Source organism: Battus philenor, unplaced genomic scaffold, assembly GCF_028537555.1.
Source record: "Battus philenor isolate CCGP_79_NKW_IND1 unplaced genomic scaffold, ilBatPhil1.0.hap1 SCAF_24, whole genome shotgun sequence".
NCBI lineage: Eukaryota > Metazoa > Arthropoda > Insecta > Lepidoptera > Papilionidae > Battus > Battus philenor.
The window spans coordinates 11,503,584-11,748,426 of record NW_027181687.1 but is presented as its reverse complement, the minus strand read 5'-3'; the positions used below and the strand labels follow the sequence as shown (position 1 = coordinate 11,748,426).

At 33.4% G+C, this 244,843-nt stretch overlaps 4 protein-coding genes and 9 non-coding genes across 13 annotated transcripts; 5 read left to right on the top strand and 8 right to left on the bottom strand.

Moving 5' to 3' along the window:
• Positions 1-2,591: 2,591 nt before the first annotated feature.
• LOC137924724 (juvenile hormone epoxide hydrolase-like) lies at positions 2,592-12,262 on the top strand. Its single transcript, XM_068768142.1, has 6 exons — positions 2,592-2,819; positions 4,439-4,603; positions 5,141-5,287; positions 7,475-7,682; positions 10,983-11,211; positions 11,971-12,262. The coding sequence occupies exons 1-6, from the start codon at positions 2,592-2,594 to the stop codon at positions 12,206-12,208; spliced, it is 1,215 nt and encodes a 404-aa protein (XP_068624243.1). The 3' UTR covers positions 12,209-12,262.
• A 1,666-nt stretch (positions 12,263-13,928) lies between these two features.
• LOC137924684 (juvenile hormone epoxide hydrolase-like) lies at positions 13,929-23,313 on the bottom strand. Its single transcript, XM_068768103.1, has 7 exons — positions 23,137-23,313; positions 21,560-21,787; positions 20,323-20,487; positions 18,929-19,075; positions 17,613-17,814; positions 15,672-15,906; positions 13,929-14,157 (listed from the first exon to the last, which is right to left on the bottom strand). Exons 1-7 carry the CDS (start codon positions 23,308-23,310, stop codon positions 13,929-13,931), a joined length of 1,380 nt encoding a protein of 459 aa, XP_068624204.1. The 5' UTR covers positions 23,311-23,313.
• A 17,793-nt stretch (positions 23,314-41,106) lies between these two features.
• On the bottom strand, positions 41,107-63,622 carry LOC137924639 (facilitated trehalose transporter Tret1-like). Its single transcript, XM_068768059.1, has 4 exons — positions 62,657-63,622; positions 50,994-51,162; positions 47,285-47,472; positions 41,107-42,171 (listed from the first exon to the last, which is right to left on the bottom strand). The coding sequence occupies exons 1-4, from the start codon at positions 63,620-63,622 to the stop codon at positions 41,107-41,109; spliced, it is 2,388 nt and encodes a 795-aa protein (XP_068624160.1).
• Positions 63,623-102,230: 38,608 nt separating this feature from the next.
• TRNAG-UCC (transfer RNA glycine (anticodon UCC)) lies at positions 102,231-102,302 on the bottom strand. Its single transcript has one exon. It is a non-coding gene; the product is annotated as a tRNA-Gly (tRNA).
• A 1,601-nt stretch (positions 102,303-103,903) lies between these two features.
• TRNAG-UCC (transfer RNA glycine (anticodon UCC)) lies at positions 103,904-103,975 on the top strand. The gene has a single exon. It is a non-coding gene; the product is annotated as a tRNA-Gly (tRNA).
• A 1,828-nt stretch (positions 103,976-105,803) lies between these two features.
• TRNAG-CCC (transfer RNA glycine (anticodon CCC)) lies at positions 105,804-105,875 on the bottom strand. The gene has a single exon. It is a non-coding gene; the product is annotated as a tRNA-Gly (tRNA).
• A 2,797-nt stretch (positions 105,876-108,672) lies between these two features.
• TRNAG-UCC (transfer RNA glycine (anticodon UCC)) lies at positions 108,673-108,744 on the bottom strand. Its single transcript has one exon. It is a non-coding gene; the product is annotated as a tRNA-Gly (tRNA).
• A 1,177-nt stretch (positions 108,745-109,921) lies between these two features.
• Positions 109,922-109,993, bottom strand: TRNAG-UCC (transfer RNA glycine (anticodon UCC)). Its single transcript has one exon. It is a non-coding gene; the product is annotated as a tRNA-Gly (tRNA).
• Positions 109,994-114,445: 4,452 nt separating this feature from the next.
• On the top strand, positions 114,446-114,517 carry TRNAG-UCC (transfer RNA glycine (anticodon UCC)). The gene has a single exon. It is a non-coding gene; the product is annotated as a tRNA-Gly (tRNA).
• A 2,510-nt stretch (positions 114,518-117,027) lies between these two features.
• On the bottom strand, positions 117,028-117,099 carry TRNAG-UCC (transfer RNA glycine (anticodon UCC)). Its single transcript has one exon. It is a non-coding gene; the product is annotated as a tRNA-Gly (tRNA).
• A 2,569-nt stretch (positions 117,100-119,668) lies between these two features.
• On the top strand, positions 119,669-119,740 carry TRNAG-UCC (transfer RNA glycine (anticodon UCC)). The gene has a single exon. It is a non-coding gene; the product is annotated as a tRNA-Gly (tRNA).
• A 3,340-nt stretch (positions 119,741-123,080) lies between these two features.
• On the top strand, positions 123,081-123,152 carry TRNAG-UCC (transfer RNA glycine (anticodon UCC)). Its single transcript has one exon. It is a non-coding gene; the product is annotated as a tRNA-Gly (tRNA).
• Positions 123,153-130,207: 7,055 nt separating this feature from the next.
• LOC137924561 (facilitated trehalose transporter Tret1-like) lies at positions 130,208-239,877 on the bottom strand. The gene is made up of 5 exons (XM_068767952.1): positions 239,659-239,877; positions 164,165-164,385; positions 160,071-160,233; positions 138,797-138,984; positions 130,208-132,225 (listed from the first exon to the last, which is right to left on the bottom strand). Exons 2-5 carry the CDS (start codon positions 164,264-164,266, stop codon positions 131,194-131,196), a joined length of 1,485 nt encoding a protein of 494 aa, XP_068624053.1. The 5' UTR covers positions 164,267-164,385; positions 239,659-239,877; the 3' UTR covers positions 130,208-131,193.
• Positions 239,878-244,843: the final 4,966 nt, after the last annotated feature.

The following is a 244,843-nucleotide window of genomic DNA, read 5'->3' as shown; positions in this document are numbered from 1 at the left end:
TACAAGCAGGCTTTTATATAAACTTTTGAATCATCAATTATTTTTAACAAAACTAAATGTTAACCACTGGCTTGGAATGCAGATATTGAGAAGCATCAGCCAGAAACTCAACAGTTACTATTATTAAATGATATTTAACAATATTTACAGTACCCGGCAATAAATATTGCACATCGACTTTTGAAAAGAGACATTCCGCTAATTTTCGGCTTCGTAGAGCGTTATCTCTGTTGCACGACTGACAAAACTTCTCATAGGTAGTGTGCGACAGAGACAATGCTCTACGAAGCAGAAATTAGCCGATTGTCTCTTTCCAAAGGTCGATGTACAATATTTATCGCCAGATACTGTAATATAACAACTAAGCAAGATCCATACATTACGAACAAATATAAACTCTTGAATGCTATAATAACTTTATTTAATAATATACTTTTAATTTTAAATTCTATAACTACAAAAATAAACGTCTAAGAAATGTGTTGAATTATTATTATCATAATTATAAATAATACTTTATCTACACAGATATAATAATATATGATATAACTTATATAACCTACAAAAAACATTTTACTGAGATATATTATCTATGTTATATGTTAATTAAATACTGTATTATTAAAATTTAGTGTAGGCACATGTATAAAATATATTTACAATTTTATTTAACAAATACATATGCCTTCAATTCTTTTTCAAACACATAACAAAGTGTGTGTTTCTTCAATATCTCTTTCTCATCTGATCTCCATCCAAAGGTTGTTTAGTGGAGATCGCTTCGATCGATAAGACCGCCTCTTGTTTCATATACTTTTTTTTTTCTGTTTATTATCTATTGTGTACAAAAAAGTATTAATAAATAAATAAAAGTAAAACTATATATACACATATACATATAACACAAGATATTTTATACCTTCCTTTTAAATAATTTTAAATTGAAATATGAAATAAAATGTATATTATTAAATAAATCTTATAAAACAATTAAAAACTTTTTAGTCTATTAAAATGTGTGACATTTTGTTAGTTCATATTAGACATAATAAACTTAAAAAAATGTGAAAGAGAATCTTTTATGTTTCTGGCCGGTTTTTTTATATGTAGTTGTAATGGAATAGGCGTTTGTCGTCCATCTCACCTGATGGAAAGTGTAGATGAAGACGAAGGTGGTAGGTACCCTGGAACCCTTAAATATTCAAGAATTCAACTCATCAGGAAAAATAGATCCAGACAGGTCGTTCCAAATCTTGGCGACTCTCACCAAAAACGAGCTGTCAAACCGCTTTTTCAATGTTTTTTTCCTTTTTCAAATTCAAATCTTCACAGCAGATTAAAATCTTAAGTAGGTGGTTCCTTAAATTGACCTTTTAATTATGCTAAAAATAATAATCGATAATTTAAAAGACCATGTACATGTCTACTTGAAAAAGATTTTTTGAATTTGACTTTAAATTTTTTATAACGCTTTGTCTTGTTTTACCTATGAATAATCAATTCGAAATTCAAATTAAAAAAAAATATTAAAAATATTACATTTATTGCTATGCTTTTTAATATATAAGATCTTTAGTTCTATTTTCAAAAACCAAAATAAAAACATGCAATTTATTTGAATCAACGCAATTCAAATCCCTGTATATATCCAACACAATTGAATATATTTTTGATCTTACAGATGCATCCGATGGAATCTATGACGCCATTGTTTGGTATTCTGCTTTCCATAATTTCTCCATTCTTAAATCGACCACCAGTGCCCCCCTTGGACCTCGACGAGTGGTGGGGGCCAGACCATTTAAAGACACGTCAGAATACAAGCATCAGACCCTTTGAGGTCATATTTGATGATTACGTAAGTAGTTTAAACCGAAGATTCTTTACAGTATTTTAATTAAGAAAAGGACTAATATATAGCTACTTCCGCTATATAGCAGTAGCCGTGCAATAAAGCTGCCCAGCCCGCTGGTAAATGCGCACGCGGCATGGACGCCATGGCTAGCCAGTCCGTGACCTCTGTTCCATAAATTTAAGACCCCATCGACCATCTGTTAACTGCACAAAAATTGTTAAGGCAATTAAAATACTAATAGATTCAAGCGTTACTTAGACGTTACGTTAAGTAAGAAAAGCACTAATATATAGCTACTTCCGCTATGTAGCAGTAGTCGTGCAATAAAGTGCACCGCCCGCCAGCCCGCTGATAAATGCGCATGCGGCAAACAATGCGAACTACACCACTACCACCGCTAAATCACTCAACACGTGTTTCACCCCTCCACGAGGCATCCTCAGGAGCATTGTTAAGCCGATTAGTGCCAAACACCGAGTCTTTAGATTTTCAAAAAATCGATATTAAAAAATGACCATCAAACAAGACTTAGTGATGTACTCTTACAAAACTGCCCATCAATTCCTACTTGTATTAATCACCTTGTAACGAAAAAGAACAGAATTTTTTTCACATTACGCATTAAAATTTGTACGTTAAAATATATTTTTTTATTTCAATTACTATAGTGAAACTTTCTACTACTATGATTTTCCACGTCTTAACAACCTTGTAACATTAATAATTATGATTTCAGATGATCGCCGATCTAAAATTTCGTCTCTCTAACACTAGACAACTGACTCCGCCCCTAGAGGGTACTGGATCAGAATACGGCTTCAACACAAATGAGACGTATCGATGGATTTGGTATTGGATGAACCAGTATCCGTTTCAAGAAAGGTTGCTGAAGATTAATAGGTACCCGCAGTACAGAACTAACATCCAGGGTCTGGATGTGCACTTCATGAGGGTCAGGCCTGAGGTTTGCAATGATTTTTAATACTACATTTATACGCGTAAGAATCCGATAATATTAAATCATGATTTGGTTCTTTCGAAAACTCTAAATCTTTCGGCATTTGTGATTCTTAATCACAAAATTTGATTCATAAACCAACACATATAACAATTCATATAATTAGATAATACGAAATAATCGAGTCTTGCTTTAGCGTGTTCAAAAACCAATTAAAAAAGTATTAAAAATATAATAGAAAAATAAATAATACGTAATAATAGACTGACAGAAGAAAAGAATAAGCAAAACTGCATCGCGACACAAACTGTAAATATAAAAAAGTATAAAAAACAAATAAAAATGTAAAGAGGTTCTAAATGCTCCAGTCTATTTAAGAAAAAGACCAATATTTAGCCACTTCCGCACATGCAGTGGTAGTCGTGCAACAAAGTGCACCGCCCGCCAGCCCGCTGATAAATGCACATGCGGCAAACAACGCGAATCATACAACCGCCACCATCAAATCATTCAACACGTGTTTCACCCCTCCACGGGGCATCTTCAGGAGTTATGTTACACCGATTAGTGCCAAACACAGAGTGCCTAACGCCTGATTTCATTAAATGCTCCAGTCTATTGCCAATATTCCATGCCCCTAGTGGAACACCAAACCAATACTTTGGAGCTTTCTGTGCCGAATAAGCCACAAAAAGAATCAAAAAATTCAACTTCCATTAAAGCTTACAGCATCAATTATTCTTTTTAAAAAAAGAATTCGCTTTTGAAATATCACTCGTATTAGAGTGAGCGAATGAATAAAGATATTTTAATTACGTTCCTTCTCTCGTGTTAATTGCCAACTAAGAACAGTTAAAGATTACACACGTAGCTTCAAGAACTGCTCGTCTGAATTGGCTGAAGAGCATACCTCTTGTTGCGGCCGAGGCGAAGACACGATGAGGGTAGGCCTGAACCAGAACGAACGAATTAACAAAGGAATGAATGAATGCATGAATGAAAGGATGGATAGTTGAGTGAATTAATGGATGGATGGATGGACGCAGCAATAGATGAATGAATGAACGAATGGATTAATCAATAAGTAGATTAATTAATAAACGAATGATTGAATGAATGTATGGTTGGATAGATTGATGGATGAATAAAGTAATAAATGAATAAGTGAATGAATCAATAACGAATAATTAAATAAAATAAAACTTCACATTATCTCATACTCTTATACCTAAATCTGAATTTAAAAATAAAATCTATATCTCACGAACAATGTACATCTTGTTGAAATATCATTTAGCAATTATGCTTATGAAGTATAAAGGAGGGATCTCGTTAGCAGGCGGGTGATGTTTGGAATCGCCTACTAAACTCATCGATGAGGACGGTGATATAAAATGATCTTACATAGCTGTTTCAAAACAATATTTCCTATATTTTTGAAGGCAACGTCGCATTTTGTAAGAGATCCTTATCTCTCTCCACTGAGAACAACGAAGTGCGTAGAAATTCCACGTAGCTCTGTCTTTTTCTCACACGACATCAATGTGGACTCAGACATTTTTACTTTTAATTTAAGTAGTTTGTAAACGTTTTGGTGATCTGTAAATATATAAATATGTTTACAGGTGCCTCAGGGAATGGAGATAGTGCCAATACTAATGCTTCACGGCTGGCCGTCCAGTTTTCTGGACTTTCAAGAGTTTATACCAATACTCACCGCAGTCGACCCGGACCGGGATTTTGCGATTGAAGTTATTGCGGCTAGCCTACCTGGTTTCGCCTTCTCTGATGTAAGTCATTTATTATAAGACATCGTATACAGGATGATTAATTATAGATTTTAGGATGAAAGCTAACTTGAGTCAAAATAAACATATTAAAGTGAAATTACTGTTTACGTTTTTTCATATATATTAACATATATATATATATATACTTATATAAAGACTGGTACGAAAAAATTTTTAACTTAGCGAGCCGCGAATTTAACACCCCTGGTGTGAAATATTAAAAGTGGTAAATGTATTGTGGTGTGTAATTAAAATCTTTAAAACATTTATTATTAATTTTAAATCATCCTATATAATGTAAACACTCTTAAATGAATGAATAGTAAACAATTAATTATTATAATATGTTATAGTCTAAATTTTGAAAATGGTTTTTTTGTTACATCATCTTTACGTTTTCATTACTGAAACCTTTTGAAGTGACAGCAATAAGTTATACATTCACTAGTGTAATGTTTTTACAACGATTTACAATACATCCTGTATATAATAGATATTGTTCCAATGGCTCCAGCGGTACAACTCTTTGTTTTCCAGGGCGCAGTTCGGCCAGGATTCGGTGTAGACAAGATGGCGGTAGTGTTGAGAAACTTGATGCACAGGCTTGGACACAAAAGGTTCTACGTCCATGGTGCTGATTGGGGAAGCGTGGTCCTCAGCAACATGGCTACATTCTTCCCCGAGGTGAGAAGGCATTGATAATATAAGTCATACTAAATTAATTTGTTTTAACGTATTTTCCAAATTTTAAATTATAAATATACTACTCAAAACAAAATAGGGCCCACCATCATTTTGCGCCTTAATTTATGTGCATATATGATTATTAAATTTATTCAATAGAACTGCCCTTGTCGAAGTTTCCACATCCGTATAACGACGAGAACCTGGCATTGTAATCGGGAATAATGCCGAAATGAAAAAAAAACACAGCTAAACAAAGTGTGATCAAAGTATTGCGCTTAAAGCAAGACTGAGAACACAAACGATTGAAAATTTAAGAAATGGATAAATTAAGCACTTTACTTTTTTGTCTACCCACTTGAAATCAAAAAAAAAGTTAACTTTTAAAACATCATTATGAACTAATAAACATGTGTGCTAGAAGTGGTAGTGCTTCATTTTGTCAATGATTAGTATATGAGTTATTTATAAACACGATTAGAGACAAAGTTGCGGTGGGCCCTATTTTGTTTTGAGTAGTTTACATAATTTCTTAGGAAACATTATGAAAGAAATTTTCTTATATCTTACTCCTGGGATTCCTGGAGTGATCTTCGTCTTCCGTGGTAGCCCATAGCTACCAGGTTCGATGCTAGATACAATCTTAAATAATTCACAATTTGTGCATTAATTATATAGAATTTTCACTGCTCACAAAGAAGTACACGAATGATGGGCAGCAGTGTTTTCTGCGCCCTACATAATACCACACGCATTTATAGATCCAAAGAAATCTACATGGGATATAATATAGATATATAGAGGCGTATGTATGTATAAATATATGTATATATCTATGTATGTATATATATATATATGCAATTTACAATTGCAGCTTGACAAGTAGAAGTGACTTGGGGCAAGCGAAATAGCGTAGAAGGGTTCTGGATTGGAGTCGTAAGTCGTAAGACGTCACAAGGTAAAGTAACGATCTTGTAAAGGTTGTTGGGATACGATGAATGCAGGTCTATGCCCAGCTGTGGACGTTCTACTGAAATAATGATAATGTATATACGCTGGTAATGGAATCAGAAATTAGAAAATTCGCAGAAGGATCAAGACATAGCTTGAAGTATTGCTCGTTTAAAGTGTCTGTGCGGCACATCGCTCTTGTAGCTGATGCCTGTTGCAACCGAAAGACGACCACGAGCCACTAGGTTGACCGAGTCAAAAGCCACACAGGCGTCGTCGGTAATGAGGCAGCCGATTTGGCAGCAAAGAGCGCTGCCGCAATGCACTCTACACCGGCTTATGTCTACTTCCCAATGGGTTTCGTGAAGAGCGCAATCCGCGCTGAACACAGCCGCATTTGGCAGCCTAGATACGAGAGCTCGGCTAAGGGTCGACATACCATAGAACTCCTTTCGAAACTCACCGACATAAACAAACTCCGAAAACTCATCAAGACAGCTTTCCATCTCACACAACTACTAAGCGGGCACGGGTACTGCATGCAGTATTTCCACCGTATTAAAATAATCGATAATGAGACTTGCCCATGTGACGACTCCACAGTACAGACTTTTGATCACTTACTCAGACACTGCTCCCGATTCGTATCCAAAAGGCATAACCACGTGACCTTATGTGACAACCTTTATATACCTCCGTTCAACTTACCGGACCTTCTCAAGAAAAAATCTACAGCAGTATCTTTTGATGAGTTTGCCCGGCACATTGTCCTAAATCTCAAAGCATTTAACGGTCTGTAGCGCTTGTGCAGCGACTTTTAATAAAATAATGTACCAACTTATATATAATTGCATAAAACTTCCAAATTGTATTGTTAATATATATAAATTTTAGCTGTATTTACCCGTAAGAGAAAATTGTGTAAGAAAAATTGTAAAAAATTATAAAACGCTCTCGTGCCTCGCAGCAGGGAGAAGAAAGATCCGTATCAAATAGCTGCAACCCTCTCCCAACTGTCTGCGTTTAGTAAAAGCGAAAAATAAATATTAAAAAAAAAAACACTAGCAATACAAATTAGAATTAATAAAAAAAGGTTACATTATATGGTTAATGTCACGGCATGTCGCAGGATCCGGTCTTCGTAGCGATCTTTCAGGAAGGCTATACATTCCAGTAGCACAATATTACAATTATCAGGTTTAATTTATTATCATTCACGTATACTTCTATTTACAGGAAGTTCTGGGCTACCACACCAGTATGCCGGTGAACGCGTCTCCAATTCTTATGTTCTTGAGATTAATAGGCGCTCTTAAACCTTCTCTTGTGGTCTCCAAGCCCGTAGAAGACAGGATGTACCCTCTGAAAACATACTTGGAAAAAATTATAGGAGAATTTGGTTATTTCTACATACAAGCGACGAAGCCTGATACAGTAGGTGAGTGTTTATTCAACACACATGTTACCTTGAGCGCTCAAGGTATTTTATGGTCTGTCTGTTTCATAAATAACATATATATATATATATATGTGTATATATGCGTATACATATATGTTTGTGTGTGTGTGCGTGTGTGTGTGTGTGTGTGTGTGGATAGAAGATAAAATTATTTTTACCATTTTGTTTTATTATCTTTAGTTTTCTTGACATTTAACTGTCAAGTCGATGTAATGTCACGAGAAATACAGAGTGGAAAGATTGTTAAGCTGCTAAGAGTAAAAAGCCTTGTGTTTGGGACCGCTGCCATTATTTTTTGACAATCCCACATATACACACACACATATATATATATATATATATATATATATATATATATATATATATATATATATATATATATATATATATATATATATATATATATGTGTATATGTGGGATATGTTATATATATAACATTATGAGCAGTAAGCGATCACTGGCTAGGAACACTGATCTGTTGACAGCCGGCTAGAAACTCAACAGTTTTTTCCTTTGGATAAAATCTAGCAATGTTTAATGTTTCCATTACAATGTAAACATTAAACATTATAATGTATGTAGTTCCACACATTTCAGAAAAACAACAAACTCTAGAATGGTATTATAAGATTTATTCAATAATATACTTTGGATCCTAAGAAAAGAAAGATCTAAGATATAATTAAACATTGTGTCAATGAATATTGTTAAATTTCATTTAAAAGAACAACTGTCTAGTTTCTGGGCGACTCTCGGCATATCAGCGTAGGTAGGTGAGAATAAAATTTATGTTAGTCGCTCATGTAATAACTTAAACCTTTGTAAGGAGCATACAACCTTCTTCGACCACCAACCATTCGAAATGATGTTAACAATTAAGATTGATAAGAGTTGTAATTGAATCTTATTTTATCTATGCTGTAAGTCGATAAAAATAAACGAATAACTATCATTATTTTTATTAATTTCGGTGTACAAATTTGTGAGGCCTTGGCTTCATTTACGTATCGTTCATTCGTTCATTAATTTTGGAATACAAATTTGTGAGGCCTTGGCTTCATTTACGTATCGTTCATTCGTTCATTAATTTTGGAATACAAATTTGTGAGGCCTTGCCTTCCCTTACTTATCGTTCATTTTCCCGCGTGAGAATTCAAATTCGAACGTCGATTTGAATTCGGACGCCACCTTTTTGTTGTAAATACTCTTTGCGTATGTGTAAATACACCACCATGATATATATTACATATCATCTTTGTGTTGTAAATACTCTTTGCGTATGTGTAAATACACCACCATGATATATATTACATATCATCTTTGTGTTGTAAATACTCTTTGCGTATGTGTAAATACACCACTATGATATATATTACATATCATCTTTGTGTTGTAAATACTCTTTGCGTATGTGTAAATACACCACCATGATATATATTACATATCATCTTTGTATTGTAAATACTATTTGCGTATGTGTAAATACACCACCATGATATATATTACATATCATCTTTGTGTTGTAAATACTCTTTGCGTATGTGTAAATACACCACCATGATATATATTACATATCATCTTTGTGTTGTAAATACTCTTTGCGTATGTGTAAATACACCACTATGATATATATTACATATCATCTTTGTGTTGTAAATACTCTTTGCGTATGTGTAAATACACCACCATGATATATATTACATATCATCTTTGTGTTGTAAATACTCTTTGCGTATGTGTAAATACACCACTATGATATATATTACATATCATCTTTGTGTTGTAAATACTCTTTGCGTATGTGTAAATACACCACCATGATATATATTACATATCATCTTTGTGTTGTAAATACTCTTTGCGTATGTGTAAATACACCACCATGATATATATTACATATCATCTTTGTGTTGTAAATACTCTTTGCGTATGTGTAAATACACCACCATGATATATATTACATATCATCTTTGTGTTGTAAATACTCTTTGCGTATGTGTAAATACACCACTATGATATATATTACATATCATCTTTGTGTTGTAAATACTCTTTGCGTATGTGTAAATACACCACCATGATATATATTACATATCATCTTTGTGTTGTAAATACTCTTTGCGTATGTGTAAATACACCACTATGATATATATTACATATCATCTTTGTGTTGTAAATACTCTTTGCGTATGTGTAAATACACCACCATGATATATATTACATATCATCTTTGTGTTGTAAATACTCTTTGCGTATGTGTAAATACACCACCTTGATATATATTACATATCATCTTTGTGTTGTAAATACTCTTTGCGTATGTGTAAATACACCACCTTGATATATATTACATATCATCTTTGTGTTGTAAATACTCTTTGCGTATGTGTAAATACACCACCTTGATATATATTACATATCATCTTTGTGTTGTAAATACTCTTTGCGTATGTGTAAATACACCACCTTGATATATATTACATATCATCTTTGTGTTGTAAATACTCTTTGCGTATGTGTAAATACACCACCTTGATATATATTACATATCATCTTTGTGTTGTAAATACTCTTTGCGTATGTGTAAATACACCACCTTGATATATCTTTCATATCGTGTGGTAACTTACCTCTGTCGAAAGTGGCTAGATGTTAGCCGCTTCCAATCGAACCTGTTGGAAGTATATATGATAAGATTATATCCAGTTGTGGAAGTGTTACAATTGGCATTATGTTGATGTTGATAAATGTAATTCATCATAAAAGAGGACGTTGACCACTATCGTAGACCTATGCGCTGCTCCGATCATGAATGAAACTAATATCGATACTAGAATAGAGAAAATTCTTTAATTTTTGGCGGACAGTCCCACTACGTCGGACTGTCCTGTCCGCGGCGGCAGCATGCGCGCCCTAGCGCATTGACGTAAGCCGCGTCTCACCGCACTCTGAGTTCGGCTGCACATCAGCGCACACGCCTTTTATACACACCTTTGTATAGTGGTTGTGTGAACAATAAATTAGGATTTTCTCAATAGCATCCGTTTGTCTCATTTCACCACATCACATTCATTCCGATAGATGCTTACTGGATGTCACAGGCTTTCCAATATCGCCTCAATGATTGGATTTTAATTATGTTATCGGTCTACATAGTAAGAAGCGTGACCACGATGCATCAACCATCTCGTGAACGCCTAACGAGCAATTCTTCGAGCTACATCGATCCTGGTTCCTCTTATAACATCGAGTAAATTAATTATTTCTGTTTTGTTTAGATACAGCACTAACCGACTCTCCCGCGGGTTTGCTCGCGTATTACTTCGAAAAGATATCAGTTGGGACGCGGTTTTATTATCGGCTGCGAGCCGACGGAGGACTACTTCTTCACTTCACACCGGAGACACTGATCGACAATCTGATGATGTACTGGATCTCCAACTCCATCGGAACCGCTGGAAGGATATACGCTGAGTCCTTTGGACCGAGATATTTAAGTCTCGATATAGATAGGTAAGATTAAAATAAATAATTAAGGAAGTCTTTAAAGTGCAAGTGATGGGCGTTGGGGCACTAGGTGAACAAACGATATAGCTAATGTTATAAAGCCTCTGGTTGTGAGCAGCGAAGGTCATATTAGCATCTTTGGGGAGACGTAAGCCTTTTTTATTAAATGATTGTTTGCAATGTAACGGATTTCTACTTTGACATCATTAACAAATTATGTAAAATGATTTTGAATTTTCATGACAATAATTTATATTTTTAATTAAATAAGTTTTGATTTTTGTCTCTTTATTATTCGCATATTTTTTTTAATGTTTAATTTTATATATTTAGTAAGAAAAGGACCAATATTTAGCCACATCCGCACATGCAGTGGTAGTCGTGTAACAAACTGCACCGCCCGCCAGCCCGCTGATAAATGCGTATGCGGCAAACAATGCGAATTACACAACCACCACCGTCAAATCACTCAACACGTGTTTCACCCCTCCACGGGGCATTCTCAGGAGTTATGTTACACCGATTAGTGCCAAACACAGAGTGCATTCGCATTTATCAACGGGCTGGCGGGCACTTTGTTGCACGACTACCACTGCATGTGCGGAAGTGGCTAAATATTGGTCCTTTTCTTACTTAGGACGGACTTCCGCAAGGTAACGCCTGATTCCATTAAAAAATTATTTATTTAGATTTTCATCCCACGCTATAAATCTTTTATAACAAAAACCATTGACCAAATTAACAACGCAATTTTTATGTTCACAGCATCCCGTCACCTGTTCCAACGTGTATCCTGCAAGCAAAATACGAGATAGCATATACTCCGCCGTGGATGTTCAGATACAAGTTCCATAACCTTCTGCATGAGACCATCCTGGAGACAGGGGGTCACTTCCTTGCCCTAGAGCTTCCTGAAATCCTGGCTAAGGATGTGCTGCAAGCTGTGGTCAGATTTCGGCAATGGCATTGTGAGCGAAAACATAGAAACTGTGCCAAGGGTTAAGTTATATACGGAATGATTAGTTTTAGGTGTAAAAGTTTTAAAATAGTGAATTTATACTTCATTTGTCCGCAAAAGCCTTCTACATACTGTATAAAGTGATCAGTTTGAAACTATTTTACAATTTGACTGCATAATAACTTCTTGCCGTACAAAGTCTGAAGGGATAAATAATTAACTTTAATATGAAGTTTGAAAATAATTTTCTTCTAATATAATCATATCATGTTATGAAATAAATATATTGTGTTCACAATTATTTCTAAACTTGTGTTTATGTATATATTTATAAATATGTCGGAGCTCTTTAGTTTCAGCCGGTGTCGGTAGATGGCGCTAGATGTTCGTGAATGTATAAAAGGGGCATCGCGCGGTAGAATCGTCATTAATAAAGAAGACTCCACAGCGACATGACGTATATATACAGCGATCTCGAGAAGTGACTAGAAATCAATGTTAAAAGAATTTAAATTTTCTAAAGACAAACTTATTCATATACATATAGTTTTAATAACTAAATATATAAATCGGTCATAGTATAATTTCATTCCGATTGGAATTAAAATTCGTCTTTATTTCAGCCCATAGACGCAATGCAATGTATAGGTCTATTCTTACGATATCTGTGGAGGGATATACCATAATCGCCACGGTTAACAGGCGGGTTGGCGATGGCAGTGTGGTATTATGGTACGCAGAGGACACTGCTACCTATTCTCTTAAAACTTGTTTGTGAGCTGTAGCAATGTTATAATTAATAAACAGTGTGAATTATGTAAGATTGTTTCCGGGAATCGAAACTGCGATCTACGTTCACAAGTCTCAGTCCTCTACCATAGCTTATTTATTAATATTTAAAAAAATCTTCATTCGGGTACAATACCCGGCGATAAATATTGCACATCGACCTTTCGAAAGAGACAATCTGCTGATTTCGGCTTCGGTCGGCAGAGGCCACGAACCGGGATCATTTAAACAATGTAATTGATATAAAAAATACTAGCTGATCCCGCAAACGTTGTTTTGCAAAAAAAAAATTAAAGTTTTTAATTAACAAATAAAAAATAAGGGTTAATCGTAGAGGGGTGAAAATTTAGGGTTGTATGTATTTTGGTACGCTGTGTCATAATAAAATAAAAACCAAAAATTTTTTTTAAAAAATAAAAAAAAATTAGAGGTGGACCTCCCTTATCACTTAAAAGTATGGAAAATAGATAGTAGCCGATTCTCAGACCTACTGAATACGCATATTAAATTTGGTAAAAATCGGTCGAGCCGTTTCAGAGGAGTTCAAGTTCGAACACCGTGACACGAGAATTTTATATATTAGATATATTTATACACATACGTAGTTTGTATAGAACTGAAATATTAAATAGGTCGTCACGTTTATTTAAGTATTTTAAGTTCTCCGCCTTGGTCAAAGGTTATTTAAAAAAAAAACCGTGAAAAAATAATGTGTACGTATATATGTATCTGTGTGAGTTCACGTGTGTGCATATGTGAGTATATATGTGTGCGTATAAGTATAATAAATAGCCACATGTAAACCCATCTTTATATTTCTTAACATATAACACACACAAGAATCATTTGTCCCTTTCACTTGGTTACAAGTAAGGTTGATATTTTCAAATAATAATTATTAATTAAAGTTTTATTTTTTTTAAAACTACTATCAACCAACGTATAATAAAGATTTGTTTATAATAATACAAATAAATTAAAGTTCCGCTTTTTCGTTTCTTTTATTCCATTTTCTAAATTCTCCCACCGCCCGTATGACGTCATCGGCGAAAACTTCTGGCAATTCTAAAGCAACAAAATGGCCGCCTTCATTTAGAACTGTCACGTTTAATATATTATTGAATTTAAATTTTGTTACCAATGGCGATTGGTAAAGAAGTTCATGTTTTGTCTGCAATAACCAAGTAGGCACGGGAGTAGGGATTCTGAAAAGAAAATTAAACATTTAAATTTATTTCTTTAAAAAAAAAAATCTTTTATAGGTTATAAATATGTTCTTGCAGATTTTCTACCTTAGTACAATCATGATAAAGATATACTATACACTCCAGATCTTTTACACTTTTAACCAAACACGCTGTAATATATGCATATGATATTTTTATTTTAAAATAAAATGAATTAAATTTTAGAGAAACATATTCTCAATGGCACCTTATAAAGGATGATTAGTGGTGGTGTAAAAGTTTTAATGAAGTGAATTATTAAACATCCTGCATAAAGTGCAATTCAGAAATATGTTATGTTTTTTTTTCAAGCCTTAGTTTTTAAGTTTATATACTAGTTAAATTGTATTGAATATATTGACAAAAATGTTTGGTTATATATATACCTATATATATATATATATATATATATATATATATATATATATACTTAGTTATTAAAGTAGGTACAAAAGAAGAGAGAGAGAAAGAGAGAGAGAGTAAAAAAAAGTTTTTTATAAGAGAGCCATCCGACCTATTAACGGCTTAGGGCCGCGAGTCTCCTTGAGAAATCGGTTTTAATTGGTCAATATTCCTACAGTGACCTCACAACTTATTTATAATAATATTACGTACCTTTACAATAATTATAATAAATAAAAAAATAGATGACATCCATAGTGTAATTACAAGGCACCGTGAAAAACTGTCTGTACCAAAGTTTCGACTGCAAAAAGTCTCTAATTTATTAGTAATAAACGGAATTAGATTTTTAATAGAATGTCGCAAAATATTATTAGACTACCATTTATAAAACTCAAACGCGTTAAAAGTTAATTGAGGGTAAAGGCTTTTTATTCAATAAACGAATATTTAAATGACAAGAATCCATGGCAATTGTCAAGTGTATATGTATAAATCTATGTTAAACTTTATTAAAAGGTGTGTTATTGTGGAGTTTCTTCCTGCTTCTTCTTCACAACTATAACACCTTGCGAAGTGGAGTAATAAATAAAATAGATTCAAAAAGAATAATAAGTTTTCGATCAATAAGAGTTCTGTTAAGTTCCAATGTTGAATAAACGAATTTTATCTTGATTTTTTTTAATAATTCTTTTTTATTTAGGTACAAAGTAATATCTAATATATAAAATTCTCGTGTAACAGTGTGCGTGATTGAACTCCTCCGAAACGGCTCGACCGATTTTCGTGAATCTCATCGTGCATATACCAGGATGGTGAATCGGACAACATCTATTTTTCATCCCCACATTTTTTTATTTTTTAGACAAAATTTTTTGTACTTATTTTTTAATGATACTGCATACAAAAATACATACAACTCTAAATTTTCACCCCTCTACGATCAATCTTTATATTTTATTTGTTTTTTAATGTTTCCTAGAAATAACATACATGGCAAAACAACGTTTGCGGCATCAGCTAGTAAATTTATAAAAAGGTTTTAGGTTTAATTTTGTCTTACGTTTAATTTAAATACCAATAATACTTACTCGTCTAATTTTGTTTCCAAATGTTTCTTACTAAATGTTTCTGCGTACAATCTAATGGCTGTATTAATGGAATTTGGTGCCCAATATAACATGATGTTGTCAATCAACTGCTCCTTCGGGAAGTGGAGATTGAGTCCACCGTCAGCTCTGGCCGTGTCCTCTCTGCATGTCCACGCAGAGAATATTTGAAGGATGTACACCAGCAATCCTGCTGGAGAATCCGTTAGGGCTATACCTGGAAATTTTAATATATTAGGGGGACCGGAAAGTAATGTCGTTTCGACATGATTTACAGAAAAACCGATTGATTTGTTACTGCTCCGACATTTGTATATACGGCAAAAGGTTGTTGATAAAGAAGGCGAATATATTGTTGATTTGAAATAAAAACTCGTTAAAAATGTAGTCGTGTGAATTTAACTTAAGAAAGCAGCATTACTTTCCGGTACCCCTAATAAAATAGATTATGTGTTTGGCAGATTTGTGTTTGGCACTAATCGGTGTAACATAACCCCTGAAGATGCCCCGTGGAGGGGTGAAACACGTGTTAACGGTGGCAGTTGTGTAATTCGCATTGTTTGCCGCATACGCATTTATCAGCGGGCTGGCGGGCGTTGCACTTTGTTGCACGACTACCACTGCATGTGCAGAAGTGGCTAATTATTGGTCCTTTTCATGCTTAAAATAGATAATCACAACTAAACGATTCTCAAGTTACGAGTAACATAAATTTTTCGATCGAAATTCAATTTTGTCTTTTGTTCCACATCTATATTTTTAAAGCTAATCCGGCAAAACTGCTTTACATCTAACAGTCAATGAATCAGCATATTTTGAATTTATTTTTGCATACGATCCCTCCTTTTTGGGAACATCTCTTTACTCCACCCCTCTACCATCTGTGAGGCAGGGACGATACAAATTAGTTTATTCTCTTTCGTCCATCACATTCAACTTTTATCTTTTATACATTCCTTTTACGCTTCACATGATCTGTAGTTCTTCTTTGATCTCCTTCTATCTTTTATCTACATTCCTAGATCACAATTTTTTATATTTATTATCACAGACTCTTTACATTTCTTTTGTTATTTTACTATTTGGCACTATGTTACTATTTTTTTTAAACATCACTCTACTTTTTCCCTATACCTAAAATAAAGTACATTTCATTTTCAATTATTTTTTGACTTTGGCTAGTTTTGCCTTTTTTCTATTTCTGAGTCTAGTATCATTTTATTGCAATCTTCTAGGAATGAGAAAATTTTGTATTTTCAAATTTCCACAAAATTATTGAGTTTCAATTTTTTATGTGTATTTTTTGTGTAAAAGCTTCTAACGGATGAACATATAATTTATATAATATAATTGATCTATACTTATTTGCTGCTAATTCAGATACGGTACATCCTATCTAAATCAATGGTTTCAGAAACAATAAATAACATAATGATAATAAAGGAAAATAAAATGTTTTTAACATTCTTATTATTACAGACTGCACGGCTTGAAGTATTTTACCTTTCGCATTCCTTAGAGTTTCAGAGTGATCACTTTATACAGGCTGATTGGAAATAGCTGAAGCTTCTACACAGAGCTTCTTGCTTACAAATGCTACAAATAATCACCCCGTACACACTGTTTATCTTGTATCGTCGTTTCAACCTATAGATGCCTTCTGCAAGGCATAGATCTCACCCAAATATATCTATAAAAAGATATTACATATCATAATCGCCACAGCTAGTCGGTGAGTTGGCGATCTCAACTTTGCATTATGGTACGCAGAGGATTCTGCTGCTCATCCTCTGGAAACCAGTCACAAAGTGTGAGTATAAGACTGTATCCTGGAAATCAAAGCCGCGCGATCGCAAGTCTCATTCCTCTACCACTGGACTACCACTACTCTTCTCTCTCTTATTTAGTTAAACATCACCTCACCTATGGTATCCGGTTTCGTCGCATGAAGATGGAAGTAGCCCAGCTCTTCCATGATCATGGAGTAGAAGTCCTTCAGTGGATACATCCGTTCCACTTCATTTGGCTTGAAGAGCAATGATGGATATATGGCACCGATCAATGGCACCAAGAAGGAAGATGATGAACTTGTTAAAGGCATATTCGTGTGAAAGCCCAGAACATCCTGATAAAAGAGTCATTATTGCTGTATAAGTAAAATAAGAAAAGATAAATAAGTTGGGAAAATTAAGAGTAATACTTGCTCAGAATAATCTGAAATGTGGAGACTCACAGGAGATTCAAGGTCACCAATGTATCTCGTAGAATAGTCATAGATATAGGCCTTTCCCCATCCGAAGAATGGTGTTCTTTTACCTTAAACGAGAACCACCATAAACCTTCAGAGTCGCGGGTGTTAAGGATGGGGTCCCTAAACTCCTGGTGTCAGCGGCTCTGAGACGGATGATAGATCGATGTGGTTTCGACCCATCGTGATAGCACCAGGAAGGTTTCTGGGGTAGCGTGGACTAAGCATACCCCGGGACGGGCTATAAAACAGCAAAGATTGCGTGGCGATATCTGACTGGGAGATACCGCTTTTCCGGACATCACAGCGGGAGGGTTTTGGTGGGTAGGAATCTCACATAACCCTGTCGTCCTCCCAGAACCTGCCTCTGCATCATGAACATCTGGAAGATGGCCGGTCTTACGCTCTCTGCATCCAGTGACTTCCAGCGACTTCCATAGACTTCCAACGACTTCCAGCAACTTCCAACGACCTTAATTACGCATCGGTCCACCCAGTGGGAGCCTACCCACGCCGCAACAACTGGCACGTGGTCATCAGTCAAGAACCTATCAAATGGGTAGCCTGTCGTCCCCCTAGAATCTGCCTCTGCATCTTGAACATCCGAAAGATGGCAGGTCTTGCGCTGTCTGCATCCAGTGACTTCCAGCGACCTTAACTATGTATCGGTCCACCTAGTGGGAGCCTACCCACGCCGCATCAACTGGCACGTGGTCATTCCTCAAGAACTCTTCAAACCCAATGGGCATCGGTTTCGAGGGGTGCGACAGGCCCAATGCTACATCTGACATGCAATTATGCCAGCTACGTTGGTGACCTGCTCCTTACTTATTACTATATTTATCACCACCATTTCAACCATAGAACGTCTACTATTGGGTATAAGCCTCTCCAATAGATTTCTATTTAGATCTTGACAAGGTAATCTGTCTACCTTCTGTGGAGAGGTACTACTATAATATAAAAAATTGATTTTTTTCTAACAACGTACCTGTGGAAATAAAGTGGCAATGTGACCACCAATGATCGATCCCCAGTCGCCACCTTGCACGTAAAACTTCTCGAAGCCCAATCTCCTCATAAGGTTCCTCATCACTACCGACATCTGAGCAGTTCCCATTCCCTGACGGACCGCTGCCTTTAACAAACATTTCATCATTTTTTTTATGGCTCTCCAATATTTGATTTATAAAGGCTCAGTAAGAAAAGGACCAATATTTAGCCACTTCCGCACATGCAGTGGTAGTCGTGCAACAAAGTGCACCGCCCGCCAGCCCGCTGATAAATGCGTATGCGGCAAACAATGCGAATTACACAACTGCCACCGTCAAATCGGGGCATCTTCAGGAGTTATGTTAAACCGATTAGTGATAAACACAGAGAGACTGGTATATAATATTGGTCCTTTTCTTACTTAGGATGGACTTCCGCAAGGTAACGCCTAATTCCATTACATATTTTTTAATGAGACCTAGGCCTTGCAGTTGGCGTTTATGGATTTAAAAGACGATATTAAGAATAATAACATAATTTAAAATTTTTAATTATGTGCCGACTTCCGCAAGGTAACGCCTGATTCCATTAAATATTAAAGGCTCATTTTATTATTTGAATAATATACTTTATTAGTAACATATTTTATTTAGAAAAAATTACAAGAATCTTTCTTTATGATTTAACTTATCTAAGAGTCGATTAGAGGATGTGAGTCTGAGCTAGTGCTCTGGTGAGCAGCGACTTCCTAAGCCTAGAACTGACGCTGTGATCATCTGATGACCCTCGCGTGATGTTTCTTGGAAGGTACGTTGGATCTTTGCATAGTTTTGCAGACTTATTCGTCAAAGAAAAGTCTAGAACATAGATATAATTTCTTGTTTCACTTCTTCGTAACCGCCATAAAGGTATGATGATTTAAATGTTCTTATGTCGAATAAAATAAGAAGAAATATCTAATATATAAAATTTCCATGTTAGTTACCGTACTCCTCCGAAACGGCTTGACCGATTTTTACCAAATTTTATATGCGTATTCAGTTGGTCTGAGAATCGGCTACTATCTATTTTCTATACCCCTAAGTGATAAGGGTTGTACACCCTTAAAAAATTTTTTTCAATTTTTTGACGATTTTTTTTTTGTTTTTATATTTTTATGATACAGCATATAAAAATACATGCAACTCTAAATTTTCACCCCTATACGATCAACCCTAATTTTTTATTTGTAAATAAAAAACATTATTTTTTTTTTGCAAAAAATCGATTGCGGTATCAGCTAGTATATATATGTAAATCTATTTATTGATAAGGAAGATCGACGTTGGCTTGACGTTGATTTATGGGACACCATCTTTAATAAATAATTATTAAAATTTTATTTGTACTTACGTCGGAAAACCCAAAGCCTGCTAAACTCGGAGCAATGACCTCTATGCAGTAATCCCGGTCTTCGCTAACTGCGGTAAGATGAGGTATGGTCTCATAAAACTCACGTACGGAACCAGGCCAACCATGCAGTAGTAACAACGGAACCGTTTCCACGTCTTTTGAAATCTGAAAAAATGCATTAATTATTCTATGACGTTCTAGATTTTTAAAACGATGAAACGTATATCTTTTTTTTCGTATGGCTTTGCTAAGAACCTTCGAAATTTGAACACATTGATATAATCTGGACTCTATCGAGAAGAATCTATCACGCTCTAAATCTTTTTTAATGGCCATTGTTTTTGGGGACGTATCCTTACCCCTATAATATTGTTAGGACAGAGACTACATTTTCGGGTATAATATTTTTTACATTTACACTAATACCTCGCTTTACGTCGTTTCGTTTTGCGTTTTTTTCGAATTCGCGTCGCTGCTTAATTAGTACTAATTTTCACTGTGCGTCGTTAGATTTTCGAGGTTGCGTTGTTTTGGGTTCGAGTCTATAATTTTTTTTTTTGAAATTTTCTTTTTTTTAAAAGTTGGCAGCACTTTTGTTTCTGATTGCGCCATGCCATCAAAACTCGGGGATTCCCTTTCTAACTGAAAATCAACGCGATTTGAATACAGTTTTATTTCCACTTTGTTTTGCTATTTTTAGAGTTCAGTTTCAATAACGTTGTGTGTTGTGCTTTTTTTAAAAAAATAGAATAATAAATTTATAAGAAATTTTACGTGTTGTTTCTGATTACAAAAAGGGTAAATATTATTCCAATTTATTTATTGGCAGAGTTATATTATTTTCGTTTTTTAAATGTTTACTTTGTACAATTTTCTTTTTAAAAAGTAGTATTTTCGTAACGCTGGAACCTATCTTCGATCTTTACATAATTTGCTATAGAAAATCTTAATTCACTTTGCGGCGTTTCAATTTGCGTCGTGTTTTTTTGAACGTAACCTCGACGCAAAGTGAGGTATTGGTGTATTGACCTTAGTAGTGTCATGTTTAGATATATTTGATTTCCTGATGACCAGATGAAACGAAGATAATGATAAAATTTGTCTTTTATTTATCTCTTCTTCAGATATAAGTTGAAAGAATTTGTGGCAACTCGCATAAAATAGAATTGTGTGAATACGTAACCTATCTTTCTTTTTAACATTTCCGTCTTGTCTAAATTATACGCTTTCAACATACGTCAGGCTTAACCCAAAGGAAGTGTATATCCAGTCCTTGGATATTGGTCTTGTACTGCTGGAAACGGTTGAGGAACTTCTCCCTCTCTTCAAAAGGATATTTCTTCGCCCAGTAACGAAGCCAGCGTTCAGTTTGACCGCTGTTGAAGCCGTATTCGAATCCGACACCCTCCAGAGGAGGGACGTACTCTCTGCGTCTCTTGAGCCGTTTTCTTAAATCTTCTATCATCTGTAGAAGACAGAAGATAATTAGAGAAAGAGTAGGTAGTTGTAGCTTACAATATTATATCGCGGGTTGACATTTTAAGTTACACTTTGAGATAGCAAATAGCTTAGATGCCACACAGTAACGTGATCTCTCACTCTGAGCATCATTAGCAACTCTTCACAGAGTCACTTTCCTTTTGCAGGAGGAAGAGAGCCGCCTTGCTTACGGCTATATTACAATGTTATAAAAGATATAATTAGGCAAAACAAAACCGTGTAACAAGAAATGTGGCGAGAAGTAGGAGGCGTTGCCTGAATGCAAAGTAAATGTATGCTGTGAGAATGATAGAAAATATGAAGGATGAAAGAGGAAAGAAAGAAAGTAGTTTTGAAGCGTGAGAGAGAGAGCGAAAATAGGAAGGTTGATATCCCGAAAATAAGACGATAAAGAAAAACGTTATCATAGTGGGCCATAGAGAGAGAGCTATTCGAGATTCCTCTATGAGATCTAATCAAAAACGAAGAACTCAGATGAATGAAATTTGCGAGTTTAAGTGGCAGTAGGTTGACCACATCGCACGTAGAAGTGATGGCCACTCCATCCTCATGTTTTGCAGTGATGACCATTGATAGGAGTGTCTTCAAATTTTATTACGTTTTTGACTACATCATTTTCATAGTAATTTATTATAAAAGCTTACAGAATTGTTTAGATAGAAGCAAGAAAAGGACCAATATTTAGCCACTTCCGCACATGCAGTGGTAGTCGTGCAACAAAGTGCACCGCCCGAATGTTACACCGATTACTGTCAAACATAGAGACTATGTTTTGCACTAATCGGTGTAACATAACTCCTGAAGATGCCCCTGTGGAGGGGTAAAACACGTGTTGAGTGATTTAACGGTGGCAGTTGTGTAATTCGCATTGTTTGCCGCATACGCATTTATCAGCGGGCTGGCGGGCGGTGTACTTTGTTACACGACTACCACTGCATGCCCGGAAGTGGCTAAATATTGTTCCTTTTCTTGCTTAGGATGGACTTCCGCAAGGTAACGCCTGATTCCATTAAATGTTCAGATAGAAGTTAATAATTTATTAGAGCCTAGAGAAAGGCATAGGGAGCTTCAAGGTGTAGAAAATCTTCCTAAAAAAACAGACATAGTTTGTGAAATCAGACAATAAATTATCTAAACCTACTTTCGCCCAACTGTATGAATATTACGTATTTTTACGTGACGTACGAATATATTTAGGCATTATATAAAAAAAGGTTTCGTTCGTAAAAATTAAATAATTTTCGATTTACTGCCATTTTTGCACAGCACACGCTATACCCGCATGTCAGGTGTTGAAAACATTTCAATACTTACCACATTAGAAAAATTAACTTTAAAAGGTCTAATGCTCTTATCTTGTAACATCTTCAACTCCTCTGGTCCCCACCATTCGTTCAGGTTTAAATCCGGCAGCGGCGGGGGATTTCCCTTGTATAGAAAGTACACGGGAATTACCGCTAATCCAGTAATCAGAAGAATACGAAGCATCTGAAATAAAGCCTTACTTATTTAACACTTTTTATACAATGTATGTATAATGGCGAATTTAACCCCGAAGGCATTCTCTACCAGTTAACCTTTCAGGTAGTGAAGCGATAAAAAGGAGGTAGGTTAAAATATAAAATTGACACAGAAAATTTCCACTAAGATAGTAATACACCTTATATAAATATACTAATGGCTACTATTTACTATAGTTATATATAAATATACCATAATATATATTTAACTCTCATGTCACTCTGTGTTTGGCACTAATCGGTGTAACATAACTCCTGAAGATGCCCCGTGGAGGAGTGAAATACGTGTTGAGTGATTTAACGGTGGCAGTTGTGTAATTCGCATTGTTTGCCGCGTCCGCATTTATCAGCGGGCTGGCGGGCGGTGCACTTTGTTGCACGACTACCACTGCATGTGCGGAAGTAGCTAAATATTGGTTCTTTTCTTACTTAGGAAGGACTTCCGCAAGGTAACGCCTGATTCCATTAAAAATCTCTAACATCGTGCTACAAGTGTTATTAATAACATTTTTATCCACTTATAGTTGAGAGGATGACTATTTTTCTTCGTAACATAGTAGACTCCAGAGATGGGCGGTTTTAGAAAGAGTTTGAAGGTGCTGCGAGTTACAAACAGCCTATACTCCCCCACCGTCTCGTCCCGCATGTGCTAAGGCGAGGTACAGAAGTTTCGGTAGCTCTAGATAGCGAATGGATTATAGCGACATCAATTTCTTCATAATTTAGGTAAGAAAATGTCCACAGCTGGACATATGCCCCCCAGAATTTTCTATTAGCACCGGTTCTAAGCAGCCTTCATTCAGTGTCTTCCGTTGACCTTTACAAGGTCACGGTTGACCTCTTGAAACTATCAAAACATATTACGACAGGCACGTAAGAAAATAAAATTTTAAACACTTACGATTTAAAAAAGTTAACGCATTCCAAATTTAAAAATTTTCACAATACACCACAGAACCAATAAAAATGTAATTTAATTTTTTTTTGTCACGTATATTTACAAGACCATTAGTACGTGTGTACGCATTATTGTACAGTCGCGAACTAAAGTCAAGTTTGTATTAAGGTCAATGACTCCGCGACAACGGGATCACCGTTCCACTCGTCTGCGCGTCTTAATTTACCGATATGAGAAATTGTAAAAAATTTAAATACATTAACGCTTTTGTATGTGTTATGATTTTAGAGATATGTAGTTTAAACTACATGCAATGCAAATTATAATTATTTACGAGTAAGTGTTATATTATTAACTTAATAGTGTTTATACGAACTTTATTGATAGTACAATCAGTGTCACAAGTCTTTTGAAATTAATTTAATATTTTTATGTACATCATAAAAATATGCCAAAATAATTTTTTCATCATCATATCAGCTGATAGCTCACTAAAAGACGAAGACCTCCTCCAAAAGTTCACCACGAGCTAATTTTTTCAGCAATTCTTTGAGCTACGTCGGTGATCCTGGTTCTTCGGCGGATCTCGCCATTTCTGATTCTATATCACATTCTCTTCCTCTCTCTCATTAAGTAACCAAGTTTCGAATCCGTATATCATCACCGGTAGGGTATAAATAATAAAATAAATAAAAACATTAAAATATACTACACATTTCAGAGTATAAAACACATGAACATATACGTATATGTATATACACATATACGTGGAAAAGGTATTACAAAAATACAATATAAATAGCAAATTCTACATAATATCCTATTTTAGAGTCCAAGAAAGTGCTCTTTTAGCAATGATTTAGCACATCTAATTGGTTCTGGTACCTCATTACATAACCTAACAGCGACAACAGTGAAATATTTCACTATAAACATAGTAGAATGAGTAAAAAGTCAATTTCAAGTTTCCGATAATCTAAGCAACATATCATATGAGTCACGTAAGAAAAGGAATCTAGATTTAAGGTAAGAAAGAGCAGTATTTATCGACCAATTATTTTTTTTATTAATTTCTCATTTATTCAATAAATAAATTTATCTCTGAAATAAATATAAATCAATTTTTTTTGTAAGTTAATGCTCCAGGCTAATAGCTTCTGGAAGTACAAGTCTGCAGGTATAGATAATAAATAATAAATAAATTTTATCTTCAGTAAACCCAATTTTTAAAACGCCTTTAACTATGTTATCAATATAAAAAAATAATAAATTATATAATTTTTACAACTTTTGATTTTAATGGATGTACCAGATATCGCCAAGGGAAAGACAGCCTTCGCACTGTTCCGTTCTGTATGGCAATCAAAGAAAATGACTAGGAGAGTTAAGCTCAAAATCTTCCGGTCCGATGTGTAAATCGTGATGCTATATAGATCCAAGACGTGGAAGGGCACCTAAGATATCTCGCGTCGGCTCCAAGTCTTCGTTAACAACTGTCTTCGACGTATTCTCGGTATATACTGGCTTGAGAAAATCAACGTAGATCTCAGGACTCGCTGCAGTGAGATACCGATCGACCAGCAGATCAAACGCCACAAGTGGAACTGGATAGGCCACACGTTCCGAAGAGACCCTGATCACATACCGTAGCAAGCTCTAGAATGGAATCCTCAAGGAAAGCGAAGACGTGGCCGCCCAAAACAAACCTGGCAGATGATCACTACAGAAATGAAAGCAGTTGGAATGACGTGGAGCGAAATAAAGCGCAAAGGCAACGTACTGTGGATGCCATCTGCCCCATTTTGGGGATATAGAAATAAATTAATGTTGACCAGACATTAATTGACAGTGAATGAACTATACATTCACTTCTTTAAGGCTTTTACACGTATAGTCAATGACTAAAAGACATTTCCACCAATGTATAATTGTTATTGGAATAGTGTGTAATCTAATCTAATATATAAAATTCTCGTGTCACGGTGTTCGAACTTGAACTACTCTGAAACGGCTTGACTGATTTTTACCAAATTTAATATGCGTATTGAATAGGTCTGAGAATCGGCTACTATCTATTTTCTATACCCCTAAGTGATAAAGGTTGTTCACACTTAAAAAAAAAATTATTTTTTTAACGAAATTTTTTGTTTTTATTTTTTTATGATACAGCATACAAGAATACATACAACCATAAATTTTCACCCCTCTACGATCAACCCTTATTTTTTATTTGTAAATTAAAATATCATTTTTTTTTTGCAAAACAACGTTTGCGGGATCAGCTAGTATATATATAAAAGGTAGTTTTATTTTTTTAAATGGCAACACTACTCGACCCCGTCACTCTTATGTGACAACTTCCGGTAAAAGGATTGAGAGTGGTGGGGATGAAACAGCGTTTTGATTATTGAGTCGGGATCTCTGTCACTCGTTCGATAACCATCGAAGTGATAAGTTGTCTAGTGGAAACTATGCTAGTTGGCCTATAAGAGTACAGTAATACCCCGCTCTACGCGAGGGATACGTTCCCAAAAATAATCGCGTTAACTGAAATTCGCGTATAACGAGGTTTATGATTAAACATAGTCAAAAATTATAACAAAAAAAAAACAAATCATTTTAATTAATCACTTTAATTCTAGGAACACTTTATACAATACATACTCTTATTTTTTACGAAAAAATACATCTATTGTCTTTTGGGTAACGTTTTGTTTACGTTCTTGTAAAATACGTTCATAATACCCAACACTGTTTTTAATTGTTTGACAGATGGTCAAGACACCATAGAGAAGTTGATGACTACTATATTTATACGCACTCTTTCGCGTAATTCAATTCGCGTTATAGTGAAACCGCGTATAACGGGGTCGCGTAAAGCGGGGTATTACTGTATTAGAAATGGAATAAAAGTATTTACTGTGCTGTGAATTGGAGTTTTTCTGATACGAATATAACTCGTTCAGGGATCGAACTGGTGAAGTATGATTATAAATAGCAGTGCAATCACTGAGCCATACTTAATACCTAGCTCCCAAAAGTACCTTATCACTTATACGCATTGTTAAGTGTAAATTGCTTCCAATCCGCCAGAGGGAGTTGCTTGTTCAGCTTATCGGCGCGTCGCACGCCTGAGGGAGGTACGGAGGGAAAGAGGGCACAGCCCTCCCACTCTTTAACGCCCCACTTGACTTTAACAAATGATCTGTTCACTTAAAATTGTGTGAATCCGGTTCAATGTTTAGGTTAGGTTTATGTTAATAAGATCAGTGCTTTACAAGTTAAGAATTTAAAAATCGAATTAAAGCACAGACCTCGTGGAAGAGGCTGTAAATATGAAATAGTTGTGAGTGTAAAAAAAATTGATATTAAAAAACCTGGCATTAAATTCAAATTAAAAGATCTCTGCCGATGAATGGCAGAAAAACAAACTTATTAAATTGGTTCAATAATAATAAATCAATAATTTATTCATTTAATATTCTTTATTGTACACGTTAAGATACATTTAATAAGTTTTACAATAATATACAAAAAAGTACAATGGGCGGTCTTATCACACAAGGCAATATCTTAGAGACATATAGCATTGAAAAGGTAGAATTATATATAATGGGTAGTTAACGTGTACAAAACATACATATATATGTATATACCATATATATTTATAATAAATAAGGTATAATACCTACTCTAAATATACATACAATAATAAATAAAAACATCTGTATGTATATATATTGATTTTATTGAAATTTTTTTTACGTGTTTTAAAAATATAAAGTCTATTTATGAGAAAGGGCGGTAGTGGGTGGCGAGCGGTATTGGGGAAGATAGCTTTCAAACGGTAATTGAATTTTTAATTAACAATCTCAAAGTCACGGTGATTAAAACCAATCTACCATCGTGGTGTTCCCAAACTTTTTCTTCGCAGATTAAACGGCGACTTGTTTTATGATCGGCATCTTTATCTTCGGTTTTAATTTTCTAAAATGCTTATGAATGAATCTTATTTGCTGTCAATTTATATGTTTATTTATTTAGATACAACAGTACTACACATAAATTGAAATTACATTAAAATATGTTCCTTTATATGTGATATAAAATTAAAAATTTACTATATACATTGCAGAATGATACATCAAAACAAAATAAAATGAAGAGAAAAGCGATCACACGCCTGGCTTACGATTTTAGACACCAAAAGAGTTCTTAATTTGACAATTTTTACTCAAGCGGGCAACTTTAAAGGCTGTATGCTTAGAAATATATCATAGATACAGTGATTTATTAACATGGTTTATAAAGACTCCATAAAAGCGAAAGACATGGATGGCAGGTAATTGTTCAAATATTCTCTTGTCCACTATGTCCACCCAGTGGGCCCACACACAGCGCTCTACCGGCTGGTGGTCACCACTTTCTGCCCAAACGGCCATTAGTTGCACAAGCGATGTCCCCTACTCACTGCCAATTCTGATGATCAATTCTCCGAGCTAAGTGATCTAGGTTCTTCTACTTATTTCTGACTCTCGCAGCTTAACTCCGAGCATATTCCTTTCCATTGCTCTCTGGGTGACATTGAGCTCTTAAAACTTGGAACTCCTTAGGAAAGGATCATCAGGTAAAAGAAATATAGATAGAGCAGTAAAACGAAAGTCTTCTGATAATATTGCAAACGGCAGAATATAATTGAATAACTAAGAAAGGGGCTAATATATAGCTACTTCCGCTATGCGACAGTAGTCGTGCAAAGAAGTGCACCGCCCGCCAGCCCGCTGATAAATGCACGTGCGGTAAACACAACTACCACCGTTAATTTACCCTCCACAGGGCATCCGCAGTAGATGTTACACCGACCAGTGCCTGTGCGAAACTCATTGTTTGGCACTGGTCGGTGGCGACTAGGCTATATTCGAAAGTTGATGGGCGCTGTTAGCCGTTTTGGCTTTTACAGCTTCATCGGACTCAGGGCTCAGGGTCGGTGGCGGGCGGTGCACTTCTTTGCACGACTACTGCTGCATAACGGAAGTAGCTATATATTAGTCCCTTTCTTGATTAGGATGAACTTCCATAAGGTAACACCTGAATCTATTGGATATAATTGAATGAATCTTGCTAAAAACAGAGAATCCTGGAAGCTGAAAGAGCAGGCTTTCCCCCTTCATCATTAGACTAAAAAGTTAGTTGTACTAACACAACTAAGTAACATTTGATATATATGTAGAAATATATGTAGAAATATAAACAAGACTTAATAAATAAATTGCATTAGTTATTTTCGATAAAATTTAATATAGCTTTATGCAATATGTCGCTTCATTTAATATTATAAGGTCAGTAAACAAGCAAGCACCGGCTTGGAACTGTGATCTGCTAATCGGCTACCAGAAACTCAACATTTGCTCTTTTATAAGAAATTTTAACAATGTTTTATAGGTACATTATAATATCAATTATATAAATGAGTCAACAAACCAAATTCCATTCGTTTCGATCAACTAAAAACTCTTGAATGCTATAATTAGATTTATTTAATAGTATACTTTTAATTTTAAATTTAAAACTAAGAAAATAATGTCTAAGATATTTTATGAAAATTTTAATATTGTAAACGGTGTCCGGTAGCAGAATTTGAATTTTAAATTCAAATAAATAAAAATTCATATAAAACAAATATTTATTTTATTCATAATTAAATCAAATATTTATGCGGATTTAATATTATTATAATTATATTATTTTTAAGCTAACTATCGCATTGGAGACACTCTTGAAATTTGATATCAATATTTCTTGACACTTGCTACGGAAGTGATCGTTGAATAGCACTAACCTCGCGATCGCTATTTTCTTTAAAAGCCAAGATAGTAATAGCTTAGTTTATTAAATAAAAACACAACAAATGAGCAATTGTAGCCCAACGGTAAGGATTAAGACTTGCAATCATACGTCGCGGGTTCGTTTCTTGCAATACAATCTTATTTCACACTCTGTACATTCAATTTATAAAATTGCCATTGCTCTAATTTAAAAATTTTATTTAATATTTAATATTCTTTATTGTACACTTTAGGATACATTTAAATAGGTTCACAATAATATAAATAAAAAGTACAAAGGGCGGTCTTATAACACAAGACAATCTTTTACATACAGCTATAGTATGGAAAAGGTAATTTAATCAAAAATAGGTTCATTATTTCAATGCTAGTAAGATCAAACAGCACATCTATGTTTGTTAGGAAAATGAATACATTTATAAAACTTTTACGTTAAACAGTTTTTTGATACTCATATTGTGGTGGTTGTGGAAAAATATGTACCTAGTCCGCCATATTGAAACGGCGTCCATCTTGAATTTTAAATTTTGACATAATCACCGTGTTTTACTAGTGTAGCCCGTTCATTTGATACCCACATTGAGGTGGTTAAGGAAAAATATGTAATCCGCCATTTTGTATCGGCGGCCATCTTAGATTTATAATGTTATTGATTTTATTATATTGTACTGTCATCTAAATTAAATGTATGTACCAAATTTCAGATCAATCTGACAACAGGAAGGTGCTTAAATTTCAATTTCTAATTTTGAACCAAATAAACAAATTCCGTACGGGTCGAACTAAATAAAACCGTTTGAAAAAAGTACTTGTTGACAATAAAGAGATTTAAATTATATTTAATAGATTTATTTGATCAAATCGCCAAAGTTCCCAGGGGACGGAGGGTATACCATATCAATGAGAAGTCAAGGGTTTCTAATCCAATAAATCTGACAAATGAGCGCGCGTGCCGGGGCGCGCTGTGCGGTATCGATATAGGGGTGGATTTTAATTTTTTTTATATATTTTTTACAATACAAATTGTTATTATAAATATTACCTAAAACGTTGTAATAAATTATATTCAAGTCAAAAGGTATACACTTAAATATAAAAACTGAAAAACATGTAAAAAAATAGCGATAAATTAGTAAATGTATAATTTTTTTTCATTAAAACTGTGATATTGAGGAACCGTAGAGAAAGATAATAGATGATGTAAAAACGGAAAAGAAAAAATAGAATGTAATAACGTTTGAAGTTTGTAAGAACAATTGGTATATCTAAAAGAAGAGTGCAGAAATAAAAACAAAGAAGTAAAAAAAAGTATTAAAGATAAAAGACGCTGTACATCTCTCGGAGGTAATGCCATTTCCTGCCTATTGTTGACCGATGTAATCTCTTTCATAAATCTGATTCTAGTGCGGGATTCTTCCTAAGGCCGATAGGTCTTAAAATAACAACACGTAGCTCGAAATAGAATTCGTGCTTCGCCCGTTTTTATATCGACGTAAATGTACTACTTATTTCTGTGGAATTCCCCTTTTCGATGCGCCGCTAATGATGATATTATGCTGTTGCCAAAATACCGATTTAAATAAAAAATTACATTTCTGTGGAATTCCCCTTTTCGATTCGCCGCTGACGATGAAGTAAATTTTGCACCTACACTAGTTTTTTCGAATTGGATTCTTCTAGTATTCTTCTCATGCTGTACACTAAGGGCTTTCAAAAAGGTCTCGTTGACCGATAGGTCGACCTGATGAGGGTCTACCCACGTGTTTATCGGCGCGTGGTCGCTACACGAGAATCTTTCGATCCCAACGACTGTCAGCTAAAGCTCCAGGCGAGAAACTTTTCCAAGGTGACCTTCAGGTACCTTCATTGTAAAATAGAAGAGACGTCCAGAAAATTAAGATCTTGTATGGTCATGTTGTGACGCAAGAATCGAACCGTTGACCCCGACTGCAAGTGAAAAGCCACAGGATTTTCGCACATTATTTACGTATCAGTGGTCGCATGAAACCCTACCCACCCTGTTTATCTCACCAGTAATAAAATGTTGACGGAAGCGTGAGGGTGTGAGATGGAATTCATTAGGGTGGCTTATGGAGCCAAGCACGTGGCATATTTTTTGTTCGTAAATATTTATTTTTAATTTTTGCGGCAACGCTATGAATATATTTTTGTTTGATCGTACATTTAATATACAGGATGATTGATTATAAGTGCAAAAGATTTACAGCTTTCACACCTTCCAATCAACCTGTATAAATTTAAAAATACTACACTCACTTTTGGCAGCACAAAGCCTGTAATGCCAAACAGTAAATATATTTACACAAAAGGACGCTATTTTTTTATTAAATAATAAGATCAATTTTAATAATTTAGGAATAGTTATAATAATGTAAGTAAATGTAAATATTAAATAAAAATTTCGTATCCGCGTACCAAATCATTGAATTCAAGAACCTGTAAAGGATGTTAGTGACATCTATCGATAAAATTTGAAAAAAATATCAATTAATAGCTATTAATTTTGGTTCATTATATTTACGCTAGATGGCAGTATTTCGGGAACATAGTGTAGAAATGATAACTAATTTAGATTATATAACAATTTTATAAACATTAACATAAAAATTGTTATATAACCTAAATTAGTTATCATTTCTACACTACATTCCCGAATAACCAATTATAAGACAAATTATAATGTATTGTTAACTTACGTAGCTTTTATCGCAATAAACAAACTGTATTTATATTGTAATGCTTTATAAATTACATTCTTTGTTCAGTTATATGCAAATACGCCTATTTTGGTTTTGTGTGATGTGGAAAAGTGTGAACTGGAAACGCTGTTGATTTGATCATAGATTTATGGTATATCGTCTTATGCTTTGGTGCAATGAAACTATGATAGTATATATTGACTTGTATGATGCTACATAGATCTAAGATACATTTGAACAGATATCTATGCGGTTCGTGTATTAACAAACGAAGCGCTGAGGAGTGACGTTAGGGAGGTTTAGTTTCTCCATACGGGAACTATACTGGCTAACTATAGCAAAAACAGCGCCAGCACTAGCTTGTGAAACTAACACAAGGTGGTAATCTTTTATTGATACAGTTTTGTATCCACTACAACAGATGGCGTTGTAATAAAAATAGACATATTTTGTAGCTACAATAAAAGATGGTGTTAAAATGAGGTAAGTAGTGCTGTCTGTCGCGATTCATAAGTCGTTAAAAGTAAAATGTATGGAACTAACTAAACATGGTTTCGCGTTTGAGAGCGTTGAATTTAAGTAAACGAATCGCCACAGGTTTTTCTTTTATTAATTCTAATTTGTATCGCTAGTGTTTTGTTTACAGTATTTTTTTTTGCTTTTATTGAACGCAGACGTTTTGAAGAGAGTTTTCTGCTATTTGCTACGATTCTTCTCTCAGCTGGGTGTCACGACGGCGTTTTCTTGCGACAGTATAATTCCTCTATGACAGGGTGAAGTAGTGGTAGTCTATCGGCAGAGAATTGACACTTGCAATCGAAGGTTGCGGGTTCTATTCTCGTGATACATTCTTATATAATTTTCACTATGTGAGAAAAGGACCACTATTTAGCCACTTCCACACATGCAATGGTAGTCGTGCAACAAAGTGCACCGCCTGCCAGCCCGCTGATAAATCCGTATGCGGCTAACAATGCGAATCACACAACCGCCACCGCCAAATTACTCAACACATGTTTCACCTCTCCACGGGGTATCTTCAGGAGTTATGTTACACCGATTAGTCCAAAAAAGTTTCTAGGTCTACTGCATCCCATAATATTCGCTGCGACCATCAACCCACCTGACATGCGCGGCGATTATAGTATCCCCCTATAAATATTTTTAAGTCCTATTCCTTGCAGTAGGCATCTATAGGCTGAAAACTAGCCTTTTTTAACAATTAATACATGTTTTATATACAAATTATTAGTTTCAATAATAATTAATAACGTAATAATAATATAGGAAGAAAAACCGTTTAAAAATTTTTGAAATACTGCAAATAAATTAATTATTGCTTGCTATCTGTTCTTGCAGAATTTAATGCCAGAAGTAATTAGCTTGTAGCAATGTAATAAAAGAAATAAATTAGTGTAACATATTTCAGAGCGCTCACTTTATACAGGGTGATTGGAAATAGTTGTAGGGTTTTGCAAATAAACTTGCTATTCATTCACTTGTTAACAAATCGATTATTCTAGCGGGGGTAATAAAATATATGACCGTGCACATAATATATTTCTTTTCATACATAATGTACTAAAAATCTTAAAATGTATTAAAACTCATTAAAAATTTCATCAATCTTTATTGAGGCATTTTTCATTAAATAGATTCATACGTAGTTTGCTTCAATGCAATACATATATTTAAGAGTAAAGTAAATATTTCCGTAGATTATTGTCATATAATTACATTTATTGTCACACGTCATACAAACGATCACGATTCTAGCGCTAACTTAAATAGAATTGAGAATTTCGTTGCAAGAGTGACAGAGAGAAAGAGATAAATTACAAATATAAATCATTTACCAGCTCATCATATTTTGTACAATCTAAAGTCTTTCAAGGAAATACTAAGCTAGTTAAAGCCATTCTATTTTTAAATATCATCTACGTTAATATACGAGTTTTGTGAGCTAAATTCAGAATGCATTCATTATTTGCATTTCTTCATTCATTGAAACTGTATGAATTAAATATTGTAAATAGCGCCATCTATTGACATTCAATCAAAATACGTCGAAGGATAGCGCTTTAAATTATTGTAATTTATTATTAGTTATAAGCTTATCTTGTATATACTCGATGCAAGGTATAAAAGTGGATCAATTTTAATTTTAGTCATAATATCCATCAAGGTCTGAATTGACATACACTTAATTTGTTGTACATTTTCTTTACCTAACTCACAACTCGATGTTAATATATATATGTTGTAAAACGAATTGAATATATTCTAATAATCTTACAACTGCACCTAAACGTGCACACAAGAATAAAACCTAAGCCAGGCACACTGCTAACACATTACAATTGCTAAAAGGCTACGATTTTTCTCTAAAATTACATATGTATCGCAATTTATAACTCACGTAAAATCAACATTCTATTAATGCAAGTTACTTATAAATACACAAATGTCAAATAGAAATTAATACAATTTTATTTTCGGCCGTGAATAATATTAAAGAGTTAATTAAAAGTATGCCGCCATATTGGTTTCATTTCAGCTAAATCTTAACTAAAGCGTTATAAAATTAGTCAAATAAACAACTATGACAATATCATAAGAATGTATCCGCATTTAAAGCTATTTTTAATAATTAATACATAAATGCTAATAAAAACTTTTTTCAATACATTTTTTCCTAAAACTAACATTATTATCTAATTCAGCAAGCAGACGTCGGGAATTATAAAGCGTTTTTTTTTCATATATTTGTTATCGATATTTATATAAAAATCTAGAAAATGTATAAATTCACAACCTATTATTTGTCTATTTAATTTCCGTCATATATACTGATTATTTTACATGAAATTTTTCACCAATTGTGAATATCTATGGCGGTATTTAAATTGGGTTTTACGCCATCTAGTTGATAGTCAGCGAACTAATGTAAAACTAGATGGACCCATTGCAACAATTCTTTTATATAGACCTTTGTAGGTTTATACAAATTGATAGTTTATTTTGAATATAGAGCAAATCAATAAACTATATTTCATGTATTAACAGTCCAACTCGATGTTTTAGAGGTAATAACATTTATGTTAAATGGTTACGAATTCTAATACTTAGATAAAATCAAATAAATTACATTTAAATTACATAAATGTTTGTTCAATTGAGCAATAAAGGATTTGGACTGTATATATTATTATAATATATAACTTTTTAAACATAAATGTACCATATTTTTATTGAAAATAATATATAGCGTTTAACATTCGCCCGCCAAATTTGAGCTGTCAAAATTGACATTTCCTAGTTACCATATTATTTTCATCCGTTGCACTCTTACAATGTTTGTATATATTTTTTTTTAATTCTGTTATATATTACTGTATTTCACGCATATCGTTTCAATATTTATCCAAACGACAAAATTCACACATTCATCGACATTACAAGTAGCGGACATAAGCTATAGAAAGCAACAACAGACAATCTAAATCATTTGACAGTTGCGTCTTAAAACGATTACAGATATTTTTTTAAATTAATTCCGAGCTAATTATCTTGGAGTGCGTATTTTTTTTATATGGTAAACTTAATTTTTTTTAATGTTACTTGGTGAACGCAAAAATCAGAAAAAAAAAAGAAATCAAAATGGCGAATCAATTTGATTTTTTTTTATCAATATTTTTTTGTTTGTCGTGTTAATCTATTATTGGGACAAATGTCGCAGTGTGAATTAAAAGTATTGTTGGAGGTAATTAATACATAAACAAACTAAGTTTGCGACTTTTCGGTAAATTTGGCTCGGGTATATACTGAATATATCAACAACTGAAATGTTGCCGTGCAAAAATATTGCACCACAGTATATACGAAATTTCTTAAACTGTTGCCATGCAAATAATTATTATTTAAATTCATCGGATATATTTTTACTAGCAACATTATAAAAAATCGTTACAATTGAGAATAACATCATGATTCGACGTTATGTGTAAGAATATTCCGAAATAAATGTAATCACTTCAAGTCACGGATCCTATTACGTAACTACATTACAATCTCTATTATTTACAATTACACGAACGCAATATAAACTGTATGATTGAAACTCCGTATAAATGTAAATGTAATAAATAAACTTATGTAAATATAACAATAATCATTAAATGAAACTTTTAAATGTTGTTTACATTGATGCTATTAGAAATCTATGGAGTGGCTATGTTCAATGGATAAATGTCAATAAAAGAATATATCTAGGTATGTAACACGAGAAAAATCTAAACAATACATGTCTATTCCTTTGTGTTCTTCATAGTCAGCTAGAAGTCATATAGACATCTTCGAGATATGCCTATAAAAGCTGCAAATTCCGTAGACCGCAATCTACAAATGTCATATGGGCAGTGAACCTGGGAATTACAATCGCATGCCCTGTGCTCAACCACTGGACTACCATATTCATTGATGTGTATTATTTGATGTTTATACGTAAGAAATATAGTTGTAGTAGAAATATGTACGTCGAAAATTTATTAACTATGTTATATATATGTTAAACTGTCATTAACTTTCATACAGTTTATCTTGCGTTCGAAGTTTATTATCTCTACATATATACATATATATCGACAGAGCGGTCGAATATAGCACAATCCTCTTCATAAGTACAGATTTCCCCTAATATAATATAATAATTAATTAATAATTATAATTTTACTAATGATTTAATTCTTCTAATAAAATATAAATCTGTTATAATAATTGATCAATGATATTTTGTCTCCTAATTCCATATATAAATAATAAATATGATTTCAAATTAACAGGTTTATATTCATTACACAAGATTATATTTGGATATATTATTACATAAATTTAAGTGTTTGCTAATTATGGAAAGAACTATTGTATTAAAAAATCTCGTAAGGGAATTGGCAAGTAAGACAGATAATATAGGTAGATTCGTTATAGGTGTAAAAGTTTTGAACTGTTGAATGTACAGCTTATTCGCTGTGAATTAATCTATGGTACGCCTATTTCAAAAATTAATAGTTTAATGGGTAAAAAATAATACATAAGGTAATGATTATATTGAGAAATGTGTTTTAATACTTCGTATTAAAATAAATTATTTATTATCTGTCCTTGCAGACTGTCAAAGGTTATTGACTGCAAGCAATCCGATATAAAAAAAATGTAACACTGACATTAAAGAATTGTCAAATGGAATTAAAAAAATTTACTGTCAGTGTCAATGGAAACATTTTCAATCTACTCCTTTCTTTTGCTAGGGCGATTTCCGTTCTACATTACTTAGTTAGAAATGTTTGTTTTATTGCCATCACACGCCACCATTTTTAATTTTTAATTTGCGTAGATCTCTAAGTATGTCTACATAGAGGTAAGGAAAGAAAACACTTTATGCAGGTTGATTGGATATAGGTGAAAATAAAATAATACCTTCAAAGCTTCTACACATATAACGAAACATTTTATACACATATTCTTTTTTGCAATTAACTTCTCCTATTCCAATATAACATATAAATGTATAAAAAAATAATCAATTCGATAAGACTTCAATAAAATAAATATTCCATTAATATGTTCGCTAATTATCTTTGTCCATTTTGAATTGAAAAATATGACGGGACAAAATTCAAGTTGCCCAATAGTGAAATGACGTAATGCTCTACACATCCTTATCTAATCTATATCTATTCTATAATATCGTAAAGATCAACAGATATTTTATTGTCTTAGTTTATATTATTGTCACAAAGATAAGAAAGCTCACGTGACCAGTTCCTTAGAAGAATATAAATAACATCTTAGAAGAAGTAATAGATAATTAATTAAATATCGTTGCTAAATTCAAACTAAGGAAATACAACGAAATTACTTTTCCCGCCATTTTTGACAGTGACAGCCAAAAGCAGACTAAAAAATTATTTTTAGTTTCAGTATTAATCGCATAAATTTTTGTCCATTTAGATTTGTGTATATAAAAGAAACATTATTAAATCTATAGTTTTATTTATTTATTTTTAAATGTAAATTAATAGAACTACTAATAGGTGATTATTTTTTGTTATAAATTATTTTACCGTCATCTTTGACAGTGACAGTCAAAAGCAGACGAAAAATATTTTTTATTTTCATCATTCGTCGCATAAGTTTTTGTCCATATTTTGATTTATATATAAAAAAGAAACATTGTTAATTGTATCGTTTAGTCTATTTAAATTTAAATATAAATTAATTAAACGAGCAACTATTTTTTTATAATAAATTATTTTCCCGCCATCTTTGACTCGGAAGCAGACGAAAAATATTTTTTATTTTCGCATAAGTTTTTGTCCATTTTGATTTATATATCATAAAGAAACAATATTAATTGTATCGTTTAGTCTATTTATATTTAAATATAAATTAATAAAACTGGTAATTATTTTTTATTATGAATTATTTTCCCGCCATCTTTGACAGTGACACTCAAAAGCCAACGAATAATAATTTTAATTTTCATCGTTCGTCGCATAAGTTTTTGTCCATTTTAATTTATATATAAAAAAGAAACATTAATTGTATCGTTAAGTCTATTTATATTTAAATATAAATTAATAAAACGAGTTGTTATTTTTTGTAATAAATTCTTTTCCCGCTATTTTTGACAGTGAGAGTCGAAAGCAAATGAAAAATTGTTTGTAATTTTCATTATTCGTCTCATAAATTTTAGTTCAATTAGATTTATGTATAAAAAGAAATATTATTAATTATATCGTTATTTTATAATTTTTGGAAATAAATGAATTAAACGGGTAATTAATTTTTATTCTAAATAATTTTCCCGCCATTTTTGACAGTGACAATCAAAAGCAGACTTATTTGTGTCATAGGTTTTTTAAGAAACCTTATTAATTGTTTTACTGCCGTTTATTTATTTTTCATTATTATTATGGATATATATCTATAACTTGTTTCAAATAAATCACTGACATTAAAGGTTTGTCAAATAATGTCTATGTCAAATGAAATTTAAAAATATACTGTCAGTGTCAATGGACAATATTTTTAATCTATTACTTTGTCTTGCTAGGGCGATTTCCGTTCTATATTCCTTAGTTCGAATTGATTTTTTTTTATTGTCATCACACGCTACCATATTTATTTTTAATATGAGTAGATCTCTAAATATGTCTACAGAGAGGTAAGGAATGGACCGTCAATATTCCGTATTTAAAAACTAAGTTCGGAAAGTTTCTTTTTAATTCGAGATATGGCGTAGGGATATGCAAATATAGTAAATCCACTAAAACCTATAGATCAAAAGGGACCGAGTTAAAATTATTTGGTTATTTTTTTTTAATTTTATAAATATTAAGCACAGCCAATTGTTTGCAGTGGACTCTAGTTTTTGGGGTATATATTAGTATACCGAAACATGTGTGCGTTTACTTCAATCCTGTGTAAAAAAAGTAAACATTAAAAAAAATTATGCAAAAATGTTTAGTATCCGCCAGTATTATGTTACTCTTTTAAATAATTGATAATTACATTAATAAAAATTACATGATTTACTTAAGTAAAATATTAGCTATTCATTTTTATCAATATAATTTTCATAAATATAAGCATTTCTTTTTAAATTAAACATGTGTAAATAGTTTGAAGCAGGCGTGTCAAACTCATTAATCAATTTTGAAAATAGTCTCGGCAAATAAAATTTCACCCAAATATGAAAAGTAGTATCAGAGGAGAAAAGGCAATTTTATTAGGTCGTGTCGTTGTCGATTCTTCTTTGTTAATGTTGATTCTACTGCGCGGTGACCCTTTTATAGATTTAGTCGTTGAAACTAGTAGTGCCATCTGGCGACGTCGGTAGTAACTACAATATCCCGACATATATATGTTTATTACAAGGGATCTTTTTGCGGCTTGCTTAAGTTTTGGACTTTTTGTTCCAAGTTAGCTTTTGAGTTTGACAATCCTGGTTCTAAGTATGTACACCTTAATTAGGCTTTTTTTTAATTAGGTTTTAAGCCAGTGTTTCCACAGTGGGCCAATTTGATTGTTAAAGAGGGCAATTTGAAAGTGGACTCGACACGAGTTTAACCCTTTCGCTTTAACATAAAAAAATGTTACGTAGGGGGGCGTAAGAATCTTAGAAAGGCTAAGGTGGAGCTTTGCACTTAAAAGGTTAAAAAATACTGATTTTAACAGAATTATATATACACGCAATGGAATAGAAGTAAACAGCACACGTTTCCCAACTATCAACATCTTTACCTTTTAGGCGAAAGACTTTGTACGTAATTGGGATCCATTTCATCCAAATCTTTACCTTTCGTCTCCGGAACACAGCACACCACGAAACAAAGACCACCCACACTTATAGACGCGTACAACCAAAAGGCGCCGTGAAGTCCCAACGCCTGCTGGAAGTCCACGAATGTTTTTACACCAACAAAAGCACATAGGTAACTGAAGGCAGTTGCCATAGCGCTGCCAAAAGCCCTATACTCCAATGGAAAAAGCTCACCGATTAATAACCAGGATATGGGGCTCATTCCTAAAGAGAACGCGATGGTGAAAACCAAGACACAAAGCAGAGGAATCCAGTCGTTCTGCCCCACGGTCTGATGAAACATTACATTCTGGATTCTCTGATTCCTGTGAACTTCCTCGTAGTAAGCATAGCTACCGAATCCAGCAAGAGCCATGGACATTAACACAGAGCTGACAATCAAAAGAGGTAGTCTACCGACAGTGTCAATTAGAAGTCCTGATAAACAAGACGCAAGGAGTTGGACAAAAGATACCGCTATAGCAGCACCGTGAGGATTCATTCCACCAAACGTCTTCCTAAATATCGGAACAGCGTAGAAAGAGAACGCATGAGCTCCGGAAAACCTCTGGAAGGTCATTAAGCCACATGTCACCAGTATTGGACCTAGAAGTCGATTCATAGTCCTAACATCCAAGGAGTTTATCAATTGACTGCTGGACATCTGATTTTGCCTCTGACTGAAGTTCTTGGATGCTAAAACGTTAGTTCTGATCGTGGCTAATTCTTGAGCCACGTCGGAGTTGGGACCTCTAAGCCAGAGCAAACTCTTGTAAGCCTCTTCATCCTTACCAGTTAGCACCAGGTAACTAGGAGTTTCAGGTATGTATAGGATGGTGCAGAACAGGAGAAGTGGTGCGGCGGATATGCAGAGTGCAAGCTGTTGCCAGTCGAGGTAGGCGCCGATTGTGAAACTGAAGAGTACTCCAAGATGGCCGACTATTTTCAGCACCGCACTGAGACAGCCTCTGATATCTGGCACTGATATCTCACTGATGTAGACCTGAAAAACAGAAATTTGGGCGGATAAATATCTTGGAATGATAAGAGATGAAAGAGATAAGAATATCCGAGAAACTCTCAAAGAACTCTCTGTCTTTCTTTCTTCTGATCTTTACTAAGTAGTAGATCCACCTCGTGGTCACCCCTCGAGAATCTTTCAGCCCAACGGCCATCGGTTGCATGTGTATGTGTCCTGCCCGCTACACCTTCAGACAATTCTTCAAGCTACGTCGGTGATTTTGATTCTTCCGAGAATCATCCCGTTTTTAATGGTAAAATTGCGGAATATTATCTCTCCTGTAACATGGTATTTTTATAACGCGATATTATAATATGAGATTTGATGTCTCTTATATGGACTTATTTAAATAGGTGATATCCCTTGGTATATTTCTGTATTGTCCAATTTCATATATATATATATATATATATATATATATATATATATATATATATATATATGTATATATCATTCATCGAGAAAATTTAACGTGTATTATATAAACAATACGCGTTACACGTGGTCGTCAGAGAGCGATATATAATGTTTTTACAAATGTTTTATCCTATAACGACGATACTAATCTACCGTGTTATAGAAAGACTACTGTACGTTCACATAACATATATATGTAATAAAAACCTCATATATATAATATGTCTTTACTCTAGTGAGCTTACAATTGCAAGTGACCTCTTGGGGTAGCGGGTAGCGGGGGTAGCGGGTAGACAAATGTAAAGCTATCTGTTCTTTAATATCTCGTGTGTGTCTTGCCAATTCGTATCACCATTTATATACATTAAACAGGATTATGTTTTTGTAAGAAATACACAAATACCTCACTTTGTGTCGTGGTTACGTTCCAAAAAACACGACGCAAATTGAAACGCCGCAAAGTGAATTAAGATTTTCTATAGCAAACCATGTAAAGATCGAAGATAGGTTCCAGGGTCAAGAGAATACTACTTTTTAAAAAGAAAATTGAACAAGCTAAACATTTAAAAAACCAAAATAATATAACTCTGCCAATAAATTGCTGAAAAGAAGAACAATCCACAATGTTTGTGGCACGCCTTGAGGGAGGTTCCCTAAAATCCTTATTTCTGTAAAAATTTCGTATATTTCACTCTTTCCAATAATCGATGTTTGATTTAAGATTTTATTTTTTTATATTGTAGCATTAGTGTATTATAAATTAAATATGAAAACTTTACATGGAAGTATACAATTAAAAATTGTAATTATAAAAATCTCTCAGAAATGAAATTATTAATTGCAAAATTTATCATCCTTTTAAGAAGTTATAGAAATTTCTCGAAACAAAGTTTGTGAGAATAATTAAACCTTGGAGTATTTATAGCAATGTTCCATTCATCGCTTGTTCCCGGAGTCATAAATAATTATTTTATCCCCAATTTAACTTTTCCTTTCGAGAGTTCTAAATGTGGTGACACATTGTACTGGTAAATCTTATATGTATAATATTGAAGTTGACAGATGTCTATTTGATACTAATTTCTGTCTGAATTCGAATCTTCTAGCATTTTTTGATATATACAGGTGATTGAAAATAGGTGTAACAGTTTTAATGAGGTGAAAGTATAGCTGCATAAATGCATAAAGGTAGTAATATTGAACCTTTTTTGTGTCGTGCCTCATCTTAGACTTTTTAAACAACGAATCCTTTTGTAACATATATATTTTTATATTAAAGCGAAATAAGAATTGTCCCATATGGGGCGTGGGTCACACGATGGTTTTCGTTGTTGATTTTTTTTCGTTCCCTTGTTAAGTGTGGGACAGGGATGTTACAATTTTGAATAATAATAATTAATTTTACATATATATATTTCTTCGCACGCTTTTCTTTTCTTACATCCTTGGTTTTCCATGGCTTAAAACATCATATTCAATAACCCCGTGTAAAGTGATCACTTTAAAATATGTCGTATTGTTTTTTTTCTATTGAATTGGGGCTGGCCAATATTTCTAACAATAAAAAGTGTGAAGACAATAAATAATACTTTTTTTTATTATTGAGTGATCAAAAATCTTTTCATTATATGTGTTATATATTTATTTAAGTATAGTTAGAAATGAGAAATAAATTTTTTGTAAAACTTAATTTCCTATAAATTATTTCTTCTGACATCATTGAGTTTTTGATACACTCTGTATTATATATTAATTAACAGGTATATATTCACCCATTTAAAGCCTTTATATAACCAATAAAACTGTGTATTAAATTTTGTAATGTAAAGTATGAATATATCGTAATATAATTTTTCATTTCCCCGTCAGTGTAGCACGACACTAATATCTAGAATACAACTTGAGTAAACTTAGCTTCTCAGAGCGCAGAACTTTCTCAAGTTGTACGAAGTTAGAGACTTTATCAATTATGTGTAGATTGGCCATCTCTGTACAGTAAGGCCGGAAAGTACCGCATAGCTGACGTCCATTAGACAGAGTAACAGATTAAAACTTACCAGCTTCGTTGACGTCATAACATTTAGAAACATTTGGCGGGAAACGAAACGGACTTCGGCCATTTTGTGTTCCTTAATCTGTGTTATATTTGCTCGGGAATGTGTACATACTCCGAAGAGTTTTAGCAAATATAAACTTGTAATAAAAGCTCAATGGAGGTTTTATTTGTATCTGTCTAGTTTTGAAAACATTAAAAAGGTTACATTAAAAAAAAATAGTGAAATTTCGCATTGTGCCATTTTTAATTTTTTCTTTTGTATTTCTATTTAAATGAATGAAGGTAATAGAGAAATGCGATGCATTTTAAAATTTATTTATAAAAAAAGAAAAAACTGCAACGCTAGCCGTGACATAATTTTTGACTATATTTTTGAATAATTTATTAAATTTATAATTGTTGGGTATATATGGTTAGATTATCTTAGTTAAACATATGTCGGCCATTTTGCATTCCTATTTCGAAATTTCTGTTTTATATAGGTCGTTGTTTCAGCACATAGACGCCCGCTGCAAGATTGCCCCCTCCCCCCCAAAGGTATCTATGGGGGGATATACGATAATCGCCACGTTTGGTAGACGATTGTGTGATTGGTGTTTTGGACGCTGCTATCCATCCTCTCTGAACTTGTTTATGAGTTGTAGAAATCCTTTATAATTAATGCATAGTGTGAGTTATATAAGATTGTATATCGGGAATCGAACCCGCGAACTACCATCGCAAGTCCCAGTCCATCGCAAGTCTCAGTCCATCGCTGGGCAACCACTGCTCTTATATAGGTATAGTTAGTTCCTAATTCGAATTCTGTTTTGTATAAGTAGGTTAATAATTGATACGTCGGCCATTTTGAGTTCCTTATTTAAATTCTGTATAGGATAATTATTATTTATTCATATGTCGACCATTTTGTGTTTCTATTTTTGATTACAGATTTATTTAGATATAGTTATTTACATATCGGCCATTTTGTATTCCTATTTACGAGTATAGTTAGATTTTGTTTAAGTGTAGTTATTTACTTTTTACATGTCCGCCATTTTGTGGTTTTATTTGGGAATATATATTAAATATGTATTTATAGTTAATTATTTTTGTGTCTCCGCCATTATCTTTTTAAGATTTGGTTCTGTTTGGTATATGTATAGTTATTAACAATTGATATATCGGCCATTTTCGTTTCTATAGAATTCTGTGTTAAAAGTATGTATAGTTATTTATTTTTGTTACGTCGGCCATTTTGTGTACCTATTTAGAAATAATAAGATTATTTTTATTTAGGAATAGGTATTAGTTATTGATATAGCCGCCATTTTGTGAACCGATTTTAATTCTTTTTTATATAGATATTTAATTATTTTTGACATGTCGGCTACTTTGAGTTCCTTATTTATATTCTGTTCTGTGTAGGATAGTTATTACTTACTGATATGTCCACCATTTTGTGTTACTAGTTTAAATTTTGTTTTACATAGCTGCAGTTATTAATAATTTATGTCAGCCATTTTGTATTACTAATTCGAATTCTGTTTTATGTAAGTTTATTATTAATTATTGATATGACGGCCATTTTGCGTTCCAATTTCGAATTCTGTTTCATATAGGTAAAGTTATTAGTTATTTAATTTACAAAATAGCCATTCTTTATTCCTAATTCAAAAAAATCAAAATCTGTTTGGTATATTTATAGTTATCATTTATTGATTTGTCCACCATCTTGAGTTCCTATTTTGAATTGTGTTTTATATACATATCTATAGTTATTTATTTTTGTAATGTCGGCCATTTAGAGTTCTAATTTCAAATTCTGTTTTATAAAGGAATTAGTATTAATTATTTATATGACCGCCATATTGTGTTCCTAATTAGAATTCTGTGTTGTTTAGATATCTATAATTAATTATTTTTTTAATTTCCGCCATATTGAGTTTTGATTTATATTCTGTTCTGTATAAGATAAGTTGTTATTTACTGGTATGTCCACCATTTTGTGTTACTCGTTCGAATTTTGTTTTATATAAGTTTTGTTATTAATTATTGATGTCGGCCATTTTGCGTTACTATTTCGAAATATGTGTTATATAGATATCTAGTTAATTATTTTTTTGTGTCGGCCATTTTGAGTTCTTTATTAAAATTCTGTTTGGGATTGACATAGTTTTAAATTATTGATATGTCAGCTATTTTGTATTCCTACTTAGAATTCTGCGTTACATAGATATCTATAGTTAATAATTGACATGTCGGCCATTTTGTATTCCACATTGTAATTCAAACATATATGTTTGTGTAAATGTAACATTACAATGCATAACGCATACTTTTTGGTTTTTCTTTATTTACAATAGTTTTTTCAAATGAATATTTCATTATAATTAATAAACTATGAAGTTTTATGATGAATTGTAATATTTATTTAGATTTTACGAAAAAAATCTTTATTCGTTACTATGAAATCATAAAATTTCACCCAGTCATTGTATTTTTAGATGATTTGTTGAAGCTGTTCTCTAGATTTGTGATGAATAATATAAGTAATTATTATTTATGTAGATTTTTGTTGTGAAAGTTTTGTCATTTTGCGCCAAAATCACTCCCAAGTTTCATAAATTGTTAAAATCAGACCTGGGACAGCATGGTGAGTATGGAACAGCAGAAGCCTCCAAGGAAGGCGGTGATGCACATCATCCTGACCGACGTGGCCACCACAGTCAGCAGCCAGGATACGCTGCATGGTGCCGCAGCTAGAGACAGCACCCGGCGACGCCCGTGACGCATGGCTGCTCCTCCTGCCATCCCCCCAAACAACGCCCCTAGAGAAAAGAAGATGGAGTTATTTTAAACTTTATGTTACCATTATTAATATGCCTTCGTGGTTGATCCACCAGCTATACCCCTGAACATTTCCTGGAAATGATAATAAGAATGAGTTAAGATATACAGGACGGTTCATTATATATGTCAAACATAAAAGGAATAAATATGTCATTTATTTGCAGCTTTTAAAGCTTTTACAACTATTTCCAATCACACTGTATAAGTCTTGTAAAATTCAAGAAAATTAATTCAAAAATAATAATTCATTTTAGGCTATGTTTTTAGACAAAAATAGTAACATAGTGCTAAAGAGTACAAAAACATAACAAATGTAAATAAACATAGTCTGTGATAAAAAAATCTTTATAAATAATGTAAAAAAACTGTGATCTAGGAATATAGATGAAAGAAGGAAGGAGATACAAGAAAGAAGGTCTGCAAGCGGAGAATAACAGAACGTGTAAAGCGTAATAAGAATGAATAGAAGAAAATGTGACGGACGGAAGAGAATGTAGAATAAAAATTGATACACTCATTTTAGCTGAATTTGTAACGTCCCTGCACCAATGGGAACTAGACGTCCCCCAAAAACATGGATCATAAAAATTCACACTGTATCCTCTCATAAAGTGGTCACTTTTTACGTAAGAAAAGGACCAATATTTAGCCATTTCCGCACATGCAGTGATAGTCGTGCAACAAAGTGCACCGCCCGCCAGCCCGCTGTGAACATGAACACACAGATTATATAGTCAACTTATATATATATATATATATATATATATATATATATATATATACATATATATATATATTTCATTAAGCAAATATTTAAATGACAAGAATAATTGGCAGTGATGTCGCCTGATCGTTTTGATTTCATTTAGGCTATATCTGATAAAGTGTATATATAAATCTGTGTTAAACTTTATTAAAAGACGTGTTGTTGTGGAGTTTCTTCCTGCTTCTTCTCCACAACTATAACACCTTGCAAAGCAGAGTATAGCCAAAAATAAAATAGATTAGAAATAATTTGCAGAAGTCCATCCTAAGTAAGAAAAGGACCAATATATAGCTACTTCCGCACATGCAGTCGTAGTCGTGCAATAAAGTGCACCGCGCGGTAGCCCGCTGATAAATGCACGTGCGGTAAACGATGCGTATTACACAACTACCACCGCTAAATCACTCAATTTTTCTTTGTTTTTTTTTTGAATAATGAATAAAATTAAAATAAAGAACATTTTTGAGTGATTCAGCAGTGGTAATTGTGTATATTGGTGCTTTTCTTATTTGAATTTTATCTTATGTCTTATCTGTATGAATAAAGGCTAAATGTAACATAGGCTCCAATCTTGTAAGATAAAAGACCAATTAACGACAAAGACCGATGACCCTGGTAGAGTGCCAACTGTACCCTCAACCCTCTAGTGTTCCGACAACCATTGTTGTATAACGCTATCTCCGCAAAGAGTGTTGGCAGAGCCCTATATAGGACAAGGCTCAAGGTTATAACCCAGTACTGATAATAATTTCATTATTTTTGTATAAGAGTCAATTCAAGCTGCGATTTTAAATATCTTTATTAAAGAAGGCATTTACGAAAGTCAACAGTTGCTCTTTTAAATGAAATCTAACAATGTTTATATATGTAACGTGATTGTTGGTCGCAGTTTGAATCATAGGCGGAATATATTTTATATAGGGTGATTGGTTGGATTTATATGATACAAGACAAGATTCACTAGGGATCTTATCCGTACTTGGTTACTGCAGTTTCTATCTAATTAAACTAATACACTAGTAGTGATGTATTGTTATACATGTGATTTTTAATAGGTGTGAAAGTTTTACAGATGTGAATGTATGTTTTAATTATCAGCAAAAAGTGTTGAAGATATCACACCTGTTTCCAATCAGACTGTATAATCACTTTAAAATATGTTAAATATGTTAAATTTTTCTACACATACAGATAGTAAATGATTATTAATTTATATATATATATATTTTATATATATATTATTTGGATCTATATCTAACCTGACCTGTTTACAGTAAAGGAATGTATTGCCATAAATATAACACTATATAACAGTAGTTTAAACGTAACGTTACCTACACCCTCCTTTTTTCGCCCTCTTTTTTGGGAGCCCCTCGTTCTCCCACGCGTGGGAAAGGGACATTAATTCGGGTAAAATATTTTTTCATTTCATTCTTCAATTTCTCCCTTTCATCCTTCACATTTTCTATCTTTGGTCACATTCATATCGTCACCTATGCGTCACCTTTCATCACCCACACCTCAGTTTGTTTTGACTCAATTTTTATACAATTATAGATATTTCATTATCTTTTTATTTACCTATATTGCTTTATTCATGACTACCTTGATATCTTTGCTCGACTCTTTTTGAATTACGAGTCATATTATTTTATTTTGTATATTGTATTAATTTTTTTGGAAGGTTCTAGAATGAGGAAAATACATTCGACGGCTAATGTGAACATGAAAACATGGAACAATATTCAATATGTTTAATGGAAATAGAAAGTTCTAGAAACTATAACAAAGTACATATTAATCACTATCGATCACGCTAATGGATGTTTGAAAGGAAAAAACGCTGCTCGCCGTCATTTTCGACTCGACAAAGGGAATACAATAGGTTGCAATAAATATGGTTCAAAGAGACGGGACATTTTGTAAACTAAATTAAAACTAACAAAAGTGATTTAGGATAATACCTTCTATATTTATTACAGGATTGGAAATTATGTCACACGGTGTAGAATATATTAGGGCACCGGAAAGTGATGTCGTTTCTGTTTGTGTGTTCTGCATATTTAACAGAAAAACAGATTGATTTGTTACCGCTCCGGTATTGATTTTGTATACTAGATGGCAAAAGGTTGTTGATAATGAAGGTGAGTATATTGTTGATAAGAAATAAAAAACTTGTTAAAAATGTAGTCGTGTGATTTTAACTTAAGAAGGCGATATTATTTTTCGGTCCCCCTAATGCGAATTACACAACTGCCACCGCCAAATCACTCTACACGTGTTTCACCCCTCCACGAGGAATCTTCAGGAGTTATGTTACACCGATTAGTGCCAAACACAGAGTGAGCTCATGCGCTGCATGTGCGGAGGTGGCTAGATATTGGTCCTTTTCTTACTTAGGATGGACAAGGTAACGCCTGATTCTTCATTTCCATATTCATTTAAATATTTCTAGATCAATCTAGAACATTTTTTTTTGGTTTTTCAGTAATTAACGATAGTTAAAGTATTCTGACTTGGATTTATTAAGTAATTTCCTTCACAACTTTTTTAGAATCCACAATTTTTGTACAATTTAAACTTATCCTTAATTCCGTTCCAAAATGAGTTATTTAGATGATTTTACAGTGTTTAACTTTAATTAGAACATATAGAAAATTTAAAATAAAAGATTTAAGACATATCTAAATACATTACAAGTTTAAAATACGAGTATGTGACAATTTCACTCACCTAAGAAAGATAAAGAAGCCAGCCAGGATGCTTGTTGGTCCGTCAGTTGAAAGTCTCTTCGTGTTGAGTTTGCCCCTGGACCCTGGAGTGAGGCGATGGCAGGAGAGCTGTACCCTTTGCCAAGCCCAGCGGAGAATGGTGCCAAGGATACCGCCAAAGCTGCCAATACCTGGCAAAAAAGAAACATTTTTAACAATTTTTATTTAATCATCTTAAATAGACGCGCCGTGAGTAGGCCTCCCATTAGATGGACTGTCGACATAGTAAAGGTTTCTGGAAGTCATTGAATGCTGTCAGCGCAGGATCTCTTCTTGGGGACTTTTGGGATTTTTGGAAGAGACTTATGTCTTGCAGTGAAAGTCCATCGGTTTAAAGAAAGAACAAAACAGTAGCAGGCACATTTTATTCGTGCAACTGACTTTCATTATGGCACCCCTTTTTTGGCGACGGGGGGGGGGGGGGGTCGTTTGTACCTTTCCTATCTGTACACTCTACATAAGGACTGCATTACAAAATATTTCACGGTAAGAAGGAGACTAATATATAGCTACTTCCGCTATGCAGCAGTAGTCGTGTAATGAAGTGCACCGCCCGCCAGCCCGTTGATAAATGCGCATGCGGCAAACAATGCGAATTACACAACTACCACAGTTAATTCACTCAACACGTGTTTCACCACTCCACGGGGCATCCTCAGTAGTAATGTTATGGTAGTTGTGTAATTGTGCTGGCGGGCGGTGCACTTCATTGCACGACTATTGCTGCATAGCGGAAGTAGCTATATATTAGTCCGTTTCTTACTTAGGATGGACTTCCGCAAAGTAACGCCTGAATATTTTAGCAATTTTTTTCACAGATTTTATTATTTGCGTTCGCATCTTTTTTCCTTCTCGATGTGTTTTTTAATTTTTATTGAGTTTGTCTTTTTTCCTTCTCGATGTGATTCTTATTTTTTCCTATTTTTTTCATTAATTACCTCACTTTCGTCGCCGTCCAATCATAATACTACTAGTTTACATCTTTTATTTTGCTTTATTTTTATTTGTTTATTTCGCCTTATTCTTACATTTATATTCCTTTATAATTTACTTTTTACTTTCCAATTTTCTTTACATGTATCACAGATTTGGGTATTTATCTTGATTAGTCTTATACACTTGTTTTTTTGCCTACTTGTTCCTTTTAATGGTGTCTTCTATGAGCCTTCTAGAAAGGTCCCGCGACTCTCCTCGTTGTAAATAAGTGATGCCATGTTACTTTCGATCACTTGCTGCAACCGAAACTGGTAATCTGTTTTTAGCGGGTCAAATATAGGAAGGGTCCGAAAGGCTGTTGAATGGCGACCAGGAGCCAGTAGACGCGGCGTGGGCATCCCACTAGGTGGGCCCACGATATAGCTAAGGATGTGACGATCTATGAGAGAAGCCTACGTCTTGCACTATAAAATGATGATTGTAGATTTAAATAAATTTAATCTGTTATAATAATCCATCTTAACACGTTGAACGCCAGACTAAAAACCATGTTTAGTTCAGTGGGCCGCGACGGACACCATGTGACTGCCATCATGTTGGGTCCAAGAGGCCGCGTCGGACACCATATGTCCGCATGCCCTCGATCACTTCAGATGCCTCTAGGGAACCAACGGACAGTGTTTCGACTGTTTTTACCAAGGCATGTGACCCACGCGGCTCCGCAGAAAAATAATGAGTAAGAAAAGGACCAATATTTAGCCACTTCCGCACATGCCCCGTGGGGGGGGTGAAGCACGTGTTGAGTGATTTGGTGGTGGCGGTTGTGTGATTCGCATTGTTTGCCGCATGCGCATTTATCAGCGGGCTGGCGGGCGATGCATTTCATTCCGGTGCATCCCCCAGCCCGCTGACAAATGCGCATGCGGCAAACAATGCAAACTACACAACTGCTACCGTCAAATCACTCAACACGTGTTACACCCCTCCACGGAGCATCTTCAGGAGTTATGTTACACCGATTAGTGCCAAACAGAGTCAATTATTATTGACGTGTTGAGTGGCTAAATATTGGTCCTTTTCTTACTTAGGATGGACTTCCGCGAAGTAACGCATGATTCCATTAAATGAAAAATAATGGGTAAGTCGTTCCTGTTTCCGTAAATCGCCCATTATTTTTAAGGTTTTTACTGACAATATTTGCAAAAAAACAGCTAGGTGATTTATTGACGATTTTCGATTTAATGGTGTGGTCCCAGGGGACAGTATGCCGTCGGACACTTGGTGTCCGCTATGGCGTTCAATGTGTTAAAATATCATTTTAAGTGTGAATATCACGAGATGTTTTACGTTGAAAAATATATAAAGTGAAATATATTTAGTTTGCACAATAACTTAGCAAGGCAGTGTCGACACGGGCCGTGCAAACATGACCTAGTGATGTGCTGCGTCGATAATGCACGACTCTTTCATAAAAGAATATCGATATTTTTATGAAAAATATAAATTGTATCGTTAAATTAGAGTGTTCGTGTATTGATAATAAGAAAATTTTGTCGAAATAAATTTGTCTATATTCTTTCTGTACATTTATTACTGTATCATTTAAGTTCAGCAATATATGTGTAGTTTGTTAAAAAATATGAAATCAAACTAAAGTGTTCGTGCATTAATATTACTAAGAAATTCTTGTTAAAATAAATTTGTCTATATTCTTTCTGTACATTTATTATTGTATCATTTAACTTCAGCAATATATGTGTCGTTTGTTAAAAATGAAATCAAACTAAAGTGTTTGTGCATTAATATTACTAAGAAAATCTTGTTAAAATAAATTTGTCTACATTCTTTCTGTACATTTATTATTGTATTATTTAATTTCAGCAATATATGTGGAGTTGGTTAAAAAAGTATGAAATCAAACTAGAGTGTTCGTGCATTGATATTGTTAAGAAAGTGTCTATATTATTTCTTAACAAGTTTTATTGGTGTTTAATTAATATAATATTGTATGATATGCCTCCGAAAACGTATCTTGAATAATTACTTGTCTAAATTAAGTATACATATATTAGTTCGTGTTAAACTTTATTAAAAGATGTGTTGTTGTGGAGTATATTCCTGATTTTTCTCCACAACTATAACACATTGCGAAGCAGAGTCAACAATAAAATAGATTAAAAATATAAGTTGACAATCAATAAGAGCTCTGTTAAAAGTTTCAATGTTGAATAAAATAATTTTATGTGTGTTATCGGTGATGAATTTCGGCACAGAAATATGATTATGTCACTTCGGAACTCATTGTTAAGATCAAAGTCATTAAAAAATTATGGAAGGTCTTGGCACCGGGTTTCTCTACCAGATCGAAAAAAAGTTAAAATGAAAATATAACTTACTGATCTCCAAACATTACACGTATTATAAATGTACCAATAAAGGTTTGTAAATAAACATATATAAACAAACCGAAAGATTGAATTACATTTAAATGGAATATAAACAAAATGTTTCTTGTACAAATCGAAGTAATACATTTTTGTATCGCTCTAACACTTAAGGGAACGGCGGTAAACAAAGACGTATCAATAGAATGGAAACTTAAACTGGTTCAATATTTACAAAACACCCGATACTCCGGAAGGCACTCGAATAAATTGAAATTTATTTACAATTCTAAACTGAGTAATTTCTTTTATAGTCCTCTAGACAAGTAGGTTGTATATACAAACATACAGCTTGATTGTTTTTACATATACACCAATACCTCACTTTGCGTCGTGGTTACGTTCCAAAAAAACACGACGCAAATTAAAACGCCGCAAAGTGAATTAAGGTTTTCTATGGCAAACCATGTAAAGATCCAAGATAGGTTCCAGGGTTACGAAATGTATTTTCGTAACCCTGGAAACTTTTTAAAAAGAAAATTGAACATAGTTAACATTTAAAAAACAAAAATATTATAACTCTGCCTATAAATAAATTGGAATAATATTTACCTTTTTTGTAACTAGAAACAACACGTTAAAATTTATTATTCTTTGAAAAAAAAAAAACACAACACACTACGTAATTGAAACTGAACCACAAAATTAGCAAAACAAAGTGAAAATAAAACTGTATTCAAATTGCGTTGATTTTTAGAAAGGGAATCCCCGAGTTTTGATGGCACGGCGCAATTAGAAGCAAAAGTGTTGCCATCTTTTAGAAAAAAAGAGAGAATTTCAAAAAAAAAATAAAATAAAGACTCGAACACAAAACAACGCAACCTCGAAAATCTAACGACGAACAGTAAAAATTAGTACTAATTAAGCAGCGACGCAACTCCGAAAAAAACGCAAAACGAAACGACGCGAAGCGAGGTATTAGTGTATATATTCACACATATAGCTCATTCGGTGTTGATTTATGTATGTTAAAACCTATCCAAAAATGGTTTCAGAAATAATATATAACGTAATGATAATATAGTAAGAAAAAGTACTTTCAAAACCACGATAAATACATGTTAAGAATAATTATTGTTTACTATCTGTTGTACATTCTATACTGCCAGAAGCTATTGTCCTCACGTATTCCAATAGAAAAAAAATATAACATACATCACATTGATCACTTTATAATATACAGGGTGATTGTATGCAAGAGTGAAAGCTTCAAAGGTTCTTGCTGACAGCTATTATGTATCCAATGAAGTAGGTCACCTTCCGAGTAAGCGTCTACTCTGGAAGAATATCCCGAAACAGAGAAACACCCTGTACATAACTCACAATCAAGCCGATAAACAAGATCTGTTTTAGACTTTGTTCTGCCAGAATTTATTGTCATGTCGAATTTTAGTAGTAATAAATACATTTAAAAAACTTTTAAGTTAAACGGTTTTTTGATACCCATATTGTGGTGGTTGTAGAAAAATATGTACCTAGTCCGCCATAATAGAACGGCGTCCATCTTGAATTTTAAATTTTGACATAATCATCGTGTTTTACTAGTGTAGCTCTTTACCCATATTGAGGGGGTTAAAGAAAAATATATAATTCGCCATTTTGTATCGGCGGCCATCTTAGATTTATAACGTTATTGATTTTATTATATTGTATTGTCATCTAAATTAAATGTGTGTACCAAATTTCAAATCAATCTGACAACGGGAAGGTGTTTAAATTTCAATTTCTAATTTTGACCCAAATAAATAAACAAATATATTCCGTACGGGTCGAACTAAATAAAACCGTTTAATTAAAAATAAATTAATGTAATACATTTCAGAGTGATTTAATACCGGAAAATAGATCTGAAATCTTTATAGCCTTTTGTGGACTTTAATTAGTATGGTTATATGTATGAATTATTAAAAAAGCTAAGCTAAGCTCATATTTAGAGACACATTATTATATGTATTATTCATTAAAACCGCTCAAGTAACCGTTACCTTTGGATTTGGTCTAATTTTTTAATGCGCAAATACAAACACACTTTAATCGCGTGTACGTGAAGTCACTTATTGTATTATTAAGTTGTGTTTTTTTCAACTAATTGAATATGTAAGTTTTCTAAGTGAAAATTTGCACGCGTTCAGAAGGGAAATCAAATCCGGATTTATATGTAACGAGATTTTTTACGGTCTGTTGCACTAACAATACTTGCGTTGTCATGAGGTTGTCGGTCTTCGGTCAATGACCTGACAAACACACATATAAACATACTTGTGTAGATGTATTTCAATTAGAACTTTATTTAACAGTTTATAATTAAAAACAAAGTGTCGTCATCATTATCAGCTTTGTAGCTTTTTAGACCACTGTTGGACACAGGCATCCCACGGATATTTCAGAATTCGAGTTTGAACTGTAAGTGAGGTTATAGAAGCATTCATTTAGTACGCAAAGCTCGCGGGGGACAATTGGTTTTTATATTCATCACCATTATCATATCAGCCTATAGACGTTCATTGCAAGGCACAGGCCTCTCCCATCACCAAGATGACCAGTCCTATGTTGCTCTTATTTAGCGACTTATATATATATATACATATATATGTGTGTACATATATCGTTAACTAATTAGTTGGTTGCGCAGCAACGCGCGCATCCTACAGCTAATAAATTTATATATATAAGACCTCTGTAGTTTCGATTATATGATGTATTATCATATATTTGTATAATTAATATACGTGTATTAATGAAAAGTCGATTCAGAATCAATAGTATAGCGTCAAGTCATAATCATGCTTTATAACGGGTGGCGCAAAAGTAATGTCATAATGTGGACGTGCTGCAATTATTGCTATATGTATATATACATATATATATGTTACATATATATATATATATATATATATATATATAAGTATATATATGTATAGGAAAGGAAATCCATAAATACGAATAATTAAGAGACGCTACACAATATGTTATTTTAAAGGCGAAAGAAGTGCTCTTTTCCCATATTTTTATATGTTGACAGCGATTTAGCGCATCTAATTGGTTCTGGTAGCTCATTCCATAACCTGACAACGACAATAGTGAAAGATTTCTCCATAAACATAGCAGAATGAGCAGGAGTTGTCAATTTAAAGTTATACATTACATATAATAGTTATCAATATATTGGAAACGTTTTTAAAGAGTGATAAAAACATTATGTTTGTCAGCGGATAGAAGTTACATATATATATATATATATATATATATATATATGTATATAGTTACATATATATATATATATATATAGACAATAAGCAATGGAGCATATCTAAGTATCTATACCATAAGTGCCAAAGCACAGTGACATATGCACCATTTATATAAATTAAGGCAAGTTCACATAATAACATTACTTTTGCGCCACCTGTTATACATACTACGCAAGTTCCGAATAATGTAATTAATAATGTGTCATTTACAGAATGGAATAATCAATCAGCGCGGTCAGATGTCAACTGCATTGGATCGTTTAGTACTTTAATTCTCTAAGAATTGATCTGTGAAAAAGAATGCCTTATTTAGACATTTCACGTAATTAGATATTTTAAATTATACTATTTTCCTTAATATTGTCTTTTTAGGCCATAGACGCCCGCCCAGTGCAAGGCCTAGTTCTCACTAAAAGATATTTAATGGAATCAGGCGTTGGCTTACCTTGCGGAAGTCCATCCTAAGTAAGAAAAGGACCAATATTTATATACCAGAGTCTCTATGTGTTTGGCACTTATCGGTGTAACATAACTCCTGAAGATGCCTCGTGGAGGGGTGAAACACGTGTTGAGTGATTTGGCGGTGGCGGTTGTGTGATTCGCATTGTTTGCCGCATACGCATTTATCAGCGGGCTGGCGGGCGGTGCAATTTGTTGCATGACTACCACTGCATGTGCGGAAGTGGCTAAATATTGGTCCCTTTCTTACTCACTAAAAGATATCTGTGGGAGGATATAATATAAGCGACGATTGGCAGATGAATTGGCGATCGCAGTGCAGTATGATATACAGAGGACGCTGCTGCCCATCCTCTGGAAACTTCTTCATTCAGCGGCAATTGTAAATAATTAATGCCAAAATTCTGAATTATATAAGATTGTATCCTAGAAATCGAATCCGCTACCACTGGGTTTCATTTCAATATAGTTTAATACAATTTTCAATAATTACAAAAGGATTTTTTTAAATAAATATTTAACGGAACAGATGATGTATTCGTTGATGTATATATTTTAACACATTCCATGCCGTGTGGGGTGTATACGACCACCGTTTCACTTTCCGTTCAGGCCATTTGCAGTTCTCATTGAAAAACAAATGATTCTTAAACAAATGAATTGTAAGATCGTATATAGATAGCTTCACATTACGCATGCGCGTACGTAATGCATATTAAAATTTATAACTTTTTCCCGCTAATATAGCTGCAGTATTGAAAAAGTAACGCGTATGTTTTATACGACACATTTTTACACGTTCACTGCGGCTTGAGGTCGATTCAGCCTCATGGTAGACTTTGCACTGGTGCGGCGCGTAAAACTCGTGTTTTCTCTCTAGCGCGGCGGCTGTTTACACACAACCGTATGAGGTATGACAAAGACAAATATAGCTTTCTTTATGTCTGCGAAGCATTGACTCAATATTGTAAAAAAATATTGATGAACATGAGACAGAAAAGGCCTCAACCGCACTACTAGGAAGTTCAGCTTGAGGCTGATTCGACCTCAGCCGCACCAGCTGAAAGTTCTTCAAAATTGGGCCCGCAGTGAACGTGTTAATTTTCAGAATGTACATCGTCTCGTATACGCCCCACGCGGATTGAATGGAAAATATTCAAAAATTATCGCAGCACGGAATGTTTTAAATAAAGTTCGTATATAGTTTTTATTCTCCCATCTTTTCGATTTGACATTTGACGTGCTTCTTTTTATTTGTAAATCAATTTGAACGTATCAAAGATGTTTTAATACTGTGTGGCTACAAGTAAGAAAAGGACTAATATTTAGCCACTTCCGCACATGCAGTGGCAGTCGTGCAACAAAGTGCGCCGCCCGCCAGCCAGCTCATAAATGCGTATGCGGCAAACAATGCGAATCACACAACCGCCACCGCCAAATTACTCAACACGTGTTTCACTCCTCCACGGGGCATCTTCAGGTGTTATGTTACACCGATTAGTGCCAAACACAGAGAGACTCTGGTATATAAATATTGGTGCTTTTTTTACTTAGGATGGACTTCCGCAAGGTAACGCCTGATTCCATTAAATGTGTGGCTACAAATATACCTAACATATGTGAGTTTAACAGATGGAAGTAATTTACCACACAAGCAAGTTGGAAGACAAGAGTGATCGCTATTTGAAATATTAGATGTTGTGCTGATAGCCGGTCTAGGCTTAGTACAGCTTCATCGAAATTGAGCCCGTGGAAACAGAGGTCCACGGACCAAAAATTTTACACTGGGGATCGTACCTCAGTTACGACGAAGACGTCCACAAGCGGAGAACTATAACCGTGTAGGTGTATGGTGTAGTGAATGGGGTGTTGAGCATGTAGCACGAAGCGAGGACTACTCGGCGGTCGAGAGAGACACGGGCCTCTCCGGACCGCCCTCGCTTGAACGCGGGTTAGGCGGACGCGGCCGCCGTGTCATGTGTAGGTGAATAGTGCAAAGAACGTACGGAGTATTTACGATTTACACGACCTAACGCAACGGCTGCGTTCACATCAAAGATGGCGTCCGAATTCAAATAGGTGTTCGAATTTCAAATCGAATACTGTAGAATGATTTGACATAAAAGTACTGTGACCGTACTGGCTAGTAATACAGTGCGGGAGGTTACATTCAAATTTTTTTTTAAATTTTTTTTCTGTATTTTATTAACTTACATAGCTTATTTACTATGAGATAGAGTTACCTTGATAGAGACAAATGCATGTAAAGTTTAATGGGTCAATAATGTTTGAAAAAGTCTGTTTTAGATGAAAATCACGTGCCATATTTAATCTATTATTTTATGTAGTAGTATTATTTAGATATTGTCTAAATCAATCCAATCTTTTTTGTGCTATGACTTTAAACTTCTAAAATCCTTACGACTACATGCAACATATATATTTTCATATTAAAGCAAAACTGTTGAACTCGTGTCGAGTTCATTTTCCAATTGCGCCTCTTAACAATGAAATTGCCCACATGTGGGGTGTGTGCTGGTTGTGAAACACTTGTCCAAATTGTTCTATTTTTTATGAAGCCTTATTAATACTATTTTATTACTTTTAATTATTTTCGATTATCAATTTCTTTGTTTCTGATTTTGTTTTTTTTTTTCTTTTTTCGTATTTCGTTTCAGACGTTTATTTACGCACCTTCCATGCATCACCTCCCATTCTTCATCACAATTACAACACTATTAGGTTTTATTTATTTTAATTGTGTTACTTTCTACTTTATGAAGTAACGTAAGTACACGTGGCGGCTATAGATACACAATTATATTGCTTACGGTTTTGATATACAAAATAATAAATAATATTGCGTATTCTGTATACAATCCTTTTCACATCGTTATCCTGATTAGATAAAGATGTGAAAAGGATTAAATGCAAAATTTAATTAAAGTGCATATATTACAAGATGATTTATTAAGTGTGTAACTTTCAAAGGGTTGAATATATAACTCATTTGTCTGCATTTATAGGTTTTACATCTAATATTTTTAAACACCATGTATAATGTGATCATTATGTGATTTGTTACATTAATTTTTTTTTCAATTGTAACGGCACATACCAATAACTTCTGACAGTATAAAGTATGCATAGACAGATAGTAGTATATTTTCATAATGTTATTCATTATTTCTAAAACCATTTATTTTTAAATGGAGTACTCTATTGGAAATAGTTATAAAATCTTTGTGTTATTGCTGACAAATGAAGTACATATTAAACAATTTAAAAGTAATACACTAATAATCAATGATCCTGTATTTTGTAATAGAAACATACATCGTTGTAGAGTCAAGATAGATGTTCTCTTATTTAAGATCGCGAAGTATACTATATTAAAGAGAGAATACATATAGTTTTGTATTCAACGCGAGAAACAAGCTCTGGTAAACATTAAAGGGAAAGTACATTACGGGCAATGGCTTAATCAGATAGCTCCTAAGTTAATTACGATAAGAGTCAAAATGGCTTCGCGAATTAGATAGAAAGTCAAACACACGAGGTTTATAGGCAGGCTTAACAAGATAATTGCGGGCATTAAAGTCAGTGGTGTGTCAGGTAAGGCAATCCCGTGTGGCCCGTGTGAACTGTGTGTGACTTGTTTTGTGAATCTTTTGTGTCTTGTGTTCCAGTGAGCTCTGAATTCCCTGAACTCGTCTTGTGTCTCGTATTCCGTGCACACCGTGTGTTGTACGACGATTAATCGCGTGTGTTTCGTGTACCCCTTGGGTACCGTGTCTTTCTTAAACTTGTGCTATGTGTTCTGTATTTTTTTGTGTATCTCTTTTGCCCTGTGTGTTCCGTGAACCACTAGTGACACACTTGTGCTCTGTGTTTCGTGTACCCCTTGTGGCCCGTTTGTTTCTTACGCCGTTTATGCCATGTGCGATCGGTGTGTTTTGTGTACCTCTTGTGCCCTGTTCGTTCCTTTAACTAAATGTGCTTCATATATGCCGCGAGCCGTATGTGTTTCTATATGTTTCGAAATACTTCTGCCTCGTGGGTTTTGTGAACGACTTATGTCTCTTATGTCGGTGTGCATTGAGTTTCGTAAACGACTTATGCTACGTATATCCAGTGTGTTTCGTGTACCCCATGTGATTTGTGTATCTGGTTAGCACCGATGGACTCATGAACACATATTTCCGCGGTCTGTGAGCACGTGTTACCTTTTTGGCCGGTGTGCTTCTTTGTCCACGAGGGTTCCTTGACCTACTTGTGTTTCGTGAACTTCTTTTTCCTCGTGTTTCCCATGAGTCTATGACTTTTGAACACCTTCTGCTTAATATTAACGCCTTATATCTTTTAAGGAATAATTATGAGCATAGCAGTGCAGTTACTTTGTTGTTATATTAAGAAACTTAAAACAAGACACTGTTATAAGTAGTCCTAAGTCATATAAATGGTCTGATTTTGAAATTTACGTCTCTTGGTATGTTTCAAGAGGTTTCCAGGTTAAAAATGATCTTGAAACTCACCTGTGGCAGATGTCTAGATTTTCTCTGCGTCTGCTTCTCTCCGCCCGTCATACACTTCCCGTTCGGTTCTGAAACTATCTCTTGCTTCGTTTCTGGTCTTATAATTGGTATGTTATGCTTCTCGAAATACCCGTTCTGTATCATCTGGTCCAAAGACACCTCCAATTCTCGTACCGCAACCACCTTTCTCCCGCAAACCGGATCGTCGACAACCATTTTCCGGTTACAACCGGACACTTCGGAGAACTTCACGTTCTTCTTTGGTTCGTCTTTCTTTGCTTTTCGCGCACCTTCGGGTGGATCCGTAGTCCAGTATCGCGCGTTTTTCTCCGTCAGTCGCAGCGGTTTGCATATCGCTACATTCTTCGGTGTTCTTCTCACTGACCCCTCGGTTTTGTTTAACTGGATAACCGGTTTTGGTCTCTCCGCGAATATATCCGGTTTTCCTTCATATATTTGAGGGTTGCCTTCGTATGTTAGAGGTTTCCTTCTGTCTTCTGTTCTGTAAGGTTCATAAGCTTTACGTGGCTGACGTCGATCGTCGATTCGGAAGTCGTAGTAGTCTTTCTTATATCTACGCGATCTGTCTTCGTAGTAAGTATAGTTTCTAGGTAGTGAACTGTATTTAGATTCGTATGAAGTAGGTAAATTTAGATACTCCGGTCTTATTGGTCTGAACAGAGATAAGCGTCCTTGAGCCTCGTCAAAGTCGGAGTAAATGTCTTCGTAAACGTAACCGTTTTTGCGACGTGGTCTCTCGTAGCGTTCGAATCGTTCCGCGTAGCCGTTGGTTGTGATTCGTAGCGGCTCTACACGGCTGGGTTCGTAGCGGCGTGATGTAGATCGGTTGTCGTAGCGCACATCTGTTCGCTTCGCTTCAACACGCTCCTGTTCGTAGCGTCGTCGATCGTAGGCATTATCGTAATCATGTCTGTCGTAGAGGAGTCTCTCTCTCGAGCCCGCCATTCTTCACTTATTAGTTTCTTTTCTGAAAAAAAGAGATTATATTTGTGAAAAGAATTCGTGAAAAGTTGTCGCATTGCGTAGCGGCATAACAGACAAGACATTATGACCGACTGTATATTTAGAATTCATTTATTCCGGAATATTCCACATTGTTGGTTTGTATCTTATATATATAGGGGGACTGGAAAGTAACGTCGTTTCTGCCGACATACTTGACAGAAAAACCGATTGATTTTTACCGTTCCGGCATTGATAATTTGTATACTAGACGGCAAAAGGTTGTTGATAACAATTGTTAATATATTGTTGATCAGAAATAAAACTTGTTGAAAATGTAGTAGTGTGAATTTAACTAAAGAAAGCGGTACTTTCCGGTCCCTCTTATATATACAGGGTGATAGATATAAAAGCTTTAAAGAAGTGAATGTTAACCTCATTTGATGATAATTGATGCAAGGTATTTTTTATTCAAAAATCAATGGTTTCAGAAGTAATAAATGATGAACGGTATGATATTCTCATTATTAAACATAAAAAATAATTTTTGTTTGTCGCTTTTCAATGTAAAAAAGTATAAAACTTTATACAGTGTGTTTGAAAATAGATGTAAAACTTTTTGCTCATTAAGGAGCTGTACATTCACCCCTTCCATGCTTTAACATCTACAATCAATCACTCTGTATTTAAACTAGCTGTTTCTATATTAATAGAGGTAACATAACAACTTCGTTTGTGTGAAATAATTTTGAAAGAATTCCAAATAAAAATAAGCATGTACCACGGAATATTATAACTTCAAATGGCGTCGATAGATGGCGCTAGGAGTCAAAGTATGCAAAAATTGAGTCGAAATTTAACATAGGAAACATTAAACTAAGTACTGTTATATGTTTAACTTGATAAATAATTTTTAATAATCATATTTTAATTTAAAATTTTAATTTTAATTACACTTTTTTAAAATACTACGCATGTCATAGACATTACATCAATAAATCCATCCTTGACCAACTCAAGATTTATAATCTGTATTGTTAAACTTTATTAAAAGATGTATTTCTGTGGAGTTTCTTCCTGCTTCTTCTCCACCACTATAACAACTTGCGAAGCAGAGTAGAATCGAAAATAAAATAAATTAAAAATATAAGTTGAAGATCAATAAGAGTTCTGTTAAAGTTCCAATGCTGAATAAACGAATTTTATCTTTTATCTTTTTACTACCAGGATCTCTACAATATGCTAATTACGTTGTACTTAGATATGTTGGGTACATCGCCGTTAGGTAACAGGCAGAAGGTGCCTTCGACAAACTTGCTGGTTGTAATAAAAGTAGATGGTATAAGACCGCATGGGCGATACTGTTTGCTTATCTGTTTAATAACAGGACTTTAAAAGAAAAAGAAGAATTAATAATGCACTTCTTCTTTTTCTTTTAAATCAACCGCTTATAGCAAGGCTTAACTTTCGCCAAATATCGAAATGAAGACAGAACCTGCGCTGCTTGCATCCATTGACTTCCTTGGACCTTAGCTATGTCAGTCCACTTAGTGAAGGGCCTATCCAGGTCGCGTCTACCGGCACGTTGTCATCACTCGACAACCTTTCGGACCCTTACTGTGTTTGACTCGCTAAAAACGGATATTACATTTGTGGTGGTGAAATGAGATAAACGGATGCTATTGAGAAAATCCTAACGTAGTGGGACTAACCGCTATACATTATATACTATATATACTATACTATATATTAATATTGCTCTGAAGGAAATCATATGATAAGGTAGTATTGAAAGAGGTTGTTTTCGGTTCCTCCAAGACGAACTTAACATTTAGAAACGTGTAGAAAACTGTGATAAAGAAACTGTTTTATACGTATTCTTCTTTCTTCTTATACTAAGAAGTAATAATAGGTACGTAACAACGAAACTGAATTCGAAGATTTTTGATTTTTTTTCTTGTATTTTTTTTAAATACTAGGCCTCGAACACGAAGTATTGCTAGATAAAAATGATATTGCCTTTTGTGAATGTACAATAGATTTATCCATTGAATAAACTCGATGTACAATGAAGAATATAAAAGTTTTTCTTGTTCCTGCGGTGACCATGTACTCGGCACAGATTTGAGGACAAAATATAATCAATACGGTAAAAAAAAATTTAATCTACAACCAACATATTTACGATCTCATTCCCCTATCTGGCATTAGGTCTGCCTCATGCTCTGGTACTTCGTGGTCCCGTCTATTTTATAACACTTTGTGTCCACCTGTTATCAGCGAACCACTTGACCTGTCCAGTTCCATTTTCTTTGAAGGGAATAGGTAAGTGCATCTGTTATAAACGTTTTTTTGCAGATGTCTGTGTTGTTTTGTCTTTTAATTATATATCCAAGTAGCTTCTCTCCATTCTTCTATACATCTTCTAACGGCATGGTAAAATTTCAGAGTCCATAACCTATCTTCTTGGCATTGGAAGATGTGATTTAAATATGCCCTATATACGATAGTAATATATATTTGAACCATAAGCTTGTTTGTTCGAAGCAAATATTGTTTCGTCGAAACTCATGAAGCAAAGGGATATGTCAACCCAGATCCGTCTCGTTCGAATGAAACTGTACCATATAATTATCAAGGCAGTGACAAATTACATTCCGTATTCAATTATACATTTCGCAACACGACGGGATGCTTTTTAATTTGATTACTCACAATGCGTATTTGATTAGTCTAGCATCGAACTTGGCGATGCAATTTTCAATCCTGTTTTTATATACAGACTGATATATACGGTCTTAGACCCTATAGAAGTACCAGCTCTAAGCTTTGGATATTTAATGGAATCAGGCGTTACTTTGCAGAAGTTCATCCTGAGTAAGAAAAGGACCAATATTTAGCCACTTCCGCACATGCAGTGGTAGTCGTGCAACAAAGCGCACCGCCCGCCAGCTCGCAGATAAATGCGTATGCGGCAAACAATGCGAATCACACAACTGCCACCGTTAAACCGCTCAACACGTGTTTCACCCCTCCACGGGGCATCTTCAGGAGTTATGTTACACCGATTAGTACCAAACACAGGGCTTTGTACTCCATATAGAGACGAGTCAAGGGCTGCAGAGCTTTCACAATCGACTACTTGCCAATTTCTAACGAAGTAGTTCTCCCATCTCCTTTCTTACACCGGAAAACAAGACGGATTCACGACATGATTGAAATTTCTTCCATTCAATATATAGTGCGAACAGCCAAGAACAACTTACCGGCGTCATTATTTCCAGACAATTATAACTTAGGAGTCTTCAAGAGAAAAGTGAATAGGTTTCTATACAAGCATGTAGCACCGTAGACCTCGTCATTGCTTAGCATCAGGCGAGAAAGTGGACAAGTGCTTCGCTTATAAAGAATAAAAATAGAAGGTTCATGTTTAGCCGCAGAGTAATGAAAGAGATCGAATGAGAAATGAAGAGGTTCGCAGAAGAACCAAACTTAATTATTCGTCTGAAGTGGCAGGGGACGGTGCAGACTAATCCAAACTTCTTTCCTTGAATGTTTAATGGAATCAGGCGTTATTTTGCGTATGTCCATCCTAAGTAAGAAAAGGACCAATATTTAGCCACTACCGCACATGCAGTTGTAGTCGTGCAACAAAGTGCACCGCCAGTGAGTCCGCTGATAAATGTGTATGCGACAGAAAATGCGAATTACACAACTACCACCGCTAAATCACTCAACACGTGTTTCACCCCTCCACGGGGCATCCTCAGGAGTTATGTTACACCGATTAGTGCCCTCTGTGTGCACTTTGTTGCACGACTACGATTGCATGTGCAGAAGTAGCTAAATATTGGTCCTTTTCTTCCTTCCTTGAACCTGCTTATAAGAAACAAAAGTTTTTCATAATAAATGAAACATTTATTTGATAGTAGAGTTTAAAATATACTCTGTCGAAAGATATACTGTTTAAGGGAGGAATGCGAGGAGGAATGAGAGGGCTGGGAGGTAGACGACCTAAAAATATAGTTACTGCGAAAACAAAACTTAGCTACGATGGAATTGCCACCGGCTGACGCACGGCTTTAGTGATGTTACTCCATATCGATATCGATAAAATACTATTATTTAATTTTATATTTATTTCTTCGAGTAAAAATATTTTCGCAAATATTTTCCTACGAAATTGTAATAAATTAGCTTTTCATTTGTAATTGGCTGGTTCGATGGTATAAAAAAGATTATAATCCTATTAAAAAAAAAAAATAGTAAAATATAATTTCGTGATATTTTTCATTTGTTTTTATTTATGTCCTATTATGATGATGGCAGGTTGCTCTTCAAGGTCAAGGGTGATAGAAACATAATTTTTGTGATACATGATTATTTATTTTTTGTAGCACATATAACACGCATATAAAATGGTTTTAAAGAGAGCAAATTGTCGGTAAATCAGTACAACGTCTATGAGGATTGTTTACTAGCGCCATCTAGTACGTTTTACAGAAACTATGATAAAACAGTTCTATGTATTTGTGGGATTCTTCTTAGGACCCGGTAGAATTTGAGTTAGTAACAACGCGAAGTCCAAATTAGAAGTGTGTGTATTTATTAGAGATTCGCCCGTATTTATATGAATGTAAATGAATAATTTTATTTCTGTGGAATTCCCCTTTTCGATGAGTTGCTGACGAGGATGTAATATTGCTGCCATAATACCGACGTAAATAAAGAATTATATTTCTGTGGGATTCCCCTTTACGATGCGACACTGGCGAGGTTGTAATATTACTGCCATAATACCGATGTTAATAAAGAATTACATTTCTGTGGGATTACCCTTTTCGATGCGACACTGACGTTGACCTAAATGTCGTCCCAACATATTTACCATGTCCAAATTAATGAACTTAATGAAGGCATTCGAATTGTTTTAAAACCTTATTTAAAAAAGGAATAAAACGTAGCTAGCCAGTGAAGAAATTGTGAAGTTTATGAATTTAATATAATGTCAGATAGAGTAGTACATAGGGTTTTAATTAGAGAATTTTTATTAACAAAAGGTCATTTTGTTTTAGCCACTTACGGATAAAACGAACGCCATTTTAAAATAAAATCAAAACTAGCATATAAGCTATATAGCATATCCCTTAATAACCTAGAGTTTCAATTTTGATACCAATCTTTTAAACCGAATGTTCACATTACTATTAGTTTTTTTTTTATATAGGTTGGCTGTACGAATTTTACTGTTGTATAATATTCTTTCTAACGAAATTTAAAAAAATCTATTTTTCCGTTCATCTAGACCCTCAAGCAAACACAGTAATATTAAAAAAATCACTTTCGTAAATCAGGCTATTAAGAGATATAGCATATATGTTTCGATTTAGATGAAGAATAAAAAATTGACCACTTAACAGTTTTGGCCTATTTGCAAAAAGCTACGTGTTTACTCCGACGTTTGGGTGCAACGGGAGCTCACTAAAAGAAATTTAGCGAACAGTGTGACTATGTACGTTTCTTTATTAAAAAATAAGGAAACCGATCTGTTTGTGATGATGTAGATAGGTGATGAAACGTTCATTTGTAATAAACAGAATAATCACCAACGGAAAACATTATTGGACTACCATGTAAAAGTAAATTTAAGGAAAAGACTTATTATTCAATAAAAGAATATTCAAATGAAGAGAATCCTAGGCAATAATGTTGCCTGAGTGTTTAGATTTTAATTCAGGTTATATCTGATAAAGTGTATATGTATATATCTGTGTAAAACTTTATTAAAAGATGTGTCGTTGTGGAGTTTCTTTCTGCTTCTTCTCCACAACTTTAACACCTTGCGAAGCAGAGTAGAGTCAAAAATATTTATTTAGTTATACTTTATTTATACCAAAAATATTTAAAAATAGAATATAATTTACATACCACCTCACAAGAGGCGGTTTTATCGCTCGAGATGTTCTCTACCAGACAACCTTTGGACGGAGATGAGAGACATGAAGGAGAGGGCAGTTTAGGGTGTACATACATACAAATACATACATATACACACATACATAGCTATGTAAATAAATATTTACGTGGGAAAGTTACTACAATAATACGAGTATTTAAGAGATGCTACACAATATCTTATTTTAAAGGCGGGTGAAGTGCTTTTTTACAATTTTTAAGAATAAAAACATGTATATGTAGTATATATAAATATGTAGTATGCGGAAAAGGTATAACATACATACGAATAAATAACAAATGCTACAAAAATAATTTCTGTTAATGTTCCAATTTTGAATAAATTATTTTTATCTTTATAAAAAGTAGATCTCCTACAATAAGACCATTTATTTATTTAACAGTTTATTGTACACAATAAAAACACTAAAGTAACAATACAAATATAACTGACACAACAGGCACTACTTATTTCTAACCAGAAATTTCTTCCAGTAGGCCTACGGAAGGAGATTCATAAAAAGTAAGGCAGACACAACGTGCACAATAATTAAATTAAAATATTTACAATAGATACGACTTTTGACCATAATTACATACTTAACATGAACATGTTAAAATGTTAAAACCATGTGAAAATCGATCACAATAAATGATGAAATGTCTAAATATCGATATCCTTATATATTGTTATACATACAACACTAATCTACTGAAAGAATTTAAATTTAATTTTAAATATATTTATATTTTCGTTCTAAATAAGACATCGACTGCGCACATCACTACCGCCGACCGTGACGCAGTGCGAAACAGAGCAATTCATCGATAAATCTCTTCGGTAGTTGGGAGACGTTTAGCATTACTCATTCGGAAGTCTGTGCTACGGTGAAGGTTCTGGTTATAGCCGTTTCGGTTCAGCCGTCAGGTGGTTTAAGTTATTGATTTTGCGGGCAAGAGAATTATTTGCGGCAGCCCCCAGTAATCGTTTAAAGAAAGGTCTAAATTCCGTCCACCCTTTTCGAAGTTCAAACTTACATTTTACTTAAGTTTAGACCATTCAGTATATATATGTGGAATTCTTGTTTTTGTTCTTTGTCTTTAGTTTTTTTTTTTTAATTTTTCGGCGTCCTTTTTTGACAGATGTCAACAAATGGTTGTCAAAAATAGTAGAAAAAAATGAAGTCGCATATAGTAGTTAAAAGATTTTCTAACTAATAAACGAGTGATGTTTGTCTATAGTTTTAATCACGCCTATTCACACTTAAAACATCGTGTAGGGACTATTCCCCTTTTTTTCCTTCGTGGGAAAATTCTTCATAGGATACCCCTCCGCTGCGGGAGCAACGAAAAGGATAATTATATCGCACTCCTACCAGCTAAAACCACACGGCCATCTTGAATGCTTCTTGTTAAAACTACTGTAGCTTTTTCGCATATTACTGTACCTAATAGATTCGGGCGTTACTTTGCGGAAGACCATCCTAAGTAAGAAAAGGACTAATATATAGCTACTTCCGCTATGTAGCAGCAGTCGTGCAAAAAAGTGCACCGCCTACCAGCCCACTGATAAATGCGCGTGCGGCAAACAATGCGAATTACACAACTACCACCGTTAAATCACTCAACACATGTTTCATCCCTCCATGGGGCATCTTCAGGAGTTATGTTACACCGATAAGTGCCTAACACCAAGTGTTACATAGCGGGAGTAGCTATATATTAGGCCTTTTATTACTTTGCATACTACCGTAGTTTCAAATGCAGTGGCCTAGTGATTCAACTCCTTACTTGCGGCGGATCAGCCCGAATCCGTCACCAATGTCATGATAAGGGGGTTGGAGAAAGGCGTGGTATAACACCCTCCAACGTCCATGTCTCTGACTGCGGATAGAAAGGGATGTTCCTTCTCTTTCTCTTTCTGCAACATCAGTTTTACGCAGAAAGGCAAGTGTAGAGATAACAAATAGGCAGATGTATAGATATTATAGAAATCTTTAATTATATAATACTATATGTTATATACACACGGTCAATAATATACATATTATATTATTACTAATAAAGATACTTAAACAGCATATATATATACACACATATGCATACATGAGTGTTTTAAAGACTTTCTCAAAGATTCCCAATCATAGTTTTCACAAACCAAGCGCCACTCACCACACACTGCAGACAATAAAAACACTGCAAGCGCTGTTCCCACAACATCAGCAAGAAATTTACCAGCGTCCACAGACCTCACACTCAAATACGTAGTAATTAAACATAATGAATAGAAAGAGATAGAGATAGAAAAAATGATACGAAGTAATTGAACCAAACACCATAGTACGTACAAACCGATGCGTATACGGGGGCAGCCGCCCGCCCCTGCCACAGCGAACAGCGAGGGCGATTCTAGGTAGGATCAGATACTACCTTAGTCTGCCGATCCACAAACAATACGCCACACATAAATTCGTATAGGTGTGATCCCTTCGCGTGAAATATGACAGCCTTAATTAATTTTTAAACAGTTTATTTAGGTCCCTTCCATTCCGATAACTCTGTTTCCATGAAGCTTAAAAGCCTCCAGGACTAACAGCATTAACTTCGTGACAATATATATATGCACATACATACATATATATACATATATGCTTCATAATACGCAATAAGATAGAGAGTTGCCTCAGATTCTTGATATACTGAAGGATGATAATTCAATACACAATCAATAGAAATAAGACTTAAATATATGAAGACTCATTGTGTTTTATAACTCATAAGAGAAATAAGTTAAACTTAAAAATAACTTGTAATGTACTGTTATAATAAATTAAGAGAAACATTCCTTGGGAATGGAGATGAAAGACGATGTTTAGAAGGTATGCTAAAAATTATAAAAGAAGAATAATAGAAGAGCTCAAGAAGTACGAAATAAGAAAGTGAAATAAAAAAAAAACTAAAATAAAAATATTAATTTTAGCAAAGCCATTTTCTAGAAGAGAAGAGAAGAGAAAATAGTAGTTAAAGCCCAGCGGTAGAGGACTAACCTATATAGTTCACATTGTGTGCAATAATTATAAAGGATTACCACTGCTCACAAACAAAGCTTCCAGAGGATTGGCAGCAGCGTCCTCTGCGTAACATTATACCACACTGCGATCGCCAACCCGCCTGCCAAGTTTGGCGATTATAGTAAGGGGGAATCCCTTAGATATTTTTGGGAGAGGCTATGCAGTGGGCGCCTATGGTCTGAGACTACGACGACAAAGAATTGAAAATTTTGTAAACTTTAAAAATTACAGAATGTATTCATGGAAATAGGTTTAATAGTTGCTTACAGTAGTGTGATTTCATTGTTAATAAAACGCATATCCGTATAGTAACATTTTTTTAAATGCCACTCGTTTTTGAGGGACTGTCGTTACCCCTGCTTTGGTTTAAAAAAATATTTTTGTAAATGTTTTTTAAATATTTTTTTCCTTTTTTTCTTCAATTTTTTTTATTTTTCCTGGCATCCCATACATTTTATTTCGTTCATTAATTTACCTTTTTTACCCTCATCTATATACTTGGTAACATTTGAATTTTTACTGCTTCATATTTTAAATTATTTACGTATTTTAAATTTAATTTGATGGCTGTTTATTTTTAAATATCGTAATTACAATGCTTATGAATGCGTAATAAATATTGTTAATAAAGATAAACAATTAATTTTATTTATTTAAGTCCACCACCGATCAGCTTGCGACCACAAGCCTTACGTACACACCGGAAATTATTTTGCTAATGTATTAGGGGTACCGGAAAGTAATGTCGCTTTCTTAAGTTTTTACACGACTACATATTTAACTAGTTTTTATTTATATTCAACAATATATTCACCTTCGTTATCAACAACCTTTTGCCGTCTAGTATACAAATCAATGCCGGAGCGGTTACAAATCAATCGGTTTTTCTGTAAACTATGTCGACAGAAACAACATTACATTTCGGTCCTCCTAATACGTCACGTGTTTACACGGCCCGCCGAGTATTTTTAAAACAGAATTTGTTTTGTCAACAATATGTTGCAATAAAATTTGTTATAATAAAATGATATATATTTAATTTATTTAATATTCTTTTAGTACACGATAAGATACATTTAATAAGTTTTACAATAATATACAAAAAAGTACAATGGGCGGTCTTATCACACAAGGCAATCTCTTACAGACAACCATAGTATGGAAAAGATAAAAGTATTTATAAAAGGTAGTTTATGTGTACAAAAAACATATATTTACAAACAAATGAACATAAACATACATACTTAAACATACATACATATATAACATATAATAAAAAAGGTTTAATACATATATTAAATATAATACAATGATAAATAAAAACATCTAACTGACTTCGATCAGTATTGGTTCGATCGCACTTGCCTCAGAAAGAAGCAAGAAGAAAAAGAAATGAACTAAGAGATAGATAATTATAGGTCTATTAAATGGTTCTTAACCATTTCCTTGAAAATGGGTAGTGAGTTAGCACGTTTTATATTCAGCGGTAAACCATTCCACAATCGAACGGCCTGTGTGGTGAAAGATTGGGCCATAAACGAGGAAGAATGCGCCGGTATTTTTAATTCCAGATTATCTGATGATCTCAAAGACCTCTCATGTGTATCATGAAGAAATTGAAACCTTGATTTGAGATAAGAGGGAGTGAGTGGATATTATAGAATAGAAGAAGTACGTGAGCATTCCGGCGAAACCTTATGGGTAACCAATTGAGCTTAGCGCGAAATTCCGAAACATGATCATATTTTCGGAGGCCCAATATGAAGCGAATACAAAAGGTAGTACATATTAAACCAAAACAATTTATTTTTGTCGAGTTACACACCTACTCGTACTTGTTCAAACGTGACACATCTGCGCGATTTTTATATTTTATATTTATAAGAAAACTTTACTTTTTTAAAAAAATACATATAACTTTTACGTGAACTACTCTTTATAAGTACTTTTATTTTTTCCTTACTATGGTTGTCTGTAAGAGATTGCCTTGTGTGATAAGACCGCCCATTGTACTTTTCTGTATATTATTGTATCTGTATACTATGTATGTCATTGTGTACAATAAAGAAAATTAAATAAATAAATTATAACATTTACTATAAATACTAGTAATGTAGATTATTAATAAAAATTACTTCATGTGCGGCCCGCGAAAGAACTTTAAAATTTTTGAGTAAAAATGTTGCTTAACCCTGTATTAGTATATTTATCTTTTTGCTATCTTTTTACTTAATTTACACTGTGTTTCCTTAGATTAAAGATATACATTGTTTTATACTATTTTTAAATTGAAATTTTAATTTAAAATAGGTTTGACATATTTTTAACTTATTTTCACACAACAGATGCATCATTAAAACGTACGTAATATTGAGTTTTACGTATATATGTAAAACGTGAACATAACTTGAATTAAAGCTATAAAATATGTATCATAATTTAAACAGAAATATAATGAAGAAGTAAGATAAAAATTATAATTAAAAATTTAGGTATCAAATTTTCGTATTTAATGGAAAAACTGAAAGTTCAAGATTTATATATATATATATATATATATATACAGTAATACCTTACTTTACGCGACCCCGTTATAACGCGAATTGCAAATTTCACGCTCAAATGCCTGGAATTACGCGAAAGAGTGCGTATAAATATAATGTAGTCATCAACTTCTCTATGGTGTCTTGACCATCTGTCAAACAATTAAAAACAGTGTTGGGTGTTATGAACGTATTTTACAAGAACGTAAACAAAACGTTACCCAAAAGACAATAGATGTAATTTTCCGTAAAAAATAAGAGCATGTGTTGCATAAAGTGTTCCTAGAATTAAAGTGATTGATTAAAATGATTTGTATTTTTTTGTAATAATTTTTGACTATGTTTAATCATAAACCTCGTTATATGCGAATTTCAGTTAACGTGATTTTTTTTGGAACGTATCCCTCGCGTAAAGCGGTGTATTACTGTATATATTTGATATGCTTAAATTTTCATGATGATCTAGCATTTATAAGGCCAGTGTAACACCGCACCGCGCCGGCGAGCGATTGCGTGTAATGCAGTTGATATTATTAAGGCAGGGGCACACTGAGCGGGACAAGGCAATGTTTGGCGCAATGCGGCGTCTGTCGGAGCCAAGAGTTGATGTCAAATACCTTTTTTTTTATTAACTCTCCCTTTCACTTTCGTTGATTTTTCAGCTGAAACGTATATTAAACCTTTGCTCGGTATTTATAACGATCATTTAAGTTTGCGACGTATTTATATAAGGATAACATTATAGATGAACTCAATTCGATATTAATTTCATATACATGATTAAATATAGGTGTAAAGGCTTTAAAGATATCAATTATTATATTGTAAACCCTAATTAAAAATTAATGGTTTCAAGTATATAAACAACTTATTGATAATATAGTAAAAAAGTGTTTTTAATTATTGGAATTATTATGTATTAAAGTTACTTATTATTTACTATCTGTCCTTAAAGACTGTCTTTTAAAACGGTTTTACTTAGTTCGACCCGTACGGAATTTGTTTATTTGGGTCAAAATTAGAAATTGAAATTTAAGCACCTTCCCGTTGTCAGATTGATTTAAAATTTGGTACACACGTTTAATTTAGATGACAATACAATATAATAAAATCAATAATATTATAAATATAAGATGGCCGCCGATACAAAATAGCGGATTACATATTTTTCCTTAACCCCCTCAATATGGGTATCAAATGAAAGGGCTACACTAGTAAAACACGATGATTATGTCAAAATTTAAAATTCAAGATGGACGCCGTTCCATTATGGCGGACTAGGTACATATTTTTCCACAACCACCACAATATGGGTATCAAAAAACCGTTTACCTTAAAAGTTTTTTAAATATTTTTTTTTTCAGCTAGAAGTTAAAGACGCATTTTAAAATAAAAATGAGATGCGATTAAGAACCAAAATCATTGACGTAGTTAAAAGAATAGCTCGTGTAACCTATGGCAGTTGGACCCAAAGGTTTAACAACACGTCATGCCCCACAGGAGGGCAATATGATTGTTAAGTGGGGCAATTCGAAAATGGATTTTAATTCTTTCGCTTTAATATAAAAATTAAATGTTACACAGGAGGTGTAAGAATTACAAAAACGGTTGAGTTTGGCATAGCAGAAAAAAGGTTGAGAAACACTGGCCTATATACTTACCCCTAAAACTATGTTACTCGTACCTGTATAAAATTTTAATTTTCTAATATCATTATTGCGTATACAAGTATTGACTGAAAATCATTCTTACTCGATAATATAAATAAATAAATAAAAAACACAAGAAATGAAAATTAGACCAACCATCTTCCTAGTCTACACAGGAGGACTACAAACTCATACAAAATACAGAGTTTACTCTAACTGTAGATAGAATCTGGAATGAGATAAAAATAAATCATTTATGGCACTAGATGTACGTATGTATAAAATTTCACAATTATATTTCAGATATGCCACTGGAGATATTTAAAACCTATATAAAAGATATATTATTCTATCCGAGAATACTATACTGATGTTAATGCGCTCTTTATAAAACTATATTTGTAACGTTCAACTGTTGAGTTTTTTGAGCTCTCAGCAGTACTGCCTTCCGATGGTAGCTTGCTGTAGGAACAACAATACCGTTTTATGTTTATTGACGATTCGTAAGCTTGTAACAGACAATTTGAATAAAGAATGCCTTGATTTTGAATTGAGGAGATCTGTATATACGAACGTAAGCGACCTACATGATCTTGTATTGGGAAGTTGAAGTAGCAGTGGTCAGAACACGCCACCTAACAGTTGGCCTGGGGGCCTTTGTGAAGTGAAGTTCATAGACCATCAAACGCAGTATAAGACGTCCACCCAATTGTTAGACAGAGGTCTTTGTCTTGGACACTACCAACCAGGATTATGTCTATGAATGTACTATTGCTGAAATGATGATGATAGATAAAAGCGTAATTTTTTTATTATAATTAGGTGTTAAATAATGTTTAAGTAAAGAACGACGTAACGACGACATAATAATGTCCAGTTTTTAGATTACGTTTCATGCAACCACTTTGTCATTCCTACTCCATATTGGCATCCTCAGGTTGTGTGCCAGTGTCTAGACACATTTCACAAATTCTATTCACTTATATAGAATGATCATTGATATATGTTATATATTTTTAATTGGAATGCAACATGGCATTACAGTATAAAATCTACAAGGAAAGATAGTGTATTTTTTTAAACGGTTTTATTTAGTTCGACCCGTACGAAATTTGTTTACTTGGGTCAAAATTAGAAATTGAAATTTAAGCACCTTCCCGTTGTCAGATTGATCTGAAATTTGGTAAACATATTTAATTTAGATGACAATACAATATAATAAAATCAATAACATTATAAATCTAAGATGACCGCCGATACAAAATCGCGGATTACATATTTTTCCTTAACCTCCTCAATATGGGTATCAAATGAAAGGGCTACACTAGTAAAACACGAGGATTATGTCAAAATTTAAAATTCAAGATGGACGCCGTTCCAATATGGCGGACTAGGTACATATTTTTCCACAACCACCGCAATATGGGTATCAAAAAACCGTTTAACTTAAAAGTTTTTTAAATGTATTTATTTATAATTAGAATATTTATTCCACAGACATTAGCGTTAGTTTCTTTGTTTTTACATTTACATTTAATATTTTCGGAAAAAAAAACTTCGCCACAGTATATACTGTCTCTTGATCTATTTTGAAGGCGCTCTAACAATGTTCAGTTTTTTAAAATTATTCGTGCGACCACTTCCTCATCACTACTCCATATTGGCATCCTCAGGTTGTGCGCCAGTGTCTGTGCGGCGGTTGTCGTATTCACATCTATGAACCTTGCGATCGCATCTTGAGTCACGTCCGTGCAATACAAGCACGTGTGTGGCGTGATATTGCTACAGCATGATGGACACTGTTATACAGCACGATGGTGTCTGTTGTTCGACGAACAAAGATAACCGCCACCCTCATTAGCCCTTGAAATGTCCACCCAAATGTGGAATAGACGAATTTGTTTGACGTTGGAATTTGCCCAATGATGGCCGCTTTCAACTGATCCTATTTAAATTTATGGGGAGGTTTATGCCTGGCTGTGGTCGTATGGATAAAATTAAAGGTTGGCTAAAATCCAAAAGTAATATCAGATATAAGATTATTTTTAAAAACATTCCGTATCCATGTTCTAGAACAGTGATTCCCAAAGTGGTCTATGTCGACCCCTAGGGGTCTATGACAACTTGCAAGGAGTCTACGCCAGCGAAAAAATATTTGGGGTCCAAGACATGAAAATGGGGGTCCACAATAGTGGATCTCAACACATACACTGATAGTACCTATTTACTTGCATCATACTATCTTATAATATCAAAACATTTACATTATTTATAAAAGTATCTATGAAGTAAAAAATTTGTGATATATATACTTATAAAATTGTGTAAGTTGTAGGATGTTGGTATTCGCTTTGTGGTCGCAATACATTTTGAACTTGTAAAAACCTAATAAATGTATAAATTAACATGTGTTTTTACTTTAAGTTTTTGACACTAAACTTCACTACAGTTAGAAATTTACAATAAATCAATATAAGGTAAGTAGGGGTCTACCCAACACGGAAAAACGTGGCAATGGGTCTACAAGACAAAAAAGTTTGGGGAACTCTGTTCTAGAACGTTCAATTCATAATTTCGAAATTCAAATAAAACCGTTACTACAATATGTAATAAAGAAAAATATATTCTATTTTTATACGGAGAACGCTGAATTAAATAAGTAAATTTTGTAGGTCGTTTGTCTTGATGGCAATTTTTATTTCAGCTTACGTAACCGGTTTTGGGCACAAGCGGGAAACGAACGGCCTTGACCGGCCTGCTAGCGACGCCATCTTGAAAAAAATATCGCACTATTGAAAATTGATCAATCAAAACCGAATCTTTGCGGATATGTGTTACGTAAATAATTTAATGAATAAAGAAATTATAATTCGAATTTTGTTACGTATTTCAACATCATAATTATTTTTATTAAGTAAATTAATTAATACTTATAATGGTTACAATCGTTGTAATGACTAATTTAAATATTATAAAAAAAACAATCAATTTTAGAACCAGTGGTGTTTCAAAATTTTATAGATGTGGGATTCTGTTGTTTATGATAAGTTTCGTCTGCAAAAATTCTTTAATTCATTTGTAATTAACGGAACAAGATTTTTTAATAAAATTCCGCAAAAAATTTATTAGACTTCTGGAAAAAAAATTATTATTCAATAAATACATATTTAAATGACAAGAATCCTTGGCAGTGATGTCGTCTGATTGTTTTGATTTCATTTAGGCTATATCTGATAAAGTGAATATGTATAATAATCTGTATTGTTATACAATTAAAAGTCGTGTTGTTGTGGAGTTTCTTCCTGCTTCTTCTCTACAACCTTGCGGAGCAGAGTAGAGAATCAAAAATAAAATAATTTAAATAAATAAATAGATAATAAGTTTGATCAATAAGAGTTCTGTTAACCCTTAATAACCTAATTTACGAAAGTGTTTTTTTTTATATTACTGTGTTTGCTTGAGGGTCTAGATGAAAGGAAAAATAGATTTTTTTTTAAATTTCGTTGGAAAGAAAATTATACAACAGTAAAATACGTACAGCCAACTTATAAAAAAACTAATAGTAATGTGAACATTCGATTTAAAAGATCTAGGTATCAAAATTGAAACTCTAGGCTATTTAGGGTTAAAAGTTCCATTGTAAAAAAACGTATTTTATCTTTATCTTTAAGAAACAGATGTAGCATGTACATTCAAGAGTCAGTCCAACATGTTTAAGTATATTTTTAAAAATATATTACACGGAATTAGCTAACGAACAGTCGTATCTGGTAGTAGAGAATTGAGACATCATCGAAGCTGATGAAATACCTTCCACTCGCACTAAGCGTTTTTCTAATACTTTTATAAGAACAGGCAAAGAGTAAAACAACCTACCGGCGTCGTTGTTTCCAGACAATTATAACTTAGGAGTATTCTATATAACAGTACCTTTTTTTTAGTCCCTCTTACTCACTCTTACTTTGGGATGAACAGGATCGTTTTATCAAATGGAAGGACTCTGTGTTTGGCACTGATCGATGTAACATAACTCCTGAAGATGCCCCGTGGAGGGGTGAAACACGTGTTGAGTGATTTAACGGTGGCGGTTGTGTGATTCGCATTGTTTGCCGAATACGCATTTATAGGCGGGCTGGCGGGCGGTGCACTTTGTTGCACGACTGCCACTGCATGTGCGGAAGTGGCTAAGTATTGGTCCTTTTCTTACTCAGGCTGGACTTCCACAAGGTAACGCCTGATTACATTAAATATTTAGGAGTATTCAATACAAGAGTGAATTTTTCTAGGCAAGCATAAAGCATTGTAGATGAGACAGATGTCAAACACTTCGCCTATATATTTAAACTAGCAGATATATTTTATATATTATTAGTTTATATGTTATATGTGAAGTAAACATCTGTCTATCTATCTATTAGACCGGAAAGTAATGTCGTTTCTGTGTAAATATTTAAAAAAAAAACCGATTGATTTGTTACCGCTCCGGCATTGATTTTGTATACTAGACGGCAAAGGGGTTGTTGATAATGAAGGTGAAAATATTGATAAGAAATAAAAACTTGTTAAAAGTGTAGTCGTGTGAATTTAACTTAAGAAAGCGACATTACTTTCCGGTTCCTTTATTGCAATGCGTTTTCCTATTACGAGGAACCAATTTATCGTGATTTAGGAGAGTTATCAGTACGAACCAATGCGAGGTTTATATATATAATTTACGACGCAAATCTGTACCGTATAATTATCATTAAACATGTCTCATGTTTCAAGATGGCGCCGCACAGATGGGCCGGCACGAAACATTTTGTATCCACGACACGTAGCAGTAAAATGTAATTGCTTTGTATTATTTACAACCAGGTGCTCACTTCATGTCTGTTTATTACTAGGATATAAAATATATAGATAGAATTTTAGAAAAAAATATTGCCTTTTTCATTTAATATTTTTCTAAAATAAACTATTCTATGTTACTCCTTATTACATCCGCTACTTGCCAGTATAAGTCCCGTCAAAATCGGTCCAGCCGTTTCAGAGATAAACCTTAAGAAACACACAGACAGGCATAAATTAAAAATATATAATTCTAGTATCTGCCGTATATATATTCATATCTATGTTGTAAAAAGCGATTATTTTAATGTTAAAAACAGACAATCCAATTTTATTTATGTGTATAGTTTCAGAATGTGTATATGTCATTCGTTCGCTTATATAGGATGTCTCAAAATAAAGTATATTTTAGAGATCGGTTTTGCACAAAATTGCACAAATTTAAAATTTGATGAATTATAAATACACCTCAGATTAATATTATATTATTACAATGATATTGTTGTAATACTACAATTTCATGATTTTCATTATATTATATTTATTATGACTTTAAGAAAGCATTTAACACATAGCGCGGAGAAAAGATGGCTGTTGGAGGTTTTGGAGACACCACAGATAAAGTGGATCAACTAGCGAAGATCTTCGGTCGCAGGAGACCGCTTCCAATCGATCTTAACCCGCATTCGAAAGACTAGGAAAGAACTTTGAAATCCAAACAGAGAAAGAGAACTACGGTCGGGTAAGAGTCTATATATCTATAGGGTATCTAGTCTAAATAATTTAAAAGTATAAAACAATGTAATACATATCAAAAGTTATTACAAGATAAAAATGTGATAAATATATTTATATGATAATAGCTGATACCGCAAACGTTGTTTTGCAAAAAAAAGAAATAAAAGTTTTTCATTAACTTATAAAAAATAAGGGTTGATCGTAGAGGTGTGAAAATTTAAGGTTGTATGTATTTTTGTATGTTGTATCATAAAAAATAAAAACAAAAAAAATTGTCTAAAAATAAAAAAAATAGGGATGGACCACCCTTTGCATTTAGGGGGATGAAAAATAGACGTTGTCCGATTCTCCGCCCTGGTTTATGCACGATGAGATTCACGAAAATCGGTCAAACCGTTTCAGAGGACTTCAATCACGCATGCCTTGACACGAGAAGTTTACATATTAGATATTTCTTTTTTCTTCTCTTTTAGCCGATGGACGCCCACTGCAAGGAATAGGCCTCTTATAAAGATCGCTACCTTAGCTATGTTGTCAGTCCACCTAGAGGGGAACCTGCCCTCACCGTGTCTACCGGCTCGTGGTAGTCACTCGAAAGCCTTTCGGCCACGCCCACTGCCACTTCAGACAAGCAGTTGGAGCTATGTTCGTGATCTTTGTTCTTTTGCGGGCGGATCTGACCATTTATGATTCGATCAATAATATATTTATATGATAATAATATCAAAAGAAATTAGAATAAGATAAAGCTGTAACTGTAATAATGAGGAAATAGTGGAGAGACAGAGTTGGTGTTTAGAAAGAGATATCGAATGATAAATGTACGAGAAAAACTGTGATGGAAAATAGACAAATATAGCGGAGGATATTGTGATGTATAGATATGGTAGAGTAAATAAAGAGATCCTAGGTAAGAAAAGGACTAATATATAGCTACTTCCGCGATGTAGCAGTAGTCGTGCAATAAAGTGCACCGCCGGCCAGCCCGCTGATAAATGCGTATGCGGCAAACAATGCGAATTACACAAATACCACCGTTAAATCACTCAACGCGGGTTTCACCCCTCCACGGGGCATCCTCAGGAATATTGTTACGCTGATCGCCAAACACCGAGTCCATCCATTAGATAAAAAGATCCTGTTCATCCCAAAATATGAGAGTAAGAGAGACTTAAAAAAGGTTCTATTTCTCACGAGGTATGACGTATTCGCTAAGTAACTTCACAGGCTTAAACTTAGAGAGAGTCTATCGTGTATCTGTGACCCTGCAATGGACCAAACCGTAGTGCACCTGGTGATCGACTGTCCAGTGTTTGGATGACTTCGGTCGGTCTGCGATACAAAGCTAAGGAAGCATACACGGTAAGTGGTACTGTCTCCTTGGGGAAGGTACTGTAGAAGGATAATTCAATACACAATCAACAGAAACAGGACTTGTATTGAAATGGTAAGAAAAGAAAAGAAGAAACAAACCGATACTTTGGGAATGGAAGGAGATGTTTGGAAGGAATGCTAAGAATGATAACAGAAAAATAATAGAAGAGTTTAAGAATTATGAAAGTAGAAAGTAAAGTAAAAATAAATAAGAAAAAATATTAAGCATAGTCTCTACCCACGTATAGGCGGAATGAGAGGTCCTAAAAAATGGGGTCCATAGAAAATAAAGCCGGTCGATATTTGCTAAGGTTTTAGCTGTGAAATATACAACTAAATGAGTGACCTATACAGATTTTACAACTAACCAATCATCCTGTATAAAAACAAAAGTATTCCATTCAAATAATTATATTTACTTATAAAAAAATAAATTATGTGTGATATATAATCACCGCCATTTTGAATGTCTGTATGCAATATCAAAATGGCGTCGCATCCGCATATTGCGAACATTGTACGCGACGCAAACTCGCTTCCGCTTTATTAGATACCGGTCGGCCCAGTTTATTTTAGTTTTAAAAAATGCACAACAAACAACAATATAACTGCCTAACTGTATACATGTTTCAACTGGAGTTGTTCTATAAATATATGTAGTTTTTTTCCGTTGACATATATGACGTTGATGTAAGAAACTACAGAACATTAATCCATTTTGCCAGAATGCTAGGAGTAAAATAAAATTAACATGATCTCCCCCATGACATCCTCTGACTTAAAATAAATGTACAGAGTCCAAAGCAAACTCAATGGATTTTTTTTTATTGTATTTATTAAATAAAACTATAAAAAAGTCATTAATATGTGTTCGGTTTTAAAAGTGCAACTCAAAAATAAGAAAAACTATTTATTGCCGCATCCAAAACAAATAACATTTATGTAAAATATTACACCAAGAAAATGTAGAGACGTTCACAAAATATATTCCTGTTGTAAAATTTCAGACTTACGTTAAGAAATACGGTGTATTGGTTCACAATAACTGTGCTGAAGTCTTCTAAATCGGATTTATTCTTTTTAAAAAATATTACGCATATATAATAAAGTTCCAAAACATCTTGGACCTCCCGTTTTCTAGTTTAAAATGTAAAATTAAAAGTATATCATCAATGGATGGTAAAAGAGCATTTCCTTGGCCTCTAAAATAGTATATTATGTGTCATTTGCTGTTTACTCATATTTATGTTATAACTAGTACACCTATCCCCCGATTTACACGGTTCTTGTTTTACACGTTTTCGCGTTTCGTTTTTGTTTTCATAACCTATTTTATTACGATCTCTCATATTGTAAATATTTCTGCTTCCAACATCGAATCGGCACAAATAACTTCGAGTGATGAAAGTGAATTCGAACCTTCGATTCCGAAAAAAAGAATGAGAGTAATTTCTTTTTTGTTCTTCTGTTTAATGTATATTGTAATTAAATTAAAAAAAAACAGTTTTTCCGTAATATATCAAATATTTTAACTTGTCAATTCATTTTATTTTTATTTCTGTGTACACCTAAAATTATTGAAAAAAATCACAACTGTTAAATAGCAAAATCATGCCTTTTCTGCGAGTTTTTCGATTTACACGGTTTTAAATTGAACATTTTTAATTTTCGATTTACACGTTTTTCTCAGGAACGTATCTACCTACCGTGTAAATCGGGGGATAGGTGTATATATATTTATCTAAGCATGATTGCATCTATCTATGTATGTGTGTGTAATACAATGTATGTATTATATTTGCACGTATGTTTATATGCATGTCTATTATGCTCTGAAATATATAGTACGTTTTAATGTTTGTTTTTGTATGTACACCCTCAACTGCCCTCTCCTTCATGTCTCTCATCTCCATCCTAACGTTGTCTGGTAGAGATCGGCTCGAGCGATAAGACCGCATCGAGTATCTCTATATAATTTTTTTATTTCTTTTTATTTATTATCTATGTTGTTTTGTTACATCTCCTTTAGGTTATTTTAGATTTTTGGTGACATATATATATATATATATATCAATACCTCGCTTTGCGTCGTTTCGTTTTGCGTTTTGTTCGAAGTTGCATCGCTGCTTAATTAGTACTAATTTTCACTGTGCGTCGTTAGATTTTCGAGGTTGCGTTGTTTTGGGTTCGAGTCTTTTTATTTCTAATTTTCTTTTTTTTCTAAAAGGTGGCAACACTTTTGTTTCTAATTCCGCCATGCCATCAAAACTCGGGGATTCCCTTTCTAACTAAAAATCAACGCAATTTTAATACAGTTTCATTTTCACTTTGTTTTGCTAACTTTAGAGTTCAGTTTCAATTACGTAGTGTGCTGTAATGTAGTGTGTTGCGCTTTTTTAAAAGAGAATAATAAATTTATATAAATTTTTACGTGTTGTTTCTGGTTACAAAAAAAGTAAATATTACTCCAATATATTTACTGGCTATTACTCCAATATATTATTTCTGTTTTTCTAAATGTTTACTTTGTTCAATTTTATTTTTAAAAAGTAGTATTTTTGTGACCCTGGAACCTATCTTCGATCTATACATGGTTTGCTATAAAAAATCTTAATTCACTTTGCGGCGTTTCAATTTGCGTCGTGTTTTTTTGGAACGTAACCACGACGCAAAGTGAGGTATTGGTGTAAAGAGTAAATAAATAAATGAATTATTACACATATAATATTATAGTAGTCAAGAGGTTTTATTTCATCGAAATGTGTGCAACTTGGTTTGTTGACTCATTTACATAATTATAATGTGTGCATGAAAAATTATTAGATTTCATTTAAAAGAGCAACAGTTGAGTTTCTGGCCTGCTCTTCCCGGCGGTGGCTTACTACTGGTTATTGTTAAAATAATCGAAGATGCGTATGCGCATGTAAATGTGTTCTTGAATAAAGATATTTTTATCTTAATAATAAACCTAATAAATTGATTTTACTACTATTTTAATGATATTTATAACAATTAACACAAAAAAATCCATACAGTTGTATATATATTTATTTAATATTCTTTATTGTACACGATAAGATACATAATATACAAAAAAGTACAATGGGCGATCTTATCACACAAGGCAATCTCTTACAGACAACCATAGTAAGGAAAAGATAATAGAATTCATAAAGGGTAGTTCACGTGTACAAAAAAAATACATATTCACAAACAAATGAACATAAACATACATAGACATACATACATACGTATATAACATATATATTTATAATAAAAAAGGTTTAATACATATTATAAATATAATACAATAATAAATAAAAACATCTAATACGCATCTATACGCAAAATTCACTAAGGAAATTAGACGTAGGTGTTAAACCATTGCACCTAACAGCATTAGCACGTGCCTTAATCGAGTAATATCCGGATCGATCCAGTTATATCCGGTGTCGGATAATGAAATGAACGACACGCTGCAGCCGGGGCGGTCGCTGCACCAATCGGATTACGTTCAACGGTTGAATTGAAGTGAAAAAGGGTTTTCTTGCAAATTTTTTATCCGGTTTATTTGCGATGGGTTTTGATTGGAGCTTTTCATATAATCCGTTGCAATTTTATTAATAACGAACAATAAATCGGTGATCAAAGTATGATTTTTTTAACTAATGTTCAGGCGTTATTTTGTGGAAGTCCATCCTAGCCACTTCCGCACATGCAGTGGTAGTCATGCAACAAAGTGCACCGCTCGCCAGCCCACTGATAAATGCGCATGCGGCAAACAATGCGAATTACACAACTACCACCGCTAAATCACTCAAAACGTGTTTCACCTGTCCACAGGGCATCTTCAGGAGTTATGTTACACCGATTAGTGCCAAACACAGAGACTCTGGTATATAAATATTGGTCCTTTTCTTACTTAAGATGTACTTCCGCAAGGTAACGCCTGATTCTATTAAATATCTTTTAGTGAGACCAAGGCCTTGCAGTGGGCGTCTATGGCCTAAAAAGACGATATTAAGGAAAATAGTATAATTTAAAATACTGAAGATCAGGAGTAACGTTACACCGATTAGTGCCCACTCTGTTTGGCACTAATCAGTAATTATTCTCGATTATTCTGTAACTAATTAATGTTACAGAATAATGGAGTGAAGGCAAAGAAAAAGTGATGTCTGTCTTTTCGTTGTCCAAATTTAGCAACACACACACGTGGTACGTTTAGTCGGGGGCCAATCCACGACGTATATTTTTATTTGAATTAAAAAAAGTAAGTATTGTAAATTAGGAATAGGAAGATAGAGATAGGAAGTATTGCTTTATGGTAAATTATCTTCATCATATCATATCATGATGGCCACTGCAAGGCACAAGGCTTCCATCGATGACCGGTTTTACTCTACCAGAATCTAGCAACTTTCAGCGACTTTAATTATATCATCGGTCTATTTTGATATACACCGACTTTATTACGTATTAAATTCTCCGAATCGTTTCGGAGGCGGCCTCTTGTCTCCATGCAGGATCCTGAGGAAGGATGAATATCCTTGGAAAGATTGCTTAGTGGTCCACTCTACCATACCAAACTATACACACATATTTAAGTTTCTAAGTTACGATGAACCTGTCAAAGCCCTCTGGGTCATGACCAATAACAACAGAAAGTTAGTATTCAATTTAATTATTAAATAATATACTATAATAAATATATTAATAATTATCTCGCTAGATTAAATCCAGTGGGTAAATAGCATTTATTTATTATTTTTCCCGCTATTTATTTACACACACAGACGCAACTTACGTATCCGACAGTAAACACGTCTGACCACGGGCCAGAAGTTTGTTTTTGTTTGTAGCACCGAGCAAAACACTTTTAATGTTCCACATTCAGTCGACGGAACGAGTTATATTTGAACTGAGTTTATGTATTATTTTTTTATATAAAAACCTATGTCGACATAGGTTTTTTAATATGTTGTATGCAAAGTTGATATTATATACGACATAATGGTAAAAGATTTTTGTACAAGACATTATATAACATTGTCCATTAGGTCATTTTTGGTTACCAATTGTATTTTAAAAGCTTAATAAATAAAATAGATTTTACTCTGTGTTTGGCACTAATCGGTGTAATATAACTCCTGAAGATGCCCCGTGGAAGGGTGAAACACGTGTTGAGTGAATTAACGGTGGCAGTTGTGTAATTCGAATTGTTTGTCGCATACGCATTTATCAGCGGGCTGTCGGGCGGTGCACTTTGTTGCACGACTACCACTGCATGTGCGGAAGTGGCTAAATATTGGTCCTTTTTTTACTTAGGATGGACTTCCGCAAGGCAACGCCTGATTCTATTAAATATTGTATAAAATAGATTAATAAAACCATGTACCATTGAAGGAAACAAATTATAATTAAACAGCAGGACATTTGAAATATAGCGGGTGGAAAAGGATTTTCTATTCAAACATTTTCATCTACACTGTTATCCAGTTATTCTTATTTAGTCTACATTTTAAAAACAAAGTTTATGTTAACTCCTATAATATTTTAATTATCTACAACTAATTACACTTGAAAGAGTCTTCCACCTAAGCCTTTCTAAAATTTTTATGCAATGTATGTAATATATATGTTATACTGCAATTTGCATACCATTGTTACATAGTATTATATTGCAAATAAATATTACCTTATGTTATCTTATTGGTAATTCGAAAAAAAGACGGTAGTACCGCTTTCCTTATGGGCCACGAAAACCTGTGATAATTGGTCAAGTTTGCTATAAACAATAATGTCTCAGGACAAGGATAAAGTAAATAAAAATAGAATAAAGTCAACTAAGACTGAAGAAATACGAAGTAATATAAGATGCATCTAAAGGCAATTTAATTTGTAACTTAAATAAACTGGATAAGGTAATATAAGTTAAAAATGTGAATGTAAATATTAAAATGAAATAGAGATATTTAAAATTTAAATAAGTTTAACAAATGTGTAATTAACTGTGATAATATAAAAACTGTGATCTGGGAAGGAAGACAAAGCGAGGAAGAAGTAAGTAAGTGAGGAAAAGGAGCTTTTGTGATAAAAAAAAATGAATTAAAAAAAGTGATTTATAAAGCACAGTGAAAAATTGTCTGTATCAAAGTTTCAACTGCAAAAAGTTTCTAATAGATTTGTAATATACAGAATCACATGTTAAAATTAAATTGACGGAAAAAGCTTAATTATTCAATAAACGAATATTTAAATGACAAGAATCCCTGGCAGTGGTGTCGCTTATATTGATTTCATTTAGGCTATATCTGTATATATGTATAAATCTTTGTAAATATTTATTAATAGATGTATTGTTGTTATCTTCCTGTTTCTTCTCTACAACAAAAAAAATAAATAGATAATAATTTACTATTAATAATTCTGTTAAAATGTCCAATGTTGAATAGACGAATTATATCTTTATCTTTTTGGTACAAAAAATGTACAAGAAGGAAGGAAGAATGTGGAAAAAAAATTATAAATATGATAAACTTGTTTACAAGAATGTGTACCAACTCTACCTCAAATATAATAGAGAGGAATGAAAGGTAAAAAAACTTTAAAAGCTCCTTTAAGAGTCCTACTATAGCTTACTAAACTACTTTGGACTACCGCTTACTTTCATTCGTCTACGAAACTTCCTGCTACTTCAATCTCGTAGAGAAATCCGTAGCCCTCTACGCTGTTCGTAGACCTTGTTAGTACAGTAATACCCCGCTTTCCTCGACCCCGTTATACGCGGTTTCACTATAACGCGAATTGTAAATATCGCGCTCAAATGCCTCTAATTACGCGAAAGAGTGCGTATAAATATAATGAGTCATCAACTTCTCTATGGTGTCTTGACCATTTGTCAAACAATTAAAAACAGTGTTGGGTGTTATGACCGTTTTTTACAAGAACGTAAACAAACAGTTACCCAAAAGACAATAGATGTATTTTTCCGTAAAAAACAAAGAGTATGTATTGCATAAAGTGTTCCTAGAATTAAAGTGATTGATTAAAATGATTTGTATTTTTTTGTAATAATTTTTTACTATGTTTAATCATAAACCTCGTTATACGCGAACGCGATTTTTTTGGAACGTATCCCTCGCGTAAAGCGGGGTATTACTGTATTAAGAAGAATTTTTAAATCTACGTCATAGAAACTAAGACATATTGGGTGAAATGTTCAAAATAAGTACACATCTCTCAATATAAAATACAAAAAGAAACAAGTCAAAGATAAACCTTATTACGTGATTTACAATACAGTACTCTACCTCCGAAGCCGCAGTGATAAAATTTATATATATGGAATAATATATTGAAATTAGATACCTAGAATAAACGAGATATATAGTAAATTATAAGAACGTAAAGAGATTTTATATACAATATTATACGAACTAAGAGAAATGAAACATATTAGAAAGATTCTTTTATCTTCATCGTCCAAGATCACGGGGGTAGGTGGAAGAACTGCAGGTCTAAGGTTGCAGCAGGCAGGGCAGACGAAGGGCGAAGTGACCGAAAGGTTCTAGATAGGTGACAAGCCGTTCTTTTATCTTCATGGTCTAAGATCACGGGAGTAGCTGGAAGAACTGCAGGTCTAAGGTTGCAGCAGGCAGGGCAGACGAAGGGCGAAGTGACCGAAAGGTTCTAGATAGGTGACAAGCCGTTCTTTTATCTTCATGGTCCAAGATCACGGGAGTAGCTGGAAGAACTGCAGGTCTAAGGTTGCAGCAGGCAGGGCAGACGAAGGGCGAAGTGACCGAAAGGTTCTAGATAGGTGACAAGCCGTTCTTTTATCTTCATGGTCCAAGATCACGGGAGTAGCTGGAAGAACTGCAGGTCTAAGGTTGCAGCAGGCAGGGCAGACGAAGGGCGAAGTGACCTAAAGGTTCTAGATAGGTGACAAGCCGTTCTTTTATCTTCATGGTCCAAGATCACGGGGTTAGGTGGAAGAACTGCAGGTCTAAAGTTGCAGCAGGTAGGGCAGACGTAGGACGAAGTGACCGCAAGGTTCTAGATAGGTGACAAGCCGTTCCTTTATCTTCATCGTCCAAGATCACGGGGGAACTGGAAGAATTGAAGGTCTAAGTTTGCAGCAGGTAGGGTAGATGAAGGTCGAAGTGACCGAAAGGTTTTCGAGAGGTGACCACAAGACGTTAGACGAAGCGTGGGCGGTATTGTCCAAGTCGCAGGATGTAGCTGAATGCAGGCAGTACAAGACAGGTCTTCGTGGTGATTTTTGGGAGAGGATTTGCAGCAGTCGTCTTTCGACTGACATGAAGTTCTACTGAACTTCTTTCATTTATTCTTATACATCTATCCGCTGACGAACATGATATTTTTATTGCTCTTTAAATTCGTTTTGCTATTCTATTATATATAATGTATAACTAGAAATTGACTACTCCTGCTTATTTTGCTATGTTTATGTAGAAATCTTTCACTGTTATCGCTGCTAGCATTTAAAAATATGGTAAAAGAACACTTATTTTGCTTTTAAAATTAGTAATTGTATGGCGTCTCTTAATTTTTCGTATTTATGTAGTACCTCTCCCACGTAAATATATAAATATAGTAATGTATATTTATGTATTTATATATATACATTAACATGTATATTTATGTGTATAGTAATGTATGTATTTGTATGTATTTACACCCTGAACTGCCGTCTCCTTCATGTCTCTCATCTCCATCCAAATGTTGTCTGGTAGAGATCGCCTTGGGGATAAGACTCCCTTTTGTACTATACGAATTGTTTTTTTTCCTCTATTTATTGTCTATAGTGTACAAAGAATTGTTAATAAATAAAATAGTATATATATAATAGGAATCAAAATCTCGTTATGAAAATGAGCGTTCCAAATTCGAAATCGTGCGATCAAATGTAATCCGATAACCAATAGGACGCAGCGTGTGTCGTCTATTTCATTACCCGCTCCGGTTACAACCGGGTCAATCCGGATATCACTGAACGAATGCAGAACGACGCTAATGAGAATGGATTTACAAATTCCATTTTTAATTTTATTCGAATTTCAAACTTTAACTTTTTTTCTTCTTATGTTTGTTATAGGTGTAAAAGTTTTAAAATTATAGATCATTTGCTGTCAATCAATATATTGTACATCTTATACAAAAATCAATGGTTTCAGAAATAATAAACATCATAATAACATTATAGTATAAAGAATTTTTAAAATTCGAATCACTTCATATTAAAGATAATTATTATTTACTCTCAGCAGATTTGTTTAATGCCAGATGACCTGACGAGATCGTGGCTATGGCAGATCAAGCTTGACGAAGTTCCCAAGATAGAGGAAAATGGGTAGGCTGTTACCCAGAGGGGTTCCATACAAACTTAGTACAAACTTATCAAAATTTTTATTCAAAATTACTAATTTTAATTTGTATAGAATGAAATAATGCTTTGTTATTATTATTATTTGCAGATTTTGTACTGCCAAAAGTTGTTCGGTGATGAACATCAGCACATAGATTTCCACTGCAAGCCATAGGCTTACTCAAAGATATCTATGGTGGGATATACCAGTATAGCCACTCTTGGAAGGCAGTTTGGCGATCGAAAAGGTTTTGTATCCTATTGACGCTGCAGCTCATCCTCTGGAAACTTATTTATAAGCAGTGGAAATCCTATATAATTAATGCACAAAGTTTGAATTACATAATATGGATGCACAGGAATCAAACACCTTTGGCCTATCACATGTCGGTAAAATAAAATTATGTAAGATATTTCAGTGTGATCGACTTAATACAGGATGATTGAATACAAATGAGCTACATATGCAGGTATATATACATATTATATTCAAGTAAATTGTAACAATGAACGGACCTTCGACTCGACATCGCCTTTCACGATGAAAGGTAGAGACGAAAGGCAATTTTGAATCACACACGACATCGGAGAGCATAGGTTGGTTAACTGTGTTTTATTGTTCCTTTATACAGGACACGTTAGAAAGAGACATTTTTGGTTTGAAATATATAGATATACATACACGAGTGTGTGTATATATATATATATATATATATATATATATATATTTGTATATATAAGGGAGCATCCTGAGCAGTAGTTGCCAGGCGGTAGAGGAATGAGACGATCATAGGTCGCGAGTTCGATTTCGAATTTACACTTTGTGCATTAACTATATAGGATTGTGAAGGTACCTGAGGAAACTCCGGTGTTTAAAGTGGGGTACCAAAACTCCCACTAACTTCAACGACTGTATAACGAATTTTCTTAGAAATCTATTCACTTTTGTCTTGAAGACTCATAAGTTATAACTGTGTGGAAACAATGACGCAGGTAGATTGTTCCTCGGCTGTTCTATACAAGTATTAAAGAAGGAATTTCTTGTTATCCGATGTAAGAAAGGAGGTGGGGGAATTATTTGGTGTAAATCTGACGCACACTCTTCAAAAAGCAGTCTGTAGAACACCATAAACTAGCAACATAACATTTCACCGTTGCTACAACCTTGGACGCTTAAGGCTCACCAAAGTATCTTTAGCATTCAGCCTCGAGGCTTGTGTCTATATGGAATCCAAAACTGATAATGTATCTTTATGCTAATATTTATATATTTATAAAAAAGTGCGGTAGACACGCCTAAAATACAATAAATAAAAATAAACCAATATACAGAAGATTTTCTTTAAAAAGTAAACAAATGCTTAATGGGTCTGTGTGTATACATCGAATATATATCGAATACATATATATCAAAATGGATGCAAACCATCAAGAGCAACAAGGATAGCAACAATGCGAGGAATAAAAAAAATCATAATGGAAATACTAGAGTCCAAACAGCTTCGAAATACCACATAAGCAGAAAAGGACATGCCTCCCAGAAGTAAGGCATATTAAACATTCAGAAATTTTTACTCCTGAAATCAAAAGGATGAGAACAGTGTTCTTCTAGCAGAAACGAGACTTTTGGAATCACGGGTGTTAAGAGTGGAGGCTATAAACTCCCATTGGTTGCAGCGGCTCTAGGGCGGACGATCGACGTGGTTTTAGGCCTCATGGGAACATGGTAATTTGAACATTTTGAAATTTTCTCTCCGAAAACAAAATAAGGTTTTAACAATGACTAATATTACAGTGGTGACGTCATTTAAATTCGAATAATATTATATATAAAAAAATCATTTTGAAATTCATTCCCTATACCTATTCTCACGTTTATATTTATATAAAACCTTTTTTTAAAGGTCCCCGTTTTTAGGGACTCGTACTCTATTATCTTTTTTTTTTAATTATTCGTTTCACATAGTTTTTTATTTCTTTACTCTTAATCGGTATAGAATCTAACTTTCCTCTTCTTTCATTGTATGTTTCTCTATCATTCTGGTACATACTAATTTCCTTTCATGCATCTCTCTTACTTCACCTCGTTCCTCAAATATCACAGGTTTAGGTAAATATCACATTTTTTCGCTTGTAGCTGAATTTTTATGCAAAACTATTTTGTGTTCTTATTTCTTATACTTTTTAATATAGATTTTTTTTTTCATTTAATGACAGATACGTTTTTCAATATAATTAAAATACATCTGTTTTATTTGTATCTTATATAAACCTATATCCAAGACAACTTAGATATGATTATAATTGTACAAATGACTCTAACAGTACTGCGAAGGCTTTCGTTAAAAAATGTAACCTTCGCGGTACACGTGGTGAAGTCGAACTATCTGCCCAGCGCTGGTAGAGCTGTCTATCTCTACTTACGCCACTTTTATCCCAGGAACAATATGGTAGCTATGATGCCTACATCTGTTAGTCACATTGTTGACAACATACGTTATAAATACGTCTTTTTACTTTATTGAAAATCATTGCTACGGATTTGCTATTGATACAGAAGATATTTTGAATTGAATTGAATTGCAGCATTTTTTAGATTAAACCTGCAGGTGATGTGTCCATAACCTAGAGGGGCCGGGCTGACTACCCTTGTAGCAGGTTAAAGGAAGCCTTCTTGCGTAGCATGGACTACGCATATCCCCTGACATGCTATCTAAAGTAATATAGCGACGGAAGATAGTATGGTGATCACTGATCAGGATATACCGCGGTCTTCTTCATCTCGTAGAGAGCGATCACAGGGGAATTTTAATGTGTTGGAATCCTACATAACCTTATCCTCCCCCCAGAGGCCGAGTATCTTAAATGTTCGGAATATTCTCCCCCGGCACCGACATAAAGGCTTGCTTGCGGTATAATGATGTTCACCTTCACCGAGCATATTCCTTTCGCGACCTAATTAAATTTTAAATGATTATAATTTATAAATATATCAGGTATATGCATATGTATATAGTAAATTATGTATGTTAATATATACTGGAACATATATGTAAATATATCTATAGTTTTCGATATACATATAGTAAATAAGGTTTGATTTTTTAAACTTAAAAGTGTATTTGAGGCTCCTGCTATAGGGAACCTTTCGTAATCATTAATTCAGATTCGTTTTTTTATTACCTTTCTCATTTTATATCCAAATTAATTTATTTATTTATATTTCTTTGTACACCATAGAAAATAATTAAAAAAAGAAACAATTTACATAGAGATATAAAAGGCGATGTTATCGCTCGAGGCGATCTCTACCAGTCAACCTATGGATGGAGATGAGAGACATGAAGCAGAAGGTAGTTTAGGTTGTACATACAATTACATACATTACTATACACACACACATATATATATATATATATATATATATATACATACATGACATAGCCTGTATAACTTGTGAGTACAATGTCTGCTAGGAGAGATAGTAAACAATATATTATTTTAATATATAGTAATATGAATTTGGACAACGCTATATCTAATATATAAAATTCTCGTGTCACGGTGTTCGAACTTGAACTCCTCTGAAACGGCTTGACCGATTTTTACCAAATTTTACATGCGTATTCAGTATGTCTGAGAATCGGCTACTATCTATTTTCCATACCTCTAAGTGATAAGGGTGGTCCACCCCTAAATTTTATTTTTAATTTTTTAGACAATTTTTTTTGTTTTTATTTTTTTATGACACAGCATACAAAAATACATACAAACCTAAATTTTCACCCCTTTAAGATCAACCCTTATTTTTTATTTGTTAATTAAAAACTTAATTTTTTTTTGCAAAACAACGTTTGCGGGATCAGCTAGTCTCACTATATTATTATTACATTATTTATATCTTAAACCATTTATTTTTGGATAGGTCGTGAAGTATATAAATTGAATGTAAATGAGTAAAACATTCATTTTTATGTGTATATATAATACTTTTTATACTACTGTGATATAAAAATTTAGTGAAATTGTCATTTAAAGATCCCAAGCATTAGAAAAGCAGATATTTTTCCTAGGTTGGAAGACTGTCTACATTTGTCAAAAGTTGAAATATTATTTGGCTTAACCAAAACTATTTTGAAGTCTAAAATTATCAATGTCATACTGCATCCATTCTTCGCGATTCTCTTGCTAAAAACTGGACTGATATCGTTCCACAACTACCGTATTCGCCTGATTTGGCTCCGTGCTACTTCTGGCTATTCAGTAAACTAAAAAGGCCTGCGGGGACGCCGTATTGACACGACTAAGGAGGTAGAAACCGAGTCAAAGCAGGTTTTGAAGGCTGTACTGGAAAAAGACTATTCCAACTGTTTGAAGGCTGGAAAAAGCGTTGCCTACATTAGATGAAATTGATTTGGAAGAATAAAGTTATATTGTGGTGGTATAGTTATATATATATATATATATATATATATATATATATATATATATATATATATATATATATATATATATATATATATATATATATACTACTTCCTCCGCATTTCAAATAGGATAATGTGTAGCATCTCTTAATTATTCGTAAATATGTTTGTATGTATATATATATATATATATATATATATATATATATATATATATATATATATATATATATATATATATAGAGAGAGAGAGAGAGAGAGAGAGAGAGAGAAGTAACATAGCTTAATTATTTAAACTTCAAGTGTTTCTTAATGATATTCATCCTCAATTATTGAGATATATTTAAATAGCATAACAAGATGAAGAATAAGGAGGAATAAATGCAAATTAGCTAAGAGTATATCATACTTACACAGAGTGATCTGTTTTAAATGTAAAAACTTCAAAGGAGTGTATATAGCTCAGAAAATTTGTTTAAAACTTTTAAATCTACAATTGATCATCCTGTTTATATATAGCGTTTTGATTAGATATATATTCACAACTTTCAAGCTGTTACACTGTTTTAATCACTCTGTTATTACAACAATTATTAAAACTTACTTGAATATCGTAAGATTTTAAAGCATCGCAAATTGACATTAATTTTAATATTTCAAAAACAACACATCACACATAATTATCGTTGCCTGAAAAACGGGACGCTGTGAATAAAAATAATTATTAAATGGATAAATAATATAGAAATAGATATAGGATGTTTGATTGGATTTGGTAATGGAATATAAATATATGGATGGTATAAAACTAACACTTTTTTTTATTTTTCCGTTCGTAGGGTGAAAATCGCACCGACACGACCGTCTCGCGGCGCCGCGCCGCGTCGACTGCCTGAAACGCGAGCCCCATGAACCCTCCACCCCCCGGGCTACCATATACTTATGTGTTTACATCTTAAATGGGGGTGTGCGCAGAGCAATACAGCGACAGAGCTCTCACACCCTCTGTGTATAACAAAACAAAACTGGTTTTATCGCAGAAGGTAGCAGTATACGGAAAATTACAGTTTACATGGTAAATTATTATCAACTTTTTAAAGGCATTATGCGCAATGTTATATTACTATTTAAACGGTTTTATTTAGTTCGACCCGTACGGAATTTATTTGGATCAAAATTAGAAATTGAAATTTGAGCACTATCTGTCCCGTTGTCAGATTGATCGTTGTCAGTTGACAATACAATATAATAAAATCAATTACATTATAAATCTAAGATGGCCGTTGATACAAAATGGCGGTTTACGTGTTTTTCCTTAACCCCCTCAATATGGGTATCAAATGAAAGGGCTACACTAGTAAAACACGATTTGTCAAAATTTAAAATTCAAGATGGACGCCGTTCCAATATGGCGGACTAGGTACATATTTTTCCACAACCACCACAATATGAATATCAAAAAACCGTTTAACTTAAAAGTTTTTTAAATGTATTTATTTCTATACTTTCTTCTCTACCTATTGGATTTGGAGTGTCTACCACAAGCGAGACGTGATGGTTCGGTCCCTCACCAGAAAGAAAGACGATATATATAGTTCAGGCCTGGAAATCACAGGATGCATGCAATGTGAGCAGTGGCGATCTTTGTGGAAGGCATATGCCTTATAGTGGTTAACAGTTTTATAAAAAAAGAGAAAAATAGAGATCTACGTAAGACTATAACTAGAAATAATATAATATATATATATATATATATATATATATATATATATATATCTTTCTATAGGTTCCATGAAATACATTTTTATATTATACATATTTACATTTTTTACGATTTGTATAAATACGGACTTAATACCGTGAATGACTAAGTTTTTTTTTTATATTTTTTATATTAAACATCCGTCAATAGCTCTCATTTTGGGAAAATCAAATTTAAAATAGGGTTTTGCATACAATAAAAAGTAGGCGAAATTCAGAGAGAGAGAGTTTCATTTTTTTTACAATCACCGTAGCATTGATTATATATATCTCAGAATATTTTAAAAACTATTGGACATCTGTACGATAAAATTACATAAGTGTGTATATTACGTTTAATTATCTAAAAAAAATATCATCATTACCATTTGGCTTGGCAACCAAAATTTAATATGCAACATTTATTTCCAAATATATTAATTGCAGTCTCTACGAGCGCACTACTCTGCGCAGCCAGACCCCGTACGACACAAGTACAGAGGCAGTATCCTCTGTGCTCCGGATGTTGTTATTACTCTATGCGAGATTCATTGCGGTATAGATATTATGAATTGTTTCATTGCGCCCCACTTCACTGCTCTCTGCAGCGGGCTCAATTCCGCTAGCTTCGGAAAAGCTAGATCTTAGCTTAATTATTTCAAACGCAAGTTACTTACAAAAGTCAAAAGCCAACTTTTTTTTTTGTTGTTAATTTGATTAAAAACGATCCAAATGCTATTAATTAAGTACTATTTGCATGTGTAAGGTAATTGAAATGAAAAAAAAATCATTGACATCTCGCACCGGCGCGAGACCGGCCCTGCGAAAGGAATTCTCTCTCTCAGGGGTCACGCATTTCTTGGCACGCGGCGGACCCGCTATAAAAATTATAAAAGATAACTAAAAAACTAATAATTCGTCAACGAGGTTAGAGTGTTCAAGCGCAATGCATATACTTTAACACGTTACTTTGCACGATGCCGGCGCTGTACTGCCTCATATACGTTTATGGGTTGGCATCTCGCACCGGCGCGAGACCGGCACCTACATTTAAATATCTATTACACTACACAATAACAAACATAAATTCGATACAAAATCTTACGCTATAGGGATATTTATATAAATAAATGTATATAATGGTTGTATCGCTTTAGACAGTTATTATAGAGTACAATACCCGGCGATAAATATTGCACATCGACTTTTGGAAAGAGACAATCGGCTAATCTCGGCTTCGTTGAGCATTATCTTTGTCCCACACTACCTATGTGACGTTTTGACAGTTGTGCGTAGTAAGGCTGTTAATTTTTACAAGGATTTATTTTGTGGAAACTTATCCTTATCCTACCATTCTTGTTTCTCCATAAAACGAGGAGGAAGTCGACTACTCTTACATTGTAAAGTTTCGTTGGAGACATACCAGATGTTTTTGACCTGCACAGCCCAAGTATGGAGCGATCTGCCGGCTTCTTTATTTCCCAAGAATTATAACCCAGGCCTCTTCAAGTTCAGAGTCAATAGGTACCTGCTGAGCTTGCAGCAAGTGATTTGTAAAAAGAAAGGTACATGAGATTTGCTTATGTCAATACTTCTTGCTAACAAGTAGAGTTTTCTTTCGGTAATAACAAAACCTTTCTCTATCAAATTAGTGTATTGCAATTTATGTATTGTATTTTATATTGTATTGTTTCGATAATGATGTGGCGACATGATGGCTAGTTCAAAACATAACTCCCATATAGACATTCTGATATTTCTCGTATATATGTCATTGACATACATTGACACTACACAGATTTTTTCCTTTGCTAGGACGACATACGCTTGTGACTGTATTATTAATGAACATTGGAGTCAAAACAAACGGGAGGTTTCATTTCGTTTCACCTACCAAAATGATATTGCAGTTAGATCTAAGGCTTTTAAGGCTTCGTCTGATATCATTTCACGGAGCGGAAACGTGACTTACTTATTCTCTGTTGATGCTGCTGTAGTTGCTAGTCCGGAGGCTTCTTCATCAGAGCTGAGTTCAGTTTCGGAAGGGTCCATGAACTTAAAAGGTCCATGACTATATTAGATTGTTGCTACACGCTGTTGGACGTTTTGGCTTTTACAGTTTCATCTGGTTCAAGGCTCGCAGATCCGAAATCCGTAAACAAATAAATTTAAGTAAGAAAAGGACCAATATGGACCAATATATGGACTTCCGCAAGGTAACGCCTGATTCCATTAAATAATAAATATAAAAAAGGTCAGCGATGTATAAACGGTCGGCCTAGTAGTCGGAAGGAAGGAAAACGATACCGCGATATAAAAGACTAGTGGCGCCATCTGTTATCGTAGCTGAAGTAATATATAATTATTGACAAGAAACAAGAGTGTTTTTGTATTTTTCTTAATATATCACGGAAGAGCAACGTTGCTGCTCTGTAAACATGTTTGCGGCCTGCTAAGCGTTCCGGAAATTGATTTTATTTATTGACTTTCTTTATTGGTGGTACATACTAAGCCGAAGCAATTACTTTGTTACTAATTACTCACATAGCGACTTGTTTTAACACACACAGCGCGATTTTATGTATAGAAATTGTATTTGAAACCTTATTATTTTATTTACATTTTTAATTCTAATGTCTATAATAACTAAAGTTTTGTACACTATAAGTAAGCGAATAAATAAGCGAGCAAATAATGTAATTTGTGGCCTGCAAAAAATATCTAAAATTTTAATTGGTCCGTGGATAAAAAAGGTTGCATACCCCTGACGCATGCGAGTGATAAAAATAAATACTTTTAATGTTTATTGCGTTGAAAGTATCGGATTATCGACCGTATGTATATAGACTTAAAGGTTAGATGGGTAGAAAAGAAAGTTGGCTGTAAAAAAGTGTGCGTTGGCCGGGAATCGAACCCGGATCAACTGCTTGGAAGGCAACTATGCTGACCATTACACCACCAACGCCTGCGTGTTTTAATAAAATATTGCAATACATTGCTCTTTGTTTGAAGATTTCATTTATTCAATTACATAACATTTACTACGTAATGTAAGTCAAACAAATACTGTTTACCCAAATGTTTTTAAAACGTTTACCTCAGTGTAAATGATAAATGAATTGATAGTTTTCACAGAGTTTTTACAAAGAGAATTTTCGCTAACGGTTTCCGAAGTGCCAGTAATATTATCTGTGTAGTAGTAACTTGTCAAGTCGATGTTGCACCACCATGGGTGCAACGTCAAGTTGTGAAGTCAAGGTCACGGAGAGCAATGGTGAAGGCTTTGCCCAGAGAAGAGACTAAGCAACCAAGAACCTGGATGCGGACAGAGTGGCTATATTTAAGAGAGGTCTATTCTTTGCAGGGGTCGTCTTTTGACTAAAAAGAAAAATAGAGCCTAGTTACTCCATTGGAAGCGATCTAAGACCATGACGGTGAATCTGATGAAACTATAGTATGTGGTTTCCCGAGTCAAGGCTTCTAAGGAAGGCCTTGAGGTTTTAGTTTAAGCACCTTAGTAAGAAAAGGACCAATATTTAGCCACTTCCACACATGCAGTGGTAGTCGTGCAACAAAGTGCACCGCCCGCCAGCCCGCTGACAAATGCGCATGCGGCAAACAATGCGAACTACACAACTGCCACCAACAAATCACTGAACACGTGTTTCACCCCTCCACGGGGCATCTTCAGGAGTTATGCTACACCGATTAGTGCCAAACACAGAGTGCTAATCGTGCTTACTTAAGATGGACTTCCGCAAGGTAACCCCTGATTCCATTAAATAACAGGCTGAAAAATTGTCAAATAAGCAATAACAATAATTTCACGTTCTTGATTAATATATCGCTACATCGCTTATCAATAACTAATTCTGTATATATCTACATCATAAATGTCGAAGCTAGTTCATTGCCTGCTGATATACCACGAGTTATAAAAGAGAAGAAAATCTATCACTTGTAAGTTGCTTCACCTTCATTCATCTTCTCTTGTTTAGAGAAGATGGACGCCCACTAAAAGGAATAGGCTTTCGGCAAAGATCGGCTTTTTTCGCCACTTCCTGTAGCCTTTACTTTATCGTCGGTCTACGGTCGCTACAGGAGAACCTTTCAACTCCTACCTATTGATTTAAGGAACTTTAATAAGGGGAATCCCCGTAGCTTTAAATCAAGTTTGAATAATGTCATCATAGAGGAGTTTAAATTGATTCAAGTTCAGAAAGACTTCATTGGGAAAGAATCTCATGACGTATACAATTGAAAACTAGATAATTTAGTGTTAAAATGAAGTGAATATTAAGACAAGTGTATTTTATTAAAGATAGATGAATTGTCACTAAGAATTAGGTGAATTCGGCACTCTAATATGTCAAAATTTAAAACAAAATTATAATATTTATAACGGGTTTAAAATCTTTATATATATGTGAATATATGTCTGTATGTCTTTTATAGAATCGTAAACTATACGTTTAATCATATAATAATATTAAGCTAAGTTATAGTGTATGAGTTCACAAAGGTTTTTAAGTTAGTTGATTGTATTATTTTCTATTGAACGCACAGGCGTTGGTGGTGTAATGGTCAGCATAGTTGCCTTCCAAGCAGTTGATCCGGGTTCGATTCCCGGCCAACGCATAATATTTTTGTATTATATAGCCGTACATACATCTTTTAGTTATTATTTCTGTACCGTTGAAATCAGGCTTATATTCACTTTAAATATTGTTTCATCTCTGTAAGTTTTAACGATAAATTTTATATACATGTCGAGTAAATCTTTGGCAATGATGTCGTCTAATTGTTTTGATTTCATTTAGGCTATATCTGATAAAGTGTATATGTATACATCTGTATTGTTAAACTTTATCAAAACATGTGTTGTTGTGGAGTTTCTTCCTGCTTCTTCTACACAATCATAACACCTTGCGAAGCAGAGTAGAGTCAAGAATAATATCGTTTAAATAAATAAATAGATAATAATTTGACTATCGATAAGAGTTCTGTTAAAAGTTCCAACGCTGAAAAAATGAATGTTATCTTTTTTTTAAGTAAACAAAAGCAAAACATTGTCTGTTTTGACATTTCTTTTAAATTCATCCTCCTTTTAAACCTTTATTTTTAATCTGTCTTCTATTTGTAAAAACTAATGACAAAATGATTTAATTTAGAATGATTAGTAGTGTTCCATTTTCGAATATATCTATATATTATCTGTAAAATATTTACAAATATTACTGTTAAAGAAATCACTGCGCTGTATTGTTTTTAACATAATTTGTGGAAATGCAAATGAAGTAATACTGAAGTAATTTATTTATTACTTACTGATACACCTTTGACTTTATTTCGATCAACTAAAACTTCTTGAGTTTTGGGCAGTGGTAGCCCAGCGGTGAAGGATTGAGACTTGCCATCGTAGATCACGGGTTCGATTCGAAAAGATGCAATTTTATGTAATTCTCACTTTGTATAATAATTATATGGGATTGCTACTGAACAAACAAGTTTTCATATTTAATAGAATCTGCCAGCCCGCTGATAAATGCGTATGTCGCAAATGCGAATTACACAACTGCCACCGTTAAACCACTCAACACGTGTTTCACCCCTCAACGGGGCATCTTCAGGAGTTATGTTACACCGATTAGTGCCAAACACAGAGTGAAACAAGTTTACAGAGGATGAACAGCAGCGATCTCTATGTAATACTACACTGCGATCACCAACCCACCAAGCGTAGGTAGGATATAGTATATCCCCCCCCCCCTAGATATCTTTGGGGGAGGCCTAAGTCTTGTAGTCTATAGGTTGAAACAACGACAACGATGAATTTTCAATAAAAAAATGTTTAAAGAAAAATCTTTCTTAACGTACCCTCTGAATTTACTGATGGATTTACAAATTTCACAAAAGGCGTTATTTTGGCGGTTCCTTTGTCTCAACTCCCGGATTGCAGCTTAGTCTGTTATCAGTTCATGTCAGGTTTGAAATTTAAAGGATCGGTGCTAGGATTTATCCTTTCGAAAGTGTATAATAAACTTACAAAAGATATAAAAGAAATTCTATTCACAGACTATTTTTAAAAAAAAATTGAGGCACCGATATTAAAACTTAGAGATTAGATTCAAAATAAGTTAAGAACTTAATGGCTATGTATGTACATGAAGCAAACATGTAAACGCTTTTGGAATTTACATAACATTGTTATGTAGATAGGTCGGGTACAGAAGATAAACGGTGGAACCTTAAGGTTCTGTAGTGGAGACAATATATAAGCGCAACGTTTTACGTCCACCCACAGGGTCCAGCTGTGGACAACCTACACCTAAAAGATGATGATGTAACTCTATTTTTCTCTCTTCTCATTTCAGTCTTTCTTTTAATATTAGTTATATTTGATGTTTAATAGACTTAGTTAACATATAAAGGTTTGACAGATAAAAAAGTAGCTAAGTAAAAAGTGTGCGTTGGCCGGGAATCGAACCCGGATCAACTGCTTGGGAAGCAACTATGCTGACCATTACACCACCAACGCTTTGATGTTAGTTTTACAAAGAGTAAATTATTTGGTAAAGAATATTTTACGAAAACGACATCATTGAAATCGCTCGAAGAATTGCTCATTTGAAGTAACAATAAGCGAGGCATATTGCACTTGCAACTAACGCTCATTGGGGCCGAGGTGTGAGTGGCGACCGCCAGCTGGCAGACGTGGGTAGAACCATAAGTGGAATTAAGACATTGTTAAGTTCACGAGAAACCGCTGGTACAAATCATGACTGGTCATCGTAGCGATCAAACTTTACTTATAATGATCATTTATGTACTTTACAAGAATGCCCGAAGAGCCTAATTCGATAAAATCTAGAATCAAATAGAACTCCACTGTAATAGTGTATCGACAATACCCGGTTGCGTCGATAACTGCAGTCTACAACCTACTTATTCTCTGTTGATGTTGTTGCTGTTAACCCCAAGGCTTTTACAGCTTCATCAGAGCTGAGTTCATGGAGCGGAAGGGTCCGTGAACTTAAAAATAAAGCTGGTCCGGTTGCATGAAGAAGTTCGCACGTAGTATTCTACCTGTGTAGAGCTGTGTGTTGTGTTGATGTTGTGCATGCGGCTTTTTTTATGGCCCCCACTATTGGGACCCTTTCGTACCCCTAACTTTTTGGGATCAGGGACTTTATAATATTTTTTTTTCAGTCTTTTCTTTTCTTATCACTCTCTTTCACGCGTCACAATATCTTTCATTCTTTATTTTTGTCCTTCACAATGTCTTTCGTTTTGTTCTTTTATACCTTCTTTCTTTCCTCGCCTTTCTTCCATCATCTCCTTACTCTAAGGTGGCTAGGTACATTTTATTTATTTTTGTTTTTTAATTTTATCTTACATTTATTTTATCTTTATTTACATATTTATTTTACCTTCTTGATTCTCTATTACACATTTCTTTTTGTATTTCTTATTATTAGTTAACAATTTATTTTGTGCAGAGTTTATTAAGTACCTTATTCTATACAGTTTTATTTCTTTCAATTGTATCACTCGCCACCCCACGAGCGAATATCCATGCGGCTTGGGACGACAGCGTGGACCACAGGCGAGCCGAGGATGGATCTGGATCCAACCAAGGTTCGCCCACGCTGGTGGTTAGAGAGCGGGCAGCTCTCTAAAAACTGGTGTTGTGGTGTGGTGAACAGCGTTTGGTTCTGCTGCGTTCATTTGCTGTTGGTGCTGCGAGGTTAGCGCTTGAAGTGTTGTTAGTGTCTGCAGCAGGTGTGGTGTGGTGCGTGTTCTGTGGGAACCCTGTGATGGGTTTGAGGACTACGTCTTTGGGACGTTTCTTGACCTTTACTAATGTACGGGGGGAGTGGCGAGAAACACTCGCTATGAGAGGGTTTTGGTGGAAGAAGGCGGACTTAAAATAAGTCTCTAAGCAGGCCTTACAAAATTATTGGACCGCTGGGAGTTTGAGGTCGCTATGGAGTTCTACATTAAGCTGATGTCATTCCACCCAGATGGCTATCCGGGTGAAGCGGTGAACTTCCTCACTGTTCTTCTATCTTAATTATTCTTTCATTTCTTTTTATTCTTTGTTTCGTTGTGTATTACTATATTTTTGCTTTTTTATTTTTATGTACTCGTACATTATATTGATTTGCATGCATTTATTTTAATTTTAATGTTTTTATTTATCTCTAATATTTTTTTTTATTTAATATCAGGGAGACCAGAAAGGAATGTCGCTTTCTTAAGTTAAATTCACACGACTACATTTTTAACAAGTTTTTATTTCTAATCAACAATATAACCTTCGTTATCAACAACCTTTTGCCATTAGTATACAAATCAATGCCGGAGCGGTAACAAATCAATCGGTTTTTCTGTAAAATATGTCGACACAAACGACATTACTTTCCGATCCCGTAATACTATATCATAGTTCTATACAAAATGCAGATATATTTGTTAGGTTTAATAATAGGCACTCCAATCAAATGTCATTGACCTCGAATGTAAAAAGATTCACCTTTCAAATGAAACACCGGAACATGAAGTGAAAGGCAAATTGTCTAGACACTTTATAAAATTCTTTCCTCGATAGATATAACATTTACTTTATTTTTACTTTCATTGTTATCACTTTATAAGGAAAATTTTATATTTAAAATTTAATATGTTTACTTTATACCAGAGTTCCCCAAACTTTTTTGTGTCGTAGACCCCTTGCCATGTTTTTCAGTGTTGGGTAGACCCCCTACTTACTCGATATTGATTTCTTGTAAATTTATAACTGTAGTGAAGTTTAGTGTTAAAAACTTAAAGTAAAAACACATGTTAATTGATGCATTTATTAATTGATTTTAAATTAAAACTACTTATAATAAAATTTTGTATTTGTTATGTAAAATATACGTAACATTAAATAAACTATAAATAAAATAACATAAGCAATAAGTAAATATTTTTAGTGAGAAGGATGAACCTGATGCTTTAATAATAAATTATCAACATTTGGCGTCAATTTTGTAAGGGTTAATCTTAAATCTCCTCGGCTAATGATGTCCAGTCTGTTTCTTTTTTTCGTAAGGAGAGGAGAAAATGGAGATCCACTATAGTGGACCCCCAAATTTTTTTTCGCTGACGTAGACCCCTTGCAGGTTGTCATAGACCTTTAGGGGTCGATATAAACCACTTTGGGAATCACTGCTTTATACGAATTGATTGGTATGTAGCAGATTTATAAGCTAACACCTTTATACACCCATGATCAATCAGGCTATGTATATAGGTTTGACAGTTAAAAAAACAAGTTGGTTGTAAAAGTGTGCGTTGGCCGGGAATCGAACCCGGATCAACTGCTTGGAAGGCAACTATGCTGACCATTACACCACCAACGCATACGTGAGTTAAAATAATATTACAATAGATTGCTCTCTCTTTATAAAATACTTGCGTAATCAAATATTGACTACGTAATGTAATATGAACAAAAAGTGTTTATCCAAGTGTTTTTATAACATTGACCTGGATATAGAAAAAGATATTTATTGATGGCTCAGTTAAAAGTAATGTAATATATTATAAGAGTACTAATAATGGAATAACACATTTGTTGCCCGATACTCGTATCCGTGTTAAGCTTGGTCATTAGGTGGGTGCCGACCACTCGGAACCGAGTATCAATCCCGTTTATTTTACTCAGGCCTGTCTAAATTCGGTACCAGTGTAAATTTTATAATTTAGACATGATGCCAGCCATTTATGTATACCTAAGGAAAAATTAGGTTTCTTGGTTAAAAAATTCTCATTTCTATTGCGCTTAATAACCCATAAGGGACCCAGTTGTTAATGTTCCAAGACCATCCAGAGAACAATGTTGAAAGCAATACTCAAAGTTTTGTTTCAAGATCGAATCATCAAGAAAAAGTTGCAGCTTTTTATATCTATCTATTAATATATTGAAAGATTAAAATGAATCACCCTTTGAACTTTAGTATTCAAAAGTCTTAAATGATTAAACTAAAGATAAGTAAATACATACTTTAACAAGAGGTTCATTGGTAAATATGCTTTGGTGATCTCCTAGCTTAACTTGGAGTTACATTAGTCAATTCTCCCATCTCCTTTCTTCCATTGAAACAACAATACGCAAGGATTCACATCCGTACACGGTTGAAATACCTTCATAGAAATGAAACAGCCTACTGTCGTCGTTGTTTCCAGACAATTATAACTTAGGAGTCTTCAAGTTAAGAGTGGATAGGTATCTAAGCAAGCATGTAGCATCATAGACCTCGTCATCGCTTAGTATCAAGCGAGACTGAGGTCAAATGCTTTACCTAGTGTTTATAAAATAAGTTCAGAAACTTAGCATAATGACTTAGTCCAACTTAGGTTAATTCAAAGTTAAAACTTATAAACAAAATTATGATTTCAAAATGTTTATGTAACAATAGACATGTCTGTTGGATTAGAATTTTTCGTGTTAATATTTGTGAAATGACGTACTTAATTTTTAATTTGATACTTTTGCAAAAATATTTGTAAATCAATTGACGTGGCTTAAAAAGAATGTGCGTTGGCCGGGAATCGAACCCGGATCAACTGCTTGGAAGGCAACTATGCTGACCATTACACCACCAACGCCTTGATGTTAGATTTACAAAGATCGATTTATTTAGCAAATAACATTTTACGAAATCGACGTGAAAAGATCCGCAGAAGATTCACGGTCATTGAAATCGCTCGAAGAATTGCTCGTTTGAAGTAACAATAAGCTAGGCATATTGCTCGTGCAACTAACGCTCATTGGAGCTAAAAGGTGTGAGTGGCGACCGCCAGCTGGCAGACGTGGGTAGAACAATAAGTGGAACTAAGACATTGTTAAGTTCATGAGAAACTGCTAGATACGTACAACGCATGACGAATGATATTTTGATGACGCTTGATGTTATATTTATTAATATCGAAATATTTTATAAAACAGGAGTGAGCAACCTTTTTAATCAAAGGGTCACTACGAGTACAAATTTATTTATTTATTTTTTTTGGTGGGCCAGACTTATCCCTAAAACTTTATTTATGATAAACATTTGAATTAAAAAAATTAAGGTAAAAAAAAAAGATTTTACGTGCAAATTTTAATGCGAAATGTGAAAATAAACAAGAAATAAATAGAAGAAAGAAATTACTTGTAATTTTTAATGAGTTCCACACTGTTTTTTAGATACATGCTGACTAATAAAGGCTGGAATTAATGAGGTAGCAACACGTTAACAGCCTTCTGGTCGAGCGTCACGCAGTCTTGATCGAAGATCATTTTTTATTAATTGTTTCGGCTTTTTGTGTACTTTAACGTTTCATTATAATTAATTTATAACAAAATTGATGAGAGAAAATCGACAAAATAAATAAATTTTAAAAATGCTTGGCGGACCGCTTAAACATGTTAGCGGGCCGCGTGTTGCTCATCCCTGATCTTATACTTGATATTATATATATATAACTAATAAATCACGATCAATAAACAGTTAACCAAGAGAAGGTGTAATTTGATGTGTACAAAAAAGTAGTTTATGAATAGTATTTACTAAAAATAATTTGACGAAATCCGCAAGAGAACCAAGGTGACTGACCTAGATCAAAGTATTGCCGATAGTCGTTGGGATCGAAACGTTCTCTAGTGTTGACCACAAGCCGGTGCGGGTGGGTTTTTTTTTTTTGACCTCCGCTATTGGGGACCTCTCGTACCCCTATTTTTGGGAAGGACAGGGTTGTTTTATTTCATTTAATAATTTTGTTCACATTACTTTTATTTGCGCTCTTCTTGCATTTTTCTTATAACCTTTCGTACTTCATCTTTCTTTCCACATCACTTCTGCTTTTCTCTTTCATTCCATATCATTCACTCATCAGTTTTACATTACTTTATTTTAAACATTTTTTTCTATATACTGGGGGTGGGTTTACCCCCCACTAGTAGGACCGACGATACGTAAAAAAACCGATAATTGTGATGATGTTTGAAGAAATATGTCTTGCAGTAGACGTCTCTCATTTGGCATGATGGTGATCCAATTACTAATATATTATAATCCTCTAATTGTACGAAAATTGTAACTAAACTTAACATCAAATTAAGTAAACTTATCATCAGTTCACTGAGTTTGAACAATAGTTTCGGACTACATTTGTTGCTTCTGAAGTTGTAACTTAAATATGAAATAATTTTTCAATTGCTGACTTTAATACATTATTAAATAAGTGTATTAAAATTTAACTTTTATTACGAAGTCAGTGTGAAAAATTTTGATTATAAATATTGTACCAAATATTACATATAGAACGTAGAAAACAAAAAATAAATCCATGGTACCATAACATGGAAAGAACTTCTGAAAATTGTATCTCTAACCTTACATTATCATCACTTCAGCTGAGGGTCAACCATTTCTGGACAGAAGCCTTCTTTATAGGTTTCCAACAGGATTGGTTGAGGATCACATCCTACATTTAAGCGTCTCATATCTGTAGAAGACTCTAGTGCAGTATTTTTTAACTTTCTATATGCCATGCCCCACTACAGCCTTTCTAAAATGTATACGCCCCCTATGTAACATATATTTATATATTAAAAAGAAATGGTTGTACTCGTGACAGGTCTACTTTTAAATATGCCCCCTTAAAAATCAAATTACCCCCCCCCCCTTTCCCCCATGGGGCGTTGGTTCACACTCTAAAATCGTAAAGCACTCTATGAGTTTAGTTATAAATAATCAATTTTTTTTAATTTAATTTCGTTTCACTAAAAAAAAATATTTTTAAATATTGCATCATAAAAACATACGTGCTTATATACATTTATATTATGAAGTAGATATATTAGAAGTAAGAAGAGGACCAATATTTAGTCACTTCCGCACATGCAGTGGTAGTTGTGCAACAAAGTGCACCGCCCGCCAGCCCGCTGATAAATGCGTATGCGGCAAACAATGTGAATTACATAACCGCCACCGCCAAATTACTCAACACGTGTTTCACCCCTCTACGGGACATTTTCAAGAGTTAAATATCTCCTGAAGACTCCAAAAACTAAACGAAGACTACTTTGTTGCTCGACTACTACTGCATGTGCGAAAGTAGCTAAATATTGGTCCTTTTCTTACTTAAGATGGACTTCCGCAAAATAACGCCTGATTCCATTAAATAGATATATTAGAAAAAAAATATGACTGCGGGTCAGTGGCGCCATCTAGTATATGACGATGGAACGTTCCTACCGGAAGTGGACGGAAGTGGAACTTACTACCGGAAGTTCCTACTCTAGTGAAACGTCAGAATCACTGTGCAGCGATGTTCATTTTGACAGTTCAAGATTCAACATGGCGCGTAACGGTCGGTGATGATGATGGATCGTTTACGTTCTACCAAAATCTAAATTAATCCGCGTTAATTTGCATTGTTTTGTATAATTGACTATCGGAATTTATTTAAAACCTTATTAGTGTGAAATCTAAGGTTTTATTTTGTAGTTAACTTTTAATCACGCCTATATTAATTATACAAGATGCATTTCAATAAAAAAAATGTCTATATTTCACTTGCGTGCTATCTGTTATATATTTTAATTAAAACTCTTTAGGTATATCGCTTAGTAGGTTGGATATAATATAGGTTAACGTTATCCTTTTGTGATAGTTGGTCAAAGAATTCTTTAAAGATTGCTCAAAGATTTATTTCGAGTCGGCCTCTTCTCACCAAAACCCTCCCATAGGGAGTGCTTATCACTGCTCCCCCCGTACCTCAGCAAAGATCAAAGGATAAGATACGTTCAAAAGACGTACTCCTAATGCCTATCACAGCATTCCCATTGAACAAACACCACACCCGCTGCACACACAACACTGCAAGCGCTAACCAAACAGTATCAGCGACCACTTCACCTGCGACACTCGGCACAGGACATCGCGTCATTCACAATATTTATTTATTTTAAATCTATCGAGAACAGACGTACAGACACATATTCGTTTTATATATATAGACAAAGAATATTAAAGCTATGCATGCATGCTAAACATGTTTGGGTTTCGTTGAAATAACTGACGCCCTATACAAATATTTGTCACTAAACTTATTCATAAGTGTTGTTAAAATCTAATAGATTCAGGCGTTACTTTGCGGAAGTCCATCCTAAGTAAGAAAGGGACTTATATATAGCTACTTCCGCTATGCAGCATTTAATGTGTATGTTGCATAGCGGAAGTAGCTATATATTAGTCCCTTTCTTACTGTTGTTAAGATATAAGGTTAGATATGTATAATTAAAAATTTTCATTCACCGGATTTTCACTTCTTCCAATTATCAGATTTTACAAAAGCCACTTAGGCATTTCTAAAATCCGCGTGTGGCAGAGTACTTAGGGACTCTAAGACCTTTTTAAAGGAAGCGAATCTTGTAGGCTGTTGGGAAAACCTTGGCTCGAGCTGTGTATATTACATGGACTTCAACTTCATTACTACTACTTTAGTTTTTTACTAGTATTTTAGTTAAAGGTGCACAGGCACTTAAACTAAAACCTCAAGGCCTTCCTTAGAAGCCTTGACTCGGGAAACCACATACTATAGTTTCACCTGATTCACCATTGTGCTCTTAGATCGCTTCCAATGGAGCTCCATGGAGTGACTAGGCTCAATTTTTTTTTAGCCAAAAGACGACCCCTGCAAAGAATAGACCTCTCTTAAATATAGCCACTCAGCCCGCATCCAGGTTCTTGGTTGCTTAGTCTCTTCTCTGTGCAAAGCCTCCACCATTACTCTCCGGGACCTTGACGTTGCACCCATGGTGATGTAACGTCGACTTGACAAGTTACTACTGCACAAATAATATTACTGCCACTTCGGAAAGCGTTAGCGAAAATTCTCTTGAAAACTCTGTGAAAACTATCAATTCATTTATCATTTACACGGAGGTAAACGTTTTAAAAACACTTGGGTAAACAGTATTTGTTTGACTTACATTACGTAGTAAATGTTATGTAATTGAATAAATCTTCAAACAAAGAGCAATGTATTGCAATATTTTATTAAAACACGCAGGCGTTGGTGGTGTAATGGTCAGCATAGTTGCCTTCCAAGCAGTTGATCCGGGTTCGATTCCCGGCCAACGCACACTTTTTTCAACTTGCTTTATCCGTCAAACTCTCATATATTTACTAAGTTTGTTGTAAATCAAATATTTCTTTTCAAGAATCAAAATAAATATAAGGAGTACAGGAAAGTAATGTCGTTTCTGTTGACATATTTTACAGAAAAACAGATTGATTTGTCACCGTTCCGGCATTGATTTATATACTAGACGACAAAAGGCTGTTGATGACAAAGGTGAATATATTGATTGGAAATAAAAACTTGTTGAAAATGTAATCGTGTGAATTTAACTTAAGAAAGCGACTTTACTTTCCGGTCCCCCCCATATATTAAAAAAAACTTTAATGTAAGTTAGACAAAAGTCAAACAATCACTAGTGCGCAATGGGATGCAGAGGATAGGATAGTATGGAAAGAGCTCTTTATTGATTTTGTCAAAGTGCTTCAAGACGTACACGAACTTTAAAGATCAAGAATAAAATGGGAAGATGACTTCACTAATGTAACCGTAGTTCTAACCTAAATCTTAAAGTCACATACATCCACATTCTAAATATTTAATCATCACCTTCTCAATAATAATCCTAATTTATTTATCATACTGTCCCCAAAGTTGCCAACTGTTAGGTTATACCAACAGAGACAGTACACCTGCTTGAGGACAGGGACCTGTTTACGCTAGGCCTTGCTTCCTTCGTCTCCAACACCAGTTCTCTTTAAGGTGAGTTTCATGAGTGCGTTCACTACCTGGCTCTCTAAGCAGGTGATGGGAAAAGTCACACTTATTTCCTATACATCATCTAGAACACACTAACGATTCAATCCTTAATCGATACGTCAGGTGAGCAGGCTCCCATATTATCCGGATATGGTACAGGAGTTGTTAGCACAATCACTTCTAAATTTCCATCATGGGATCTAGCCTAAACTTACTGACTTAAATATTTATCTTGACTAGTCATATACACTTGTTTTTTTTGTCCTCTTGTTCCTTTTAATAGTCTCTGCTATGACCCTTCTGCAGTACGCTAGAAAGGTCCCGCGATTCTCCTCGTTGTCCATAAGTGATGCCATGTTTTTTCTTCAACTCCTTGCAACCGAAACTGGTATTCGTCTTTAATACATTAGAATAGTAATTTATTAAAAAGATTTATTATCAATCGAAAATTCTTTACACTGTATATATAAGGTACGTTCTCCCAATACAGGCCGCTTTCTACCGATCCTACTGGAAATATGGTGAAGGTTTATGTTCAACAGAGGACCTTCTATAGCTGAAATAAAGATAATGATGATGTTGAAACTTGATTAACATGATTTTGGTTTCTACATTGCCTAAATACAAATTTAATTTTCCTTTAATCAACGATTAAAGGGATGATTAACATAGCATCAATATATTCCTAATGAGAAGTCAAAATTTTGTTTAACTACACTTTTACTTACATCGGTGTAAAAATTATACTCACACGATCGCTTTGAAATAAATTCAAAATGGCTACCGGAAGTGATTTATTACGTTAACTTCCGGGATATATATATATATATCCTATATAATATCACAGATAATGAAATAGTACGCCGGAAGTTACGTACTAATTATCGCTGTCAGTGTGTGGGAGCATAAAATATATATTGTTTTTATATATTTGCTTTAATATAGGAGAAAAAGGTAACAAAACGTGACAAAGACATTATGTGATACAATATTGTGATATAGATATTAAAAAATAAGTAATAAAAAAATAAATTTGAAGGTTGTAAAGTAGCAGTTCAGGAGGAATGGCAAAAGAAGGGGATGTATAAAAGGTAAAGGAAGAAATAGGAATTAAAGATAATGTGAAAAACAAAAGAAGAATGAGAGGTATTAAAATGGAAATACCAGTGAGCAAATAAAAAATGTATGTGAATAAATAAGCAAAAATTATCCACCAAAAATGGGAATAATAAGTGGTCCCAAATACAGGCGCCATTAAAAAAATATAATAAAATAAAGCAGATTATTTAAAAAAAAATTACGTATACCTTGGTAAACATCTTTAACTTATAAGCATAAGTTATATCGAATACATTGTACATGTAATGTATTTATATATAAGTTCATTAACAAAGCTAGAATTTTTAAGGACACGGGTTTGATTCCCATACAATCTTATATAACTCACACTCTGTACAATAATTTATAGTAATAATTATACAGGATTTAAACTCAAAAGGCCAGTAGAGAAGCCATTTTGACATGATTGAAAAGATAAAAACCTAATCGCAGAAGATCTTTGAAGGCTTTCCCGGAAAAAAGACTATTCCGACTGTTTTGATGACTGGAAAATGCGTTAGATAAGGTGCGTGTTAAGAAAAATAAATAAAGAATTTATATTTTATAAACAAATTCTCATTACTTTTTGATCACAGTTTAAAAAATAGTTACTTCATGTTATCATGTTTTCTCTGATAGAGTTTAAATCTCTGCTTACACAGGAAGGCTGGAAGACTATAGGGATTTAAAATAATATTAAAAACTATAAAAAAATGTGCGTTGGCCGGGAATCGAACCCGGATCAACTGCTTGGAAGGCAACTATGCTGACCATTACACCACCAACGCATACGTATTTTAATAAAATATTGCAATACATTGCTCTTTGTTTGAAGATTTATTCAATTACATAACATTTACTACGTAATGTAAGTCAAACAAAAACTATTTACTCAAGTGTTTTTAAAACGTTTACCTCCGTGTAAATGATAAGTGAATTAATAGTTTTCACAGAGTTTTTACAAAAAGAATTTTCGCTAACAGTTTCCGAAGTGGCAGTAATATTATCTGTGCAATAGTAACTTGTCAAGTCGACGTTGCACCACCATGGATGCAATATCCACCACCAACGCCAAATAAAAAATTGTATAAACTTTTGTATCATTTCAAAACATTATTTAGTTTTAAATAATATACTATACCATAAACCACATTAAATACGTAAATATATTTATCGCTCTACATATGTGTGAATTCGCTGATTTTTCTATTATATACAGGTTGATTAAAAATAGATCTAAATGTATTAAACGGGATTGTATACCAGCTTATTTATCAACAAAAAGCTTTGAAAGCTTTTATACTATTTTCAATTTCCCTATACAAAGTGATCGCTTTGAAATATAATCCATAAATTTAGATAAAAAAATATAAATGAAGTCGATATGTACTTATTTGTTAATATAATCATGTCGTCTATATTCTAAACCTGTTTTTCTAGACGTTCAGATATTTATGACGTCACTTCTCACATCCTTAGCGATCAGTTGCTTGCGCTTGCGGTTTAGATCTTACATGTCAATGCTACACATATCCGGGTCACTTAGGTGCAAGCGTACTCGACTGGGAATCCCCGAGATTAATTATTTCGTCTTTTAAACCAATATTCGTGCAGTAACCTTGCGGTAAGATTTTATCTTTGGATATCTAATATATAAAATTCTCGTGTCGCGGTGTTCGAACTAGAACTCCTCTGAAACGGCTTGACCGATTTTTACCAAATTTTATATGCGTATTTAGTAGGTCTGAGAATCGGCTACTATCTATTTTTCATACCCCTAAGTGATAAGGGTTGTTCACCCTTAAAATTTTTTTTTTATTTTTTTTGACGAAATTTTTTGTTTTTATTTTATTATGATACAACGTACAAAAATACATACAACCCTAAATTTTCATCCTTCTACGATCAACCCCTTATTTTTAAATTGAAAATTAAAAATATTTTTTTTGCAAAACAACGTTTGCGGGATCAGCTAGTAATCTTGTATAATTAACAACTTGTGCATTGATTATATAGGATTGCCACTGCACATAAAGTTTCCAGAGGATGGGCAGCAGCATCTTCTGCGTACCATAATACCACTGTGATCGCCAAGTGTTGCGATTATGGTATATCCCACAGACTCCTCTCTCTCTCTGTGTTTGGCACTAATCGGTGTAACATAACTCCTGAAGATGCCCCATGAAGGAGTGAAACACGTGTTGAGTAATTTAACGGTAGTAGTTGTGTAATTCGCGTTGTTTGCCGCATACGCATTTATCAGTTGCTGGCGAGCGGTGCACTTTGTTGCACGACTACCACTGCATGTGCGGAAGTGGCTAAATATTGGTCATTTTCTTATTCATATAACTGGTTACTATTTTCAATTTTCTCCTATGTGATACCTCTGAATAATGATGTGATAAATTAAAAAAAGGATACTGTTATTTTAAATATGTTTTTTTTAATTATCCGGAAGATCCGGTGGCCTTCCCCAAGGTACCGGAGACAACCACTGAGGATGTTTTTCTGGGTAGAAATTCCTCATAACCTTGTTCTTCCCTCAGAGAGCAGAGAATCTTTTATTTATACAGTTATTCGCCCCCTCCCCCCGATATAAAAAAGGCTTCCCAGAAAAATAGCCATGATAACCAGCATTACGATGTCTAATAGGGGGCCGTATACACGCCGCGTTTACCGGCACGTGGTTGCAACATGAGAAGTCAGTTAAAATAAAATAATTAAAAATCTGTGAAACAAATTTATGTAAATGAAAAAAAAAAATTAACCAAATAAAGCCGTGATACTGCAATAGAAAATACAACTAAGTGTTTGAGGATGGATGAAAGGAATGGAATTATTGAGAAAGGAAGATGGAATTATGGAATGATAGAAGGAAGAAAAAAAGATATTGTGAACTATAGAAGACGAGGACGAAAATAAAAAATTCATGTGAAAAAATTGTTAAGAAATAAAAAGCCCTGTTCCCAACAAAATAGGGATGGAAGGGGAGGTCCCAATAGCAGAGGCTATTTTGAAAAAAGAAAAAAAAACATGAGAAGTCACCGGCCCCAACTGCATCCCATTTCAGGCGAGCAATTCGTATTACCCTCTCCCGAGATCAGAGTCACCAGACCCTGAGCTTAGAAACCGGTTCTGGTTTAATACCATACCCACTTTCCTAATTTGTCGAAAAATCCAATAGTGTCTATCGATTATGAAAAGAAAACATATATATAGCAATACACAGAGAAATAACATTATAATGTATTACACACTTTTTGTAACGTTCAGACAAGTGTTCAACTTGAAAGTTTTATAGTTATTTTAAATGATATTTATTATATAATTTGTCATTGTTTGTCCGAAGCTTCACAGGCGTTGGTGGTGTAATGGTCAGCATAGTTGCCTTCCAAGCAGTTGATCCGGGTTCGATTCCCGGCCAACGCACACTTTTTTCTTTTTATATATTTTTTACCTTTTATGTTATACTGTTATATTACTGAAAGGTATCTTTATTTACACTGCTACTGCACATTATATGCATCGTTTTCATTTTGTATTTATTACTTGTTTCAATAAATAATATTAGTTTTATCCTAATAATATTTAATTAATAGAACAATCAACCATAAGTCCTTATTCAAAAGTCTTCAAATTCAACTACTGGAACTCAAAGCTGGTCATCATTATCAGTCGAAGAACAGACACCCTCGGGCTATATAACAGTGTCCATCATGCTGCGTCAGCAATATGACGTCACACACGTGCGTGTATTGCACGGACGAGACTCAAGATGCGATCGCAAGATTCATCGATGTGAATACGACAACCGCACAGACCCTGGCGTACAACCTGATGATGCCAATATGGAGTAGGGATGAGGAAGTGGTCGCGCGAAATGTTATCATAAAAACTGGTCATTGTAAAGGTGTCGTTAAAGTAGATAAAATGTACTGTTTTAATTAAACACTGTACCATGCAAAATTGTGGGCAAAAGAATTCGTAAATATTAAACGTAATTGTATAAACAAAGGCACGGACGGTAATGTCTGTTAAATACAGATCCTGATAATAAAAAAGAACTGGAAAGCGTTGCCCAATAACAGCCGAAGATCCTCCCATATTGATACTTTAAATTTAGTCAATAATTCATCATCATTTCACTCGTTCACTGGTGGGCATTGACCTCTTCTATAGATTTTCATCAGGTCCGGATGGAAGCAGACCGTTTTCTATCGATCTTAACAAGATCTATCCATTTTGTGGGTAAATGCTCTTCGGTAGACTTCTAGGTCCATGGCCTATTGGACATGACTCAATAACCATAAGGTTCTAATGCCCAATTCATTCAAAACAAGATCTTCTGTCTACTTTGTGGGTGAATGTCCTTGGCTACAATTAAAAGTGGTATCATGTCCAAAACCATAAGGTTCTGACGCCTAATTCAATTTGCCACTTCGCAGGGTTATATACACTTTCGTATATCTACGAATCGGCACATTGCCGATTCGACCTCGTGAAGAAATTCTGCAAAAAGCTCCGACGTTAACAATATCTTCTGTTCACCTTGTAGGTGGATGTCCTTGGCTACAATTCCAAGTGGTATTATGTCCAAAACCATAAGGTTCTAATACCCACTTAAATTTGTCAGTTCGCCGGGCTATATCGATCACTTTCGGATATCTACGAATGTGCACATTTCCGATTCGACCTCGTGGAGAAATTCTGCAAATAGTTCCGACGTTAACAAGATCTTCTGTCTACCTTGTGGGTTGATGTCCTTGGCTACAATTCCAGGTGGCATCATGTCCAAAACCATAAGGTTCTGACGCCCAGTTCATCTTGTCCCTTCGCTAGGCTGTATCTATCACTTTCGGATATCTACGAATGGGCACATTGCCGATTCGACCTCGTGGTGAAATTCTGCAAATAGCCCTATCAATGTCTCGCGATTGTGAGCCTTCCAATGGGACTAGAACTAAAAGACCTGGTAACACATGTAGACCTTAGCCATAAGGCAGTGACGGATATTAGACTAAAAGATGTTTTGAAGTGGAGGGGTGAAACACGTGTTGAGTAGAATGGCGGTGGCGCTTGTGTGATTCGCATTGTTTGCCGCATACGCATTTATCAGCGGGCTGGCGGGTGGTGCACTTTGTTGCACGACTACTGCTGCATGTGCGGAAGTGGCTAAATATTGTCCCTTTTCTTACTTAGGATGGACTTCCGCAAGGTAACGCCTGATTCCTTTAAATGTTTTGAAGTGACTTCAAGTTGACTTTCTCTACGTATATCCAGCGAATAAAAGTTATTATTAATTTGGTAAAGCAAACCCTGAGAAATGTAATCAAAAAGAAGTTCTGGAGCAAATTGTAACTGATTTTGATATCGAAGAATGTGACGAAGAAAGAGAAGCTACGTGTGAAAGGAATTTGAATAAAATTGTAAATTTTGGAACAAGATAAAGTGAAGGACGAGTAAAAAGATTGTAAATAAAAAGAATGATGAGAGTAAATATATAAAAAAACACTTTCCTGTTCCAACAATAACATAAGTGGAACGAGAAGCTCTCAAAAAAAGCTGGTTATAAAATCTAATATGTGTAATCCTGTGAATAGATGTGGATGTTCAATAATATTGATTGAATCAAATTCCGTTTTTAACTATACCATTTAGTTTTAAAGTCAATGTTTTTAAATTTTCCAAAAAGCAAAACTCATTTCTGAACGGTAATTGGAGAAAAAAAAAAGTTGAAAAAAAATCTCTTTCCCACTCGCCCTGTTTGCTTTCCGCTCTGTAATGATTGCATCTCGGTAGGTAAATATTGCATGTACAACTTCCAAATCTCCCATCCCGCTCGCACTTATTGTGATACGTATACGCTGAGCCGCTTCAGCTAGCGTTGTAATCAATTGATTGGAAAACGCACACGTGAAACGCGATCGGAGATTAATCTCATGATCGTTCTTAAAGCATCGAATTTACATGCACTTAAGTTCATTTACGGATCTCCTAGTTACTGATTCGATGTCATAAAAAATCTAAAACATATTCCTCTCCAATGATCGTTAAGGCCCTATAGAAGACCACTTTTCGGTGACGGAGATTTTCATCGCCAATAAATATCGCCATGTCTTTTTATAGTCTTGTAAAAAGGTGGTACAGTGCACAATAAACAAGAATAAGACCCAGGGATATAACAGAAGGGTCGGCAAATTATGCCTGCAAGAAGAAACAGGCACATATAATATATAGCATATAAGGTTCATAAGATCAGATATGAAAAGAATTTTACTGAAAAAAATATTATAATAAACAAAAGAAAAAAATCTAAGTAAAAGCAACCATTTAAATAAACTTTGATGCTGTAATAATCTGTGATATAAGAACGAGGGAAGTAAGGCGATGTGAAAAAGAAAATATGAAAGAGGAGGGAAAAAAGAGATTATGAAGAACATAGAAAAGTGTATGAGAAGTTGAGAAAAATAAAAGGACTGTGGTGAATAAAATTAAAATATTGTAAAAATATTTATAATTATAAATTAATACCGTGCCCCAGACACAGTAGGGGATTCCCCCTTAACATTAAATATAAGAAATAACCTAAATAGTGACTATTTGTTACAAAAAGTAAAGAAAAATATAATACGGTCATAGTATATTTTAAAATAGTTTTAAGATTACACTCTCTTAGTAGCGTTCAAACGAGACATAGAATTCAGACTTTTATAGATATAAATTATTTTAATTAAATCCTTTAGTATTGTATTTCGTCAAAGCCTCACAGGCGTTGGTGGTGTAATGGTCAGCATAGTTGCCTTCCAAGCAGTTGATCCGGGTTCGATTCCCGGCCAACGCACATTCTTTTTACTTATTCATAAGTTTACATTTAATGTTATACTCTTCTATTACCTACATCATCATATATATTATAGCTTGTCTCCTTTTCTAGAGCTAAAATTATTTATATCGCTATTATTCATTTACTATTCACATAGATCACATTGTACTGAAGCAAAAGAAGAAAAGATTAGAGTCGATCTAAATGTTTTTAGACCTACTTTTTTAGCAATATTTCGAAATAGATTTGCTAAATTATGAAAATGGAACAGTATGTATTTGTGACTTATTAAAGGTTTATTCATAATTCAAGAATTCATGCATAATATTGATATATTATCGCTCAAATACCGGCTGGTAACAAATAACGAACTCCATGATTGAGAGAGTCGGGGCTGACGGCCCTACATCAAAAAGCTGCAGGCTGGGTAATTAATTTAGGAAGCAGCCTTAAGGTAGGCGGGGAGGATGTCGTATCACGTTACGTCAGCAATACGAAGCGATAACAAAGCTATAGTCCGCACATCACCGTGGGTTGAGGTAGAGATCGCGGTGTGAATACTGTGTTCGCGGAGATCTAGTTTAGTGATCGCGTATTTTCGAACCACCATCTACGATTAGTAACACTGTTATCACAAGGATCACAATACCTGGGGGATGTACAATCAGAGGTAGAAGAAAAAGAATCTTCAGGCTTATCCCGAGAGATGAATCTCTTGTATATCACGTAATCCTTCGCTGTTCCGGGGCATTGCCTCTCGTTAGCAGAGCTCCCGGTCAGGATACAGTTCAAATTTAAAATATTCTATCCATTGAAATGATTATTTTTTATTTACGTGTTTTGATCGTATGGTAATTGTTTTTCTAAAAAATGAACCCGGAAAATATATAACTTACTGTAAGCTTTCCCTCTTAATACTGGAGGTAATTTCAGAGCTTATCTCGAAGGTTCTTGAGTACAGATGTTAAATGAAAAGTGCGTCCAAATCATATTAGATTTAAATGATACAGGAGTCTCTTTTACCATTATAAGCGCTAGAGCTTTCCTAGTTGGAAGTAATGGTAACAATGCTATAGTTACAAAGTTTGCTTCTATCGAGTGCACTTGCTTTGATGTTGAATACTTGACGGGTATTGGAAGATAGATCCAAGTCGAGGTTCCCACTGGAAAGCCTTTCCCAAGTGACTCCGTAGAGCTAGATTATCTTAACGCTACGATACTCACTTCACAGCAGGCCCTTGATAGGCACGATGCGTTTTGAGAGTACTAGTGCCTCAGGTTCAAATCATGCGGAAGATCTTGGGACCAGCGAGAAATCAAGACGGTCTTGGAGGCTCCGAAAGAATGCCGAAATTGAGACTTTAGTAGCACAGCCAAATATCATTGGCGAATATAAAGCTTAACGAATCCGCTGGCTTGGTCACTTGGAGCGAATGGGATCGGATCGGAGCGTGAAGGTAGCGTACCTGGAAAAACAAAGGGGTCGAAGACCAGTGGGTAGACCCAGGTATCGCTGGATCGATCGCGTTGAGGCAGACTTGCGCGAATTGAATGTCAGCCAATGGCAGACGATGGCGCAAGATAGAGGAAAGTGGAAGTCTCTCGCTTCGGAGGCCAAGACCCACTTTGGGTCACTGAGCTAGCGGAGTAGTAGTAGTAGTACTGCCTCAGGTTAAATCCAGTCTAGGTTGCTCGACAACATCCGGACCTAATGTCACGCTTTCGAGCGGCTCCGTGTACGAAAAATCGTAGTTGCGAAAAAAGTTCTCCGATCTCGATGCATTATACATCAAAAGTCGCGCAAAAATATTATCAGTGCCATTGTGCACAAACTATTAAAAACAGTGCATAATTGAACATGTTACAGTCGAAAAACTGCCTAACGCGGACATTGTTCATTTAAAGAGGTTTGGACTCCTATAACCGACGATGATCGTGTTTCTGAATTTCGAGTTAAGCTCAATTGGTTACTCATAAGGCTTCGCAGGAATGTTCACATCCTTTACCTACTCTAATATTCTTTTCAATCTGCTCACTCCTTTTTATCTCAAAGGTTCCAATTCCTTCACGATACACATGTGAGGTCTTTGAGATCATCAGAGAATCTGAAATCACAAATCCTAGTGCATTCTTCTTCGTATATGTCTAAATCTTTTACCACACAGGCCGTTCGATTGTGGAATGGTTTACCGTTCAATATAATACGTGTTAACTTACTAATTTTAAGAAAATAGTTACAACCTATTTACTAGGACAGGGATGAACAACCAGCGGCCCGCGGGCCGCATGCGGCCCTCGAGGTAAGTAAATTTTTTTTTTTAAATTTTTTTATGAATGCTAGAATCAAGGCTTTAAAGATAATTAAAGTTCTAATTAGTTGTAAATCAGTTGATTACGAATATAAATTACGTTTGGAACATGGTTTGAACCTTGAATATATACTTAATTTTTTTTCATGGCCCACTGTTTTTGAAACTGCGGTCCTCCGACCAAAAAAGGTTGCTCACCCCTGTACTAGAACATTGATTCTTAATCGTTTTATTCGTTACTTTTTCTTTCTCTGTTTCTCTAATGTTTCTGATGCAAGTGCGATTCAAGTCAGTTTGATGTTTTTATTTATTATTGTATTATATTTATTATATGTATGATTATGTAATTTTATGTATGTATGTTTTGTACATATTAACCAACCATTATTTATACTCCTGCAGTTTACATACTATGGTTGTCTGTAAGAGATTGCCTCGTGATAAAAGCGACCATTGTACTTTTTTCGTTTATTCTCATGAAACTATTTAATTGAATCCTAGCGTGTATAATAAAGAATGTTATTATAAATTAAATATTACTTTAGGCATAACAATGAAATATTATTTTTTTCAATTCGCACAATGAAAAGACATTTGGGAACCTTTTTATACATTTTTTATTTTTTCTTTTGTTTATTCAGTAGTGTCGGAGAGATATGTTTTCTTTACACACACACCCAATTCATATGAGTCTACGTATACGTACCAGCTATATTCAGATATAGAATATTTAATGGAATCAGGCGTTACCTTGCCGAAGTCCATCCTAAGTAAGAAAAGGACCAATATTTAGCCACTTCCGCACATGCAGTGGTAGTCGTGCAACAAAGTGCACCGCCCGCCAGCCAATTACACAACTGCCACCGTCAAATCACTCAACACGTGTTTCACCCCTCCTCGAGGCATCTTCAGAAACACTCTGTGTTTGGCACTAATCGGTGTAACATAACTCCTGAAGATGCGACAACCACTGCATGTGCGGAAGTGGCTAAATATTGGTCCTTTTCTTACTTCAGTTATAGAAGGCATTCTTCGTACCGACTTTCCTTAAGTCAAATGTTAAGCGGATATCTAGTAATAGCGCCTTAAAAGCTGGGCGGTCTACAAATATGTAAACACAGAAAACAGACAAGGCTGACGGAGATAGAGATATCAACACACATGATATTTCAGAGCTGATAATACCACTACTTCGTCTTATTTTATTTATTATTTTTATTATGATTTTAACAATTTATTCATAATTCTTATTTATTTTATTCCTATCTACATCGTATTTAATTTTAATTTATAATACCACAGCTATTTTATCATTTATTGATTGCTTTTAATTGTTATCTATTACCTTATTGAAGAACTCAAAAAAAGTTAGCGACTCTCCTTTTTACTCATCAGTGACGAGATGTTTTCCATCTCTACTTTTTCTAATCGAGACTGGTATTCCGCTCTTACCGTGAAAATTACCTAACAGCCGGTGATCAAGTGCACCACAGCCAGGTCCACACCCAGATCACAAATGTAAGAGAAACTTTCTCTGAGTTTGAACCAATGTAGGAACGCGATAAGTGGAGACAGCGTCTGGGAAGAGTTCCTTCTATATGCCTCTTATTCCATTCGTCAAACGTACCAGCCTAAGCAGTCGCTTGATAAATAGAATAGGGGACATCTTCTATTCTAGTATTTAATAGGACGCGTTTTCTCTCTTTATTTGACGTTTGACTACTTGAGAATTAGCAATTTGGCGATAACATATATAGTTTCAAGATTGTCATTTACTTTTGAAATGTCAGACGTTTTTTGTCTTTCTATTACGTCAATTTCTACCATCCAATAAATAAGGAATCTGTAATGTATTCTGCGTCATTCGGATGTAAAATCAATGTAAACAAGAAGGCAAGGGTAAAAATGTACCGGGGTCAACAACCTGACCGCACTCGAGTTTTACTTCGTACATTTATCACTCTTACCTCTTGAAGCCGTACGTTTATTTTTGTACTAATGAACGTATTGATAAAGTTTCTATATTTAAAAGGCTCTCGAAGCTTTAATACAACAAAATTAATTTATTTGTACATGGAATTATTCATGTAATTTCATTTACCTCACAAAAAGTATTAGCGATATGACAGTTCGAAATATTGCTATTAAAAAACGCTAGGCGCTATTTTTCAACTATATTTATTATCCGTATTTATAAATGCAGAAGTCATTTATATATTGTAGTTATCTATTTCATGGACCCTTTCGCTCCGTGAACTCAGTACCGATGAAGCTGTAAAAGCCTCAGGGCTAACAGCGCTAACATCATCAGAGAAAAAACAAAATAAATTGAGTAGAATTACAAAAAAAATGATCGTAATTCAAAGTTATCACTTTATTTACTTTTTAAATATGAAATAAATAAGTAATCGCCTACAAGAGATTTACTTTGTGGTTTAAAGATAAAGCTACAACAAGCTTATATGCCATTTATAATATACATTATGTATATCGTTGTTTATATAAAAACATTATAAGGATTTGTAACGTTTACGCTCCGTATTGCAGTTGCTGGCTACTACGGCCACAATATTTTTATGTCAAATCATTCTCGAACGTTCGAATTCGAAATTCGAACGCCGGTTTGAATTCGGACGCCATCTTTGATGTGGTCGCTGCGTTGCGTTAGTATCATGTAAATTGTAAATAATCTTGGTGCATGTGAATACAGAAATTTTGGCTATAAAATATTTAATATTATAGAGTAGACAAAGGATGTGGGCATTTCGGCGAAGCCTTATGTGTAACCAATTGAGCTTAGCGCGAAATTCTTAAATGTGATCATATTTTCGGAGTCCAAATATGAAACGAATGCAGAAGTTTTGAAGGCGTTCAAGTTTATTTAGTTGTTTTTCAGTGAGATCTAGATTGTTGACATCTGCATCAATCAAGGATGGGTAGAAGTGACTGTGCAAGAGAAATTTTATTAGTAGTAGGTAAAAAGTAGGTAAGACGTCGCAAAGAACCTGCAAATGCAAATAGTTTACGGCTTATTTCCCGAACCTGTGGACCCCTTGAAAGCAGTTTATCGAAATGTTTGCCAAGGTTTTTAACGGTCTCACTGAAAGGAATTAGGAACCTTATATATTATTTCTTTAGTTCTAATTGTTAAGTTCGAACGCTCCGACAGCACACGAACAATGTTTTGAACATCCTGTTTATTCAACAACGTGGTCACAGTAATTGTGAACTGAATAAAGGCGATGGGAGAATTTCACTTGAATGACAATTGTTTGATATTTCATTTATACATATCATTTACATTGGATCATACGTAGTTATCATATGAATGTCAGAGCATTCCAATTTGATTGAAACTTCAATCAGATTCAACTTCCTTATAACGGCGTCTTTCAACTTGATGGTACGTGATTTACAAAAGTGCCCTAATTTGAGAAGCGCCCACAACAAACTAAGGCACAGTTTAGTTAAGTTTAGACCTTTACTAAAATGTATTCCTTCTACAAATACTGCTACGCTACGCTACTATATATATATATATATATATATATATATATATATATATATATATATATATATATATATATATATATATATATAGCTAATAAATGACGAAGGGAAGACAATATTGCAGGGAAATCGCTGCAAAAGTAATAAATAGAAACAAAAGTTGAATTGTAAAAATAAATGTAAATAATAAAATTGCAAATAATGTAAAATAAAAACTAATGTAAATAGAACAAAATGTGTAATATAATTATAACAAAAATTAAGAAATGTAAAGTCGAGGAACGAGGTGAGGAATGAAAGGATCGAATAAAAAAGAATGCTAGAAAGAAAGGAAAAGTACGAAAGAACATGAGATGAATGAAAGAGCGCGGAAATAAAAGTGAGAAACTTAATAAAATAGAATCAGGCGTTATTTTGCGGAAGTCCATCCTAAGTAAGAAAAGGACCAATATTTAGCCACTTCCGCACATGCAGTGGTAGTCGTGCAACAAAGTGCACCGCCAGCTCTGTGTTTGGCACTAATCGGTGTAACATAACTCCTGAAGATGCCCCGTGGAGGGGTGAAACATGTGTTGTGTGATTTAACGGTGGCAGTGGTGTAATTCGCATTGTTTGCCGCATACGCATTATCAGCGGGCTGGCGGGCGGTGCGCTTTGTTGCACGACTACCACTGCATGTGCGGAAGTGGCTAAATATTGGTCCTTTTCTTACAAACCTAATAAAAGTGATAGGGGACTTTTATATACCCAAAAATAAGATAGGAATGCGAGACGCCCTCAATAGCGGCGGCCTTAAAAAAACCATCATCAGTTTCACGAGTAGTGTACCCTGCCCATTGCCTCGACTGTAATGATTGATGATGACTTGTTTCTTCTGCGGATATCCTCATTTTCGACTCTCGCAGCTATACTCCGAGTTAGTTACTAGAATTAGTTTTTGAAAATAGTTTAACTCTCTTAAAGTAATTTTTAATATTTAATCACGATAATACACACTACCTATCTGACGTTTTGGCAGTCGTGCGACAGAGATAACGCTCTACGAAGCCCAAATTAGACGATTGTCTCTTTCTAAAAGTCGATGTGCAATATTTATTGCCGGGTACTGTACATCACTATCTCGCAAAGTGATCAGGCATAGTTAAACTCATACGAAAAAGATGTACATAGGAATGTTCCTACCAATTCTATAGGAAATTCTTCTCCATTAGTAAAGTTTAGGTTTGAAAAAAAATGCGATATTACATCAAAAGTTTTATTATACACTTAAAATCACTTTTCTTTAAGTACACAGATTAAAAATACATTCATCGATCATCTACACCTCGGGTTATGGCAACACCGCTATAATGGACTCGTTATATAAATACTTACATCTATTTACAATTCATTTATATATATATTATTTACATTATTTATGAATTTATATATCTATATGAACTATAAGATACTATCCACCATTTAGCACCACTAAATAGTTTGCACCTTTTTTATATATATATTTACTATATGTAAACATATATATTCAACCAAAAAAATAAAAAAAATTTTTCGTTTTGTACAGTCGTTCACAAAAGTGTTACATAAATTTTTTTTATTTGATTTTAAAATTGATTTACAAATACATTTTATTTACAACTTATTTAGCACCTTGTATAGATATTGTGATGTTAATTTTATTCTATTATAATATTTATGAAACATTTAATATAATACTCAATTATAAAATTCTACATGTAAATGTAAAGATTTAATAATTATTCAATATATACAATAAATAAATTGATAGAATTATAGATATATATTTCGTAAAATTCATTTTACTTTGGCGAAGTCAACATTAAAAATTTATTTCAATAACGTAAAATTGCTTTTTAATAATTTAAAATCTAGATTCTCAATAAAGGTGATATCGCCCACAAGTGGGCTTAGAAAATTCTAATGTAGATGTATGGCTTCTATATTTATGTAAACCAAATATGAAATATTTTTTTGAAAATCCATAAAGGTTTAAAAATCTCTGATCTTATCCCGAATATATCGTTAAAGGGACATCACCAATTTCATCTTAAGGCACTGAATATTAAAACACCTACTTATCTAAATAACAAATAATACTGTATAAAAACGTTCCTGACTGTACAGGTCATACATTCTTTCAACACCGTTCAGAAACACGTAAATCTTTAACGTACAAGAATCAGTCTATTGCATGCATCACACCTATCCTCTCTTCAATACTATCGATTTATACACAAAGACTCTACATATTTAGGGTCCATTTCGTCGATCTCCCGGCCTTTGGTCTCGGGGACAAAGAGAACTACAAATAATAGACATAGAACTGATATTCCCGCGTACAACCAAAAGAGACCATATAGTCCTATATGGTCTTGAATATCGGCTGCTGTTTTTACGTTTACGAAACCACAGAGGTGGCTAAAACTTGTCGCTAACGCGCTGCCAGTACTTCTGTATTCCAGGGGGAAGAGTTCTCCAATCAGCAGCGAGGATATGGGGCTGATGCCGAGAGAGAACGCAATTGTAAATGTCAGAACGCAAATTAGAGGTATCCAGTCATATGCTCCTGGTTCAGTTTGGGTTAAGTCTGTTGAATTCATGAATATTGCCATATAATATGCGTAAGATCCGTAACCAGCCAGAGCAATTGACATCATCACACCGCTTATCATAAGCAGAGGAAGTCTCCCGACGTTATCAATAAGCATTCCGGACAGACATGAGGCCAGAAGCTGAACAGCACTTGTGGCTATGGCTCCTCCATGAGGATTCATCATCCGAAACGTCTTCTTGAACATTGGAACGGCGTAGAAGCTAAACACATGGGCACCAGTGAACCTCTGGAAGAACATCAGCCCACACGTTATTAGAACAGGTCTTGTTAATCTCTTGGATAGGAGTACTTTTAATTTTCCAGCTCTTCCATTATTGTACTGTTTACTAGCAAGAATGTTTGTTCTAATCGTAGCCAACTCCTGTCGGATATCTGCATCAGGGCCGCGAAGCCACTGCAAGGAGTCCGCTGCTTCTTCTTCTTTCCCTCGAAGGAAAAGAGAAGAAGGAGTTTCAGGGATGAACAGCAGAGCCAAGAAGAGTAGTACCGGTGCAGCTGCTACAACCAGAGCCAGTTGCTGCCAGTTGAGGTACGCTCCTAATGAGTAGGAGATGAGGATACCAATTTGGCTCAGGATTTTGGAGACGGAACTGAGACATCCTCTTATTTCAGGGATGGCTATCTCTGTGATATATACCTGTGGGCAAAGAAATTGTCTATTAATATATGAATTGCGAAAATTAAATTATTTTTCTTTACAAAATACTTTACAAGGTAAACAGATGAAATTGTTAAGGTCGTCGAAAGACGTTGAGTTCCTCTTCTTCTTCTTTTAAGCCGATAGACTTCTACTTTAAGTTATAGGTCGATTTACTTCTACTTTAAGGAATGGGTCGATAGACTTCTACTTTAAGGAATAGGCCGATAGACTTCTACTTTAAGAAATAGGCCGACATACTTCTACTTTAAGGAATAGGCCGACATACTTCTACTTTAAGGAATAGGCCGATAGACTTCTACTTTAAGGAATAGGCCGAAAGACTTCTACTTTAAGGAATAGGCTTCTCCTAAAGATCGCCACCATGACTAGTTTTACGTTGCCCGCATCCATGGATTTTGTCGATACAGTCCACCTAGTGATAGCCACGCTTATCAACTCGTGATCACCACTCGACAACCTTTTAGCTTGAACAGCTCAGCTGCCATTAGAGATGAGCAATTCTCCGAACTAAGCCAGTGATATCAATTCTTCTACGGATCTACCCATTTCTGAACTAACCTCGCAGAGATATTCCGAGCATAGCTCTCTCCATTGACGTTAAGTCTTATCACGCCTATCGTTAATAATCACCTCTTAGATCTGTTCGTCATCACTTGAAATACACATAAGTCAAAGACCTTCGATTTAGACATTGCGGTATTTTGGACAAATCTGGATTCGGATCAAATCAAATACTCCCATAAAGACAAATATCAATGTGAATAATTATTTTCGCATTATAAATAAACAATAAACATAAATTGTTTTATTCTTTATATTAAAATTATCATTTTCTTTAATTAGTTATAATAATACAATCATCACTACTCGTGTCTGCTCTTTCAAAATCCTCAAAATTAGAAGCATTAGAATCAACATCCGAGTAAAAACAGCTTTTTAAATGGTTCGTTTTTAATAATCATGTATTAATACGATAAAAAGTTATTTTCAGAATGTCGTGTTATAAAGTATTATATATGTGAGGTTAGGCCATGTTCACTTCCATTGAGCGGTAAAGACATACTGAAACTTGCAGCGCAAAAACGCTGCCTCGCAGTTTTAGAAACAAAATAACGAACCTATTTTGTTCCGCAAAAACAAACTACTATATATTTTATACTAACATTTTTATCTGACACTATTACAATTATTATGTTAAACATCTTAAAGTATAAACAATACACCAATTATTTCCAATAAACGCTTGCTTATACAGAAAATAAATATTTTTGTCGGTACGTCGAACAAATGAAAAGACGGATGGCTATTGAAACATCGCGTGGCGGACCAATCGGTCCAATTATTCACGGTACTACCACAACAAGATGTAACAATGCTCTTGTATTTAAAAAAAAGAACAACAAAGAGAATAAATGAGAAGAATAGACATTCTACGAACTCTTTGTTGAATGTAATACAAAGTGAAATAATAACCCAAACTTGTATACCTTTTCTACATAAATATATACACACATATATATATATATACATACATCTGTATATGTATATACATGTATATATTTGTGTGTACGTACATGCTAAACAGCTTTATTTTTCATGCCTCTCTCATCTCCATCGAAAGGTTTTTGTTGCACGACTACCACTGCAGGTGCGGAAGTGGCTAAATATTAGTCCTTTTCTTACTTAGGATGGACTTTCGCTAAATAACGATTGATTCCATTAAATATTTAAAGGTCTTGAAGACTATACTGCAAAAAGACAATTCCGGCTGATTCTAGAACTGGATAAATCGTTGTCAATGTTGTTTACTTTGAAGGTGATGAAATCGATTCGGAAGAATAAATAAAGAATTTATATTTATATTTTATATTAATAAATTCACCTTGCTTTTTGATCACAGTACTAAATCATATTTCGCTAAGTTCAAGGAATATTATTGAAGGCTTCTTTAAACTCTACCGAAGAAACTACAATAGTTTTAAAGAGGAGAAAATGAAGGCTTTGATGACTTCGATTCAGATTTCCCTGTGTCGATTCTTAAGAAAAAGACAATGTAATTTGCTTGTAAAGATCTTACAGACAAAGGCTTTAAGAATTCATATTAAAATGTAAAGAATAAAGTATACAATAGAAGCCTACCATTGAGTGGGCGATATCTATTATCCGGATTGTTTTTACTCTTTTATCGTAACTTCTTTGTTTCAGATTTTTTCTCTCATTTACTCATTCGTATTCCGAGAGAGGTTGGCTATTGCGGATGGCATTTTAATTTAAACTAGCCATGTATGCAGAGATTATAGACATACAAACTTATAGACACGGTCTGCATAGGAAATAAAGGTTTAAATTTGTTTCAAGTACAAATTCAAGTACTTTTGAATCGTATTTTAACGTTATTGACTGTCTTTGTGAGGCCAGAAAATCAACAATTGTGTCAACAAACCTGATTTTAACATTTAAAAATGCTCAGTTGATGTTGACATGGTTTATATTATAATTTATATATCAAAAACTGTTTACACATATGTATATATATATATAAAAAAAAATTAGGAATAGCATTTGGCACAGTCCAAACGATTTTGAAGGATTTTTTGTGTCCCTAACACGTCAAGTCTAGATTGATGCCAAAAAAGCTCATTTTTTTTTTTTTGGAAAAAAAGTCAAAAACTTGACACTTGTCTTCCGCAACCACCGTATTCACTTAATTTGGCTCCGTGCAACTTTTGACTATTTAACAAAATAAAAAGGCATATACGGAGGCGTTATTCTGATCGAATAGATAAAAACTAAATCGAAGAAGGTCTTGAAGGAAGATATATATATATATATATATATAATGGTTCTGCTATGTGTTCCTTTATAGGTGACAAAATAATAAAAAGTACTTTATGAGAAATTGTAGAAAGATAAGACCGTGTCAAATCAAAAAAAGATAGAAGAGAAAAGTGATCGCACGTAAGAAATATCTGGCTTACGACTTTTGACACTAAAACAGCTTTTAATTTGAAAATGTTTACTGCACCGCGCAACCTTTAAGGCTGTGTTCTTAATAATATGTTATGAATACAGTGAATTATTAAGATGGCGTCTAAACACTCTGTAATAGCCGCGAAAGATATCGATGTCAGGCAATTGTTCAAATATTATGTTATAACTGTGATATAGGAGAGTGATGGTATGGACTTGGCTTTTACCATAGCACCGGAAAAACCTTCATTGCCCATCTAACTAATTGAGGTTACAAACTAAGGATAATAGCCTTTAAAACAGATAGCAATTAAAGTCAAAATCATCTGTACATTCCATCAGACCGTTACAGAGTTTACATCCGTACAGTGGGTTCAGAGTACTTGCACAAAACACAAGCCGCTTTCACGTTTTTGTGTCGCCGTGAGAACACAGTGCACCGCAAAAGGGTCCACTTATAGCGCGGTTCGACAGTTACCATTTGTTCATAGTTCACTGCTACCGGCCGTGACACACGGCCGTCGCGGTTGACGAACACGCAACTAAAATCTTTTTAAATTATATTTTTCTTTCGTATAGTTTTATTTAAATCCTTTTTGTACAATAAAAAAGTAGTAATAGAAAAAAGAAATCATGTACTATAGGAAAAAAATAAGCGGTATCATTAAAATTTCTAAATTTTTTGCCATTCATACATTCCAGGTCCTACAGATAGGATTCATAGGTAGGGTAACAGTTGATCCGTGGTAGTTATGCAATCGACACCTGCATGTTGACATAGAACTGCTAACAATCGCCCAGATCCTTGAACTGGAATCAACTCATTAATTTTACTCTACCGTCAATACAGAAATAATTGTCGGTGTCGCCATCTACAATACGATCACATCATGTACATTCAAACATCGCACTGTCCTGAGTCATGAGACACGTGCTCGAGTTACCAAGGGACCTTGCAGGAAGTCACTCCATTAAGCATTTATCGAAGGGATCTAGAAGCTCGACAGCTTTCCAATCTGGTAAAATATTAACAGGTAGCGGCCCGAACAAATGCTGTCCTGGGTGTCCATGAGCTTTGCTACTTTGAAAGAGGTCTTACGCTAGGCTCATTCTACGCTCTGCCACCTTAAACCCGCAGAATCTCAGCCGAATGCCGTTTCAGCCAATCGCGTGCTCCGCAGTAGCGAGCTGGGCGCAGTTTTGGTCCAGCTCTTCACGGAGCACGGGGGGTTTTCAGAGTACCTTCACTAATTTAAGCTCAAGGAGGACCCCTCGTGCTTCTGTGAACCGGACGTGGACCAGACCGTGGTCCACCTGGTAGCTCATAGTCCCACATTCGGAGGACTCCGGGTCGACTCCGAATGCCGGTTAGGCATGAAGATCTGCGAGGAGTTAATGGCCTCGCTAATAAAGGAGGACGACTTTGCAGGAATATTGCAGAAAAAGCAATCAGTAGAAAGTAAAAATAAGAATAAGTGTAAACAATAAAATAGCAAATAAAACAAAATAAAAATGAAATGTAAATAGAACAAAATGTTTAAAATAAAATAAAAGATTGTAAAACTGGGGAATGAATGATATCGAATGAAAGAGAAAGGCAGAAAAAATATGGAAAGAGAGATGAACTTCGAAAAATTATAAGAAGAAAGCGCGCGAACAAAAGTAATATGAAAAAATGATTAAATAAAATAAAACGACCCTGTTCTTCCCAAAAATAGGGGTAAGAAAGGCCTCCAATAATGGGAGCCAATATAAAGAAAACCCGCAGGATCTAGAAATGCCGTTTAAGCTGCAGTGAGAGTCAAGACAATCAAACACATTTATTACTTTTCTTGTTATTCGATGTGCCCGTATGTCACGGGAACATAGTTCACTATTACCATCTGTTAGACGTGTGTACATGCGAACCAGTTTTTCTAAGTCTATCTATTGGAATTTAATATTCCTATGTATCAAAGTACTTCAGTTTTCATACAAATTAGTACAAACTTAAACAGTGGTAGCTCAGCGGCACTGAGGTCGCGGGTTCGATTCCTGATATGCAATCTTATATAATTCACGTTACAAACAAGTTTACAGAGGATACACAGCAATGTCGTCTGCATATCTTAGGCGGATTTAGGGAGGGATGTGCTATAATCGCCAAACTTAGCTGGAAGGTTGGCGATTGCAGTGCGGTATTATGGTACGAAGAAAACGCTGCCGCTCATCATGTTTAAACTAGTTTTTGAGCAGTGGCAATTCTATATAACTAATGTACAAAACCTGAATTATATAAGATTATATCCATGGAATCGAACTCGCTACCCAGGATCCCAAGGCTCAGTCCTCTACCGCGAGGATACCACGGCTGTTGAAAGTATATCTTCTTCTTTTCAGCTGTCGGATCCCATTACAATGCATATGCCTTCTTCTCTCTCCTTATCGTTCTTGTGCTGCCCAGATTCAGCTACTTCCCGTGACCCTAACTATGTCGTTGGTCCACCTAGGGACCGCCCGCCCGCCCACACCACGTCTACCGGCTCGTGGCTACCATTAGAGATACTTTCGGCCACAAAGGCTTTTGGTTGAAGGAGATATATGCACGAGCAATTCTTGTATGTATATAGATAAAGAAAATGAAGGTCTGTCTAAAAGTTATTAGCTCTATGTACGCTGCCTTACAAAGGGAGAGTAGACATTGTCGATTAATTGCATACAAAATTGTAAGTCCAATATCGTGTAATAGTATATCCACATTGGAAAATTATTCATCTACACAACCTTCCAGAGGTGTTGTTGGTGTTGTAGCGGCTTAGAATTTGGATTTGTGATCGTAGACCGCAGGTTCATTTCCCGGGATACAATCTTACATAATTCACACTTTGTGCAATAATTATATAGGATTGCCACTACCTATAAAAAGAATTTAAAGGTGATGGGCATACTGTGATCACCAACCTACATGGTAAGTGTGGAAATTATAGTATATCCCCATAGATATCTTTGGGTGATTTAGACATTTTTTTTGGAATTTTTGGAAAAGTCCTTTTACACTATAATAGGATTATTACAAAGATAATTTAGATACATTGCAAGGGAGTGTTTTGTATTATAATGTCATACATCAGGGGTGCCATTTTTGCGGCCCGGATATCAATCCATTGGAGCAATTATAAAGTGGTCTGAACCAATAAAATTTGTTCAGAAATAGGAAAGATGTAAAGATTGCAGACGTAATAATAATGGGAGACCGGATAGTAATGTCGCTTTAAGTTAAATTCACGCGATTACATTTTTAACAAGTATTTATTTCTAATCAACAATATATTCAACTTCGTTATCAACAACCTTTTGCCGTCTAGTATACAATGCCGGAGCGGTAACAAATCAATCAGTTTTTTCTGTAAAATATGTCGATAGAAACGACATTACTTTCCGGCCCCCCTAAGATATCATAAACTACTAAACTACTAGTCTAAATTAAGATCATTTGTTTCTCGTTCTTGTTTGACACCCCTGTTATACATACAGTGGCCAAAAAGATGAGTTGATTTAAATATGGAATTTCTAAATTTGAATATATTGATAGATATACCTGAGTGATCATGGTAATGCAGCAGACGAGCATCCCGCCGCAGAAGGAGGTGGCGGAGATCATGTCCACGCTGGTGGACAGTGCCGTCGCCAGCCATGCCAAGGTGTACGGTAGAGCAGCTGCCAGCAGAATCGTTCTTCGTCCTAGTCGCATTGCCATACCGCCTAAGATGCCTCCTATTAACGCACCTGTGGACAACATTTGATAATAACGTAAGATATAATATTTCCAATAATCTGTTTGGAGCAAAAAGGTCTAAATAAAAGCACAAGAGGCAACAAATTTAAAATATAATACGACCAGAGAGAGAAAGTAATAGATCGAATACAGTCCTTACTCTTCTTGTAACAGTTATTAGTATATCCTATTGAATTATTTATTTATTTACTTTATTGGAGATATACAGTAACAAAAGGCAGTAAGAAAGTACAAACTTAGAAGCTTAGAAATATAAAATTAGTTACGATTGTTACCTTATAACTATCTCACTGAGAACATATAATGATTTATAGTCAAACAATAAAAAAACAAATAAAAACATTACTAAACAGGGATCAAAGACTATAGTTTTTATATATATATTATGTTTGTTTATATATTTATATTATGGTTTAAATTGCATTGTATGTACTCAGTAATTTCGAACGAAATTGTTTTTTAAAAGATACGAGAGAGCACGAGAATATATCAAAAATTTAATATTTCAGTGTCGGTTATATGAGACCCAACGTTGGGATCCAAACTGAGATGCGAGACATCTCTCTTTCTTAGTCACACGATATGTCCTCCTATTTGACTGAAGAGTTTGTGTGTTCACCAATCCGGTATAGTTTTTTTTATAAGAATCCATGTTCCACAGATATTAGCGCCCGTGCCTTTGTTTTTACGTTCACGTTCATTATTTACGAAATGTTTTTTTTTTTCACATATGTTGCAGTGTTTATTCTCCTAATCTATTTTAACGACACCCTAACAATATCCAGTTTTTATCATTAAATTTATTGCGACCACTTCCTCATTGCTATCCTCAGGTTGTGCGCCAGTGTCTGCGCGGTGGTGGTCGTATTCGCCACATCGATGAACCTTGCAATCGCATCTTGAGTCTCGTCCGTGTTATACACGCACGTGTGTGACGTGATATTGCTGTCGCCGCGTGGTGGACATTTGTACAGCTCTATGGTGTCTGTTGTTCCACGGACAAGGATAACCACTTCGCTTTTTAGCCCTCGAGTCTCGTAATGTTATGTAGCATGAAATGCCTTTGAAACACCCAACAAAATAATAACTAATACTAAGTGCTCTAATAATTCACATCGGAGCGCTATGCCTACTGGCTTGGACAGACGACTTTCTTAGAGAACAATATCTAGTTTATAAAACTACGTTTCTTGCGACCACTTCCTCATACCTACTCCAAATTACCATCATCAGTCTGTAAAAACGGTATAGTGTATAGTGTAATGGTTCCAGATCTCCAAGAGGCCTTTCGAGTTAAGTTGGAAATATTTTAAGATAAATCACCATAAATGCTTAACTACTACCACACTATATTTTATCTATGACAAAAAGAAACAAATATATAGTTAAATAGACAAGTGCTATCATCGATAATACAATTTTATTACGCACTACTTTACACAGAAACATTAGAACATAAGGTGTTTTATATATACTAGCTGATCCCGCAAACGTTGTTTTGCAAAAAAAAATATTTTTAATTTTCAATTTAAAAATAAGGGTTGATCGTAGAGGGGTGAAATAAAAACAAAAAATTTCGTCAAAAAAATAAAAAAAATTTTTTAAGGGTGAACAACCCTTATCACTTAGGGGTATGAAAAATAGATAGTAACCGATTCTCAGACCTACTAAATACGCATATAAAATTTGGTGAAAATCGGTCAAGCCTTTTCAGAGGATTTCAAGTTCGAACACCTTGACATGCGAATTTTATATATTAGATAAAGATGTTAAATTGTAAAGGTATCCCAGAGGTATAGATTGACTTGTGATTATAGGTCGCGGGTTCCATTCTCGTGGTAGAGTCTTATATATAATTCAAACTTTGTGCATTAATTGTATAGAATTGCCACAGCACGTATACTAGTTTCCAGGGTATATAGCAGCATCCTCTGCGTACCATAATATCACACTGCCATCACCAAACCGCCTACCAAGCGTTGTGATTATGATATATTCCTCCATAGATATCTTAGGGGGAGACTAAAGTTTTGTAATGAGTGTTTATGGACTAAAACGAAGACGATTGTCGTATATATTTGTAGAAAAATATTTGTTAAAAGTGTAAAATAAATAATTATAATTGAAGCATTATGATATATATCATTCCATAGATATCTAAGGGGGAGACTAAAGTTTTGTAATGAGTGTTTATGGACTAAAACGAAGACGATTGTCGTATATATTTGTAGAAAAATATTTGTTAAAAGTGTAAAATAAATAATTATAATTGAAGCATTATGATATATATCATTCCATAGATATCTAAGGGGGAGACTAAAGTTTTGTAATGAGTGTTTATGGACTAAAACGAAGTCGATTGTCGTATATATTTGTAGAAAAATATTTGTTAAAAGTGTAAAATAAATAATTGTAATTGAAGCATTATGATATATATCATTCCATAGATATCTAAGGGGGAGACTAAAGTTTTGTAATGAGTGTTTATGGACTAAAACGAAGACGATTGTCGTATATATTTGTAGAAAAATATTTGTTAAAAGTGTAAAATAAATAATTATAATTGAAGCATTATGATATATATCATTCCATAGATATCTAAGGGGGAGACTAAAGTTTTGTAATGAGTGTTTATGGACTAAAACGAAGACGATTGTCGTATATATTTGTAGAAAAATATTTGTTAAAAGTGTAAAATAAATAATTATAATTGAAGCATTATGATATATATCATTCCATAGATATCTAAGGGGGAGACTAAAGTTTTGTAATTGGTGTTTATGGACTAAAACGAAGACGATTGTCGTATATATTTGTAGAAAAATATTTGTTAAAAGTGTAAAATAAATAATTATAATTGAAGCATTATGATATATATCATTCCATAGATATCTAAGGGGGAGACTAAAGTTTTGTAATTGGTGTTTATGGACTAAAACGAAGACGATTGTCGTATATATTTGTAGAAAAATATTTGTTAAAAGTGTAAAATAAATAATTATAATTGAAGCGCGACTTTGGTGGTAAATTTATAACAATTCGAAAAATAAAATGATTCGAATTGTGAACGCATCGAGACAGTCGGTAGAAAGGAACGCGCAGACAAAAATAAACAGAGTGTAGCTGTTGTCCCGTATTTATAGATGCTCCTGCGAATAAAAATAAATTTCAAAGTAATTTGTATTGAACTTTAAGATTGGCATACGAAATTTTTGGAAGATATATCCTTCATTTGTTACGCTCTTCAGCGAAAGTAATTTTAATTATTATTATAAATTTTTCAATATAGACAATGTACGTTTGTAACTTAAGATTAGAATGTATACAAATAAGTGTAGAATGTGTAGAAATAAGTTGAACTATTCTAACTTAAAAGATGAGGGTTCCGAGAAAATAATTCGTACATTCATTCGTTCGTTCTTTTGATACAATGTTTTTAATGAATCATTTTATCTTTATCTATATTTCTCTCATCCTAAATCTAATTAATTTTATTTGAAGGCTTTGCAGAGCCTTTATGATAATCTATGTCAAGTAGGCGTGGTCGTGGTAGGTTATAAAATTTGAAAATTAAACTTATCTTGCGTATTATTCAAAATTATTGATATATTTTCTTTATAATCACTAACTTTACATAATAAGACAATAATAAAGTAAGAAATCAGAATGATTGATATGATATTGACCGATTCATAGCTGACGTGCTGGCGATCTTTCTTTCAAAAACTGTCTGGATTCAAGATGGCCGCCAGTCTGCGCGGTCATATTTATTACTTCTATTGTGTGTTTACAGAATCGCAAGAAATTACGGGGTCTTTTGTTATCTCTCACAAGGGAAGCGATGTTCCCACTGGAGATTTTTTCTTTTAATTCTATTTCGAAGTCAACTCTTATCTTTCCATATAAGGGAGAGCATGCAAATTCGTGTACCACTGTTTGGTCTACACTTGGGTCATTTTAAAAGTTGCTACAAGCCAATAATTTACAGTACAGAATCTATGTGAGTAACTTTCTGTATATAAAATTAGTACCCGGATACAATTTGTTACAAGCGAAGTACATTCAAGTTATTAAGTAAGATAACTTACTTATCTCTAATCACTGACTTTGCATTTACGAGGCAACTTTCGAAGCGTTTATACACAATTAAGTTGTAAATATTTCACTTAATTACATACACAATTACATTGACAACAAACCTGTTCATTTACATCATAAATACAGGAGATATTACGTAATAGTGCCGGGTGTCCGATGGCAGAATTATAATTTTAATATTAAATAAAAAATGTAATATTAAACAAATAGCTTTAATGAAAGCAAAAACCGATAGAATAGAAATTCGGATTATATTTTTTATAAAGATTTATACGAATTACTTAAAAAATAATCTTATTTTCTACGCCAGATAATTAAACTTAGTTCATTTAGCTAATTGCACGACAAATATATTCTTTTAAATTCACAAGATTTATTGTAAACTCTAATATAAATCTAATAATGATAATATTATCTAAGAGATAACGGAACATCATGTATACGTTGTAATCTTTCGCAATTAGACATTAACATCGATGGAAGTTTTACATAATTGAAGGCGGCGATACCTCTCTTGTTTATGTACATCGTAATTCCATTGTAAATTACACCTGAATAAATAATTTATTGTCCCTTTTATGGCGAAGACGATATACAGCGTGATTCAAAAATATAACGGTGTTATATATAATTGAGAAAATAGTCTGCGAAGAGTTATTGAGTAATGTCAGCTTTGTAGATATATATAACATTCAATTTTCATTTGTTATCATAGATTTAGTATTTCATACACTGACAAGCCTGATTTCGGGGCCATATCGAACGTATTTTGCACGACTACTTGACGTAAGGGACCCTGAGATGCCCTTGAAATTAAGTGAAAATATTCATTCATTTAAAGATCAGCTAAAAAAGGATTTTATGAAATTTTACCCTTCAAATGTAGCTGTAAACATGTTAAAATTTGCTAGAATATTATTTCGACAGTTTAAAAATTTATAAAAATGGATTTTATGAAAGTATACTCATAAAACAGTGCGTGTTAAATATAGCTTTTTTTTTAAAAATAGCTTTTTTTCTAGCTTTTAAACCACGCAAAGCCGGCGGGAGACTGCTATTTATAACAATCGAAATTTCTTATTCTCACTTAAGGCTTTCTACTTCATAGTAAATATCTAAACGTATTCACGTAATGGGACATCAAATACCATTGTTTCTAATACAATACCTCATAAATAACAGTTTGAATCAGTGTTAACTTGTTTTGATTGTAACATGTCAGCTATTGACAGATTTATATTAGTGTTACATAAATATGTACTTAATCACATAACCATAAGATTTAAAATTATATATCAGGCAAAATAGCTTTATAAATATAAATTATAGCTTTTTATTATGAATAATAGCAATGTTGCTATTCAATGTTTTAAAAGCTAGATAGTTCGCGGCTTTATTTAAAAAGATATCTAGATATAAAGATCTTAAAGAATGTTGGTACTATTTCAATGTAACATACGGTACACCATATTCAAAAATCAATTGTTTTAAAAATTATAACTATCTTAACGATAATATAGTAAAAAAAATATTGTTTATATCTCTCCCTGTAGGCTTTATACGCATTTCAATTGAAGCATTTAATTAATGTAACATATTTCAGAGCAATCACTTTGTATAGCAAAAGTATGTGTTTTTGTATGTGTAACCAAAACAAGATGTTCTTCTAATAACAATTGTAAGTATATCTAAAAACTACACAAATGAAAAAGACAATATAATATAAGTAGAAAGTAGGTATATGTTTATGTTAAAAAAGTATATATGTAAACACATATTTATAGCAGAATCATCGATATCCTTGTGCGGTTGAAGAATATATTGTATGTATATATTATATGCTCTCATCATACAATTATATCCCGTTATAAGCGATCATTTTTGAAAATAAATGTAAAATATTCGTTGAGGTAAGATTTACAAGTGTAGGTAGTGAGTTCGATGTGAGAGAAGACACGACAATCAAAGACTAGACGAATATCAGGTCGCCTATAAAACAATTTCACTTGTATCTCTACCAAGAACGGAGTACTAAAATTGATCCTGGAAAATTTATCGACGCCGTACAAAAGGACGTAAGGATAAATATCCTCTGAACGATCTGTTAGGGTGAGTCAAAACGTTCGACGTTTTTAGGTTAATAGTTCGTTTGTATGATTTAATGCGGAAACGATTTTCGCCCTTACGATCAAAGAGTACTTGTTTTAAAACGCTAACGACATATCAATCATCTTCCTATTACGCAGCTTCTCGCTGTTAACATCGAAGCCGAGATATTTAATTTTATTTATTTATTTGCACATCACTGTTACATATAGATATCTAATATATAAAATTCTCGTGTCACGATGTTCGAACTTGAACTCCTCCGAAACGGCTTGACCGATTTTTACCAAATTTTACATGCGTATTCAGTATGTCTGAGAATCGGCTACTATCTATTTTCCATACCCCTTAGTGATAAGGGTGGTCCACCCCTAAATTTTATTTTTAATTTTTTCAGACATTTTTTTCGGTATTTATTTTATTATGATACAGCATACAAAAATACATACAAACCTAAATTTTCACCCCTCTACGATCAACCCTTATCTTACATTTGTTAATTAAAAACTTTAATTTTTTTGCAAAACAACGTTTGCGGGACCTGCTAGTATATATATAAACAAATAAGGTGATGATGGAATGACGATAGATTTGTAAACTAAATATACACGAACAAATATATATACATATATATTTGGTGTGTGTGTGTGTGTGTATTTGTTCCTGTATATTGAGTTTACAATCCAATCGTCATTCCACCATTACCTGGCTCTTCGTAAACCTATTCTCAATGTTAATTTATGCAAGACAATTATAAAGTCGGGAAAATGACAAAATGGCGCCGGTTAAGATGCAGCTAAGTTGCATTCGTAATTGCATTGTACACAGACGGACAATGTTGATGATTACACAACGACATTAAGATGGTCAGCAAAAAATATATACACAGACAGCGGGATAAGCGAAACGTATGTTGATCGCATTAAACACATATCAAATTACTTATGAGACTAAGATGTGATATCTCTCACTTATATTCACATGGTATAAGGTTATATTTTCTACATAGTATTCTATACTCAATGTAGTAACTAAAATTGAATTAAACTCGTAATGGAAACTTTCTTAAACCTTTTTGAATTACAAACGCGCCCAGAAATGAGAAGTGCCCACAACAAACACAGTTGTCAGCGCTTGTCGGCCACAAAACCGTACACATGGCCGAGCGTCGACTATAGTCGTCAACAATGAAATATTTACCCATCCCTGCAGTTAAAATTTATTATAATTACATGAACGTAATGATATCAGTTTGTAATTTAAAACTCTCCCTTCACAATTGTGTAGGCTTTCACTTGTGGCCTCTGACTATAGTCGACCCTCGTACCGAAGTAATTAATAATGCACTTGCGATTTAAAAATATCTTTACACTGCATAAAAATAATATTAGTTAATTCTAAACAAAGGTACAATGATTCTGACAAAAAATCTGATAGCGCCCATATAAAACTCAGTTAAGGTTTTTATTAATGGAACCGCTTTTGTCAGAGTTTATCAAATATGTATGTACACGAATAAAAATAATTAAATAAATAAAAGAGCCCACAAGAAACACAGTCGGAGCTTTTTGTTGATCATATTCAATAATATTCTCAATACAGTATTTTGATTAAATGATACCAATGCATATTAAAAATAATTTCCGTTTCATATCTGTATATGGCTCTTGTTACTCCTTTCTCTCTCTAAAGTTATTCGATAAATAAAAGACTTTAAACTAATTAAACTATAAGTAAAAGAGCCCACAACAAACACATTTGGAGTTTTTTGTGATCACTTTCATTAATATCCTCCAACCAGTAATTAGAGTAATTCAATCAATGCAAATTAAAATTAGTTTCAGTTTTATTAATTTATATTTCTGTACGGCTCATGTGATCGCTTTCACAAAAGTATTCGATAAATAAAAGACATAAAAACAAATGAATTTATATATAAAAGAGCCCACAACAAACACAGTTTGAGCTTTATGTGATCACTTTCATTAATATCCTCCAACCAGTATAATTAGAGTAAATCAAACAATGCATATTAAAAGAGCCCACAACAAACACACATTTTGAGTTTTTGTGGTCAATTCTACTAATATCGTTAATCCAGTCATTGTTTCAGTCCATAGATGCCCACTACAAAACATAGGCCAGGCCTCCTTTAAACATATCTATGGAAGATATACCATAATTGTCACACTTAGCATTATGGTATGTAAAGGACCCTGCTGCCTTTCTGGAAACTTCTTTATGAATAGTGACTACTGCTACTCCGCTAGCTCAGTGACCCAAAGTAGGTCTTGGCCTACGAAGCGAGAGACTTCCACTTTCCTCTATCTTGCGCCATCGTCTGCCATCTAGTCTGCCTCAATGCGATCGATCCAGCGATACCTGGGTCTACCCACTGGTCTTCGACCCCTCGGTTTTTCCAGGTACGCTACCTTCACGCTCCGATCCGATCCCAAGTGACCAAGCCAAATAAATGAATAGTGACAATCCTATATAATTAATGTTTCCCGGGAATGTAACCCGTGATCTACTATCTCAAATCTCAGTTCTCTACCGTTGCCCCTGCTGTTAAAATAAATAATTCCAAGCATATTTAAAGTATTTTCGACTTTAAAACAATTATACTTCTTAATATCTTTAATGATCACTTTTTAAAATGTCTTAAATATATAAAATACATATCAACTGGTCTGTTTATGTAAACAGATAAAAATTATAAAACTTTTGCTAACCGTACAAAGCCAAATATGTATATAGAGACGGGAAAACCTAAGTGTTTATTTGTTCGTCCGCCGGCAACGCAAGCAGAGCTGGGGGCTAAAGTGTGTATGTGAAACTTACTAATACATGTTATCAAAGAATCGGCAAAATGACAGTTGTAAACTGTGAACATTTATTGTTGTTTTTATAACAATTTCCGAACACCATATATATTGATCACTCTAAAATATGTTACCTTGCAGTACTGTTTGCACAAACAGTAAACAATAAGTTTGAATTTTGGAAACGTGTTTTTACTATTATATGTTATAATTATGTTATTTATAATTTCAGAAATACTTAATTTTTGGACAAAGACATTCATTATCAGAAGGCAGACATTCATAATTTGACAGCAAATCAGCTATATATTCAACCTATTAAAACCTTTTTTGTTTTAGCCTCTTTGTTTAAGTCTCCCGTTTTACCTCGCAAGTGGACAGCATCTTTATTTTACATTATAAAAAATATAACTAAACATAAATACATTTAAAAAACTTTTAAGTTAACGGTTTTTTGATACCCATATTGTGGTGGTTGTGGAAAAATATGTACCTATTCCGCCATATTGGAACGGCGTCCATCTTGAATTTTAAATTTTGACATAATCATCGTGTTTTACTAGTGTAGCCCTTTCATTTGATACCCATATTGAGGGGGTTAAGGAAAAATACGTAATCTGCCATTTTGTATCGGCGGCCATCTTAGATTTATAATGTTATTGATTTTATTATATTGTATTGTCATCTAAATTAAATGTGTGTACTAAATTTCAGATCAATCTGACGACGGGAAGGTGCTTATATTTCAATTTCTAATTTTAATCCAAATAATTTCCGTACGGGTCGAACTAAATAAAACCGTTTAAAAAACACTTCCACCGAACTTATTGTGATATATGTTTATTATAATTAGCTAATTTGGTTTCTAGATTCTATCAAATTTGATTTTTCTAGCTCTTTTGGTGTACACAAATCTTCTTTTTAGCTGATAGAAACCATCTGCAAGGCATAAGCTTCAGCCAAAGATCACAACGATCATCGGTCTTGCTTTGCTCGCAACCGATTTCCGAAGGCGTACCAACGCCGCGTTTACCGCCTCATGATCGATACACGGGAACCTTTCATCACCATCGGTTCCACGAGTGATGTGTTCATAGAAGTAATCACTATAAATAGTCTATATATCCATAGTGGATAATAAATAAATATTTACGGTCCTTTGTTTAAATCTTTTATGTGACCATTTAATTCAAATTTCAGGTAGTAATATTATTATGTATACCAAATTCTAATATTCCACAAAAAATGAATATTTAATATCAGAGATGCTCGAAATAAATGCGACGATTTACAAAAACTTCAAACGTATATACTAACATGGACATGCCTAAGAATATAAATTATATTTTTTATACCAGACCGTCATTGCTTTCCAGATGGTGTTTGCAGGTTTGACAGGTTTAAGGTAGTAGAAGACAGAAGGCGCCTAGCTTAAGATGTCTTAAAGTATCGAAGTTTGAGGATTCCTGGTAGACATTCAATCCAGGGCGCCTCATATAATATATTACTAGATAGAGAAGTCGCTGAAAGTCTTAGATCGTTTCAGTTGGTACTTCATGGAGTGAGTAGGTTAAAGGGACCCCACTAGGGGACATCGCCTTGGACTCGACTCTTCGATAAAGAGTTTTGTAGTGTACCATCTGTGCTTTGACTTTGTATTTTCAGAAATCATTATCCCATCTCATTCTAATTGAAAAATTAATTAAATTTTTGATCGATAAAGATATATATGAAAGCTGTTAAAGGACTATATAAAATGGACTCTCATCTAGCCACCATCGGGCAAGATGCACCGAACATTCTTTACACTTATGACGCGGCAGCCGCGCCCGCCTAGCCCGCGTTCAAGCGTGGGCGGTCTGGAGGTGCCCATATCGCTCCCAACCACCGATTAGTCCTCGCTTCGCACAACTTACACTACACCTTATTCACTACACTATACACCTACACTGGTATAGTTCCTCTTCGTGCGTGTGTTTTCGAGGTAACTGAGGTACAATCACCCAGCGTAAATTTTTACTCAATTTAGATGAAGCTGTACAAAGCCTAAATCGACTAGCAGAACAAGTTCAAACCCATCAAATGCAAATATATATAATGACAGCTTTTGAACTGTCAAACGCGTTAGGTTTAAAAAGTCATTATGGTTTATGTATCCAATTTCTACATGAGACCCTGACAAGGTAATTTATCCACCTTGTAGATAAACATTACTTGTTGAGCTTGCACGTTTGTGATTTACACTCTAGTCCTAGGCTTCAATAAACATAACTTATTTCTACTTCAATTTATTAATCCACTGCACTATATATGTTACTTTTGTTTACCTACTTATATGCTTATGCTATCCGATAGATCCTCACTGCAGGGCATAGGTATTCCTGAAAGATCAACACTGATCACATCTAGACTTCAGAAGTACTACAATTATACTATAGTATAAAGGTTTATTATCCAATAAAGGTTTAGGAATGAAATGCTTATTACCGTAGGAAGGTAAGTTAGTTGTTGTCTCTATTTAGATCCGAATGAATCTTAACTTAAATTAAATTTTGCTTTGTTTCTATGACATACTATTAACGATTAAAAATGTAAAGTAGTTTAAAAAAATATATAAAATTAAAATTAATGTAAGTCATATCCACTCTATGATTTCAATGTGTATTTACCGAAAAATCGACAAACCAGATCACTGATTATCACATATGTATTCTAAGAAACGAAGAACCTATAATCATGCAAGGCTGCAAAACTGTTTTAAAAGCCTCTCAAATAACAGACTACACGTCGACTGGATTGCAAAGTGTGATCTTGGCAAGGAGTCGACGACAGACTTATTATCTGCGCATGCACTCGGAACTAGCACGCAAAGTGTTTAAATAATACCTTTGCTTTCGATGTGTAGAGTATATATTTTAAAAATAGAATTCTGTTTATGTTAAACATTCCTATATCACTTACACGAATATAGTACATAGAATTTAATTTGTTTTTAATTAAGGAATTAATTAAATTTATACTTTAATAAACGAACAATAGGGTTAATATTAGGCTTTCATGTATATCTTCCATATATAGACCTGGTAGCCCAGTATAGGACTGAGACTTGAGATCGTAAGTTTTAGGTTCTTACACATTGCCATTGTTCATAAATAATTTACCACACTGCGTATTTTCAATTCACCTGCCAAGAGGGGGCAATTATGGTTTATCCCCCATAATTATCTTTTGGGGAGGCCTATACCTTGCAATGTAGTGTAATTTAGTTAGTATGTTAGGTCAGATGAAAAAATTACAAAACATAAATTACATGTAAAATTAAGAAACATATATATATATAGAGATCTCCTCATGAAATGTTGAAGCCTCATTGTTGTAACATAATTTAACATATCGGACAGTGGAATGTTGAGCATCGAAATCTATACAACACGAATCGAGAACGTGGATAAGTTAAAACAAACGTATTTAAACGGTTTTATTTAGTTCGACCCGTACGGAATTTATTTGGATCAAAATTACAAATTGAAATTTAAGCACCTTCCCGTTGTTAGATTGATCTGAAATTTGGTACACACGTTTAATTTAGATGACAATACAATATAATAAAATCAATAACATTATAAATCTAAGATGGCCGCCGATACAAAATGGCGGATTATGTATTTTTCCTTAACCCCCTTAATATGGGTATCAAATGAAAGGGCCACACTAGTAAAACACGATGATTATGTCAAAATTTAAAATTCAAGATGGACGCCGTTCCAATATGGCGGATTGACATATTTTTCCACAACCACCACAATATGGGTATCAAAAAACCGTTTAACTTAAAAGTTTTCTAAATGTATTTATTGTAAATGATAATAAAAAATGAGCGATAAATCAAAATCGGCCGACAGGCGACCACTGTTACTGGCCGTGAATCGTGTGTGACTTCAACAACTCCGAGTACATATCAGGGCCGAGTTCAATGCACCGCCGGAAGCAAAATGTCGAAACGGTATTCGGGCCGATGCTTCCCGTATTTTATACATCGTTAGCACTGGATTGACCATCGCACATTTTTAAGGATTAATAAAACTTAACAACGGCTCGTGATCCGGAACAACTGAGTGAAATTGTCCTTAAATGACATTAAATAGATATACACTAATACCTCGCTTTGCGACGTTTCGTTTTGCGTTTTTTTCGAAGTTGCGTCGCTGCTTAATTAGTACTAATTTTCACTGTGCGTCGTTAGATTTTCGAAGTTGCGCTGTTTTGGGTTCGGTTCTTTAATTTTTTTTAATTTCTTTTTTTCTATGATGGTAACACTTGGTTCTAATTGCGCAATGCGATCAATACTCGGGGATACACTTTCTAACTAAAAATCAACGCAATTTTAATACAGTTTTATTTTCACTTTGTCTTGCTAATTTTAGAGTTCAGTTTCAATTACGTAGTGTGTTGTGTTTTTTCTAAATGAGAATAATTAATTTATATAAATTTTTAAGTGTTGTTTCTGGTTACAAAAAAGGTGAATAATTCCAATTTATTTATTTTTGTTTCTTAAATGTTTACTTTGTTCAATTTCCTTTTTAAAAAGTAGTATTTTCATTACCCTGGAACCTATCTTCGATCTTTACATGGTTTGCTATAGAAAATCTTAATTCACTTTGCTTTTGTTTTTTTGGAACGTAACCAAGACGCACAGTGAGGTATTGGCGTACTACGTAAAAAGTAGATACAATACGACAATTTCCTTTTATCATTGACTTTCGTATAACAACATCAAAAACAAAGTCAATAACTTCGGTGTTACTTTTACCTATGTGTTCTTCTATAGATAACAAAGTAAAACATTCCATTCCTCAGGCATTCAAAACATATAGTCACACCAAATGAAAGCCTACATTCAGTTTCAATAAGCTTGTGCATTGATTTCCAGGACTCACTCGAAATGGCCTGTATTTAGTCATTCATCTTCCTATGCCACACTTGTCGATCCGTGGTCTTCACATCAGAAATTTTATACACTCTAATAAACACTTAATAGATGTGTAAAATCCAAAGATCGAAGATCAATGTAGATAGAAGAATTGGCCATCTAAAGTGACAGTAGGGAGAGTACATCGCTTGTGAAACCGATGGCTGAAAGGTTGTTCCCCCTAGCTAGATGCAAGAAAGAAGCGCAGAGGGGAGAAGGGTTATGCCTTGCAGTATTTTCTTTAAGTAAGGTTTATTTGCTTATATTAAATTGAAATTCTTTTACAACAATGTTATAATTTTTAAAAACAATAATACATCAAGTAAGTAACGTGAAGAAACTTTATTCGTTGCCCATGTAATTGTACCTACAACCACACGGATTGTTAGATTTACGTAATATATTTACATTTCGATGTATCGCCACGCATTTGATACGGCCGCGTGGGCGATAACAAAACGTTTATATTTACGTTTGCGTTGCAACATATAACAGCTGTGGCGGCCGATGTTTCGGCTTGTACCGGAAATAATGCATGTTTGTAACCACGTTAAACACATTCATTATTCTTGAGTACATTTCTTTTACATATCTTGACTTACATGGAAACATAGCATGCTGTTATTGTCGAAATGTTCACAAGTAGCGTCAACTAGTTAGTAGATGAGACACTAGTCGTCGTCCCATTAGATCAGTGATTCCAAAAGTGGCCTATATCGACCCCTAGGGGTCTATGACAACCTACAAGGGGTCTACGTCAGCGAAAACAAATTTGGGGGTCCATGAAATGAAAATGGGGGTCCACGATAGTGGATCTCAACACATACACTGATAGTACCTATTTACTTACATCATACTATCTTATAATATCAAAACATTTACATTATTTATAAAAGTACCTATGAAGTAAAAAATAAACAGACTGGACATCATTAGCCGAGGAGATTTAAGATTAATCCTAACAAAATTTACGCCAAATGTTGATAATTTATTATTAAAGCATCAGGTTCATCCTTCTCACAAAAAATATTGACTTATTGTTTTTACTTTAAGTTTTTAACACTAAACTTTACTACAGTTAGAAATTTATAGGAAATCAATATCAGGTAAGTAGGGGGTCTACCCAACACGGAAAAACATGGCAAGGGGTCTGCGACACAAAAAAGTTTGGGCAACTCTGCATTAGATGTACCGCCACATTCAAGGCATAAGAGTGGTCTTCGTGGTGACATTTGGTGGAGGTATATACCTTACAGTATGAGTGTATTATCTGATAAAATGCAGTTTTGCCATGCTGTTTTCAGTACTCGAAACTGTCGAAATTGTTTTTCTCAAATATATCCTCCAAGAACTTCTTCTGTTCAGTTTTTATCTTCTCGATCGTGTCAAAATGTCGTCCGCGCAGACTTTTTGAGTTTACTGAATAGCCAGATATTACACGGAGTCAAATCAGGCAAATACAGTGGTCGCTGAACGATATCAGTAGAGTTTTGAACCTTTTTTTAAAAAAAAAATCAAGTGATTTTGGCACCTATCGAAAATCGCGTTTGAAAAAATCGGAGATAATCAAATTTGTTGAAAGACAAAGGTTTTATTGAGTCTTGCCAACTTAGAAAAATATTACCTGCATTCCTAATGCCCGAGAATTTTAAATGACAATTTCACCGTACTTTTTAACCACAGTAGTATTTATGAAAGCAATACTTTTGCAAACAACTACATTGAAAACACGTGCAGACCAGGGTAAACAGTATGTCATAAGATATCATCCAGTTATGATATAGAAGGATCAGGTGATGATTCTCAGAGTCGTGATGAAACACTTCCGGAAGTTTTAGATGAAAATTTCACCGTGCTTTTATCACAGTTAGCTATGTCCAGGGACGTTCTACGGCTGAAATGTTAATGATGAAGATGATGTAACACTTGGCCGTGGACGAAATCGATTATGATCTAATCTGTACTGCCAGGGCCTATTGCGTGCATTACGAAACCAAATCCATTCTACTGATCTATTGATCTATTGGCCAATAGAATAACGACACAATTCGATAGTTACATGGTTAGTTTTACCATTCATAGAAGCACACGCTTTGTTTTAGTTACGATATAGAACTATGTTTAATCGTTAATTTTGAAATACCACCTACACGTGTAAGTAAATGTATGTTCACAAAAGAGAGGTCATATTACTCCTACCTAACTACTCACTGTTTTATTTATTACATGAGCTTAATAATTCCAAAGAAGGTTCACCGAAGCGATCCAAGTGGTCGACGGCCTCCCAATCCGATAAAATAGTAACAAGTATCCGGCCCGAGCCGAAGCTCTCTCAGGAGCTTTTAAGCTTCGCTGCTTTAAAAGAGATCTTAAGCTAGGCGGATTCTATGACCTGCCACTTCATACCTGTGGAATTATCAAATGCCATTTGGGGAAGTGAGAATCCTATAAAAAGAAAGCTACGAAAAGTCGCCGGAGGCGTGGGAGAGAAAAATGTACCTAGCCACCTAAGAGCAATAATATGATGGAAGGAAGGCGATGAAAGCAAGAAGGAATGAAAGATATTGTGATAGAAATAAGGTAAGAATAAAATAAATTGAGAAGTAAGACAGTGAGTGAGGAATAAAGATGAAAAATCTGATAAACTTATTTGTTAACAAAGACTGTGATCCCAACTAATTAGGAGTACGAGAGGCCTCCAATACGGGAGCCATAAAAGCCTTTGATGCTACTTACTTCTATTTTAACAGATTGGAAAGTCGTCTAGATATTAGATCGCTTCATTGGTCACAGAGTAACTAACCTCAAGGCTTGAGCTGATGCCGTCAGTCATCGAAAAAATAGGTCTCATTGGTAGATCCTTAACACGAATTTCCATTGGGAATGGAAACGTTTACAAGGGCTTTCAACACCGATTTCCGGGTGCTGTGCTAGTGCGAGCGTGGTCGAACACGAAAGCCGCTTGTAACTTACCGCTAACAAACTATGTTTTATTAAAACTCGGACCCCAGGCGTATGCGTGTAGCATTAAATGCTTTTAACAATAGCACGAGTACAGAGTAACAAACTAACAGAACCTATGGTAATTATTTATTCAATATAATTTTTTATGATTTCTTTTATTATACTCACATAGACAACACTACAACCTATTTTAAGTTGCGAAAGTATAATTTATTTATCATAACAATAATATAACAAAATTAACTTCTCAAAGAGTTTGTCATATCTGTTTTTTTTTTCCTTTTTTTTATATGCCAAAAGACACAGGCGTTCATCTTTGTTTTTACTATTACATTTACTATATCCGATTTTTTTGTTTTTCCTTGTATTATATTGTGACTATGATAAATAGAGAAACACTTATTTTTATACACATAAGTATATTTATTAACAGATGGGCTATATCGCTGTCAACATTTAAAAATATTGTAAAAGGGCGCTTCTTTCGCCTCTAAAATAGGATATTGTGTAGCATTTGTTATTTATTCGTATTTATGTAATAACTTTTCCATGTAAATATATATAAAGATATGTATATGTGTATATATGTATGTATTAGTATGTATGTACACCCTAAACTACCTTCTCCTTCATGTCTCTCATCTCCATCCAAAGGTTGTCTGGTAGAGATCGCCTCGAGCGATAAGACAGCCTCTTGTAACTATATAAATTGTTACTTTTTTATTTATTATCTTTAGTATACAGTAAAGTCTAAAAATATTAGACAATAATTCAAAATTTTTGCTTGTTGTGTCTGTTATAAATCTACTCTGTACATAAATATGTAAAGACAGGTGTGAGAGAGCGCCCTATCCTAGTTAGAGTGGATCGGGTGTCGAAACAAATCGACATGCGGTTAAAATTTTTATTCAAAGCACGTCAACAGTTAAGTAATGTCCTTTAAGTGTAATAACTTATTGACTACTTCTCATACAAGTACCATTAATGACTGGAATAACTTAAATCATTTCCCTGTACATGCTAAGTTATATTGCAGAGTATATTGTACCGTTTTGTTCTACTCAAACACTGCAAAATTAAACTTTTAATGTGATGAATATACATAAAGACAAGTAAAAGTGAACACCAAGTGAAACTTACATGGATTTCTTTACTTTCTTCACTTTGAAATAGAGATATTAGCTAGAAAAGTCTTAATAAACCATTAGGTGTAAAAGATTAAAAAGGGGTGAATACACACATATATTAATATATGCGTATAGATATATATATGTTATCAATTAATGTAAATGTACCCTGTTCGAAAAAAACAGATTACTACATATTAAAATTAATAATTGTTTACTATCTGTTCCTATAGACTTTGTAATTCCAGAAGATATAGTCCAGTAGCTTTCTAATAGAAAAACATATTAATATAACATATTTCAAAGAGATCATTTTACACAGGATGAATGGAAATAAAATATTTACATTTGTTACCAATAAACTAGTACAGATATAACGGATTGAAAACGAAACACTATAATATCGTACAACAGACTATATAACACTAAAATGGAACTAATTTCGTTGAAATGACAAAAGAGAGAGAGAGACAGAGAGAGAGAGATTGTGGTGGAAGTTACTTAAAAATAAGTGAAGATGACAATAACTGACAACAGTAAGAAATTGTAAATATATTAAGTTAAATATAAATCGTACAAAAAAATTTTGAATGTGATCATAATAAAGCGTCTGTTGTTGTTGGCTTTGTGTAGATCATGGCAGATTTGGAGCCCGCCCCCCCCCCCCAGCTTTAAACCAATGAATAAACACTTAAAATTTAGTGACAGTCGTATATAAGGTTCAGTTCGTATAAAAATAAAATAATTTAAATTTAATCACGTATGCTCTGTTCGTAACTAACCTGTGAACAGTTGCAATAACTCTACGCATTTCCGAGAACGCAATACGTTCCGATACCGCCACGTCTCAAAGGGAGGCTTTGCCGGGTCAACTGTTACCATAGCACCAGTGATGTTCACTAATAGGTAAACGTATCCGAAAATATCGGATATACAAAATGAAACCATATTATATTGTTCCAATAATATCTTAGTTTCTCATATGATTTAATACATAACATTAAACAATTTCGAAGTACTTTCCGATATATCTGAAAATATCCGATGTCAAAAATGTAAGCAATTAGAAATAATAACTCAATTATATCTAAAAAGGACAGATATTTGAAGTTAATGGAATTTTAAGCCATATCCGTTAAAATTTGAAAATATCCGATGTTCAAAATTAAATCAATTTGAAATAATATCAGGATATATTCAAATATACCTTAAATGAAAGTATTTTGAAGTAATATCCGAAATGTATCCGAAAAGATCGGATATCCAAATATATCCGATATGAATGTTGTTTAGTAGAATGTTGTTTCGTATTCTTCCCCAGAACCAAATATAGAATTTTTAAGGCTTTCATATTTCTAAGAGATTTCTTTACTGATACTGTACTAACCGAAGATCGAATAAATGCTCCAAATATACGATTATGAACGAAATTATAGCATATCCCTAAACATAATTATATCCGATAAAGATACGATAACATCACTAATAGCCTGCATAGCTATGGCGACTTAATCAGTGTTGAAGTAACATAAAACAATAGAATGAACTTAAAGGCCATTTTATTACTTACCTCGTTTGCTTGGTTTACTTATATCAAGTTATAAACTTCGAATGGAAATAGAAGGAATAACAACCTTCTTAATGCAAATAAATATACTAAAAGACCAGATAGAAAACGTACAATACGTTTTATACAAGTCTGTTTGGTTACAGAGGTAAAGGCTTTAAAAAAGTGAACATATATGTCATTTTTCAGCAAAACATCTTTACACATATATCTATACACCATGTATAAAGTGACCACTTTAAAATAGGTTATAAATATTTATTTTTTTCTATTAAAATCAATAGATAAATAGCCTTATAGCAGTACAAAGTTTGCGTGGACAGATAATAAATAATATATAATTATTATCTGTAATTATATTAGGTATGTATATGTGCGAATTGATTTTTCGATACAATGTACCGGCGATAAATATTGCACATCGACTTTTGGAAAGAGACAATCGCCTTCGTAGAGCGTTATCTCTGTCGCACACTACCTATGTGACGTTTTGTCAGTCGTGCGATAATAATAAATAAAAATAAAAATGCAGATAATTTAAAAAATAAATTAATGTAAGACATATCAGAATAAAAATTTCATTTATTGATTAAATATTAAATACATAAATAAATTTTGAGATACAAAATATTGGAGAGAAGTATATGTATATTTTCAGGGCGTGATCTTTCAAACGAGCGAAGTTCATAGGAATGTCAAATGCCAGTTTAAAACCAAAAAAAATATATATTTTCTTAAATTATTTAGGAGTTTTATTTCATATCCTTTGTTTTTAAAGAAATATAAATGAAGTCGGTAATGTCATTCTCAAATTATAGCGTGACCAAGAAAAATAGGCACTTATTTTTATATATATGAATTATTTGACAAATCAAGTTGATTAAAGTACATTAATATATTAAATAATTTCAGTTAATTTATTAGTTTTAAATCTGATCTGAAAAAACAAAGTTGTTGCAGAAAAACTCAATAGTAATGTTACAAAGCACGAGTTACAGAACCCTCTAAACAATAAACACGGAACCCTAGGATCAAGAAGCGCCGTAAACACGCGTGACCTTGAAGTTATTTTTAGATTTTTGTGTACGGTTCTCGGAAATTCCAACCGAGTACCATCTCGAACTTACTAGAACCTTATCCGTAGTATAAATAGGTGTACTCCCCATGTCGACAGTTCAGTGTTGTTTTTTGAGTAATAAGATTAAGATCTACGATCAATGATACAAAGTGACTATTTAGTAAGTTGTTTGGACAGTGATTTCTTGAGCGATTTGGAAGCGAAGTTTGGACTAAGCGAAAGTATACTTTGTGTTAAAGTAGGGTGACCATCTGATTTCTGAATAAAGGACTTCTTGTGAACTATTGGTGTTTCATTTCGAGTCAGAACCTACAGTACGTAACAGATAAATAGAATAATACATACCCAAAAGACTGAGGCTGGCTATCCAGCTGGCTTGCTGGTCGCTGACGGTGAACGAGGCCGTCTGGTGATCCAACTCCTGCATGGAAGCAATGGCTGGTGACATATAACCTTTGCTTAATCCAGCGGCGAAAGGTCCCAATGAAACAGCCAACGCCGCTAGTATCTGCAAACATTATTTTGTTTATTTGTATTTAATTTTAAATATATATAATAAGAATATTAAGTCAGTAATATAATTTTGTGTTACATATCAGTGAAGCTCTATAATTGAAAAAAAAAACACATTTGCCCAGTAAATCATTATAATAAAGTCATTAGAGAAAGCTATAGTAAATTTGTTTTTCATATGGTAACATATATGAAGCTAATCTTGTTAAAACTGCCAAGAAGCTCTCTAGCCTTGCTACCTAAACTGATATCTAGGCTAAAAGTTGACTCCGTAATGATTGAAAGTAAATAAAAGACAATGTAGTAAAGAAACTAGAAATCCAAACACAAAGAAATCCGGAAACCCTATAATAATCTGTACATAAAAAAATATTTTCACCTATGTACAGACTCATCACGATATCTTTGAAACCATAAGGTTTAAAGACTTGAAATTTTCTAAGTGTATTTATTTAAGTGCAGATAAAGCAGCTAAGATCGAACTTTACGAAATTATGGTCGCGTGGGTTGAAGGAGTGGTCATTAAAAAGATGAAAAGCTAAGGGGACAACTAGTATGGAAGAAGAAATACAAAAAATTATAAACACTCAGATGGTGAATATAGATACGAGATAGATATATATGTATGTATAACTAATCTGGTAATATAGTAGTATGTGGAAGTCCAAGCAGGGAATAAGGAAGGAGACCTCTTACTTCATCAGCTATTTGAAGAAAAAAAATTAAAATTTATCATCACTAAATCCAGATAAATAACAATTATATAAAGACGTAGAAATCTAAATAGAATATATATTATCGGTCAATGTAACGGGCATCATATGTAATGTGAATAGGGATGTGGAGTACAAATATATCGATATCGATAAATATTTTATTTTCTTTTTATTATTTAATTTATATCGTACCACCAAAAAATATGTTGTATATGTGCCCTTTAGTATACACATATCACATCGATGCTGCACAAAAATAAGTAATATAATGCCCATTAATAAAATCTAAGAAGGTAATGTAGTTAATTGTAAAATAATTTTAATTATGTTTATATTGTTTACATTATAATCTTAAGTAAATGCGAGGACTAACACTAACAATTACTTCATATAAAATTATTTACATCAACCATTTGTGTACTTTATGAGAAGAATGTCAAAAGAACGGAAATAGAAATAAGAATTCGATTCAACTCCCAATAATGACATCCTTCATCTTAACGCTGGACTCCATAAGCGGCCTGATCTGATAAGAACCCACAACGAACTTGAGCAGGTTTCTTTATATGACATTTCCAAAGCCTTATTATCTCTAAATCCTGATACAGGACTTTTTAAATATGTATTATGATTACTAGAAGTCACTGAAGGCTAGAAACCTAAACTAAATCAAGTAATATTGGTATCTATTTAGATTTAAACAAAAATAAATCCCTCATCGATAATCGTATAAAATAAAACAGGCCCATCACTAAACACTTTATTCAAAAGCGTCAGCTAGTTCTTACTATGCGTTTAGGGAGGTCAACGTCCGGCACACTGCCTCACATTTATCCCCCACTACAAACTTATTTAGACGATTGCGACAAGTTATTTTAAGCCTTGTATCTGTCGCAGTAAGTGCCAAATGAACTGTACTAAATCATTGACGATTTAAAATTATCTAAACATTTGTTACTCATGTGACGGAAGATTTGTAATATGTTACGTAATAACATTAATGAATCCGAGCCAAGCATTTGCAGTAGTTTTTATTACAAGCTTATGTGATTGTTCTTTTTCTTATAATAAATAAACGAAACCTTTCGTAATAATATTCTTAGAAATGTAAATAAATAAATAATTACAATTAATAAATTAAAATTCATTTATCGGTAAAAAAAAACATGGATACATCACTAAATTTGAAGTTCCCGCCTAAACATCTGTCAAAATTAAAACAAATGTCAAATTAGTTATTTTAAAAATGGAACAAGTATAGAAAAATCATATGTATATAATATATTTATGTATAAACTATTATAATCATATTAAAATTAAAATATATAATAATAAAACCTTTTTTGCAATTACAAATAATAAAGATGAAATTTTATTTTTGACATAATTTTCCACCTTTCACCAAAAGATGGCGCTGTACACTGTGTCAAACATTGCGTGAATTTAAAAGTACATATGAATTATAAAATCTCAACGGTAATATGATTTATTACTCTATGATAGTTTATTAGAATTTATACGTCGATCTAAATAATAATTTTAGAACCGAAACGATTAATTTGAACTATAAATCAATAGAATTTAACTCTCATCTGTACGCGCGCAGATTACAAAGATGGATGATAGATTTTCTATGGATTTGAAACAGAAATAGTTTGTATGTATTTGATTAGTTACATCACCGCGAAAGATTACGTATCTATTGCAATACGGTTTAACAAAGATATAACACCTATTTGCTATACCGTAAACCTTGTTTTATTATCATTAGGTTTATATTACAAAACAATATACATCTAATGATATTTTAACAGGTTTAAAGGTTGTCGAGTTTTACGACCACTTGGAAAGCTTAAAAAATTACAATATCTATTGCGAACTGCATTTGGAACATCGATAAATAAATGGAAGGCACAGTTATTCAAACTTGTGTCGTTATTTACTTACTGAATAACATAGAACTAACAAGTTTAGCAATTTCACAGTCGCTTAACGAAACTTTGAAGGCTATATTAAGGATTTCTCCAAGAGAATCAGGAATGAGGTGATCCTTAGACTAAATAAAGTAAATGACATAGTTTAGAGGATTCTGCAATTTTAAGTAGGAGTTGAACGCTCATACAGCGTGCAGAAAAGACCACACTAACACACTCAGGAATGTGGTGATCCTTAGACGAAATAAAGTAAATGACATAATCTAGAAGATTCTGCAATTATAAGTGGCAGTTGAACGATCACATAGCGTGCAGAAAAGACCACACTACGGCACATGATAGACAGACAACCTTGTTAAAATAATCGGACTGTGCTAGAAGTCATCCATTTTGATCTGGTCTTATTTGAAATAAATGTAATTGGCTTATGCCCAACAGTGGTGTTCAAAATGATAACGATGATTAATTTTCCCATTGATTGTTTGTTTTTTTATATTGCGATTTTTGGAGCCTATCATTTAACTTATCATATGTGGACAGGGTGTTTATTTACATTATAATTTTTCAAATAATTTTAAATAACTTCCCTGGTCATCTTTCATCCTTAACAATATATTTTATTTCTTTCCATACATCGTCTCACTTCCTTCGCCTTCCGTTCAAAATTTTCAAAAATAAATTTCTTTAATAAAGAACAACGTCTGTTGGTTCAGCTAGAATCAATTTTCGTTGTTGATATAATAATTTATATATCAAACAATGTTATATTTGATTTAAAAAGACCGAACTGTTGTGTTTCTGTTCATTTCTTTACTTTACTTGCTTCGTTCGCCACTCTAGAACCTTTCAGACCCAAAACCCATTGGTTGTACGAGCGATGTACTCCACATACTGCCACTTTAGACGGTTAATTCTTGAATGTATATAGAAAGAAATAAAAGAATAAACGTTGACCTGACCTCTTAAAAGTGCATGTAAATGCTTAATTGAATATAGATATTTTATGGATACTCTGTGTTTGGCACTAATCGGTGTAAAATAACTCCTGAAGATGCCCCGTGGAGGGGTGAAACACGTGTTGAGTGATTTGACGGTGGCGGTTGTGTGATTCGCATTGTTTGCCGCATACGCATTTATCAGCGGGCTGGCGGACGGTGCACTTTGTTGCACGACTACCACTGCATGTGCGGAAGTGGCTAAATATTGGTCCTTTTCTTACTGAATATAGATACTTTGATATTGTATTTCTACTTATAAAATAGGTAGGTGTACATACCTGTCTCCTATACCCGTGCCTGCTATCCGCAGTCCTCATCATCATTATCCTCGTCTCGGGAGTGATGTTCGTCATCTTTCCAAGTTCCGTCTTCTCACACATAAACACAGTTTTAATTCACAGCTATATATAAACCGTCGCTTCGGTATCTCAGCGCACAATCTCGTATTTACTTTCGTTTCTCTAATTCAGTTATCATTTTAATACATCGATTTGTATACCTGAAACAAATAGAAGACAATGAATATATTATTTATATTAATTATTATGTATTACAAATTACAGAGAGCAATGGGAAAGGCGATTCAGATATAAGGAGATTCGATCATCTATGTAGCTCGAAGAGTTGCTATGAAGTGACTGATGATTTGGCACATAGCTTGTACAACAGACTGCCGTTAGAGGACATCAGATTTTCGAATAGCGACCACGTGCCGATAGATACGGTGTAGATAAACCTTCCACCAGTTAAACCTACTTCCACCAGTTTAACCTTCTACCAGTTAACCTTAGTCATGAGGCGTTACAGAGCGAAATGGAAAGACAGAAGAATTGTGGCAAGAATAAAAAGAACGAAAGATCATACGATGTATGAAAGACGATAATGAAAACCAAAAAATATGTAAAAAAATTAAATAATGTTGAATAGTCCCTGTCCCACACAAGATAGGGGGTACGAGAGGCTCCCAATAGCGGGAGCTATAAAAAAAAATCTTAGTCATGATCACGAGAAGTAGTTGGATACAGACAGTGCAAGATCTGTCATTGTCGATACAAAAAAAAAACATTATCTACGAGTGAGAGACCCTAGGGTCCAGTGACTCCATGGGGAGTTCTTCGGCGATCTATGAGCACAGTGGCCTTCTAATTCGGAGAAAATAAGTATGTAACAGCCAGTGCCGAGGCAATAAAATCTGCAAATGCCACTTGGACAGCAGTGAAAAATAACTAAAACAGTCATAATAAATATTTTTGCACAGTACCTAACAAAATATATGACTCGATACATAACACGATTATAAAAGTAATTTAAAAAATCCTTTTTTTATTATTATTAGTATCGATATTCCACAGACATTTGCATCCGTGCCTTTGTTTTTACATTTATGTACAATATTTAAGAAATTTTTCGGTTTTGCATATTACATACATTGTTTGAGTATAAATAATTATATCTTCTCAGTGAGATAGTTATAAGGTAACAGTTGTAACTAATTTTATATTTCTAAGCTTCTAAGTTTGTACTTTCTTACTGCCTTTTGTTAATGTTTATCTCCAATAAAGTAAATAAATAAAAACAATGTTTACTAAGTTTCTTGTTCTATTTTAACGACGCCTTAACAATGTTCAGTTTATAAAATTACGTTTCGTGCGACTACTTCCTCATCCGTACTCCATATTTGCATCCTCAGGTTGTGCACCAGTGTCTGCGGTGGTCGTATTTGCCACATCGAATCTACTATATCTCGGGATTCGAACTCACGACCTACCAACGCCTTAGTCCCTACCAATGCGCTCCCTCTACTCAGGCAATGCTATGGTTGATTTAATTTTATACAGTCTAGAAACAGGAATAATAAACTGGTCAAACTTAAATACGTTCTCACCGTTGAAAATATTAGATCACATATTCCGATAAAGTAAAACACAACACCCACGGAGAAGAACCGCGATACACTGAGATGTGTCAGCGAGTAAGAATATTGTCTGTCCATCAAAACAATCAATTGTGCGATAGACAATTAGACAGCGGACAAAAGGCATACGTAAAAGTGCGAAATGTTCACAGAGTAGCTAATAACAGAGCTCTCAAAACGAATTTTTCTTGTAATTTTTTTTTATTGAAATTAATATTTTCTCACTTTGTTTAATGCTGTACTTTATGCTTAAAGGTACTCTCTCCTTCTTTAAAAGAGACTTGAAGAAAGAAGAAATTTTCATTGCTAACAAACAAATTTCCAGCATCCTCTGCGTACCATAATACCACACTGCGATCGCCAAAACAAGCTGCCAAACGTGGCGATTATAGTATATCACCATACAGATATTTTTAGTGAAGACCTATGCCTTGCAGTCAACCTAGAGTAGCATCTAAATGATCAGTGGTAGGTAAATATGGTAGAAAAATAATATGTCAAAATGCCCAATAGTGGGATTGGTTATATGTGTAAACGCTTTAAGGGTCTCCGTAGGGGGGTGATGTAGCGTTCATGCTCCGTAATTCTGGCCAGTATGACCACAACACTTTTATTTTAAATCATACCCGCGCGTTTAAATTCAAATTCGAACGCCGATTTGAATTCGGACGCCATCTTTGATGTGGTTGCTGTTATTGTGTTAGGTTTGTGTAAAATGTAAATAATTTGTACATATGTGATAACTCCTTTGATCACTCTTGGATATCATTTTAATTAATTATTAATTTATTAGTTACTCTACTAATTCTTCTTTTCAGCAAATCGACATCCACAGCTAGGCTTTACTACTGTATTAAAAATATTCTAAAAATGACTATTTTTTAGAGACAAACTTGCTCGCTTTCTTGTCGGAGGGCATGTGTGTTAGGACTTTACAACTCGAATAATTTTTTTTTTGTTTCATTCTTTTATTTCACTTTCTCTTTTCATCCTTCACAATCTCTATCTTTCTTCACATCGTCTTCCATGCGTTACCTTCCTTCTCTCATCTTCGTTTCTAGACCACAGCATCATATAGCTTTCGCTCTTGTCAGATCAGGATGTGTTTTGAACATTATTAGCTTTAAAAAGATGAAGGTGATAGTTTCAATTTGTTTTTCGTAACGTATAAATGTGTATTTTTAAATTTGTTATAAAAAATTTATATAAAATCTTTGAATGTTTCAAACAGGAAGTAAGCGCGTATAACGGATGCGAACATACAGATTTAATGTCTAGAAAATGTTCTTGGATTTAGTTCAATAATTATGAACCAAACCAAACCTATTTTTGCTCATAGACCAATGTTGACGCACGTTGTAAAGCATGTGTTCCACTGAACCACTGCGATATATACTATTTTAATTTTTTTTTTCTTCACGAAAGCGACCATATCAAAAATGAAACACGCAGATTTAGTAGATACCTATTCAGATCTTGTAGAAACCTGAGTTATAATTATTAGGAGATAATGAAGGTGGCAGATCCTTACACTGTTACCTTCACCTGTACGGATCAGAAACATTGAGCCCAAAGTCAACAGTGTAAGAGTGGTAGTGGGCTGACTTCCCTCTCTTTCTTTACAGAAACGTGGATGGTGGGATAAGGTCGGAAATTTATCTCTATCTGTGGAGAAGTCATGACCCTCAGAAAAGAGATTCACGACGCGAAGATGTAGATGTTATGTGTGTACAAACACACACACACACACACACACCTATATATATATATATATATATATATATATATATATAGCTTTTTTTTTATAAAATATGGCAACACTTTTGTTTCCAATTGCGCCATGCCATCAAAACTCGGGGATTCCCTTTCTAACTAAAATTCAACGCAATTTTAATACAGTTTTATTTTCACTTTGTTTTGCTAATTTTAAGAGTTCAGTTTCAATTAAGTAGTGTGTTGTGCTTTTTTTAAAACAGAATAATAAATTTATATAAATTTTTACGTGTTGTTTCTGGTTACAAAAAAGGTAAATATTATTGCAATTTATTTATTAGCAGAGTTATATTATTTTTGTTTTTTTTAAATGTTTACTTTGTTCAATTTTCTTTTTAAAAAGTAGTATTTTCGTAACCCTGGAACCTATCTTCTATCTTTACATGGTTTGCTATAGAAAATCTTTATTCACTTTGCGGCGTTTCAATTTGCGTCGTGTTTTTTGGAACGTAACCACGACGCAAAGTGAGGTATTGGTGTACTTGTTTGTATAAAACTCTAATAACAAGTCAGAACAGCTATTAAAACCGATGATATCACAACGAGGTCAGTTCTGAACAACCCTAGATACTAGATAACATTATAATCGAAGCTTTCACCAGATCCGCGCGAGATAAAACTCATTGCAATAATCCAGGACCTGTTTAGTTCCTTATTTAACATTACTACCTATGTTTGCGAGATAATATTTACATATTAGTAAAGTAAATTAACTATGGTACTTGTGTATAAAGTTTATTATACAAGTTTACGGTTGAATAAAACTTAAAAGGCATATTACAAAATAAATTGACGGAAAAGACAAGACAAGAATCCTTGGCAGTGATGTCGCCTGATTATTTTGATTTCATTTAGGCTATATCTGATAAAGTGTATATGTATAATTCTGTGTTACGTTCTTTGCGAAGCAGAGTAGAATCAAAAATATAATAGAAAAAAAGAAAGATAAATAATATTTTGATGATATATTATACGTAAAAGTCCAATGTTAATCAATAAATGTATTTTATATTTAAATAGCAAGATTTGCTATATATATATATATATATATATATATATATATATATATATATATATATATATATATATATATATATATAGTACAGACATACTACTCGATGTTTCACCCGAGAAACCCGAACATATACATGGTCAATTAAAGATTAATTATTGACAAGAAATGAATTGTACATTCATCTAAAACCAATCACCCTGTACATCATTGTTATTGTTTCAATTTCGCTTACCCCCTATAGGATTACAAGTCGAGATTATATTTCATTAATATGTTTTGTTACAAACATGCTATTTGCCGACCAGTGCAACTGTTTACAAACCGAATACGTTCAGTATAAACTAAATACAATTCTTGATTCAAATATAGTAAATCTTGAAACTTTGTATTTAAAGAGTTAAAATATTCGTTCAATTTATTAATCTAACTGTTTGAAAGAGATAGATGATAGGCGTTAACAATTGTAAAGAAGTATAATGTTGCGTTTACACGTGGATATTTTAAAAAATATTGCATAAACATTATGATTAATTATTGAATTATAAATAAATACCGTTAAGCTGACAAGTGTGTCATCGGTGATGAGTTATTAATAAAATCATGATCTCTCACAATCTTATTCGCAAGTTAATGAACAAACGATGCAGATGACAATGTACACGATTTCAGTATCGAAGTAGAAAAAAAAAAGATAGAACCAAAAGTAGCTGGTATAGCTAGATATATGGAGAATAGTCCAAAGAACAAATAGATGCGGCAAGCGTATCGGGCATATTCCACAAACAATATGACAGAATCAAATAAAGAATACAATAAAAACTAAAATTTTGTTCTTATGTAAACTCATCCTTATTTGTATTGACTAAATTTTTTATGTATGAAATAAATCATAAGATGAACTTAATATGCATCAGAAATTTGACGAATAGTTCGGCTGAAGTGGACAGGCAAATCACTTGTGTGATCGACAGCCTTTGGGGACGAAAGGCTTGGGTAAGCCAGCCAATATATGGACTGACATTATAGCCAAGGTCGAGTGAAGTCAATTGATACAGCTAGTGCAAAACCCGTCATCGTGAGTAGAACCTATAGGGAATAGAAATTCCAAATATCATTACAATCTTAGATCTCAAAACAAAATCGTACTGTATAAAGCAAAAAGACGTTCAAAGTAAAAATATAGTCTGATAGCATAGCGTGAAATGTAACACATTCCCAACGTCCAAAGACCTTACTATAACGGGGTCAATGGTGCGTTGTCTAGGATTATTTTAAGTTGTACACGAGACAAAACAGATCTACGCATATTTTAGTAAACACAACACGCAAATTTAGTCCCAACTCTGCGGTAATAAAATTTATAAATGCGTGAAGTAATATCAATTTTAGCAATATATTTTCGTTGAGTGTAAATAGAATTTCAGAATTCGAATTTTTCTTCGCGCGCCACATTTAAAAAAGGAATGCGTCCGGATTCGAAAATAGAATTCGACGCTGTTTTAATATGTGTGAGTAAACATGAAAGAATGCTTACACACACACACGAATTGTTTTCTTTACACTCGATGACAGTAATATCGGAGTATCCTTTATTGTTGTTACGAGGAATTCAACAAACAAATACATTTACGGTGTAGCCATTCGGTCGTGACGTAAGTGGAATAATTCAAACGAATCGACGATGATAATGTTTTCAAACATTGTACACCAGAGTTCCCCAAACTTTTTTGTGTCGTAGACCCCTTGCCATGTTTTTTCGTGTTGGGTAGACCCCCTACTTACCTGATATTGATTTCATGCAAATTTCTAACTGTAGTGAAGTTAAGTGTTAAAAACTTAAAGTAAAAACACATGTTAATTTATACATTTATTAATTGAATTTAAATTAAAACTACTCAAAGTAAAATTTTGTATTTTTTATGTAAAATATACGTAATATTAAATAAACTACGATAAAAATAATATAAGCAATAAGTCAATATTTTTGGTGAGAAGGATGAACCTGATGCTTTAATAATAAATCATCAACATTTGGCGTCAATTTTGTAAGTGTTAATCTTAAATCTCCTCGGCTAATGATGTCCAGTCTGTTTCTTTTTTTCGTTAGGAGATTGGTAACAGCGCTGAACCCCCTTTCCACTAGGTATGACGATGGAAAGGAAATTAAAAATTTCCTCGTTATATTCCATAATACGGGATAAGTAACGGGTATGTTGTTTTGCAGCCAGAATTGCTGATATCCGTTTTTTTTTAATTTCTGACTTCATTTGTACTTTTATGAATAATGTAAATGTTTTGATAATATAAGATAGTATGATGAAAGTAAATAGGTACTATCAGTGTATGTGTTGAGATCCACTATCGTGGACCCTCATTTTCATTTCATGGACCCCCAAATTTTTTTCGCTGACGTAGACCCCTTGCAGGTTGTCATAGACCACTAGGGGTCGATATAGACCACTTTGGGAATCACTGGTGTACACGATACTTCAAACGGAACAGATAATATATTTTAATTAAATTATTTTTCTCTTCTAAACAATTACTGGTTGATAATAGAAAGTCTATTAGTTATGTCAGTGGAAACGCACCTTATCTGTCATCTACGCGAGATAATCAACAAAGAGAACGTATGAGATTGGATTTCAAGTCGCTCGCGAAACGGGAACGCCCGTATCAACTTACGGAAGTTTTCTCACTGTTTATAGCATCCCATACCTTCGGTGACATTTATGAGTTGCGGAATATATGGTGAACGTAAAATGTGACTGCATTATTAATTATATATCAGATACATGTATGGCACCTTTTTTTTGTCAGATTTACAATAAAAGTTAAAAGTGACTTAGACATGGTGATCTGTCTGTGGGGGAGGCCTTTTCCCTGACTTTTTTAACAAGATGAATCTCTTAACAGGGGATTTCACGTTTAATAAGAGAAACGGTTATAAATATTCAAACAATATAATATATTGTTAACCACATCTGAACATGAGTATGTGTATACATATATATATATATATATATATATATATATATATATATATGTATATATATATATATAAATATATATATATATGTATATATATATATATGTTTTGTACACGTTAACTACCCAATATTTATTTCCGCTGTTTCCAGTGTGTCGAAAGAATATTTAATATTAAACCTAGTCCTATCGTATTCCAATATAAAATTAAATTTAAGTAATTTATTTTCACAGCGATCACTTTATACTAGGTGATGGATCACAGATGTAAAAGGTTTAAACATGTAAATGAACCTTGTATAGAAGTCTGTAATCCTTAAAAATTATTAGATGTAAAAAAATTTCGTATCAATGGACGAAATATTATAACATGGTCGTTCATACCTTGTATTGCGTCATTAAAACGTGTGACCACACAATTTCACCGTAAACTGGTTTCATACGACGCCGATACGTAATTAAACAAGCTCGTGGGCATATATCGACATGTCGCATCTTGAAATGGAATTTCTCACACCTTACGACATTCATGGTCACAGTGTTAATTGTCGAAATATACAGAGTGTTCTGATATACAAGTATAAGAATTAACATCCATTAAATAGCTAGTTATTTTTTTTTGTCGCGACTCACACTGAACTGAAACATCTATTAGATTATTGAAGCTGCCGCCGTGCTCTTAGATTGCTTGGACAGGCGCTTCATGAAATATTGAGGTTCTAGGGCAGAGTTCCCCAAACTTTTTGGTGTCGTAGACCCCTTGCCATGTTTTTCCGTGTTGGGTAGACCCCCTACTTACCTGATATTGATTTCCAGTAATTTTCTAACTGTAGTGAAGTTTAGTGTTAAAAACTTAAAGTAAAAACACATGTTAATTTATACATTTATTAATTGAATTCAAATTAAAATTACTCAAAATTAAATTTTGTATCTGTTATGTAAAATATACGTACGCTGCATTAGTCCCTTTCTTACATAGGACGGACTTCCGCAAAGTAACGCTTGAATCTATATTTATTTTTTATTGATATTTCAGTTAGATTTGTTTGAAGATCCAATAAATTTCATTAATGAATTATGTTTAGATGAACCTTAGTTAATAGCGGTGATGATATATGGATCCGAGATGCGGTCACTTATGACGGGCTTCATAAATAGGTCCAGTCACTCAGGGTGCAATGGAGAAGGTTATGCTTGAAGTTTTGCTGCGAGATCGAGTTTACCAACGTGGCTCCACTAATTGTTCGTCTGAAGTCCCACTAGATAGACCGACCACTGTTATGGTTGCAGGAAGTCTCTGGATGCGATCAGTGCAGCAGTGATCATCGTTCATCAGTCCATCGAATGAAGAAGAGAGAGGTTCTCTAACTTAATTGAAATAAATAACTAGTGTTTGAGACATGAGTACGTAGGTCGCTGATTCGAATCCCGGGATATAGAAAACTCATCGATGTATCCAATACGACAACCAGCGCATATACTGGCGCACAACCTGAAGATGACAATATGGAGTAGGTATCAGGAAGTGGTCGCACGAAACGTAATGTTAACTGGACATTTTTAAGGCATCGTTAAGATAGATCAATGTGTTTTACTTTTTTAACTTAAGCACTGTAACATACAAAAATGTGAGTATAAAAAAAATCAGAAATAATAAACGTAAATGTGAAACAAAGACACGGAAAATAAATCCTAATACAATATGGTTTATCTCGGATTATAGTCTCAAATAATTCACACTTTGTGCATTAATTACATAGGATTGCCACTGCACACAAATAAGTTTCCAGAGGATGAACAGCACCATCCTCTGCGTACCATAATACCACACTGTGATCGCCAAAACAAGCTACAAAACGTGGCGATTATAGTATATCACCCCACAGATATTTTTAGTGAAGGCCTATGCCCTACAGTCAACTTAAAGTAGCATGTAAATAGTCAGTGGTAGGTAAATATGGTAGAAAAATATATATAAATACTAGCTGATCCCGCAAACGTTGTTTTGCAAATAAAAAATAACGGTTTATCGTAGAGGGGTAAAAATTTAGGGTTGTATGTATTTTTGTATGCTGTATGATAAGTAAATAAAAAAATAAAAATTCGTCAAAAAATTAAAAAAAAAAATTTAAGGGTGAACAACCCTTATCACTTGGGATATGGAAAATAGATAGTAGCCGATTCTCAGACGTGCTGAATACGAATATAAAATTTGGTAAAAATCGGTCGAGCCGTTTCGGAGGAGTTCAATTTCGAACACCGTGACACGAGAATTTTATATATTAGATGGTATATCCCATATATATCTTGTACGCCATGCAGTTGACATTTATGTACATATATATGTAATTCTTCGTAACATATGATGAACATACTAGCAATCTACAATACCACTACACAGGAAATACGCCATCTGGTCTAATAAGGGAAATTTATTACAGATCGTAAATTTACATTAGTGAGCATTCGAATTTCCGTTGTCCCGGATTTTGGTAGATTATAAAATAAATTAAAAAAATGTATATTTTGTAATTAGTTTTAAAATAACATTCTTTTTCATATTTATGTAGCGTAAATTATTTCTACGAGATAATATATTGTAAAAAGAGGTTTATGTAATATATTTCATTATAACTTTACTTATTGATTAAAATTATATGTTATTTAACAGAATTATTACAATATTATATTGTTTATATTAAATGTTGTATGTAGTAAAAACTTCATGTAAACGGATCAACAAATAAAAAAGTGTACTTACATTAGTTTCGTTATAAAAGAAATAGAAATCTTATTTATTTATTTCATAAATATCATCATATGTATATGTGTATAGTGATGTATTTGTATATATGTACACCCTAATATGCCTTCCTCTCTAGTATAAAGTTCGAAAAGATATTTTAGGATTCCCGTTTTTTAGTTTTTAATCTAAATTTCCTTGATCTCTAAAATAGGATATTACGTGGCATTTAATATTTACTCGTATTTATGTTTTACCTAATATATATATTTATGTAGGTATGTGTGTGTAAAACAATGTATGTATTATATTTGTGTGTATGTTTATATGCAAGTGTATTATACTCTGAAATATATAGTATGTTTTAATGTTTATTTTATATGTACACCCTAAACTGCCCTCTCCTTCATGTCTTTCATCTCCATCCAAAGGTTGTCTGGTTATTTTATATTACTTATTATATAGTTATATTATATTACTTATTATCTATTGTGTAATAATGTGTAGATAAATGAATAAAAATATATTACCATCGTTTCAGCGGATAGACTTCGAATGAAAGGCTGTCCCAAAGGTATCCACAAGCCAGTGCCCAATGTTGGGCACTTAATAACAGTATTTTTTGAAAAACGAATACACAAACTAATATTTTTAAGGATTTTCGTGCACACCTGTGCCTGGTTCCGCTGACTGTGACATTGAGGTAGACTTGATTATAAATCTGTCTTACGTGTAGACATCTTACAGCTGAAATCATGATGATGAAAGATGTTTATTTTCATCACCTACTGTTTAGATGCTTAGTAACATTTGTGATATCTACTTTGTCAAATATTATCGGAATCAAATATTTTGGGATTCTTTTAGCGTGATATTTTCTTACTAACATTATCATAAATTTATTACTAATAATTTAAAAAAAAACTCTTTAATATACTGGCTATTATCGCAAGTCCAAGGTGCTTATAATAACGAGCGGTAAAGCCTTTCGTTCGCGATTGTGGAGATATAGGTAATTGCAAGGCGGTACTTCCAACGGCAACTAAAATCACGTATCACTTTCCTCTTATAACGACCTATTTAAAGTCAGATTCCTGTACTACTGGATCGGAGCGTTTAAAATATAAGCTTGGAAAAATTTATATTACATTTTAATTCAAATCTTACTTATTCCGCAGGCTCAGTGACCCAAAGTGGGTCTTGGCCTCCGAAGCGAGAGACTTCCACTTTCCTCTATCTTGCGCCATCGTCTGCCATTGGCTGACATTCAATTCGCGCAAGTCTGCCTCAACGCGATCGATCCAGCGATACCTGAGTCTACCTACTGGTCTTCGACCCCTCGGTTTTTCCAGGTACGCTACCTTCACGCTCCGATCCGATCCCATTCGCTCCAAGTGACCAAGCCAGCGGATTCGTTGAGCTTTATATTCGCCAATGATATTTAGCTGTGCTACTTAAGTCTCAATTTCGGCATTCTTTCGGAGCCTCCAAGATCCGTCCCGATTTCTCGCTGGTCCCAAGATCTTCCGCATGATTTTGCGTTCCGTCACTAGCAGTTTTTGTTCTTCTTTCAAAGTTAGCGTCCAAGCTTCACAGCCATACATCAATATTTATTATTAAGGGTGGCGATATTAATTATTAAGGGATATGAAGTAAAAAGAGCACAGATTGGTCATACATAATTAATTTTATGACATTGTAATTTAGAGATATTACATTGTAGTGTATTATATGTTAATAAATTACACAATTGTTCACAGTAGAGTTATTATAACACGATCCCACAAACTCTTATCTATATCCTTCATATTGTTAGACCGCCTACAAGCAATTTTACTGCCGATATATAACATAACTTTCATCTCTTAATAATCTTTATCTGTTATCAATTGATGAAAATGATTGAAATAGCTTGAAAGACCGTCTGTTTCATTATCCAGTTCGTATCGTATTAACTTCAAGTTAAGAAGTATGAGAAAGGAATGCCTGCGTTGAGAATGTAGTAATAATAAGTTATCTTTTAAAAAATAAGTTATTGATCATTAAATAAAACAAAAGTTCTGGTCTAATTATTAAAGTGTGTGATTTAAAATATGACTAAATCGTGAACATAAAAATCTATCTTAATTATATATGGTTATCTACTCTTTTAGTGAAGATAGACATAAAAGGAAGCCTATGTATATATATATATATATATATATATATATATATATATAGTGTATATCTGCAACATAAGGTTTTTTTTTAATAAGTATGAAAAATATGATAAGTATATATTTTTTTCTATTTTTCCCTCCATTGTAGTTTACTTATCATTATAAGATATATGTATATTTAAAATATAAATAAAAGTCATGCATTTAAGGGTTAAGACTAAACATCTACACGATCAGTATTTGAAATGAACATAGCACGTGTGCACAAATTACAAGACGCATACGAGATATTTCAGAACAGATGACATAACACAGTTATGAAAAAGACATGATACATGCACACTATAGTCACATCTTTATATATGTGATGTATAGAAATATGGTGTAATAATTTACACAATTAAAATAAAAATCCTGAGATCTATCTGGTCTCAAAATCTCATGTAGGGTGTGATCTTAGTGTGATATTTAATCTTTAAGGAGTAATGATACACTATGTAGTGTTTAGTTATTTACCAGACACATATTATTTAATATATCTGTGACATAGTCACGTGCAAAATCTAGTTGTGATATAAATAGATAATGCGAATAATACAGGGGGTCTATAGAGGTCAAATCGGTCAGTGAGTTATATGAATGCCTAGGCTGTATGTATGTACAATGGTTAACCCTTAAATGCATAACGATGAAAAACTGCAACATACCACATTGAATATACAGTATACGGTAAATTCATAGTGTTGTATATTTGCAACATAAGGTTTTTTAATAGATAAATATAAAAGTATTATAATTTATTTTTATCTTCTTTCCTGAATTGAAATTTACTTATCTATCTGCAAGATATATATATATATTTTTAAAGTATAAATATGAGTCATTCATTTAAGGGTTATAATGTTTCAGTAACTTGAATTACTTATACTCTCTCAAGTTACGATGTTTTCGAGTGGCGAAATCTGATATATCATATTAATTTAAATCATAAAAAAGGGTGATAGAAAGTAAAAACTTTAAAAAGTTGAATGTGAATCTAATGTTTCAGCAAAAATCTTCAATGATTTACACTAAATTCTAAATATCCTGTATACAGATTATATTATTTTGTTTTCCTATTAAAATTCCACAGGCTATATCAGACAGTAAAGAATTATTCATTTTAAAATTCGAAATTCGAAAAGTCTTTTGTTACTATATTATCATTACGTAATATTATATCCGATACCATTAATTTTTGGATAGGATATAACATATGTCAATAGGTCAGGTTCTACATTTACCCCTTTAACTGTCACGCTGTATATATATATATATATATATATATATATATATATATATATATATACATATGTGTGATTATATATACACATATATATATATATATATATATATATATGTATAAGAGTTTGGGTTACTGGTTATGATATACATATATGCTTACTCAGAAATAGAGATAGTATGTTAGTGAGAAGTAGTAAAACTTAGTACATAAGGTTTTACAAGGCATAATGGATTAGATAGGCAGGCCACTTTGAAAGAATGTCCAACACCAGGGCTGTGAAACTTTCTCCAAGTGAAGCCTGCTACAGAAAAGACCTCGTGAAAGACTAAAGAAGAGGTGAGGAATGTGTAGGGGAAGATCATAGGAGTATCGGAAGAAAGGCTGTCAAAGACCAAGGAAGGATAGACGATCGTACAAGTAGACTAGACAAGAAGTAGAGAAGAAAAAGAAATGGAACTTGATATCATTCAACCAATATAATAATTTCATCTATAAGATGTCCACAGCTGGGCGTAGGCTTGGCTTAGATTCCCAATAAGACCGATAAAAATCAACTAACTAGATGCTTCGTTTTTTGACCTTAAAATCTAGTAACATAATACAGCTTGTGTCTTTATAAAAAGTTTTTTTTTTAAATCAATGTGTATATATAAAATAAAACTCTATCGAATTTCTAGAAGAGCACGTGCGTCAGGGTGTATGTAGTTAGTGAAAACACTTATTCAATTACGCGATGGTCGTCTCTATCGTCCACACGTGAGGGAGGCTGCCAAGAGTGGACACTTGCCGTATCACTAATTGAAGATGGACCTCGCAACGTGACAAACACCTCACGTGCGGATGAGACCCACGCCGGGATATCCCATAACATATTACACTTACATTTTTTTGATAATAACTTATTTATAAGTTACTAGCTGATCCCGCAAACGTTGTTTTGCAAAAAAAGTATTTTTAATTTTCAATTTAAGGGTTGATCGTAGAGGGGTGAAAATTTAGGGTTGTATGTATTTCTGTATGCTGTATCATAATAAAATAAAAACTAAAAAATTTGTCTAAAAAATAAATAAAAATAATTTAGGGGTGGACCACCCTTATCACTTAGGGGTATGGAAAATAGATAGTAGCCGATTCTCAGACCTACTGAATACGCATATAGAATTTGGTAAAAATCGGTCAAGCCGTTTCAGAGGAGTTCAAGTTCGAACACCGTGACACGAGAATTTTATATATTAGATTATCAAACAAATGTAACCGTAAATGTAAATGTAATAAAAAAAACTGCTTGCACTACTGCTGCATAGCGGAAGTAGCTATATCTTAGTCCCTTTTTTAGTTTACAAAGTTACTAAAAAAATTTCAGAACCCTGGAGGCATGTTACGGGTTTGAGGGGACAAATAGCAGATTGCCCCTAGCCTAGACTAGTTTTTCCCAACGTTGGTCCGCACCCCACAGGGGGAAAATTCGAAAATGGAAAAAAAAGGCGTTCAGAACCCACAACATTATTTATAAGTCTAATCATTAACAAATAATTTGACGTCAATCAAAATGACCACTTATGCTTTTACAATGTACATGCATCTATATATATTGTAGAAGATTATTATTATTAGTTTTCTTAGCAAATATGATATACGAAATGTAAAAACGAGAATCAAAAATAGATTTTGTGTTATTAATACTAGAGTTCACGTTAGTAAATCTTTCTATAACCAACATATACACTTTAAAATAGGATCCCAGATACTATAAAAAACCTCATGTTACTATATACATACTATATAGAATACTACTGTGAAGTAAGTTAAATTCGAATTAAATCTTTATTCAAATAAATATTCACAGGCATTTATGAATCATCATTAATTTTAATATTATAAATATTAAACTAATTTTAAATTAATCTTTTCTATATATAACATATACATTGTTATATGAACCATGTAAATGAGTAAATAAACCAAGTTTCACATATTTCGGTAAATTAAAAATTGTAGAATTTTATAAGATATTAGAAATATATATGTAATTATAGCTAGTTTATTATCTTTTCATATTTACCAAACCTTCATTGCTTTATTCATGACTAGCTTGGGATCTTGCTAGATCGTTTTTGACTTACTTCTGAAACTTATTCTTTTCTATTGTATATTGTACTACTTTATTTGGAGAATTCTAGAAAAATAAGGCGTCATTTGTCGTCGCCCGTGAGGAAGACTTCGACCCTCTTCCACATTACGATCACGGAATCAGAGCGGTAAAACTATATTGTTATTATCGTTAGAAAGAGAAACACAATTTAATGAAAAAAAAATTGCCTTCTCAATTGATGAAGCTACAATCACCACCAGGCAAGTAACATTTATGCGAAAAAAAAGAAAAATGTCTGCACGTTCTATTTTCAAATATAATTTCTATATATTATAGTCAACGCAATCCCGGTTTAAAAAATTACAACAATAAGTCTAATAAAGGTATAGGCAGACACAGATGGCATTTTGGACAATCAAGTTGCAAGCAAAATTGTAGAACATTTATTAAAATTAGCCCAATGTACACAAATCTTTACATTTATTTACGATTGTTGACATCCACTACAATCATCTGTCCCTTTCATTTGCTTACGGTGTGGATGAAAGAGATATTTCCTTAAGTAAAATATATAACATTTAAAAATTTATAATTTTTATTTGTATTCTAGTGAATATAAGAGCATTAAATACGCCATTTTTAAAACTACAGGAGTATTAGTGTGACCGGAAAGTAATGTCGTTTCTGTCGACATATTTTACAGAAAAACCAGATTGATTTGTTACCGCTCTGGCATTGATTTTGTATACTAGACGGCAAAAGGTTGTTGATAACGAAAGTGATTTGTTGATTAGAAATAAAAACTTGTTAAAAATGTAGTCGTGTAAATTTAACTTAAGAAAGCGACATTACTTTTCGGCCCCCCAAATATATGACGATGTAAGACAAAAGTAAACAGTAGATATATATATATATATATATATATATATATATATATGCGTGAACCTTCTTTTCTCACGTAGCACGAACCAAGCAGGCCAATCGACGAGATATATCGTCTATTAAGACAATAGCTGCAATCAAATTACTGACGACTTGACAGGCCTTTCATAACTGCACCGGTGCAACAACATGATTGATGCATTACTCTCAACCGTGCGACAGAGACGGATGCACCGGAAAGAGACGGACGTAGGACGCGCGGGAATTCTCGACACGTGTTAAAAATACCACAGACAACGTAACATACGTGTTATGGAATGTTTTAGTACTCGCAGTGGCGTACCTAGAACTTTTGCCGCCCGGGGCGATCTCCAGTTTGCCGCCCTTTCTATTATAAGTCAATCAAATAGTGGTTTTTATAAATTTATACACATAATTAAATTATTAAGTTATTTAATCAATATTAATTAATACACAGAGTAAATTTTTTAGACATATTTGTATGCACTCGTAAATATAATAAATATATTTATATAATACCTACTCTTCTAGCTAATTAATACTAGAAAAATTGTGTATAATGCTCTCAAAATTTATATTATTTGTAATTTCTTGTTCTATTGACAATATTGCAAGATTTTGTAGTCTTAATTGACTTATTGTAGAACGAAGATAATTTTTTAACAACTTCAATTTTGAGAAGCTTCTTTCGCAACTAGCGACACTGATTGAAATTGTTAAAAAAATTCTTGACAAAATTACAATGTTGGGAACAGAATTTTCATTTATTATTCAAGAAAGAAAATAAATATGAAATGAATAAGCTGCTTTTTACAACTATAAGTAAATATAAAAAATGCCGCCCCAAGGTAAGTGCCGCCCGGTGCGGACCGCAACCAACCCCCCCCCCCCCCCCTAAGTACGCCACTGAGTACTCGTATGTATTTATTTAATTATTTATTTAATACTGGTTTGTTGTCTTATTACCGCTAGATTCTATTCGCCTGTAGTAGTCCAGTATAAAAAAAAGTGTGACGTATTTAAAAATTAGAAATTTATTTATTATACACCAATACCTCATTTTGCGTAGTGATTACGTTCCAAAAAAAAACACGACGCAAATTAAAACGCCGCAAGGTGAATTAAGATTTTCTATAGCAAACCATGTAAAGATCGAAGATAGATTCCAGGGTTACGAAAATACTACTTTTTAAATTGAACGAAGTAAACATTTAAAAAACAAAAATAATATAACTCTGCCTATTAATAAACTGGAATAATATTTACCCTTTTTGTAACCAGAAACAACATGTAAAAATTTATATAAATTTATAATTCTCTTTAAAAAAAATCGAACTCTAGAATTAGCAAAACAAAGTGAAAATAAAACTGTATTTAAATTGCGTTGATTATTACTTAGAAAGGGACTCCCCGGGTTTTGATAGCATGGCGCAATTAGAAACAAAAGTGATGCCATATTTTAGAAAAAAAAAAATTTCAAAAAGACCCAAAACAACGCAACTTCGAAAATCTAACGACGCACAGTGAAAATTAGTACTATTTAAGAAGTGACGCTTCTTCGAAAAAAACGCAAAACGAAACGACGCTAAGCGAGGTATTGGTGTAAATTAAATTCACCACTGAATATCACAGGGGACGACAACCCTCAATCATAATAGATAGAACAGTTGCTGGAGGTTGTTTCGTTACTTCTACCAGCGCTAAGGCTTTAAGAGTTAGTAGTGATATTAGTCAGGCAATAATGGCCAAGTGTGATGTAACAGCCCGGCCCTTGGTTTTAGTCATCTCATGGAGCGTTCACCAATCTAAAAGCGGTCAGAGCTGAATCTCTTCCGAAACCCCACGAGTTTCACTCCTTTAAAACATGCATTATACGCACTCTGCGCCCTGATACCTCATAGACGCGGAATCTGCTAATTAAGAAAAGAACTAATATATAGCTACTTCCGCTATGTAGCAGTAGTCGTGCAAGTGCATCGCCTGCCAGCCCGCTGATAAATGCACATCCTCAGGTGTACACCGACCAACGCCAAACACCGTATCGGTGCCCCGTGGAGGAGTGAAACACGTGTTGAGTGAATTTACGGTGGTAGTTGTGTAATTCGCATTGTTTGCCGCATACGCATTTATCAACGGGCAGGCGGGCGGTGCACTTTATGGCACGACTACTGCTACATAGCGGAAGTAGCTATATATTAGTCCTTTTCTTACTTAGGATGGTCTTCCGCAAAGTAACGCCTGAATCCATTAGGGAATCTGCAAATGGCGTTGATACAGCAGTTAGAGTTCCAAAATTTTTTTTTGTTAAATAAATACTGACCGATACAGCTGTTAAGTACAGTATATGGTAAACATATACCGCAATGAACTAAATAAATATTTGAAATCTTTAAAAGAAATGCTAATTGCTACTAATGCAATAATTAATAAAAAGACATTGCTATATATTATTTGAATTTAATATTCACCACCATAAACAATCAACTTATATATACAAGGTGATTGGTAATAATGTGAAATATATGTTAATTTTTTAAAACACTTTTTATTACCACTTTATAACTAGGTTATATATCAATTCTGAAATCATCGATATTTGGAAAGGGTATACTATCCATTCTAATTTTGTTTCAGCAGGTGGTGCCTGTTGCAAGGCATAAGCCTTCCCCAAAGTTCGCCACTATGACTCGTCCTTCGCTGCCTGTATCCAGCGACCGGCTTGTGGCCACTAGCGACGTGCCAGGCTCACGGCCACTTGAGACAGAGCAATTCTTTCAGCTACCTCGGTTATATTTACCCATTTAAATCTTTTACACTTATTACCATTATACATATATATATATATATATATATATATATATATATATATATATATATATATATATATAAAATTAAATATCTCAGATAAATAAAGGAGATAGAAACACGTGTACAGTAATATCCCGCTTTACGCGAGGGATACGTTCCAAAAAAATTCGCGGTAACTGAAATTCGCGTATAACGAGGTTAATGATTAAACATAGTCAAAAATTATTACAAAAAAATACAAATAATTTTAATCAATCACTTTAATTCTAGGAACACTTTATGCAATACATACTCTTATTTTTTACGGAAGAATACATCTATTGTCTTTTGGGTAACGTTTTGTTTACGTTCTTGTAAAATACGTTCATAACACCCAACACTGTTGGGGATTGGGATCCCGCGACCATAGAGAAGTTGATGACTACATTATATTTATACGCACTCTTTCGCGTAATTCGAGGCATTTGAGCGCGAAATTTGCAATTCGCGTTATAGTGAAACCGCGTATAGCGGGGTCGCGTAAAGCGGGGTATTACTGTATAGTTAATAAAATTTATGTTTAGTATTAACAATTTATCTATCAAAGAAGAATAGTGCCTCGAATCCGATAGACTGAACAATTAAATATCTACCCTGTACTTATTCATAGTGAAAGTATTTTAGAAAGCGACTTAAGTAGGTGATCTGAAAACTAGACGCAGCAGTAAAATAACACGGTTTATTGCTACCTTTAACAGCTGTCTATATTCCGATAGCGCTGTAACAAGCTTTTAGGTATAAACATATATTCTTGAAGTATTGATATTATATAAATATATATTTTAATTTACATCCTATTCACAGTAACATATTTAGCGGCCTTATGTGCACAGAAGAAATTATATATCTTTATTCTACATAGGTGTAAATAAGATAAGGACAAATATATAGCTACTTCCGCACATGCAGTCGTAGTCGTGCAATAAAGTGCACCGCCCGCCAGCACGCTGATAAATGCGCATGCGGCAAACAATGCGAATTACTCATCCAACACTGGTAAATCACTCAACATGTGTTTCACCTCTCCACGGGGCATCAGGAATAATGTTACACTGATTAGTGCTCTTGCTTTCTCTATCTTTATTGCACGACTACTGCTGCTTGGCGGAAATAGCTATATATGGGTCCTTTTCTTACTTACGATGGACTTCAGCAAAATAACGTCTGATTCAATTAAATATAGGTGTAAATCTCTCATTGATTTTGAGTCTATAAGAGCGCGCAAAAAGAACTCTGGTGGACTATAACATTTGCAAGACATAGGCCTTTCCAAAATATCGATACAATATACCTTGTCTATCGTCTATAGGAAAGTCTACCTAGACCGCCTATATCAGCTCGTGTTTACCACTCGAAAACCATCTACCCCAATGGTCGTAAGTTGCGAAAGCTATGTGTTGATTTTATTAGTACGAGTATAGTGACTTGTAAAACAACACAGAAGAACCAAGATCAAATTCTCTTAATCACTCGTGCTGATCGTGTAACTGATGGCTATTGGAGCCGAAATGTTCTCGTGGACACCACCAGCCAGTAGATGAGGAGTAGGCAGGTCCTGTATTAGGTGGACTGATGACATAGTAAAAGTTGCAGGAAGTCGCTGAATACAGGCAGCACAGGAAAGAAAAGAAAGAGAGAACCCTTGATATATATGATCATAGATATCTTTTTAATTTAGCTCAGAGTTCCCCAAACTTTTTTGTGTCGTAGACCCCTTGCCATATTTTTCCGTGTTGCGTAGACCCTCTACTTACCTGATATTAATTTCCTGTAAATTTATTTGTTTGTATTTATAAAGTGACGAATTGAACAAGTCAGTGCAAGGTAGCGAAGCTCTGAGACTGCGACTATCAGGTTTTTACAAGTTCAAAATGTATTGCGACCACAAGTCGAATACCAACATCCTACAACTTACACAATTTTATAAACATAAATAATAAAATTTTTACTTCATAGGTACTTTTATAAATAATGTAAATGTTTTGATATTATAAGATAGTATGATGTAAGTAAATAGGTACTATCAGTGTATGTGTTGTGATCCACTATCGTGAACCCTTATTTTCGTTTCATGGACCCCAAATTTTTTTCTGTCATAGACCCCTAGGGGTCGATATAGACCACTTTGGGAATCATTGATTTAGCTTTTTAACTATTAACTTTATGTAGTAAAGTCAAAATTTCTTAAATCATAGAAAACAGACCGCTCGTTTACATAAATTCCAGCGCTCCTTTCCAAAGGATAGATAGAGAAGATAGAAATTTCTAGATCTCAGCTTAATAAATACAATAATTATATTAATAAAATCATGAATTCAAGTAACATATTTTTTTATAATTCACGAAAGACATTGTTCTTTATACGTATTCTTCCTATAGATTTAACACACAAATATAAAAAAAAAGTTTAAAATATAATAAAGTTTAATATGGATCATAGTATTAAAGAAACTTTCTTTAAATTAGCAACCGTTGATATAATGTTTTTTAAAGAGAAAACTAAAACGATTTGTGTTATTTTTAGTCTGCGGTTTATGTGGTGTCGATTGACGCGTAATATGATCGGTCGCCATCTTTGATAATTTACAATTTTTTTTTTAAAACGTCAAACGGAAGACAATGACATTTGATGCTTTAAGATTAAACTCTTTCGTAATGCCTTAGGAATATTATGTTTTTAATTTTAAGAGCAATAGTGGCAGTGGAAATGCAACATAGCGCACATGGTCACTGGAGACTAAAGGCTCTGGATTGGACATGAGGTGGAAAGAATTTATTGAGGTTATCGGAAGAAGCTATTCCAAGCTACTTCCTATAAGGTCCATCAATGAGGTTGACTCGTGTTCATCAGTGTTCTGCCGTTTAAATATTAGTGATTATAAATTTAATTTCGACTGATTAAATTTTTTTTGTAATAAAAATAAATAATTTTCGTTTTATTAATACATATGTGATATCGATTTCATTGTTTCTTCTGCAAGATTTTTTGATAAAATATTTAAATTCAACACAGCGGTAGAAGACTGAGATTTGCGATCATAGTTCTCGGGTTCGATGCCCTGGATACAATCCTTTATAACTCACACTTTGTGCATTCATATATAGGATTGTTATTTATAGGATTGACACTGCTCACAAAACAGCTTCCAGAGGATGGACAGCAGCGTCCTCTGCGTACCATAATACCACACTGCGACCCCACCACACAACCCGCCTGCCGTACAGGTTATGGTATATCCCAACATAGATATCTGTGAGGAAGACTTTTTTTGGAATCTGATAGAATGGATTGGAAGATGATAGTAGGAAATCTTTTGGATATGCACATGATACCGTGCCTTCTGGTTAAAAGATAGGGTTATATGAGACTCATACCTACTAAGCCCTCTTGTAGATAGATTTCGATACTTTAGAGCGGGCTAGAACACCTATTTAACTCACAGCTGACCCTCAGTATACAAGACATCCAGGGAGGAAGCAGTTTCTCCCCCCGCATCCTTGCGTTGCTATACTTCTCGGGTTGTAATTGAGTGGACCATGAAAGCCTTCACCCTCAACGCCCGAGAACCCAATGCTATTTTAGTATGTAAAAATAAATAATATTAAATTGTGATAAAGATAAAGATAAAAATGTGATGAAATATAACAAAACTAGAAATTAAGAAGATTTAAATTAAAAGAGCATGAAAGAATGGTAAAAAAGAGCAAAAGGGTAAGAAAGCAGAATTGTGGTATAAAAGAACAGAATGAAAGATTATGTGAAGAATGAAAGAGATGAGAATGAAAATAAAATCATTAAGTGAATAAATTAAATGCTAATAAAGTCCCTATCCTACAACAAATAGGGGTACGAGAGGCCCCCAATAGCGGGGGTATAAAAAAAATGCTATTTTAGTCGCCTCTTTCAACAGGCGGGCGATATCTTAGCCAGATTCTAGTGAACTCAGGCTGAAGTGTGATCGATGATGGATTGAAAAGATGAATAATAATGAAACATGTATTTTTATGTAACAACAAAATAAACTATACTTTAAAATTACGTAACAAAAATTTTACACGCCATTTTCCGAATAACTCTATAATAATGTGTCGTAAAAAGATTTACGTTCGAACGAGAGGAGAATTGATTTTTTTTTTTATTATATCGTATATCGCATTTCACAGCACGCACCTGCGGTTTTTATTACGAACATTTTTATATGGAATTCGCTGCCCGTATAAAAACTGCGTATACTGCATTAAGATTAGCTTCGGCTTCTAGAAATATCTATCAATATACTGCTATTGACTGCATTATTACTGTTTTAGTTCTAACACTGACTTGTGATAGTCCAGTGGTTATTGACTCTGATATTTAATTTATGGTTCGATTCCTGAGATGTACACACTTTGATTCAGCCTATAGACGTCCACTATATATATATATATATATATATATATATATATATATATATATATATATATATATATATATATGGATATATCATAATCGCCATGCTTGACAGACAGGCTGGCGTTCAGTGTGGTATTACGGTAAGCAGAGGATGAAGAAGTTGTCGCTGCCCGTGCTCTGAAAACTTGTTTGTTATCAGTGGCATTCTTATATAAATAATGCACAAAGTAAAGTAAATTATATAAGATTACTAGCTGATCCCGCAAACATTGTTTTGCAAAAAAAATTAAGTTTTTAATTAACAAATAAAAAATAAGGGCTAATTGTAGAGGAGTGAAAATTTAGGTTTGTATGTATTTTTGTATGCTGTATCATAATAAAATAAAAACCCAAAAATTTGTCTAAAAAATAAAAAATAAAATTTAGGGGTGGACCACCCTTATCACTTAGGGGTATGGAAAATAGATAGTAGCCGATTCTCAGACATACTGAATACGCATGTAAAATTTGGTAAAAATCGGACAAGCCGTTTCGGAGGAGTTCAAGTTCGAACACCGTGACACGAGAATTTTATATATTAGATATCCCGGGAATTGAACTCACAACCTTCAATCGCAAGCCATTTCAATAGAAAATAACAATACATCCAACAAGTTTTAGAGTGATCACTTTATAAAGGATGATTTAAAATACATCTAAAAATAAGCTACTCATTTACCCCTTTTAACCTATCATCTAAAATCAATCACTTCGTATAATTTTTTTTCTATGGGCTGAAACTAAGAATGCGACTGCCAAATAACTTCTGGTGGTTCAAAGTCTGCAACGACAGATAGTAAACAACAATTTAATTTGCTTTTTACTATATTATTATTACGCTATTTATTATTAATAAAATCATTGATTTTCTTATAGAGTGTATCACACATTAATTGGCAGCAAAAGAAATATATATTGAATCCTTTAAAGCTTTTATATTTATACATAATCACGTAATCATTTTAAAAAAGAAAAGTTTACATGCATCAGTAACACAAAATAACACGAAATATTTATTTTTTTACTCACTATTATTATGGCTGGAATACATACCTGTAAAAAAAGTAAACATTGCAATAAGTAATTGAATTAGAAATACATAAATATACAACAGATTATAAATTAAAATCCTTGAATATTTATTAAAATTTGTAGATAGTTTAAATTAATGTTTTTGTCCTTGAAAACAAAACTAATTTATAAATGTAATTAAAAATGTGTTTGAATTCCTACAATAACAAAGACGAAAATATATGCAATAAGATCAGAGGTCAGAGTCGATGAAGTGAATATTAATAAACTAGATGTCATTGTACAAATGAAATCATAGTTTATCTACGAAAATTAATAAATACATTCAAAAAAACTTTTAAGTTAAACGGTTTTTTAAACGGTTTTATTTGATACCCATATTGGTTGTGGAAAAATATGTACCTAGTCCGCCATATTGGAACGGCGTCCATCTTGAATTTTAAATTTTGACATAATCATCGTGTTTTACTAGTGTAGCCCTTTCATTTGATACCCATATTGAGGGGGTTAAGGAAAAATATGTAATCCGCCATTTTGTATCGGCGGCCATCTTAGATTAATAATGTTATTGATTTTATTATATTGTATTGTCATCTAAATTAAATGTGTGTACCAAATTTCAGATCAATCTGACAAGGGGAAGGTGTTTAAATTTCAATTTCTAATTTCGACCCAAATAAATAAACAAATAAATTCTGTACGGGTCGAACTAAATAAAACCATTTAGAAAGACAATAATCATTTTTTTGTTAATTACGGAGGTCTTAATGCCTTTAGCCATTCTCCATCAATCAACCTTATGTATAACCTAACTTTTTAAATGTATATCTTTTAAATGTCATTGTGACGTTTCAATTTCGCGCCTAAATATTTTACTTTTTTATTTGTATATACAATCTATGGTAAATAAACCGTATTTAGAATGTAATTTAAAATGGAGTACGTAAAATAAATAGAGTGAAAGAAATATTAAAATAATGATTTAAAGATAATAAATATGTAATAATATATACTTAAGAAAATAAATTATTAAGTACGGTACCAAAAACAGTATCTACAAACAAATTAATTTTATACAAATTTAAAAAAAAAACCGTTTAAGAATATTGAATCGTTGACACAAATATTTATTATTACATCAGATTTTACTAAACTACTAAACCACAAAACTACTATGCTACTAAACGTCAATACATTTATACATTATTCAAATAAAAATTTATTCATTTGTTATATATCATTTATCATATCAATTTTCCCCCTATACTACTTCCAGTTTCGGATTGTTGATTCGATGGAGAACTGACAGGTAACTCGATAGCTTATTTTTTACCGCCAAATTTTAATGTTTTTTTGGTTTTTGTTTTTGGAATTGATTCTTTTTTGTCAAGTGAAAATCTGTCATGTTTGTCTCCTATATAATACAAATAAAAGTTATTGAACAATCTTTTTTCGCAAATAAACGTAAAATTGCTTCAGGAATTTTATTACAGAAGCGTATACCTTGTCTCAAAAAAAAGAATCAATTTTAAGTAAAGGAAAACTGAGTGTTACGTGTTTATTTTTCTTTTTTGAATAAAATGAATGGTAGTCGCTCTTTTATGTGTGTTTATTTGTAAAATATTTACGCGGGAAAACGAAACGTCACAGTGACAAAAATATTTTTACAATCCAACATGGCCGCATGCATTTTGTAGCATCATTATTAAACAAAACGAAAATAATTTTATACAAATGACATATTACAGAGACAAAGGTCTTTCTTCGAATGATGGCATCTGAACGATCCTATTCCGTATTTCAAGGAACCGCCATCTTAAATCTTTCGTCGAAACAGTTATCTCGGTTTAGTTTTTTTTTAATCTGTCGAAAATACTTGACAAAGGAATGCCTTTTATCGAGCCACACCACGTATTTGATTCTATTTTTTGTCGTCATTAGATTTTAATGGAGGTGGTAATTTTATGTACTATTAAATAAATTGTAAATAAAAACACTACGTAGAAAACCAACGAATGTAATTATCAATATGTTTGTTAATAATGCTTTTCTTAATGTATGCACTAAATGTCTTTTACGCAATTGTTGAAATTAAAAATAAATATTGAAACATTTTTTGTTTTTTTTTTTTTTATTAGTGTAATACCTTTGTACTGATGAATGTATAGCTAATTTTCTATGTTATGCAATAATATAATAACAATCAAAGGTTAATAAATTATTATATAACATAGAAATAGAAAAAAATATCGTTTTTAAAATTGGAATTACTATATATTAAAGTTAATTATTGTTGATGATCTGATGCAGCTAGTTTTGTAAAGATTTTTGGCCCGTCGCATTCAGTGTTTGATAAATATATATTAATGACAAACTTCAAACTTGGAAAGAAATTCAAATATCGAAATGTACGAAATTAGTGAATATGCCAGGATTACTACTTCATTATTCAATTTATACATTCATGGTTACTGGTGGGTGGAAGCCATATCTATTAAGAATTTAAAAAAAAAAACATGCAAGTCGCCTGTCAATATAAGTTCATTAACGCACTCCGACCGATATAAATGATAAGATAACGCATGCAACGACGCCATATCATCGTTGTCAAACATCTATATACAGGATGTTCAAAAAATAATTCACTAATTTTAACACTTTAAGTACCAGGCGAAAAAGAACTGAAGAATAATCGACCGAATTTTAATTTTAATACGGTTTCAGAAAATGCTCATAAAAACCAAACGAGAAACAATATTTACATGATTCAAAAATCTGTGTATTAAAAAGGAAATAAAGAATAAAACAATGATACTGGTTTTTCGCCACATCGCCGTTGACTAAATACAGAATGTTGTTGAAAAAAGAATTCAATAGATTTAAATATAAATTTAAAAGAAATGAGAGTATATGTTACGAAATAAAATTCCCTTTAAGTTTCATTTATTTTTATTAACCCAATACGTGGGAGTTTATTCATTACTTATATATAATAATCTTTATTTCACAGATAGTGCATACAGCTGAACGTGACCTCTTATAGATTTCCAATGGAAGCTGGAACCTTCCTGCGATCAGCCTATTTTTAAACGGTTTTATTTAGTTCGACCCGTACGGAATTTGTTTATTTGGGTCAAAATTAGAAATTGAAATTTAAGCACCTTCCCGTTGTCAGATTGATCTGAAATTTGGTACACACATTTAATTTAGATAACAATACAATATAATAAAATCAATAACATTATAAATCTAAGATGGCCGCCGATACAAAATGGCTGATTACATATTTTTCCTTAACCCCCTTAATATGGGTATCAAATGAAAAGGTTACACTAGTAAAACACGATGATTATGTCAAAATTTAAAATTCAAGATGGACGCCGTTCCAATATGGCGGTCTAGGTACATATTTTTTCACAACCACCACAATATGGGTATCAAAAAACCGTTTAACTTAAAAGTTTTTAAATTTATTTATAATTTGTCATATATATTTAAATATATTTAAATACATATCTATATGTAAATACAGATATGTGTATGTTTGTTATTTTAAGATTACGTGCAATCGTGTGACATAAGAATGATGAAAGAAAGTTTCTTATCTATAACACTATTTAGAAATGTTGATAACGCGGTGACATCATATCGATAAGGTTTCACAGGAATCAGTCGTTAAAGGGTAAACATACATTAAATGAATCATTTCCGAGACTCTCTACATGTATATCCCTGTGTTGCTCTATTTAATTTTCTGACAAATATATACGACAGTTGCATATCACCCCATAGATATCTTTGAGGGAGACTAATGCCTTGTGTTTTGCGTCAATGGGTTGCAAAGACCATCACTCTTTAAAAAATTAGTGAACTTGTGGACAACCGTTTTATTTTTAAAACAATTTTGTTTTTCATTGCGCCATGCCATCAAAACTCGGGGATTCCCTTTCTAACTAAAAATCAACGCAATTTTAATACAGTTTAATTTTCACTTTGTTTTGCTTATTTTAGAGTTCGGTTTCAATTACGTAGTGTGTTGTGCTTTTTTTTAATAGATAATTATAAATTTATATAAATTTTTACGTGTTGTCTGGTTACGAAAAAGGTTAATATTATTCTAATTTATTTATTAGCAGAGTAATATATTTTTTGTTTTTTAAATGTTTACTTTGTTCAATTTTCTTTTTAAAAAGTAGAACTTTCGTGACCCTGGAACCTATCTTCGATCTTTACATGGTTTGCTATAGAAAATCTTAATTCACTTTGCGGCGTTTCAATTTGCGTCGTGTTTTTTTGGAACGTAACAACGACGCAAAATGAGGTATTGGTGTACGTAAAAAGAAAAAGGTTTTATTTTCTTAATTAGACTGCCACAGACAGATAGTATATTGACAGCTATATGTTAATAACATTGAAGATTATAAATGCAGATTCGAACCTTGGCCACTGTCTCAAAATATACCGGATATCATTCACGGTCATAGTTTATATCAACTTAAATATATTTCGTATGATCCTTGTTTTAAATGATGAATAATATTTAATAAACAACATACGGAAATGAACCTTGAACTTTTGGTTGTACGTGACACATCGCAAGTCCATTGCTTGGTTTAATGACCTAATTGGTTTTTAATATCACATATTAACGGTTGGTTTACGTGTTTAGTTTGAAAATAGAATCAAAACAACTGATCGTTTTAATTGCTAATTGATTATCTTGTTCTATTTATAAACGTTTTTAGATTTTAAATTAAAATGTATATAACGAAAGTAATGTCGTTTCTGTCGACATATTTAGAAAAAACCGATTGATTTGTATCTCCAGCATTGATTTTGTATACTAGACGGCAAAAGGTTGTTGACAACGCAGGTGAATATATTGTTGATTAGAAATAAAACTTGTTGAAAATGTAGTCGTGTGAATTTAACTTAAGAAAGCGACATTACTATCCCTTATATTCTTAATATAAGGAAGAATATTGAAGAAAGAAATATAGAATTAATTTATGGTGCACATTATCCAAAAATCAATGATTTCACAAATAATAAATAGTGTCGTTAAAAAAGATGTTACTAAATAATAAAAGTTATTTTATTTACCATCTGTAGAAGTTGCTTCTCCCATTTCAAATAAAAAAAAATTATCCCATTCGCGGTACCCAAAAACATAAGGAAAAATCCTATTTAGTTTTTCTTCTCTTTTATATATATATGTTGCAATTTTTACAGATAATAGTTTGTACTTCGTAAGTGATGAAATATGTCTTTTAATTCAGCTGTGAAGGACCTTAGAATAAATAAATAGAATTAATTATAAACGAAAAAATAAAGTTAAATAAATTACTAATCAACTAACGAGAAAAAAACGCACATGAGGTGTTTAAGAACAGATATCTTGACGTTTGTATTAGTTTAAATAAACACAACATACATACATATTTTGTTTATATATGCACATATTTACCAATGAATATTTTTTAACATTTTATTTACCCTTCGATAAAGGCTATTTTATATTTAATAGAGGGGTAATTTTAAATCTCTATAATGGCAACACGCGGCATACATGTTTCAAATAAACAAATGTCAATTTTATTTAGCATATAGCTCACTCAATGCTAATGCTATTTTTAAAGCTGCTAATAAAACGAAGCAATAACAGACACAACGATAATTGCTTGTGGAAGCCATCTTTGTATACGAAATTGTATCAATTATTGACTTTTAATGTAACCATTAACTTTTATATGTGAATATAAACACTTTTATGTGAAAATTGGACACGTATTATATATATATTACTTAGAAATAATATATGGTTTTAAGTAAAAACATTTTAAGTAGATGAATTTATAGGTGTTTTATTATCAATTAATGGTATATCTGACCTAAAGAATAATGGTTTAAGGAATGATAAATGACGTAAGTATATAAAAAGCTATGTCATAATTGGTCTGATTGTAAATCTAAAGGAATGGGTTATGCTCAGTTGTGGTCGTACTATGTCTAAGATATATAATATATGTTTCAATTTTTGACTCAAAAGATGTAGTATTAATCACAATACTTTGATCCAAAAGTAAAGTGAATTTGTTTATCATATGTAAATTATTTATTTAATGGAATCAGGCTTTACCTTGCGGAAGTCCATCCTAAGTAAGAAAAGGACCAATATTTAGCCACTTCCGCACATGCAGTGGTAGTCGTGCAACAAAGTGCACCGCCCGCCAGCCAGCCGATAAATGCGTATGCGGCAAACAATGCGAATTACACAACTGCCACCGTTAATTCACTCAACACGTGTTTTACCCCTCCATGGGGCATCTTCAAGAGTTATGTTACACCGATTAGTGACTCTGCGTTTGGCACAATATTGGTCCTTTTCTTACTTAATCCATAGTCCGATAAAACGCACTTTTGCCGACGCTTTTACAAGTCCTTGAAACATTCAGAATAGTGCTCCGGCATAAACTTCAAAACTGTCTTTGATTCGGTTTTAATCTCCTCAATTGTATCCAAACGGCGTCTGCATCCTTTTGACTTTGCTGAACAGCCAGAAGTCTCACGGAACTAAATCAGGAGAATACGGTGGTTGCGGAACTATAAGAGTCAAATTTTTAACGGTTTTTTTTTTTCTTCAAAATATTGAACGATTTTGGCAACAATGAGAAAAACACTTGACAAATGTTATAGATAGTCCTACCAACCTGAAGCCTGGGAATTTTAAATAACAATTTCACCTTACTTTTAGATCACAGTATAAATTAGTTCTAGAATGCCTTAATAATACTTGTTATATTGTAAGATAAGGATTATCTTAATCATTGAAAGAATGTTAGACATCTTATCGTAAAGCGAAATCAATATTCATTATATCTTTATGTATATAGCAGTTAAAAATTCTCGTTGGAAAATTTCTTTGTTTAATCCTTAACTTGGTAGATTTTTTTTTGATATTACATTAATATCATACCACTTGACTTTTAAGACCCAATGATGCCAACAGAAAAAACTGAACAAGCGTTCGAAAATTAAGAAACTACCTAAACATTCACATACAAATGATTACTTTGCGTTCAAAATTGATGCCACTATTTTTTTTTAATTCTAATGTATCTCTACAGATACATTATCAAGAAAAGGGTTAATAATACAAATTTGTTTTGGAACGACCTTGTGTCCACGTTATTACAATGCATAGGACTTTCCCAAAGTTATCTGTGGAGGGAATATACCATAATCGCCACACCTGGCAGCCGGATTGGCGATCGCAGTGTGGTCGTGTACGCAAATGACTGCCTGCCTATCCTCTAAAAACTTTATTTGTGAGCATTAGCAATCTTATATAATTACACAAAAAATAAGATTATATATATATATATATATGTATATGTATATATATATATATATATACAAAAGTGTGTTAGTTTACCGTTACGTCAATGAATTACCATCAGAAGGCAACGTTGGACTTCCACTTGAAGTTACGTACGTTTCCATTGCAGTACGGTTATCATTATAAATCTCTATTGGTATATATATATATCAACCTTTTTTGTGCCATGCTCCACCTTAAATTTCTTACGTCCCCTTTTGTAACATATATAATTTTTATATTAAACCGAAAGAGTTAAACTTGTTTCTAGTCCATTTCCAAATTTTCTCCCTTGTCAAATTGCCACTCTGTGGGGCGTGGGTCGACCGTTGGGAAACACTGGTATATCATCTAGGTATCTTAAAGCCTGAGGATTTAATATTCAAGACCACAGACCGGTGCAGTATATCTCATCCATATACTAGATGGATGTATGACATTGTTAAGATCATCGAAAAATCGTAGATGCCAGTAGCTTAGAACTGATCTTATTGGAGGTCTTTTGTGGATTTTTTTCATTAGCGAGTTAAAATGACTTTCGTGAATTATTTTTATATTACTTTATTTGGTATTTTTAAATAAGTGTCTATAAATTTTTTGAAAAAAAAATTCTTATGTCATTAAGCTATGTATTATTGAATTTTGGATGTAATGCACCATATATTGGTATCGCAACGTATGAAGATTAAGGTCTTTGGCCAATGTATGCTGGTGATGATGTAAGGATCAGAGACGTGGTGACTTACGACGGACTTTATTAGGAAGTTCAAGTTCACGTAGAGAGCAATGGAGATGGCTATGGTCGAAGTGGAATCAGAAAATCAAGATCGCCGACCAAGTGGCAGTAGGTGAGGAACATCGCTTGTGCAATGATGGCCGTTGGACCCGACCATGAACCAGGAGACTCGGCGTGAGTAAATTCACCACCAGGTAGATCGACGGCATAGTTAAGTTTACAGGATTTCGCTGAATTTGAAAAGCACAGGATCGAATATCCTGGCCTAGCAGTGGGCGTCTATCAACTGAATATATATGTAACCAATGACCCTTTTAGAACATAGTTTATATATATATCTAATATATAAAATTCTCGTGTCACGGTGTTCGTACTTGAACTCCTCCGAAACCGCTTGACCGATTTTTACCAAATTTTACATGCGTATTCAGTATGTCTGAGAATCGGCTACTATCTATTTTCCATACCCCTAAGTGATAAGGTTGGTCCACCCCTGAATTTTATTTTTAATTTTTTAGACAATTTTTTTGGTTTTTATTTTATTATGATACAACATACAAAAATACATATAAACCTAAATTTTCACCCTTCTACGATCAACCCTTATCTTACATTTGTTAATTAAAAACTTTAATTTTTTTTGCAAAACAACGTTTGCGGGATCAGCTAGTAAGTATATAAAAGTTTAATCTCTAAGTTGACTAACTTAATAAGCAGTTATTAGATAAGGTCATGAATACGGTTACTATTTTGATTATGAAAAAAAATATTTTTATTGGAAATCGTGACGTATCTAACAATGGAAATAAATACAGTGTCGAGTGTCAGTAACAAGGCGAGCTTTCTTTGGAGCATAGTCTGCGTTATGCACTGAACCGAATGCATGTAAAAGCATTTCGATTTATATTAAACTTTATTAGTAAAGAAATAAGAGCGTTATTCGAATAACAATGAAATTTGATGGACACCTTTAATTTCAAACCACTCGTAAACGCATGAGCCGTGTATTTTTAAACTTCGAACACGCCGCGGTCAAGCTAAAGGCTCAAGCATTCGTAAAACGATATGTAATTATATATCTTATAATATTCGTCGAACAACTTCGATGGAAATTTCTAGAAAATTGTTAAAATTGAATTATATTTTATTTTAATACAAGCACAGACATATTTTATTCATTTTGCTCATTGCAGCATTTCGTTTTAATTCATATCAGAATGAAATGTCATTGCAATTGACAGTGGCGCCATCTGTCAAAAATTGATCAAGCTAGCTTAGAAACCTTTTCCTGCTCATATACAATAACTTTGCTAAAGATTATCACATGATCAAATGCGTAGTTTAGGATTCCATAAGGGACATACAGATATTCATTTATACACACACAGACACAGACATATATATATTTGTTATAATAGATACTCTAATTTTCATTACTTCAGCTATAGATTGTCCACTGGTGGACATGGGGGAAGCCTGTAGATTTCCAAAAAGACCGGTCGAAACCGATCTGCATCCCAAGTTTTCTGGCAATCACTAGTGACCATCTTTCCTTTTTATTTCCATTTTCATTTAAGAATATTTCAAAAATAAAAATAGCTTAATTAACTCCATATTACATCTACCTGCCAGTATAAATTCCGTTAAAATCGGTTAAGCCATTTCATTGATTAGCCGGAACATACAGACAGACAAAAATTAAGAAATCTAATTTTGAATCTACCGTATATATTACGAACAGACATTCTAATTACTTTTTTATATATATTATCGATATATAAATAAATCGATTTATTAAATAAATTATTCAATGTTTATCGATTAATTTATTTACAATTATCACAACGTAATTAAATAATAAAAATATTATTATTAAGATTAATGTCGATATAATTCGCATTAATTCGAAAGTCGCAACCTACAGACAGATTCTCATTGTATACATGTTATAAAAATCACTAGTCAAACAATAGATTAAGCATTACATTCTTATACTTGACATTTGACATGAAGTTATGTTGTCTTTCAAACTTTGACAGCAGAGATTTAGAAATACTTACTTTCTATTGCGCAGTAACACAAGATCAAATCATACCTGATATTTATTTGTATCTCTCATATATTCTTTATATAAATCTGAAGCCGTATTAACTAGGAAGTTTCAATCCTATTAGAGGGACCGGAAAGTAATTTCGTTTCGATCTAATAGATTCAGGCGTTACTTTGTGGAAGTCCATCCTAAGTAAGAAAGGGACTAATATATAGCTACTTCCGCTATGTAGCAGTAGTCGTGCAATGAAGTATACCGCACGCCAGCCCGCTGATAAATACTCGTGCGGCAAACAATGCGAAACACAACTACCACCCTTAATCCACTCTACAGGTGTTTCACCCCTCCACGGGGCTATAAATTAGTCCCTTTCTTAGTTAATTTCGTTTCTATCAACATATTTACAGAAAAACCAATTGATAACGAAGGTGAATATATTGTTGATGAGAAATAAAATCTTGTTAAAAATGTAGTCGTGTGAATTTAACTTAAGAAAGCGACATTACTTTCAAGTCCCCCTAATATTTTTTACCAAGACAACACCGAACAGTTCCATTTATTCCATTATAAGTCATACTCAGTGGTGTCAACCTACATCCCCTACCAGGGAGACGATGCTGCAACTCTCTACCATCTTTCCCATATCTCTAACTCTGTTCAGATAGTACTCAAAAAGGAACTACCGGCAATTACGTTCACCATGGTCTGATCTTCCTTTAGGTCATAGATGCACGTGGTCTATCATTACAGACCTCAATAGCAATGCAAGGGCTGTACTTAGAAATTTTCTACAGGATCAAATAAGGTTATCCGTAGATGAAAGATAATAGTCAATACAGATCAGCGGATTGGCAAGTTTTTGAAGAAATGAGTAAGCCAACGCGAAGAACAGATGGGCTCTAAGTGGAGACGTACAGGCAAGCACAGCGTAAAACTGCAATCCAAAGGGTCAGACGACCTTAAGGTCGTCAGAAGACAACTTCAGTGGAGAACGTAACAGTGGATATCCATTAGCTGAAATGATGATATTGAATTAAAGCATATAATAGTTCCATTTATTCCAGTTATAGTATATTAAACGGTTTTATTTGGTTCGACTCGTACAGAATTTGTTTATTTGGGTCAAAATTATAATTGAAATTTAAGCACCTTCCCGTTGTCAGATTGATCTGAAATTTGGTATACACATTTAATTGAGATGACAATACAATATAATAAAATCAAGAACATTATAAATCTAAGATGGCCGCCGAAACAAAATGGCGGATTACATATTTTTGCTTAATCCCGTCAATATGGGTATCAAATGAAAGGGCTACACTAGTAAAACACGATGATTATGTCAAAATTTAAAAATTCAAGATTAACGCCGTTTCAATATGGCGGACTAGGTACATATTTTTCCACAACCACCACAATATGGGTATCAAATAAAACCGTTTAACTTAAAAAAAAATTACCGATTTATTATCAAGTACATGACTGAAATGCAAAGAATCAATTACGAATAAAATTAACCCACGATGAAAATGATTTCATTTTCTTAAAAGTATAATAAGCGCAGTATTATTGTTAGTATCACTCATAATCAGGTGAACTTTAACATTCATTACAAAGTGTAAAAGAAATAACATCTCAACATTTAATTGGTGTCACTAAACCGTGATGCGTTTCTATAAGAACTAGTTCTCGTTTGGTTGCTTAGAAAAACTTGTCTTCAGCATGCCTATGTCCAGTTTGAAGAGAAAATGGAATTACAAAAACATCTTGCCTAGACTTAATATAGGAAAGTATCTAAATTGACCTCTGTAATGAACGGACAAAGCAGATTTGATCTATGATTATATTCTGTCTTTTACTTTCTTATACAAATGAAAGGGACAGATTATCTTAGTGGGCGTTAACAATTGTAAGAATGCGTTTATATGGATCATTTTCCTAACACGCTTTTAAGTCTACATGTCGCACAAGTCCGGTCAAGGAAAACTATAGCCATCTTTGAGATGGATCCAAGTACCAGCTTGATGCTGTGGACTCCACACAGAGAGGAGCCAAGAGGCTGATGGTAACAATGCTTTGGTGAGAGGCGAAAAGTTTCCAGTTTATCAGTATTCTACAGACTTCATTATGAACAGTGTGCAGCGGAATTACATCAAATAATTCTCCCATCTCTTTTCTTCCATCGGACAATAAGACTCACGGATTCACGACATCACATGGTTGAAATTCCTTCCACGAACACTAAGCGTTTTACTAATACTTTCATAGTGGAAACAGACAAGGAGTGGAATAATCTACAGGAGTCATTGTTTCCAGACAATTATAACTAAGGAGTCTTAAAGACGAAAGTGAATAGGTATCTAGGCAAGCATGTAGCATTGTAGTGGTCTTGTCTTAATATCAGGCGAGACAGAGGTCGAATGCTTCAGCCAAAATAGATAAAAAGAAGTGAGAGATTGAAAATGAAAAAACACAACACGCATTAGATGTAACGATTAGACAAATAAGATAGTATTTCTCAACAGATACACAGCCATTAATTTCAATGCATGCTCGGACTCCGTTTATTCATTTACTTGATTAATTCCATTATTAAATCATTGCTCACGGTGACTTTCATTACTTTCACACATTAATGATACGCAGCTCTGTGTAGGGGAAAGTGAATCTTCTAACATATAAAATCATTTGCTAAAGATAAATATCTTTATGGCCTTCTATATTAATTAAAAACAGTGAAGTAGAGGTAAAATAATCATTATTATGTTATTAAATTAATGAAAGGAAAATAATTATTTTACTTTTGTGCTCCAGAATTCACACACAATTATTTAGGATAATTTTATCTACTATCTATATATAAAAGTGAATGTATGTCTGTATGTCCCTTGTAGAATCGTAAACTATGAATTTAATCATATGATGATCTTTAGCAAAGTTGTTGTGCATATGCCCATAGAGGTTTCTAAGTTAGTATGACCAATTTTCGACAGATGGCGTTACTGTCGTACCAATTAATTTCTCATAATGTTAAAATAATTGACGATTTAAAATTCGGGTTTAATCGACTAGATATTTTGAATTATAATTTGAATTTATAATATATGCATAGTGAAAAAGGCGTGAGAAATATTTAAAATTTTCTTGCCGCAACTGCGGACGCTTAGTGGTTTGTGGAAACCGCGAGGTTTCAATACAAACCGCCATTACAATTTTAGATGCCTAGACATTTTCGCAATTTAATATCTGCCTAATGGCATTTTAATTTAGATGTCTTGCTAAATTTCTTATATATAGGTTCAATTTCTAGTATAAGCAGACCGTATTTTCTAAATATAAAAAATAAAATTCATTTATTTAACATTGTTACTTTTAACAGAACTGTACATGATTGTCAACGATTTATTTATTTATTTTTAATCTGTTTTGTATTTGACTCTGCTTCGCAAGGTGTTATAGTTGTGGAAAAGAAGCAGGAAGAAACTCCACAACAACACTATAACATCACCATCTAAAACGACATAGTTTCAGACCAAAAAAAATAGTAATATTATTTATTTAACAACATGTTTTTTTCTGCCTCTGTTGCCTTTTTTTGCCTCTGTTTTTCCGTGAAATATTTGAAACTAGTCTGAAATCAACTAATTATTATGATTATTTTATTTTAAACCATCTGTGTCTTATTTCTTTTTAACCACGCCCTTACAATGTCCAATTTTTAAAGTTTTCAATGATCATAGAAAGTCCACCGCTGGACATAGAATAAATCGATGGTTTCCGAAATAATAAACAACCTGATTAGTACACCCACTTTTCGTCTTTAAAAATTTTAAAGTAAGTATGTACAATAAAATACCAAAAACAATTACAAATCTGTCCGATGTTAATGCGTGGAATTAAATATTGATGCGCACTCTGTAAGCTAATTATTGTCGCGCATCTATAAAACTATATTTGTAAAGAGCAACTGTCGAGTTTCTTGCCGGCTCTCAGACTGACTTCCGATTCGGCAGCAGCTTCGTGACAACAATGCCGACATTTTATGTTGATTGAGGATTCGAAAGTGCTTATAACGGCCTATTGGAATAAATAATAATTTAATTTGATTTTGAATAAGCATAAGCGTATCAGCTAATAAGCGTATCGCTAAAAGCGCCCACTGCAAGGTTCCTTAAGGATCACATCGATGCATTCAGCGACTTTCCTCGACGACTCGAAAAGAGTTTTCGAAATTCAAATACCTACGTATTAAAATCAATGAATGTTTACTATTTACCCCTACAGATTTTGCCAGAAATTATTTACATTTTTAAGTGTTCACGCTATATAGGATGATATATAGATAGTAACCTTTTAACACCAACTAATCATCCTGTACATATACATGCAATGAACTTTCCAAAACGAAACTATCTACGAGTAGAGATAAATGACATAAACAGCCATAGACCCTGTCCACCCCGTATGCAAATGCAGTCGTGAGAGTATTCATTTTATAGTTAGAATAGTATTGTTTCCTAATTCAACGTTGAAGCTATAAAACACGCCTGTCTATTCGTAAATCACGGATAACATAAATTTCGCAATCGGCTTCCATCGAAACTTCAGGGCGCGCTCAGGGAAACCCATGATATAGAGTTACTAGATATGACATGAGCGTAGTTTATAGAATTTCATTACTTCATCATCAGAAGGATATCCACTGGACATAGAATATACCATAGAGTATTTAATGGAATCAGGCGTTACTTCGCGGAAGTTCATCCTAAGTAAGAAAAGGACCAATATCTAGCCACTTCCGCACATGCAGTGGTAGTCGTGCAACGAAATGCACCGCCCGCCAGCCCGCTGGTAAATGCGAACGCGGCAAACGATGCGAATCACACAACCGCCACCACCAAATCACTCAACACGTGTTTCACCCCTCCACGGGGCATTTTCAGGAGTTATGTTACACCGTATTAGTGCCAAACACAAAGTGAGCTCAGTCCGTCGCCGCTTGTTATTTATGATATGCACGACTACCACTGCATGTGCGGAAGTGGCTAGATATTGGTCCTATTGTACCATAGAGCCTACATCTAGAATTTTCAGAATACCTCAACAAGATAGCATGAACTGTGATAGCTCAGCGACAAGGACTGACACTTGCGACCATAAGTCGCTGGTTCAATTTCCTTATATTATTAATAATTTATGTATAAATCATATAGGATTGCCACTGTTTCAACACAAGTTTCCAGATTATGTACAACAGTGTCCTCTGTGTACCATAATATCACACTGCGATCGCAAACCGCCTTTAAATAGTGGCGATTATGGTATATTCCCCCCATATATTACTTATGAAAAGGTCTATATGCATCTACAGGCTGAAACAATGGAGTAAATCTCGGTAATCAAACCCTGAACCTATTATCATAGTAAGTGTTGTGCTATTTAAAACAGTTATAACAATATATTGACGACATATACAATATTTTAATTTATATCCAATTTAAGATAAATATCTAGTCACTTCCAGGTAATTTAGATCTTATTAAAGAAAGCTAGTCGCATTGCGTGGGTTGTATTGTAGTTAAAATCGTTTTAATCTTGTTTGACTACAATACAGTAAGAAAGGGGTTTTGCTATTAGCGAACCTTACTTGGCATAGATAATACAATAACGTATATATCTTCAACGAAATGGTATAAATTACTGTTTAGGTTGTTTTATAATTCATTTTGACTCGCGTTGAAGCCTTCAATGTTAAAGAGAAAATGGTGAAGATAGTAATTATTAAAACTAGATGAGAGATAGTCACCTGTACTACGTAAATGAATGGGCAGGAACTATTAGAAAGAGTAGTCTCTTTGGTCTCAGATGTTGTTACCCTGTTAGTACAATATAAGATTCTCCTAAAGCGAGTAGAATTGTTTACTGTTACTTTTTTAAACTGTTTTTATTTAAAAGTAATAAAGTGAAGATCTCTTTCAACCAGCACGTTTATAAATGTAAGGGGGAAGCCCGAGTTAAGCAATAGATATATAAATAAATCATATGTTAGATTAAACTTGTGAACAATAATGTATGTTCTAATTTAATTCTAATTTTTGAATTTAGATTGTTAAAATATGTGTTCTTATTTTAAAGTTTGAATTCTATTAAAGTGCGTTCTATTTTAATTCAAATTATTTAAGTTTGAATTCGAATAATGTGTTTTAATTTAATTATAATTTTTAAATTTGTATTAAATTAATGTGTGTTCTTAATTTAAAGTTTGAATTCTAACAATGTCTGTTCCAAATTATTTTATTAAAAAATTTTTAAATTTGAATTCTAACAAAGTGCGTTCTATTTTAATTGTAATTATTCAAGTTTGAATTCGAGTAATGAGTTTTAATTTAATTATAATTTTTAAATTTGTATTAAATTAATGTGTGTTCTTAATTTAAAGTTTGAATTCTAACAATGTCTGTTCCAAATTATTTTATTAAATAATTTTTAAATTTGAATTCTAACAAAGTGCGTTCTATTTTAATTGTAATTATTCAAGTTTGAATTCGAGTAATGAGTTTTAATTTAATTATAATTTTTAAATTTCAATTAAAATAACGTGTGTTATTAATTAATTTTAATTTTCGAATTTGAATTCTAATAATGTGTGTTTTAAATTAATTATAATTTTTAAACTTGAATTCTATAAATGTGTGATCTATTTTATTACAATTTTTAAATTTGAATTGTAATATATCTTCTAATTCAATTCTATTTCCTTTAATAAGAGTTCTATTAAAGTCTAATAATATGTATGTTAAATATTTAAACTTAAATATTTGTTCCAGCGGTTACGTAAAGATATTGCGGATATCAATTTCAAATTGTTGTTGATCAGCCTGCAGTACGGATAACTATGGCCTGACTCACTTTATTGTAGCGCCAACGGATAAATCAATGGATAAATTACTTTAATACTAATGGCGATCGTATATCAAATATATCGCTAAAACGTGGGCGGATACGCGTGCATAACCTAGTGTTCATTTCGGTGACTGGGCGAGCCGAAAGCCGAACAGTGTTGACATCTCTATATAGTTACATATATACAGAATCAGTCATTCGTTTATAAAGGTCAAATAATTTAATAGTTTAAGGGTTTAGAAATTATGGAGATGGCTTCAATGAACAAATCATTATCATTCAAGTCGTAAAACAACATCTGAACATAAGCATACTTCAAATAACTTCAACAGTACTTGTTTTTTAATAACTGTACAAAACTAAAAAGTCGATAAAAATTATAAAAATCATAATTAGTTAACTTCAACTTAGTTTCAAATTGTTTACCACTTAAGTTAGTACATAGTTTAGGAGACTGAAACACTGTAACTTGAGTGAAAAAGAAATTAGAAATATTAAAGGTAAGCTGACTTGAACTCCTGACATATTCTCTCTAATGTATTAGCAATAAAATAACTACATTTAAAAAACTTTTAAGTTAAACGGTTTTTTGATACCCATATTGTGGTGGTTTTGGAAAAATATGTACCTAGTCCGCCATATTGTAACGGCGTCCATCTTGAATTTTAAATTTTGACATAATCATCGTGTTTTACTAGTGTAGCCCTTTCATTTGATACCCATATTGAGGGGGTTAAGGAAAAATATGTAATTCGCCATTTTGTATCGGGGCCATCTTAGATTTATAATGTTATTGATTTTATTATATTGTATTGTCATCTAAATTAAATGTGTGAACCAAATTTCAGATCAAACTGACAACGGGAAGGTGCTTAAATTTCAATTTCTAATTTTGATCCAAATAAATTCCGTACGGGTCGAACTAAATAAAACCGTTTAAAAATTAAACCATTTACAATACAGATTATAAAAAACTGCGCTAACACGTGTTCTTCTTTCAAACAATACTTTTTAAATTCCATTCGCCATTAGTGACAATCACTAAAACAATACCGACAATCGAATAAACGAAAAAAAAGTCTCTATTCAATACTGGAGGCTATTATTACCTTTTCGCAAATGAATCGAGATATCGGTACGTATTGTTGAATTCTATTGTGCAAACCCAATATCTTATCTATGCCAATAGATCCCTGGAATAATATTTGAAATATACATAAATTAAGAATGTAAATTGATGAACTATGTTGAATTATTTAAATATACATATATACGTGCGTTGTCATGTCGTTGCCGTATATATTTATATATTTTTGGATCTTTCTTTTGATCTCTACAAATCTACTTAGAGCACATTGGTTTATATGCACGTATGACCGTTTTGTAAAGTCTTCCCTACTCATTGCCAATGTTTTTCCAAAAATAAAAATATTTTCAATGTTTGAAAACCTATCATTTTAAAAAAAAATCTATTGTTTACAATTTTACTATTTTATTAGAAATGTTTTGATTAGTCCTAAATTTTTACTCTTCAAAAAATCCCTATAGATATGTAGTCCTTTTAAGGAGATATGACTATATATACTTCGCATAGGCCTTCCCAAAAGATATGTATGTGATATACCATAATTGCCTGGCTACCTGGGTTAGCGATTGCAGTGTGGTCTTATGGTACCCAGAGGGCGCGGATGCCCATTCTGTGGAAACTTGTTTTAGTGGCAATCCTATATAAGACTGTATCCGGGAAATCGAACCCGTTACCACTGTTCAACATATAGCATACAATAATAATTGACCTAATAAAATACATAAATATATACTCACATATAACTTATTATATCCGGTGTGTAACAATGTTTATCTATTTAAAAAAAAAAACCTGTTTTAAAAAAAGAATTCAATAATTATCTTCGAAATTGCTAACGATTGCAAATAATTCCAGCGATTTGGATCAGGGCTCGACTAGATTGTTTCAATGTCCTGTAGTATTGTTAACGGCATTTACGTGCAAATAGTGCAATAATATTTCTAAATATTGTCAGGGGTTCTCAAACCTCGGATCAAGATATATTTTTTGTACTAAAGCAACATACAATGATGGAAGATAAATTTGGCAGAAGTATAATGTTTTCACTAAAAGTAAAATAAAAAAAAACAAGCTTCTTTAATAACAATAAATAATTATATTATTTGTACAATACATATATTAGTAGGACTGGAAAGTAACGTCGCTTTCTCAAGTTAAATTCACACGGCTACATTTTTAACGAGTTTTTATTTCATAATCAATCTATTTACAATATATTCATCTTCGTTATCAACAATCTTGTGCTGTCTAGTATACAAAATCAATGCCGGAGCGGTAACAAATCAATCGGTTTTTCTGTAAAATATGTTATATATATACATATATATATATATATATATATATATATGTATATATATAACATATTTTACAGAAAAAATTTATATATATATATATATATATATATATATATATATATATATATGAAGAAATTTATATATATATATATATATATATATATATTATAAGCAAGAGAAAGAGAGAACGGAACATATAAATACATATATATATATATATATATATATATATATATATATATATATATATATATATATATATATTTATAAATATATATGCTAATGGAAGCTATACAAAATACGTTTTAACCGGTAAAATGTGCTATGTTCTTCAACGCTAAAAATAACATATACACCTATAGCATATTTAACGAATATCCGAACGATACTGATGAGGAAAACCGTTGAAGTCACGTGACATAAGCTCCAGGAAACGACCGTGGAGATCCACCTTGTGTTAACGACCGCTCTCAATTAATTGTTTGTTTAAATTGAATTGAGGTCAAGTTTTAAAATGGTCAATTTTAATTTATTTTAGTCAATCAAGAATGATATTTAGAAACATTGAAACGTAACTAAAGCATTTTATAAATTTACTGTGAAGTTGCCGGGTCAATAGCGTTGTAGGATGAGAGGACAATTGCCGCGGTCGGGGCTGACGACTCAAATTCAGATAGACATTCTAGCAATGCATTGCGTTCACTAGACCTTCTTTACTTTTTTCTTTTCAGGCGACTTCTTCTTTTCAGCCGGTAGACGCCCACTTCAAGGTAAAGGCTTCTCCTACTTGCCGCAACCTTAACTATGTCATCGGTCCACATAGTGGGCAGCTTACCCACGCCGCGTCTACCGGCTCGTGGTCATCACTTGATAGCCATTCTGCCCCAACGACCATCGGTTGCACGAGTGATGTGCTCCGCTCACTGTCACTTAAGATGGGCAATTCTTCAAGCTATTCATTTATATTTCTTCTTTTATCATTCTTCATTTGTATTTCATTTCTCATTCGATCTTGACGAGAAACTTCGAACATAGCCTTCACCATTGCTTCCTTACCTACCTAACCAATTTTTAAAAGATCCTACCAATACTGCATTGGAAAGCAGTTTTGTTTCTGAAAGGTCTAAATACTTCAGTAGATTCTACTCTCTCTTATCTCTATCGTTTACAATCTGTATATGAAACAATTTGAAGCAAGCAGGTAATTCTGAATAATTTTTTATTTTCAGATGCCTCTCATCTTAAAACAATTTAAAAATCTTACAATAATTTATTTCTTATCTGGAAAATATTCAAATATTACTGCCATCGACTTTTCATTGAAAGAAAAAACAAGGAAAAGTTAGTATATTGTAAAGGTGGTGTATATAATTCTTCTGAATTTCATGCAATTAAAATCTCTACGAATTGCCTTGAAGGTTTTAAAATCGGGTGTCGTTCGTAAGTTTAACTAGAGATGGAGAAGCAATACTTGGGAGTTGAGAGTCTGAAATGTCCAGCGGATTGTTAGGTTGTAGTGGCAGTAAAACGAAGGAAAATCGCTTACTTGGGACACGTTCTTCGACACCAACGATACAATCTCCTTCAACTTGTCATGATGGGAAAGGTCGCTGGTAAAAGGAAAGTTGGTAGGAGAAAGAAGTCGTGGCTTCGTAACATTAGAGAGTGGACCGGAATCGCCAGCGCTGCTGAGCTATTACGCAGAACCAAAAATAAGGAAGAGAGCAGGAAGCTAATAGCCAACCTCCACTAGTTGGAGAGGCACTTCAAGAAGAAGAAGAAGAAGTGGCAGTTGACAGAACGGATAGCCGCTGGAGGAATAGGTTTCTACAATGATACCACTGCCGTAGATCGACGGCAGCCATTACGCAGGCTTTTCTAGACTGAGTATAATCTGTGAAGGTATATGTCCTCCAGCAGAGGAAGATTTATAGCATAAATGATGATGAAATTTTAAAAAATATCAAAGATACAGTAGTAAAAATCATATCGTAGTGTGAAGAATTCTTCCAGGTGTACAATTTTGTGGGTAGTGGTGAATATCTCTTGTCGCTGCCACAGCGGTAGGTGTTCTGCAATATTCTAGTTACCAATTGCCCAAGCGTGGCTCGCATCTGGCAAGGCGGCGTCTATTTAAAACTTAAAAGTAAACCTGTTTGATGCCGTATACATATAAATGTAAAGGCGGGCTTACATATATTCCTATAACGATTTTTTTTTCTAATGTTATATTTATTAATTTATTTATATTTGATGCAAACAGTATAATACAGCTAAGAAAGGAAATTATACAGTTTTTTGCTATAAGTAATAATGTATACATATCTATGTATACATGGCATGGTATAGGAAAAAATACATTACTTTAAATACACAGATTCAACTGTAAAGTCCGGTTACGAGAGGAGCATTCCGCCCTCTAGAATCTATCACATCTAGAACAGCGTGGTAGATTCAAGGAAGGATCCGGTACCTCAGATTGGCTAGTGGTCCACGATACCATTTCAAGCCAAATACCTAACAATTACACTGCACACCACCACTACATGGGTAGAGCTGTTTCCCATGTACATTACTGTTACATGTTCACGCTTGGTAGGCAGGTTGGTAGTCGCATTGTGGTTTTATGGTACACAGAGGATGCTGCTGCTTTTATATATATATATAAATATATATATATATATATATATATATATATATATATATATATATATATATGTTTGTCTCTATATCCTTTATGTAATTCTAAACTACGCATTTGATCATATGATGATCTTTAGCAAAGTTGTTGTGCATGTGTCCACAAGAGTTTCTAAGTCGGTATGACCAAGTTTCAATAGATGGCGCCACCGTCATTCCAATGATTTCATATATCGCCGTGACAATTCATGCTGATTTGAATTGAAACGAATACAGCGAACGAATGATGACGTTTCGTGTTATGGGTGATATAATAATTTATGTAAATTGTATTTATCATATATGACTTCCATAAATAAAATAAAAATGAAAAATAACTGAATAAGGCACAGTCCTATAGCTAGTACCATATAGTTAATGAACAATGTGTGTTTCCTTTGAATCGAATTTACGTCCTGCAATCGCAGATCTCAGTCCTCTACCACTGAGCTACTCCGGATTGTATATCTAGTTAGATATTAAACAAATGAGGCATTACGTTTAATTAAACTGTATTATCGTAAGTTAAAAGACAAAATAATTATAAATTGTAATTACTTAAGATCATTAAAGACATTTGGAGACTACTGTAAACAACCTATTAACTAATGGACAGTACCGATCTTCTTGTAAACTTATATATATATACATATGTATATATGACGATCTCGTACAAATGAGTATTTTAACCTGTTTAAAGTAAATAACAATTGATCTATTAATATTGATAAAAGTGGAGTCATTTTCTGTATTTTACATTCTTAAAGAATTTACATAAATCGAATCTTATTAATTTTATAAGCATTACGTTCAATTAATGAAAATGTTATTGTTAAAACTGCGATAAAAGGAGGCCGTTACGGTTACAACGATTATTGCTCTCGGACGCCATCTTTAAGTACGAAATTTTATCAATTACTTTAATATTTATATATTAGTACTCGTAGGTAATATATATTAAACGCGATAAACTCTAAGATTAAGTCAGTTATTTTATTCGATTTGCAATTATTTAAAATAAATAAAATCCCTTGTTCTATGTATATTTATAATTTATAGAAGGTTTACATGTCGAAAAAAATCACGGATACCTAAAAACTTTTAGAACATATAATGATTATTGAAACAATGCATTTGACAGTTCGCTATGAACGTTGTGCGTTTGATATGTAAAGCGAAGCTCACACTTCTTCTAGTTTCTATCAAATTAGCTCTTGATTCTTCTCCAGGCGTACATAAATGATCACTGTTAGGCATATTTGTAGTAGCAAATGAGAAACATAAAAATATTTACCATATAAAAGGTTTTTTACATATGAGCCCCGTTTTTTGGGACCTTTACTTCTCCCCTACTATGGTAAATAGTCAATTTATACAATTTATAATTTTTCAATGAGTATTATTACAGTCACTCTTCTCTTTCATCTTTTTAATATCTTCTATTCCTTTCTTTTCCATACAAAAGGTTACAGGAGGCTTCCAATTAGAGAGCCGGTTGACGCTGTCAAGGTTGGTAGAAGATGCTGAACGCGGCAGACGTGATGATAGTATGATACAATAATAATAATAATAAATAATATATTTATTTTCCGCTACATGTAAACCATCCTTTATATAATCGATTATGCGCGATGGATTGGAACGAAGATGTAAACAATTCGTTATGAGTCGACATTGTAACAATATTTGTTTGTTGCTCTGCATGTCTGTTACCAGCGACAGGTTGGCTTTTGTCCGTTGGTCGTAAGTTCGATCCGACTGTTCACTATTTATCCAAAACATAACAAAGCTACTTGCACAGATATCAGAACATCACAAAGAAAAGTTTCGTGAAATCAAAGCGATGATTTTACATACATACAATGCTGGTTGGAAATCCATGGAAGAAAGAATGGCTTCCGACTACCTTAATATATACTTAGATGCACTTGCTGGGTCGTGGTCTTTAATATATAACCATAAGGTTCCAGCGGCAATCTGGTCTTTATGTGGCCTGCCCATTTCTGGGCTATGTCCGTTACTTTCTTTCGTTGGTCTTATTTCTGAATTGATCATTCTTGACCGGAAACCACGTACCATCAGGCAAAGGCGTGACGCAAGTCGAATCTTTGCTTCGTATATTTTTTTTTTGGAAATCATTAAGAAATGCTTTTATTTATCTAAATATAATATCTAAACAATGCAAATAGAGTTCAATCATATAACAAAACGATTCAGTATTGAAAATAACCTTAAAAAGTTAATTAATAAATGAATTAACTAAATTAAAAAAAAGTTATTCCATTTTATTACAAAATTTACCTGTAAGCTTAATGCTAGACGCTGATCGGATACAGGGTCGGACTACATAAAAATTAAATTATTTTTTATCTAAATAAGAGACTTAACTTTTTATATATATAAATTAAAAGTATCGTTTATAAAAATGATCTAAATAAAAATAATTAAATTGCACTAAATATTAGTTACTACTTTACTTCTGTATATCTAATATATAAAATTCTCGTGTCACGGTGTTCGAACTTGAACTCCTCCGAAACGGCTTGACCGATTTTTACCAAATTTTACATGCGTATTCAGTATGTCTGAGAATCGGCTACTATCTATTTTCCATACCCCTAAGTGATAAGGGTGGTCCACCCCTAAATTTTATTTTTAATTTTTTAAACAAATTTTTTAGTTTTTATTTTATTATGATACAGCATACAAAAATACATACAACTATAAATTATCACCCCTCGACGATCAACCCTTATTTTATATTTGTAAATTAAAATATCAATTTTTTTTGCAAAACAACGTTTGCGGGATCAGCTAGTAATATATAAAATAGTTTTTTTTTAACATATTGTACATTTTAAAACTCACGTCAATGTGAGGAAATGTATTAGCCCAAGTTGAAGTTCTTCCAGCTCTCCTACTTTGCTATGTCTTAGTGTAAAAGCCCTCTGAACCCAACAACCATGAATCTGCATGCCATGGGCAGCATTGAAAGTCTGATTATAAAAAAATGTATGTACATGCTCGTATTATATTGCCTGTACAAGTCCGTCCCTGGACGGATGCGGTCTGCGCAAATTATACCCGGGGTCGGCAGAAGGCCTATTTTTAATGCAATACGAAATTTTATAGCTGAAGCGAGCCCAGCCGCACTTTGTTACTGCGTTTATGGATCTATAAACTCATCTTGAGAAAATTAACATGCCTACGTAGGGAATATAAAACATTAATACATTAAACGTATTTTAAAACACGTCTTATTGTGACGGTCGCCTTAATAATGTTTAATTTTAGAACAGTCAAATCAGAATCTGTACTAATGACAAACATTCAAAGATTTCAAATAATTAAAAAATATATTTAATAGATAACTTCTCTATGTTATTTCGATATTTATAACAAAGTAAGCGGCTATTAATATTGCACATCGATCTTTGGAAAGAGACAATCGGCTAATTTCGATGTTCAGTTTTTAAAATTACGATTCGTGCGACCACTTCAACAACCTAAATCCATATGGTTTTGATGTATTTATAGTTTTAATTCAAAGTTAGTGATATAATCTTTAATTTTAATAATTATAGACATTACAACATTTTGAAATCTTCAAATATGCATCTATTACTCTGGCATATGATGTAAATTTTGTATCTGTATTAAAAAAAAAGGAAATAAATTCTCAAACCTACATACAGGTTACCGACAGTACATTTCTGTAACTAGAGTAGGTTAGTACATAAAAAAAGGCGAGAAACAAAACCTATCTAATAATACACGCTGCCGTTTGGCAATCGTATCGTATGTTATTTTAAAACGCACCACCGGTAAATTCGCTATGTGGCAACACATATATAAATAAATCAAAATCATTCAAAATGGCGGCACAGTTCAACGAACTCTGATGTATGTTAATTATTTATTATATCGCTTTTATTAACGTACACATATACTTTATTTAATTTATATGTTTATTTTTATTTTCAATAAACATTGTGATTGATTATGGGTAGCTTTAAATATACATTCAAATTTAAAATATTTTTATTCAAATAATCAAAAGCATATAGCTTATTAGTCAGCAAAATGCTAAAAGCTTACAGCTTTTACAACTATATCCAATATATATAGTGATGATTCTGTAATATGTGACATTATTTTTTTTTATTAGAATGCATAAGGCTAATAATTTTTGACAGTACAGTTTACACGCACAGATTATAAAAAGTAATTTATTTTAATATTTAATCGTCCGAATGCTGGAAACTTTTTTTTTTCTTTATTATCGTTATATTTTTTATAACTTCTGTAATCATTAATTTTCTATAGTGTACTATAAATTAATTGACAGCTTATATGCTATATATTCCTCTTTAAAGTTATATACGATGTGAGAGATTAGTGAATTTTCTCAGAGCAGTAAGATACGACATAAAAAAACAATCTTCCAATAAAACAGCCTTCATTATTTTTATTACGCTAAACAATCTCATTAAGTTTATTTTTAGTTACTGGCCACCCAGAATTTAAGACAATATAGTCTAAACAATAGCCTATTAAAAAGTTATTTAGCTTCTAAATTCTTGTCGTTTGTTTTTATGTCGTTAACATATTAATAGATGGAGACACTTTGTCTATTAGAGTAATAAATTAAAGCAATTTAGTATGTGTACATTGTTTTACACAAGTGAATACAATATATATATATGCTCTGTGTGTGTATATTTACATATATATATTAGAACTTTATCTATTCCGCGGAAATGAAGTTACATTATTGTTCTTTTATTATCTTAATTGTAAACTTTTTAGTGACGTATTTTAATAATAATATATTATTATACAATAGATATTTAATTAACATATATATACTAGTTGCAAAAAAAAAACTATTTATTTTAATTTATATTGCACAGGCATTGGCGTTTGTGCTTTTGTTTTTACATTTACGCGTAATATTTCCTATTTCTTTGTCCACGTTTTGGATTCTTACAGTGTTTTAAAATATTTAAATTTAATTTGAAGTCAACTAATTGTCATAATATCTTTTTGTTTATCAATGGTATCTTAATAGTTTTTAACGGCGCCATAACAATGTTCAGTTTAAAATAAATTAAAGATGTATTCTTGTCATTAAACATATGTATACATAATAATTATAATTTTATTTAACTATTTTTGTTTGAATATGATCCTATAAACGATACTAATCAGTTGCTTTCTTTACAATCATCAGAGAAAAAAATAACATAGATTTATTTAATTGTTTCATTAAACCAATAAAAAATTACTAGATTTGATAGATCAACATCTTTTGGCGGTAAAAAAATCTTTCAGATTGACTTTAACAAAAAAAAATATTATACAAGAATGAGAAAGGTCAAAATATTGACAACAGACAATAAAAATGTCAACACGTCATACTTTATCAAATAAATGTCTTTTTTAATTATCTATGATTTTATATAAATTTTGGACCACCCTAGTAGACGAGTTATTCTACATTCACTAACGCTTTCAACAATTTTAAACTATGTTTCTGTTATAATAGAGTTGTATTTTGTAATCTTTGTGAGATAAGGTTCTTTTACCGTATATTAAAAGGTTCAACCGTGACGATTTTTAATATAATAATGTCTAGTCATTCTTCCGTATAAGCATTTACTTTTTATGGACACCATACAAGAACTATTTTGTGTCTGTTATAAGAAATGTATTCGAAAGCATCTTTAATACAAGAGCACTAAAGTCGATTATTATTTGCCCATGATTTAATGACCGCAAATGTTAATTTTGTAAATTATCTCATGACGATGTGTGGTCTTTTAGCTGTATATTTATTTGATTATGTTATCTGTGATATTTCTTATTTTTTATTAGTTATAATTTCTTAGTGGCATAACTTTCTCCTTTTTCTCGCCATTTTCAATGTCACCATTACAAATATATAACACGATTCGAGTAAAAGAATAATCTAATATAATAGCATACACACCGATGTTAATATATCTAGCGCACGCGCGAATTAAAATGCTAAATGCTATTTGACTGTTTTTTGAGCTAAACGTCAAATAAAGATCGCAAAATTTTTACATCCAAATTTTTATAATACCATTTTTCGCACACATTTATTTAAATGTACGCATATATCGAGTTCCACAAAGATATCTAAGAACTTTCTTTTCTTAGTGTTAAATATAAAATTAAAATGATATTATTATGTAAATCTTATATCATTCAAGAGTCTTTGGTTGATCGAATTTCGTGAAACTTGGTTTGTTGAATAATTTACAAGGTTGATGTTATAATGTGCACATCAAAAATTGTTAATTTTTATTTAAAAGTGCAACTGTCGAGTTTCTGACCGGCTCTCACCGGATCAGTATTCACTTGCTGTCTATAATGTTAAAATAATCGACGATTCAAAAACGTAAAAAATACGTAAGTTAATTTAAAAAAAAAAATAACAAGCTTATAGCATTTATAGCGTTCACTCCGTATTGCTGGCCACAATAATTTTATGTCAAATCATTTTCGCGCGTTCGAATTTCAATTCGAACGCAGATTTGAATTCGTACGCCATCAGTGACGCTGTCGCTGTCGTTGCGTTAGATCGTGTAAATTGTAAATACTCTGTATATCCACTAACAGTGTATAAATTTTAAAATTGTTTAATAACTTAAAGATATAGTTTATAATACTGCTTAGTGATTTAACAGCTCGTATGTTTAAAGACAGCTATACGAGATGGAGGGATTTGTAGAGTTTTCGTCTCAAATTAGACATAAATCATGTTGCATTGAACCCCCATAGTTAACTGTCGGACGTTGTAGAAGCCCTTTCGCACGCCCTTGAAAGCGATACTTATTAGCCTGTGTAACATGCCTGCTCTGTACAAACCGGTTGTTTACAGCTTAATTGTTAATTGCCACAGTGTATCAATACAGTATGACCACACAAAATATTACACTGATTTTTAAAACACGAACTATTATTACCATTATTTCTAACGTCATCTGCTGTTAGCGGCCAGCATTTAGCGTCTTCCAATAAGGTCATATGTCCATCTTGTATATAGATAAGCTGCACAGCGTAATCTATGCTTATTTGGATTTTTTTATTGAACATATAGCGTTCACACTCCGTAATGCTGGCCATTACAGCCATAATACTCTTATTTTAAATCATTCTCGCGTTCGAATTCAAATTCGAATTATTTAATGTGAATACTCCTTTGATCACTCTTGGATATCATCTTCCTCGCCATTGATCAGGCAGTAATTCAACTTGGCTTCAACTGACTAATCGTGTATAAATATATATGTTTTAATTTTTTAAATTGTAATTAATTATTACAAAATTCAAATGTCACACTACAGAAGAGACTTAATTTAAAAAAATCCAAATAAATTCTCATTGATAATCATATATGTTGAAAAGCATTGTATTTGTTGAATATTATAAATGGTACAGCTGCATTACACTGTGGTTTATATACGAACGCCCGCCTCTAATTTCAGGGCTGTCACCCGCGAAACAGACGTCGAGCGAGACAGATCGCGGTCCGGTCTTTTTGTCAAAACGGCAAGTCGAGCGCGAAATTAACTGTGCCGTACCGTCCTGGTCTATTTTTGTTGACAACTGGATGGTAGCCAGTGGTGCGTGGTAGCCTGCTTCGCTTGTTTTCAGGGCTGCCAGTGACTGCTCGTGTGGTGGCCCTCACTAGACAGGCGTTTGGCATTTCGACTATGCCCGAGAGAGCGACACCTACAGATGTCTTAGTATACTCAGATATTTATATATAATTCTAAGATTCACGTGTAAATATCAGCATAATTTCAACTGTAGTATCCAAGGCAGGTGGAAATTCTATATTTAATGGAATCTGGCATTACCTTGCGGAAGTCCATCGTTAGTAATAAACGGACCAATATTTAGCCACTTCCGCATATGTCGTGCAACAAAGTGCACCGCCCGCTCTGTGTTTGACACTAATCGGTGTAACATAACTCCGTGGAGTGGTGAAACACGTGTTGAGTGATTTGACGGTGGCAGTTGTGTAATTCGCATTGTTTGCCGCATTTATCAGCGGGCTGGCGGGCAGTGCACTTTGTTGCACGACTACCACTGCATGTGCGGAAGTGGCTAAATATTGCTCCTTTTCTTTCTACAATCTAGACATCACCTTAGAATGCTAGCTTGGGTAGTTCTACTAGTTTGACCGACAACGTAATTAAGGTCGCTGGAAGTCACTGGAAGCGGGCACTGCAGTATCGGTGATCGTGACGATTTTTGGGGGAAGCCTGTACCTTACAGTGGGTGTTCATCAGCTGATATAATGATGTCGTCACCATCAGTACACACATTGGTTGTATACTTTCATTTAAATGCATTAAGGGTGAAGATGTAAAATTGCAAGAACTGTGGCGAAGGTTGTGAGGCGATGCTTTAAAAATATAAACAAATGCTGTAGAAAGGATGAAACTAATAGACTAAAGAGAGAGAGAGGGAGAAAGTATTAAAAGGAAAATATGAAACAATTCTTTGTAATCTAAGTTTTAAAAACCTTTAGATGCCTTTAAAAAACGGGGGCCACGAAAATCAGTTCTGTGGGTTGGGGGGGAGTGGAGGAGATGTCTCTTCAGGCAGCGTTAACTATCTAAACTAAATCTAGGATTAGATATATATGGACTTAAATGTTAAACTCATTGTTTATATTACTCTTAAGTGAGGTTAAGTAAGAACTTAGTGTACAGACAAAATTAGTTAGTTAATTAAAAACTCTATTTTAAACTTTTGATCACCGGAGAAGTAGTTGAACGGTGATGACGAGACCGCTGCTCATGCGCTGATGAGAACAGCTCTGATCCACGCCGAAGACTAGCACAGGTTCTAACATAGCGAAAAACTTTATATATATGTTGCGATTATCCGCAGTAAGAGACGAAGTAAGAAGAGATAGAATTGATTATTTAATTGTTACAAAGAGGATTTTACATGTAAGAGAAGGAGCATAAAATAGAAAATTAACTAGATCTCCTTTAAGTAAAAACGTAGGTATGTTGTGTCTTTGATGCCGGCTATAAACGTTCCGTTTATAGTAAACACTAAACATACTAACCTAGAAAAAGACTAGCCGATGCCCTAATCTAGATTTAATGATGCTAAAGTTAAATTCCAAGCTGTATATATGTAGTTTAAGATGTAAATATATTTAATCAATAATTAACACTTCGAAGATTTATATCTACAATTATAAATAGATATATAATTGTATTAAAACAAATTAAATGTGAACAACAAGACGCACGGATTTACGACATTACACTGTTGAAAGTCCTTCCTTTTAAGTCTTTATTTTTTATTTTATTTTTTTTCTAGAAGGAGGCAACACTATTGTTTCTAATTGCGCCATGCCATCAAAACTCGGGGTTTCCCTTTCAAACTAAAAACAACGCAATTTCAATACAGTTTTATTTTCACTTTGTTTTGCTAATTTTACAATTCAGTTTTAATTACGTAGTGTGTTGTGCTTTTAAGAGAATAATAATGAGAATAATGGACTTTGTGTTTGGCACTAATCGGTGTAACATAACTCCTGAAGATGCCCCGTGGAAGTGTGAAACACGTGTCGAGTAATTTGGCGGTGGCGGTTGTGTGATTCGCATTGTTTGCCGCATACGCATTTATCAGCGGGCTGGCGGGCGGTGCATTTCATTGCACGACTACCACTGCATGTGCGGAAGTGGCTAAATATTTGTCCTTTTCTTACAGAGAATAATAAATTTATGTGTTATTTCTGGTTACAAAAAAATTTTGCGAAATTGCACCAAATAACTCCCACATCTACTTTTTTCTATCGAACAACAAGATATTACACGGTTGAAATTCCTTTAATTCGCACTAAGCGTTTTACTAATACTTTTATACGAACAAACAAGTAGTGGAACAACTTATTGGCGTCATTGTTTCCAGACAATAACTTAGGAGTCTTTAAGTTAAGAGTGAATAGGTATCTAAGCAAGCATGTAGCATAGACTTCGTCATAGCTTAATATCAGGCGAGACAGAGGTCAAATGCTTTACCCATCTTCTCCATTAATTGCAGCGCGAAACTGGTTGTAATCTCTCTCTTTGAGGAAAGCCTGTCTTGCAGTAGTAATATATATAGGCTGATTTAATGATTTCCGTAAATATAAGAAATAAAAAAATATTTATATACATTTTACATTCAAACTTTTTACTTACATTATTGACAAGTACATTTTATTGTTACATAAAAACACAGCACAGTGTTTCGAATTATAAATTTTTATTTAAAAATTAATTTATTACAAGTAACAATAAAGCATAGGTTATATATTAAATGTTGTTTACGATTTTTAAGAATCACATAAGTTTTTTTTTTAACAATTGTAAGTTAATTAATGTTATAATTATCATTGTGATTAAGACTGTAGTCACTTAATGTACACGGTTTGCATTAAAGCCTTTTTCATAAATTAAAATTAAAAAAAAAACTTCCAACATCGAAGCAAAGTCCACCATCGTCGGCTGCCACTTTATACGCACGAGCTATGTATATATATATAAATACCTCGTATATTTGTGTGTGCAGATCAAATCAAATATATATATATTTGTACTATGATAAACCTCGTATACTATCGGATCATCTCCCGGGATACAATCTTATATAATTTATACTTTGTGTAATAATTATATACGATTTCCACTGCTCAAGTTTCTATATTTTAGGCAGCACCGTCCTCTGCGCACCATAATACCACACTGCGATCGCCAACCCGCCTGCTAAGTATGGCGATTATGGTATACCCCCCCCCCCCATCAATATTTTTAGCTAAAACTACTACCGACGTTATATATATATATATATATATATATATTTCAGAGCGATCGCTTTTTATTTTGTCATAATTGTGTTAGATGTAGGAGGTGTCAAATCAGGTATACGTTCAACCTTTAAATCACACTGATTAAGGATATTAAATTAACAAAAAACCTAATTAAATATTACCCACTAAACTAATTACTTCGTAAATATCTTTATTTACATCTCATTAACTTGTTTACACTTAACAAAATCACTTAACCCGATCTGGTGGGAGAACGCTCGTTGATCCGTATTTTCTTAATGGTTCATTTAAGTTAAAATTGTTTGTTATGTAAACAACAAACAGTTGGTTCAATTCTTTCGTAGAAGGATTGTTCTAATATTTATGTTCTGTTCAAATATTTTATTAATAAATTATTGAATTTTTTAACTTGACGCCACTTAAAGTTTACATAAACTTTTTTTTTGTGCGATAGAAAAAGATCGCATAAATGTAAACATATATAAGAAAAATTGCTAAAAAATTTCTGAACTATAAAAGTAATATTTTTGTTACACGATTATAAATATTTTTAAATGACGAAAAGCCTGACGTTCTAAAAGCCTTACGGATTTGTCTCTTAAAGGGTCAGAATTGAATCAATGCAAAAATGCGAAGGCAGGAAAAGAATCTAGGAACCTTTTTTTTGGGCCCCGCTACTGTTGAGCTCCCCTTCCACCCCTATTTAATTGGGAACAGGGTTTTTTAATTTCTTAATAATTTTTCCTCATGAATTTTTATTCGTCTTCCATACTTCACAATGTTTTTTTCTTCTTCTATCATTCTACAATTCATCTTCCTTTCTCAATCATTCCATTCCTTTCGTACATCCTCAAACACTTCAGTTATGTATCCACCTCTTCTTTTGTTTTAAAAGTATATGGTGAAAGAGATTTTGGTCAGGATCTGCAGTAGATTGTCTCCTGGCGGTAGTATAGTGCTGCAGATTGCAAAGAGCCAATCGCCAAAGGTAAGAACAAGACTAGGATATAATTAGTGGCTTTTACATTAGCTTATATATTATAATGGCTATTATATTATGTATATGTGTATATATGTATATGTGCACCCTAAACCGCCCTCTCCTTCATTTCTCTCATCTCCATCCAAAGGTTGTCTAGTAGAGATCGACTCTAGCGAAAATATCGCCTTTTTACCATATAAATTTGGTTCTTTTTTCCTCTATTTACTGTGTATGGTGTTGAAAAAAATGTTAATAAATAAAATATTAAATAAATTAATTAGATGAAATGTGAAGGCAATTAAAAATGTAATAAATATCAAACGTAAACAGCTAAATAAAGAATAGAAATATGCAAAATTACTCCTATATCTGGAATACAAAATGAGTTTCAATTTACATAAAGTAAATAGCGTAGACGAAAGAAATAAATCAATTTTGAAAGTAAATAAAAAAAAACTTAACAGAAAACTATTTCACGCGTTTGTCTAGACGCGAAAAAAATTACTACGTTCAATGGATACGTATCTCAACCCCGTTCTTTTGTTTATCAACAAATCGAATCGAAACACCTTTTTTATTTCAAACTATACTTAAAACTACCTAATATTATAAATGGATACGTTCAAAAGTTAATGGTTTCGTATTTATATATACACATGTCAATTAATTTTGTAGTAAATCCTATTTATATTTGGTGTAATGGTACATTTAAAAAAGTTTTCTTGGAATCATTTTATAAAACTTTTTTCGTTTTTTTTTAAGTGTTGAATTTTAAGATTGAATTGTATTTTAAAAGTGTATAGAGTTTTGATTGTTTTATGTTTCAAGTGTCCAGTTTAGAAAGTGCCCATTGTCCCATAAGTGTCACGTTTTTACAATGTGTTGTGTTTTAAACCATAGACTCTTATTATAAGACAGACCTCCCCTTATATCTATGGAGGGATATTACATCACCACGTTTTTCAGAGAGTTTTCCTTCAGAGTATTTTCTTCTTTTCAGCCAATAAACCTCTCCTGCAAGACATAGGATTCCTGTAAAAATCACCGCTACCTTTGCGCTGGTCAACCCGTATCCCAATCGTGGTGAAAATTTTCAAATTCCTCCTATAGAAATAAAAATTGTATATAATTTTTCAGGCATTGTTTCAGCCCATAGAAGGTTTCCCTCAAAGATATTTTTAGTAGGATATACCGTAATTGTCACACTCATCAGGCGAGTTGGTGATCAAATTTTATTATTATGGTACTCAGAGGACACTGCAACATATATAAATATATTTATGAGCAGTGGTAATCACATATAATTCATAATTGTATCCCGGATTTGAACCTGCGAATACAATCGCAAGTCTGTCTTTTACGATCAATGTTTATGTAATTTTCCTATTCGATATCGCATCTAACTTCAACTTAGTCTTATTTAGTAGCATATCTTGTAATAACATTACGTATTTATAATCGTAAAGCCTATATTAATTTAGTTTATACAGACTTAAGAGGATTATATAAGTTTACGGTGTACATGTGAATCGTAAAATAAATATTACTTTGTTCATATATGCAATATATGTTTATTTTTAAAAGCATTACCAATATCCTACTTTATTACAAACTTTTTATAGCATACCCGATCCGTATTGTTGGCAACAATACTATTATAAAATATTTGGTCATTCGAATTCAAAATTCGAACGTGGATTTAAATTATATATTTAAAGGAATAAGGCTTTACCTCGCGGAAGTCCATCCTAAGTAAGAAAAGGACCAATATTTAGCCACTTACGCACATGCAGTGGTAGTCGTGCAACAAAGTGCACCGCCCGCCAGCCCGCTGATAAATACGTATGCGGCAAACAATGCGAATCACACAACCGCCACCGCCAAATCACTCAACACGTGTTTCACCCCTCCACGGGGCATCTTCAGGAGTTATGTTACACCGATTAGTGCCAAACACAGAGTCACTTTGATTTAAATTATGACGTCATCAATGATATAGCCGTTTGCGTTAGTGATGAAATTTTTAATTCTATATTGATTGTATACATGTCACCTTCATCACATCTCCAAGTCTTCACCTTTACATGCTCTGGTGGTAGCTTGTAACTTATAATCTGACATCCAGAAGAAGCTTCCTATCTGAATGAATGATTAAAAATAAAACTGTTGTGGTCGAAGTGGCCAGCTATACAGAATGTGATCGCTACATTAACTTCAAATATCTATTCAATTTTCTATCGAATGTTTTAGTGTTTCTACAAAAGATTAACAAAGCCTTCATAAGTCGAGCCAGTATACGCGGCGTAAGCCCACCAGTGGGACCAATGGCACAGTTAAGTAGTTCCAAAGATTTTAGTATACGACTTGGTCTTAACATTTTGAAATTATTCAAATGAATATAATAAGAGAAAGTAAATAAAAAATTAAAAAAATGAAAAATAAACATACAATAAAGAAGAAAGAAATTTGAATAAGGAATAATTTTAACAGCGATAATGTGGAAATTTTAAAAAGGAGAGTAGATGCGGTATTGATGGAGGAGAAAATTAAAATAGTTAAAAACAAATTGTGATGACATAATGTCGAAGCTGCTTATTGTTGTTATATCTACTGTTATATATATTATAATGTCTACATTACGAAATATATACGACGTTCGACTAAAAATCATTTTTCCCGCCGTTTTGTATGTCATCTAAATTCCAAAATGGCGGAATGAAAACAATAAGTTGTTCACATTCCATAACACACGAATTTGTTTGAACCGTATGACGCCGTGGTCGCACTCCCAAACGGTCATGTGGCGCTATTGTTGTGTTTTTTTTTTTTTAATTCGTTCACACTGGCAGAACACATTTTAGTCTAATTTTCGTTACGCACTGGTGACTTTTCGAACGCCATTGTTTTATTTTTAAATTTGCGTTCATGTTCGGAATGTGTGATTTTTTAACGTATTTGGAGGTTTCAACCAAGGAGGTTTTTAATAATAATACTTTAATTTATAAAGAATCAACTTATCTTTAAATTATTTTGCTAATAAAATTTCGTATAAAAATCTACTATATATTATTAAGAAATATACAATGAAATGTGGTTATAAATTTTACTTTCAAAGAAAATTAATTTTAAATTTATTATTTATTTAAGTCACAGTATATCTAATCCAGTATATCATTGGCATTTGTACACGTTCTAGACCGTGGTTATACGGGGAACCCCGGTATCTCACGGTCAGGGATCGCCACGCCATATTCATAACTTTGTATCCACTACGTCTAATTTTAAACTAATCGGCCGGAATATCAAAACACAGCCTTGAAAATAAACAAGGATGGAAATTTAAAGAGTTTCAAGTGTTTTAAATTAGTGATGAAATATTTAAGGTAGCGCAAGACTGATCATCGTCGATCATTGCGGGAGGACTATAACTTGCAGTGGGCGTCTACCTTCTGATGATGTTGATGATAAATACACCAATTCCTCACTTCGCGTCGTGGTTACGTTTCAAAAAACACGACTCAAATTGAAACGCCGCAAAGTGAATTAAGATTTTCTATAGCAAACCATGTAAAGATCGAAGATAAGTTCCAGGATCACGAAAATACAACTTTTTAAAAAGAAATTGAACAAAGTAAACATTGAAAAGACAAAAATAATATAACTCTTCCAATAAATAAATTGGAATAATATTTACCTTTTTTGTAACCAGAAACTACACGTAAAAATTTATATAAATTTATTATTCTCTTTTAAAAAAAAGCAGAACACACTACATTACAACACACTACGTAATTGAAACTGAACTCTTAAATTAGCAAAACAAAGTGAAAATAAAACTGTATTAAAATTGTGTTGATTTTTAGTTAGAAAGGGAATCCTCGAGTTTTCATGGCATGGCGCAATTAGAAATAAAAATGCTGCCATATTTTATAAAAAAAGAAAATTAAAAAAAATAAAGACTCGAACCCAAAACAACGCAACCTCGAAAATCTAACGACGCACAGTGAAAATTAGTACTAATTAAGCAGCGACGCAACTTTGAAAAAAACGCAAAAGGAAACGACACAAAGCGAGGTATTGGTGTAAGTGTGGCTATGTGTATAAATACATGAAGTTAAGATGATCAATAATTAAAACGTAAAACTGTAGTGTATTTTTTTTTTAAATTATTTGATAGGAAATGAAAACAAATTTTCTACAAGCGCCGGCGCCAAAAATGACTCATAATGAATAAAACGTTCGAACAGTCTCGTTATCTGCGGGTAATTGCCGCCTAACTGCCCCAAATCGTTTTTAAACTGGCTACCCGCTGATAAGTTATCTTCCGTTCGATAACAGATGGCGACACTTGACCGACGAATTTATTATAAGATATTACATTGTTTTATAATTTCTAAAAGATAAACATCTTTTAGAAATTATAAAACATTTTTGATTAATATTATTTATTTATAATATTACGTATTAATTCTTAAGTTAGTTTCTGTAACATAATTTAAATGCAAATATATATATATATATATATATATGTCTTGAATAAAATATCTCCATTTGTGAATCTCTTAAAACTAAGCAAAATAAATAAAGGTCGTTTTAAAGTGTATACAGTTATAAAACAACTTAGAAAAAGGCCAGTTAAACGTAACAACGCGAAGCGGAAGTCAATTAACGTACAAAAACGGAAGTCGAAACTTTAACGAGAAAACTAATTGACGAAATAATCAAAAACCTTAAACGGCTAAAGTACTTTGCGCCGGTAAAAGTTTGTGAACTCTAACAATGTGATGTAAAACGGAATCTAAATTGATCCATTTAACCTTTTCCTGCAACGAAATGCGTACACGTTTTCGTGGGAAAACATTAAGTGTAAGTGATTTTGAACTTAACATACATTGTGATTGGTTATTGGTACAAAAGGCTTGAACGGGTGATAAATATAAAATCAATAGTTTATGATACAATAAATAAAGTAACTGATAAAGTTGTAAGAAGCACAAGAATTCGTCACATAACGTACGCACGTAACGTACGGTCTCTTTTTTTATGTCGCTCTCATTTATACATACGAGGGCCAAACTGAAAGTTTTTAGAACTGGCAACTTAAAAGCTTTATATTAAAAAAATAAGTTTAAATTTTGAAAATAGAACTCTTTACCAATAATATTGAGTATACATTTCATTCATTTGTCATTTGTTTTACGATTTGGCGGCAAATTGAAAATTGTCTGTGCACGTCAGAATGAATTTAAGCCGAGAAAATTTTCGTGCAATGATTTTTTATGACTTTCGATGTCATATAAGTCAACAAGAAAGTTATGATAGACTTCGATTGGCTTTTCACGATGAAGCCCCATCTCGTGCCACAGTTTACAACTGGTTTAATGAATTCAAACGTGGTCGAACTAATCTCACCGATGATTTGCGTGAGGGACGGCCTTCTACAGCGACGACTGAAGACAATATCAGTGTTGTGCGGCGTATGATAGAGACTGACAAAAGAGTGACCTATCAGCAGATTCGGACAAGTCTAGGCATAGGTATGAGTCAAGTGCACAAAATCCTCCATGAACATTTAGCGGTCAGGAAGCTTTGTGCCCGCTGGATACCGCATAATTTGACCGAGGCTCAAAAACTCCGCCGTGTTGATTGGTGCCGAGAAATGATCCAAAAATTTAACGGAGGTGACTCAAATGCTGTGTTCGACTTACTAAAGGGTGACGAAAGCTGGATTTATTGTTATGACCCGGAAACCAAAAGACAGTCTGTTCAGTGGGTGTTTCCTTCCGAAGAGTTGCCAACTAAAGTGAAGAGAGGTCGAAGTGTTGGAAAAAAGATGGTGGCCTCGTTCTTCGGAAAGACAGGTCATTACGCGACAGTTGTCTTAGAGGATCAGAAAACGGTTAATGCAGAGTGGTACACTAACAACTGTTTGCCACTTGTCTTGGAAAAAGTTCGAGAGAAACGACCTCGCAGCAGGATCCTCCTTCATCACGACAATGCCTCGTCGCACACCGCCAGGCAAACGATCGACTATTTGGCGACCTCAGACGTGGAATTACTGGGTCACCCGCCGTATAGCCCCGACCTCGCACCCTGCGATTTTTATTTATTCCCGAAAATAAAAGAAAAACTTCGAGGAAAACATTTTATGGACGCCGAAGAAGCAGTGGCTGCGTTTCAAAACGCCGTCGAAGAGACCCCTTAGGCCGAGTGGGCAAGGTGCTTTTCTCAATGGTTCCATCGAATGCAGCGATGTATTGATGTAAATGGACGCTATTTTGAAAAGTTATAATAAAACTAATAACTTGCTAGAATGCTTAGTTTTTGATTTTCTAAGAACTTTCAGTTTGACCCTCGTATATATAAATATATAAATATATATATACCTATATATGTATATATAGTTAAAATAAAATATAACGTAAGGTATAGTGAAGGTATAGTGAAAAATCTAATTAAAAATTCAAATATCGTCTTATTAAAATTAATTATCAAATATACTACGTATACATATATATATATATATATATATATATATATATATATATATGTGTGCAAAGTATTCTCTCTTAAATATGTTACATTACTTTATTCTGTCAGAATGCGACAAGCCAATACCTTCTAGCAGTATAAAGTTTGCAAAGTATTGAATAACTTATTTTAATATTTAGTTATATATATATATATATATATATATATATATACTCCAGTATATATATATATATATATATACTGGAGCTAGTTTACTATATGTCCCTGCAGATTAATACAGTTTTAGAAAAGCTGTTTTTTAAATATCAGCTAGACGCTCTATCGATAGAAAAGCTTTATAACCAACTTATAGGTGAGAATGAGTTGGTTACACAAAAAATTCTCAGACTTGAACACCGGCGAGTAGCGGGTATGGAAATTTTCTACATGATTCATTTTTGGGAATATGACTCTAGTTTTATTTTATCCCACCATCCCCGTTTCTTTTTAAGGCGAACAGGAAGTCGGCATATACCGCTTTTACACTGAAATTTCCTTGGAGGCAGACCAGCAGTTTTCAACGTCTCTGAACCGCAATCCGAGTAACAATCTTGGCTCATATTCCGAGAATTATAACCTATGTCTTTTCAGGGTTAAAATGAATGACTGAGTCCATGCTTCATTCTTCTGTCATTAATTACCATTTTACGTTTACATTTCAGAAATACCGAAAATATATAACGTCTTTGTCCACAAGACTCAAATTAAAAAAAAAAAACGATTGCATTTGGCGCCAAAATAAATAATCAAATGTCAAAATATATCACAATGACATGCGTAAGTTTGAAATATGATTATTCGATATTAACAATTCATCAACTGTTGATTTTTCAGTCACTTGTAAATGCGTGTTAGTTGATTGAATGAAATTGTCTCAAATGTTCTTTAATAGATACGATCTTGTAGTTCAAAAGATTGTGGTGTAGGGTGTGGCTTTAACATTTCAAAAATTCAGGACAGACCTATATTTTTATTAACATATAACTTACTAACACAGATGGACCGTCGACATAGTTAAGATCTGTACAAAACGCTGGGCATTGGCAACACTAGATATGTCATCATGGGAGAACTATGCCTTACAGTGGTGCTCTTTTGACTGATATCAGTGTTTTCCAAACCTTTGGGCTATGCACCATCTTAGCCTTTCAAAAATTCTTATGTTATCGAAAAGGTTAAACTCAGATTGAGTTCATTTTTGAATTACCTCCTTTTACAATGAAATTGCCCCAAATAGGGTGTGGGACTCACGTTGGGAAACTTTGGCTGATATTATGATGATGACAGTAGTACATGCAAAACTAAAGTGTTTTTGTAAATACAATGCTCAAGCACTAAGAGATAAAATCAAAAGCTCTAAAAACGGACAGCAAATATTATTTTTGAAAAAACTATAAATAAACTGACACATAAATTAACATTAAGACTAAATCTGATGACAGCGTGGATGATATCTAATGTCAAAGTGATCGGATAAGTGTGGAACAATAGTTAAAACCAACTTTAACCAATCCGTGTTTTCCAAAGCTGTCCATTATTGAACGTATCACCCTATTACGTGTTGTCGTTGATTTATGGGACACTAATAAATTAAAGCCTTTATATTTTTTTTTTCGTACCGCAAATTTTATTTCACATGAGTCACTGTTGTATCAAAATTAAATTTAAAAAATTAATAATCAGGACTCGTCTATGAATGCAATTGATATGGTCACTCTAGTTGTTCGTAGAAATCACTTAAATGCAGCCGGAATTTCTTTTATGAAATATCTTTAGTTTAACATAGATTACAATATAAATTGTCTTTTGTAAACATTAGATTCTTTTGTATTGATCGATGAGTAGCTTTGTATTTACATGAAATAATACAAAAATCAAATGTTCATTTACAATAATGGCTTTGACTAATCACTGTGACCCTTTTTAATGACGTTTCCTTTTAAAAAAAATCTGTAGAAATATTCCAGCGATAATTTAGTTTATGAATAAATTTCTCTACTATTGTGATTATTGAAATAAACAATAGAATATTAAAACTTAAAATAGGTAGTTTATTTGTTCATTTCTGCATAATACTATCCATTTTGAATCATTTTGATCATATAAGTACGTATGTCATGGAGAACAATGCTAAGAGAGATCAATTTGATTGAAACTTGAATCAGATTTAGCGACCCTGAATTCAAAATCAATTTGAAATAAAAAATATGTTTATTATTCTTTCCGAGAATACTATACTTTTTAACCACGCCCTAACAATGTTCAATTTTCAATATTTTTAATGCGACCATTTCGTCATCCCTACTCCATCATGCTTCATCATTTAAATCATAGAATGTCCACCGCTGGGCATAAAATAAATCAATGGTTTCCGAAATAATAAATAGCCTGTTCAGTACACCTACTTTTCGTCTTTAAAAATTTAAAGTAAGTATGTACAATAAAATACCAAAAACAATTATAAATCTGCCTATATTATTCTATCCAAAGATATTATACTGATGTTAATGCGTGGAATTAAATGTTGATGCTCACTCAGGAAGCTAATTATTGTCGCGCATCTATAAAACTGTATTTCTAAAGAGCAACTGTTGAGTTTCTCGCCGGCTCTCAGCAGAACTGCCTTAGCTGGTGATAGCTTCCTGTAGGGACAATTGCAGATATTTTATGTTGATTGTCAATTCGAAAGTGTTTATAACAATATAAATTGTTAGAATAAGTAACAAAGTAAAATAAAAATACAAATCGAAAAATGTAAAAAGAAAAAGGGAAGAATGATAGACGAACAGAGCAAAAGGGTAAGAAAGTAGAAATGTAGCATGAAAGATAGAAAACGGACCGAAAGAGAATGTGAAGAATGAAAGAAGAGAGAGAAATTAAAAGATAATGTGAAAAAAAAATTAAATGCTAATAAAGTCCCTATCCCATCACAAATAGGGGTACGAGAGGCCCCCGATAGCGGGGGTCATATTAAAAAAATTTATATAAATTGTTAGATCTACAACAAACAGTTAATATAAAAGATAAATTGCCATGAGGTAAACGTTTGAACCGCAAGTTAATATCTGATTGTAATCATCTGCGTTATTCTAATCATTAGCTGTCAGAAGATGATGGATGCATCGAGCAGAGCACGCAACAAATTGTGATGCAGTGACATTTTGCATATTGCATTAGCTTCCACAAATCATGGTATATATGTAAATATGTACAAGCTTATTGGTTATACGTGTAATATATTTAATACAGTGAAAATATATCTCGTTTTATATCAATTAATATAGTACAATAAAAACAACGTTATCATAGTAAGAAATGTCATTTTTAAAATTAGAATCATTGTGTATTAAAATGAATTTTTGTTACTATCTGTTCCTGCAGATTTTGTTCTGAGAGAAGCTATATGCCTGTATGTTTTAAAATTAACAGTTTTTTGTGATAAATAAATAAATAAAAAATTTACCAGTAACTCAAATAAGGAGTTATATAGGATGTTCCTTTAGATTACTAACAGAAAAAAAAACTAGAAAAGATACTTAAAGGATTATTAGTTGAAGTAGTAGTAAAAGGATACTTAAAGTATTTTAATTATTGAATATGTAAATAAAATACGAAATTTTAATCAACAAAGGCTTTTTTAAATGATTTATTTCAACATCAAACACACTGGTACTAAACATAAGTACATATACATAGTATAGAACCTTCGTAGTTTTAAATTGAAAGATGTCTTATAGGGGAGATTCAATCTCATTCAATTTCCTATGAAATCGGACTCTTCTGTGAGTAATTTTCATCATTTCAACCATTGAACACCCACTGTTGGACATAAGACTTCCATCCATTTCATCCACTCTCTGTGATCTGTGATGTCCATATAATCTCAGTGTTTGGCACTAATCGGTGTAACATAGCTCCTGAAGATGCCCCGTGGAGGGGTGAAACACGTGTTGAGTGATTTGACGGTGACGGTTGTGTGATTCGCATTGTTTGCTGCATACGCATTTATCAACGGGCTGGCGGGTGGTGCACTTTGTTGCACGACTACTACTGCATGTGCGGAAGTTGCTAAATATTGGTCCTTTTCTTACTTAGGATGGACTTCCGCGAGGTAACGCCTGGTTCAATTAAATATACCATAGATTTCTAATAAGACCCAATGAAAGCTTGCCATGTTGTTACCGGCATATACAACAGTTTAACCATCTAAAGTGCCGAATAGGTCAAATAATGGAATCATAGAGATCTGCAGAAGATTCAAGGTTACTGTACTGATACGGCAATGAGCGACGTGTTTCAAATGACACGTTGAAGTTGAAGCCTATTCCTTGCAGAAGGCATCTATAGATGGCCACGATGAAGAAAGAAGTATATACAATACAGACGCTTGCAAAATAGTGTGCTAATCAAGTCAAGCTAGTATCTATATGATGATGCGTAATAAAATCGATAAATAAATAATAAAGAAGACTAGCTGATCCCGCAAACGTTGTTTTGCAAAAAAAATTAAAGTTTTTAATTAACAAATGTAAGATTAGGGTTGATCGTAGAGGGGTGAAAATTTAGGTTTGTATGTATTTTTTTATGCTGTATCATAATAAAATAAAAACCAAAAAAAAATGTCTAAAAAATTAAAAATAAAATTTAGGGGTGGACCACCCTTATCACTTAGGGGTATGGAAAATAGATAGTAGCCGATTCTCAGACATACTGAATACGCATGTAAAATTTGGTAAAAATCGGTCAAGCCGTTTCGGAGGAGTTCAAGTTCGAACACCCTGACACGAGAATTTTATATATTAGATTACAAAACAGTTTAACCAATAGTTGCATAACAGCGGTTAGAACTCATAATTAGAGCAGCAAGACGGTGACGCGTGTAACAGTTAAAATAAACTGTAACTAGTTAAATACTTAACCGTCCGTTCGGTGCATTGACATTGTTTTTAAAACCGGAGTCACCGACGCCGTGGGAGCGACTGATAATATTTGTACAGAATTTATACAAACTTTCAAACATTTCTTGAGGTTTCTTTAAACATTTTCATTTAAGAAATAATTATATGAATTGTTTAAACATTCCTTTACAGGACTAATCATGCTACATTAGATGAAACGTAATCCGGTTTGACGGATCAATTGATAATGTAATAACTAAAATTTAACTTTATATATATCTTTATATATAATATTATATTTGGCTGTAATGTTATATTGTAAAATAAAATTACTTACATTTTATTTATAGCTACTTTAAATTAATTAATGAATATATTAGATACATATGAAAATGAAAGGAAATTTTGAATACAAAACTAATTTTTAAATTTAAAATCTGGAAATCAAAGAAAACATATAGGCATCTAATGTCGTCTTATCGTATGCTTGTCATTTCACGATTTTCAGCAAGAAAAGGACCAATATCTAGACACTTCCGCACATGCAGTGGCAGTCGTGCAACAAAGTGCACCGCCCGCCAGCCTGCTGATAAATGCGTATGCGGCAAACAATACGAATCACACAACCGTCACCGCCAAATTACTCAACACGCGTTTCACCCTTCAACGGGACATCTTCAGGAGTTATGTTACACCGATTAGTGCCAAACACAGAGTGACTCTGTGCCGACTGCCTCTGCGTGTGCGGAAGTGGCTAGATATTGGTCCTTTTCTTACTTAGGATGGACTTCAAGGTAACGCCTGATTCCATTAAATAACCATGATTTTCACTCCACCATATCGCTCAAGAGGCTTTTCGCTCTGAGCGCTATATCCTATCTACTGTCTTTTCTACTTGCCAATATGAGCTACGTCGGTGTTCGTAGAAAAAGTCCAAGTAAAGCCTTCTCTATAGTCCGTTTGACAACTGTAAGGTCAATATCGCGGATTGAATTGATCGTTCACGTTTCACTACCGTAATATCTCTCCGAATCCTCAGCTGTTAGCTCTTTATAAAGAATTGAAAATGAAAATAAATAAAAAATATGTTGAACATATATATTAAATAAAAAAATGATTAATAAATTGTTAACTAGGAGGATAGGCGTGGTCTTGAGGATGCGGTCAGAACAGGACCTGCCAACGTGGTAATATTTAGCGAAGGCACATGCCCAGCAGTGGGAATCTATCGACATGGATCAATGAAGCTACATTTATGCAAAGCCTATAAATAAATGAAATAAGTAATATCAATAAAGAAATCAAGTTATTCACTTGAACAACTTTAACATTCGCTTTAAATGTATCAAAAGTAAATAGAAAATAGATAACAAAAAAAGGATAAAATAGAACCAAAGTGATACATAAAACTGTGATAGAGAATAATTATAGGATAAGTAATAATAAAGTAAAATTAAAATGTACAATAAAAAAAATGTATAATGAAATATGTAATAACAAAAGAGGAAAGAATGAAAGATTGAACAGAGAAAAAGAGAAAGATAGAAGAACTGTGGCATGAAAGATAGATAATAGACCGAAAGAGACAATAAAGTACGAAAGAAGAGAAGGTAAATAAAAAACTATGTGAAAAAAAAATTGCAAATAAAGTCCCTGTCCCACCATAAATAGGGGTACTAGAGGCCCCAAATAGCGGAGGTATTAAAAAAAATAAAAAAAACGTATCGAAAGTAATTACTAGTAGTACAAAATAACTGTTACATTTACCTCAGCGTAATTGATAATATCTGGTTGTAGCAACAAAAACTGGTTATATACATTTCGCTCTTTATTCTAATTTGAATATATAAATCAGTGATTCCCAAAGTGGTCTATATCGACCCCTAGGGGTCTATGACAACCTGCAAGGGGTTTACGTCAGCGAAAAAAATTTGTGTGGTAACCATAGTGGATCTCGACACATACACTGATAGTACCTATTTACTTACATCATACTATCTTATAATATCAAAACAAAAATAAATTTATTATATATGTTTATAAAATCTTGTAAGTTGTAGGATGTTGGTATTCGCTTTGTGGTCGCAATACATTTTGAACTTGTAAAAACCTGATAGTCGCAGTCTCGTGTTTATTTAATGTTACGTATATTTTACATAACAGATACAAAATTTTATTTTGAGTAGTTTTAATTTAAATTAAATTAATAAAAGTATAAATTAACATGTGTTTTTACTTTAAGTTTTTAACACTAAACTTCACTACAGTTAGAAATTTACAGGAAATCAATATCAGGTAAGTAGGGGGTCTACCCAACACGGAAAAACGTGGCAAGGGGTCTACGACACAAAGAAAGTTTGAGGAACTCTGATATAAATAATTATACAAAATTGTATCCCACTAATCGAACCCGCGACGTATGATCGCAAGTCTGTCATCTACCGTTGAGCTGCCTTACATATCACTTATATTTTAACACAAACAATTTTCATTGTTCTACAGGATGATTTATTATAGGTATTAAGAGTGATTATAGCTTCATTTGTCAATTAATGTATGTAACACCCTATCCAAAAACCAATGGTTTCAGAAATAACATAATAATTAAAATTATGATATGAATTATTGTTGATAGTGTCCGCAGAATTTGTACAACCAGAAGTTATTGAAGACAAAGTGAACACTTAAAACAAGGTGATTGGAAATATATGTAAAAGCTTAATAAGGTTTTTGCTATTAAATGTATAACAATAAATTCACTTCTTTAAAGCTAGATAACGAATTACCATATATATTTAAAAAATATATATCGTATCTTTTAAAAAACAATTTCATTCGAAATTATTGAGTACATACAATGCAATTTAAACCATAATATAAATATATAAACAAACATAATATAAATATAAACCATAGTCTTTGATCTCTGTTTAGTAATGTTTTTATTTGTTTTTTCATTGTTTGACTATAAATCATTATATGTTCTCTGTGAGATAGTTATAAGGTAACAATTGTAACTAATTTTATATTTATAAACTTCTAAGTTTGTACTTTCTTACTGCCTTTTGTTACTGCCTATCTCTAATAAAGTAAATAAAATAAAAATAAAATATATCTACTACACACACATATATATATATATATATATGTGTGTGTGTATGTGTAGTAGTAGTACAGATATATGTATTTATAACGTATAGATAATTTTACAGTTTAAAAATATCAAATTAGAGGTTTAAAGTTCCAATAAATATAATGTTAGTTAAGACATGATTTTTACTGTCATGTCCCGCTGTTACAAGTTAAATTTTAATTGACTTTTCTCATTAATTCACCATCATTAAATATAAAAATAATCATGACGATATAGTTTAATAAAATTTTAGTTTAATATCAAACATAGTTTAATGCATTTTTTTTGATTTTGGTTGATATGTTACGTACTCTAATTCTGGTCTTATTTGGCAATCCCACAGTTGATCAATGAGCCATAACACTTGCTGGGGTCACAAAGTCCGAAAAATTCGCTTCTGGACCTTTACAGTTCTGAATTTGACACCAAAGGATTTTGAAAGTAAGCAACTTGGAACCGTACATGTTTCAAATATGAACTCTATGCCCAGCAGTGGACATACACAAGTTCATGGACGGAATTTTATCGTGCAAAAATCTTTAATGTAAAGGCGCATCAACTGACTGATAAAGAACGCAAACAAAAGTGGTGAGCAAATTATATTAAAATCATTTGTGGTATGTAAACATAAAACTAAAATGTATATCATATAAAAAAGTATTTTAAAATATATTTATGGCATTGTATATATATAACTAGCTGATCCCGCAAACGTTGTTTTGCAAAAAAAATTAAAGTTTTTAATTAACAAATGTAAGATAAGGGTTGATCGTAGAGGGGTGAAAATTAAGGTTTGTATGTATTTTTGTATGCTGTATCATAATAAAATAAAAACCAAAAAAATTGTCTAAAAAAATTAAAAATAAAATTTAGGGGTGGACCACCCTTATCACTTAGGGGTATGGAAAATAGATAGTAGTCGATTCTCAGACATACTGAATACGCATGTAAAATTTGGTAAAAATCGGTCAAGCCGTTTCGGAGTAGTTCAAGTTCGAACACCGTGACACGAGAATTTTATATATTAGATGTAAATAAATGAACAGAAATAGAAACATCAATGTGTTACAGTCGTAAATCATAGTAAAAATTCTATATGTCAATTTAATATTACACTGTCATACGTATAATACATTTGCAATAATAAATGAAATGGTATAAATCATTATTTATTACAACGATAACAAATTGTTAGTTCGAAGACATATAAACATTAAATTCTAAACCACACTACTGTTTAGTAAATGATTTAATTTGAAATACAATCATAATGGAGATAATTAAAATTCATTACCAGATTATATTTCAATGATAATGATAAGATTATATTAAATAAATTAGAATTCGACAAGATAAACATACGTATCGGGAATTTTTTTCGATAGATGACATTTATATATATATATGTAGTTATTAGAATTTTGAAATCGATTTTTTAATATATTACAATTTCATTATTTATAAAACCGTTGATTTTGGATACGGTGTAAATTGCATTTATTCTGTATTACGATGTATATGAACGTATTTATTTATCAATAATTAAAAAAGTACATTACAAATTGTTATAAATATATATTATAACAATAAATAATAAAAATGATGTATATTTGTTATTGTTATAGGAAGCCGTCAAAAACAGTTGGATTAATACTAAAACTTATATCATTAATCATTGAATAGCGGAAAACTTTAAAGGAATTCTTTAATAGAATTTCTCCAGACTATCGGAAAGTTAAACAAGTGTCGGTATAATAAAAGTAATGCTAACATTATTCCGACAAATTTAATTCAAAGTACAAAACGCACTAGCCGTTTTAACATCACAGCCTATAAAATTAACATTTCAAGCGAAAACTCATAAAACTTTACAACGATCGTTAACATTATCGCACTTTAATTAGAACTTGATAAACTTGTAAATAAAACAAACCGGGATGAGAGAACCATTGATGCCGGGAAATGTTTAAAAAAAAAAGACCCACGACACAAAACAATAGCAGCATTCAAATGAATGTATGAAACATTTCAAAATCAACTTACCAAGCGACCCAGCATCTGTGTTAAATGTAACATATAACTATACACTTTCAAAATCACAATTATCACTTTTAAAATAATATTAAATAAATGTATTTATAAAAGCACTGGTACCCGTATAGCACTCTTACGGTACACCCGAAAATATTTATATTGTGTTACAACAAAACGCGTGCGCGTGCGCCGGCGCTTGCAACACAATAGCCCGCTCCGATCGCCTGAGCTCTCAACGAACGACTGGCTAAAACTGCGCCTGCGTCTCTCTTCTCTGTTTACTATACCCCATGTGCAAGATTATCAAACAACTCTATTCAAATTACATTCTTAACTCTACCGACATTGGGTTCAAATTGTAATACATTGAGGATATGTATTCCTTATCTGTGTTAGTAAGTCGGACACTTGTGTTAGTCGTTTATATGAATGAAAAATAAACTCGACTCATAGAGCTTTCTGATGGTCGCCGTTCGTTTATATTGTAACCTTAATTAATGTTTTCAACTGCTTGATATGTTTGCGTTACTGCTAGTTGTGTTTTAAAGTGTTTGTGTCATTTAACAAGTGTGATTCACACGAAACTCCTTTTGTTCCGCTTGTTTTTCTATGTTTATTCTATCTAGCATCTATTCGAAGTCATTACAACAAATTCTACATGACTTTGATATGCTATTAATTCGATCATACTTCAGTATATATATCTTCATTACTTGGCACTAGAAATTCTATAAAGATTATATGTTCAGGTTAAGAAAGGACAGTTATTGCCTTTACGCAGACTTTACTCTGCTATTTCCTATAGGCATGGGTATATTTAAAGGCTTTGAAAAACTGGATTTATCAAAATTTCAAATTCATTTTAATACACGAAAACATTTTTTTTAAATGCTATAAAACATTATTAAATTACTATTAATTAAATTCAATATACATATTAAAAATACTATGATAAAAAAGACTAAAATTCAATAAGCGAATCTTTGACAATGACATCGCTTGATTATTTTGTTTTCATTTAAGCTATTTATAACAGTAAATGTATAAACATGAATCAATATTATCTAATAGATTCAGGCGTTTCTTTGCGGAAGTCCATCCTAATTAAAAAAGGACTAATATATAGCTACTTCTGCTATGTAGCAGTAGTCGTGCAATAGTCGTACAAACTCGGTGTTTGGCACTAATCGGTGTAACATTACTCCTGAGGATGCCCCGTGGAGGGGTGAAACACTTATTGAGTTATTTAACGGTGGTCGCTGTGTAATTCGCATTGTTTGCCGCATGCGCATTTATCAGCGGGCTAGCGGGTGGTGCACTTTATTGCACGACTACTGCTACATAGCGAAAGTAGCTATTTATTAGTCCTTTTCTTACTATAAATCAATAATGTTATACATGTATTGTTGTAGAGTTTCTTCCTGCTTCTTCTCCACAATTACAACACCTTGCAAAGCAGAGTAGAGTCAATAATAAAATAGATTAAAAAAAAGTGTCTTTATTATTTTATTTAATATTTTTATTTAATAAATTAATTTTATCTTTATATTTACGGAACTCAGTGTTCTCTGATTTTTTTCTGTATTTCAATTATGCGCTATTTACAATTTCGCATAATGAATATGCTTTTATCTCTATTTCTCTTTTGTTCTCCTTTGTCTTCATAATTACATTCTTTTTCTTTCTATGTTACAGGTCTTTGCACATCTTGTGTCATGGCCTTGATTTTAACTTCTTTATCCTGATTATAGTAGATCGTACACTGAAGACATAAATCTTCATCCTGTTCCAACCCAGTCTGAATTATTCTCGAGATCTCTCCAGGGAACTTTGGAACAGGTTGTTACATCAGACATTTAACTGGATTAGGAGGCTGTAAAGCTCCTAAGTAGCTAAAGGTCACTTTAAGGTCAACCCAATTTACGACGTAATACCTCTGATTGAGCAGCTGATTTTGGGCTAACAAAACTAAAATTACCTTCCAATGCCGTGAAATTTTAGTATGTAATAACCCGTACTAAAGCTCCCCAGTAAGCCTTCGTACCTCGCTACCTTGAAAGGCTTTAGGCTAAGTGTCTTCAGCGCCTTACTACCTCGCACATTAACCTAAAATTTCCACTTGGTCAGTTAGTTAAGTGAAGTAAAAATAGATTTGAATATAACAAGGTAATAGAACTAAGAAAATTATAATTAAATTTTGATTGCATAAATAAAAACCACAAACACGGTCCAAAGTTCGTTGCGTAATTTCTAACGAAGTACGTTTGAAATTGTAGTTCAGAATATTTAAATACATTATGACTTATAGTGTGCAACGTAACAGAAATGCCAACAGGAAAACGTGAGTCTTTCAAACTAATTTGACTCATTACTGATCACTTATTTTTGGATGTTGCTAAAGTCTTACATTGATACAGATGATGAGATATGTTCATACAGTTTATAATATGCAAGCTATGATAAAAATTATGGTAGTACATGATCCATATACAGGTATGTTTGAAACCGTAACATTGGTAAAAGTAAAAATGTATCTATCAGCAAAAAAGTAAAACTTCTATACCTATGAATCACGTTGTATATGTGACTAACATAAAGTTAGGAATTGAAATAAAGATAAGCTTGTTATAACTTTCTAGTCTTATTCTTTTCAACCTACCTTTCCTACCTTAACTATGTGGGTAGCCAACCGTAGCCGCTTCAACCGGCACGTGGTCGTCTCTCGAAAACCCTTCGTCTCTAACAGCCATCAGTTGGCACTCAAGACAAACAATTCTTCGAGCGATTTAGTGATCTTGTATCTCCAGCGAATGTCTTCTTTTTTTAAACGGTTTTATTTAGTTCGACCCGTACGGAATTTATTTGGATCAAAATTAGAAATTGAAATTTAAGCACCTTCCCGTTGTCAGATTGATCTGAAATTTGGTACACACATTTAATTTAGATGACAATACAATGTAATAAAATCAATAACATTATAAATCTAAGATGGCCGCCGATACAAAACGGCGGATTACGTATTTTTCCTTAACCCCCTCAATATGGGTATCAAATGAAAGGGCTACACTAGTGAAACGCGATGATTATGTCAAAATTTAAAATTCAAGATGGACGTCGTTCTAATATGGCGGACTAAGTATATATTTTCCACAACCACCACAATATGGGTATCAAAAAACCGTTTAACTTAAAAGTTTTTTAAATGTATTTATTTCGATATATATTCCTCTGGCATTCTTAAAATTGGTGAATCTTTATGGGCAACTTTGTATGTATTAAATAGATAATAAAGCCTGGAAAACTACTATATTAAATGTATTATAAAAGTAACCATAAATAAGTTTTTTGAGTGTTGTTTCCTGGTCAGAACGCGTTCAGAAACCTCACAGGCTTAAATTGAATGATGGATTTATAGAATCAATTTGATTCTTTTTTAACGTCCCACAAGTGGTCTTTGTAAATGATCCTATGTGTAAAATAGCATGAATTAATTGAATAACTATTTAATGAAAAGTACGTATATAGCCTTAACGGGTTTAACATTTTCTTTCCACTTTCATTTCAAATATAAGGTCTAAGTTAAAGGTTTTAAGTGCTGACCCCTGGAATCAGGTGAAATTATAAATACTAACGTAAATACAGAATTTGTTAGATCACAGAGAAAAATCCGTAATCTCAATGCATCTTTTCAACCATGACGCAATCAATATTGGATTGACCGCAAGTAAAACATGACTCAGTATGACATAAACAAAGTCAAAACAAATCAAAAGTACTCTTATTACTTTAGCATAAAGTTCATATTTCTTCACGCATCTTTTACAAAGTAAATCTATGATCCTGACTATGTTTTATGAGGTCCTCTCAAATCAGGATATGTTTCAAATCATGGCGTATACAAGTGATGACTGAGTGATGCAGAGTGTATAATCATCATTCACTATCCCAGCCGTGGGACGTCCACAGCTGGACATAAGCATGCTCCTAGAATGTAGTAGATGAGGATGGATGTAAGATCTAATAGAATGAAAGAGAAAGACTGGGAAAATTGTAGAATGAAAGAAACAGTACGACAGATAAGATGATATATGAAAGAGAAGAATGATAATAATAATAATAAAAAAAATGAATAAATTACTAGAAATAAAAAATCCCTGTCCCATACGAGATAGGGGAACGAGAGGTCCCCAACAGCGGGGACCATTAAAAAAAAGCCTGCTCCATAGATTTCTAATGGAACTGCATGCTGTATAAGCCGATACACCATCATCTTATTATCATAGTAAGTCCACAGCTGGACATAGGCATATCCCACAGACCTCTAATAAAACCAGTTGGAAAGTGTATCCAGCGTCTTTTAAAGACTAACAAAATATCAGGTGGTAAAAGTAGAATCGAAGAGCCTCCTTCTTCTTCAGAGTATCTTCTTCTTTTCAGCCGATAAACCTCTCCTGCAAGACATAGGCTTCCTGTAAAAATCGCCACGATGACAGGTCTTGATTCACCGCTACCTTTGCGCTAGACAATCCGTATCCCAAGCGTGGTGAAAATTTTCACATTCCTCCTATAGAAATAAAAATTGTATATAACTTTTCAGGCATTGTTTCAGCTTAATGCATAGGCTTCTCTCAAAGATATTTATGGTAGGATATACCATAATCATCACGCTCATCAGGCGCGTTGGTGATATTAGTATGGTATTATGGTGTGCAGAGGATACTGCTGCCGATCCTATGGAACTTATTTATGAGCATCTGTTATCCTATATAATAAACACGTTCACTGCGGGCCCAATTTTGAAGAACTTTCAGCTGGTGCGGTTGAGGTCGAATCAGCCTCAAGCTGAACTTCCTAGTAGTGCGGTTGAGGCCTTTTCTGCCTCATGTTCATCAATATTTTTTTACAATATTGAGTCAATGCTTCGCAGACATAAAGAAAGCTATATTTGTCTTTGTCATACCTCATACGGTTGAGTGTAAACAGCCGCCGCACTAGAGAGAAAACACGAGTTTTACGCGCCGCACCAGTGCAAAGTCTACCATGAGGCTGAATCGACCTCAAGCCGCAGTGAACGTGTGAATATACAAAATGTATATTATATAAGACTGTACCTCACGAATCGAATCTGCGACCTACGATATCAAGTCTCAATCATCTACCACTGCTTATAAAAAATCTATAATCTATAAATAAA

What these genes read in the sequence shown, in the direction of transcription:
- LOC137924724 (XM_068768142.1), top strand. Translation starts at nt 2,592, where the DNA reads ATGATCGCCGATCTAAAATTTCGTCTCTCTAACACTAGACAACTGACT. An exon ending in CTGGTTTCGCCTTCTCTGAT is followed by an intron (nt 4,604 to 5,140) that starts GTAAGTCATTTA and finishes TTTGTTTTCCAG; the next exon opens with GGCGCAGTTCGGCCAGGATT. An exon ending in TGGCTACATTCTTCCCCGAG is followed by an intron (nt 5,288 to 7,474) that starts GTGAGAAGGCAT and finishes TTCTATTTACAG; the next exon opens with GAAGTTCTGGGCTACCACAC.
- LOC137924684 (XM_068768103.1), bottom strand. Translation starts at nt 23,310, where the DNA reads ATGCTTCGTATTCTTCTGATTACTGGATTAGCGGTAATTCCCGTGTAC. An exon ending in AAGTTAATTTTTCTAATGTG is followed by an intron (nt 21,788 to 23,136) that starts GTAAGTATTGAA and finishes TGTCTTCTACAG; the next exon opens with ATGATAGAAGATTTAAGAAA. An exon ending in TTGCCACTTTATTTCCACAG is followed by an intron (nt 17,815 to 18,928) that starts GTACGTTGTTAG and finishes CTCTTTTATCAG; the next exon opens with GATGTTCTGGGCTTTCACAC.
- LOC137924639 (XM_068768059.1), bottom strand. Translation starts at nt 63,622, where the DNA reads ATGGCGGGCTCGAGAGAGAGACTCCTCTACGACAGACATGATTACGAT. An exon ending in AATCTAGACATCTGCCACAG is followed by an intron (nt 51,163 to 62,656) that starts GTGAGTTTCAAG and finishes CTTTTTTGCCAG; the next exon opens with GTATTGGCAGCTTTGGCGGT. An exon ending in GGCTTCTTTATCTTTCTTAG is followed by an intron (nt 47,473 to 50,993) that starts GTGAGTGAAATT and finishes TCTTTTCTCTAG; the next exon opens with GGGCGTTGTTTGGGGGGATG.
- LOC137924561 (XM_068767952.1), bottom strand. Translation starts at nt 164,266, where the DNA reads ATGTGTGAGAAGACGGAACTTGGAAAGATGACGAACATCACTCCCGAG. An exon ending in AGCCAGCCTCAGTCTTTTGG is followed by an intron (nt 138,985 to 160,070) that starts GTATGTATTATT and finishes TGTTGTCCACAG; the next exon opens with GTGCGTTAATAGGAGGCATC. An exon ending in GCATTACCATGATCACTCAG is followed by an intron (nt 132,226 to 138,796) that starts GTATATCTATCA and finishes CTTTGCCCACAG; the next exon opens with GTATATATCACAGAGATAGC.